The 288,358-nt window shown below is 38.7% G+C and overlaps 2 protein-coding genes and 1 pseudogene across 2 annotated transcripts; 2 read left to right on the forward strand and 1 right to left on the reverse strand.

The window, feature by feature from the left end:
* Window positions 1-23,986: 23,986 nt before the first annotated feature.
* plppr1 (phospholipid phosphatase related 1) lies at window positions 23,987-97,464 on the forward strand. The gene is given in 8 exon segments (XM_020931622.2): window positions 23,987-24,046; window positions 48,334-48,522; window positions 67,523-67,609; window positions 67,611-67,656; window positions 79,337-79,587; window positions 83,243-83,419; window positions 95,617-95,748; window positions 97,279-97,464. Coding segments are annotated over 8 exon segments (975 nt in total). The 3' UTR covers window positions 97,312-97,464.
* On the forward strand, window positions 89,941-90,058 carry LOC129409072 (5S ribosomal RNA; annotated as a pseudogene).
* Window positions 97,465-109,704: 12,240 nt separating the features above from the next.
* On the reverse strand, window positions 109,705-239,236 carry grin3a (glutamate receptor, ionotropic, N-methyl-D-aspartate 3A). Its single transcript, XM_020931610.2, has 10 exons — window positions 238,580-239,236; window positions 208,409-209,145; window positions 164,665-165,334; window positions 159,068-159,451; window positions 157,339-157,484; window positions 145,216-145,331; window positions 137,693-137,844; window positions 128,614-128,775; window positions 126,823-126,893; window positions 109,705-110,251 (listed from the first exon to the last, which is right to left on the reverse strand). Exons 1-10 carry the CDS (start codon window positions 239,234-239,236, stop codon window positions 109,705-109,707), a joined length of 3,642 nt encoding a protein of 1,213 aa, XP_020787269.2.
* Between the last annotated feature and the right edge of the window lie 49,122 nt (window positions 239,237-288,358).

The raw sequence follows: 288,358 nt of genomic DNA on the forward strand, positions 1-288,358 counted from the left end.
CGCCTCTGTGATTGGTTAAATCCAGCTGTCTCTCACTCAGAGTCTTATACGTAGAAGTATCCTGTAGGAGGAGAGGTTGCGAAAGGTGTATGTGTTTGAGTAGACATCTGAATTAAATAGAGAAATGTGAATCACAATATGATAAAATGACCAAAAAACAGATTTGATTTCATATCATGTAGCACCAATTGCGATAATTCAGAATTCCTTTACATATGGACCCAGACACGCTATGAATGAAGGAGGGATGCTGGCATGCTGGAAAGAGGAGAGAGGGAGATGAGGAAGAACATGTAGACTGCACAGAAAGGTCAGAGCACAACAGTGAGGGGACAAATGGCCTTCTGGCTGCTAACCTCTCCCACAAAATGCCACTCACACCGTTAAATTTGTTCAATTGGATAGTGTAGAAATGGTTTAGTAGTAACAGTAATAGTACTCTTGCTCCCTAAAAGTTTAGCGTACAGAGGAATGTTACTCAAAATGAACCATGGATCATATCCCTGAAAATATTTCGCTGATATCTGGTTACTTCTTCTTGCTCTGGCGGACTTCCAAGTTTTGAAGTTTTTTTAATATACAATTTGGCATCACTTTTTGCTACCTCTTCATGTTGCTATGAGTTGTTGTGCATCTAGGCTATACATAGATGCAATAGACTTATATAGACATCTGCAATTTATCATGGTTTTAACCCAGTGCATTTAATCTATGGTTGTGTCAATTCACTAGCATTTAAAAAAATATTTAATCCATCAACATTGGACCTTATGTCTTGATAATACTGTTAATTTGCACATGTCAAAATAACAGCTAAATGTGAATTATTATTTAAATCCTACATCTGCACTTTCTGGCAACTGAATTCTTTTACATGGAAATAGAAATTCAGTTAGTATAACTTATTACAAATTGCAACACATTAAAGCCACAGAATGTAATGTTTCAGCCAAGGCCCCATTCACACTCATACATATTTGAGTTGTTTTTGTTGCAGATGCAGTGTTCGTCCACTCTAATCAGATGGAAAACGGGTTCAGAGATGAAACGATCTGGTGCCTCCAGCTCCCACGAATTCATTTGAGTATGGATCTGATTTGGCACAGTGTGGACGCATGAGAACGCTGATACGCTTACATAGGTCTTTGCACGGCCAAAACGCTAAGAGGCTAGAATATATGTCCATTCATATATACGGTCTATGTGTATGACCTGCAGATGTATAATCTCTGAAAAGTTTAACACGAACCATCTCCAGCTAGATAGAAGCACAGAACAGACTCACCATTAGCAGAACACCCCTCTGTCAAAGAAAGAACACATATTCCACTGAGTTGTGTCCTTTAGTCTGACAGGAGCTGAACTGCATCAGCGCACAATAGTGAGCTGTTTTTTGAGCGCTTAGTTTATGAAAATTAGCCATGCGTTTTTAAGTTTTGTTTCTGTAAAAGTAAACAAATATGCTCAAAGCTCTGTGGATAGGGAAGGCTTGCAGACACAGAAATGACGTGTCTGGATGCAGATCTTTTCCAATACGGTGATACGGTGATTTGTTTCAGTGTAAACGTAGCCCAAAAAATAGACAAAATAAAAACTTTTTTTGGTTGTGTTTCTTACACGTATAAACGTATAACTTATAAAAACATTCATCCTTCCGACTGGGCTTGCATCTCCACAAACCTGACTCTTATTTGGCCTTGAGGAGGGCCTTCTCCATCCTATTTCCATGGAAATGTTGGTCCTTTAACTGTAATATTTCACAGTATGCCATAAAACACATCTACATACTGCCATTAATTTGTTTTGAGTAAGCCTTCAATCATTTTATATTTGACATATCCACATTCTACTGCTGCTGTTCTTGTGCTTTTCTGTTGCAGATTTTTCCATATAAAAATCACACTTACACTTATGGCTTTATTTGGCTTTTCTAGCAAACAGCCAACCTCGGAACAATCCAAGCACACACAATAGATTATAAAGGCCGTGACACATTTCTTATGTTTAGTACTACCCCCCCAGACCTTATATGTACTAGGGGGTCTGACCTTTCACCTCTAGTTTGATATTTATTGCCTGCCCCACTCCCCCCGCAGAGCTCCACCATTGATCTCAATAGCACGCACACATACCTACAGTTAGCCTGGCCTAGCCCTTCGCTCAGCCCCTTCACGGTTCACTGATGGCAGGTATTTGATTACTATGAGATGGGGCGGGGGGTGGCTCTATTAGTGCTGTGGGGGTTTCCTGATGGAGAGGTGGATATGTAACTGGGACGTCCCACGGGAGAGCGCTGGCCCGGGGCGAGGAGGGTGAGGAGGGCTGGGTCTCTGGAGAATGAGCTGAGCATGCTGATACATACAAGTGTTACGGCGACAGGGAGGCATAGAGTGAGCAGTGGGGGGAAAAGTATTGAGAATGAGATTTGTACTCAAATGTAGTAACATTATGTCAAAAATAATTGTACTCAAGTTGAAGTACAAAGTAGTGTTCAAAAAAGTAAGATTTGACATGTATTGTATGGGGGAAATTGCTCAAGAATATGATTGTCAAAAGTAGAAAATCTGATACTAATCTGGTACTAAGTAGGGATGTAACAATATCCAAATCTCTTGGAATGATATTAACACGATATGCATCTCATGGTACTATATTTATTGCAATATTCTGGAGAGGCTAATATAATTGTTAATAGAACACTTTTTTGCTTTTAAAATACCTTGACAAGATTTTAGTGTTAATTACTTCTGTCATAATCCCAAGAATTCAAGTAAAAAACATCATCTTTTCATGTTATCCGTACTGAAATTAATTATAGGGTATGTAATTTCCGATGTTCATAAACCTTTGCCACTATAAAACCATGCATTTAAGCAAAGGGACTTATAATAATATCATGGGCTGTCACAATATTTTCAGTATATTCAAATTACGAGACTTTTGATGATATGATATCACGATATTTCGGTTATTGTTACATCCCTAGCACTAATTCTAGTATCGGAACTAAATACTAAATATTTGAACAACTATCGATACTAAAAAAAAGTCACATTCACAGAGCCTTAGAATGATCTTGAACTATATCAGAATATCAGTGTAAGACCACATCGACTAGTATACGTTTTTAATTATCACTGGGGTCTATTAATTAGTATCGTATTCATAGGATAGACACCAAAAGTGAGAAGAAATTAAATCATATCTGAAGGTTTGAAAACTATTCCAAGTAAATTGTATCAAAATGTTACTCATGTACTTGAGTAAATATAACTGAGTACTCCTCACCTCTGATAGTGAGAGATAAAACTGCAGTACAGTGGTCCCTTCTTTATCACACTATATCATAGGTTACATTCTAAAAATGACCCGCAATAGGCAAAATCCGTGAAGTAGTTAGCTTAATTATTATATGTTTTAAGGTTGTAAAACCCCTCACCACACACTTTATACACCTTTCTCAGACAGGACAGTTACAACCCTTTTTGCATCCTTCTTAAAACTTATCACTACTGTCGTCCTTTTGTTATTTCCTCCTTGTTTATGTAACGAACCGAAGATTAATTTATTCTGTAATAGGAGCCCTACAGCCGTGTAACTTGTGCCTTCCTTCAGTATGTCCAGAAGTCCAACTTTTTGTGCGATGGTTAACATCTTCCTCTGTCTTTTAGGTGCGACCTCAGCTGCTTTTGTCAGTGCAGAACATTTCGTCGACATTGTGGCTTTTGTCGGGGAGAAAACTTGCAAACATACAGCACTTCAGAATCACACTGCTAGCAAACATTTATGTAAATCTGGCGAACTGAACGCATTCTGTACTGTACAGGAGACACGGCATGGAGGAGATTGACTGACAATGGTCTACAGTCCCTTAGCCAATCAGGACGCATGCAAAATTGCACTAAAAAAATCTGCAAAACTGTGAGACTGCGAAGGGTGAACCACGTTATAGTGAGGGATGACTGTACTGCCAGAAAATGTGTACAAATGTATGACTGTTGTGGTCATTTGAAGTATGTGTGATACATGAGTAGCTGTCTGAATATGATCCAAGCTTTTCATCCAGAACATGAACTCGCGTAATTACCATCCATGAAAGAACACTAATGACGAAATAGTCCCAATCACGTCCATGCAATCCAGCTGGCTTCATACTCTGAGTGTTTTTGATGCTACACTGTTGACTATAATATAATTGGAATAACCAAATTACATGGTTCTTAATTTAGAAATGCTGGAATTCTCTGGTTCCGTATTGCTAGTTTGCATACAGCACAGTGGGAGATTTGGCACGTTGAAGCTAGGGGCCGTGTAGGGGCCCTGTGTTTTGTGTGAGGGTTACAAGGGAGCTAGTCAGAAAGGGCCAATTGAGATTTTTTTCTATGAGCATATTGTTAGTAGCGCGATGAATATTCATAACTGACCTTTCTTTTCATTTGGGAAGGACTAAAACATCTTATTTCTTTAACCAGTAAGCTTGGTTGTTGGAGTTTGGGTTGCACTGGTCCACAGCACTGTGAGCACTGGTAAAGCAGTTTAAATCAGGCTAAAAACAATAGTTCATAACGCTAATCTTGAGGATTTTTGTAGCCCAGTTTGCCTCTTTACGAGTTCAGGGAGAGTCTTTGTCATTGCACTCCTCATGTCTGTGGATCAGTGCAATTGTGTTAAGATTATTTGTTAGGTCACAGCTTCAAAACTTCAAATTTTAAGGTTTTGAAATGTTGGATGTAGCTTGCAATCAACTTTACAACAGCCAATCAGAATAGTTGCTCTTTTCAAGGTGCCGTTGCCTAGTGATGGCTCAAAACTAAGGGACACCAACACACTTTATACTACTTTTTCATTTATCATCATCTCTCCATTTATTTATTCTCCTTACTAGATGTGTCACGATAATTACTATACTGACTTATCATTCAATATGTGATCACTGGAACAACATATTTTGGACCTCAATATTTATCTTGTGTATACATTTTTGTAAAAATGTGGTGACTTGGGGTATTTTTGTTGTAATGCAATAACATTTGATTTGTAAAGTATTGATTCAATCTGTTATTTATTTGTTGCAGCTCATGCCAGTATATTTAAAAATGGTTTACTGGTATTATCTTGCATTATTGTTATTGTACCAGCTGCGTAAAGTTGTAAATCTCTGTAGCATATATATATCGTGCGTCAGAATGTGTTATCGTAAGCTTGCATTGCAGAGATAATGTGCCACTCCTCTGGTCCTTTACAAGCAGGATTTCTCCCTTTTTTGCTAAATAAGAGGGCATGCAGAGAGCCATTTGAGGAAAAATGGCAAGAGTGTGGTGCCGCTGTGAGTGTAAGATCTACAATAATTGCAAATTGTTGTAATACCTGTGTTCTGCAGACTTTTTGTTACATCTTATAATCAGACCTCAGTCCAATGACTGCAGATCTCAATCTGCAGTCATTGGTTTTCATCTGTGGAGAGTGAGGTGGACTGAATGTGCCTCTTCCCTTAACCAAGAGATATAAAGGGTAGCTCTGAGGCGTGCAGATCGTGGCATTTGGACCATTGTTCTTTTCCCCCTCTTTCTGTCTGTGGTACCATGTCCTGTCCTCAATGGGGTGACTGCTGTTGAAGTAGGATTTATTGCTTGTGCTAATGTCTTCTGGGAGGCCAGCGGCACTTTGCCGTCTACTTCTCTCTCCTCAAGTGGAAGAATGGGACGCATTTGTCAGTCACAAAGTCCGATGAATGTTACTGGTATTGTAAGACTATTTGTAACCAAGTATAGACCTATTACACTGACTTAAAAGTCCTGGACCTGATTTTGAACCATGATTAAAGAACTTTATTAACTTTTCTGGTGAGGGATCATCTGTTTGTTCTAATTTAGGTAACATTTCTTTGCTTAGGGTGTTTCACAGTAGGGCATTAAACTTTCACTGATTCCACAGGTTATGTTACAGATCAGAACTGTGGTGAGAAGACCCCTCTCACAATATGAATGCATGTTTTGCTGGGTATTTTCAATCACTTAAACACCTGAAATGGAATAAGTCCAAGATACTAGATGTATTTAATGCCATACTGTGAATCATTTCGGGCAATGAGACAAGAATGTGTTGTACCCTTAAGTTTGAACTGTTGGCCCCCTTAGTCCCGAATCCAATGAATGAAATATGAATTATATGATTGGTGTTTTGAAAATATGTTAAATGTGAATATTGGGTATACTCTTTGGAGCTCAACAGTCCCACCCACTTCAAAGTTTGCTCTGGTTCCTGAAGTAAATTTTCCGTAAATTTTTCCCATAGCTGTAGTTTTTGGCTCTAAGAGCAAGATTCGTGGTTTATAGAGTATTAGAAACAGCTTTTAAATAACATTATAGGTTTTGTGGTCATTAGCTACCACATAGCTGATTAGCCCTGAGACAACTATTAATATTATAATTTTTTTTCAACATGCCTATGAAAAAGATGAATGTGAAATGTATTACCTGAGACCAGTGGGTGGGAGTGGGTGATCACTGGCTGGCTATGCACGTATACGGTTTCTAAGGCTTATCAGAATATATATTTTAATACAATAGTGCTCAAACAAGTTATTGAATAATGAGTACATTATGAGTTATAGTAAAAAAGTCTTTTGCGTGATGAAATATATAAAACTAAATTTCCATCTTAGAAAACTCATCACGCCATATGAACAACCCTCTTATTTTCCAGTCATAGACAAGCTGCTGGTTGTAATATAAAACTTTGTAGTAATTAGATCAGAAAATAGATCGAGGTGCAGATTTATGCAATGTAGGAAGAGGACTGATGTTTTTATTGGGGCCAAGACAGAGCTCTGACAGCACCGACTCTTTGATCTAAATATAGGTCTCAATTGGATCAACTGCATAAAAAAAAGAAAAAAAAAACATACCAACTTCCCACACTGAGGGACCACACATGCACTCATTACAAACCTCACTAACATGTTAAAATGCATCTTCCCTGCTTATTCATTTACATTCATACATATGCATTAGGCACCTGCAGCATTAGTGCTTGTTAGCTAATAGCATTTGTTGTGGTTGGGAGCAGTGATCATGACCCAAGGCGTGAATACTCAGCAGGACGCTAACTAATGCTTTTGATCTTGAATAAATAAAGATGGAACGTTTAATTTAGTGCAAATACAAGACTAGGGCATCAGAGTTAGTTTTCTTCGTATGCCACAGCCTCGAGCGTGTAGGCTTATGAACAGTCAATAGTCCCAGCAGATAAGCAAATGAAATCATTATAGCTGCACTGCTCTTAAATAGTGATCTCTCAACAGTAGGGATGGGACAAGATCTCATGCCACATCTCACGAGACAGAATTGCAGCAAGATTGTGCATGCAAGCTGAAAATGATCTCGTGACATTTTTTTTACCTCTGTTTGGATTGGATAAAAATTATGTATTGGTGAGTTACATTTTTTTGAGATGCAGTAGTCCCAGAAACCTTTGCTACAGTGACAACAGAGATATTAAATACAGTGAATCAAAAATTGCGATTCTAAAATTAGGAACTGGATTGCAATAATGTCAAAATCGCGTCTTGTCTCATTCTCATAGATCCAATCTTGTGCCTTGTCCCGTCTTACGGAAATTTCATCATGCGCCCCCCCCCCCCCGCTCAACGGTGCATTTTGATACTGAGTTAACTGAGGTGTGGTTAAAAATAACAATGGCATGTTGTCCTGCAGTTGTATGCTGGTACATCATAGTATAGATTTATTGATTAAGAATGCACCATTGGTTATTTTCGGTTGACCTTTCATGTCAAGATGGGGGTGCGGGATCTTATTTGATTATCCAACTGTTTAAGGTTTTATTAATGCGAATGAAATGATACGCAATTTATTGATATCGTTGGGCTTCACAATTTAGAAAAAAATAAAATAAAATACAAAATAAAAATAAATATATAAATAAATAAATACATGCAATAAAAAATAAGTGAATAAATAAATACATTAAAAAGAAGAAAAAAACAAAGTGATATATGATTTACACTGTTTAAATATGAACTTAAAGGCCCTATATATATTTTGAACTTTAAGCCATGTTATAATGTTGATACCTTCTCAAAATCATTCCTTTATTTCATCCACACATGTTTGAGTAACCTTTTATATTAGTCTGTCTACATCTCCAAAGCTCAAAATGCTCTATTCCATCTTGTGGTGTCATGAAACGGTAATTGTAATTTCAATTCAATTATGGTTAATCGTGTAGCCCTGGCACAGGGATCTCTGAACTTTTGTGTCCGGCGAGCTACCTTTACAAAATGAAAATGCCGGAGAGCTACTCATTTTAGCAACTGCAAAAAATGAATTCGATATAAGAGGGAAAGCCTTAGATGTACAGTTAGATGCCTATAAAACATTAAACCATTATCCATTTATTAGTTCACAAAGCTCAAAATAACACATTTGAGTTATTTAGTACAGTACCTTTGGTGAGCTCGTAAGGGGGTGGAGAGCTGCTGGTATTTCTTGAGCTATAGGTTGGAGACCCCTGCGTGATCTCAGATGTTTTCTTTTTGAAATAATTTGAGGAGCTGCAGCTTTAAGAATGACATAAGAAGTTATGTACTAGTCATTTTTACTTTTATGACTTAAATAGATACAATTATATAACAAAGACATTTATTCAGTCGAAAATAAAAACGCTAATTATATTTTGATGATTAAACGATTTGTTCAGTCCATAATTAATCCATTCATGGGACCCTTCTCAGATTTATCTTTTTTGACATAATAATTATACAAAACAGTCATTACCTTAAATGCTGCTACAGTGCTCAAGTAAATTGAACAAAAAGAAAGATATTTGCATGGACAAATGCTAGGCTATTTATTATGTAAACAAATCCAACATTAATTTCATGCTTAGTCCCCCAGCAAAAGTGAATGATGAAAAACTTTTGCATTGTGGCATACTGTAAAATTTATTCATTAAAGGACCCATATTATGCTATTTTCAGATCTGTGTTATAATGTTGTTTCCTCATCACAAATATACCTGGAGTTGTGTTTTGTTTCATTCACGCATGTTTAACACACAAACCTGCATATTTAGGCTGAGTTTTTCTCTCAAACAGAAAATCTGTTCTACCTTGTGATGTCATGTGGTAATACAGGAACACTAGAATTATCTGGATGATTTCAGCCCTGAAATTGCGTCTCTCTATCAAACAATAGGTAAAAGATGGAAATCAGCTGGAAAGTTCCCCTGCCTGGAAGGTCCCCAAGCTGGGAAGTCCTACCTGAATTGTGCCCTTTATGAAAGCTAGTTAATCTATATATATATATAAATAAGTAAATAATAATAATAAAATAGAAAATAAATTATGTGGTCTCAAACACACATAAATAGACTAAATACAGTGCCTCAAATTACTCCTGCGGAATAGTCCACCAGTGAGGCACACAGGCCTCAGAAACTAAATAAATCTAAATAAATGTGCCACAACTATGTCAGAAATTTATCTTACAGATTTCAATGAAAGACATAGTTAAGACATTGCTAAAAGTGATTCTGAATGACTTTAATTTTCTTGATTATATTGATATTACATACTGAAAAAAAGTGTGCCGCTTTGGTAAGTTTGGTAAAATTACATAAACAAGGCCCGATATTTGGTCTCACTACATTCTCATTTCATTTTATTATAATATAGAATGCTGATTTTCTACTGACTTTCAAGCCAGGGGGACGTTTGAGCCGGTATTCTAAAAGATAGCTGTTAACTTGAAAACTACCACTACATGACATCACAAGGTGGAACAGAGCATTTTGAGTTTTGGAGATGTAAACAGACTAATAATGCAGGATTATGCAACATCAAAACACAACTCCAGGTATGTTTTTGATGAGGTGGCAGCATTATAACATGGCTTAAAGCTCACAAGAATCAATTCTCATTCACATTTCAGTAACTTTTCATATTATGATGCATTTAAACACTCCCCAAATTCTGTATTTTTGAAACCTCACTAGCACTCGGAATATCTTCTGCCTTTTTACATGGCGCTCTCCTAATGATGCCCCCAATGTTATCCAAGACAGATATTCCACTTTCTTCAATAATTCAGCAGCGTAAAAGGACTTTAATAGCCCTTGTAAGTGGAAGTTTGAATATTTATACGATTGTGGCTTCATTAAAAAGGTTCTGTGAGGAAAAACTCTTAAAGTCGTGAGTAATTTGTGAAGGCGCTAGAACTTTGAAATTACTGGGGCATCTGGCTGACAAGATAACTTTGCTTAATCAGAGGAGTGAGGAGGTGAGAGCGAGTTCAAGCCCTGTGATGTGAAAGAGTTGAGACAAAGTGCATTCTGTGTCTTTTCTCAGGAGGAACTTAGTGTCACGAGTTCACAGCCCCTCACAAACTGCTCAAGATGATGAATGCATATTTATGTTGTGAAGTTCCCTCTGGAGACATGAATGTGGAACGTATTCTTAGAGGAGTTAAGTGATGGAACGTTTCGAGCTAGTGGTTAAAAGGGAGTAAAACGATTTGCAATTTGTAGTAATAATAATAATGCATTGGGTTTATATGGCGAAACACCCAGAGCGCTTTACAGTACGGCTGTGAATAGTAGAGATTAGAGATATAACGATATTCAAATCTCATGATACGATATTGTCAGGATATGTATCTCACAGTACAATATTTATTGCTTTATTTTGAAGAGGCTAATATAACTGTAGATGGGACTATTTTTTGCTTTTAAAATACCTTGACAAGATTTTGGTATGGATTTATCTCTGTCATAATCCCAAGAAGTCTAGTAAAAAATATATCATGTTGTATACACTGAAATGAATCATGGGATATGTAGTTCCCTATGTTTATAAGCCGTTGCTACTATAAAGCCATGCATTTAAGCAAAGGAACTTGTGATTCGATATATTGTGACAGCCCACGGTATTATTGTGAGACTTTTGAAGACACGATATCATGATATTTTGATTATTGTTACATTCCTAATAGAGATGCACCCATATATTGAAAATTCTGATAGATATTGGTTCCAAGATATCGGTTCAGTCAAGATCAATTCAGTTGATATCCCATTTTAATATATAAATTTGTGTAATAAGTTGATTTCCTGGCCAATGTTGACCCAAAACACCTTGTAATATTGAATTACAAAACATATCTGGATAATTGTTTACCATGCGTTGTGTTAAAAAATCAATATAGTCAGTCTGCCCTAGTATTAGTTAATATCGGGTATCAGCAGATACTGAAAGGGAGAGTCTGGAATTTTGGACATAGGACTTCATGTCCTTGTTAGCCAGAGTGTTGGACACGTGTGGAGACACTTTTTAAAATATTCCATTCAGTCCTTGTATTTGCAGAGGTCGCTGGTGCTAAGCTAGTGCATGTCAATGGCCATAGTTAGTCTGCCACTAAAAACAGTGTTACCCACTCCACAAAGCACCCGAAGCAAATCTGTTACTACGGTAGACTGGTGATCTAAATGTCTGTGTTGATAGAATAATGTTTGAAATAAAACTAACCTTGGTGATATCAGTTCTCCACTGCCAAGCTTTCTATCAGGAAGTACAACTCACTGCTGCTGCTCAGCCATAAATCCTTCAAATGCAAGGTTGGTTTTACTTCTAAAATTAATCTGTCGACACAGACATTCACATCGACAGTCTGGCATTAAAAGCGGGTGCACTGTGGGTAAGACTGTTTTTCTATGGCGTTGACGTGCACTAGCCTAGCCCCAGCGACCTCTGAAAATACAAGGACTGGATGGAATATTTTTTTAAAAAGTGTCTCCAGACGTCTCCAACACTCTGGCTAACTAGGAAATGAGGTCCTATGTCTAAAATTCTGGACTATCCCTTTAAAGCCATGGTATTGTTATCAGTATTGGAACACAAAAAGCTGGATTGAGTCAATAGTATAGAAAAATCTGATACTAATTTAAACCAAAACCAGTATAACTTAGAATAGAAAATCAATACTCAGTTTAACAAGTGTCAATACTGATAAAATCCCTTAAAGATAACACAATTTGGCCTTTTCCTTAGTATTTACAGCAAGTTAAAATTTTTTGTATCATGACCACACTAGTTTACGGTGCTTTAGTCCTTCACTCCACACTCGGTGGTGGTAAGCTACTACAGTGGGGCAGACTGACCGACGCAAGACTGTCAAGCTATGGCACTGGTCCCTCCAGCTACCACCAACACTCATACACACACCACATTCATACTGGGCAACGTGGGAAGTGTCTTGCCTTAGGACAGACCAACAGCATGTACTAGAGCCACTGTTGCCCCACTGTGACACCTGGTATTCCTAGTAGTCTCTGGTCTCCCATCCAAATGCTAACCAGACACAATCCTGTTTAGATCAGACAAGATTGAAATTGACCAGTGACATAATTTTTTCATTTTTTTCCCAAATATTAGTGGTGGATCAATCAAAAGACATGTAATTGTAATATTATATCTGATTTGGGTTGTGTAACTTATGATGTGCTAAATATACTTTCAGAGTTGCCTTGACAAAAAAATTTCTCTTGTGTGAAATCAATATCTCATTAGGTTTAGGATTCGGTAAGAAAGGCCTGAAGACAGATACAGACTGTGCTCTTCGGATGACAATTCAAAGCAACATTTAGAAGAACTTTTTAATATTTTATAGTTGAGTTGTTTTTTATAGATAAGAGAAATCACTGTGGGTTTCTTAATGACGATGCTAGAATTTAAAATACATGATAGAATGTGATAGAATGATTTATTTATAAAGAAAACATTTGCATAATTTCAGAATTTGTTTTCAATAATACTGTAGTGTGTGTGTTACTTTGGGAGTGAGTATGTCAATCTTCACAAATTCGCACAAATTGTTCCCACTTTTTCATTTGAGTTTGAATCCACCAATGGATTTGAGCCATTTTACCAATCACTGGGCAGCTTGAAGATTTGTGGAAGCCAAAACTAACCAAAACAAGCTTGGCGCTGGGGATCGAACATTGGCCGCTACTATATTTTAGCACAAATATGATGATTTTTTTTTGGATGTGTCTGTGAAAGGAAATCATGTCTAGTGTTTTCTCTCTATTTAGTAAAAGTTTGATCGATCAACTTGCTCCACTGTTTTGACAGTTCAACCAATTCAGCATGAAGTATTCCTCTATTTGAGTTGCTTTCAGCGAGAGTTATGGACAAGGCAAAATTTCATGCAACAAGATTTTACAAGATTAAAAAGCCACAAAATTTTGCACAGGTGTAGAATGACTTTGTGGAAGTTTTTTCCTGCAGTTTTACAGCTGGTACTGTATTTTTCACATGCACCAAATGCAAATACGTAATGAACAAGAAAAAACATATAAGTCGCACTGGATTATAAGCAGCACTTTTTGGAGGAAATGCATTTTTATAAAATCATAGAGTAGGTACCGACATTTTATCTTGAAAGGCAAGTTATAGTAATGACAATAGAATACACAACAACAGGCTGAATAGGCATCTGGCATGTTAACGTAATGTATGAACAGTTATTCAGATACTACTATAGGATAAGCAACATAACATAACAAGTTTACCAAACTCTTCATCTCACTCCAAATCACTAAATCCATTGAATTCTTCATCCTCTGTGTCATTTCTGAGCAACTTCACGACCTTCGGAGGTAAATGGAGCACCACTTCCTCGTCTGCGTAGCTGTCGTCAGACTCAGCATCAGTTCCAGTTGGAATTATTCGGGCCTTTCTGAATCGAGACAGGATGGTTTCGGTTGTCACTGAAGTCCACGCTTTGTCGATCCATTTCATTGACTTCCAGGAAAGTTACAAGGCGCACGCGCCCAGTTGCCATAAAGCTGTGTTTTCCATCGCTGCTTTCTGCCAGTCCCTCACAAGTTTCTCACTCACTCAAAACTTTCTTTCTGCTGCTCGATTACCGTTTTCGGATGCATATTTCACTACTTGCACCAGGACAGCGACTTTTTCTGCAGGAGACATGCACAGTAGAGGGCAAAGCCTAAAGTGCCTTCTCGTGGCTGTCAGTGTAAAAATTTTAATATATAAGTCACACCGGAGTATAAGTCTCAGGACCACCCAAACCATGAAAAAAAGTGTGACTTATAGTCCGAAAAAAAAGTATATCGACAAAAAAGGCTTACATATTGGTGAGCTACCCTTCTTGAAGCTGTAGTTACAAAAACCAAAACAAAACCCAAATACAAAAAACATTCCTACAGTAACAACCAAAATATTACTGAAAATTAACAGAAAAATGTATTTATTTATTATAAAGAATTTCTAAATCTCATCTTGCCTCATAAACCTATTCTCATCCCAACCTTGTGTGAGTGACCCCAGACTAATAATGCCATAAATTTTCCATTCTTGAAATTCAGTTCAGATTAACATTCAAACCAGTTTCATCCACCCATACCCACACTTGGCATTTAATAGCGACACCCGCCCTCCCCTCTATCTCCCCCTATCTTCCACACCCCAGCCAATAGACGACCAATCAGAGCCCATCTGCATAGTCATATTTCACAGTCATTCCGTGTTTGTTCAGAGCTGGAGGGAGCCCTGGTCTAGACAGAACCATCACGGAGCTGCCTGCCCGAGCGAAGAGGAGACACTGATGACTCCTGACAAGAGCTGTCGGCCGAACAATCTCGCCACCTCTCATCTCCATGCAATTAACAAGCTGCTGAAAATTGAAAATCACGATTACATCCCTATAGTTATTGCATCACCGTTTGAAAGTGCTGTGCCCCAGAGCAGGAAAAGAGGCAAAATTAAAACGGGAGTATGATGCACAATCAACTTTTTGGAGCTTTCTACTATGTTATAATGTTGTTCCCTCGTCATTTATATATCATCCATGCATGTTTCAGTAATTTAGAGATCTCTCCTGGGCCCTATTCGAACCCTCTTTACGGTTAGCTGTAAGATTCTGCCCATCATCTATGCTCTCACACAACAATTTTTCATAAATATACAAAAGCATGATGCAAAACTATACACAAAAACTTGACAAACCGGGGTGATGATATTGCTCTGAAGGGGGACTGACTTAGCACAGAGAGGAAAAGGGAGGGGAGACTCGGAGTGCCAAAAATGAACGTGAAGCTTGTTAATACTTTGTTTTTGGCAAATCTTGAATCTAGCATTTTCAAAACAATGAAAGGTAACATGATCTAAATATACATGTTACGTGTCATCAGTTACTACCCCATATAAATAATACTCCCTCTTTACGCCAGAATTTGAAAGTGCTTGGGTGTGATGGTTCGGAGATGCTGCCGTGGCTTCTGGGTAATAAATGAGCACGGCGATGAGAGTGACATGCTGGCGGACCTCTGGAAATGCTCTGATTTGAGTCATCTGTCACAGCCTGCAGTCAGATAGGCAGCCTCTCACTCCAGCTGACAGACGGCGTGTGCAATCAGAAGGAAAACACATTTGAATAAGTATTTCTGATGTGGTTAGGTGAAGGTTTCTCAAGTATAATTGTTATAATGACACGCGATTGTTTGCCTTCAAAGACCAATTCGATTTGCCTGCTTTCTTACAGAGGAGTTTAATTGACAGGTAGACTGGCAAACTAAACCGAACTGACCTTGAGGTGTGCGACATGCCAAAAAAGAATACCATGATTTACTTGAAGGCATATCAGGATTTTGACAATTCATGTAAACTAAACATCTTTATATTGCATAGAAGAGGTAACCAAAGTAAACTGCATCATACTTCACTGCATTTGGATAAAACCACCTGTCACTCATGGTGAGTTTTCTTCAAGAGGAAATTTGCCAGTCAAGATGTGATGATTTTTTACTAAAATTGCATATCATCAAAGGACTTAAATTATGATTAGATTTTTGTCACCATATTGAACTGAACAATAACTGAACCCCATTTGATAAAGATTAGAACGTAATTTGCAGTAGGCTGTATCCAATTTGGCATATATGTAAAGAAGTGTTCTCCATTTCATTGCTTTAACCATAAGAATATCAAAAATATATAAGAGTCCATTAAAATTTTGAAAAAAAGGTCTTCTAACTGTAGCATATTTAGTCTACTTATCATTGGCCAAAACAAATACAGATGGATCTACAGTCATGTGCAAAGACTAGCCAAAGAATATCTAACTTATCCAAAATGCAACCATCCATGGATATATCATTGCTTTGCCTGGAGTTGGGCTTTATCTTATCTATCTCCTGTCTTCATGGAGTTATGAGTTGGGTCTATGGAGAGAAAACTAAAAATAATAAAACGCAGTAATGAAGAAGTGGAGTTCTCCTATTCTGAGACGAGCTTTTGCAAGGTTAGGTTATATTTGGTGTCCATAAAATGCTGCATTCTATGTTCTGTGCGGTATGACAATAATGATATGCGGCTGCTGTAGATATTTTGCACAGCATTCTTTGTGCTGCTTGAACTAAGAGAGTGAGTCAGAGTGGCCTACGGACATAGCAGAGTTACAGCAACAATTAACATGGCCTTGTCCTTAGAAGCCAGTGGAAGCGTGTATGTCCAGCTGTAGAAAGCACACACAATGAACTCTTGAATCATATAGAGCTAAGCCATTTCTATATTAAAACTTTATCAATTAAAGAGGGTTGCAGCTAAAGCGAGGCAATACCGTAATGAAAATCAAATTGTGATCTTGTGATCTGGTTCATCAGCCGTTTTCACTTCGTGGAAACCGGCTGACTTTAGAATTCGTTTGCTCGACGGCAGGTACTTTTTTTTTTTCATTTAACCAATCGCTGCTATTTGATCATGATGTAATGTAATGGTATATTAAGCTTTTCCCATATCCTGCAGGAAGAAGGGCAATAACGTCTTTCCTCTTGATTAAATTCACCAAAACTTTCTCTTTGTTCCAGCTTTAAATCCTCGATTTCGGGAATCGTTGCCAACAGAGAATGTAGGGCTCTTCAATCAGAATCTATTTTAGTAAAATTGCCATATTGTGATTCTCAGATTTTCTGTTTATTGCAGCTCTGGTCAAAAACAGACTCCCTCTTCTTATTGGTCAGCCTCCATCGTGAAACCAGTCAGAGTTTCAGAAACAGCTATTTGTTTAAATAGACAGCAATTAAAAATGCATTTTAAACACTGACTGAAGGCTTTCACACAGAATGTTTAATAAGCATATTATTATTATTATTACAAAAATGACAAAATGGTAAATATTTTTTCGCCATTTTGTTTCAATTATTCTGCTGTTTTTGTTTTTAAAAAGTTTTTGTATTTGTTTTAAAGTGTTTAGACCAGATTATAACTCACAATGATCAAAATACACCGCAATTGTATTTAAATGAGATAAGGTGACAATAGTTTTGTAACATAAGCTTGTACCTAATACCAAAACACATATTTTGTCCACCTAAATTTTCATTCTACCCACTCCAGGCTTACAATGAACTTAATCCTTTTGCTCCTACCTAACATCAGAAGTGCTCACATGATATTAACCACTGTATTGTCACTGATACCTTTCCCCCATATGACACGCACACACACATTTGTTACTACTCATCAAACGGATTAAGTCTCGCCCTTCTCCAGAGGCACTGTGAGCTGTGCCTCTGCTCTGGCATCGATCTCCAGTAAGAGGGCGAGCACGACTTATTACATTCTCTACACAGGTAAATAAGATTACAAGTTAATTCTGCAGATCCAGGGCTTGTTAAATGTGATGCTAGTTTTCAGTGCCTGTCTGGGTGTTGTTTCACGCATACAGATTGACAGTGTATTGTTTCATAGTGAAGTTGCTCACGGTGCAGCCTGGTCGATAGAATGGACAGGTGCTTAAAGAGCGATTTCACTGCTGGACTCAGAGTCTGTGGTGTCTGATGGCCAACCGAGATCAATGTGTATGGACCCTGATGAAGATGAGGCTCATGTTACAGCAAAACTCTCTCAAAGTACAAGCATGTCTGAGATGCTGTTGACTATGATATGAGTGCATAACATAGTGAATCTGAATTGCTGGCTCAAAAGTTTTTGGTTGCATTACCTGATTTTCAAACTGTGATTAGTGATTAGTTTGAAATTAAATCTATCAAATTACTTCCTAGCTTACCAAATCATTTGGCACATCATTAATATTCAGATGCATGATTTTATTTTGTGTGTGTAAATCTATAAATAAGCTTTTTTCATACAGCTAAGTGAGACCTTCTGCCTCTGGGTTTGTGATAGAAAAAAATATGTTATTATTAGATGCAGACAGCACACAGCGGTCTCATTTTGTCAGATGTTTTATTTCAAGACCAAAGCAAACTGACAGTTCACCTTCAACAATGTGTTGTTTAAAGGGGCTGTACCCGATGTAAATATAAGTGAAATTGGTCTTGCCCAGTATGTAGTAGCCTATATTCTAAATTATTTTCTTTATGGTCAGAAATGTGACCAATGTGTGCTCATCTGCATCATCTTATAAATTGTCATCTGGGAAGTAAGGCTGATGCACTGTTGGCATGTTAGTTCTTTGTAGCAGCAGAAATGATGCTCTATCCTCTGAAATCTGATAGCACTTATAAACTCATCACAATGAATATTTAGGCTGGTAGGAATGTGTTAGGAAAGTAAAAAAAAAATCATTTTGGACTGTTTATGTTTTTAAGACCTGCGCTTTCGCCTTAAGTGTGTGCGATTGGTGGTGATTAGGAATCTTGGCTCAATTGGCTTTCACATGGGCTCGTCTGCTGAGCAGCTGGGGCTACAATTGTAACTTAATGCAAAAACAAAACAAAACAACAACAACAACAACTTAAAACAAAAACAGAAACAAAACAAAAAAATTACAACTGTATCCACTGAGGCCCATATATTGATTGATTTGTTCAATATATGTATTATAAACTTGTACCACATAGGACAGTGAATTGAATAATTAAAAATGTTACATTTGACATAGAGGATTGACTGAGCCACCATATCATTAATAAGGCCAGGAACATTTATATTGAATCTGTATTTATTTTTTAATTTAGCAGAAATAGGAAAATTGTAATTAGGGTAAATTCAGCACACAGCCTGAGGGCCAACAAAAATTGGTCAGAGGGCCACATTTAGCCCCCGGGCCAGAGTTTGGGCACCTCTACATTTTTATATTATATTTCTATAAGTAAATAACTTAAAGGGCCGTACCTGGAGTGCATATATAGGCTGAGTTTTTCCAAAACCCTGTGTTCCACCTTGTGATGTCATGTGGTAATACAGGAACTCCATACACCTTCACTAGAATAATTTGGATAATTTCAAACCTGGAATTGCTAATCTCTACTGAATTTAATGTAAAGTGTATGTAAATGTATGTAAATGTAAAGTAGTTGTTAACTTGAAAACTACAGCTGTATGACAACACAAGGTGGAACAGACATTTTAAGATTTGGAGATGTAGACAGACTAATAATACAGGATTATTCAAATGTGTGAATGAAACAAAACACAACTCCGGGGATATTTTTGATGAGCTAACAACATTATAACATGTCTTAAAGCTCATAAGAGTCAATTGTGCGTAATATAGCCTTTTTAAGAGCAAGTTCAATTGGATTTGTGACTACTGATTGAATCCCGGAAGATATTACCCCTTATTTCACCAGGATTTGGAAATGGATAGCCTATGCATGCACTGTTGCTAACAATGTGACACTTTTATAATTGGAGATTTCCTTCCTCTGCCCAGAATGAATTTATTACATTTGAAGTGGCACATTTCCAGAACCACCGCAACCACTGATTTGTGTGAAATTTGACTTCCACAGTTTAAATACCAATATTCTCCCAACGTGATTAGAAAAATATGCAGAGTCTTGTGATAGCTACACAATCATAATTATGCCATTTTTAATTAGAAGTTCACATTTGTTCTGTGCTTCTCCTCCTCCTCTCCTCACCATACGCCTTGGTTATCAGCTCTGCACAGTTAGCAAAAAGAAACACAAAAGTTGCACATAATGACGGTAAATCTATGACAATTATTTATAGTGCCTAACCTGATCAATCGCAATTATTCAACCATTTCTTTAGCACAAAGTAGAAATGCCTGACGTTGCTTTGTCACTCTCGGAATGAATCGATGTCTTTTAAACAAAACAAAGGAGTTATTTGTGTCTTGTCCAAAGTGAGACTGAAGTCAATTTAAAGTTGTTCACCAAGATGAGAAGTCATATTCAATCTCAAGTTTAAAGGTGCACTGTGTAACATTTCTATGGAGGGACTGCCGTCTGCTTCTCTCCATGGAGATGTTATTCTTTTGTCTGGAATGCCCCGGTATGGTATTAAACACATCCATCTTGCATTCAATAACATGGGTTTTATTGACCTAAAAACATGCATTCTTACTGTGAGTGGGCTCGCCTCTCCACAGATCAGACATATAACTGGGCTCTGAGGTGTCACCTGTTGTCTCCGTAGAAATAAATGATTGTAATGCCATATTGTGGACCATTCCAGGCAATATCTCCATGGAGAAAAGCAGGTGATGGACCCTCCGCCAGAAAAGTTACACAGTGTAGTTAAGCAAAATACTGATTTCTGTGGTTGTTGAGGTGATTGTAGTGCAGGAATTCCCCCCTAATCTTGCCTTAATCTCACCATGTATGAGATTAGTTTTATTAGTAAGGGCATCTGACTTAAAAAAAAGTGCAGGTGCCTCTGCCACTGACTGCGCTGTAACAATATGAAGTCAATTTTAGAACAGCTGGTTATGTTTGTTGTATCATTGTCACAAAACTACAATTTCAAACTTAATTTTGATACTAAGAGAAAGGTCTGTGATGCTGATTTTTATAGTAACAGCAGTTTTTGTAGACAATGGAATGCCATTTTCCACACAAAATAATAGTCCTTTCTTGAATATTACCATGTGGTCTTGTTGTTGTTACTAGTTCTGATATAGATCAAGAAATTGTGCTGTATGTCTCTACCTTCTCTCCCCTCATTTCCAACTTTAGCTGTACTGTTTAAATTGCAACAGAAAACTTCAGTTTTTGTTGTATTTATATATATTTTTTTGTTCAAATGAGTATGTAGTTTCAGTGGGAGTTTTAGTATGAATTATAATGTGGATATTGCATTTTTTCTTTGTTATCACAAACTGATGGTACTACATTTTCTTAATGTCCTTTTTACCTCCTTAAAAGAATAAGAAGGCCCCGTAGTTTTTGATTATATTGCTTTATAATGAGTCCTCCTTGGGATCTTTATGCTCCATTGGAAACTTAATTCACTAAAACATTGTAATTAAACATTAGCTATTGTCCATTACCTTGTTTGCAGTGATCCCTTGACACTGCTTTTACACTGGTTATTATAATGTTCCTCACATAACATAGTAATATCACAGAGTAAAACAGCCAGTCCCCTCACTCACTTTTGCCTGGATTGTGAAGTCAAATGATGGTAGAGGGATTTGAGTGTGTCCCTGATTGGTGGAGGGGATCCCAGATGCCTGAAGAGGGGTACAAGGGCGTTGGGGACAGTCTTTTATCTGCTGCCGCTGGGAGCTGGATTATTTTGGTTTATAAATGAAAGCAGAGGAGGGATTCTCGTGCTTTTGTTCAAGAGACGTTTTTATCCAGAGACGGTGACAGTCAAAAGAGACCAAGAAAGTCAAATGCTGTCAGAAAAAAGTACTGAAGAGTAGAGTTTGAGAAGGGGCGTCAAAAGTCGTCCGTTACCATGGAAATCCTTCATGATGTGGCAGTAGAGCAAATCTCGCATAGAGGTATTGCTGGGTTTCATATGGCAGCACAACATTCTATAGGCCAGTGTTATTTAAAGGTTCACTGTGTAATATGTCTGCTGGTCTCCATGGAGATGTCGGATGCCCTTTCTAATAAAACTAATCTCATGGATGGTGAGATTAAGGCGAGGTTGGGGGGTAAATTCCTGCATCACAATCACTTCAACCACAAAAGAAATCAGTATTTTGCTTAATGGTGCACTGTGTAACTTTTCCCTTTGGAGACAAACAGGTTGTGGACGCCCTTCTGAAAAGTTACACAGTGCACCTTTAATACACATGGATGGCAGCAGCTATTAATATTGAATAGATATAATTTTGCTGCGACAGTGTTTGCTCTTGGGTCTAGTCACTAAAAGAAATGATCAGGTACATCAATTTTGCGTTTACCTTGTGGGTATTTCAAGTCAAAGAACAATGTAATAGTAGAGAAAACTGGCTTTTGTTCCCCTTCTGGGAGTAAGACAAAATCACATTGTAGAATCTGAAAACCACCAGTATTAACGAAACAATGTTAAAAACGCTGCTAAAAACACTGCTAAAAAAGTGGAGGAGCAAATAGGGTGACCGGATTTTCAAAATAGAAAACTGTGACACCCCCAGTTTGTGGTGGTTGGTAATAATAATATTGTCAAACCAGTATGTAATTAAGGAAAATTGTTATGCACTCCATTCATGACTAACATATGAGTCAGTACAGTCACATTTTCTTGGTGCTTTGGTCATTTTAAGCAGCTTTTCTGTGTTTTGCCTTAACAAGTGACAATTTATGCCTCTCTTTACTGTTGACAGGTCAAATTGGTTAAAAATAGAGACACCTGGGACTTTTTTGGGACAAATCAATGGTTTTAGATAAATCTGCTGGGACGGGGACACAGGGCTCAAAACTGGGACTGTCCAGGGTAAACAGGGACATCTGGATCACTTTTGGTAAATACATCTATCACTCTAATGTCAGGAAACGTTTGAATGAATGCCAAGTTTGCTATTTAACATTAAAATCTCTACTTGTATTATGTTTTGTGATGTAACAATCCTGAGTTCTGTTCTTTATAAAAATCAGAAAGATTGAAAATATGATCCGTTGACATATTGAAATAGATACTGCATGTCAAACAAAAGGTGCGAAATATTGTAGCAGAAGGCAATTAAAAAGTATGTGTTATTTTCACAAAAGCAAATCACTATACCAACTTTCTTCTCTTATCATTATGTTTGTTGGCTTGTTTTACAGAAATAATGAGACCGACTGTGACAATGCATTATAGATGGGTTTCAGCTTCCTGTTCATTGGCAGCGTCTTGAGGACTTTTGGCCATTCAAAAGACAGAATAGTTTGTTTGAAATTGTTAATTGAGACAATGGTGCTATCTTTTCCTCACTCTGAAACTCATGGATATTTTTTTCTGTGGGATATTTGTTTAGTATCTTTACCTCTGCCCTGTCTGTAAATGCCTTGTCTGATAATTTCACTGATTGCATCCTGACTACAGCCTCAAATCTATAAGTACAACTGATCTGAAATGAGCAAGATCTAATTTCAATACATTACATAGCAGTAAAACAATAACACAAAATAGAAAATCAGATACTAATCGATACTAAAACTACTGAATACTGAAACTAGATACTCAGGTGTTGATACTAAAAAAGTCACATCCACAGGACAGAAATTAACCTTTTCTGAGTAGCTTTAGAATGATCTTGAGCTGTATCAGAACAAGTATAAGAGCACATAGACTAGTATATGCTCAAGGACCATTGGAACCTACCTGGACCACCTAAAAATTACATAGATATAAGGCCACATGGTAATACGTTCTACGATTTAATCTCGAAAAAAACATTCTATTGCTTTTTATTATCATTCTTGTATCAGAATTGGTATTGAGTATTGAGTCTATTTTTTGGTATCAAAATCGAGTTTGACAGTTAAGTTTCATGCCAAAACTAATACCTCTTCAAGTGAGTGTCTAGTTACTATCATTTCTGTAGCAATTATTATCGATTACCTACTCTACAGTTACATACAAGCTTATGAAAACCCTTCAATTCACTATTTCAAAAGTAGAAAACAAGCCAGCCAGCTGTGATGTTTGTGAAGAATTCTGCTTCTTTCTTTCCTTGAAGTTTCATTTCGACTTTCTATGTTTGTGTCCTTGCAGAGTGAGCGGCGGTGAATCAGGAGAGGTCTCCCCATCGGAGACAAGATGGCGTCCAACCACACCATTCGCAGCTATTCCATCATCCCATGTTTCATCTTTGTGGAGGTGAGGAGGTCGCTCGTTCATTATTCATGCTAAAACCTTGTGCATATATGTCCTACATGTCAAAGGAGAAGAAGAGGTTAGAGAGAGTCAAAGAGGATTTTTTTTTTCCAGGAATGACAATCTGAACAGAAATGAGAGTCCATGGTAGTGCTAAAATATTTGGGGAAAACATCTTAATTGTGATTTTTCTGACAAATTTTGCGATTGAGATTAGAAGATTAGAAGTTCATATTTTAAACTCGTCCAGAAGAACTATGACACTATGAGTATAACTGACAAACTAATACAAGAATCATTTCAGAACATGTTTGTACAGAGGGTTAGCCACCATTTTCTGATCTACTTTATAATGCTTTTTCATCAAAAACATACCTGGAGTTGTGTTTTGTTTCATTCACACCTTTAGCACACAAATCCTGCGCATTTACTCTTTGATTTTCCCTCAAACAGAACAACTTCAGGTATGTTTTTGATAAGGTAACAACATTCTAACATGACTAAAAGATCACAAGAGTCAATTTTGTGTATTTTAGGACCTTTAATCTTTCAGGCCCAGTCTAAGGTACAACTTGTTACCCATTTACAACTCCATCCTCAGACCCAAATCAAAACAAGAGCCTGAGCATGAAAAAAAAGCTGCAAATCACACATTAGTCGCTTGAAAGACCATGCTAAATGACTCAGGTGACAGTTCACACCTTAGGGTACTTCAATAGAATTACCTAATAAAAGATACTCATTACTATAAACAACTAGGGTGTGTTTCAGTGTAGTTAGCTCCTCATCTCAGGCAGATATAAAGCAGTGACATACCAGAACCCTGTCAGAACTGAAGAAGCTACTTGGGTGCCTCACAAGATTAACAGCACTCAAATCAAAATTGTATTTGAATGGGTAGTAGTAGTAAAGGCTGCAGTTTTTGAAGTACCATAATTTCCTCCTCAACAAAATATCCTGCATAATATTTGCATAAAAATGTTAACTTTAGATTTGTACAAACATGCTCTGAAATGTGATTCTTGGATAAGTTTGTCCATTCATATTTCAGTCTATTGTCAACTCTTCTTTGTTTAAAATGTGAACTTTTGTAACTTTCTGGTTGAGGTCCTACTTTTTTCTTTGGATATGTCATTGCTCTGGCTTGAATGTTCCACAGTATGACATTAAACACAGGGTAGCTGCAGGGTCTTAAAAGTCTTAAAAAGGTCTTAAATTTAATGTTCCTAAATTAAGGCCTTAAAAAATCATAAATTGTGTTGTCCAAGTCTTATTTTTTTCATTTGCCTATTTTCTTGTATCCTCAACCGGGCTGCAGAGCAATGTTAAATGGAGGGAGGAGAAAAAAAAACAACAATGTGAAATCACGTAATGTGGAATATGCACAAACAATACTTACTTTGTCTTGTTAGAATGTTATAAATGAATTTTTGGCCATTTTACAAGCAATGCATACCACTATAAATGAGTTCTGAATGAGATCTCATAATAAAAGTACTTTTTGTTATTTAAAGCAGTGAGTAATGGTCATTATTAGAATTGGATCTGGTGTTTTTCGTCTGCATAATGGGTGTGATGTTGGTCTTAATTTTCATTTAAGTGGTCTTAAAAAGGTCTTAAAAAGCCTTAAATTTGGAGTAGTCAAACCTGGGGATACCCTGTAAACAGCTTTCCCTTATACTGATTAAATTATAGGTGGTTTTATTGCTAAAAACTTACCTAGAAAAACAGGCATTCTGATGGTGAGAAGGGTCGCCTTTTTACAGATCTGACTTGTAACTTAATCTGGTTTGGTTTTTATGATGATTCATTCCAGACAAAGCAATAACATCCCCATGAAGAAAAGCATTTGACGCACACCTCCACCAGAGAAGTTACACAATGTACCTTTAAACATGAATTGCAAATCTAATCACAATCACAAAGCTTTTCAGAAAATTCACAATTAAACATTTTTCACAAATAGTTCAGCCCTAGTGGGAAGACATATTCACTACAAAACTTTCGTCCAGTTGACAGATTTACATTTTCTTTGGTGATACGTTCTCCATGCATCTCTGCTTTCTGAAAATGTACACAAAATGCTGTAACTTCGCCAAGCTCCTCTGGTAAATTATACAGCACAAACCGAAGCTCAGGATGTCGTAGAGAGGGAGGGCTGTGCAAAAGTCGTGTCTTCCATATTTAATTACCACGTCAGTTCAAAGTCCTTAATCAGAGCGATGTCTCCAGACGCATTGCATTACTCTCTCTCTCTCTGTTTCTTTTTCTCTATCTGTCTCTCGCCTCTCTCGCTCTCCCTCTCCTCTTCTTCATGCGCCACTGGTTTAAACTGCTCTACATTCTATCCAAGTTTTGTCTCACTCCGCTGGCCAACCCCTTCAAAACTTCAATCTAAAGTGTACGCCCTGGTTACAAAGGTCGAACTTGAAGAAGATTGAACATTAAGACACAAGGCACTGGGTTTGTCCAACTCAATTATAGTTCTAAAGATTTGCATCTAACTGTCATACAGTTATTGACAATATTATTCAAGTTGTGCATTTGGACATTAAAAGTTCACTTTGTAACTTTTCTGGTTGCTTGTTTTCATGGAAATGTTATTGCTTTGCCTGCAGTTTTCCAAGATATGACATTTAACTTAGACTACATTTACACTGAAACGAATCTGCGTATCACCGTATCACCTTATCGGAAATTATCTGCTTCCAGACACATCATTTCTGTGTCCACAAGCCTATCCACACAGCTTTGCGCATATTTGTTTACATTTTACAGAAACGAAACTTAAAACCGCATGGCTAATTTGCATAAATTGAGCGCTCAAAAAACAGCTGCTGTTGTGCACTGATGTAGTTCAGCTTCTGTCTGAGTAAAGGACACGACTCAGTGGAATATGAGTGTTCTTTCTGTGACAGAGGGATGTTCTGCTAATGGTGAGTCTGTTCTGTGCTTCTATCGCATTGGAGATGGTTCATGTTAAACTTTTCAGAGATTATACGTCTGCAGGTCATACACACAGACCGTATATATGAACGGACATATATTCTAACTTCTTAGCGTTTTGGCGGTGAATTAGGCATAGACCTACATCAACGTATCAGAGTTTTCAGGCGTCCACACAGTGCCGGATCAGATCCATACACTGATGAATTTGTGGGAGCTGGCGGCACCAGATCGTTCCGTCTCTGGAGCCGTTTTCTATTGGATTAATGTGGATGAACACTGCATCTGCAACGAAAACGACTCGAATGCGTACTAGTGTGGACGTGGCCTTAGAAAGAAGCAGGAGACACAACCAGGGTAATTTACAGGTGAGATCTGTGAGGAGGCGACCTCGCTCACAGTCAAAACATTTTTAAAGGTATTTTTGAGCAATAAAAACACCCACAATTGAATAAATGCGTCTTATAAATTTAATATCATATTGTGGAACATTACAAGCAAAGCAATGGCATCTCCATGGTGGCGGACCTCCAACCTGAAAAGTTACACAGTGCACCCTTAGAGAGGGGTTATTATGCTTGTTTAGGGTGTTATTTGCTATCACATATCATATATAGATCACCATGTTACCCTTTATTGTTTTGAAAATACTATATTAGTCAATAACAACACATTCAAATGGTTAATAAGTTTCTATTCCGTTTTTGATGTTCTGAGTTCCCTTTGCTCCTCACACTAAGTCACTCCCCCTTTAGAGTGTTTTCACCACACAATCAGCGAATATCCCACTAATGAAACTATTGTACATCACATCAGGTTTGTGAGGTTGAAGTGTATTGTTTTGAATCATGCATTTGTATATTTATGGAAAATTGGTGTGTGGGAGCTTGGGTGGTGTAGGTTTGTGGGTTGAGCCTTAGACAGGATTGCACAACTAACTCTAAAAAGGGTTCGAATAGGGCCCAGGAGAGATCCCAACATTACTTAAACATGCATGGATGACATATCAATCCTCTTCAGGCATACCATAATACTACAAATACTACTACTTTGAATCTACCTAGCAGGAGTCGTCCATGTACCAAAGTTTTTCTCCACACCATAAATTGAAAGTCATTCCCATCAAAAAGTGTTCTAGTTTCGTGATATGCTAAGTACTCGCCATAATAACCTTTTACACAAAGTTAATCAATTCTTGTCAAAAACGTTCCACTATTCCGTTAATAAGCATTATCTTGTCAGTAAGTTGATTTTTGCAAAGTGACATCTCATTAGTCACCGCTCCATCTTCAGCTGAAAGCCCTTCTGTTGAGCCGCCTGTTCGCCTGGTGGAGGGACTGGCTCATTTTCAGAGCTGAAACATTGATTATGATTCATTGTAGTTATTTTTTTGGCATGTAACCATGATAAGTACATTTACATTCATGGAAAGTTAGAATGCCTTTGCAACTCTATGTAGGCTGTGCTCTTACAGTTTAAAAAAGTACTACAATGACAACTGAACCTGGGTTGCCAGTGTCTTAACCTGTAGACAGAGGACACATAAACATTTTTCCTCATTCTCAGTATAGACAGGCCATGCCTCATGTGAAAGAAATGAAAAGGAGAAAAGAAATACCACAATTTTCTTGGGAGTTTCAATTTAATCACAATTTGTGTTTATATTTTCCTAATGCCTTTAAGCAGTAAATAAAGTAAGCTACTTATGAAAGTTCACACTTCAACATGATTTTCAATGCGGTTATTTCCAGCTGTCACTCCGAGCCTCACAGAGGGTAACCAATAGGAAAAGAGGGTGGAAAAAATGTTTGAGCATATAGCTGCATTAAATAGAGATCTTGATATGGAGATAGCACTAAAATTCAGATTGTCACAGGCATCAGATAACTAGTAGTGTGCAACAATATCAAAATATCGATATATCGTATCGTTTAATGTGATGATACAGTATCGATATCATGGGCTGCTGTGTCGAAATATCGGCAAGAGTTTTTTTTTTGTTATATTTGACAAAATTCTTTTCAGCGCTACAGTTTTGTTGCTTGTTTAGTGGAAGGAAACTCATTTATGCAACATATTTGATATATTCACTGTTTTGATGATTAAAATGAATGTGTTTTATATGAACTTTGCACAAGAAGTGGTTTAACAAAGACTTTTAGAATCACAGCCATGATTTAGCCATCATCTTTTATTGAACTGTATTGAATCAATTTGAAATATATCGTATCGAATCAAAAGCTCAATGTATCAAGATATGTATCGTATTGTGGCCTGTGTATCGAGGTATGTATCGTATCAGCAACTTCTTAATGATACCCAGCCCTACAGATAACAGTTCAATTTTTATCACCATATTGCCTACTCCAGAATTCACTCCCTGAGCTGCAGAGGCTGCACTGTTTCTTGACCGGCAGCAGGTGCTGGAGTTTTCAGATCAGAGAGACACATTTTAGATTTGAACCAACTGGATTTAGTTGTAGGACCTGGCAACCCAAATGAGTCATGACTCAGGTGAGGCTCATCCTGCTTTCTAATTGGACAAACGTCTAGAGAGCAAAACACAAAATGACAACTTTGCCATCATGTCAAATATTTTTGTAATAGAAAAAAGAATCAGCATTACAATCACTAAAAGCTACAGTGAATAAGAACATGTTTACCTCGTATCTGGGGACACAGACAGGTCAAAATCTAAATCTTATAGACTTACTACTTAAAGCTTTACACGACACTACATAATTACATTCTAAAATATTCCATATGCCCATAGGCTCTAATCCATAGGAACTGTAAGGCTGTTATATTTTTGGACCTTATTGGCAACTGCCCTATTTAGCAGATTATACAGCAGCTATATGTATATGTTATTGCCTGAGTGTTGCAGAAGTGGCAGTTTTAGCTGAAATAGCAATCCTACATGATGAAGTGTCACACAGCTATTAACTCATAGGACCATCTACTGCTGAAGAATATATAGGAATTTAAGATACAAATGTTAATAAATGGAACTAATAATGATTTAGTGCCTGTAAGAGCTGATTAAGAGCTGATATCAGGAGGTGAGAGAGAAAGGTTGGGACAGATGGGGTCAGCTAAGGTCCAGTAAAAATTTCACAGGAGGTTTTATAAAAGCAGCCATCGATCTCAAACACAGCCACTCTTGACTTGTGAAAATAATAGTTTCAATATTTTTCTCCAAAGATATTTTACATTTCTCTCGTGGTTACTGTACATGTAATCACTTCCATTTTGAATGCATTCCAGAAATCATTTAGATACAGGGAATTTGACATTTAATTGCTCATAAAAAGAAATAGCTTTAAATGCATTATTGACCTCTCATTCACTGATGTTGTTAGTGCTTTTAAATTGTATTTTGTATACCTCGAGTTGTGTTTTGTTTCATTGATATATGTTTAACACACACACCCTGCATGTTTAGACAGATTTCTTCTCTCAAACAGAAAAACTCTGTTCCATGCTGTGATGTCATGTGGTAATACAGTGTTTTTAGACTCCATACACCTCTGCTGAAACCATTTGGATAATTACAGCCCTGGAATTGCCAGTCTCTAAATTTTGTCAGTTATGTTCACCGAATGTAGGTTGCTGTGCGTAGCATAAACACTGGAGTTGCGGCCTCACCGTCCCACGTTTCAGCTCTAGCACACCTCTTTGGAGATCACTGTACCATTCAATGACTGTGTTTACATGCACATCAGTATCCTGGTTTCGTCATGGTGCATGTATACACAGTATCCTGGTTATTGCAACATAAAGAGCTGCGCTAAACCTGCACACGTATGATCTCTGAAAACAAAAGCCATCTCCAACGTGACACACACAGAACAGACACACCATCAGCATCATCAACACCCTCTGTCACAGAGAGAACACTCATATTCCACTGAGTCGTGTCCTTTAGTCCAACAGAAGCTGACGCATCAGAGCACAAGGAAAGCTGTTTTTTTCAGTAGTTTATGCAAATTAGCCATGCGATTTTAAGTTTCCTTTCTGTAAAATGCAAACAAATGAGTGCAAAGCTGCATTAAACACTTTATAGTCTTAAATGGACTGATGTGGCTCTATAGTGGTTATGGTTTATATGTTGTAATGTGGAGTTTATTTATGCAGAGTAATAGTAATAATAATGATGATACTTTTAATAAAAAAACATTCATGATTAATCGAAAAATTGATTGTTAACTCTCCTGACAATCGATTAAAAAAATTTAATCAAATGCCCATCTGTACTCTGAACTAAAGTATAACTGGTAACCGTTAACTACATGACATCACAAGATGGAATTGAGCATTTTGAGTTTGAACATGGTTAGTGCACTTCTTAGTGCACGTCTACAAACCTGAAAGTCAGAGGACAGATTCCAGCTTGGACCAAATTCTGTACTTAGGTTGGAGGAGCTGATGGCACGGGTTGGTAGCCTTGCTTCATCAGTCTACCCCAGGGCAGCTGTGGCTACAATACCACCACTGGGTATGGAGTGAATGAATAATGGATACAGTGAAGCAAGTTACAAATGAACAGAATCATTATTATTTTAAATAGGAACTCATCAAATTATTACGATAGCTGCAATTTCTGGAGTTCTGAGCAACGATTTTCACTTTTTTAACAATAAGAATAATAGAATAATTTGATCAGAAACAAGTTCAATTTGTATTAGTGACTCTAAATTGAGTAATCCCTTTAGCCTTCACGCTTTTTCAATTCACTAGTGCTTCAATCGACATTTTATACCAGATGCCCTACCCTTCTCATCCTGCACGACTATTTTAAATGTAGCTTTTCAAAGTGTTCCATTTCACATCCAACAAAACTTTGCCCTAAAAATCAGTTTGAGATTCCCAGCCCTCGACAGATTTCTGCAGATTAAAGCTCTGGCTTCAGTAGCTCGCTTTGCTCTGTATCAAAACGCACTCCGAAGATAAAAGATGAGTGAGATTCCACATATCTGCGTAGATTTTCATTGCCGTTGTTTTCATGTTCTCCCACCTCCTCTGTCTCGTCTGAAGCCAGCGGTTCTCCCTCTTGCTTTGATGTCTGCGTCAGCCCCATTTTTCACACGCCCCTCCCTCCTCCCATCACCCCTCTTTCCTCCTTCCGTCTTTCATAAAACTCGCGTTCCCATTCCTGCTTTCTTTTACACTCCTTTGCGTCATTCAGTCATTGTAATTAAGCCTGTCATGATAATAACTGTATTGACTTATTGTTCAAGACGTGATGAATGGAACTAGGGTGAGATTAAACAAATCATATTGAAATCACAATTAGAACGGATGCAATTAGAATATCGCAAAAGCTACAGTTTTCAAGTACCATCATTTCTTCCACAAACAACCAAATTATTTTTCTGATTCTCCATGAAAACTTCAAACCCTGTAGCTTAGACCTGTGATGAAAGGCGACGTGAATAAGTTCATATTTAATTTTTTTTGCTCATTTTCTGGGCATGTTTAAAATGTGAATTGTGAAATTGCAATTAGATATGCTCCCCAAATCTTTCCGCCCTATATAGAACAATACTAATGGAGGTCCAAATGAACATGGCTACTTTTGTACTTTGTTCTTGTGGGGGACATTTTGTTATTTTTGATACTAAAATATGATTTCAGTTGTAGTGGGTTGAATGAAAAAGTCATTGTAGATACAAACTAACAACTGTGTTTCAATCTACTATAATTTCAACTTGTGTTTTTACTGATATTGTCAATTTAGATTTTTAGATTTAGATTTTTTTTCTGGGGACCCATATTTTAAAACCCAAGTCAACAGACATTATTCGTAAATCACAAAATAAAGTTGGATTTGCCCATTTTTTAACATTAATGACAATATTTTATTGTTATTGAGTGATCGTGTCTCTGAACAATTAGTATTACTCAAGTTTTAAACAATGAAAAACATTAACGGTGCAATAAAAAGATCCATAAGTCATCTATTTGGACATTAAATGTAGCCCATTTCTTTTTATTTTCAACATTCAATGGAACCAGCAATATTGGAACAAAACAGTCAATAAAATAATTACAAACAGATTAGAAATGATACAAAACATGTCTTAACATTTCCACATTTCTAATGAGATAGGTGGACCTGTCTGTGTTTTTGTAGCTTGTTCCAGTCCGGGTGCAGGAGGAGAGCGCAGCAGCAGATCAGGCGCAGCATTCAGTCTGTTTCTGTGCTTTGTCTTCATTTTCGTGAGCACAGAAAATCCCAGTTCACACATTTATGTAGTAGTCAAAGGAATAAGCATAGAAACGCTGGCCCTACGGAGGACAGGATATTCACTCGCTCTCTCATGTGTCAGAACTGTACAAGCAGATCGTGACAAGGTGACCCCAAAAAAATCTCTTGCTTGTTTGGGGGGCAATCCTACGTAAGAGTTACTGTATATAAGTGACATGAATAGTTTTGATATTAGTCTTTATGGTCTATATTTTATTCAATATATCGTGTGTTAGTGACAGGCTTATTTGCAATCCACTCTTCTTTTCTTTTTGCATTCTTCTTCTGTCTTTCTTCCATGTCCATTGTGACTTGAGTGTGGTCACATGGAGCATCTGGGCTGAAGAGCAGAACCTGAGGGCAGCTTATTCATGCTGATTTGTTGATTTAGTCATATCAGAGCATCTCGCATCTCTTCTCTTGATCATTTGCAGATTGAGTTTGCTTGAGGGGCTGACTGCGAGATGCAAGATTGAATTTCAAATGTTTGCGATGATCAGATTTATTTTCAGCAGATAACAAAATCCAATATTTGTCTGATAAATGATATTTGTCTGAACCAGCATCAGTATTTTAAAATCTATAGTAAAGCTCTCAAGTTGAATCTTAAATGTGCCTTTCCCTTTAGTAATACTGTATTAATGTTGCAAATGTGCTCTCTTTAGGTTCATTGCTCCTCTTTTTCCATTAGAACGCAAAAAAAAAATATTGGCCCAGTGTATGAAACAGCCAAGTGAAATGAGGTCAAAAAACAAAGCTCTAATTCTGTTTTTATTGTTGGGGGCACCGGGTTATTTTGAGGGTTGTGGCCTAAAGGGTGAGAAAGTAAAAATAGAAAAACAGTCGGTTAACAGCATATCATTTAAATATATTTGCTACAGTTTGTATTATATAGAAACACATAACCTGAATAAAATTTGTTGAGTAAAGATTAATCAAATTTTTGTGTCTAATTTTCAAATGCTAAAATGAAGAAGTATGTCTAACTAGTTTCAAGCTCTCATTGTTAATATTCATATGCATTTTCGTGCAGCAAAAACAGCAAAGCGAAACTGCCAACGCTCAGTCAATCCTGCTCACTAAAATACGCTATTACCGTAAATTCCGGACTACAAGCTACAATTTTTTTTGTCACACTTTGAACCCTGCGGCTAATAAAATTATGCGGTTGATATATGGATGGATTATTTGTTTGGCACATTGTCCATTCATATATACGGTCTATGGTTTGGCAAAACAGTGGATGCCCACAGCATGAGTGCAGAAAGCGCCACTGTCTGTGCGGGTAACACATGGATCTAGGGTTCACATAAAGTTGCTACACTAGCTAGCGATATTGTCAGTGCACTCAAATAGTTTATCAGCATGTGATAAAATAAGTTATGATGCTAACTTAACATTAGTGAGGGGGATATGTCTTACCGAGAAGTAACGTCTCAAACTTCAAACTTCTCAACTTCACAGACAGGACAGAGGCTCTTGCAGGAGTCATGCGCTGTAGAGCCCGGGTAGAGACGGGGTGATGCACCGATGAAGATTCTAGTTTGATTGTGTTTTGAACAGTTATTTTGCTCTTCATACACACACAGTCCTCATGGAAAACACACGAAGAATTGCAGATGATGCATCTTTTAAGTTAAAGGCAATTGATGTGTCTGTGGAAGAAGGAAATAGAGCTGCTGCACGTGAGCTCAGCATCGATGAGTGAGTGATAGTGAGATTTTGGCGACAGCAGTGTCTCAAGACTCAATGCAAAAAGATGACAAAAGCTTTCAGAGGCAATAAAAGCAGATGGCCCGAATTTGCTAACATTCTTGAAGATGTGGACACCTGTGGCTTTTATTCAGGTGTGGCCTATATATGTACAATTTAAAAATTTTGTTCAGATTTAATTGATGTGGCTTATATTCAGGTAGCCAGGCTGGCGCCACCTAATGCCTCAACTCCCTCTTTCTCTCCAGGTACTAGGTCAGGAATTGGAATGCACTAGACGGTTTGCAAAAACCTCAGAAGTGCGAGTTCGGGCACCAGCCAATCAGCAAAAAGTCATACATTCTGTTTTGGCAATGGTTCCCGAGAACGAAGATTTAAAGCTGGAACAAAAAGAATGTTTGGTGAATTTTATCAAGTAGAAAGACGTTATTTCCCTTCTTCATATGTGATTTGGGAAAAGCTTAATATATCAGTTAGCCCTGTTAGCGGAGCATTACATACATCATGACCAAATAGCAGCGACTGGTTAAATGAAAAAAAGTACCCACCTACCATCGAGTGAACGAATTCTATTGCTGCGAGGTTACACGATTTCTACAAAGTGAAACTGGCTGATGAATCAGGCTAATATTCAGGTGCGCTCAATAGTCTGGAAAATACGGTATTAGATATAGACAGTGTGCAGTAGTGTTTTGGTCACAAAGTGCTGCTATTACAAAATTCTCTACCAGGAGAAAACATATTTACTCTTTTACAAGAATAAAGTGTGATCCAGACTAGACAGATAGATGGATACTTTTAGCTGCAATAACATTTACCCTGTGCTTCTCAGTGGCCTTTGTGTCTCAGTCAAAGGTCTCAGTGCAGTTTAACAGGAGGACTGGTCAGGTAGAGTCAGCAGATCCTGTATCAGGGCAGTTTGAGGAGAGGAAGAGCCAAAAGTGTCCCTCCTCTGTGCCCTGCAGCAGTACCAGTTGCACACAACAGGATAGGCTCTTCTTCTTCTTCAGCTCGCAGCTTTAACCTTCATACAGAGAGGCTTTAGATCTAACCATAATATATTTTTTAATCTTTTATCATTTGATGCAACTTCAGATTCATTAATACAGGTGTAAGTCTGCAATTTTTCATAAAACATAGCATTGGAGAAACCTTTAATAGCTGCACATTTTAAACTATGATTGCTTCAAGGTGCAGAAGCCAGATAACTTTTCTTTTTCGGGCAAAGTGTCCTACAAAAGATGCCAACTCATGAAACACGGATTTTGAAAGCGAATCATGAAAAACGTGTTTAAAATTAATGTTTGGGAGAAGAACAGAGAGTTATGACACTGGGGAATGAGGGAGGAAGTAGAAGATGAGTGGAATGGTGCTAAATCATAAAAAGAGGAAGAGAGGAGGATGCAGAAAAGATGAGAAATTAATTATGGACGAGCGGCGGAGGTGAGCGGTGAAGAATGGGGAGAATGAGGGTTTCCGCACAGTGTATCTCCTCCTCTGGGACCTTATGTAACACAGGGCTCCAGGCTACAATTAATATACAGTAACAAGGACTGTGCCAGCCTGCTAGAGTCAGATAAGATGGGGTTTTCAAGAGTAGTGTTTCAAAGATTATGGTCATTATAGTGAATAGTTGTCAAAAGCATTGAAGATACTCTGCTACTAAATCTAGTATCGAAACTAGATACTCATTTGAGCATGTGTATACTACAAAGGTCACATTCACAGGATGGAAATGAACCTGTCCTGAATAGCTTTAGAATGACCTGGAGCTGTATCAGAACATGTATAAGAGCACATAGACTAGTATATGCATGGACCTCTGTGGAGCCTACTTTGATGGTGGAGGGATTACACAGATATAAGACCACATGGGAAGATATACAGTTTTTTTAATCATCATCATCGTGGTATTGGAATCAGTATTGAGTCTACTGAAATTGATTTTGAAATGTTAGTGTTGTTACGCAATTTCAGAATATATATTCAATGCTTGTGGTAGATTCTCAGTTCATATGAAGATACTTTATTGTTCACAAAAGTAGGGCTGGCAAAAATATTATTAATTTTTAATTGGATCCTGGTTTATTATGCGTTTGTGCAGTTTGTGGTTCCAAGTGACTGTAGCACTTGGAAGATTTCATGTGTTTTTGAAAGTAGATTTTTCACAATGTTTTGGAGATGAAAAAATTTAACACTTTATTTTTAAAATCTGTAAAAAATAAGTCCAACAAGTGCAAATCAAATTCCATATGTGCATTTCAATCATTTTTTATTAATTATTGCATTTATAAAGCACCTTTCAAGACACCCAAAGCACTTTACAGTTCATTGTTCATTCACTCCACACTCAGTGGTGGCAAGTTACTATTGAAGCCACAGCTGCCCTGGGACAGACTGACTGGAGCGAGGCTGCCAGTATGCACCATCGGCCCCTCTGACCACCACCAACATTCACACACACTCCACTTTCTTACTTTTTATTTTATACTTCTCTACATCCAGATACATCCAGGAGTTGTGTTTTGTTTCATTTACACATGTTTAACTTCTGTATATTTAGGCTGAGTTCTTCTCTCAAACTCTGATAGATCTGATAGAAAGTGCTCCACTGTGTTTTTAAACTCCGTACACCTTCACTGCAATTATTTGGATAATTTCAGCTCTGGAACTGCCTATCTCTACTCAAAAAAATGTAAAAGGTAGCTGTTAACTTGAAAACTACTGACTGATGACATCACAAGGTGTGATTTTATTAGATTATAAGGAAAAGACTAATAATAGAGGATTATACTCAAACACGTGTGAAAGAAACAAAACAGAAGCAAAAGTTTTTGATGAGTTAAAAACATTCTAACATGGCTTAAAGCTCAGTGCTCAATTTTGTATAATATAGGACCTTTAATTATCTACAGTACATCAGGCTTGGTTTTATTTGTTGTAATTGTTGTAAGTCATTACATTTAATAGCGAGCATAAGTGTGATTGAGATTTCTACAAATAATCCCAAACTCAAAGACCCTCTCTAATCAAAGGTCTTAAAATGAAGCTACAAACCTACTTAACATGTATCAAGAAGATGCAGTTTCTTTGTGGATTGAACGAGGCCAACATATGTGTGTGGGAGACAGTGTAAAGTGAAAAGAAAACAAAATGGAGTGCGGATGAGGCGCTGAGCAGCAAATGAATTGTTTATAATGATGAAAGAGAATGCAAGAGATTATGAACAAAGACTGGCCTACATATAACAGCACATGTGAGTAGGAGAGACCAGAGAGACCGAGGAGTCTGTTTCTATACTGTGTGGCATGGTCCAGGTCAGAATGGCACAGTCTGCAGTGAGCAAGCGCCACATCTGCTATGTAAACATAAACAGTGTGATGCGTAACAAAACATAAACCGCCATCTTTGTTTTGCAGCATAAGATGTACTGTGCTGCCTCTTTAGGGTCTTTTAGAAATCAGTCCTCCCAAACCTTGAGACTGATTGCTCAAAATCAAATTGAATGTACAAAGAACAGCTAACTAACCTGAATACTGAACTAGTTTTTAATTTAATTTATTATTATTATTAGTTTTTTCCTTTTTTTATGTACATACAGTATTATAGCTGCTTTATATTTCCCACCAAGCTATTGGAAGAACATGTAAACACTGCCTATGAGGCTTTACATGTTCATCAATTATGTACCAAAATAAATTTTCTTTTCACACACCCCTCCTCCAGCTCTCCTGCAGGGACCCCATGTCCTTCTCAGGCCAGCCTAGAGACATATAGTCCCTCCAGTGTGTCCTGGATCTTCCCTGGGGCCTCCTCCCAATGGGACATGCCTGGAACACTTCCCAAGGGAGGCATCCAGGAAGCATCCGGAACAGATGCCCGAGCCACCTCAGCTTTCTCCTCTTTATGTGGAGGAGCAGTGGCTCTACTCCGAGCTCCTCCTGTGTAACTGAGCTCCCCAATCTATCTATAAGGGAGCACCAGCCACTCAGCGGAGGAAGCTCATCTTGACCACTTGTATCCATGATTTTGTTCATTCGGTCATTAGTCAAAGCTCATGACCATTGTGTTAATTTGTGAATTTACTATTGATTAAATTTGTGGCCCTTTTCCCATATAAATATTGGCACAAACTATCCATATCAGAGCCTCCCTACCAATAACTGTACTATAGCATTATTTTATACTATAAAAGAACATTATGTGTTTCACTTCTTGCAAGGCCACAGTGAAATATGGCAGTATGTTAAATCATAACCGTGGTGAATGGCTGGACTGAAATAGCTTGCTAAAGAGCTCAACTGCAGCCGCCAGTGGAGACAGATAAAGCCCGCTGCAGTGACTGTGTATGGGCCTTCCATGACAGGCGTGTTGTCAGACTGTCCTTCACACCACAGAGCTGCTCCAGGCACATTGGCCATAATGGAGCATTAACTTATGCCGTAGACAGAATGAGACACACTTGTCCAGCTGCACAAATGTGACAAGAACCCGCTCATATGAAAGTGACGGGAAAAGCCAGAGGATGGAGTTCTCAAAATATAATACAGGTGAAAAATGGCAACACGTACAAGAGTAACGTAGTGTGTTAGCGTAGGGGTTTAGTGAAGTGTCTTTGTAAAGACCACATAGGTTCTCACAGAGGCTACGTTCACTTAGCAGGAGTGAAACCTGTTGCCACTATTTTTGTGTAAGCATGCTCCTTGATATTATTGTACTGTTGTTTATGAACTTGTATAAACTATTGTTTGGGCTCCATGGGTATTTAAATGGAGACTGGACATGTGCCACAAAGCTAACATTGTGGATTACATCACTTTGGATTATATTGTGTTTTTCCACATTTGCTGAACCTCCATGGGAGCTGCCGGAATCTGGGACATGCTCTGCTTGCTTTGTAGTGTGTGTGACTTTATTAACTTCTGTGTAAAAGTTATTGGGGAATTGAGGTGCATATGGTGATTGGATCATTTAAGATAATTAGCTGTGATTATTTATGTAAACGGGGTGTGCTTGAGAAGGTGGTTGTGTTGTGTGTGTGGGGCTTTCATTGAGAAATACCTGAGGCCGTAAATAAAAAGCCGGTAATTGAGGCCAAAAGCATCTTCTGATATGAATAGATGCTCCCATGACCTAAAAGTAGTGTTGTAGCTCTTTCACTTTGGAAAAGACAAGTGAATCGTTTTGCCCAAGGACACATTGGCAGTACAGGCACTAGCTGAACTGCCAACTTAACCTATTAGAATGACGAATAGGTGGTAAGCTATTTCTATAGCCATAGCTGCCCTGGGATAGACTGACGGACTAGACGCACACACCACATTCATATAAGGCAAGGTGAGTGCAATTTCTTGCCTAAGGACACAATGGCAGAACTTGGTCCAAGAAGAATCAGCTCTAAACTCTGGGTTGGTTGATCATTAAGTCACTTGTCAATAGCACAAACTATTAATGGTTATACTTTTTAAGACCTTATCCTAGCAATGTTTTATTTTGAAGACAAAAAGTTAAAAAAAGTTTTCGACCATCCATAACAACAAAGCACACTTTTAGTACAAGAGTAATGGCCAACCCTAAACATTCTACAGTTTTTTCAACATTACACCTCACATTCATTTTCACAAACTGTTAATTTCAGGATCAAACTCCATAGACGTCTGCAATAGATTTAGGATTGTGTAGGAGAAGATGGGCGGTAGAATCAGCTGGGTGAGTTGAAATTGCCTCTCCGGTGTCCTAGTTTGGTCATTTGCGATGGCTTGATTGCTTGCCATTCGCCGCTTGTTTACGGTTTTCTGTGAGTAATGTCTTTGGACCGCGCTGGGCTGAGTGATAGAGAAAATAGTGCTCTGGCTTAATAGATATTTCCAATAAAAACAGGTTATAGCAGAGATGAAATGGCCCTGAACTTGCTCAAGGGCAGCCTGATTGATCCATCCCACTCCTATCATTTCAAGAGGGAGAAGTTAATGAAAAAGTGGCCACAGAAAACAGTGAGGGGGAGGATGGACAACCACGACCAAATGCACAATGGCAATAGCTGTGGAGGTTTAGTCCTAGTTTAGTGTAGCTGGAGTAATGTAGGGCAGAGGTTTATGGCACTGTGGGGACAAAATCTGTACACACATTCAAATCATGGGGACTTAACGTTCCTTATGAGGACAACAATCAAGCTCCTACAATGTAAATCAAAAATGTATTCGATGAACTGCGTGGTCTGAAATTACTTAATAAAAGAAACAAGTCAGCGTTAGAAAACTGCAGTGCCCAATGGGAGCTGACTTCTCTGTTAACGTCATCGCAGGAAGAGCTGTGTAGTCATGTTATCCAGTTTTTATTCAGACATTTTATTCAGTCCTACTCTTATCACCGATTAAGAACATAAAATGGTAGAACGAAGTAAGCACAGAGCAGTGGGAAAATTGGGCTGATCTGGAGCAATGACTTCTTGAATACAGGAGAATAAAGATTACTCAAACATGCATGACTCACACTAAATACAACTTCGAGACGTGAAATGTGAAGAGGAAAAAGTATAACATGATTTAAAGCTCTAAAAAGTTGATTTTGCATAATAGGCCCGCTTTAAGATATCCACATTCATGAACATTTGAGAGTGGGAGTTTGTGAGAAGACTTTTTATTTAGCATTTTCCTTTAAACATGACATTCAGTGATAGGGTGAGGATTACTCAGCGTTTCAAAAGCACAGGACTTAACATATTTTAAGACACGAGAATTCTGTTTTATCCAATTAGCCAGCAGGATATACAGCGGTTTTGGCAGCAAGATGGAAGGGAAAAGCAGCTCTTTCGTGTGCTCATGTGGAGAACTTGACTGATACATACACTGTGGGATTAGTGTTGACATGATTCTTACATTTTAAACTTGACTTACTAAGGTACTAAGGAAAAGGCTTGATACTGAGTTTGATACCACAATTGTATTTATCTTTAAGTTTTATTTAGACTGTAGAATTTTCATGACAAAACAACTGTAGTTTTTAAAAAATCTATACATTACCATGTGATTTTATTCAAGTTCTGAAATAAATCTATACTGTCTAAAACAGACCATTTCAAAATATCCAAATTATGTCTTTTCAGTATTAACATCATGGAACTAATGCCAATTTCTATTGAATGTCAGTAGTCAATAAAGCTGAGTCAGTTCTCCCGACATCACTGTAAATGCATTTCATTGCAACAGTTGGGAAAAAGATGGATGCCCAAGAAAGTTAAATGTAACGTCAAGTATCACTCGCTGTCGCTGACTCAATTATGGAAGTTTGACTATTACAAGTTCAGAAAAAAACTAATGTCTACTGTCAAATGACGTGAAAGAAAGTTTAAATGTCACTACAAAGTTTTTAGAAGACACTTTCTCTACACATATACAACTTAACTTATCAAAATACCGAAATCCCAGTTCTCTTCGTTTAATGTGTGTTGCAATTTTTGCTGTGACATAAATCCAACCATCCATTCGGTCTGCACTGAACTAGCCTGAGTTTAACCCCAATTTGATTGGCAGTTCCATTGCAGTTTCTCGAGGAGGAGGTCAGTTTTCCCAAGTCCTGGGCGTAATAGAATGCAGCATAAAGACCTAAACTTCACCCAAAAACGCATTTTAAAGAGAGCTGCTAAACTGGGCAGCACCTGGAGCACTAAAGAAGAGAGTAAGGAGGGGCGGGGTCTGGGTGTATAAGGAACAGTGTGATTGGTCTAACAGGCTGTCCACACTTTAAACTCCGCCCCTGGAGTCCTGTGTTTGTGATCAGAAAGACCTGGTCAGGGCAGTTCTGTGTGATGTCACCAAGTACTTGAAATTCCAGTGACCACTAGAGGCAGCAAACAGTTTACATCTGTTTTTCAACACAAAGCTGCATATCTACCTAGTATGGACTACAATTGCACAGAAGAACAGTATATAGTTTTTAGTTTTGATGTAGTTTCCATGGCAGTTAGTATCTGGGTATGCTTTGTTTTGTTGTGGGAACTTGTTTTGTTGTGGGAATGAATGGGTAAAGTACAATAGCGAAATTTCATATTGGGACAAATTGGGACCAACTGTGTTTACAAAATTAAGACCCTGTATTTCAGATTTAAGAAGTAAAGCAATATCCAACTTTTCTGAACTTTTATCAAACACTGGCTGGTTCCTTTATAAACTTTGTTCTGTCTGGTCTCCTCGCTGCAATGCTAAAAATACTCACCCCACCATGATACTGCAAAAATAGTTGGGAATTGTATAAAATATTAATCAGCTAAAGCAGTGTGTGTTATTCATTGAGTTGGCATGGGAACTATCATAACCTAGCACACATACACAGATGCACACACCTAGAGCCATCTGTGAGGTCTGGGCGTGCCAGCAGCCCTCCTTCTGCAACTCCAATACCTTCTCTCTCCATTAGTGCGTCAGCCATATTGTTCCTCCATGTTTTCTGCTATACAGGGTGGTGCTGAAAACTATTCTCAACAACTATGAGTGACAGGTTAGGCTGTTGGAGGCAGCGTATGCACTGCTGTGGACATTGAGAGTTGATATAATAGTATAGTATTGTGTTGGATTGCAAGTACAGTTATTGTGTGTGAACAGTGCATAGGTTCACAGTAAGTTTATCTGTACGTATAGATAGATTTTTTGTTTTGTTTTGCTGTGAAATCTTGTGTGACATTCCGTATATTGGAATCAGATACTAATCAATACTAAAACTAGTATTGATACATATAGTATAATAATATACAAGATACTTATTTGAGCAAGTATTGATTCTAAAAAAGACACATTCACAGGACAGAAATGAACCTGTACTGTATACTGTGAGCGGGGCTTGTATATCCACAAACCTGACTTTGGTCTTTAGGAGGTCCTCTTTCTTTTGATGGAAATGTTGTTCCTTTGGCTATACCATTTTCACAGTATCATCCAGGTCTCATTCATTAAACTTATCTGTATGGCAAACAGCCCAAAATATGGTTTTAACTTTCTATTTCCATGGAATCATGCAGTTGTCTTTTCACCATCAGAAAGTTGCATTCTGTCACTTTAATTAGTCTATAAAGAAGTATGGGACAGTTATTGTTACATTAAATTCTGCATCGTGAGGAATTGACAGTATGTAGAGATGGTTACTGCATTTTTCAGACTGTAAGTCACTCCGGAGTATAAGTCGCACTAGCCAAAAAATGCGTAATGAAGAAGAAAAAACAACAACAAACAAGTTGCACTGGACTGTAAGTCGCACTTTTTTTGGGAAATTTATTTTGAAAACTCAACCAGGAACTAACATTTTCCTCTTGAAAGGCTAGTTATAATAACAATAGAATTGAGAACAACAGGCTTTCAACATCACATATGAACAGTTCTTCAGATAAGTATAGCATAAACAACAGAAAAGAACAAGTTTACCAAACTCTCCATCTCACTCCAAATCACTAAATCCATTGAGTTCTTCATCCTCGGTGTCACTTCTATGCAACTCTGTGACCTCCGGAGGTAAACAGAGCACCACTTCCTCTTCTGCGTAGCTGTCGTCAGACTCAGCATCTTTCTGAATCCCAACAGGATGGTTTTGGTTGTCACTGAAGTCCAATCTTTGTCGATCCGTTCAATGACTTCCAGGAAAGTTACATGGCGCACCTGCCCGGTTGCCGTAAAGCTATGTTCTCCATCCCCGCTTTCTGCCAGTGCCTTACAAGTTTTTTGCTCACTCCCAACTTTCTTTCTGCTGCTCAATTACTGTTTTCAGCTGAATATTTCATTACTTGCAGGACAGCAGATTTTTCTGCAGAAAACATGCGCAGTAGTGTGCGAAGTGACAGTGGTACAGGAGTAATAGTAGTAACAGATACTGACACACAAGCCTAGAGCGCCCTCTCTTGGCTGTAAGTGTGAAAATTTTAATATATAAGTTGCACCAGAGTATAAGGTCTCAGGACCACACAAACCATGAAAAAAGTGTGACTTATAGTCCGAAAAATACAGTATGTGCTTTTCTGTTTAGATTAATTTATGGTATCTTAGTTGATTAAAAAAAAAAAAAAAAAGTTAAGTCTTACAGTTATTATTTATTGGGATTAAAAAATCTTCAGAAAGGAGAAGCCTTATGAATCTTAACTTTAATTTCCCTTTTGACATTTGCACTTTGTGTTGTAGTTTTTGATTAATGCCGTGCTACCCTCCCCTGTAGTAAATTAATGAATGTAAGTCGCTACAGCCCTACAGTCTACTTTAATTGCATTTTTTTGTAGAATGCGGAGTCATAATATCTTACCCATGACTGTGCTCTATTGTTAACACCTTACATTGTTGTGAAGCTTTATCAAACCATACCTGGAATTGCTTTTTACTTTGTTTTTATGTTGTTATTATGACTCCTTTGTGTTTTTAAAATTCATACATTCTCACCAGCATTGCTCAGATCTTGTCAATGTTCAAATCACCATTACATTTTGACTGTTTTGTTTTAGTTTCACACAAACCCTTTCACATTTCAGTTTCCCAGCAGATGCAGTACTTGCACCATCTGTTGGTGTGTTTTATACCAACTATCACCATTGTTATTTGGTACCTAGTTTGAATTATAAACCCGAGTACATGACCTGATTACAATGTAGATTTTAGGATTTACATTGTCTCTTTGTATCTAAAAATAGCTATTAGCAACTAGATCAACCACCGTGGAAAAATAATATTTAAGGGTTACTTTCTCATTATAATTTCGAGGCCTCGCTGAGTTGCTGGACCGTGTCCAGCTTCTTCATTGAGCTCAAAGTACAAGTCCCAATTAAAACTACAACCCAACTCATTTGTCCATTAGTTTATTATGTCTTAGATCATGTTAATTATTGGGACAAAGCGTGACAGTCATTTTAGCAGCCCTGCTTTTCACATGGCAGAACACACAAAGTTAATTAAAGCCAATAATTACATCACATTTTGTCTTTATTCAAGCTTCCTCAGAGCAGCTATGTGAGGCTCTCCAATGTAAGGCAGTGACACAGTGACATCTTGTGAATGAAAAAGGTACTGCTTGAGAGAGAGAGAGGGAGAGAAAGAGAGAGAGAGAGATAGAGAGACAGAGAGAAAATCATTGTAGTACAAACATAGGAACGAAACCGAGATAATTAGATGAATTTGAGGACCATCCTAATAAATCAGTTCTACATTCTACCTTAGAAAATACCACACATGAACCAACTAATTATTGAGGAAGGGCATCTGGCATAGATATGTTTCAAATTAAAGATAACCATTAACCATTATTTATCCCATGCAAAGTTCAAGAACAAGAGAATAAGAACATGCAATCAAAATCAGGATTAAGATAAATTATTCTATAAAGATTTAAAATAGACATGAAAAAAGTGTGTGTTGCAATAAAACAAATACGTAACCATGCTGCTTGAGGCTGTCCTGAATGTGTGTACACTTACAACAGATCTTTCATCAAAAACATAGTATTACACATTTCAGTTTTACACATTGTGAGTCATCTTCTCTCTGCACATGGCATGTTTTGGAATCTATGTGCAAAAATGATTTGATTGCCAAATTATTTCAGTTACCACTAAGTTGCTGTACAAGTATAAAATAGAACAAACACGACACAACTCATGCTATCTAATATGAGTTTTAGTGTGATATGTCCAGCAATATAATATTTGGGAGTTAGCTGTACCAAGATGATTCTCTACAACCAGTGTTTTTCAAAACTTCTAATAAACCTAATAAAAACACCAATAAAAACATTTTATATTATGTGATGGACAATGTCCATACTAATGTCTGGTTCTTTAAATTCACTTTATTTATTTATTTTTTTTTATGTTTATTTTTTGATGCACAAAATTGCTCAGGTAAATTGTTCCATTAAAAGCTTGTTTGAATCCATTAACTCACACCCGAGTAGTATCTAGTATTTAGTTAATTATATTGTTTATTCATTAGACCAGGGGTCATCAGCCTTTTTCCTCAGGTGAGCTACCTTTACAAAATGAAAATTCCAGAGAGCTACTAATTGTAGTGGTTGCAAGAAATAAAGTACACACAAGAGGCATGGTAAAACTTGATGGGGTACAGTTAGATAAAACATAAACATAAACCATTATTTATTTATGAGTGCACAAAGTCAGGCACCAAAATGATTTACAACAATAATAGGCATTTAATCCAAGTTGAGTTATTCACGACAATACGTGTAATTCAAAAATCCCTTGGCAAGCTACTTGGAAGGGGGTGGAGAGCTACAGGTTGGAGACCCCTGAATTAGACTGTAGCTCTCTACATGTGAGTTTATCAAAGTAAATTTGTCATTTTTTCAAGTTATTCCAGTTACAGTCAGCCACATATTTTATGACCTGTCCACAACATCACAGTATCTTAGCCTGAGTTTTAGCCAAACTTTATTGATTCACAAGGGAAATTATTTGGGCACAGTAGCTCACACATCACAATATAATACAACAAGAAAGAGCAACAATAGATATGGTCATACTAAATTCAAAATAAGTAGCAAAAATAGCAAGAGACTGGTGTCAAGTAAAGCATTATTATACAAATTTATATGTACAAGTACAAGTATGTACAAGTAGGGGAGGGAAGTCTGGGTCTCCCTGCTCAGACTGCTGCCTCCATGACCCAGCCCTGGATAAAGTGGAAGAAAATAGATGGATATGTACAAGTAAATATAAAATATAGTAATACAAAAAATATCTCTGCTGTATGCAAGAGGTGCGGAAGAAGAAACTGTGCAAAAATGAAATAGTGATTGACATGACATAGGATTATCTAGTTCTAGTACATTAGGGCGAGTTGTTGTATAGTTGTATGGAGTATGGTATGAATACAGTCCAATGGCAATACCTTTATCTTACAATACCTTATTTAACCTTCATTTCCTACACTCAGTAAACGCAGCACCTGCATAAAACACAATTTACTCTCCATTCAACAACCCACGTCATCAGCATCCTCTTATACTTAAGCAGACTCTCTTCTCAGCAGTCAGCCTGAGCCAGCAGCCCCACTGGCACGCGCTCTGCCGAATGACTCAAGGACTGCAAAATCACATTAACCAGGATGGCGTTGTGATGTTTAGTGTTCCCCATTCATTATCAGTGACTAAAATACCCATATACCATACAAAAGCAGCTTCACCGCCTGCAGCAAGCTCTGACGAGAAAGGAGGCCAGAGACAAAAGCTGTGCGCTAGGGAGGAGGGAGAGAGCGACAAATACAGAACCCATAGACAGATTTAAGATGCAGTTTTGCGCGTTAAGATAGAAGACTACGCTTGACTCAGGGTCTTATAGCATTAGAAGATACTAGTAGCGAACTGACTTGACTTTGTGTTTTGAATGATGTTTTTCTTTCAGCTGGTGATCATGTCCGGGACGGTTTTGCTGGCGTACTACTTGGAGTGCACGGACCTCTTCAGCGTACATGTTCAGGGCTTCTTTTGTAATGATGCAGAACTGATGAAGCCCTATCCAGGCAGAGAGGAGGCGAGCTTCATCCCTCCACTCATCCTCTACTGTGTGGTGGCAGCGGCGCCCACGGCAGTTGTGAGTACAAAATACTTCAAGTACTTTAACATTAGGGGTAGAATGTAACAAAGTAAAAGAAAGTAAAAATAGTGAAGTAGATTTGGATAGTTTTTTATAAGAGTATACTTTTTACTTTTACTTCCCTACATTTGAGAACAAGTATCTGTGCTTCCTGCTCCACTACATTTTTGAACAGGACTGAAAAGTATTTTTATTATAGTTTGAGACCTGCAGAAAAGGCGGAGGAGTTTATTTTTAACACATTTATAGTTTGAGTTGCAAAAATATACATAAAAGAACTGGTAGGAGGAAAAAACAAACAAACAAAAAAAAAAACAAAACACAATTGATTCATTTGTTTGTAAAATTGAAGTTTTATGTTATATTATTTTACCTAGGATCTACAGTTATAATATTAACTATAACTCAGCTATAACTAGTATAACTCAAACACAAGCATGCCACCAGATCAAGTTACGAGCCTACTTACAGAAAAATTGCCTGTTTCAAAATGTACTTCTTACTAATAATAAAAGGCAAGATGGCTATGTTTAATGCTATGCTGTGGAACATCACAGGCAAAGCAACAACCATGGACCAGAAAAGTTACATAGGACACCTTTAAATTGCTATTCATGTAAATCTTCCCAAGTCCCCAAGTCCTCAAAATAAATAAGGACTGAAGTAGATGAAAACTGAAGCTAAAAGTAAGCTCCGAACTACTTCTTGCTACCACTACTGCAGTTAAAGTAAGTGCACAGCCGAAGTATGTAAAAATGTGCTCATCCAACTACTGATCTATAAATAAAAGTGGGACATGAACAGATGAAGTATTCAAGCTATTAGGATATCAGGCTTTTAAATGGCTTGTAGGTAAACGGGGTAGCACACAAGGATGCCTAGAAAAGCTCTTTAAAACCACAGACATATGTCAGTGCATGTCAGTGCTCAAAGGTCCTATAATACACAAACTGGCTGATCTTTTAGGCACGCTAGAAAGTTTTTACCTCATCAAAACATACCCAGACTTGTGTTTTGTTTTGTTCACACATATTTGAGTAATCCTATCAGTCTGTTTACATCTGCAAAGCTCAAAATGCTCTGTTCCACTTTGTGATGTGTTTAAAAATCCCTCAGTCGTCCAGGTAGAATGCATGGCAAAAGGAGAAAATCTATTTGTCAATGGCACAAAAGTTTATTTGGTTGAATATGTTTCACAGCTTGGATGAGCTTGGATAAAGCCACCTTGTGATGTCATAAAGCGGTAGTTAACAATTAACAGATTGGCAGTTATTGGGCTTGAATTATCCAAATGATTCTACTGAAGGAGTATGGAGTATGGAATAAAAACACAACAGAGCACCTCTCAGCCTAAATATTTAGGATTTGTGTGTTAAACGTGTGTGAATGAAATAAAATACAACTCCAGGTATGCTCTGATGAAGAAACAATATTATGGCATAGATCAGAAAGTGTGTACTTCAGGCCCTTTAACTACAGCACCTGTCTGTGTATTCTTAACTAGTCAATGCACCAGTTTTAATAAAAAAAAAAAAAAAAGGTTTGATAGGATATAGTATTTATAGTGTTTCTACTTCTTAGTAAGTAAATTAGTGTTGTTGTTTTTTTTAAATAATACACTAAACACTGATTTAAAATAAGATTAGATTAAAAAAAAAAATAAATCCATTATATATTGTGTGTCAGTGAGTTTATATTGATTCATTTTGCACTATTAATGCTCCGTACTGTCCTAATGTAATATGAGTAATGCATAATATATGCTTCTGTCACAATGAACTATTAACAGTGTTCTCAAACAGAGTGCACTGAAAATCATTTGAATAAATTACTGATTTATTAATAGCATATGCTCTCCATATCAGTCAGAAGACACATTAATGTTCATACAGCTTATATTAAATTCATAGGAGGTGAAGAAATTACTTAATTACATGTTTTTTGTTTTACCTTTATACTCAAACAGCTACCAGATTTAAGCAGCATATTAATCCTGCATAAGAAAGATGTTAATAAGGTAATTCTAAGATTTCTAATTTGTTAGATTTGTCATCCCTTTATGAGACCCTTTACTTGCAGTTTCACTCACAGCCACCAGATGTCACTCTTGCTCCATGCGTTTACTCAGATACACCATGCACCATATGTTAGCGCACTCCTGGGTCAATTCATAATTAAAGCGTGTCAAATCGTATAGGCAGAATCTCCTGCAGCTTGTTTCCTGGCCTGTTTAATATGAGTTAATATTGACGCAGTTATGTGCATCTATCTTCTCCTGTAGCATACAGATGTGGTCGTATGTTGAAGGTGAAGCAGACTGTTGGCAGGCGCAGACAGGGCACACATGAGCTGCATGACGATGGCATGTCACTGGTTCAACACACATGAGGAATGCCTGAAGAGGTTTTACACACATGTGCCATAGAGCTCAGAACTTTAAGGAAGAGCTCAGTAATTCTCACCAAAGTAAAATTTTTGTCAAATCTGATAAGAAATATGCAGTAGGGTTTTTGTACATGATGATTTAATTAAACATGACTAAAATAGATACAGAAACAGTATTGTAAAATTGAAAATTACATTATTCTGTATGAAATTATAAATGCAATCTGTAGATGGTAAAGGTGCCCATAATGCATAGGACTAATACATCAGGTCACTTGCTCACCAAAATCTTATTATGATCTAGTTTCTGGACATTTAGCATTATTTAAATGACATGTAAACCACACAATCTAATGTGAGTAATCAGAGAGACAACCATAGAGATGTCAGATGTCATATTAATAATGTTATAACTCAAAAAATCAGATAATAATCAGATTTAGAGTGTGCATGCAGAGTCGGACCAGGAACAAAATTTGTCCCTAGCATTTTTCTTCTGGACCGGCCCACCATTCAGTCCCATAGCTCCATATTATGTACACTATGCACAGCACGTAGTGCACCGTCATGGGCTGGGTAGGGGCAAAGGCTTAGAATTGTGCATTCTAAGCTTTTCTTTACAAACAAACAAAAATCACATTAACTAATAAAAACACTAAGTTTTAATAAATTATATTGTTTACATACAAAACGGAAAAAAGAACAATATAAAAATGAAAGCAACATATCAAAGTCTTGAATCCGGATCACCCACATTGGAGACCAAAGGCTTAGCACAATGAGCTAAAGTTCCTCAGCTGCCACTTCTGACCGCGTGTCTTGTACCACATGCGGTGGCAAACACACCTTGTGAACAGAGTGTGTAGAAGCCGTGAGGGGCTCTCGAGGGGAGGGGTGTGTAAGATGCACCTTTGCAAATATTACTCCCAGTATATTTGCCAGTGGACCATAGACTCACAGTATAAAATAGACGGATTATTTGTCTGGCAACACATGTGCGCACCAACTGATGCAGGAAGAGCCGCGACTCATCTGCCATTGTCTGCTGAACATGCACAAACGTCCAATAACCAACTTTTTTATTAAAGAAAAAAATACATATTTTGACTGTTTTAGTTGAAATTGAAGACTGAGGATGGGCGACCGGCCCACACCGGCCCAAATGTGGACCGGCCCACTGGGCATTAGCCCGATTGTACAGATTGCCAGTCTGAGCCTGTGTACATGTAACCGCAGCCAATTGTTTCTGAAAACGGTTTTTTTAAATTAATGTCTACATCAAGTTTGAACTTTAAGTATTATGACAACAATTACATAATTCCACAGTGCGATTTACACATACCCCTTACTGTCATTACTGTCATTCATGTACTCATCAAGGTTAACTTAACTGAACCTTGGATGCCTTTTCAAAATGCATAGAAAGTAAGTTCTTTTTTTTTCTTTCTTTCTTTTCTTTTCTTTTTCTGCTTGTTACGTATCCTTCAACCATTGCCACAGAGTTGCAGAACAGAAATGCCACAGGGCAACAGTGTAGTGCTCAAGGACCCTTCTACACATTTTCATATCTGTTGTCTATATTAGCAAGTCTATTTAGCATATTTTAGGTTGTAGATGTTTATAGTACACACTAGACATTTTATCAAATATTTTAGATTCGTAATTAAGTTTTTACAATTTCAGTCAAACGAAAATCTTTGCGGTGTTAAGGATGTGTCCTGCAACATATCAACCCAGTAAGACCACTTGATTGCGTCAGTGAGCTCCTGCCTAATTAAGTTACCTTAGTTAGTTCATTTGCATTGCTTATTAAGATGTATGCTGACGTCTGGATTGAATTAACTTATCTATTGGCGTGCTGGTTGATCAACGAACCAGGAGCCGTGCTAAATTAAATCAGTGTATGTTATATGCATCACAGCTGAACCTCCTACGTCACATATGGACTGTCAAGGTTTGGACTTGTTTAAAGCAGACCTATTATAATTAGATTTTAACCATATTCCCCGATCATTAACTCTCATCAACTTTTGAGGGGTTCATTGCATTACCTTTCTTGCCTTGCATTTGAGGTGCCATTGCTCAAAAAACAAAAAAAACAAAAAAAAAATCCTCTCTTCACCTACCTACCCTACTGCAGTTTGAACCAGATCACTATTGTAACTTAAAATAAAAATTAACAAAGTGTTAAAAAACATTCTACATGTGTTATAGATTAGAAGTACGTACCAGAAAAAAAATACATCTCTTAAAGCTAACCTGTTAGGCAAAATGTACTTTTCAGAGCTCCAGTCATGTTATATTTGTTTCCCCTCACCATTTACTCACCTCTTGCTGAATTTTTAGTGATTCGTGGATGTTTGAACAATCTTTCATGCGTGTTTGTATATTTTCAAGATGCCATATTGCCAATCAAGTCTCATTTTCACCCCCAGCGGTACACGCCCACTGTTCTGTACTTACGTCATTCTCTAATTTTATTTCCTTAATCTGTGATACACGAAGGATCCAGCAGCGTTGTGTAGGCATTTTGGTACAAATGAAAAAAAAATCCACTGCTGCTGCTGACATCTGTTGTCAGGTCTTCTTTAAATGTGCATTTTGTAACTTTTCTGATGGGACTCGTGGGTTCATCAAATGCTTTTCTCCATGGAAATGTTATTACCTTGTTTAGAATCTGTCACAGTATGGTATTAAACCTTTCTGCCTTTATGGAGGCCAAAACAGATCTGTGGGGAGACGACTCCGCTCAGTCAATGCCTGTTTTTCTCTGTATTTTTGAGCTATTAAACCACCTGTAACTGAATAAATGTAATGTAGAGCTGTTTAATGCCATACTGTGGAACATTCCAGGCAGAGCAATGCCATATCCATAGAAACAAGCAGGTTAGAGGTCTGCGCGGGACAGAATTTTCAGTCCTGCTCCCGCCCGCACCCGCATTGTGCAGTCCCACTCCAGCCCATGCCAGCAAATAATTGTAATTTTTAGTCCATCTCCCGCGATATTTTGTCCCGCTCCCTCCCGCAAATCCCGCAGGATGGGGACGTTTGCTTTCTTAAGCTCTATCAAACACGGAGAAGCGGAAAGGAATTGTCTAAAATGTGCGCAAGATTAGACCACGCCCGCAAGTTTAGGCTGCTTAAAATGTTTTTATTAATGCCAAATAAAATATCTGGCACAAATGATGCATGATAAGTACACATTAACCATTTGTATATTTGACTTTACACTCATATTTAGTTTGCGGGACTGCGATTTATCATCTCGCCTGCTCCTGCAATGTCCAGTCCCTCTCCGCCCGCAGTGAGCTTTCAAAATGTGTCCTGCACCGCACTGTTTTGCATTGGGTCCCGCGGGTTGTGCAGGGCTCTAAAGCAGGTGATGGAGCCCCAACCAAAAACGTTACACAGGCCACCTCTGATAATAATGCATTTGATTTACAGAGTGCTTTTGGGGACTCTCAGACATAATCACTCCACACATGATGGTTGTAAGCTGTACTATGGCCACAGCTGCCCTGGGGTAGATCGATGAAAGCACGGCTGCCAATCTGCCCCATCCTCCCCTCCCACCAAGACCAGCACTCACATACATACCACATTCATACACAATCTCACCATAAGCATCATAAGCATTTTCTGTATACTTCATTTGAATATTTATGATCTTAGTCACACTTGCTTCATAGACCTATACCATAGAGCTCCATATTTATTACAAGGCTTATTCCATCTCCCGCTCTCCCAGCTTTCAATGGACATTCTTATTAGCACTTCAAGAGCTACTTCATCAAGACAGTGATTGCTAGAAGTGGCTGGCGGCTAGGCGGGGATCATCTATTTATTTGTAATGGGACACTTCTTCCTCATTGCTAGCCTGTACGCCTCCTCACTTGGGTTTTTATTGTCTTCGCTCTCCAAACATTCAGCATTGTAAAAGTAAAAGTTATTGGCCGTTTTATTGAGGGGATAAAACGCAGTGCAAGTTTGTGTTGTTTCCCGGGAGATAATTGTCAGACAGTTTGCACGAAGGACGCTAACAGCAAAACAATGTAGTTAATTAAAAAGTTGGTTGCGATGATTAAAGGAACTGTACTGACTGTGTAGCCTGCACTCTTTTTTTTTTTTTTTTTTTTAAAAGGTGCTACAATCACATTCACAACTGAACCTAGGGTGCCTTAATCTGCATATAACGGACACAACTTTGTCTTTCTCATTCATACAGTAGTTTAAGGCCTCATATGAACGTTCAGAACCTCCAGAATTCCCTCTGAATCATGATAGGCTAGAGGTGCTGGCGTTTAGGCAGTGACTATTCAGATCAGAGAAAATCCTGTTTTAACTAATAGGATTTCTCCATTGGAACTTTGCCTGACCAGCCAACCGACCTTCTACATTCTGTTGGAATTCAGACGGGACTGGAACTGGATCACAGAGTGTGAAAAAATTCCAAACGTCCAAACTTGAGACGACCCAACCACAGATGCTTATTTGTAGCACATACGGAAAACATCTCCACACCAAAATTCTCGTAACATTCAGAACAAACTATAAAACTTCTTTTGCTTGAGATATGTAATAGTTTGGAAGCCCTTTTCACTTTGTAGTAACCATCTGACCTTGCAGCGTTAGAATTTGTTCGCTCGACAGTAGGCAGGTACTTTTTTAAATTTAGCCAATCGCTGCTATTTGGGGTGTGACATATGTAATCTGGTATATTAAGCTTTTCCCAAGTCCCATAGGAAGAAGGGCAATAATGTCTTTCCCCTTGATAAAATTCACCGAACATTCTCTTTGTTCTGGCTTTAAATCCTTGATGTCAGGAATCGTTGCCAACACAGAATGTATGGCTCTTCGCTGCTTGGCTGGTGCCCGAACTTACACTTCCGGGGTTCTGGCGAACCGTCTAGTGTATTCCGATTCCTGACCTAGTTGCTGGAGAGAAATGAAACTGAGTGGCGCCAGCCTAATAGTTTGGTGCTTTGACTGTTGATTCTGAAAAAAAAATCCATGCTGTTTCTCCTTTATGTTGTTGGTTTCTCAGTTTTTATGTATAAGCAGCATGTGTGTCTCTGATTGGCTAATCCACCTGTCAGTCATGCCCTCTGAAATCAGGGAGACGGGATACAGCTCCAGATTTTCTTTATAAAATTTCTTCAAAGCATGTGGTTCTGGCCAGGTAAATTGGAACTGGCATCCCAAATGAGAAACTCGCGAGGCTCTTTCTGCTTTTTGATTGGATCATTGACCTAAACACCAAATTATAACATAAACAACTCGGCCATCATGTCCAGTGTTTTTTGCAATGAAGAATAAATCAGCGTTACAATTGTTATCAGTAAAAACTATATTTGATGTCAACCTGTCTACCTTGTATTGTCATCACAGTTAGGTCATGTTTATGGTATTTCAAATCAAAATCTTACGCACAGTTCCAGCTGATGCGGTGATGTTGAGTATATCTGATGTTTGGACACATTGCTCTGCACTTACAATTAAATATAAAATGGCAGAGTTGCTTGTGTAAACTCAAGTGCACTCATCAACATGTTTTGCCAGGTTGCACAGCTGCTTTAGATGTAAAATTTAGGTGAGCATCCAAGTGCCTGTTAATTCACTGGGTTAGGAGGGGTCTAGGCAAAGGTGTTCTGGTTTTCCAAATCCATTTACTATGTTGTTTGCCTGTTACATTTTTGATTCTATGGGAGCCCCAGATAATTTTCTCATTGCATTTGACACACCGTTCAGTAATGCTGGGGCAGTATCAGGGTCAGTGGGGGACAGGCCAATCATAACAAATTTTGAAGTACAATATATAGGCTCTAGTCACGCTTACGTCCCAAACCAGGAAGACGTTTGGAAACACGTGACGAAAACTTCCAGTGTAGCTACCGACACTGGGCTCGCTGACCGACTGTGATAAAACCCATTGCAGTAAATGTCATCAGCGGTAAAATGAAGGCTGCATACGTATGTGCTGTTTGGAATAATCTTGAATTTGGCGCCCTCATCTCTTCTAATTGCATGTACCCAATGTGAGTTATGTGTCAGTGGAAAATTGATGAAAACAGGTATGGTTGTAAATGTTGATTAGCTAAACATTAACGGAATGCGACAATGACATATGCATGACGAAAACTGAGACACTTTCTCTTTTTTCGTAGATTTTGTCAGACTTACTATCTCGAACAGAGCCTGCTGGAAGTTGTCATTGTGTGTTTCCAAACGTCTTCCTGGTTTGTGATTTAAGCATGAATAGAGCCTGTTGCTGAAGTAAATACACACAATAAATGATAATATTCAAACTAATTTATGCTACTGACACAATAACTAAGATTTAAACCCCCCAAAAAACTATTCTAAACGTACAATATTGTTTAAAAAAATAGCCTGCAACAAATGATGAAGCTATTCATTCGACCTTCTGTGGCTCAAATCTTATCACATAGCCAAGAAATAATCACAAATTTAGCAGAATTTAGCAAAGAAAATGTACACACAATAAATACTGACCTCAAAAATATATTGTTCCAACTTCATATATTGAAGTTGATATAGTAATTATTGTGACAGGCCAAGTGGGAGATCTCTGTATCTTGAGGTAGCTTCACTTCACGTCTGGAAATGACAAAATTGCAACACATTTGAAGTATTCATAGTTATAATTATAAGCACTCAGTCTGACATGTGCCTAGGCTTGGATCTAGTTTCATGTTCATATGGTAGCTAGCTTTGTTTTTTATCTAAACCACATGTTCAGGTAACTTTTTATGGGTGCAATTTTGAGTACTTTTCATCATTTAAAAGATAGAATATGTTATTTTGAGTTGTTAATTGATGTGGCAACGTTGTAAAATTTTTCATCAATCTGAAAGCAATAGATAATAGTAGTTTTATTAATAGTAGTTTTATTCTGAAATGACATCTATGATATACAACATAAGTTTAATTTCCTGATGTGTTCTTGCATTGGATCATATATGCATTTTGCTCATTCATCTATGCGTGCTCAAACATTATTTGTTCCCATGAAGGATGCTGCGTCATTTGATTAAATGTATACTCCATGTCCCTTCTGAACACAGAGCGTCACATCAGCCAATCAGGATTAAGTATGGCACGCCTGAGTGACGGCCAATTAGCATAGAGGCTGTAATTTACGGTCCACATGGTCAGAAAGGAAGGGCTAGACGGGACATATTTATATTCTACGGTCTATAGAGCTGCTCATCCATCAGGAATTCAGTTTAATGGGCACCATATAGACAGTGTGTCATCACCATTTCAAATAAAGATATTACAAACTGATAGTAGTTACCTTTTACGTTCATTTACGGTCCACATGGTCAGAAAGGAAGGGTTAGATGGAACATTTTTATATTCTGCGGCCTATACACCTTAGCCTGATTTATCAGCCGGTTTCACTTCATAGCATCAGGATTTACTTTTTAAAAATGTAACCAATCGCTGATATTTGATATGTAATGCTGGTTTGCCTGCTCAGCCTCACAGTTTACTAGGTGTAGTTTTGTGTATTTTACCATGTTCGTGTGTGTGTGTTTGGGTTGTTTGGTTGTGTGGCAGCAGGAGACTATGGACCAGTGGACTCACTTGGTCACTGCATCCAACAGATCAGTGTGTGGATGCAAAACAACTTTCTCCAGCTAAACTCTGACAAGACTGAAGTCATAGTGTTTGGTCCACAGAAACAAAGGGACAGTGTCAGCAGTCACCTCCAGTCTCTCTCTCTAAAACCTTCAAATCAGGCAAGAAATCTAGGGGTAATAATGGACTCAGACTTGAACTTTAACAGCCACATCAAGTCAATAACATCTGCAGCCTTTTACCATCTAAAAAACATAGCGAAAATCAAAGGTTTACTGTCTAAAGCAGACTTGGAGAAACTTATCCATGCGTTTGTCTCCAGTAGGTTAGACTACTGTAATGGTCTGCTCACTGGTCTCTCCAAAACGAGCTGTGAGACGCTGCAGAACATCCAGAAGAACGCTGCAGCTCGGGTCCTTACTCGAACTAGGAAGTACGAGCACATAAGTCCTGTGCTCAGGTCTCTGCACTGGCTTCCTGTGCCTCAGAGAATAGACTTTAAAGCAGCTCTACTTGTGTACAAGTCTCTCCATGGCCGATCACCAAAGTACATCTGTGACATGTTAGTGTCAAATGAACCATCTCGCACTCTGAGGACCTCAGGGACCGGCCTCCTGCTGGTGCCCAGAGTCAGGACTAAACAAGGGGAGTCAGCGTTTCAGGTTCATGCAGCTAAAACCTGGAACAGTCTTCCTGAACATGTGAGACAGACTCTTCTGTGACGCTGTTTAAATCCAGACTCAAAACATTTCTGTTTAACTGTGCATATAACTGAAAGGTTTTCACTCTTCTCTCCAATTTATGTCCCTCTTTTTTAATTTTAATCTTCATGATTATTTATGTTTTGATTTGTTTTTATTATGATTTTAATGTATTTCTTATTCTGTAAAGCACTTTGAATTACTTTGTGTACGAGTTGTGCTATACAAATAAACTTGCCTTGCCTTGTGTGGGATCGGGCATGTGTGGGAGTTGGGTAAGTGGGTGGGCGGAAAGAAATGTGGGATTGTTTTTAATCACTGTAAAGCACTTGGTGTTACATTCTGTATGAAAAGTGCTTTATAAATAAAGTTTTACTTGATCTGATAATGTGCCGCTAACAGGGCTAACCGGTATGTATATTTTTTCCCAAATCCCATAGGAAGAAGGGCAATAATGTCATTACTCTTGATAAAATTCACCAAACATTCTCTTTGTTCCGGCTTTAAATCCTTGATCTTGGGAATCGGTGCCAACACAAAATGTATGGCTTTGTCTATATCTATCTCATCGTCTAGCCTATTCCAATTCCTGACCTAGTCGCTGGAGAGAAATGAAATTGAGTGGAGGCACAAGGTGGCACCAGCCTGACTATATAGAGCTGCTCATCCATCAGGAATTCAGTGTAATGGGCAACATTAAACTGAATTCACATCACCATTTCAAATAAAGATATTAGAAACTGATAATAGTTACCTTTAAGGATCAATGATAACTTGAAACTTCATCAGAAACTTTTGTTAAATGGGCTAGTTCTTGCCAGATTAATTATAGCAGTGTTCAACAAAACAGGCAACAGGTTTAAAATTTAACAGCACATCTTCGTTTTGCAAAGGTTAATTTGTGTTTAGAACATGTAAAATCTTATAGGGCCACATTCATTCCTGTGCACTTCTAATGCAAAAAAGTGTATTGCTCAAACATACCTTGAAAATCATGCATGTCATAACGGCACTTGCCTCTTCACAGATCTGACCTGCTGCTGCTACTACTACTAATACTATGTTGGTGTTATCTGCTTGTCTCCACGGAGATTCATAAGTTTAATTTCAGGCTGTGCAACATTCCACTGAGACCAGACAAGCAGATGGCGAGCGCTCCACCAGAAAAGTTACATAATACTCCTTTATGACAAAAAGCAGTCTTGAAAGTCTTGTATATTTATTCGAAGTTTATTTAGACACGCTTAGCCCAGAATACAAGCAACACAAAACACAACAAACAGCTTACTCACTTGACTCTACTGTGACATTTAACGTTGACCTCCACACCTTTGTCTAACCCCATACTTCACCATACACCCCCTCCATGAACTGTATATTTTAATAGACCCAACCCCATTGCGAATCTCCAGTGTCACATTTCACCTGTTCTACGGCTATGGGGGTGTGCATAATGGAGTGACGAATAATCTGCCTGAATAATACGGGCAGTAATTTTGTCATTTTAATGTCCACTCTAATGCCACAGGTGAAATATGGGATGGCCTTTGAAGGGTAATGAGTTGTGCCAGTCTATAAACGGGTGGATCCAACAGACTGGCCATTGCACAGAGACCAGTGTGCTTGGGTCAGCTCACGTATTCCTCAACAGTGGTGGAATGTAACGAAGTAAAAGTAGTAAAGTACTGTATTTAAAGGGCCCATATTAAAGGTTGTATAGAGGATTTTCCAAGGAACGAGAAATCCAGCGACTGTTTGTCCTTTTTCAAATGTTGCGCATGCGTGAAACCACCCCCCCTCCCCTACAGTCCCTACGTAGAAACGCCTTCTCCCGCCTCCTCACTACGCCAGAAACAGGTTTGTTTACAGCCGGTGAGCTGCACATGACTTGTAAACAACTAACTACAGTGTTGGTTAGGCAAGGCGGAGAAGTGAGGAGCGGGGGAGCGGGTGTGCGGACATTTCGTTCGCGGACGAGAAGTGAGGAGCAGGGAGAAGAGCGGAGCAGGGAGAGAGGAGAGAGGAGAGAGGAGAGGGGAGCGGTGCGCGGAGATTCCGTGCCCGTAGAAGTGAGGAGCAGGGGGAAGAGCGGAACGGGCAGCGGGGACAGGAGTAGGAAAGGGGTGCAGAGAAGGTTGCGCGGAGATTCAGTGCGAATGAACTAGCTACAACACGCAGCAGCAAGCGGACTCTTTCTTTGCCTTGAAAATTACGTTTTCAGACATAGGATATCGCTTTCGTGTCCTGAAAAACGTTTGACTAGCTCTTGGAAATAAAGTACGTTTTCATAATAAGCAGAAGTTACCTGTCCAGGAGTAATTTGGCGACCAATGCGTCAGTCTTTAGACCCTGCGTCTGCTTCAGTCGCGCCATCGCTGGAATGAATCTACAAGAATCACCTTAGTTTGGCTTCGCTGCTTTTCCCCTTGTCTTCTTCTTTCAGCGACCTCAAAAACGGACTTTCTTTTGCGCTAACTGCTCCTGGATTCTTGTCTGCCATTGCAACAAACTTTGTGCTAACTGCGAGGAAGATATAGGTCAAAAAAAGCCGCTAAGAACTGTTGCGTTGGTGGAGTAAACAGCGTCTGTGCGTCTTGCGTCTGTGGACTGCGTGACAGGCGTACGTAAACCACGTACCGGCGGCGCGCAGGCAGGTCAGTTACGCTAGAAACGTAGGGAGTTTGATTGATAGCCTGTCAGCTAACAGATAACGAGGCAGTGTCGTTATCTATTGGCAAATGTTTAGCTGGCCCCACCACGTCCAGAGTTGATGAATTTTTATTCTCTTTTTTTTGGTCATCATAATTACAAGGCTACTGCACCTCTATAATGCTATCATTGACAACTTGAAACAAAAAAAAAAATCCTCCATACAACCTTAAACTATTTTCTGATCTACCGTATGTTATAGTGTTGTTTCCTCATCACAGACATACCTGGAGTTGTGTTTTGTTTCATTCACAGATGTTCAACACACAAATCCTGCAGGCTGAGTTCTTCTCCCAAACAGAAAACACTCTGTTCCACCTTGTGATGTCATGCGGTAATACAGCAAGTGATCCACTGTGCTTTTTAACTCCATACATCTTCACAGAAATCACTTGGGTAATTTCAGCCCTAGAGTTGTCAATCTCTACTGAACAAAAGGTAAAAGGTAGATTTTAACTTGAGAACTACCACTTCATGACATCACAAGGTCAAACAGAGCATTTTGAGCTTTGGAGATGTAGGCAGACTAATAATATAAAAGATTACTCAGATGTGTGAATGAAACCAAAGTCAACTCTGGGGATGTTTTTGATGAGGTAACAGCATTATAGCATTATAACGTGACTTAAAGCTCACAAGAGTCAATTTTGTGCAATATCTGTACATTACTTAAGTGCATTTTACAGTGATTACTTTTTACTTCACTACATTTGCGAGCAGGTGTCTGTACTACTACATTTTAACTGGACTGGGGAAAAAAAAATAAATAAAAAATAATTAAAGCCGCTCACAGCGATGATGGCTCTCGCCCCAGTGTGCAAGCCCCTCCCAAACAACCACCGGGCACTCATGACCGTTGCGACATGCCACCCTCACTTCCTGACAGCTGCCCAGGCTGACAGCTCATCCACCAGACAAATTACATAATGCACCTGTTTGCGAATGCAAATAATGCTAATGTTTTTTAGGAGTCATTGCGCCCCTGCTGGCCAACCATGAAAAATGCCCCATGTCCATAATATACTTTTTTGCATGTAATCATGCATAGAATGTAATTCCCGAATTTGGTACTGATCCGATAATGTTGATGTTTCTCCACTAACCACTCCTTTGAGGACAGTGAGGTACAGACCTTAGTCAGAAAAAAAATGGTTGGAGAGGAGAGTTAAAGAGGCTATTTTTGTTAGAAAAGATAATCCATATTTGAACAGAAATGGAAGGCTCAGACATAATCTCTCTCCTATTTACAGTTTCATGCTCAGACCTAAATAAAAACAAAGGAAACAATAGTGATAGCCTGTTTATGCTCAGAGGTGTGAAAGCACCCATCAGGGGCCTGAATGATTATGCTAATATGACTCAGGCACACTCCCCACTTAGTGCAGTTCAGTAAACTTCGATAACAAACAGAAACTGTAAACAAGTAGGTGTGTTAGTTTCAGAGTAGTTTCAGTGTAGTTAGCTCCTCTTTTCATGCAGATATAAGGCAGTGTCCATAGCAATCTGATCAGAACTGAAGAAGTGTGTAACACTCTTGTGATTATAAAACCTAATATTCAATGCTTTCATTTTTGTAGCCACATATTAGACACTCCATTTTAACTTTTTTAGCTGAGATGTCCTATGAAAGTATGGGAGCAATGGGGGGAGCACTGGTGTGAACGAAGGTGTGAATGAGGATTTTTGCAGTGGGCTGAGAGAGGGAGGGGCAGAGATGTTTTATGTATGTCCCAACCTTTTCTATCATATGTAGATGCAGATGTTTTCATTGGGGACCAGCTAAGCCAATGACGAGTGATGCATGAAAATGAATCATTGTTTTATGTTGACGCAGGGCTGTTTGGACTGGAATAGCAGTTTGATGAGAGCGAGGGTCGTGTCGTGATTCGAGGTCATTATTCATCAGTAGATAAATATTTGGGTTGTGATGTCATTGAACAAGGTTTAATTCTGGAGGTCAGTAGTGCAGTGTGGTGGTTTGCTTATTCGAAGACAAACAACTATTTGATTGGTCTATTTTGCATCAGCAGTGGCTGGGGTTACATGTGAAGAGTTCAATAGCAAAACCAGATATCTCAGTTTTAGCGATGCCAATAATCTATAGTAGATTTTATCAAGAAAGAATGGATTAATATTTTGGATATATTACTATTCTAAAAGTAAACTGCAAGCCTCAGAAGACTTTTTCAAATGGCACTTATTTGTTTTTGTTAAATAAACTCTTCACATGCTTTTAAAAAAATTCTATTAAAGTCTATTAAAATTGCATGTAAATATATATATAAAAAACATCTACTTTCTTTCTGGCCATAGTCCTTCTCATTACTCACCAGATTTTGCAGTTCGCGTCTCATTTAAATAATCTTAAAAATCCAAAAAACAGATTTTGGTGTGCATGTGAACAAAGCCATTGTAGCTTTCCTATGAGTAGCTACTATATTTTTACAAATGACCATGCAATTCTACTGAATCCTGTGCGTATAACTGATTAAAAAAATGAAAGTGGAGAATGAAGTAAGTAGAAAGCAGTGGGCGTATGCTGGTGGCGGGTCAAAATATGTGATTACAGATTACTCAAACATGCACAAATCACTCCAAATACAACTTCGGGTGACTAAATGGTGAGGGGAAACAACTATGTATGTTTAAAAGCTCTAAAAAGTCAATTTTGCAAAATAGATCTGTTTTAACCATGAAAGTTCTCTTGAATCTTACTAGTACTACTAATAATAATGGTGGTATTATGCTACAATTAATGCCACAGATGCCCTTAAAACAGGGTCTAAAACAGGGTCTAAAACAGGGTCTAAAACAGGACTAAAACAGGATTTAGCCAGGACTTAACCATGCTGCATGCCTACCAAAAAAGGTTGGGGACCACTGATTTACACCATTACCAATTTGCCCCTCCGATCACCAGCAATCACTCACTCATTGCATCCATACTAGGCAAGGCGGATGAAGGACACAACAACACTGCACTAGAGCCGCTGCCATCCCGCAATCACATCTGACTCTATTAAAGGTCCAATATTACACCAAACTGACTCTTGTGAGCTTTTAAGCCACGTTAGAATGTTGCTCCCTCATCAAAAAACCTGAAGTTGTGTTTTGTTTCATTCACACATTTGACTAATTATTATTATTAGTCTGTCTACATTTCTAAAGCTCAAAATGCTCTCTTCCAATTTGTGATGTCATATAATGTTAGTTTTCAAGTTAACAGCTACTTTTTACCTTTAGTTCAGTAGAGATTGATAAATCCAGAGCTGAAATTATCCAAAAGATTCTAGTGAAGGTTAAAAACACAGTGGAGCATTTCCTTCATTACTACGACATCCCAAAGTGGAAAAGAGTGTTTTGTGTTTAAGAGAAGAACTCAGCCTGCAGGATTTGTGTGTTGAACATCTGTGAATGAAACAAAACACAACTCCAGGTATGTTTGTGATGAGGAAACAACATTATAACATACTGTAGATCAGAAAATAGCCTTTAAATACAGTACTTTACTACTTTTACTTTCGTTACTTTTACTTAACCTAAATATGCAGGGCTTGCGTATTAAACATGTGTGAAACAAAACACAACTCCAGGTATGTTTGTGATTAAAAAACAACATTATAACTTAGATCAGAAGAGAAGAAGAGGAAGAAGAAGAGAAATGTGATTATTGTGCTGTTTTTTTTTCCCCATAGCTAGAATCAACACCAGAAACACAACTGCTGGATTAAGTCCAAATCTATAGCCTCTAAATATATTAACCATTAGCATTGATAAGCAATTCTTGACAGTCTCTAGCTGTCTCTAACTTTGAAACTGCCTCATCTTTGTTAACTTTTCCCCTTGTATTTGTGCTAGTATGGACCTCTTTAATCCTTCACATTTTAGCAGCAGCCCGCCTCACCCGGAGCGTTGGACAGAAGATTTCTTTTAGTGTCCAGCAGCATTTTTCCATTAGTCGTGATGTAATGGCAGAACAGAGCTTCGAGGAGAGAGATGCATTAAGACACTGGTTTTAAGTCAGGCGGAACAAGCTAAGACAAAAGGTTTCTCTGCTAAAATGGGACGACTACATTTTTGGGTCCCAACTTGTTTTTTCGTTGAGCTATTTTGAAATGTCAGTGTACTATGGATCTCAGAAAGAAATAATTTGGCTTTCAGGTACTTACAAATACAACCAAATTTACATCAGTCTACAATCTACAATCTCAACAATAGGACTTCTTTACTTACAGAAAGGAGTAGGATTGTGCAATGTTTTTCCCCACAAATGTCTATAAATGTTAGGCCTGGCCCTACAATAATGACAAATATTTCATAACTATTCTCGTAACTATTTATTTGTTGGGATGGGACAAGAGCTTGAGCCACAAAATTTCACAAGATTTAATTGTCCCAAGATTGTGCACATATGAGGAATGATCTGCTGATCTTATCCTTTTGGTCATTACCCAAAGCTCATGACCGTTGGCAGAGTCCAGCACCGGGTCGGGTACCCACGGGTACCCAGGATGGGTTTTAACATTTTGGAATTTTACGGGTGGGTATGTGGGCGCGTAGTGATTACACACAGGCGGGTCAGGACTGAATCAGGACTAAACCAGGACTACACTAGGACTAATCTTGGACTACACTAGGACTAATCTTGGACTTAAGAAGGAGGGAGAACCTGGTTTAGTCCTGGTTCAGTCCACGGTGTGTGCGGGGCAAAAGTCCTGCATCTCGATCAATGTTTCTTCTGCTCAGTAAATAATGCCTGTGAAGTGATGAAGGTCAAGTCACGTCTGTGAGTTTGTGTTTGTACTAAGTGAAAGCATAACTGTTTCATTTCATTTTGTAATTGTAATTCTTGAAGTCGTAACTTTTCAGTTAGTTTTCTGATGGATGCTTCAGTTAGAATGCTTTTATTTGTGTGTGATTTTTCACAGGCACGGACAGGTAACGGGTGGAATTTTAAAGGGTCCAGGTGGGTGCGGGTTTAACTTTGATAAAATCACGGGTTAAAGGGCTGGTTCGGTACTGTACTGCGCGGGTGTGGGCGGGCGTGCCTCCAAAAATGGACCTGTGCAGGACTTTGACCATTGGTGAGAGTAGAAATGTAGATGGAGTTTTAAATCAAGAACTTTGCCTTTCGACTCAGCTCCTACTTTTATCATAGTGTCCGATACAGTGATCAGAATCATAAATAATCTAAATCACAAATTGTGAAACAAACTCAGTGTTGGGAATTCTGTCTTATCCCATTCCTGTTTAAAAAAAAAAAAAGAAGAATGCGGATAGGATGAGCTAAACATTTGGGCCAGACTTTTACACAATACAATTTGAGCAATATTACTTAATTATTAAAAAATTTTACTAATTCACGTGTTACAAAAACAGTAATTGTCAGTGAAATACCCATCCAAATGAATGTATTTACACTTGCACACAAATCACATTAAAATATTGTCATAACTGGGACTAAACCTGAAACTAAATCTGGACCAGACCAGGACAATCCAGGACTAAAACCTGACCAAACCATCACTGGGATTAAACTATAAATGGACCCAAAATAAATACCAATTTTTCATTGCCATGTTTTATTTGTTTTGCAGATCTTTATCGGCGAGGTGGCCATGTTTGTGATGAAGTCCACCAGGGAGGCTCTTCTGGCCCAGGAGAAGACCATCGTGACTGGAGACTTGCTGTTACCTCAACCCCCTCATACGGCGCGTCATTCGCTTCATAGGTAAGAACCCAGACCAGGAAATGTTACCCCTAGCAACCATCATTCACCATAGGAAGATGAGCCGACCAATCAGGAGCAGGAACACGAGGAGCATGGTTCACAGCAGTTGTAGTTTGAAAAAGGATTGTTGGAATGAAAGTTATATGTAACGGTACACGGTAAAGCAAACAACAATTAACAGGTAGCTAAAAACAACAAAAACAGCATGCTAATTTACACTTCCTGCTTTTACAATATACTGTATCTGTACTGGGACAAGACACATTTTGCTCAATTACGCAGGAAAAAAAAATCAGGTACAGGTCCTTTAAATTAGTTTGTTGCATAGTCTAGTGAAGGTGAGTGGACTTTAAAAACACAGAGGAGACTTTCTGAATTACCTTTTGACATCACGCAGTGGGACTGGGTATTTTGATTACCTAAGGGAGACTGACAAAATTTGCAAGATTAATTCAAAATTTCTATGTTGAAGATTATACGGTTAGGAACTTGAAATATCTCTCATTTAGAAAAAAAACCTTTTGTTTTGTCAGAATAAGAATTTTCAATTTCTCAACGGAGGAGAGAGGGGAGGCCAATTTTCTGAGTTTGTAAACAAGAAAATTGGAAAATACATATTCATTCTTTCAGTTTTTGAAGATGGACCTATTGTAGCGTACACAAAATGTTTAATCTAGACGTAATAGTGTTTTTGCTCAAAGGAAAAATATGTTCAAAGTAATTATGAACAGATGTGGATTGAAGTGAAGTATGAGTGATGCACATTAAGAATATAAAATTTTACATGATTTACTTTGCTGTGGAAGTCAAACAGACACATTAAAATGTAGACAAATGATGATGAGAAAAACAGCTTTAATCAGCAAGAATCTCATTGTAACTCATTTGGTGAGGGTAATTTAGTTGAAACAGCAGCCTTACAATAATGCTTTATAGACTTTCAAACAACAGGAGGAGATTTTTAAAGAGTTTCGACTTTATCTTGAATTTTAGTCTATTTTGACTAGATCAGAAAAAACAAACAAACAATCATTTTTAATAAATAAAAGGAAAGTGTAAACCTATTTTTGATCATGTTTAAGTATATATTGTTTTATTTGGTTCAGGATCAATAAAGTATCTATCATATGACTTGTTCCCTGCAAATGTATTTTCTGACAAATCTAACATGTGCTGTATTTTTCAGCCCAAAGTCACTCCGGAGTATAAGTTGCACTTTTTGAGGGGGGATTTATTTTATAAAATCAGAGACCATGAACTGACATTTCATCTTGAAAGTTAAGTTATTGTAATAACAATAGAATAGAGAACAACAGGCTGTTAACGTCACATATGAACAATTATTCAGATAACTATAGCATAAACAACAGAACAGTTTACCAAACTCTCCATCTCACTCAAAATCCATTGAATTCTTCATCCTCGGTGTCACTTCTGAGCAACTCTGCGACCTCCTCTTCTGCGTAGCTGTCGTCAGACTCAGTATCAGTTCCAGTTAGAATTATTTTGGCCTTTCTGAATCCCGACAGGATGGTTTCAGTTGTCACTGAAGTCCAGGCTTTGTCGATCCATCCAGTGACTTCCAGGAAAGTTGCATGGCACACCCTCCCGGACTTAAGTAAACCAACTGGATTTCAGCATTGAACTCAAATGAGAGTCGTGTGAGGCTCATTCTTCTTTCTAATTGGATAATCGTCTTCAGAACCAAAACACCAAATAATTGAGATTTTATGTCTAAAGATTTGTAATTAAGAACATATCAACATTGAAATTGTTTTCACTAAAAGCTACATTTGATTTGACCATCTGTCTGGAGACACAGGTCATGTTTATCAAATACAAAATCTAAATCTCATATACAGTTCTTTCAATTATTATTAGCCTTACCCGGCATTATAAAAGTATCTTTCAAAGTGTTTATTCTGCCATATACACTGCCATATACAGTCTGACTCTGGGCATGGTCCAGTGGTCTTTCCTTGGACATACCTGATGTAGCAGTGCCCCTCCATCACTGACACAGGGCTGATGGATCCACTCATCTGTCATGTGAGCCCAGACTGGACCAGAGAGCAGCCAGCAGGATGTAGCCCTGTGTTTAGTATAGACTCCCTTCAAACAGTATGAAAAGTGTAGCATAACGGACTATATTTCTCCAAAACAGTGGATTTATACGACATGATGAAGATATGTGGCCTCTGTTGCTGATTTTTTGGCTCGCCTCAAGGCACAAGGCATAGCCAGCTTTGTCCTGAATTTAAGGCTGCAAATAGAAGGAAAAAAGAAAAGAAAAATCAAAATCATGTTCTGTTTCATATAACGGTATATATTTTAGGGATATTTTAATATATATTCTCACTTGGTAAGCTGAGTCAAATTACTAAACAAAATGACATAATGTACAATGTAAATAAATAAATATATCAGTATAACGAATATACAGTGTGCCCTCGTTAGTGCTTTCTCTCTAATGTCCCTGCCTTACAATTAAGTTGATGACTGAGCTCACATAAAGAAAACGTGACTTAGTACTGACTACTTACAGCTGGAAGTGCTACTGCTGAGAAGTGTGCCATGTCTAAATCAGGTGGAGTGGAGCAGACTGAGGGTGTAGTCGTTAAATGAAATAAACCATTCCACTGAAAAACATTACATGTAACATATAGCCTATACTCAAGGTATAAAAAAAATCTTTTATTCAGGAATACTGTAGTGCCAGATGTTTTGAGAGAGCACATGCACACACATGGATAACCTTAAATTGTCAGCTCATTCTACTTTTGATACATAGGCCTAATGTTTTGTATGACTGGTGTCTATGACTGGAGAAAATAAAGTGCAACACGTGTGGGTTTGTACATTTGTGCCTAAATAACAGTAGCCAGGCCAGCGCCACCTAGTGCCTCCGCTCAATTTCATTTCTCTCCAGCAACTAGGTCAGGAATCGGAATACACTAGACAGTTTGCAAGAACCCCGGAAGTTGTAGACCACGCAATGGCCAATCAGTGAAGAGCTGTGAAGCCATGACTGGGTCTCTTTTTGTGGTACAGCACAGCAGTAAATGGATGTAGATGAAGCCATACATTCTGTGTTGGCAACGATTCGTGAGATCGAGAATTTAAAGCCAGAACAAAGAGAATGTTTGGTAAATTTTATCAAGGGGAAAGACGTTATTGCCCTTCTTCCTATAGGATTTGGGAAAAGCTTAATATACCAGTTAGCCCCGTTAGTGGTGCATGACATACATCACAACCAAATAGCAGTGATTGGTTAAATTTTAAAAAAAGTATCCGCCTCCTGTCGAGTGAACAAATCCTAATGCTATGAAGTCAGATGGTTTCCACGTAGTGAAACCGACTGATGAATCAGATTAAATTAACAGTGGATTTGACAGAAATGATGAAAATATGACTAACTAACACTGTGGTCTTGCATCATTTGTTGTGATGAGGTTGACGGTGACATTTTGTGAAGAGGCAGGTGAAAATCTGCTCCCAGTGGGCTCTGCAATTTTTTAACCTGGAAATCAGCAGACTTGTTTCTTGTTGAGATCAATATGCCTCATTTTGGCCCAGTTCTCATAGATTATTAACTATATAGAAGACAAAAGCACAATGTCTTGCAAAATGTTACTTTTAAAAACATTTTATATTGACAATTTGACATCGACATTCAACATTTTTATATATGACACAGATTTTATGACTCATTGTGCAGCCCCTTCAAAAATAATTATAAACTATATACAAAAGGTCTATATAGCTTGGGTTTTCCTTGACTTTTTGTGCCTCCATTGACCCGTGCATTGGCCTGTCAGAGTTCAAGGCTGCACTGGTTCTGTGGAATAGACCAGGAGAGATTATCCATGCACATCGGGGCGCGTCCATCAGCCCTCTCTGTGACAGCTCCTGCTTATGCTGACAGTTGTCACCTGTGAGGCGAGCTCTAATGCAAATCGCCTCCTGTCTGTCACGGGCGATGAGTAAAAGCTTAGCCAATATTTATTCAACTTTTCTGGTTTCGCTTTTAGTTCATTTCAGCTTTTTTCATTGTTGGATTTCGGTGAGGGATTTCTGAATTATTGATCGATTTATTAACTAACTTTGTGCACATTTGGACGCATAAATTAAAGAATAAAGTGATGTTTTTGGTATGAAAATATCTTGGTGGACATGTAAGTGAAAGAAACTTATCCAGCAAAATATATTCACAGTTACATGAGACCCCCAATAAAACAGTGAATGCAACATTAATAACTGACAGGATGTGGAGATAGCCTCATGCAGAGAAAAGAGTGGATGAATCAGACCGGAGCATATGGCAATTACTGCATCATGACTGCTCCAGATGTCTGCATTGTGTTTTGTAGGCGTTAAATGTACTGTGATTCCCCAGTTGCATCTAAGCACTTCACATTATTATTGTTCTGGTGAGAGGCTAATTCTACATTTTAGTTGTGCAATTTGCTGATTGGTTAAACGAGAATATATTGTCCAGGATTTTTAGTCAGGCAATGTTCATTCACTTGAGACTACTTGTGTATGTGAGGCTCTGTAAGAAAAGGACAAAACCAGTCTATGGAAACTCTAGAAGGACATTTTAAAGACTCATGCTATTCTTGTGAGATATGATTATTTCTTGGGCACACAACAAATTCAGTAACTGTTGCTTAGATACAGAATTGAAAGGAGTGGTATAATAATACTTGTATTTAGTGACCCAGATAATTTATCCCCCAAAATAGGTCACATAGCAATTCGAAACTAAAGTGATTTGAGATATCTTAATTTTTAAATATTTACATAATTGTTAGTACTAGTGTTGTCATGATACTAAAATGCAACTTGATTTCAATACTAAATAATAGACTCAATACTCAAGACCGATTCTGAGACCTGAATGAGCATTTTAAAAGCAGTTTTTTGTCATTTTCAAAACAGAATAATAGTATTTGTTTATCATACCATGTCAGTATCAATACTCAGATGAGTATCTAGTTTCGATACTAGTTTTAGTAATAATCAGTATCTGATTTTCAATACTTTGGACAACCCTAAATAGTATTAAATTTCAAAGTAATACCTTCTAAACTGTGCTGTCCTGACCTAATATTTGAACTCAAATGCGCCTCAAGCCTCATAAACATTTCGTCTTTATTTTTTTCCTTATATCATTTAATGGTTTACGCTTGGGTGCCTCACATTCAGTCACTGACATTTAAGAAAATGTTAAGTGTTTTTTTTTTTTTTTTTCTTCTTCTTCTTCTTCTTTCTAAAATGTCAGTTTCTCTACATCCTACAACTACTACAAATTCTCATTTACACATTTACTACTATTGGAATGGTTGACAGGTATTCACTGGTCATGCCTGGTTTACTGGTTAGTCACAAAACCAGAGGTGAGTAGAAAAAAATAATACCCACGTAAGAGTACACATACTTGAAAATAATACTACTCAAGTAGAAATACAAAGTAGTGCTCCAAGTACTTAAGAAGATGCCTACTGAATTAATTGTAGGAGTAATGGTCTGGCCGTAACATCTGATTTATAATTTGAAGTAAAAGTGAAATTTAACATTAATTCCACTTTTCCCTGCTATGGTGTTTTAATTGCATCTACTGTTCCAAGTAATTTTTTTGGCAATTTTAGTGCAAGCTAGGTACATTTACAGCTTAAATTAAATAAATCAGCTGAAATTTTTTAAAAATTGAGCATGTAGTGCCTCCACTGCAACCATAGTTGGTGACATCACGCAGTACTGCCCTGATGATAGCTACAGTATGTGTTTCTGATTATAAACGCCAGCAGGGGCGGAGTTTGAAGTGTGGATGCCTGATCAATTACACTATTTATTTCTCCAGACTAGGGATGGGCATTCGATGAAATTTTCTTAATCGATCGTCGAGAGAATTAATGATCGATTATCGATTAATCATTAACGTTTTTATATTAAAATGATCATCATTATTATTACTAGCTGCACTCCTAATCAGCATAAATAAATTCAACTTTACGACAAATAAACTGTAACCACTCTAGAGCCACATCAGCCCGTTTATTATAATGTGTTTAATTCAGTTTTGCGCAACTCTCACAGAAACGAAACTTAAAACCGCATCGCTAATTTGCATAAACTCAGCGAAGATAAAAAAACTACAGCTCTTGTGCGTTGATGCGGTCAATTTCTGTCGGATTAAAAGACACGACTCAGTGGAATACAGGTTAGTGTGACCATATTTGCGTTTGTCAAAACCAGGACACCGTACGGGGGGGAGGTGGGGGACTCGTCATCGAGATTGCGCGACTCTCACCTGGTAAAGCTTTTTCCCACTGGACACCGAAAACATATGTGCTGCTTTGTACACTGTGCACATGGACTCACACTTGTCCCGACCGGAACGGAAAGTGTGGAATTTCTTGTACAAGTCCATCGTTTAAATACGCATATGCACTTCGGTACGTTGCAAAATGCATTTCAGTACGTTGCAGACTGACCGACTGTTTGTGTTTGCTCGCTCCTTCTGAGTGCAGAGAGCTACATGTACGGACCCCTGTTTGGTCACGCTACGCACAGCAACCTACACTCGGTTTGTCAATAAAAATATACGTAATCGATGAAATTCTTAATGATCAATTATCGATTAATCGACTAATCATGCCCATCCCTACTCCAGACCATGACCCTCCCACCTTTTCAGTCTTCTCTTCTTTAGTCCTCGAGGTACTGCCCTGTTCAGCAGCTTTATTTGAAATGTGATTGTGGGCTGAGTTTAGGTATTTAGTCCCACTTTAATGTAACTGTAATGGTAAAACATTCATGCACGCAAATTGGGTGTTTCATGCATTTTCAAAATAAAGCCCACAAAAAAAAAAAAAAAAAAAAAAGTAGATTGATGGAGAGAGAACTAAATCACACCTGAATGAGCAGTGCAAGAAACGCAAATGTTCAGTTCCTTTCATTTTGTCCACACAAAGCTTTTAGACTTGCTCACAGTGAGAGAAGTGACCAGAATGTTTAGTCAAGTAAAAGTACTGTAAATAGCTGTACAATTTGTCAAAAAAGTTAGTCTAGTAAATATACCCACCTCTGCACCTTAAACACTTATTCTACTTGTTGGAGACTTCTCTGTTTAAATACACCAAACTGTTCTGGCTGAGAGATTTCAGCCATTTGTCCGAGCACAGAGCCAAGTGGGAACAGGTCCAGCTCTGATGCATGCTCCATTGCAGCTCTTTACTAAAACTATTGGCGCACTGAGGGGAAATTCAATTTGATCTGTAAATAAACAATAGAAACAAGTTTACCTTTTGCTGAATGGGAGTTAAATTTAATGAAAGCTTTTTATAGGGCACATTTTGTTCAATTGTTGGAAGTTCGCAAGTAATGAAATTATTAGGTATGTTTTTGGTATTAAAAGTGAGTAATTTGGATAGTAGATGACACTACCCTAATAATAATAATAAGCACTCATGCTTCAGAGCAAGAAGATTCTGGGTTTGATTCCCAGTTCGCCTGGGCCTTTCGGTGTGGAGTTTGCACGTTCTCATACTGCTAACCATAAGGAGGGGTCAAATAGTGAGATCACTAAATTACTCACAAATGCATGGATGATACAATATGAAACCTCTTCAGGCATGTTTTTGATGAGGAAACATTATGACATAACATGATTGAAAGCTCCAAAAAGTAGATTTTGGATAATACCCTTTAATGGTGTGCTGTGGAACATCGTGTTATCCAATTCTAAACACAATAACTTTGAATGCAATATATTTTCGTGCCTTTTTAAATTTTGTTTGGTAAAATCAGAGTTACAAAGTCTTGATTTCCTTTTTAGAATTTTACAACCTGTTAAATTATCTGATATTCTGCTCTCTCCTAAGTGAACTCACCTGCCCAGATTTCCTAACACAATCACTACCACATTTTAACCGCTCATCTAAAATTCATGAGACGACAGTTCTTCATATAAATGACTATTCCATCAGGTTAGGGCACAATCTCTCAAATTTGTTGGATCATTGAAGTTTCTCTCTGTCTCTTTCTCTCTTGCTCCCCTCATTGCCCTTCACACAACCCCCTTCCTCCCCCAACCCATCGCTACCTCCTGCAGATGAGAATACAAAGCAGTGTAATTTCATGGCTAAGCAGTCCAGATAATCAGTAGCCATATTTCACAGTAGTGGGGACGCGGACAGTGGTTGGGGTTGGTGAGCCTCCCAAGTGTCAGCACAATCATTCATACTACTTTATTTTGTTTATCTGCTAGCCTCTACCTGTTGTCCAGGAACTGCTTAGTGCATTTAAAGGTCCTTTATTACGCAAAATTGACTCTTGTGAGCTTTTAGCCATGTTATAATTTTGTTTCCTCTGCAAAAAAAGATAGATACTGTACTTTGTTGATCCCAAAGGAAATTAAATGTTTTGGCAGAAACAACAATGAAACAAAGATAATAATACAAACCTTGCATTCGTCAGCTGTAGGGATGTGTTGTACGGACTTATGGCGTGTGGGACGAACAGCTTCCAGAGTCTGTCCATGGAGCAGAACAGGGACAAGAGGCTGTCCCCAAAGGTGCTCTCCTGTCCAGTGATAGTGCTGTACAGGAAAGGGGTGCTGGGAGTTATCCAGGATGGACAGGAGCTTGTTTAGGACTCTCTTCTCAGCTACAGATGTGAATGAGTCAGTCTCTGCACCCACTACAGATGACTTTCTGGTAGAACATCAGCAGGAGCTTCTGGCAGATGTTAAAGGACTTCAGCCTTCTGAGAAAGTACAACGTGCTCTGTCCCTTTCTGTAGAGCAAGTCTGTATAGGCCCAAGTACTCATAACTCTCTATAACCTCCACAGTGTCCCCGTAAATCAGGGGTCTCCAACCTTTTTCCTCTGGTGAGCTACCTTTACAAAACAACAATGCCAGAGAGCTACTCATTTATCGATCACAAGAAATTGAGTAAATATAAGAGCTACGGCCTTAGATATCTTTAAAACATAAACCATTATTAATTTATTAGGACACAAAGTCAGGCATCATAATTAGACATTTACAATGTTAATAGGCATTTAATGAGTTACATTTTAGTTATTCAGTGCAATACATATGATTCAGAAATCCCTTGGCGAGCTACTTGGAAGAAGGTCAAGAGCTACTGGTAGCTCCCGAGCTACAGTTTGGAGACCCATGCCCTAAATGGACACAGGTTGCAGGTTACTCCTCCTAAAGTCCACCACTATCTCCTTGGTCTTTGCAGTGTTTAGCTGCAGGTGGTTAGCCCTGCACCATACCACATGTTTGACAGGAGGAAACAACATAGATCAGAAAATAGTGCACCATGTGTCTTTTAATTTGAAGTGGAGAAGTGGAAGCAGTGCATTCCTCTCATTCTGGGATTTTGTTAACTTTGTGCGATGTGTAATCAATTCCTCGGGCTATAAAAGGGGAGTTTATCTCTTTGGGCGCTTGTTAAACTAATTCTTGGACAATTGGCTGCATCAAGCTAATTGGCACTCACTCACCGGCAAACGATAAGTCCAAGTTAGAAATGTTTCTGTGCACTCTGCTGCCCTTTTTATTCTGCAGCAGCTATGTTAGCAGTACTTTTGGTTGACATGCAAACAATTACAGAAATGCATCCTGGAAAGTCTCCTGCCAAGTATTGATTCTTACAAACGATTAGGTAAAGACAGGTTACCTTGCGCTGAAGCTGGGTTATAGATTCTGGCAGCGTGGCTAGTTTGCTGGCATGATTGGGTTAAGTTCAAAAGTTTGAGTTATGGTGGCTTCTTAAGTTAATATTTACAAAATGCACCAAAAGTATTTAACTATTTATTTATTTTTATTTGCTTGCTATAGATTTAATCAAATGCAAAATATATGTAAAAGTCAATAAAACAAGAATGACTTTTAAGCTTTATAACATCCCATTGTATAGGTGTCCAAATACTGAGCTGAATGTTGGTGGTTTCATTTCCGGTAACAGCAGTGCCAATTGTGGATGTGCCCTTGAGATAGACACTTCTCCCTCCATTACCAGTATGAGCGTGTTTGAACCACTACTATGTTACTAATAAAACAACTGAGACTCATAAAGACTTTTAAAATTGAGAGTTTTATTGCTGATCAGTGCAGAATTAGAACCAGTTTCTTGAGACACAAGCCTCTCAATAATCCATCTCCTCTGTCTCCCGGTGGTGGCGCTGTTGGACTAAAGTGCTTATGACTGCAGCTTTCTGCTAGAGAAAAGAAGTCCCAAATAACACATTTTTATTCCTGAACGGCCTATTGGATGACAGAGATCTTCCTGTTCTAGGTTGTCCTCGAAACCAAGCAATAGTTTTCCTCCTCCATGGACGTTACCACAGAATATGTTTTTTTCCTTCTGTTGGCCGCAGTACAGAGCCCATCTCCAGATTTTGAGCTATAGGTTTGTGTCCATTGTTCCCTCACATCAAATTTTTGCACATAAAATAAAATTTAACCTGAACCAGCCACCCATCGCAACCCAGTACTTTTGTGTACTACATTGTACACAAAAGTAAATAAAGCAAACTTGTTGAGCTATTGTACAAGTTGTCTCCTAAAAAAAATATCAAATTTCCAAGTGACCATTTGTTGCTATGGGATAGAACATGGCATGGTAAATAATGTACCTTGGTTGTCTTTATTGGACTTAACTTTATTGATCCAGGGAATATAAAGGGAACATATGTGGGCCGTAGTCACACTGTAAGAGATTTCCCAGTAAAGTAACTGTAATTTACTGGCATTTATAGCCAGTGATTTACTGTTACTTTTTCAGTACATTTCCTTAATGTACTGTTACTGGTTTCCGTCAAACAGTAAATTACTACTATTACCAGCAGCTTACTGCTACACTGTACAGTATATAGTGTAAATCAACAATACTGCTTTATTTTCCACATTATCTTGCTCTGTTTTCTTCTGGTTTGGTTCTGGATCAGTCCTGGTTTAGTCCAAGCAAATGACAGTTGAAAACGGCAGAGCTCTGCTGGTTCTTAGGGTTTATCTTTGTTGAAGTCCTTTTTGGGTATAAATCTAGACATCACAGAACATATTGCTTGAGATTAGGGCTTTTAAAATCACAATAATTCTTCCTAATACCTCCTAGTTTCCACAGATACAATAGGGCTCTTGCTTTCAGGCTCGGCCTCTAGTAATGTTATTAATTGACAATACTAATATGACAAAGACAATGAAATAAGCACACGGGCAGGTTTATACACTGAAGACAGGAAATAAGCATTCATCATGGATTCACCCCAGAGCTGCTGATAAACTTTCATTTTGTAACTATTCAAAATTCCCTAAAATGTAATTTAGACCCTTTTGAATCACTGACTTTACATTTTCTATTTCAGATTTGAATATTCCATTTCACCTTTTTCTCTAAATCTACAAAGCTTTTTAAATTCTATAAAAATTACCTTATGGACTCTGCTCAACCATATCAGACAGACAATCAGGTCTGTTGTCTTGTTAGCATAAGATATTCTGGCTTTCACTTTGTCTAATGACAGCAGGGAGATAAGGTGAGGCCAGTGGGAGATGGAAATGCACACACCAATTTAGCCCGGATTTGAGCTGTACTGGGGCATAAGCTGAATCGGAAGACAGTCACTTAAGAGGTCTCATAAAGTGCATCTCTGTCCCTTAGGTGTTTTCGCTTTTGGACTCTTTGCCACGGACATCTTTGTGAACGCTGGGCAGGTGGTGACTGGAGGGCTCTCTCCGTACTTCCTGTCTGTGTGTAAACCCAACTACACCGGAACCGAGTGCCGCTTTAACCACCAGTTCATCATCAACGGCAACATCTGCACTGGCAACCCGGTGGTGGTGGAGTACGCCCGCAGATCCTTCCCGTCCAAGGATGCTTCGCTCAGTGTGTACTCTGCAGTGTACCTCACGGTGAGTTATCGACAAAATCTGTCATGTTTTTTGTGATGTGTGGTCACAATACTTAAATTTTAGGGTTAGGGTTAGGCTACCAATTTTGACACCACAAATATAATAAATAGTATAATGCTATTTTCAACTGAAAATAAAAGTGCCGTCTTTAATATTAGCATGTATTTTTATAATTGTTCAACTATTCATAATCAAGGTCCAATTTTGACCTATTTATGTAATTTCTTTCAGTACTGATAATAGATCAAATGAGTATCTAGTTTCAATAGTAGTTTTAGCATTAATAATTTGGGTATCGATACTTCTGACCACTAGCCAGGCTTGCGCCACCTAGTGCCTCCGCTCAATTTCATTTCTCTCCAGAGACTAGGTCAGGAATTGGAATACACTAGGCGGTTTGCAAGAAACCTGGAAGTTGTAAACTGCACACCATTCATCAGTGAAGAGGTGTGGAGCCATGACTGGGTCCCTTTGTGTGGTACAGCACAACAGTAAACAGTAAACAAAACAGTCATGATGGATGTAGACGAAGCCATACATTCTGTGTTGGCAATAATTCCCAAGATCGAGGATTTAAAGCTGAAACATATGGAATGTTTGGTGAATTTTATCAAGGGGAAAAACGTTATTGCCCTTCTTCCTATGGGATTTGGGAAAAGCTTAATATACCAGTTAGCCCTGTTAGTGATGCATTACATGCGTCATGACCAAATAGCAGTGATTTGATTAAATGAAAAAGTGCCCCCCTACCGTCGAGTGAACGAATTTTAATGCTGCAAGGTCAGATGGTTTCCCCAAAGTGAAACTGGCTGATAAATCAAGCTATCTGACCACCCCAGTTGCAATTAATATTTCAGTAACCACTCTTTATGATTTTAAATTTGCAACCAATTTGTAAAAATAAAGACTAAGTCACACACATATACAGGATCTTAATGGAACTCTATGGAAGATTTTGTCTTTAAATATCATAAACTTGACCGGTAGACATGTTCAAACCAACTACAGCTTTTACTGATGACAATTGCGCAGATTCATTCTTTATTTTATTTTCAAAGCAATTATCCAGTTAATAAGCAGAATGAGCTTCATACAAGTCTCTCATTTGGGTTGCCAGTTTAAATGCTGAAATCCAGTTGGTTTATACCTTAAAGCACTCTATGATCTGCAGCTCAGTGAATCAATTCTGGAGGTTCTGTGCTTTCACACCAGGCATGGCCTTTCCGTGAACTGAGAAAAACTAGTATTTGTTCTCTATCACACTGGCACTGATAACCCGCAGGTTCAGTTCAGATTGTAGTACTTTTTTAAAACGGTTAGAGCGCAGGCTACATACTGCTCTTTTAATATCTCAATTGGTTTAATTTGGCTAATTTAAAAGTCTACCAACTTGATCTCTGTACATTTCAGAATATTCGAGTTTTATGTTGTGTTATAAAATATACCAGTTTGTCAAAATCAGAGGGTAGATTCCTTTGACAGTATTGGGAGTGGTGGCCATTTTAAAGTGATATTAGAGAGGAGAAATGTCAAAGCACTAAAGCTCTCCCTGGCCGTGAACACAGCGCACACACACGCTCTTTTTATGTCTTTGTGTCATAAATTCTGCCAATGTGTGAGGAGGTGATAACAGGCAGACATGTCCGACTCAACACTTCTACGGTTTAACTTTGCGGCTGACCCAAAAATGGTCTTTCATGATTTTTAAGATGTTCTGTAGTTGCTTTTGAAATTACTGATAGTTTTGTAAAGCTATGTTTGATATTTATGTATTAATGTAAATACACCATACATCTGTGGTCACAAATATGAACCATAGAGATTCTGGTCCCATACTGAAGAACTTGTGTTAGATTGGATTCCATGCCTGTTTGCTTTATCTGCTGTGTTTAATGGAAAACATAAATACATGGATACTTTGAAACTTCTTTTAGCACTGTAAAGCAGTTAAAGGATACTTAAAATTTGAAGAAAGTACTTTTTGAAGACTGCTGGAGTTAGCCTGATTCATCAGCCGGTTTCACTTCGTGAAACCTCACAGCGTTGGAATTCGTTCACGGGTACTTTTTGTCATTTAACCAATCGCTGCTATTTGGAAGTCATGTATGTAATGCGCCACTAATGGGGCTAACTGGTATATTAAGCTTTTCCCAAATTCCGTAGGAAGAAGGGCAATAACGTCTTTCCCCTTGATGAAATTCACCAAACATTCTATTTATTCTGGCTTTAAATCCTTGATCTCGGGAATCGTTGACAACACTCAATATAAGGCTCTTTGCCGACTGGCTGGTGCCCGAACTTGCACTTCCGGGGTTTTTGCGAACCGTCTAGTGTATTTTGATTCCTAGTTGACCTAGTTGCTGGAGGGAAATGATATTGAGCGGAGACACTAGATGGTGCCACCCTGGCTATGCTGCAGTATACTGACCATGAATTTGACAGAGTTGTCAAAAAGAAATCCCCAACATTCATTATCGATACCAAAACTAACAAGTGTCAATACTGAAACTTCAAGAGAACAAGATTGGCTCCTTTCGTGAATAGTGTGATGGCAATATTAATGTTTTTTCATCTGTTTACCATGTTATAACATAATAACCATGCATGTTTCAGTAATTTAGTAATCTCTCCCGGGCCATATTTGAACCCTCCTTACTGAAAGATTACGTGCAATGCTCAGCCCAAGCCTCTGAAGCACTCTGAAAGGGGAGTGACTTTGCACAGGGAGCACTGTTTTCTGCACTAGTTGTTAGAAGGTTCTGGGTTCGATCCCCAGGTCGCCTGGGCCTTTCTATGTGGAGTTTGCATGTTTCTCCCTGTGTCTGGATGGGTTTCCTCCGGGCACTCCGGTTTCCCCCATCAACCCAAAACATGTTACAGGTCTCCATAAACAGTTGATAGTCATGGTCAGTGAAATACAATCAATTCAGTCCTTAGGCAAGACACTTCAACCACATTGCCTAGTATGAAAGTGGTGTGTGTGTGTGTGTGTGTGATGGTGGTGGTCGGAGGGACCGATGGCGCCAAGTGGCATGGCAGCCGCGCCTCTGTCAGTGTGCCCCAGGGCAGCTGTGGCTACAATAGTAGCTTACCATCACCAGGGTATAGAGTGAATGAATAATGCTGTATGAATGAATAATGCTGTGTAAAGCGTCTTTGGGGACAGAAAATGTCTGTGAAAGCGCTATATAAATAAAGACTTACTTACACCATAGAAGTGTAATACCCCCTCTTTAAAGATACAAGTCTTATATGCAGTTTGTTTTGAAATTAACATTCTTTGCATTGTTTTGTCATTCAGTCATCATTACATTTTAATATTGTGACAAAACTACACTGAAGTATCAAAGCTAAAATGGGACTAACTCACATGATGACAGAACCAGAATAAGACCCAAGGATTCACCTGTAGTTTGCTGAAACTCAAAAAGATCAGACCTTGCCTCTACTCTATAATGTTTTATTCACAGTGAAAAATGCTTTATTTTGTGAGAATTCTTACTTGCCTGATGTAAGATTTAGACATCTTTTTGGTCAGCGCTCCCGTGAAATTGAAAAAAGAATTTGAAGGGATCTAAAAAAAAAAAAAAAAGAAACAGAAAAGAAAAATCATTCACAACTAGAGTTAAAATGATAAACCCATTTCTCTCTTCAGATGTACATCACGAGTACCATCAAAACCAAGTCAAGTCGTTTGGCCAAACCGGTGCTGTGCCTGGGGACCCTGTGCTCGGCCTTCCTCACCGGACTCAACCGTGTCTCCGAGTACCGCAATCACTGCTCTGACGTGGTGGCCGGCTTCATCCTGGGATCGGCTGTGGCTCTGTTTTTGGTAAGAAGAATTACAGGGTTTATTTGGGGAAAAATGAATAAATTTGAAACAGTAATAACAGCAAGAATGAGGGCAATATTTCTTCCATCACAAGAATAACGCATCAATTTGTTGAGCTGACAATATATTTAATGCAGTTCTAGCTCAAGTGGACAGCCAGCATTGTTTATACAAAAAATGAGAACACACACTAGAGCACACAGACAGGAGACACACACTCAGGTAGGGAGGGCAGCACACTAATGATCACTGGTTTGATGAGTTATTAGCCAATTCTTAAGATGTTTTTTGAATAGATTGTATTGAGTTGAGTTCCACTCCTGAGAATCTGTGATGAAAAGGCACTCTGAATGCACTTTTCCTCAAGGGAACAATGCAGTCTCCACGGGCTGCTCCCCGAGTGAGACGCTTTGTGGTGGTTCTGATCTTGATAAAGTGAGACAGCGGAGGAGATGATTGGCCTTGGATGATTTTGTAAATGAGACAAGAGGTTTGAATACTTGATGAGGTTTTCCCAGCTGAACAGATTGTGCTTTTGTAAAATATTGCAGTGGTGATATCTGATGGGCTTTTTGTCTAATATTTTTATTGTCTGTTTGCATAGTGATCAGTGTTGGGAGTAATGCTTTATAAAGTAACAGGTTCTCTCAGGGCTGGTCCTAGATTCCAAGTGATAGTTCAAGATTAGCCCTGGTTTAGTTTTGGTTTAGACCTGTTTAGACCTGTTTAGACCTGGTTTAGTCCTGGTTCAGTTCTGGTTTAGACCTGGTTTAGAACTGGTTTAGAACTGGTTTAGTCCTGGTTCAGTTCTGCTTAGTCCTGGTTTAGACGTGGTTTAGACCTGGTTTAGTCCTGGTTAAGTCCTGGTTCAGATCTGGTTTAGTCCCTGTTTAGACCTAGTTTAGTCTTGATTCAGTCCTGGTTCAGTCCTCCTGGTTCAGTTCTAGTTCAGTTCTGATTTAGTCCTGGTTTAGTCCTGGTTCTGTCCTTTTGGTTCAGTCCTCGGTTCAGTCCTGGTTTAGACCTGATTTAATCCCGGTTCAGTTCTAGTTCAGTTCTGGTTTAGTCCTGGTTTACTCCTAGTTTACTCCTAGTTTAGACCTGGTTCAGTCCTCGGTTCAGTCCTAGTTTAGTCCTGGTTCAGTCCATGTACGGCGCAGAATTTCGGCATCTTCGGTCACCGATTGTTATTTAACAATCAGCGACAGTTATTTTGGTGAAAGTAACTTAAAGTAATGCAATAGTCGTCTAACGTCTTACATTTTAAATGCAGTAATATTGTAACGTAATGAATTACTTTGAAATGACAATAACAAATAATACATTTTTTAATTGAATTTTGAAGTAACTTGCCCAACAGTGATAAAATAAAAATAAGGGCATGTATTAAAATAAGGTAAATAAAAACAGCCTTTGATATACAAATATAATTAATAGTCACAAATTCACTCACCTTCTCAGCAAAATGTACTGGATGTCCCAAAACCTTGTCCGCTTGCTCACCTTTGACCGATAATTCACTTAGTATATACTTCAACAGCTGTCCCTTTGAAGAGCGGGAGTACTTCACAGAAAGAGTTGGACTAGTTCCCAATCCCAACGGACTTTTAAGACCTCAGTATTGTGTGAATGAAGGTAAAGTTTCGGGGGGGCAGTGCCACCTGCATCCTTAAAGACCACATAAGTTTAGTTTAAGATCTTCCTTTGTCTGAGGACTTACCCGGACAATTCTATTTCTGCCCCGTTTTATCCTCAGAAAAGGGTTAAGGGCACTCTTGTTATGTGCCTTGTTAAAATAAATGTTTTAACAAAGAATAAATTGGGCCGACTAGACTGGTGCTCCCAAGCAAAGAGGAAAACTCCCTAAGCCTGCCAGCATTAATATAAATAAAGAACAAGATTTCGCGCTTTGAGCATAGAGTCTATTAGCAATGAACAAGCTATAAGTTGGAGCTTAAGAATGTTAGATGCTTCATTAACACACCATTACGTTGTATTAAAATGATTACTGAGCACTACGCACAGAGCAGCGGACCTCATTTCCTCCATTTTATTCTCTAAAACTGAGTGAGACAGCATGGAAACAATTTTTTCAGCTATTTAGAATGCAGGCAACATCATATTGGTGCCTGTTACAGAATTATAGTGTTTATCCTTGACATTTGATACAGTGTAATTGACATTTGGCTCTACTTTTGTCTGGGTAATAATATAGGACGTGTGAAGTGAAACGTGGTCTGTCAATGCAGTGATATTAGTTGTGAAGTGAATCTGAGTTTTGGCTCATAGATTGCATTAGAGTGGACAGTCAAGAGTCAGATCTGTGGAGAGGCAATCCCAGTATGAGCAATAAAAACACTAGTAATTGAATTAATACAAAATAGACAATTTTAATGCCATACTGTGGAACAATTCAGTCAAAGCAGTAACATCTCCATGGAGGCAGGCAGGTAGAGGACCCCCACCAGTTTTGGCCAGTAGGTTGTATTGGAGTGCACAGTGAGCAGTCTTCAATAAGGTGAAAAGTTGGTAGAAACATTCAGCAAGTTGCTAAAACCAGGAACTGATCTTATAATATTCCTTTGCCATAGCATTATTAAAAAATGTTTGTGTTCACTAAATATTTGACTATGATATTTGACTGATGTTTGAATTCTCTCTACCACCCTTAGAATTATAAAGTTCTATATGTAGAACTATCTATCTGTCATATCTGAGCTATGTTATAATGTTGTTTCCTCATCAAAAAGGCCAGGCCAAAGTTTTGTTTCATTCACACATGTTTAACTGGCAAATCCTACATATTTATAGCCAGATTCATCAGGTGGTTTCATTTCGTAGAAACCATCTGACCTTGCAGTGTTAGAATTCGTTTGCTCGACGGTAGGCGGATACTTTTTTTCATTTAACCAATCACTGCAATTTGGCCGTGACGTATGGAAGGCCCATCACCTTCTTTTTTCTATGGATATGTCATTGCTCTGCCTGGAATGTTCCACAGTGTGACATTAAACATATCTACCTTTTATTATCATTTATTAAATTGCATGTGATTTTGTTGCTCAAGAATATCTAGAAAAACAGGCATTCTGACCTGACCATTCAGATCTGACCTGTAACTTGGTCTGGTTTGGTCTCCATGAAGATGGAAAAGTTTAATGACCAGGCCAGAGTTTTGTTTCATTCACACATGTTTAACTGGCAAATCTTATTTGTATATTGATAGCCTGATTCATCAGACAGTTTCACTTCGTAGAAACTGTCTGGCTCCGCAGCATTAGAATTCGTTCACTCGACAGTAGGCAGGTACTTTTCTTCATTTAACCAATCGCTGCTATTTGGTCATGATATATGTAATGCGCTGCTAACGGGGCTAACTGGTATATTAAGCTTTTTCCAAATCCCATAGGAAAAGTCTTTCCCCTTGATAAAATTCACCAAACATTCTCTTTGTTCTGGCTTTAAATCCTTTATCAGGAATTGTTGCCAACACAGAATGTATGACTCTTCACTGATTGGCTCGTGCCCGAATTCACACTTCTGGGGTTTTTGCAAACCGTCTAGTGTATTCCGATTCCTGACCTAGATGCTGGAGAGAAATTAAATTGAGAGGAGGCACTAGGTGGCGCCAGCCTGGCTAGCATATTTGGCCTGAGAAAACACTCTATTCCACCTTGTGATATCATATGCTGCACTGTGTATTTAAACTTCATACACTTTCACTAGAATCATTTGGATCATTTCAGCCCTGGAATTGCTGCTCTCTACTGACCAAAAAGTAAAAGGTAGCTGTTAACTGTAAACAGACCAATAATAAAGGGTTACTCAAACATGTATGAATGAAACAAAACACAGCTTCAGGTATGTTTTTGAGGAAGTAACAACATTATAACATGGCTAAAAACTCATATAACGGTGAGTTATATGATCACAATGGAATCGGGTTGTAAGTTTTGCTCATATAAACTTGAAATGAATGAACTGACCACACCTAGCACTAGAGTAAATTAAAAATATGTCTTATTTCTTCCCACATCATTTCAAGCATCAATCTTTGTATGTATGAGTTAATCTTAGACTCACATAGTACAGATGGCATTAATCTCTGTACCACTTTCTGTTTGTTCTCCTGTGACATAGCTCAAAATAAAGATGAGATCAATCTAACAAAATATATATATAGATATTCAAGAGCTACAGTAGATGAATAACTAAATTTCACAAAAAAACGTCAATAGAACCTTCTAACTCTTGAGGGGACACGCTGTACTGCTGAGTTTTAGGCAAATCAATACTACCTTGTGTATTATTTTTAGTTTGAATGCTCCGTCCGCTGATCGACTGCACCATAAGTTCAGTCTGGCATCCATAAATCCCATTAAATACTTGTGGCATGCAGTGACGCTCCTTCCATCGCACCAATGCTTTCCAAGGACTCCCTAAGGTTAAAGTGATCTACCACCCGCACTCTTATTGCTTTGCTCACTGGCATGGAATTTGAACCTTGTCAATGAAATGCAGGGCAGTGATTAGTTGCTGCCGTGGGATTCTTGAAGGCAGTTTTAGTGGGTGGTTCAAATCTTCTGGGTTGGTCCATCAAGGTTACCATGGACGCAATGGACGAGATCTGTCAGGTTTAGCATACGATCCGAATTCGTACCTAAATCACCAACCAAGAGCCATATTTTCTTGTCTCGTGCAATGGACAAGTTGAGCAATCTTCCAGTAAATTTCGATTGGCAAGGAGAGCTTTGTCCTTGAGTTACGATGGGGGAATCCACCATGGTTCTTTAATGAAGGTTATAAGCTTCCACTGATTGCGCTGTAAAAATTGACAAGGGCTGAGTGAGTGATCTCCGGGGACAGACGGACATCCGAAAGTCAATCAACAGCTCAGCACTTTTGAACCTCCTCATCTTTAGCGTATTACCCACCAAACCGTGAAGCGAATCCAACTGCGTATAACTCACGGTATGACCTTATGTTGCCAATTGAGCTTATTAAAGACTTGTCATGGGAGGGCGGTGGACGAGTGATGGACTGCTATCGGGAGACGCGTTAATTGGTACAGAGAGATTTGAGATTAAAAATGGTGTGGATTCCTGTTCTAGTTGTCCAAGAATGGGAGAATAGGTGAGGTAAATTGCGAGGGATTTCCAGAAAAGATCTTATCCGGAGATAGAAGGATCATTGTCAGGAGATTTTAGAGATTTAGAATGATGTGATGGGTCTAATCTCGACATCCGAGCTGGAAGTGTAGCCAGGACGGAAGACAAAAGGAAAGCATGCTGAGTGGACTTTGGATGAACTCTCTAGGGAAGGAAAATCCAAATCCAGTTTATAAAGCACTATTACAAAAACAACAACATTGACCAAAGTGCTGTACAAAAAGATAAAGCTTACGGTGAAAATTGCATATTAAACTCAAAGAAAAAGTGATTTAAAGGTGCATTGTGTAACTTCTGGTGAAGGGTCCATCACCTGCTTGTTTCCATGGATATGGCATTGCTCTGCCTGGAATGTTCCACAGTATGAAATTAAACAGCTCTAGGTTAAATTGCATGTGATTTATTGCTCAAAAATACCTGGAAAAGCAGGCATTCCTGACTGTGAGCGGGATCGCCTCTACACAGATCTGACCTGTAACTTGGTCTGGTTTGGTTTCCATGAAGATAGAAAAGTTTAATGCCACACTGTGAAACATTCCAGACAAAGCATCAGAGAGGTTCCACATTGCACCTTTAAAAACAAGAAATGAATCATCTTGCTGAATGTGAAGGGGCAACTCCTTCCATAATCCAGGCCCAACATGACTGAGATCAGGACTCAGATACAAAATCTTTCCTTTATAACAGCAATGATTCATTTGTCACATTTAAAGTGTTGGTATTTTCACTCCCAGGTCTGAATTACTGGCAAGAATACAAGGTTAACTGAAACGTCATTGCCGGAACAGCTTGGTCCGACTAACTTCAGAAGCACGATGTATTGCTACAGTGATATACTGCAATAAACGATAATGCTGAACCTACTATATGTCACTGATACATTAACAGTAATGCAAAATAATCCCAGTAAACAATTTTTTAATAGACAGTCTCATTAAAAGGTCTGAGCTGCCACATATAATGTACTATTATTATCATGGGGCAACAGTAGTTCAGTTGGTAGAATGTTTGTCCACTGATCCGAAAGTTGGCAGTTTGAATTAACAACATTGGTTGGTCAAATCCACTGACCCACAGGTTGGCTAGTGTGATTCCAGCAAATGAATGCTGTCGTTCTGTGCTTGGGCAAAACACTTAACTCGCCTCACGTGAATGTGTGTGTAAATGGGTGAGTGATTCCTTGTTGTAAAGCACTTTGAGTGTCTTGAAGTTGGAAAAGTGCTATTTATTATTGGTCAATAATACCTCAAATCTCCCAACTTTTACAAAGAAAATGTACACACGACAAATATTGAGCTTCAAAATATATTGCTCTCATATAAAAAAAAAATCTATATAATATTTATTGTGTTATTTTGTGGCCATACCAGTTTGTCAAAGCCTGATCCCGTCAGATCTCAGAAGCTAAGCAAGGCCAAGCCTGGTTAGTACTTGGATGGGAGACCACTGGGAATTCCAGGTACCACAGGGTCACAGGGGGGCGCCAGTGGCAAAAACTGTTGTTGTGTCCTTAGGCAAGACACTTCACCCACATTGTATGAAAGTGTTGTGTGCGTGAGGGTTGGTGGTGGTCGGGGGAGCTAATGGCACAGATTGGCAGCCTCGCTTCTGTCAGTCTGCCCTAGGGCAGCTGTGGCTACAGTAGTAGCTTACCACCACTGAGTGTTGAGTGAATGAATAATGAACTGTAAAGCACTGTGGGTATCTTGAAAGGTGCTATGTAAATGCAATGATTAATTAATTAATTTATTTATTTATTGTGATAGGCCTAGTCAAGTTCTCTACTTTAAATGTGAACTCTGTAAGTGTTCTTGTGTAGGGTATATGTTAACTGCTCGTCTCTAATGCAATGTTATTAGTATGTCTGGAATGTTGCACTGTATGGCATTTAACCTAAATCTACTTCCATGGAGATAAGCTAAACTTTTCTTGCTTCTGGGTGAATATAAAAAACCCAATGCACTATGTTTATTAAAGCATATTGATTGGAATCCCTTTAGCTCTGGAATAAAACACTAAATTTAACTTTTAAATTATCCATAAGACAGCACCGTGAGTGATGGCTATATGTTTTGGCTTTAGGCAGGTGGCAACACAGCCTGAACTGAAACTGAAGCAAGTTTAAATCAATATAGTTTTCTGCTCATCATTGACTTTTTACTAAATAGCCACAGTAATTCTGTTGATGCAAAATACACAGTTAATATCAGTAGTACTACAGTATTATTTACAGTATTTAGTACTGAAATACTAAAGCTATTTCAACGAGTAAGAGTGTCTAATTTAGAAAACACAAAGGTGCATTGTCCAGTCATTTGTTCCCTAAAGGTTCATTCTGTAACTTTTCTTGTTAATGGTATGTTTCCATAGAGATGTTATTGCTTTTCTTAGAACCTTCCACAGTATCACCTTAAAGCTGTCGAGAGAGAGAGAGATACTTCATTGATTGAGGGAAATTCAAGTTTTGCTGCAGCCAAATTTACACTGCGCTTCTCAGTCACCTTCATGTCTCAGTCAAAGATCTCAGTGCAGTTTAACAGCAGGACTGGTGAGATCAGGGCAGTTTGAGGAGAGGAAGAGCCCTATGGACAAAAGTGTCTCTCCTCTGTGTCCTGCAGCATCATAACAGTCTCCAGGAGGAACCAGGTGAACGCAAGAGGAAAGCCTCACTCTTACTCCACTCTTAATCTAATGTTTATGTTGCATTTTTTGAAATCAGGTGTTTCTAATGTTCAAAAATACCTTGAAAAACATGTCTCATTATTATAACTGGGGAAATAATGTATTGTAGTGCAGCATACTCCATTTATTGTTTTGTTTTATCATTTTTAAACCAGATGCATATACACATGTTAAGAAGTAACTGAATACATGTACCAAGAATACATATTCAGAACACTTATTTTGAGTAACTGTATTCTAGTGCAGCTACTTTTTGATTTTGATGTTCAGAATACTATTTTTTTCAAATCAAAGGAATACATTGCAGTACTTTAGGGTTCAAACTGCATAGAATTTGTGAAATAAAAAAAAATAAAAAAACATTGCTTTTATCGTGATAGTAAATAACAATTGGTGAAACACTATAATATAACGCAAATCAATGTAAAAGTATTCTAAGTATTAAGAATTCAGTACTCTGATTGGACCATATATCAGAATACATTACAACATACATTTTAATGAAAGTATTCAGTATTCTATAAATAAATATAAATACATTTGCAAAGCATTCTTCCCATCACTGCATATTAGAGGTTTAATGATATCCATGTGTCACAATATGATATCGCCATGGTACGACCCTCTCGGTATGATATTTATTGTGGGAAAGCTCACGATATGGTGGGGAGACTCACGATAAGAAATGTAACAATATCCAAATCTCTCGGTATAATGCTTTAATGATATACATCTCAAGGTACGATATTTATTGTGATATTTTGTGGAGACAAACAAAACTGTTAATATGCTATTTTTTCCTCTTAAAATGTCTTGACAAGATTTAATCCAAAGAACTAAGACTTAAAAGCGTTTAGAACTGTTATTTCTTCTTGTAATCTACATTGAAATGGAGCAAAGGATCATGGTCTATGTTTTTTAGCTATTGCTGCACCATAACTCTTAATTTAAGCAAAGAGACTTGTAATTCGATATATTGTGATGGTCCATGATATTACTGTGAGAAATCTGACGATACGGTATCACAATATTTCAGTTCGTGTTACATCCCTACTGCATATGCATGAAACTATGATGGGAAAAAGTACTACCGAGACTACCACCAAAAGCAGAAATAATGCATTTTTTATTTCTACATTGGTCAACTAAGAACGCATTGGTACAAGAGACATACAGGTTTTTAGTTGTTTGTTTTTTGTGAAATCAAATTGCGCACTATGCCCTTGCCAGACAGAAAATAAAATATGCAACTGAGAAATTAAAACGAATTCGACAAATCTGTCCGTGAACATTTGGCATACCCTTGGAAATTTGAAAACATGTTTAACCAATGTGCTCTGTCACCAATAGTTGTTCAGATTCATTCGGACACCACTAACTTTGACAAAAAAAAAAAAAAATCTGAAAAATGCTTTTAAAAGATAGAGGAGGAGGTGGAATGGTTAGCTTTAGTCACAGGGTTAAGGCATTCTAGTGGACACTGAAAAATGCTACAGCTGAACAATTTAAAGTACTCTTTTAACAAATGTTGTTTTTTAAACCTAAAAACAAGCAGAATAAGTTTTGGAATGTGGAAAATCTCTGATGTGGCCATGCGGAAAATTTAAATTGCAGTGTGGAGGATTTAGTAAATCCACATGACATCAACTGATTTCAGAATTAAATTTTTATCACATTTGAATTTGTATGACTCAGTTTTCAAGGTATTTTTTTGTTTCAAGCTCAGTTACAATGATTTCATAGATTTTTTTTTTTTCTTTCTAGTCGTCTCCATGAATATAATATTGCTTTGCCTGGAATGTTCCAAAGCATAACATTAAACATATATCTACTTTGCATTTATACAATTTCAGATATTTTTATGGAACAAAAACCTTGCAAAATGACCTGTAACCTGCATCACCTGCTCGTCTCCATGGACATATACGTTTATAAGTTTAAGATAAGTTTAATGCCATACTGTGGAACTTTCTGGGCAACTCAATAACATTTACATGGCAAAAAAAAGCAAAAGCAAGGCGACAACCCGTATCAGATCGTGGTTTATTTTGTTTGTTTATTCATGGCTTAATTAATGTAGCCTATTTATTTTCTCAAAGTTAGACAGAAACTATTGAAACTGGACACAATCATTTCCAGAAATCCAGAGCAACAAATTGACCAAAATCCCCCAAATGAATTCAAATCAGTTTAATTGCGTGGATATCTTTTTCTCTGTGTAATTCGACCATTTCCGTTGGGTCTTGCAGCCTCTACAAGCACACAGACCTTGAGCCCACCACCCTCTCTCTCTGTCTCTCTGCTTCTCTCTCTGTCTTTTTCCGTGAGCTCCGCCTTAGGGTACGGCTGGCCAGGGGATAGGCGCTCCCTCCTGGCCTCCTGCTTTGATTATCCGATCTAAACCAGGCAGCCCGTGCGGGTGGTTTCTCTAATGTTAAACACATCACAGTGAATTTCTAACCCCGTCTGATTTACAACACGCTCTAATGAGGGAAACATATGTGGCCATCAGCAAGGCACACTGTCCAACCAACTAGTATGAATTCTATTACTGTTTGTTATTTATATATTATGTTATGTTATATTATATTATTTTAGTGTAGCAATCTGGTCATGAGAATATGACTAAAGTGTTTTCAAACTTGACTTGAATAGAATAATTTTGTCTTAGTTATGATAATGGTCAGTTGTGTTCATTAATTTATGTAGATCATTTGTTTGTAATTACATTAGTGCCAAACATAATAATCAAATCTGCAGTTGGACCAAAAAAACAAATCTAAATCTAAATGACCTACTTTCTAAAGTTGGCCCAATTAAATATGTTATGCTACCTTGTTCCACTTACATATGTTATGTTAAATGATCAAAAATCAAAAAAGCTAAGTTGATTTGGATAAAAATGTCTCTAGGGATGCACATAGTCTGTTTATATAAATAGATAACGCTAACCCGCTAGCCTCCGTGTTCTAAATAAGAAGTGCTCCAGGTTCAACTTAGCCAGGCTGGCGCCACCTAGTGCCTCCACTCAATTTCATTTCTCTCTGGCGACTAGGTCAGGAATCGGAATACACTAGACTGTTTGCAAGAACCCCGGAAGTTGTAGGCTGCGCACCGACCAATCAGCGAAGAGCTGAACCAACCGAAGTTGTGATAGCAGACTGCATACGCTGTCCTCCTTTGGACTTCCTTTGTTAAATACAAACTTCGCATTTTTTATTGCTCTTTTAATTCGCAAGTTCATTTTGCAGAAACGACAAGGATCAGTGACAGACATGTTCACTCTCGTTCACGCTTTGTTTGCTGTTGTGCTGGGAATTACTGGAACACCACTGAGAGTTCCGGCGCATTACATATGTCATGACCAAATAGCAGCGATTGGTTAAATAAAAAAGTACCCGCCTACTGTCAAGCGAACGAATCATAATGCTGCGAGGTCAGACGGCATCCACAAAGTGAAATTGGCTGATGAATCAGGCTAGGCTCAGTTGATTTTACATTGGAAAATTGTCTGCCCTTTCTCTGTAACTGCAGCAGTGAGCCTCGTCATTTTGGTCTTAAAATGTTCATATTAACCCGCTCTACATGATCCTGGTGGTCCACTCCATATTCATCATTGTAACTGTTAGCCTTGTGAGCTTAATTTGAATGGAGCCAGATGCTTTAAGAGACATCACACTCTCTTAGTCCACTTCTTTTTTTTAACCTTTTTTTTTTATAAAGGACATACAATGATCAACATTGAATAGTTACAATAATCAGCCTAAAACAAAAGACAAAAACAGTAAAGTCCACTTCTTTATACAGTCTGTGGGGATCTTAGTTGATATATTAATTGATGTAATAAGGTAATTTACTGGCCGTAGTTGACCTACAAATTCTCATAATATTTGATAATATTTTGTTTGTACAAAGTTGATCTGTAGATACTTAAGATAAATTGTAGCTACCTTCACATTGGATCAGTTTTGTCTTATTTTATTTTTATTTAAAGGAATTAAATGCTGTTTTAAGCCTCTACACTGGTACAGCTAGATATTGGGTTTTGGCAGATACTTAAAGCTTTAGTATCTAAATCGGTATGGGAACTGAAAAAGCTGGATCAGTGTGTCCATAGTAATATCTGTAGCTGACTGAATAGTGAGATTACTGTCTATTTTCAATTAAAATCTTCTTTCATTTTTTATGTATTGAAATGAATTAAGGCCTTGACAACTAAACATACATCACATTGACCAAAGCTATTTTAATTAAGTTATTTAATTAAGTATTTGGCGATTGTACAATGCCACCTCCCTCTCCTTGTTCTATACCACCGCACTGACCCTCGTGCATGTGTGTTCTCAGGGTGTGTGTGTGGTGAACAACTTCAAGGGTGTGCACGGAGCAGCAGGTAAACAGAAGCCAGAGGAGTACCGCGGTCTGCCCCTCATGACCTTCCCAAGAGTGGAGAGCCCACTGGAGACCCTCAGCGCACAGGTAGAATATGCATCTGACACCGACGACAAAATACTGTTTGTTATCTCCGGTATAAAAATATCTGTGCCCATTCACTTCTGCCGCTCTCTTGAGCAAAGCAAGAATGGAATGTGGTCCAAACACAGAGATATGGTACAAAAAGTAATTACAGACGATACAAAATACAGACTGAGATGAGGGTTAGGATAGATACAGATAAGAAATCAGAATGGATTTACACCGAAATGTCAGTTATTTAAAAAAAAAAAAAAAAAAAAGGACACCATACATGAAATGAATAGTTCAGATGAGGAGACAGTGCGGATTTACAGTTAAATGTCCATCTTTAAGAGCAAAGGAGCAGTACAGAGAAAAGGAGAAGGCGGATGAGGTCATACACTCGCTCAGGCTAACTGCAGACGTCGTTTTGCTTGACTTTATAATAATATAGGCTCCCCTCATCCAGCATCACTGCTGGTCCTGCTGGTCTGCTCCCTCCAATTTACTTGATACATGCAGGTGCATCTGCTGTGTGGGCCCTTTTATGAGACCCTTGGTCCAACTGTGGTTTGCCTTTGGGCAGACAGCGAGACACTATGGGCCTCAGAAGACCCTCAGTCTACTTTGACATGTTGCATGTCTGGCTGTGTTCCAGCTAAAACATAACATTATCTTAAAGCTCACAACAATCAGACTCTGTAAGGTTCAGTTTAACACCAGATACAGATACAAATAAAACAGTAGAATTAAAGGTGATAATAGTAAAATAAGGATATAAAAAATACAAACCAATTGTGAATTATAGAAACAAAACAGCAAAACAGGTTGTATGCTTATGGGAATTAGTTCGGACATTTGCATTTTTATGGCATAGTTCCTGCATTTAAAGCACTTTACACTCCACGTCCCATCTGTCTTGGGTCTTCTTGCACTAGTCTAATGAAGCGAATGGACTCACTAAGGCTGACTCTCAACATGTAACAAGCTAGAATTATATCTCAGATTATTAACAAACATCCAACTGCCATTTTAAATTACAGTCCTATTAATTGACCTTCTGTGCAACATATTGTAGATAAAAGAGAAACTGCTGTGTGCATGATGTGTATTTTTTACCTCCAAACTTCCAAACAACAGTACTAAATATAACTGTGTGTCTGTTTTTCTTTTTGTCTTCCTTTGTTCCATCCTTTCTTCCTACATTCATCCTTTCTTGCCCCTAACCTGCATGTTTTGTTTTTTTTTGCTTGTGGTATTGTTATCCTGTCCTTCACTTTTCCATTTTTTGTCCTTCCTTCCATCACCACCGCATTTGTATTTTTCCTTACCTTGTGCTTTTATGATTTAAATTTCTTTTGTATAATGTAATATGTTTTCGTTGCAGAGATGACACATGCTCTAAAACCAACACCTCTTTTCTAATATACCACTACGGTCTGCTAACACTGACTTTGATTTCACCCCGTTTTCCTTTATCCTCCATCTTTACCCCTTTGGCACTTTCCGTTCCGTCTCCCTCTCCACCCCTTTGGTCCGCTTGTGTCTCCGCAGAACCACTCGGCATCCATGACTGAGGTCACATGACTAAGGGGGCAGCACCGGGTCACGTTCGCGTCTCCACAGCACTTCCAGACCCAATGACACGAGAGAGACGCGGGGCTACGTGATTCCGATGGCTAATACACTCAAACACATCACCGCTAGCATACGTTCAACTTGCCCGGGGAACTACAAACATGGACGTCTTTTCGAATGGTTTCTCTTCACGCTATGTACAGCCACACAGCCAAGAAAACAACTCAAGATTTTGCGTTAACTTAAAAGCACAGGTGGTTAGTCCCGAAGGGTTAAACTATTTGAAACGGAGTCCATGTTGTGTTCCCTGTGTGGGTGTTGTGGTTAGAGGACATGTTTTGTACATTTTGTATGAGTAAGCGAGTGCTGCAGCTTGACTACGGGTTGCACACGATTGTACTGGCTGGAAGGACAGTCTGTAGTGTGAAAGCTTTATTATTGCAAAGTTTGTTTTAAAGAACACATATTATGCATTCTTGTGGCTTTAATTCATTAATTTAATTTTTAAACATGATCACTTCACATTTTCTGTCTTAAAATAATATCGGTTTTGGAAAATGTACTTTATAAACTTCACCTCTGTTTCCCATTAGGCATTTAGCTGGTGCTTCCTCTGCAGTGGGAAACTAAACAAATGTTCTTGATGTCAATGTTGTGCTTATAGAACCACGAGTTTGTTCTGAACACAATTTGACTGTAGAATGATGGTTTATGGCAGGGGTGGGCAAACTTTTTGACTCGTGGGCCACAAAGGGTTTTAAAATGTAACGGAAGAGCCGGACCAGGAGCAGATGGATGGAGTTTTTTGGTAATCCACCTCATAAGAGAAAAAAATAACATGGGATATGCAGAAAACAACCCCATATCCCATAATTGAAAATCATTACAAAGCAAACAAAATATCTGTCTTTCAAGTCCCACGGTATTTACTATTTATTGAAATGACTTTTAAAACTATGAAAATTATGATTATTATTCAAGTTCAGCGGACCAGATTAAAAAGATTAAAGGGTCGCATATGGCCCCTGGGCCGTAGTTTGCCCACACCTGGTTCATGGTCTTAAAAATAGCGTAGGAGAAGTTCAGAGTTTAATCTGTGGCACAACTGAGTTTTTGAGTGTTCAGAGAAGACGGCATTGGATTATGGGTTGATGAAACAAGTGTGAATCAATCAGAAATACAACTGCAGGCATGTCTTGATGTCTCAGATGAGGGGACAACAGTATAACATGGTTAAAAGTTCAAAAAAGTTTGCACAATATGTGTTGTTTAACATGAATGGGCAGTGGTGTGTTTACACTGGAGATTATTGGTTCATTTATTTTGTACATAGGACCAAAAAAATAAAAAATAAAAGCCTACGCATTGCACAGATTCCAGCCTTTTAAAATGGAGAATTGTGCAAGGAAGGGCATCTGGTGTACAATCCTGTGCTAAGTTAGTTATTTGACGGAGAAAGAAAACAAGTGCTCAAAAAGTTTTAATTCACATTTTGATTGACAGCAACAAGCAATCCATTTAGAAGTGAAGACCTTTGCCTGTCTCTCCTAGATGAGAAGTGCGTTTGAATTTAGCCGGCACCCACAGGCGTCAGCCATCTTCACACAGCACACTTCCTGTCAGCTGACTCACTTGGTTTGGACTCACTTCCTGTCAGGTGCTCACCACATTGTGTCTGAAGATGAGTAAATATATTGATGTTGTTGTTGTGTGATGTTTGTCATTTGTACAGAAAAAAGACCAGAATCCTTTTTATTATCTCCTCTGTATATTACATGACCATATACGGTCAGATTTTGTAAAGATTTTTGTTAATCTGTATGATGATGATGTATGATCCGTTTGGACCTGTCTGCCTGCTGTAAACTTGGATATGTTTTGGTATCAGTCTCAGTGTTTCTTCCCTTTGGAGGAAATGACATGAAAAAGTGAGACATCCTTGAAGATGGAGGCTGGGGTCTGGCGCGTGCAGTGCCACATGACCCCTGTGTACAGTAATACATTTAACTGTTAGTACTTTACTGTTCTGTCTGATACCTCTCTCTGTATGTTTACACTATTCCATTTCCCTGTCACTTTAAGTTAATATTGTATAATACTCACTTCATGAAATCTAAGCAGAGGTTTAGGGCACAGCTCATCTTTCCTGTTATTGTGATTTTGACAGTCTGATATGGTCCAGTGGGGCTAGCTAGCACCAAATGGTTGGAACTAATTCACAATTGATTTTATTATAATTCCTGTGGAAAAAATGTAAATGAAAATAAAACACTTCTGATGGGGCTAGCCTCATTACAGTCCAGCCATTGCTCCCCAGACCTCCCTCCTCACACCCCTTTGTCCCACTAGTGGATTGTGATGTTGTGACTCATTTGTTTTGGGAGCCACCCAGCATGACCAGAGCCACCATGTTTTATAGATAACATGATCATTGTGATTATAAATGTAATTTTATTTGACAACAAAACAAAGTGTTTCATTTGAAATGCTCCATATTTTTTCTCTGTTTGTCCACAAAATAAATAGTAGCAAAATGTGCAGTGTGTTTATTCTCATTATTTAAAATGAAAAATGCATTTTTGGATTGATCATTTTATTTGCAGCCATATCATGACAAGAGGAGTAGGGTGAACCAGCCAATTATCTTTGATTTTTATATTATACATGTAAAGTAACATAAGTGTCAATGTTATACTGCAGTTGTGTTTAATTAAAGTTGTTGAATAGTGGCAGCCTGCTCAGACTTTAGCTCAGAATCTCATTTACTGTAATGTAATAATAGTCTGACACTTTCCATACAACTGCAATGGGTGAACTCCTTATACAGAGACACTTCAAATTTTTATCCAACATAATTAGATGCTAAATTGGCACGCAGAAAATTTCAGGGACATCTACATTTGAATATGAACATCTAAATATGAATATGAACCAAGGCTCCATTCATTTAATCTACAACACATCCAAGCTGTTGATGTCCTTAGTCTTCAATGAAGACATTGTAAAATAGGTGAGTATATCTACTGACATTTTCAGATAATTTTATTTTACTGAAACACTGTCAGAAAGTTCCTTAATATGGGTAAACAACACAGCAACACACATTTATTTAGTCTAATAGGGAAACCCAGAGTCCACAATTCAACCTTGGCCTTTTCTGGTGGCATGATATCATGAAAGTGATCTGTGGCGCAATTATATGAATCAAGTGCTTATTATTAAAGGTGCACAGCGTAACATTTCTAGTGGAGGTTCTGCCATCTGATGTTTCCAAATGTTATTGCTTTGTCTAGAATAGATTAAACAGTATAGATTAACTCTATCACAAAGGAGACAAGCAGGTTACAGCACTACATTACATTATAATTCAGTGGAGTGTCACCTATTCAGTTTGCGCGGTGCACATTTAAGAGAGGTACACTTTATTGTCCCTGTTGGGAAATATGTTTTCTACACAGGACCTATTCTTCAAACTCAAGATTTGCCATATTTTAATTGTAAAACAAAATTATATGTTAAATGGTCACATTTTTATATAGCGCTTTTCCACCTTTAAGGCACTCAGATCACTTTATGTCAAGCAACTCTTCACCCATTCACACACCTGTCTATGCAGCGGCAAGTGTCTTGCCCAAGGACACAACAACCACATTCATCTGGAATGCTGGAAGACAGGGTTTGAACCACTGACGTTCAGATCATTGGACAAACGCTCTACCAACTGAGCTACTGCTGCTTTGTTATCCTCAAAACTGTACATGTTTACAGTTTTGCGCCCATAGTCTTCATCAGCTCCATCCTCAAACCAGTGCTTCACCCGTCTCTTTTCTTTATTTCTCTTTTCTTTCTTTTGCCTGTGCACACTGGCTCTGGTGAATGTGTCATGGCTAAACAAGTCCCCCCGAGCACAAAGCGCAGTGACAGCTCAGCCCTGCCTCCCAGGCCCTGCTGATAACACAGTCTTCTGCTCCGTCAGGTATTATTGCAGCGCTGTCACATCCAGATTCTCCTGCAGTAACTCAGGCTAAAGCGATAGACACATCCACATGCGTCTAAACCTGGGTACACTGACCACACCACTTGTATATATGAAATGTCATCCTAGTTTAAATTGTTGTCCGCTAGCAATAGCCAAGAAGGATAGTGCCGAAACCAAATGCCAACGCAATGCAGTGTTGTTTGTGTTTATGACCAAAAGGTGTTTTTGAACCATGATAGAGTATGTTTACATGAGAGGAAATGAGAAACTCAAACTTTTTTATGTGCAATTGTATGTGTGCAATTGATAGCAGAGGATGCTGCAAAGATTTTGGTGACCTACTTTTGCCTCTCCAGAAGATACAGTAGAATAGTTTTAGAACAGAATTTTCATTGAGCCTTATGATAAGCCAGTGGATATTTTCAGATGCTAAATACTAAACTCAAAAGTATTCTGACACTATAGAGTGATAGATGTAGTTACCAGTAGGGACCCCATCAGTTTATCAGGTTGTTCCGCCACACTTTTGTTTACTTTTTAACACTGTTTTGGCCAATATATCGCTGAGAGTTTTGCACTACTGGCACAAACATGGCGGATGGTAACAGCAGCTTTTAGGCATTCCTTCCTGAACTCGTGGATGAGTAAACATTTAAAGGTAGCCGGAATGTTCCTTAGTATGCCATTAAAACTTTCTATCTGGTAGATGCAATCAGGCCGAGTTCAAATTCAGGTCTGTGGAGAAGCGGCCTCGTTCACAGTGAGAATGCATATTATTCGAGAGTCAGTTTTAGCTATATTTTCAGCACCTGTAACTGAACAAATGCAAGATGCATTTCAAAATTTCAAATTCCAAACAATGCCTTGTGTTTTTTTTCCCCATTTGTACCAATGCTGCAAAATTCTTTGTGTTTCACTGGTTAAGAAAATAAAACTGGAGAAATAGGAACAGAGTAGTAGTCCTGTACCAGTGACAGTGAAAATGGGATTTGATGACATCTTAAATACGAGTTTAAGAGATTATTCAACCATGCATGAATCACACTAATTACATCTTCGAGAGGAAACTATAACATGGATAAAAGCTCTAAAAAGTTGATCTTGTATGATAGGCCCGCTTTAATCTCATAGTGTACCTTTAAATGTTGCTACTACGACTTGAGTTGTATCTGTGTTTGTTCATAGCCACTGTATTGTAGAAAAATAATTAAAGAGACAGAACAACATTGGCTTTGAAACTAAGCTTACAAAAGGGTGCAAGAAAAGAAGTAATTGTCCAAAATATCTTGTTATGGAGGTGGTGTGGGCGAATTCAGAAAGAGAACATGGGCAAACAAGAGAGGTAAATTTTAATAACATCCAAACAATTCAGGTGCAAGAACAGTGGCTTCACAAAAGGACTCCTCCAGTGCAATCGACTGTATGAACTCAGGTGTGGAAATACCATTCAATGCTTTGAGTAAACAGAGAAAAACAACACAAAAAAGAATTCTATTACATGAGCGGAAATACAGCTTGAAAAAAAAAAAAAAGAAAAAAAGAAAAAACATGTTCCAAGATCTGATTTTGTAACATAAGGTTAGTGGGCAATCTTCTTATTTGATGAAATACAGAGTGCACTTTGGTGTCATGTGGTGACAATATAAACGCAGGAGGAACAAACAGATTGCAAAGAAAATGGGGACAGATAAAACGTGTAACCTTTTTAGATAAACGGAAAATTGGAAATGAAAGAAAAAGCGAACATTTTTGTGCGATTGCTGTTTTACAGATTTGGACTCGCTATGTTCTTATGTGTGCTTAAAGGGCCCATATTACACCGTTTTCTGATCTATGTTACAATGTTGTGTCCTCAGCAAAAAAATATACTTGAGGTTTTGTTTTATTCACTGTTTAACACACAATCCCTGCATATTTGGGCTGATTTCTTGTCTTGGACTAGAAGCAGGTCCCAAAATGCAGGACTGCACTTCAGAGGTTTAATGTAACAAAACCAAAAGCCAGAAGAAACCAAGTCCAAAAATCCAAAAATAGAAACTATAACAGACATGATACTGACAAAGACAATGGACCAACAAAGGGCAGAGGAGGACACAAGGTATTAAGGTTTTGCGTCTATGTCACAAAACCACGTGACCTGGTGTTTATGCCGCCATATTGGAGGTCAAACTATCCGTCTGGACCAACGTGTAGTATTTGTGTGTGACAACGGTTCTGATCTGTTTTGCTACTGGATATTCTGTCATCCAATCAATCTGCTAAAGAAGGAAGCCAAAGTATCTTTCTATCAGATCCTGGCTGATAAAGATCCCAGACAGAAGTGGATAGCGGACATATAAAGAGGGATGGGAGCCCACTGAGTACAGTTGTCTATGCAGTCAACATTTCATTTCTGGTGAGGGACCGTCTCCAAACAAACAAAGAAGGGATTTACAGTAAATGAAAGGATAGATACCAACAGAATTTTTTCTGAAAGGTATGAAGAATGATCACCCACTTTCACCAGATTACGTACCATCATTATTCATGCTCACCCCATTGCCAGTGAAAGTCAAACTAAAACGTTCGCTTATTTCATATGAATGAAGGTCTAGCATGAAAAAACAGATACTGGAGGTTAGACACAGACCGAGTGTTGATTAAACTAAAAAAGCGGTCTGTCGGAATTAGATCGGGACCTATTCCACAACCCAGGACAACTTTAGCTTTATACCTTTCTAATGGCGGTTGATCTAACGAGCTGGCGATCAGTTTTATGTCGTTTGAGCTGTTTAAAGTAGCCATGATTATTAATTATAAACTGAATAACATCATCCGGCTCAACCCCAATCTTGACCTCCAGTATGGCCGCCAAAATATTAAATCACATGACTGCCACATCACACGCAAATCCTCAATATATGAACACGGATACAGGTGTAAGACATTAGAGTGGGGCAAAAAATCAACAGACAGGAAGCAAAACTCAGAACTAGAAGCTGACAGGACAAATGTCAAAATAAAACACCAAAGGCAAACTGCACGACAGGAAAAATATACACCAAAATAAGCCAAAACAACGATTACAAAACATGAACCATGACACACTCTGTTGTACCTTGTGATATCATTTGGTAATACAGGAAGCACTCCACTGTGTTTTTTTTTTTTTTTAACTCCATACACCTTCACTAGAATCATTTGGATAATTTCAGGCTTGCAATTGCCAAACTATGAACCTACAGCTCTTCACTTCACCAGAAGATGTTGTTGACTTTCTGTGACAATTTCTACTGAACAAAAGGTAAAACAAATAATTAAACAACAACTTAAGGCAAAAAAAACAAAAAACTGTTAACTTTAAAACTTCCACTTGATGACATCACAAGGTGGAAGAGAGCGTTTTGTAATCTGGAGATGCAGACAGACCAATAATGCACTGTTACTCAAACACGTGTGAATGAAGCAAAACACAAGTCCAGGTATGTTTTTGAGGAGATAATAGTGTTCTAACACAGCTAAAAGTTCACAAGAGTCAATTTCATATAATATAGAACAATCCCCTTAAAGGTGCACTATGTAACTTTTTTGGGTAGAGTGTGTTATTGCTTTACTTGAAACTTTCCACAGTACTCATCAGTCTCCATGTACACAAGAAGGTGACACCACAGGGCCAAGTTAGACCATGACCATTTACCAACAAGCAGGATATGCTCAGTTAACTTAATTCTGTATTCAAATAGCAAAACAAAACATGACTTTATTTATAAATGGCTCTCTTAAATTCATGTCTTGAATGTACTACAGTAGTGCTATCTAGTACTGCAATCTATTTCTGATTTATCCTGAAAAGTCAACTAAGACCAGCTGATCCTTGGAGCCATGTTCTTCTCAAAGGTTACAAATGACAATGCAGAACAAGCCTGGTGGAGAAGGGCCTCAAGGGTCGAATAAGATCATGGACCAAAACAGAGCCTGGAACGCTACAGCTGGGTCCCACCACGAGGACTGGCCTGAGGGAGGGGACTCGTGTGTGCACCCACTGGTCACGTACTTCCCCACTGGACATTGGAACATTAATAAACTGATAGAAATTGTGCAAGAAGTCGAGATGTAAGTTTCTTTTTTATGTTTGATGAAACTCAGAAGGTTGAGCTATTACACAAAATTGACTCTTGTGAGCTTGTTAGTGGATGAATGTTTATACCTCATCAACAACATACCTAAAGTGTTTTGTTTTATTCACACATGTTAGTCTGTCTAAATCTCCAAAGCTCAAAATGCTCTGTTCCACTTTGTGATGTCATGAAGCGGCAGTTTTCAAGTTAACAGCTACCTTTTACCTTTAATTCAGCAGAGATTGACAATTCCAGGGCTGAAATGATCAAAATGATTCTAGTGAAGAAATATGGAGTTTAAAAACACAGTGGAGCAATTCCTGTATTACCACTTGACATCACAAGTTGGAGCAGAGTGTTTTCCGTTTGAGAGAACAATTCAGCCTAAATATGCAGGATTTGTGAGTCAAACAAAACACAAATCCAATTATGATTTTGATGAGGAAACAATCTTCTAACATAGATCAGAAAACATTATTATATGGGTCCTTTAAAGGGGCTGTAGCTGATTTTCTTTTTCTAGTAGAATGACATGATTTCCCCCCATACAGTATATTGTAAAAGCAGCTCTAGAGTGACAGAATCAGGTTATTCTCTGCATCAAATTATAACACTATAGGCCTGCCATGATAACACACTTTGAATTGCAATATATGACTGAAGTCAATATAAACATAAAATGATCAATTTAAACCAAACCATAAACGAAAATTATTCACAAACATATTCTAAACCAGACATGTCAAACTCAGGCCTGCGGGACAAATTTGGCCTGCGATATAATTATATTTGGCCCGCGAGATCATATCAAATATGTATTAGAACTGGCCCGCTGGCTACAGCTATAGAGACATTATTTATTTAAAATTGTATTATTTTAAGTTAAGCTTATTCTGGATTCAATGTTTAAGCAAAACTAATTAAAGCAAAACTTATTAAACATTTATTTAATTAACAAAAAGTTTAACATTACATTTGTCGAAAGAAGAGAAACAGGCAGATGCTGTTGACATTTTTCAATGAATATTTAGTTTGGCCCACGACTTAGTCCCAGTTTTTAATTTTGGCCCTCTGTGAATTTGAGTTTGACACCCCTGTTCGAAATGTACAATTGTTGAGCTGTATAAAACACTTCAACATTTAAGTAAGAAGTTTGTATAATTTTAGTTTATAATTCAACCTTCTAGAGTTCAAATCTGATCATATTATAGAAAAAATAACCAAAACTTTGGTAAAATACTGACCCCCAAAATGATCTATATTCTATTTTTCAAATACTGAAAGATAAGTCCATATAGTAACTGATGGCAAACCCAGAAGTTGTACTGGTACACTCGCTGTGAGCTCTTAGCAGCTGTTAACATGCTACAAATTCCGTTTTGGGTGCTGAAAGTAAAAAAATAAAATTAAATAAATTCAAAAGAATAAAAAAAGATTTATACAGTTGGTCATTTGTCATATTTTTGGGCATGTTTTTTTTCTACTGGAAAAGCTTCACTTTCCCTCTTTTAAGACATTTCCTGGATTATGTGTATTTTAAGCACATCTGATTCAAGCTGAGTCAACAATGAGACTTAACAGCCATTGTTGACATAGCGTTAGCCCAGAAATGTACGTCATGGTCTGAGAAAAGTACCATTCAAGTACAACTATTTTAATGCAGATTTTACCCATATTTGGATTAGTGATGTGACTTTTATGGGTTCAGAATATTTTGGATCGTTCACTTTATTCAATTACTATGTATTTACCGTATTTTCCGGACTATTGGGCGCACCTGAATATAAAGCCGCATCAACAAAATTTTAACTAAATTTTAAAATTGTACATATATAGGCCACACCTGAATATAAGTCGCATGTGTCCACGTCTTCAAGAACTTTTTCAAGTTCAGGTCATCTGCTTTTATTGCCTCTGAAAGCTTTTGTCGTCTTTTGGTACTGAGTTAGTTCGTCACGCTGCCATCGCCAACGTCTCACCATTGACTCATTGATGCCGAGCTCACGTGCAGCAGCTCTATTTCCTTCTTCCACAGCCACATCAATTGTCGTTGACTTAAAAGCTGCATCATCTGCATTTCTTTGTGAATTTTCCATGAGGAGGGTAACTTTTCAAAACACAATCAAACTAGAATCTTCCTCGGCGCATCACCCCCGTCTCTCCCCGCGCTCTACTGCGTGTGTCTCCTGCAGAAAGAGCCTCTATTCTGTCTGTATCATGTCAGTGTTTTGTAGGATAGGATCAGCAGATTTCAGACTCTCTCGGGGCTAGTTGTGTAAATCGGGTATGAGTGGATGTCTGGCTACTGAAGTTTGAGTTGTTTCTTTTCGTCATTTATGTATATGGGTAAGACGTATCCCCCTCACTAATGTTTATTTAGCATCATATCTTATTTTATCACACAGCAATAATCTATTTGAGTGCGCTGACAATATCACTGGCTAGTGTGGCAACTTCATGTGAACCCTAGATCCATGTGTTAACCGAACACACAGCGACTCTTTCTGCACTCAGGCTGCAAGTATCCGCTGTGTTGCCAAACTATCGACCGTATATATGAATGGACAATGTACCAAACAAATACTCCATCCATATATTAGCCGCAGGGTTCAAAGTGTAAGAAAAAAGTAGCAGCTTATAGTCCAGAATTTATGACATAAGCCAGTGCGAGTACAACTTTTATCTACAAACTAATCAGAGAGAGAAATGATCAAGGCTAAGATTTATTTGAAGTGGTTCAAACCGAGAGTGCGAGAGTGTTTTCCCATTGAAATGCTTCATAATCTAAATAAAATGCTGCTCTTGTGTTGGTTCAGCATAAATCAATACAATAATACGTTTAAAAAAAAAGGTTTCTTTGATTTCTTTTAAAAAATGGGATCTGGTTCCAACAGTTCACATCAAGGAACTATAACCTGTTTCTATAACCTTATCATACTCAAAAGAAGAAAAAGATGTCTGTAAAGAATGAGATTGCCCACTAACCAAACATTACATTGCATCTTGGCAATTCAAACGTTTTCCGTACAATTTTATGACCGAAAATATAAATTAAATGAAATCATTGAACTCTTGAACTCAAAAGCCGTGATGAAAACTATATCTCATCCTCTGACACTTGAATAATTCTTTAGGACATCATTAGTGTTATCTGTGAAGTGCGGGACATTTAAACACAGTGACCCATAATGATGCAGAGTTTGCATCGTCAAGGAAACAAAAAACCCACTGTGTTACATAACTATGAGTACACACCTTAACATTTACCTCAGTAGCCCTCTAAACTGACCCCTGGATCGGACCAGAGTTTAAGAAATCGGTTATCAAAGGTTGGGGCATCAAAAGCCAAATTAAACTCTTTTTTTTTTTTCTTTCGCTGATAGAAGCCTGAAGCAAGACTCTGGGGACATAACCACATAGCTCGCTGGGTTCAACTTGGGGTCATTTACATTAGACGCAGGTGAATTAGCCCGTTAGACTTAAACCCCAGCCAGACCTCATATCTGTGGTTGCGCTTATCTTCATTGCAAGCAAATCTCCACCTTCAAGGGAGAGAATGGAAGATTGGATGGAGGAAAGGAAGAGGTGAAGAAAGAAGGTGGGGACGATTCTGAATGGGAAAACGAGTGAAAACAGCGGGGAGGGATTGCACAGCTATTCAGTGAAAGCATTAAGCTAGTGAGACATCGGAACGCATTTTGGTTAAAGTGGCTGTACCTGATTTTTATTTCCGTGTACTGTAGTTGAACAAAATCGCTCCTGTACAGATATATTGTAGAAGAAAATGAGACTGTTGCGTACCGTCTGCATTTGATTATAAAGTGTTTGAGAATCAGAAAGTGCGCTTTTAGCATGCTGGTTGTCGTCGCATTACCGCAAAACCCCCACGTTTGTCCTCTGAAAGCTGTGAAATGCGCTTGTAAACTTACTGAGGTGAATAATTTCGATGCTCAAAATGCATAAGGTAAGTGAGGAATAACTTTGGACCTCTGCAAAACATTTAAATTAAACTATCTTTCAAACTTTCACATGTTTAAGATGGTAAAAAAATAAAATAAAAAATCAGGTACAGCGTCTTTAAGATTTGCGTTTGTTGCCACCCATTCTGAACCGATCCGACCTCATTCCAGATTTTGGGAATTGTCTCTCTGAAATTTCGAGATCTCTTGACCCACCCTATGACCTCATTTCGAAGGAGGGTCCTGCCCCCTTTAGTACTTCCTGATCCAGACTTCAGCCATGGAACTTACAGGAAGGAGGTTTTTCCGAAAAGGGTTCGGAAAAAAAACAGAAATCCAACCAGGTTTCACCGGACAACGATATCCATCAAAACTCCGGTAGTGTGTTTGTGTGTTGATTAGTCTGCTGGTGCGACTGGGTGTACGAGGCAAACTGGTTGGCCTGGTGCACGGTAGGCTGATTGGAAGGAGTCTGGTGTTCAGCTTGGTACTGTTCTAACTCCCGTTTTCTTCTCATAGCGGACTGTAGCTGCTGTTTTATCATGTGAATTTGACTCTCCAGTTCCGAAAGCTCTTGAACCAGCGGATTCCGACCCACGCCCCCAAGTCCCTGCCCGCACTCCCCCATTCCCCTGCAGTGCGCCGGGGTTATGCCCGGACACGTGCCCCCCTGCCCGGCCACCAGGCGTCCCAGCAGGTCGGAGCGGCCGTTGGAGGTGGTGACGATGGGCAGGTGCTTTTCCAGCAAAGGGAGAGAGTGCGGGTGAGGGGAGGGGGGCAGGGGGGCGGATAGGTCCTGGGAAGATGGCCGTTCCAGGTCGTTCTGCACCTCTGGGAGGACCCTGCGCCGGTTGCAGTGGGAGGAGGAGTCTGTGGCGTTCCAGCATGCAGACTGGTTGTTTCCTTCGTTGCACCTGTGAAAAGATGGGAATGCAACAAGACAACAGGTTTAGTTTGAGAAAAATTAGGATTGCTTTCTAATCTCATTTCAAAATACACTGTTCAAAGTTGTACACTATGTGATCGTGTAACCCAAAACAAGTCAAATCAATAAAAAATTTTCTTTAGCTCCAATTAAAAGGTCAAATGCAGTCTTAACCGAGGGGGTCAGCAGTGCAGCATCCATCTTTCATTCTCCAGGTAAGAAAAAGGATCTTAGTCGATGATGCATAGCTGAAAGATGACGTGATAGTCCAAAACTACAAGTCCAAATTTATTTGTATAACACATTTAAGTATGTATGTATGTATTATTGTTGACCAAAAGTGTTGTTGACCAAAGTGTTTACCAAAGTGTTGTTGACTAAAGTGTTGAGCAAAGTGTTGTTGACCAAAGTGTTGTTGACTAAATTGTTGACCAAAGTGTTGTTGACTAAAGTGTTAACCAAAGTGATGACCACAGTGTTGACCAAAGTGTTGTTGACCAAAGTGTTGTTGACTAAATTGTTGACCAAAGTGTTGTTGACTAAAGTGTTGGCCAAAGAGTTGACCAAAGTGCTGCTGACCAAAGTGTTGTTGACTAAAGTGTTGACCAAAGTGTTATTGACTAAAGTGTTGACCAAAGTGCTGTTGATGAAAGTGTTGTCGACCAAAGTGTTGACCAAAGTGTGTTACATACAGTAGTAAACTGCAATACACATATATATATATATATATATATATATATATATATATATATATATATATATATATATATATATATATATATATATATATATATATATATATATATATAAAACACGATTACGATTAAACTTGCTCAGAGGAACCCCATCCCTACACAAAGATCATGCAGTTTCTATAAAGTTTGCCTGACAAGAATGACGCCTCTCTATATTTTTTATTCAGAGGGATGGCAATGTGGTTACCAATCCTTCCGTTGGGCCTCAAGGCTCCAAATACGAAGGTGCAATCAAATTTGTTTATTTCAGCGATACATCTAGCCATCATTTTAAAACAAATTTCTCTCCCCTCAGACAAACAGAGATGGTTTAGTGCTTTGCTCATTGATCCTGCAGAAATCCACAGTGTTTTTCAGTCCCCTGTGATATTTTTCCCCTTTTTTCATCCACCTGTCAATCATTCACTCCCATCTGAACTGGGAGATTCACCAGTGACCAGACTTACATTTTCATTAAGTATTGATCTGGATCAGGCAAAGAAAAAGAAAAAAAAGACAGATCCCATACAGTCTTCTTTGTGCTCTCAAGAGATTTTAAAGTCAGTTTGTAACATTTTCTAATTTTACAATCTATGTCCTATACCTAATGTCCTATGAAGAGCTGGTGTGGATTGTTTTAAAGCTCCAAGCAGCAGACACCAATTTCACAGACAGCAGACTCCTTACATCCAAGTTTAACAAGGTTTAACCAAGATTCAGCAATCAATAGGCTTGTTTAAAACCTTGTGTATAGGTGAAGGCCAGACTCTAAGGTCCAAGAAAATGTATCTGCTCATATTTTCCCTGTTATAAAGATCCTTGAGGACATACTAATGAGCCCGAGCAAAGGTAGGAGGTGTGTGGGTGGAAGCATTGGTGAAAACTTGCTGTCCAAAGATCATAATAATGTATGGAAGTATGTATGTATTATTTGTTCATAATGCTCCTATCTTTTGGGGAAGGCAATAACACCTCTGCAGAAATAAGCAGAAAAAAAAAGTTGCATAATACAGCTTTAAATTTATAAAGACCATTCCAGTCATACTCATTTAGAGAACTTTCTGCAGTAGCTAATCATGACACTGGTGGAAACAAGTTTTTTGAGTTTTGGAAATGTAGACAAACTAATACTGCAGAGTTACTCAAACATGTACAGATTTTGAGCAAGATTTTTCTTTTGAGGTTGAAATATGTCTACTTTGTGCTGCACGCATCTTATTATAAAGCGTTAATCAGGAAGTGTGTGTTAGCATGCTAGTTGTCATCAGCTTTAGCACTTTACTAAAGTGGCTGGCAAGTGCACAACACTTTTACATTTCACAACACACATTAACAAGTTTGAAAACAAAATTACATTTAGAATACACTTTTACATATTGAAAACAAAAAAAAACTAATTTGCAAATGAGTAAACAAATTTACAAAACACAAAACACTTGTACAAGCACCGAGATAAATTTACATGTGGCAAAAACACAAATACAAACCCCCAAAACACATTAACAAGAAATATAGCCATTTTTTGCAAAAGTTTAGTTTGTAGCCATAAGATTTGGATGAGAATTATTAGAATACCTTGGTTTCAAAGTCCGACAGTTTGATTACCCGTGCATAATTTTTGTTATTGAGCCCTGTGCATAATCTGCGTGTCTCGGTTACTGGGCGATGGACTCCGTGGACTACACCTGTCCTATTTTGCCATGGCCTTTGCAGTCCGTGGAGGTTACATCGAGGACTGCAGCCTCACAGCCGAAGAAGGACCTGGCCTTCAAAGACTGCAGCCCTTGAATTGGGACACAGCTATAGTCAGAGCCTTACTGTAGTCTAAACATATCTTTCTTATTTCTGTTGAATCGCTTTTCACTTCCTGCCACATCATTCGTCATTTCCGCTTTTTTGGACATTCCTTTTCCATCAAGAACTTTCTTGTTAATGTGTTTCGGGGGTTTGTATTTGTGTTTTTGCCACATATAAATTTGTCTCGGCACTTGTACAAGTGTTTCATAAATTTGTTTACTCATTTGCAAATGTGTTTTATGAAATGTAAATTTGTTTTGCACTTGCCGACCACCGTAGTCTAAATTGTGGAAAAAGAGTAAAAATCTAGTAGAGTGACTTTAAAACACATAAATACCTATAAATCATACAGAATTCCCCAAAGTACTGATAAACAATGGTGTAGATTCTATTTTATGCCGAAAAATACGTATTTGAAATGAACTGAATGCACACCTCACCCTCTTGGAGGCTTTTATCTTCCATTACCCGATCCTGGTCTTTGCTCTTCCGTACACTGCACTCTTATTGGTTTTATTTATGAGTGTATGATGCTTTCCACTCCAAAACACTTATCAGCTCTCTGGGTTTCCTGGAAAATACTACGCAAATTAAGTGAGCCTCAATTACTTAAGGTTGAATCACTTTATTGGTATTCATTCAAGTATTTCGTCTTCTTTTTGTGGGCTTTCCGCTATTAGTGTATGGTTCTTGGTTCGGTATTAGTGAAGTGGTGAATGTTTATGCTTGATAAGTTGTGTCGTTGATCAAATAATAATTCATTTTCAAAGCCGTACACAGTCATAGAAAAGAAGAAAATTAATAAATAAAAGAAGAAAAGATAAATAAAGATATAGGAACCCCAAATACCTTTTATTTTTACATTATTTATAAATGGCTCTTGACTTTCATTTATTGAATGCATTATTTGTATCGCTTGGTGTATGTCTGGTTTTCTTTCTTTCTTTTTTTATCAGTTTCCTTTTTTTTTCTTGTATGTTTTCTGTTTTTTTTATGCATTGTAATTTGTCTAACTCAAAAAAAAAAAAAAAATAGACACCACAGGGGGCTGAAAAACATTGCTGATTTTTATAGAATCATGAACGAAGCAGTAAACTGAATTGTGGTCAGGGAAGTTAGATTTTGTTTATAAATTATATGTGACCAATGAACTCTTTCATTTCAAAAGCATCACTGAAGAAAACAAATCTGAATCGGAATCTGTGTATCATTTGTTCATTTGTTTTTCAATATAAAACCAAAAATAAGAAAATGTCTCCAAAACCAAAATGAAAAAAAAAATGAATAACGATGATTTTTTTTTTCATTTTTCGATTTTTTTGTGTTTAAATCAATAATGGAAAAAGCAGGTAATGGCTGCTTCCTGTTTCCGTGACTTAAACTGCGATGCCGGACTTTTACGCGCAGTGGATCCACAATGTACAAGTGGACTCTGTTCCGCGGTAACAGAATCTCCGGGTACCTCCGTCGTGAATACTTTTTGCTATCTGGGCTAGACTGGGACTAGACCGGGACCAGATCAGGACCAGATCGGGACCAGACCGGGATCAGACCAGGACCAGACCGGGACCAGACCAGGACTGAGAGCGAGACCAAGATCAGGACTGAGACCGGGACTGAGACCGGGACTGAGACCAGGACTGAGACCAGTTTAGACCTGGTTTAGACCTGGTTTAGAGCTGGTTTAGACCTGTTTTAGTCCTGGTTCAGTCCGGCATTGCAATTTAAGTCACGGAAATGTGAAACGACCGTTATCCGTTTCTTCCATTATTCATTTCAACATCAACAGTAGTTTTTTCGTTTTCTTATTTTTGGTTTTATATTGAAAAACGAATGAACGAATGATACACAGATTGATCATGTTTGGTTCTGGCTTGAGACAACGGAGGGAGTGTGCATCAGACTGACTTGTGATGCACTGATCCAGCTTTTCCAGTTCCGATAATTCTGATACTACAGTTTTAAGTTTCTGCCGTTACCTGATAAGTTTCAACCGATACCAGTGCATCTTTCAAGTAACAGCAGAACAAGAATAAATACAACAATAAAAAAATCAAATATGAAACTTTCTGGTCAAACATCACTTAGTACATAGTAGGGATGTAACGATATCCAAATCTCACGGTACGATATTATCACGATATGCATCTCACAGTTTGATATTTATTGTGAGGCTAATATAATTGTAGGATGGGAAATTTTTTTGCTTTTAAAATATCTTGACAAGATTTTGATGTGAATTATTTCAGTCTTAATCCCAAGAATTTAAGTAAAAAACATATCTTCATGTTGTCTGCACTGAAATGAATCATGGGATATGTAGTTCCCTAATGTTTATAAGCTGTTACCACTATAAAACCATGCATTTAAGTAAAGGAACTTGTGATTCGATATATTGTGAGAGCCCACGATTATTATTTTAAGACTTTTGATGATACGATATCACAATATTTCGGTTATTGTTTCATCCCTAGAACACAGTCTTATTACAACTATTTACATGTCCACCCAGGATAATGACTGAACTGATATTTGGAAGCCAATATCCGATCGAGCAACATTTTCAGTATCAGTATCAGATCAGTGCATCTCTAAGACTGAATACAGAGCGATATCATTCTGGATTTGTAAGGTAAAGTCTCAGTACTCCTTTTGTCTTGAGAGTACAGTCTTGGTGTGCAGCAGACAGCTTAAATTTATCTGAAAATATGATCATAATGTTTTATTCATGTACAGCTGTAATATCTAACCACTTGATAATAGAAATAGGGTCATTAACTCCCTGTTTAAACTGCACAGCTTCACAGTGGCATTTCACTCTAGAGAGCCATACGTTTTCATTTATGACATTTATAACACTTTTTTTTTTCTCTCTCTCTTTTTGACGGTCTAATTGTTTTCACTTGCACGTACTGGGAAGTGGCATAGGAAGTAGATGAAAAGTTATTACCTGAGAGCTCAACCAAGATTATCAAAATACTAGTATATAACAATTAAAGTCATTTCTTTTCATACAGGGATCTGCTTCTTCTCCACACGTCACTGTCATTGATTAAGTCTGCATGTCACACACACAATCACCATTATCGGTATTGTACTTTTTTTCATGGTTTGTGTGGTCCTGCGACTTATACTCCGGTGCGACTTATATATATTAAAATTTTCACACGCAGCGGGAGAGCACTCTAGGCTTGTGCATCTGTATCTGCTACTCCTATTACTCCGCCACTGTCTTGCTGGAAGTAGTGAAATATTCAGCTGGAAACTGTAATCGAGCAGCAGAAAGAAAGTTTGGAGTGAGCAAGAAACTTGTGGGGGACAGGTGGAAAGCGGGGATGGAGAACACAGCTGGATCGACAAAGCCTGGACTTCAGTGACAACTGAAACCATCGGGATTCAGGAAGGCCGGAATTATTCTAACTGGAACTGATGCTGAGTCTGATGACAGCTACCTCCAGAGGTTGCACAGTTGCTCAGAAATGACACTGAGGATGAAGAATTCAATGGATTTAGTGATTTGAAGTGAGATGGAGAGTTTGATAAACTTGTTCTGTTGTTTATGCTATAGTTATCTGAAGAACTGTTCATGTGTGACATTAACATACCAGACGCCTGTTCAGCCAGTTGTTCTCTGATCTATTGTTATTACTATAACTTGCCTTTCAAGATGAAATGTTGGTTCCTGGTCTCTGATTTTATCAAATTCCCCCCCCAAAAGTGCTCCCACCTTGTTTGAGTATAGCCAAAGACAAGGCTGATGTGTGTAGCACTACTGAGTTCTATTTGACAATTAGAATCTGAAAAAGCAATTTTGTTACATCCAGTTGAGAGAAAAGCACACACATCTTCCCCGTTCATAAATTCACAAAGAGCTTATCTTCTGCTCATTTTTCACAAACAAACTAGTCCATATTGATGGTAAAATAGGCTAACGTACACCACAAGTCAAAAGTTTAGAGTCACCCTCTCACCAGTTTTTTTCTATATGTTTACTAAGTTCTACATTTGATATACATACTGAAGACATGGAATATATGAAACAAGATATATGGAATTTTCAACAAAGCAAAACGTGGATAATTTGAGGATTTGGTTATAATTGTTATATTGTGTAATGTTATTTAACTTTTTTTCCTTTGGTACTAGAGGTGGGACGACACAAAACAAGACATGTGCTACGGTCCACGAGATAAAGATGAGATGAGATTTTGATATGAATTATAATAAATTGTGGCGTTCAGTTCACAGTTTTGGCCTGTACGTTTTTATCTATAATTTAGTATTTTTTGCTGTAAATGTAAATGTAAATGTAGAAAGTAGTAAACATGTATCAGAGGGTGAGTCCTTTATCTTTGCCTTAAGCACAAACTTCAGTGCTGCTCTGTGATTGGTCCGCCCGCTGCTGGGTGAATTCTCAAGGTGGATTCTCGTGGGTTTGTGAACTTTGTGAGAATCCATCTTGCTGTTCAAGGTCAGGCAAAGACATGTCAAAGATGCTAATTAGAAATCTTTAGGTCTCCAAATGTGTATAAGTACACTCAATCACAATCACTGTACACCATCTCTCCATATCAGCAGGTCATCACAGCTTTTAAATTGCTGTATCACTCAGCCCTATCTAAAGTCCATACATTTTAATCTAAACCAAGCTAACAAGAACTCAGACACTGCCCAGAGCCTCTGACAGGGCCGTGCGTCTGAGATTCTCTGATTAAACATGAGTCAATTAGAGAGTGCATATGTAAACTCCTAAACTCTGTGATGGCCAATTAAGATGGACTGATGCAGTGTCCAGTGCAGTGCAGAGGTCAAGCAGGAGTCACTATAGGTCTTTCAGGAAGATCAATGAGGAGCTGTTAGTTTCCACCTTCCTTCTTTAAATAAATATCTTAATAAATGAAGAGAAGTGGAACCAGCTCGTTGCCTTATTTAAATAAAAACATAATGAAATGATTGTTTCTGTAAATGCATAAATTACTGATTAGTACATCAGGTGAATAAGTAAATGTATCACGTTTCTTATCATGTATTGTTTTAAAATTGTGTAATAATTATCAAAACTACACATTTGGGACATACAAAATAAATCTGAAAAAGTGAATAAAGTTCCAATCTTTAATTAGATGAATACATTTGTTCTAAATTAATATTATATTATTAGAATTTTGCCTCGTCTTTTGGAGTTAAAACATGAATACATTAGGCTTACAATTGTACACTTCACCAGTATTTTGGGGGTATTGTGTAAAGTCTATTTGTTGAGCTTTCTATCATGTTATTAGCCATGCTGGCGCCACCTAGTGCCTCCACTCAATTTCATTTCTCTCCAGCGACTTGGTCAGGAATCAGAAAACACTACCCGGTTTGCAAAAATCCCAGAAGTGCGAATTTGGGCACCAGCCAATCAGTGAAGAGCCATACATTCTGTGTTGTCAACAATTCCCTAGATCAAGGATTTAAAGCTGGAACAAAGAGAATGTTCAGTGAATTTCATCAAGGGGAAAGACGTTATTGCCCTTTTTCCTACAGGATTTGGGAAAAAGCTTAATACACCAGTTAGCTCCATTAGCGGTGCATTACATACATCACAACCAAATGTGGCTAAATGAAAAAAAGTATCCACCAACCATCGAGCGAACGAATTCTAACAATGTGAGGTCAGATGGTTTCCACAAAGTGAAACCGGCTGATGAATCAGGCTATCATGTTATAGCATTGTTTCCTCATCAAACACAGAATTAAAGAGGTTCTAGATGTTATCCATGCATGTTTGAGTAATTTAGCTATCTCTCTAAAGTTTTATCTTGCGTGTACTTGCTTTTTTGGTGGGATAATACCTGTGCCAAATATGTATCATTTTGTAGCAGTTTGTAAAGAAAATTTGGGGAAAAAAAAGCATTGTGTATCTTTTCTGGTGGAGAGTCCATAAAATTATTTTCTTAGTGGACATGTTGCTTTGTCTGGAAAGTTTCACAGTATTAAACCATCTTAATGGAGACTCAGGAGGGAGATTCAGAGCATCAAAATCAAAAGTGAAACTTATAAAACATGCATTATTTTTTCTCTTTTAACTGAAATAGCCCGACCTGGTTTAAATCTGACCAAATCAAAATTCAATCTTCTCTCAGGTGGTCCTTGGTGTGAAAAGTTTCTCCCATTATTCAATACAAGCAAAAGACTGAAAAATAAAGTAAGATAAATAACATTATAAGGAGTGGGTGCTAGAAATTAGAAGTTAGAAATATCTGATTTATGGATGCATATCTGGCAAACAGGCGATGTGTAAATAGGAGTAAGTGAATCAGCAAGTGCAAGAAAGCTGTTTGGATGTAATCAATCAAGGTTATTTCTGCGAGCTTTATAATAATTACCACATTATTTATAGAAGTGGTGCAGTGGAAACACCAACACTACAGGCATAATTAATCTATGGGAGTCACTGTTTATGATTAGTCATGAGCTCGGAACAGTCAGCTTTATTTACTCCACAATTCTGTCAGCTGCAACTCTGAGTGATTAGAATAGTTTAGTGTTGTTTATGAAATTAAATTAGCTGTGAAAAGGATGAAATGGACTTGTAAATCAGTATCCAGTATGGACAGAGGGAGGTGCTTAAGTATCCTACAGCCTAATTCAAGTTAACAGATGGATAAGGAGTTTGGTGGTAACTCGATAAACACACTGGCTGTAACTGTTTTACATTCATTTTTGCTATTCATAAATTTGGATGACATAGTGTGGTATTCAAATGAGTAGTAAGTGAGTTACTGATTCTAATTATAGCACAAATCTTTCTACAGATCATAGAGCACAGTGACGCCTTCATGGTAATCTAAATCTTTCTAAAGTTGGTCTGTGAAAGGAGTCTAAAAATATGTCAAATTTGCTGTGGAAATAATGTGATTATACAAATGCTGTAATTGATTATTTTGAAATTATAACATGACAGTTAGTATTAATTAGACACTAGGGAATCTTGATACCCCAAAGACGCGCTCTTAAGCCTCCGACCCATCAAAAAACGACCAGAGCGTCCTATACACGAATCCACTCGAGTGTCCCAGCACGACTTCAGCAAACTACAAAGCCGCACCACGCACGCAAACACGCACGGAGCAGACAGCGACCACGAGGCGAAAAACACACACAGACACACTCATCACTCCATGCGGACGAGTAATGGAACGGAGGAACGAACCGAAAAAGCGAGTGCAATGTGCCACTTCTAGACACAACTGAACAACTGAGTCACTGCGAAACACGCCGACAATCCAACGATCCCAGACAGCACCCTCCCTACACGCCACAATTTAACAAAGCAGAGAGTGTCCGTGAACGCGCCAAACAAAGTCCCACTGACCCATCTAACTGCTGTGTTTCGTTTAAAGACTGGTGCGCTTTATTTGTGAAAAAAGTTCGAAAATAGACCATTTAATGACAGTGCGCCCAACAACCTGGAAAATACGATAGTTTTTCTAGTCATTTCTGGGACTTGTGACTGGACTGATTTGGGTCATTTTTGTATATTTTTGTTTCCTTTTTGTAATAAGTTTTGTAATTAGCCTTTTTTTGCTTAACTCTTTTGTATGGTTAATTTTTGCGTGGCTGTGCGGAGTCTAGAAATATGACTGTCTGTCCATGCTGCGCTCTACTCTGCTCCTATGCTCTGTACACTCTGCTCCGCCCAGCACCACTCACCTTGTGCACTCCAGACTTGTGTGCCCTGACAGTGGCCTCGCTCCTGTCAACCAGGTGCAGGGTGGGCTGCTATGTAGCTTTTGTTAGCAGTTAGTCTTTTGTTTTGACCTAGTGGGACCGACTGTCCTCTTTTCACTTTTGTTTTGTTTTTGGTTTTTTTTGTCTTTAGTTACAGGTGCTGGCACCAGCTTCTACGACCTTGTATGGGATTGGCCCGGTGTCATACTTTATTGTTCTGTTTGGCCAGCTCATCAGGTTCAACTTTCTGTTTATTACTTTTCATTATTTTTTGGGCACGGCAGGGTTTTTAGAATTCCTTAAAATCACTAAAAAGGAAGAACCAACGAGAAAATAAGATTAAAAATACAATAAATTAAAAGCCAACTCTTGACTCCTGTGTCCTTTTAAATACGTTGCCCTTCAAGTCGTAACACATTTATATTACGCCACAAAACATACATAATATAAAAAAAAAATGCATAGGGATGTATAAAGGGGCACCAGCACGTAACAAATATAATGACTGGTGACTTGACTCGAGTCTTTTCAGAGAGCTGTGACTCGTGACTCAACGTGTGGTTCGAGCAAGAGGACTCGGACTTGAACTTCACAAGTCAAACCATGACAAGTCCTTACACTCCAAAGGGGTTGATTTTGATCTTCCAATATTATTTCCAAATAAAAGTTATTTTTATCAGACTTACATTTTGTTTACTTATACCTTGACTTGTTTGCCTTCTGCATCCTTCTTCAGAGGACTTGGGACTTGAATTTGGACTTTAAATTAGTTTTAGACAAGAATGACTTAACTTGGATTTAATTTTTATGACTCAAACTTGAACCCAGACTCAAATTTGAACTCTGGCTCTCACTGGGGCCCATGAACTTGACTTGGACTGATCTTGGACTTGAATCCTGCAGACTTGAACATGAAGCAGTTTGAATAATCCTCACTTAATTTTAACCCTGTATGCCTCCATGTGTAGTATAGCCCTATATCCAATTGCAAAAGAGACTGAATACAAGGGCATATTATAAAAAGCTTATATGTCCTCATTACCCAAGGCACTCCTCACACAGCAAATTATTCTATGTGTTTAATCCTTCGCCTTAGTACTTCACCTAAGTGTCCCTTCAATAGCACCGCAGCACTAACCAGCACTGAGAGAACGTTGATATGGAAAAGAGCCGTGAGCCGTTCTGTTCAAATGTTCAGGTGCCTCAGATCTCACCTCACTCTCAATGGTTTCAATAACAGCCGTGATTTAAGGACTTTGACTTTGCCGTGACGACCATTTCAGACAGATCAGATTGCAGAGCTCTCCCAAACCCACGCGACTGCACCACACTGACCAGATGGAGAGCCAGGATAACATGAGACATAAAATGGGCACCGTGTTCAGAGCTTTGTGAAGATGGCAGATACGTTACGATGAAACAACAACAATAAACAGTGAAATATGAGGCAAAGTATTTATTTGAAGATATTATTAGAGGACCTAAAGAGGGTGTATTTGATTAATGAAACTACTGTTTTGCATCTTGCTTGTGTGATGTAGGTTTGTGGGCTGAACGTTGGACAGAATCTTACAGTGAACTGTAAGGAGGATTTGAAGAGTGGCTGGGAGAGATTGCTAGATTACCGGATGACATAAAAAACCTCTTCAGGCATGTTCTGGATGAGGGGACATTATAACTTAAAAGTAAATTTTGCATAATACCCCCTATTTAAATACTAGGAGTTGACTTATATTAGACATTTGGTTATACTAGAACACATTATAAGATGGTTTTATAGTTATAGAATAAGTACACTAAGTACAGTAAGACAACTTTTCTTAAATGAGCTGCATTACTACATTTAATATCATATAGATTGCAAAGTCTCCAATCCCTCTCAATGAGGGTTAAGGCCTGTTCTGACCAGAGCATCAAGGTGTCCAGTTTATATGCAAAGTCTATGTGGACACGCATTTAGGGCGTCCTGCGTTTTTGTGGTGCATCGATGCTCTAGACCAAGGCGTCTAGAGCATCGACGCACGTCCAAGGCGTCAGCGTCAGAAGTTGAAAACACTGAACTTTTCACATCACACACAGCATGTCAACCAACTACACCAGGACTGGATCAGGACTAAACCAGAAAGAGAACATGACTAGACTAGGACCGGACTAAACCAGGATTAGATCAAAACCGAACCAGGAACTGGACCAGGACTACTGATTGCCTCCGCTGATGGTTTTATGTAGTAAAGTCTAGTCTGCCTGGTTTGCCATCGTTTCGGTAAAAGACAGGGACCAGGCACATGTTTCCAGGGCAATGGGTGCATGTCAACTATCCGTTTATACATGGTGTCCAAGTTGCGCATTGGGGGTGTCTAAACTCAAATGCAATGGTGTCCAAATAGAGATGTCTAGGGCGTTTTTTGACGCTCTGGTCTGAACGGACCTTTAGGGTTAGGGTTATGCCGGACATACACCGTGCAATATTTTCGATTGTTTCACTCCCACCCCAGCTCAAACTGTACAACCAAATCACAGGGTTTAAAAGTTCACAGCTCACTATTCATGTTCTCACACGATACGAACTGATACTTGGTGTGAAACCCTCATGAGAGGCGACTGGATGTCAAACAGGTTTGATATTCCTGTGACAAACGGGAGCTGGTCGTGAGGTATTAATCGGTTCTAGTTACCTCATGTTTACTACACGAAGCACGACACTCGATTAAACCAAAACTTGGCCCGATCCCAAAAACAGTGGCACAAGTAAAAAATCGTCTCAAAAAGGGCCAAAAGTCTCACAGTGTACGCCCGGCTTTAGTCAGCGGACATCCTCTTTTAAACCCCAAAACGTCTCTGTGTCTGCATGATTTTACATTTAGTTAAAATGTCTTACGCTAATCCAGACAAAGTAGGGTATATGTATCATACAATGGTGTATTGGACCTCAAATAAAAAGCTCTGACTGACTTTCCCTGAACCAAATAATGCACAGAGGAAGCCGGAAGAGATAAGCTCCTCCATTTGTTCCCACTGCTAATACTGTTCTCCACACTGACCGCTCTGTTCACTTTCTGATTAGCCACGATTGCCTTCATGACACTTGGAGTTAATTGGTGTCACTTCCTGTCAGATTTGTTATCAGGCTGCATGGACAAATATGACAACTTCACTTTTAAATGGTTTCCCAGGCTTGCTCCATGTAACTTGTTATGACGAAAATGCTGGATTTGTGTGAACTTCTGGAACAAATGTGCAGCAGATATTTTGATGGATTTCAAACTTCTGAATTTATTATTAAAGGGATGAGTCAATTATAGTCTATGGCAAATGTAGACAGTGAATTGTTTATCTGGCAACCCATGCCACGTGAAAATATGACAAATGTAATAAAAACTAGTAAACTTGTAAGTGTACTGATTCAGCTTGAAGTTCAGACAGCACACAAACATCCCTTCTTTTCAAGTGATCATTTGTCATGGCTCACCTCATGTCTCAGACTCCAAACTCAGAACCTTAAACTGTAATGTTCCAACATGATAGGTTTACAACTTAACAACAACCAATTAGAGCAGCCAGTCTGTGCCAAGCTCCATTATCTATAGTGACAGCTCATAAAGGTTCTGTATTACACAAAATTGCCACTTGTGAGCTTTTAGCCATGTTAAAATGTTGTTACCTCCTTAAAAACATACCTGGAGTTGTGTTTTGTTTCATTTTCAACACACAACTCATACATAACCCTTTATTATTAGTCTATTATTAGCTCAAAATACAGTGTTCCACCTTATGATGTCATGTAGTAGCAGTTTTCATCTTAACAGATACCTTTTACCTTTTTATTATGTTTTTATGTATCTTTCTATGTATTGGTTGTTGGGAATTGTACTATTTATACTATTTACATATTGTATTATATCTTATCTTAAATAGCTTGTAATTAAAATCTGTTTAGCCTACATGTCCCATCATGCACAAAGGGACTGTGAGCCAGCCCACTGTGAACATGTGACCAATTCAGATTACTTTAAATTTGCACTGTGATAGCCATCTCGAGTTTGCCCTGTTTTGTACTTTTTGAGTGACTGTATGACTTGTATTTGAGACTGATCCCTACACTGAAGACCACCAAAAGGACAATTCTGTACAATTTCTGCATATCCAAGTAGCACTCTTGCCCCCTGCCCTCTTTTTGCAAACTTTTACTTTTTGTTTGGCAATTCAGGGCCGAATTTATGAAGCACTTCCTGTATTACCATATGACATCACAAGGTGGAACGAGTGTTTTATGTTTAAAATCTCAGTCTAAATCTGCAGGGTTTGTGTGTTAATCATGTGCGAATGAAACAAAACACAACTCCAGGGAAGTTTTTGATGAGGAAACAACATTGTAACATAGATCAGAAGTTAGTGTAATACGGACCTTTTAAACTACCGAAATAGAGCGGAAGACACAAATGAAGTCTGTGCAAACTTTTTCTTTTATCATCATCATCTTTACTACAGAGACTGTTAAAGTACACACAGGCCCGGGGGCCACTTTGCCACGGCTCTCCAAAGTAAGGAAGTAACATTTATTTATAGAATGCCTTTCACAGCTCATAAGGTGCTTTGCAGATTAAAAATAGGCTATTCATTAATTAAAGATAGATAATATGCAGAAACATTATAAAGTATACAGTATACTAAAACAAATACAAATAAAACAAATAGTGATTAAAACAGGTCAGCAAAGGCACGTTTAAATGACTCACTACAAATGGGCTATTCTAAGATCACTGCTTTGTCTGAAGTTTTGTTACTCAAGTTAGACTTTAATCTGAGCTTTATTTTAACACAATCTAACCATAAACAACTGAGTTATTTGCCACAACAACTGAGCCACAGCAGGTGAGTTGATTTGTACTGTTAAACAAGTCTCATTCAAATGGCATTAGCCAACAGTTTTTTCAGTCTCTCTCACCTTTTTAGTTGAAAATCAAACTCCTAAACAGGACCATGAATGCTCGTATTGATCACAGGCTCCTGAAAATGTTTTGTTTAAATCTGTTTTAGATTTTTTTCTTGAGTTTGCAAGAAAACTTTATGATACATATTGGGGATGTAATGATATCCAAATCTCATGGTATGATATTTTCATGACATACATCTCACGGTTTGGTATTTATTGCGATATTTTGTGGAGGCTAACAAATTGTAAATATGCTACTTTTTCTCATAAAATGCCTTGATAAGACTTAATTCAAAGAACTAAGATTTAAAAGTGCATAGAATGGCTATTTCTTCATGTAGTTTGCACCAAAACGGAGCAAAGTTCCCTCTGTTTTTTTTTTTTTTTTTGCTACTGCTGCACCATAACAATGAATTTAAGAAACTTGTGATTCGATATATTGTGATGGCCCACAATTTTACTGAGAGACTTTTGACGATACGATATCATGCTATTCTGGTTATTGTTACACCCTAGTAGGTATTAGTAATGTGTGCATTGTACCACATGGTAACTGCTGAATATTCTACCATAGGCTTAAAAGCCGAACACCCCAGCAAGATGTCACTGCAAAGCATCAATAACAATAGCAATCAGCAGTTGAGATTTCTCACATTCTCAAGAAAAACAGTAGATCAGACTTAAAGGTAACCAGAATTTCAAAATTAAAAATTGGGACACTCTCATTTTGGAGTGGCTGGTAATAATAATGAACCAACAGCGTAATTAAGGAAAATTATTCACTAAGTATAGTCACATTTTCTTTGTGTTTTGGACAATTTATGCCTCTTTTTACTGTTGGCAGGGATCAACTTGATCAAAAATAGGGACACCTAGGACATGTCTTGTATAAAACTGGGAAATAATCGAAGGTTTTGTATAAATCTGCTGAGACAGGGGACACAGGGCTCAAAACTGGGACTGTCCTGGGTAAATAGGGACATCTGGTCACCGTAATCAGACTTGAATTTAAACTCAAAACCTTCTAATCTCTGTTATGGGACTCTCACTCTTAAATGCAGTGACCACAATTCACTCACTGACATTTGTGAGTGATTCAAACATATAGTACATACTTCTTGTTCTCATAAATACTAAAACATGCCCCAATGCCAACCAGTGTTTGGACAGCTGTTTCCTGATCATACATATTAATACAGTGAGAAAGTGTTGGGTAAGCATTCCATTATAGTACTTCTTAAAGGTTAATAAGGCTAAATCCCACATGGAACTGAATACTCTAATAGGGCATGAATAATTAAAAGTGAGTTCAAGCTGTACTGTGTATCGTTTCTCTCCCGTATGATTTTAGCTGATGTTGTCGTCTTAAGTAGGACGTACCTTTTCTCTGGTTTGGTAACAGTTGGTAGTTTGTCATCCGTGAAAACTGAGTTTAGGGCACGGTGTAGTCTCTGTAAAAGATGACAAAATGACTGTTAATGTACAATAAAACAAAAAGAGCTTGATTACACTTCTGCGTTGTGTAAATCACCAAAATATTTAGATCCACATGTTTTATTGTTTTGAAAATGTTATATTAGCAGAAAACGGCGTACTGACATGTTTTATAAGTGTCTGAAGGCTATATCAAGTAATAAAGCTTCTTGCGTGCACCACATGTGCATACCAAAACACTGAATTTATATATTTGTTTGAATATTGTTTAATGAAGTTACACATTGAGTTAAACACTGAAAATATGTGCTTAAAAGTAATACTGTGTGTCCTGAATAATGGGAAACAGATGTGTGCTTTTAGGGAAACTCCTTTGCAGAGATAAGACGATGTTGGAGATGTCTCGGGTTGTAAAAGCGGACCAGTGGGGGTGGTGAAGAGACCTTGAAGGAGGATCCAAGGCGTGAACCTGCTCAGCATATTATTTGCATATTCATACTGTCGCTTTATATCTCTGGGTTTAGGGATAGAGAGGCATTCAGATCACCTGATTGTAAGTCCTCTATATTTAAGCTGTTAGGGACATGATTTGACCCAGAGCTCTGTATTAGAATTGTATTGGAAAGGGAATAATTTTTTTTGTGATTTTAATCGATCGATTCTAGTTGTCATTTTTGATAGAACATGCCTAACGTGTCCCATTTGAGTCTCCCCCTATCTTTGCTGAATCTCCATGCTAAATCACTCCCCCTTCAGAGCGCTATCACCACACAATCAGCGCCCATCCCATTAATGAAACTACTGCACATCAGGTTTGTAAAGTTGTTGTGTAGTTGTGTAGTTTTCCATCATGCTGTTGTATATTTATGGGGAATTGACCGTGCACCCGCCAATCACCGAAGAGCTGTGAAGGCATGACGCCAAACTCAAGCGCCTCTCTGAGTCCATTTTGTGGTACGGCACAACAGTAAACAAAGCGGTCGAGATGGATGTAGACGAAGACATACATTCTGTGTTGGCAACGATTACCGAGATTGAGGATTTAAAACCGGAACAAAGAGAATGTTTGGTGAATTTTATCAAGTGGAAAGACGTTATTGCTTTTCTTCCTATGGGATTTGGCGCATTACGTACATCATGACCAAATAGCAGTGATTGGTTACATTTTTTAAAAGTACCTGCCCACCATTGCGCGAACGAATCCTAATGCTGCGAGGTCAAACGGTTTCCACGAAGTGAATCAGGCTAGGATGACATAGGCTTTAGACAGAATCTTACACCTAACTGCAAGGAGGGTTTGAGTAGGGCCTGGGAGAGATCAATAAATTACCCAAACATGTATGGATGACATCTAAAACATCTTCAGGCATGTTGATGAGGGAACAACATTATATCATTGTAGAAAGCTAAAAAAAAATCAATTTGGCCTAACACCCCTTCTTTAAGCTGTTTTCATTCTCTTCATACAATTCACTGCATACTACCCGTCTACACATGCACATGTCACATAAGCCACCCGTTAGTCGCCATGGAGATGTTATTCCACTGATCTATTCATCTCCATAGAGAAAGAAGTAATGCAACCAGGTCAAGTTACAGGTTAGATCAGAGTCCCTACAGCAAGAATGTTGTTTTTCAATGCATTTTTGAGCATTCACATATAAATAAATGCTACATATTGTTAAAACTGTCCCTCCAAGATACATAGTGTACATGAGTATGGTTTTAAGTACATGCCTGACTTGTATGCAGCCAGTACTTGAAGCGTGGCTCCTTGACCCGGGGTATGACCAGCTTGTAGACGATGTGCTCTGCAATGGTGGTGAGGAGAGATAAGGCCACGCCCACACACAGCATCACAAACAGGCCCGAGAAGTGCTTTATCCCCATCTGCAGCGTCTGTGGACACAAAAAACACAGCAAATATAACATAAAGCAACAATTTATCATAGAAACTTTCACCCACAAACACCTTAGGTCACAGTCAAAGGCGTTTAGTAAGAAATATTGTTAAAGAACACATTATGCACCGTTAGGATTGCCATAACATACTCTTCTGTACCACTATGTTGGAATTTCATGTTTTGGAAATATTGCATATGTATATTCTCAAGCAGTTGTGTTCCCTATTTAGATTTTGTGTTAGCAAGTCACCTACTGGTAGCAGTGGAACCATTAGTATATGAATTATATAAGCGTGCAATTACAATGAATGCAATTTGAATTTCAGAACGGACTCTGTTAATGATTTGAAGACAGATTTAAAACTGTGCAGTAGTTCTACTTGTAACACAACAATTTGGGGAAGATTTTAATAGTGTTTTATGAAGCAAAGAGTGGACACTATAAACAGGATTAATGAAATGGCCAAGAATAAGTCGATGGCCTCCTAGTCTAATTATGTAAATCATTTTTAGCCAAATTGAGTTTTATATTGTATAATTCTACTCTCCAGTGTCAGATTCTGGTGCATCTGTAGATACAATATCATTGGCTCTATCCCTGACCAATCAGAAAGATTTTTACTCCCAAAAACTTTTTTCTTTTTTTCCTTTTTTCCCTACACAAACCACCAAAGTCAAGAAGATGACTTCCTTGTTTGGTGTAAGTAATTTATATTTCAGAAATAATAAACATATATGTGGATACTTTTAAATTAAACTAAGATTAAAAAGTATATAGAAAAAAGATGGAAAATTTACAATCGAAAGGCCAAGATCTTATTAAAGATAGCAATAATACACATTTGGTCACCTATTGGATGATGCAAATAAAATATATTACTAGATTATAAATCAGTAACAGTAAACAAATAGTGACTGTCTCACTAAAATCTGACATGTGAACATGACTAGTTTGTGCACCCATTAGTTTAATATGGAGTAAACTTTGTTACAACAGTCCAACCACACTATCAATGCTATGTTTTTTTTCTATTTTCTTATAAAATACAGTACATTTACTTTTTATATTACTCTCACATTTCCTTGTTAAACTAGAAATGAGCAGTCTATTCATTGGCTTTCTATAGGCTGATATTCACTGGAGAAATTGGTCTCTTTCACATTTCTTCTTTTTATTCTGCCACAGTTTGGATACATTCATCTATTCAGTGGAGTCACAAATTATTTCTCTTACACTATTCACTGACCTCCTGGGAGTCATTGGCCGCTATTGTTTTGAAAATCCCATTTTAAAACAGCTTGCCTGGTCAAAACTCTGCACTGACAATATAATGCATCTCTATTACAGATCTACTTTGTAACACAAGACTATGTTTTTTTGGCTTATCCCATTCAGTGTGCAGCAAGTAAATACAACCATGTATGTATGTCTTTAAAGAGCCCATATTACACTGTTTTATGATCTATGTTATTATGTTGTTTACACATCCAAAACATACCTGGAGTTGTGTTTTGTTCCATTCACACATGATTAACACACAAACCTTGCATGTTTGGGCTGAGTTATTCTTTAACAGAAAACATTCTGATCCAATTTGTGATGTAATGTGGTAATATAGGAAGTGCTCCACTGTCTTTTTCTGCTCTGTATACCTCCTCTAGAATTTGGATAATTTCAGCCCTGGTACCAATTTCTACTGAACTAAAGGTAAAGGTAGCTGTAAATTTGAAAACTGTACTGCATGACATCACAAGGTGGAACAGAGCATTGTGACATTTGGAGATGTACTGTATATAGAGTAATAATTAAGGGGTTACTCAAACATGTGAATGAAACAAAACACAGCTCCAGGCATATTTTTGATGAGGTAAAAGTGCAATAACATGGCTTAATACCTTGAAATGCATACATTCCTTCTGAACTGGGGTGCCTCTCCGTAGATTTTAACTGTAACATGGCCTGGTAGCTTGTTTCCATGGCGATAGATTAATTTAATAGATCACACTGTGGAGCGTACCAAACAATATGGATCTACTGGTTCTCATGTGATTTTTGAGGTCAAGCGAGGCCAGACCTGGTTAGTACTTGGATGGGACACTGCTTGGAATACCAAGTGTCACAGTGGTACAGCAGTGGCTCTAGTAGAAAGCGTTGTTGTGTCCTTAGGCAAGACACTTCAGCCTCTATCAGAAAAATGACAAAAATACACCTTTAAAGTAAGTATGACTGTAACACTATATAGGAATACATTATCACAATGTAGTTGTTCTGAAATTACGCTCCTTAACTTATCCTCTCTGTGGAATGACTCCGGGCTCACTGATCTTGATATGGGATCATTTCTCATACCTTAATTTGCATGCATTCTATTCCAGTCTATTATGGCTTGCTACCAAGTGTTAGAAACGCACCATCAGGCCGAAACTAGTCTGCACCATTTAATACCTCTATCTGCGATCCATCTCTTGTATCTCTATCTGCTTTCATTATATTTTAGAATAGAATTTTGATTTATCTTCTGTTACATTCTTCAATTATCTGAATGTATCTGATGAGTTAACAATGAAAACCCCCAGTGTAAAATCCTCTCTTTAAGGAATTATAAGGCTGAATCATTCGTAATAAACTTTTTGTTCATTATGGATTAAGTCTTTCTTCGTGCTTCTTTTTCTCTCTTCTGTGTCATCCATTTTAGGGCTCAGTGCTGTTTCCTGTATTCTTCATAAACTACAGCCATGCTTCATAATTACACAGATATGATCCCACCTAGTGTGCGGTCGGCTCTTGTAAATGGTTCCTTAACGTTAATAATTTGAGCCAGATCTTACTTTTTAAAAGAGCCAAATCTTTCTCTTTCTGAGTAGCTATGGTGAATCAATACAAGAATCAGCATAGAAACCGCGCAAGTGAGAGTTTTGTCAAAAAAGTCTTTTCAATGGCTCTTTGAAGTGAAAGGATCCAAAAGATTCGGATCCCATAAAAGAGCTGAACGTCCCAAGACTAATCCCACCAATTTAACTGATAAAAAAAGAAACAAAAAGCTAACATATGCACATAAATTTGACTAAATAATTAGTGTGGGCATAAATTATTTTGAAATAATCTGGGAATTAGATTGGGATTTGCCTTTTGTTGGAGTGATCTATGTCATTCCTCATTTTTATAAGCCTGGTCTCTTGTAACTCTGTGTCAGCTCTGTTTAGAAATTAATTATATCCCCTCACCATCATCAGTTACAAGTTATCACATTTTTAATCCAAAATTATAACATTTAGTGGTTATTTGATTTTCTGCTTGAGCCATATGAAGAATACTCGGGTACAGCAGTTCACACTATTTCGAAAGTAAAATTTGTTTTCTCAAATTTATCTTTTACATCAGTGGAAGCAAGCCAGAGGACCTGGAGGAAATCCAATGTTATTCTGACCCAGAGAGGACATACAACCCCAGCCGCTGTGCCCCCAGTAAATCAGATCATTTAGTGTGATAATATTACTAAAACAGGTTTGAATAGATAGTCTAGACTCTATTATTCTATCTATTCAAACATGTTTTGGATTTTGCCTTGGCATGCATTCAGTATCAGAGGTGGACTAAAGTACTAGATTATTAACTGTCCTTTAAAACCATAATGCACAAAATTACTAGTTAAAAAAAATAAAAAATAAAAATTAAGGTGGCGATAGTTTGATGTCTGATTTATCCTTTAGTATTTATGTAAACAATATATTTTTAAAGGAACTACCTGTATCTCCAATTACTTGGCAAACAAGTTTAGCTTTTGTGTAACATTTTATGTTGGCAATTTATTTATGCTCTAACTAGTTGTTTTTGTTCTCAAGATGCTTATCCAATCAGAAATCAGAAATCAGAAATCACAGGGTCTTTCATTTGGGTTGCCAGTTTCAATGCTGAAATCTGTGCTAGTGGAGCCTCTGCAGCTCAGTGGCTGAATTCTGTAGGTTATGGCCTGTCCATATGTTAGAAAAATGTATATGTGTCTTTTATATCTGCAGCAATTAGCACAGACCTGGCAACCCAGGTTCAGCTGTGACTGTAATACCTTTATTTGAAATAGCAAGAGTGCAGGCAAAAACATTTCCTTTAACTATTTAAACCCAAAAAAGTAAACATACTGTATATTGTGCTCTGTTACTTCAAACATATTTTACTTAAGTAGACATAAAAAGTATGATGTGATTAAACTACTCTAAAACATAATGAAAACATTAAAACACAACAAAGCATCCATTGTTATTCATTGTCATTTTCAAATTCAATATTTCCCAATTTTCAAAAAATTTGATCACACTATGTATCTCATTTGCATAACTCACTGAAGCCAATGGAAGAGAAGCACTTCAAATTTGGAATCACAAATCCTTTGATCACAATTTATTTCTTGGTAATGTTTCACTTGGCCCTTTTAATGTTGGCTAATTGAATAATATCTCATTTATTGGTATTGATTTTTTATTGGATTGAGAATGTGGGGGGTGCTGTGGGGTTGAGCGGTTGCCAGGTTGGGTTTGGCTTCCTCACGCGGGCCAATCCATCAGCGTTTTCATCTTTCCACAGTCGCACGGCCCACTGCTGGTGCATTTATCTGAATACAAGATTAGTGAGTAAAATGCTGAGCAGGCGTGAGCAGCCAGCTCCTCACTAATTCATACTGTTGGAATCACATGAATTTTCCAGTGGATTCGGACTGTGCATTGTGGACCTGCCAGCACACGCTGCCCTTTGATAGACTATATAACAATGAAGCTAGCACTCACTTCTTTTAATAACATTTAATTAAACTATATAAAAGGTGGTAGGAAGACAGCAATATACAATGTAAAAAACTCTGATAGTTGATATTGCCAATGCAAACACTTAAAGAAGCATTGTGTAACTTTTTCACAACATTCTAGTCTCCATGGAGATGTTTCTGCTTTGCCTTGAATGACCCTTGGCATGAATCTTTTCCATCTCCATGGAGACAAGCAGCATGCCAAGTTACAGGTTCGATCTTGGTATTTTTGTTGCAATAATATTCCACGCAGCAAGCCAACCCTTCATCTATTTGGCTGGCCAGTCAAAACCACATGCTTTGACAAAACTTTACAAACACAAGTGGGTCTCGTGTACTGTCTTCTCAGTTTCTGATAGGCAGGAGAATTAACCAATCATCTCCTAGAGCTAATATTTACTTCTTTCTCATTCTGTAAAGCACTTTGAATTACTATGTGTATGAATTGTGCTATACAAATAAACTTGCCTTGCAGTTACTTTTGTCATGCTTTATGAATAGTGTGGATTATGTAGCTGTCCTTGGCTCAGCAGGGAACTAAGGATGGAAGTTAGCTTTGGCTACAATCCTGCAGTTTAAAAAAAAAAAAAAAAATGCATATAATATGTCCCTTTAATAAATACATACAAACTTTTTGAAGCGAATTAGTCTCAGTTATTCTATGCATCATGTATTGTCCTTTTAGCTTTAAGATCAACTGAATTCTCATGTATATTTATAGAAAGAGCATACATCTGCTATTCTACTTTCTATTTCACTATTTCCATTATTGAAGGGCCCATATTATGCTATTTTCTGATCTATGTTATATTCTTGTTTCCTCATCAAACATAGCTGGAGTTCTTCTCTCAAACGGAAAACAATCTGTTCCACCTTACGATGTCATGTGGCAGAGGTGGGACCAAGTCATTGTTTTGCAAGTCTCAAGTAAGTCTCAAGTCTTTGACCTCAAGTCCGAGTCAAGTCCCAAGTCAAACACAGGCAAGTCCAAGTCGAGTCTCGAGTCACTGGCCCATAAGTCCAAGTCAAGTCCAAGTCTTCTGCTTTGAGCTTCAAGTCATTTCAAGTCTTTAAACCAAAGTACCAAATATAAAGCTTAGATTTTTGGATTTTTTTTTTACTTTTAAACTAAATTGTACAAAAAAACAAAAAAACAAAAACATAGTATATTTATATATGAGTATTTATAGAGTATATAAGAGTTGGAGAAATGTAAATTTCTTCTCAAGTCACTGGCCTCAAGTCCAATCAAATCTCAAGTCATTCACCTTCAAGTCCAAGTTGAGCCCCGAGTCTTACTCCACTTTATCAAGTCATGTCTCAAGTCCTAAAAATAGTGACTCAAGTCTGACTCGAGTCCATGTCACAACTTGTAAGTCCCCACATCCGTCATGGTAATACAGAAAGTGCTCCACTATTTTTTATTTTTTTTAAACTCCATACACCTTCACAAGAATCATCTGGATAATGTCAGCCCTGGAATTACCAATGTACACAGAAAAAAAATGGTAAAAGGTAGCTGTTGCATTTTGAACTTTGGAGATGTAGACAGACAACAATAAAGGGTTACTCAAACATGTGAGAATAAAACAAAACAACTCCAGGTATTATATTATAACATGACTTAAAGCTCACAAGAGTCAATTTTGCCTAATATAGGATTTTAATCAGAACTCTGAAACTAACCCTTTAAGAAGAGACTGGAGACTGGCCTATCCAATTGTATGCATTTGTTTAATATTCCCTTTTTGTTGTTCTACACACCTAAATCCCAAAACTCTTGCACCTATTTTACATACACCTTTACATACAGAGAAGTGAGAAAATCATAAATAAGACTGTAGAACATGTTCAACTCTCAAATGCCTTTTTCCAATGTCAAAACTAAACTGTACAACTCTAGCTCAGCATCTCCACACAGACAATACAAGCTCCAGTTAATATTATGGAGATTTTAGTAATGACGCCGCCAAGACTCTTAAAAAGAACCCATAAACCTGATCGTAATAGCTTTCAAATGAAACAGCCCTGTGAGCCGCTTATGGCAGGCTGAAATGTCACTGGAAATAAATAGAAGGAGCCACTCAAGCAGAAGATGGTGTTCAGGCAAAGACAATGAGTGAATGTGATTTTCATTTGGGTTTGATAAAGGGCATTTGTGCACAGCTGCAAAACACTTCAGGGATGTCAGCAATAGAGTCGGACATCAAGACATGCAGAGGTACGAGAATGCGGTAAGGACTTGGATGCACCAGTGGGTTTTACATAGTTATGTTTGGTAAAATGCAGAAAGTAGTGAGAAGTTAAGCTAAGGTAAGATTTTCATGCTGATTTTCTTTTTTAACTGAAAAACACAGTTTCCATTAAAATTTCAATAGATGGATTTTGAAGTATATGTTTTCAATGTGCTTAAAAATTGTAAATAATTAAAAATGAAATAAAAATCACCTTTAAAATTTTCAGCACATATATTTTCAAGCTAATTTAAAACTCAAAATTCAGAGTGTAAAAGTAAAAAAATAAAGCTGCAAAGAGCCAAAATACCAAGGCATAAGCAATCAATCAAGTGTGTCTGAGGAGGATAGAGACAAGCTGTTTCCTTTTGGCCTTTCTTGTCTGTGGGTGAGGCTTACAGTTTAGGAATCAAAGAGATAAAATTTTGATGAGGCTAATTTTGACCAATCAGACTGGTTCCCCACAGCATTTCCTACATTTAGCTACATCGATTGCCTTGGTATCTTGTCTCTTTGCTGTGATTTTTTTCTCTGCAAATTTCGCACTCTGAATTTTGACTTTGACGTTACAACCCTCACCTATGGTCATGAGCTTTGGGTAATGACCAAAGATCGTGGATACAAGCGGTCAGAATGAGTTTCCACCACAGGGTGGCTGGGCGCTCCCTTAGAGATAGGGTGAGGAGCTCAGTTACATGGGAGAGCTGCTCCTCCACGTCAAGAGCAGCCAGCTGAGGCTCGGGCATCTGCTCTGGATGCCTCCAGGGCACCTTCCTCGGGAGGTGTTCCTGGCATGTCCTACTGGAAGGAGACCCCGGGGAAGATCCAGGACATGCTGGAGGGACTATGTCTCTCAGCTGCCTGGGACGCCTTGGGGTCCCCCGGGACCGGGAGGAGCTGGAGAAAGTGTCTGGGGTGGAGGAAGTCTGGGAGTCCCTGCTTGGACAACTGCCCCTGTGACCCAGCCCCAGATAAGCAGAAGAAAATTAATGGATGAATTCTGACTATTGAATTTGAGGACTTGAAAATATGTGGCTGCATTTTTTAATTTTTAATTTTTAAACACATTGAAAATATATACTTCAAAAACAGCAATAGAAATTCAGTGTAAATTTAAAGTTCAGACTTAAAAATTGAAATTCAAAGGCAATGAAAGTTCAAAATCTGATGAAGCAAATGATGTATATCTCTTAGTATTTTTCTTTGAGACCATTATAGTTTGGTCTCTGCAAGTGTCATTTAAAGGTGCACCGTGTAAAATTTCTAGTGCAGGGTCCTCTTACTTGTCTCCATGGAAATATGATTGCTTTGTCTGGAATGTTCCACAGTATAGATTAAACTTATCTATCACAAGGAAGACAAGCAGGTTACAGCACTACATTACAGTTCAGATCTGTGGAGAGCCGCATCTATTCACAGAAGGAATAATTGTATTTTTGGGTGATAGAAACACCTGTACTGAATAAATGCTAGCTGGATATGTTTAATGTCATATCAGGGAACATTCCAGGCAAAGTGATAACATCTCCAGATAAACAGGTGGTGGACACTACACCAGAAAAGTTGCGCAGTGCACCTTTAAATTCCCTGAATCTTAAACAATTCATAATCACTGAAAATATATAAGTTGAGCAAAAACTTCCAGCATGGAAACATTAAAAGTCCCCAAAGTTTATTTAGCAATTACCCCCTGTCACACTCACATAATCACTATTCCTAAAAGCCATATGTTCTTGTCAGCGTGCTCGTTTTAGCTTGACGGACACATTTGCCAAAAATGCTCTCACTTAGCTGGATTGACTGATGTGTATGGTGGTGGTAATACATATTTCACGGCGCACTAGCCCTTCCATCATGTTGCTTTTACATTAGCGGCTCTTACCTCAGTGACTGCAAAGCTCCGTTTTCCACAGGGCACCACCTTGTACCATTTGTCATGCAACATGTCCATGAAGCCGTCCGACTTGTACTGGCTCACCAGCTCCGAGATGTTGGAGGTGAGAGGAGAGTTCTGTGGCAGGCCGATGCCATAACCTGACACACACAAACAAATGATGGTAAACAAGAGCACATAAAGGTCCTATAGTACAAAACAGATGCTTGCGAGCTTTAAGTCATGTTGTAGTTGCATTACCTCCTCAGAAACATACCTGAAGTTGTGTTTTGTTTCATTCACACATGTCTGAGTAATGCCGCATTATTAGGGTGTCTAGTTAACAGTTGCTATTTACCTTTATTCCAGTAGAAACAGGTAATTCCAGGTCTGTAATCATGCAAATGATGAAGTAATTCAGTTGTATCAAATTTAAAAACACAGTACAGCACTTCCTGTATTACCACATGAACTAAAAAGGTGGAGTGTTTTCTGTTTGAGAGAAGAACTCAGGCTAAATATGGAGAGTTTAGGTGTTAAACATGTGTGGATGAAACAAAACACAACTCCAGGTCTGTTTGTGATGAGGAAATGGCATGATAACATAAATCAGAAAATAGTGTAACATGGACCCTTTAGACTGCATATGACAGGTGTTCATGAGTTTTGAATTACTACTTGATTTGTTTATTTAGTAGCTGTTGTCATAGTTTAGTACCTGTTATTAGGGATGTCGTGATAACCGCAAAAATGAATCACTGCGGTACTAAGAGGCCCACCGCGGTGCATGTTGGGCCACCGCGATCACCGCAGGTGACCTGACCCAGAGTCCTGCACGGGTCCATTTTTAGAGACCTGCAACCGCCTGGACTCATTAACATTCCACCCGTTACCGCCTGTGCCTGTGATAACCCAGGACTAACCCAGGACTAACCCAGGACTAACCCAGGACTAACTCAGGACTAACCCAGGACTAAGACTGTTGGGTGACAACAGGTGAAAGGACAGCCACAGCTCCGCGCTGCACGGAGGTAAGTGCAGCTGTCACCTGATCATGCTTTGCGGACACCTGCAAGCTCAGGGTTCTCTCTCTCTTAAGTCCGCGGGTACCCGACCTGGTCCACGAGTCTGACCCGAGCTGCCACAGTGAGAGCTGGAGAGAGCAGCGGCACTTGTTCCAAAGTCAAATGAATCTTCTCCCACGCTACACGCTATATCCACGTGACAACCAAGGTACATGTGCATCTGCACAACAGGTGCATCATCAGAGAGAGTTTTCAGAGCCGCTAGAAATATTGTAACTCCAGGGCATGTGGGGTGGGGGAGGGGGTGTGATATCATCGCATACCGTGGTGTTGAGCTGCTACACCGCACCACAGGAGAAATTCCCTAACCGCAACGGCCCTGTCTGTTATCATATTTTTCAGTTAACTGGCAGTTTCTGGGGGAAAAAAAATGTTGAGAAGAAAAGTACAAGAACACAGGAAGTAGCAGTTAGTTCTAAAGCAGAATACCTTTACCTCATCAAATAATACATTTTTGTTGTTTTGTTGCCCCTCAAGAATCCTGCTGAATTGGCCCAAATGATAATAGAGACTACTTTTTACTGCAAATTCAAGTATTTCTATCACTGCAATATGCAACATCTTTGCACTGAGTGTTCCAAGTGGTTCTGTTAAACTTACGAAAAATGAATCTATCTGAAAGTCACTATATATGCCACCAGTCTGTGGACCTCTGCTATGAATATGTTTCTATATGATGCCCTGTGTCAAAGTTTAGGCACCCTGTTCAATGTAAGACATATCTGCTGCTGTCCAGTCAGAAAGTAAAGTTACAAACTTATTTAAAATGGTCAAACTAGCGAAAACATTTATTATATATATTTTTATATATATCTTACATATAATCATGTTAATTACATTTTAGTGAAATTAGTAATCTAACCTGTCATATGCACTTTATGGAAAGCAAAGTGAATAACGCAGAAGTAGGTGCCATGGTACCAAGTTATTTCTTAATAACAATCTCTTCTAATGACCTGGCATACTGGAGTGGAGCCCACGGGCAAGACAGTTTATTCCCCTGACTATATGAATCTGGCATTATAACAAAGTGTTTGGGATGGGCAGAGAGACTAGAAGTGAAATGAAAATCACATCTCTGATAGTTAGTCCCAGGATTATTGTGCCTACAGAAATATCTCACGAATGAGTGTTAGTAAAGGATGGTACCTGATTTTTTGCAAAGTAAAATTTGTCTTGCTGCAATATAGAGATATTGTAAAAGCAGCTCTTAGAGTCCAAATGAGACCACTGTGTACTGTCTGAATCTAATTATAAAGCATTTGTGAATCCGGAAGTGCTGTTTGCATGCTGATTGTGGTTATCATCAATGGAGTGCTGGCTAATCGGGACAGTCAATACGTTTCCCATAGGTTACTTAGCATTTGGGATGGAAGTGACAATGACATGGACATCAGCAGCACTATGTGAAAGCTCAGATGATGAATTAAAATAACAATAATAAATGTAGTGAAAAAAGTGCAAAAGTTGGTGATTGGCAGTGCAGCAGTGGCTCAGAAGGTTTTATTCCTCCACAAGAGCTACAAGTAAACAGCTAAAGCTACTGGACAGGCAGGGAGCTTACGTAAGACATAAACCTGTAAAAGGTAAGACTGGCTTTTATGTAAGCTCTCAGTGAAAATGCAAGTGGATGGATCATGTGTTAAAACAGCAGGCCCAGCTGTGTGTTTTGAAGTCGAATATGCATTATTATGGGCTGATGCAATGACACACTGTTGTATTCACAGTCTTTAAAACAGACCAGGAGACAGCGACTAAATAACAGAAATCTATTTCAAAAGTCTGCTTGCTTTCAGGAGTCTGCTGAATTAACATTTGTTACACATGTCCTTGCTCACAAACATAACACTGGTCTTTTATGGCCTCTATTAAAATATATTAAATTATGCTTTTTTTTGGACAATTTACAATGCATTATTCATTCACTCCATATTCAGCGGTGATAAACTACTATTGCTTTTTTTTTTTCCATTTATTGACTTGCTTTGCACTTTACAAAATGATATGGTGTAAAACTGGTAGATTTACTGACAAAGGAATACACTAGTACATTTATGTACGAGCAAATAAAAAGGGTGGAGGAGTGTGTGCATTTTTTAGAGATCATTTGGTTACACACAGGTTGTCATTTGGGGTGTTTTCATCATTTGAGTATGTTTCCTTCAAAATGGAGCTAAAACAATCACCGTCCATACTCTACATCGTCATATACAAACCTCCTCAGCACTGTCAAAGTTTTATTGATGATTTTACTGAGATGCTTTCAGTTGTTTGCACAGACTTTGATGGTTTAGTCATTACAGGTGATTTTAATGTACATGTGGATAATGTGTGTGACAAAAAATGCCAAAGAGCTTAGTGTTGTCCTTGAAACTTTTGGTCTGACTCAGCATGTCAGTGAGCCCACTCACACAGAGGGCACACTCTGGACCTGCTCATTACAAAGGGTGTAAATATTTTCAAATGTCAATGTGGTTGATGTTGCTCTGTCTGATCATTTCTGTGTCTTCTTTGACCTGTCTGTTATTCCCAAACCACCGGCTGCTCCTACAGTTGTTCGAAGAAGACACATAAATGATAACACAGGTGCACTGTTCATGGAAATGATACATTTTGAAATTGCCTCATGTTCTAATGTTGATGCTGTGTTGAACTCTGTGACTTTGAGTGTTTTGAATGTTCTGGATGCCATCGCCCCGATAAAGGTTAAAATGGTTAAAGATAGGCAAAAAGCTCCGTGGAGGAATGATGACTCAGTCAGGGCACAGAAAAGGGAGTGCCGGAAGGCTGAGCGGAAATGGCGCAAGTCAAACCTCCAGGTTCATTATGAGATTTACAGAGGAACAATGCATATGTACAACTACACTTTGAGTAAAACAAGAGAGAAGTATTTTTCGGACATTATTGGTAATTGCAGTAACAACTCTCGTGTCCTGTTTGCAACAGTGAACAGATTAACAAACCCTCCAGCTCAACTGCCACTAGAACTAATTTCCACATCTAAATGTAATGAGTTTGCAGTTTTCTTTAATGACAAAGTTCAGGGCATCAAAAATGCCATCAATTCCACAACACAAATAACAAGCATGCAGCCACAGAGACACTTAGAGCTGAATCACTTTGCACCTGTAACTGACAAAACTGTTTTAGAGATCGTTACCAGTCTGAGTTCATCTACTTGCTGCCTGGACATGTTACCCACTAGATTTCTAAAGTCCGTCCTCAACAGTTTACTTTCACCACTCACTCACATAGTTAACATGTCACTTCAATCTGGAACATTCCCAAACGCGTTGAAAACTGCGGTCATTAAGCCTCTCCTAAAGAAGAGCAGTCTTGATGCCACAGTACTGAACAATTTCCGACCCATCTCAAATCTGCCGTTTTTTTGGCAAAGTCCTTGAAAAAGCTGTTTACCAACAGCTTACGAACTTTCTCCAAATGAACAACTCCTTTGATGTTTTCCAGTCAGGTTTTAGAGCCCACCACAGCACTGAGACTGCTCTTATCAAGGTGACAAATGACATCCGCCTGAACACTGATGCAGGCAAAGTCTCAGTCTTGATCCTGTTAGATCTGAGTGCTGCTTTTGACACTGTCGATCATGGGATCCTCTTACAGAGACTAGAGGACTGGGTGGGCATCTCTGGTACTGTACTAAACTGGTTCAAGTCCTATCTAGAAGACAGGAAGTATTTTGTTGAAATTGGAAACTGTGTCTCAGATCACATGGCCCTGACCTGTGAGGTGCCTCAGGGGTCAATCCTGGGCCCCCTGTTGTTCAATCTCTACATGCTGCCATTAGGCCAGTTAATAAGCAGCAATAATGTGTCCTACCACAATTATGCAGATGACACTCAGATCTACGTCTCTCTGGCAGCAGGAGACTATGGACCAGTGGACTCACTTGGTCATTGCATCCAACAGATCAGTGTGTGGATGCAAAACAACTTTCTCCAGCTAAACTCTGACAAGACTGAAGTCATAGTGTTTGGTCCACAGAAACAAAGGGACAGTGTCAGCAGTCACCTCCAGTCTCTCTCTCTAAAACCTTCAAATCAGGCAAGAAATCTAGGGGTAATAATGGACTCAGACTTGAACTTTAACAGCCACATCAAATCAATAACATCTGCAGCCTTTTACCATCTAAAAAACATAGCAAAAATCAAAGGTTTACTGTCTAAAGCAGACTTGAAGAAACTTATCCATGCGTTTGTCTCCAGTAGGTTATACTACTGTAATGGTCTGCTCACTGGTCTTTCAAAACGAGCTGTGAGACGCTGCAGAACATCCAGAACGCTGCAGCTCGGGTCCTTACTCGAACTAGGAAGTACGAGCACATAAGTCCTGTGCTCAGGTCTCTGCACTGGCTTCCTGTGGCTCAGAGAATAGACTTTAAAGCAGCTCTGCTTGTACAAGTCTCTCCATGGCCGAGCACCAAAGTACATCTGTGACATGTTAGTGTCATATGAACCATCTCGCACTCTGAGGACCTCAGGGACCGGCCTCCTGCTGGTGCCCAGAGTCAGGAACTAAACAAGGGGAGTCAGCGTTTCAGGTTCATGCAGCTAAAACCTGGAACAGTCTTCCTGAACATGTGAGACAGACTCTTCTGTGACGCTGTTTAAATCCAGACTCAAAACATTTCTGTTTAACTGTGCATATAACTGAAAGGTTTTCATTCCGCACTCTTCTCTCCAATTTATGTCTCTCTTTTTTAATTTTAATCTTCATGATTATTTATGTTTTGATTTGTTTTTATTATGATTTTAATGTATTTCTTATTCTGTAAAGCACTTTGAATTACTTTGTGTACGAATTGTGCTATACAAATAAACTTGCCTTGCCTTGCCTTTCCTTACAATGCAAATACATGAAACTGTCAGGGTGACGACATCTCTTAAATCTACACTGTAACAATTTGTAAAAGCAGACATGGTATTCATTACCAATTCCACTCACATCAGATCCTTAAAAGGGCCCATCTCATGCAAAATCAACTTTTCAGAGCTTCCTACCTTCTAAGAGTGATGTGTGAGCCTTGTATATGTAGCCAAAGTGGTTTTTTAGATTGATTCAGCATTTTTTAAACAAATTGCAGCATATTTCTGCCACCCTCCCACGTGACAACGAACTAAAACCTGCTACAACAATGACGCGAAAGCTACACCTATGACATGTTTGACATAGCAGAAGGCGCTTCGCACCTGCCCACTTCCCCGCTCCACCGCCTCTGCCCTGCCTCCACCCTGCATCGGCTGACAATTCCCACATGAACACCTAAACAAAAGCAACAGCATAAGCTAATTGTTCTACACTGCAGTGTTCACGATATAATAAGTTTATCTACTAGTGTGTATTAATACTTTAACAATCAGAAAAGTTCAGCTGATGCCGACGCGGTGCTTGTGCTTCGTGCACCTCCAAGTCCTCGTCCGATTCTGGGTCCAACACATGCGGCTGAACGCTCTATATCGCCATGATGAATAAAAGTTTATTCCTACCGCTGTCAGGGTGCACGTCTCTCTCCCCCTCCCTCCCTGAGATGGGCGGAGGAAGGGCGGCTCACTCAGAGCCTACGTCACGTTTGGAGGGCGGAGTCTGTGCTTTCTCAGGACAGGCAGGGGGATGAGCAATAGCCGGCGTTTCATAGTTCGTGGTCTGTGACTGCCTCCAAGAAATCAGTAAAATTTCATAACTATTTTGTAATGGATGTTCCAAAACCCAAATTGTGCTTGTTTATGTGCAAAAGATACAATGTGAAAAGAGTTATTTTGCATGAGATGGGCCCTTTAAGCTCCGTTCTATTCCAATGTAGCCAGAGCAGCTCTGAAGAGGACTGATCTGCACCATCGGCCTCTCCCACCACCACCGACACACACACACCACATTCATACTGTCTTGCCTAAGGAGACAACAGTTTTGCCAGTGGTACCCCCCTGTGGCATCTGGTATTCCCAGCGGCCACCCGTTCAAGAACTAACCAGGCCTGACTCTGCTTAGCTTCTGACTCTGAGATAATAAAAGTTGGTCCATTTAAAAGTAGCAGATAGTCAGGTAAAGATTTAGATTCTGCAGTAGCCAATTACAAAAGCACCTCCACTTTTCTGAATCACGCTCATTGATTTGCATTGTATCCAAAAGCTTAGGGGCGCATTAAGTAATTAACAGCAGCAGCGGTTGTGCACGGCTGTGGACTCCAGTAATGGAAGTGTCCGCTGGGGAAATCCTCTCTCACAGTGGGAGGAAGAAGTCTGCTAAATGGACCAAAGATTAGCGCTACGACTAACGCTAAATAATCTTTTGAAAGCCAGAAGATTAGGCATTGTTGCACTGCTGAGACACTGATAGTCTTAAATTTAGGAAGCCCGGGGATGCTAGGGGAGTTAGCCGTGATTAAAAATAAATGGTGCTTATGTGTAAAGTGCGCTAAGAACATGCCCTTACCTTCGATGGCAAATGGCTTTCCAACTGTTAGCGTTTTGCAGTCCGCGTCGATGGACACTTCGTAGTCTAAAAGGGCCTTGTCCATGATGAATGCGTCCAGCTTCTGCGGATCGGCCCTGAGAATGCACAGGGGACATGCAGAGTAAGTGGAAAAGGTGGTAGGCTAAAACACACACAACAAAGTACTGCATCAGGGCGCTAACAATGATCTATTATGCATAAGTCTAAATGGTGTTTCAGATGGCGATTGTTGTGTGAATAATGTGGATAATGTGAAACAAGAGGAATGTGGTGAATGGCAAATTGGAAAATCTTAAAGTTACAAAAGTTACAATCTGGGTATTTAAAAAAAATGTAGGTTCACAATTTTATTTTAAATTTACATTCAAAATAAAGTCACACAAAAGAGATAGCTTTCATATATTCGACTCATCTTGCTATACAATACTGGAAAAACAAAAATGCAGGAAATTTTTTCATCTACCTGTGTTTTTAAAACTGTTTATTCATGCATGATGGTCAAAAAAGTATTTTACACAGCTATGGCAGTTAATCTTGATTTTATATAGCCTTTATTTGACTTACTGTATTAATGAAACAAGTGCGAATGAAACAAAATACAAATGCAGGTATGTCTATGATGAGGAGACAACAATATAACATCTTTAAAAGCTCAAATAAGTCAATTTTGTATCAGGGGTGATGTAATCCAAGTGCCTCTTCACACAATTTTCCAGTCAGTCATTCAGACCATAACAGAGGCTGACTATTTGAAAGAGTGGGAGGAGGAAAGTATATGTGTACCATATTTTTCAGACTATAAGTCACACTTTTTTCATGGTTTGGGTGGTCCTACAACTTATACTCAAGTGCGACTTGCATAAAATAAAATGTTCGTTTCACACTGACAGCTGCGAGAGGGCGCTCTAGGCCTGTGTGCCAGTATTTGCTTCTCCTATTACTCCTGTACCACTGTCATTTTGCTCTACTGTGCATGTTGGCTGCAGAAAGAGCCACTGTCCTGTCTGCTATCATGTCAGTATCTTGTAGGATTTCAGCAGATTTCAGGCTCTCTCGGGGAGCGGGGCTCGGTGTATTGATCAGGTATGAGTGGATGTCCGGCTACTGAAGTTTGAGACATTTCTTCTTGTCATTTACGCACTCACCTGCATTTAACACATGCGGGTCATTAAGACATATCCCACTCACTAATGTTCATTTAGCATCATAACTTATTTTATCACACATCGATAAACTGTTAATCATATTCTGCAGATTACAAGATGAAAGTAGTGAAATATGTAGTAGAAAATGGTAATCCATCAGTAGAAAGAAAGTTTGGACTGAGTGAGAAACTTGAGAGGGACTGGCAAAAAGTTGAGGATACTCTAACTGCAATGAAGCAAACAAAAAAGGCTAATAGCGAGCTAAAAGTTAGATTTAGCTAGAGTTGGTGGAGTTGCACCAAGGATGAAGAATTCAGTGATTTGGAGAGAGAAGGAGAGTTTGGTAAACTTGTTCTGTTCTGTTGTTTATGCTATAATTATCTGAAGAACTGTGCATATGTTATGTTAACAGTCTGTTGTTCTCTATTCTACTGTTATTACTATAACGGCCTTTCAAGATGAAATGTTGGTTCTTGTTCCCTGATTTTATAAAATAAATTTCCCCCCAAAAATGTGACTTATAGTCCAGTGTAACTGATATGTTTTTTTCCTCTCATTATGCATTTTTAGGCTGGTGCAGTTTATAGTCCGGAGCAACTAATAGTCCAGAAAATACAGTACTTTGGGACATATAAATGGGGCAGAAAAGCATTTAAAAACAAAATAACAAAAAAATATGTAAATTACGGATCTACTGACCCTAGATTAAAGAGAAAATAAAATGGAATCATATTAAAGGTCCTATATTACACAACAGTGACTCTTGTGAGCTTTAAGTCATGTTATAATTTTGCTACTGCCTTAAAACATACCTGGAGTTGAGCTGTGTTTTGTTTCATTCACACGTTTGAGTAACACTTTATATCTTTCAATATCCCCAAACCTCAAATATGCTCTGTTCCACCTTGTGATGTCATGAAGCAGTAGTTTTCAAGCTAACAGCTACCTTTTACCTTTAGTTCAAAAGAGACTGGCAATTCTAGGGCTGAAATTATCTAAATAATTGTAGTGAAGGTGTATGGAGTTTAAAAACACAGTGGAGCACTTCCTGTATTACCGCATGGCATCATAAGGTGGAGCAAAGTGTTTTCCATTTGCGAGAAGAACTCATTTTAAATATGTAGGGATTGTGTGTTGAACATGTGTGAATAAAATAAAACACAACTCTAGGTTATAACATAGATAAGAAAATAGAGTAATATGGACTCTTTAAGGTGAGTGAGGAATAACCTTGGACCACTGCAAAGTGTTTAAAATGAACTTGTTCTGTTATTCAGGTTTTTAAGGTTTTCAATCAGACCTGGGCCTATAACACTGTGCTGATTGTGTGCTTGTCTGCTGAGGCGTATTATGCACCTCTCTTTCTGAGACTTCCATTCGAACATCCTTTTGCATAAAATAAACTGTGAGCTTTACTTTGGCTTCATCGAGAATCCAAATGAGGTGCATCCAAGCACTGAATCCACTGTGCAAAAACACTTCCAATCAAGAGGCAAGTGTGAGCTGGAGCTGTTTGTGGTCATTTATCAGAACAAACAGAAATGAAACGCTCGGAGAGATTTGAGTGTTACGATGTTTTGTTTTTACTCGCTTTGATAGAACTGTTAACTTTGCTGTTTTTTTCTTGAATATATGTGATGCAAATTATAGTCTATGATGTAAATACATGATGAGGCAAATAGCAGAATACAGTGATCAAAATGGGGTTTTCATGGTCAATAATTTTTTTAAAACCCATGCACTCTCCTTTAGGGCACACTGCTGTTGTGTTCTTGGGCAATACACTTCAGTCACCTTCTCTGTGTAGGAAAATGTTAGATGTTTAATGTATAAGGTATATGACTGTTATTAGTAAATGGTCCTGGACACATTTTTATATAGTGCTCATTCACACACATATTCATACAGCAGCATATGCAGACATTGTGGGAAGGTGTCTCGCTCAAGGACACAATCACAACATTCATCTGTGGGTGCTGGAATCGCCTACATATGGGTCAGCTCACAGCTTTGGTTCGACAGCTTTTTTATGTCGAACCACCAACCTTCAGATCAGTTAACAAACGCTTTACATACTTTTTCATCCAAAATTTGATATGCTTACTTTTAATACAGTGTGCTGTTTAACCTTAGAAAAGCAAATGTTTTTCCCTTCTTCATAAGATTTCACGCTAGCCTGATTCATCAGCTGGTTTCACTTTGTAGAAACTGTCTGACCTCACAGCATTAGAATTTGTTCGCTCAACGGTAGGCGGGTACTTTTTAAAATTTAACCAATTGCTGCTATTTGGTTGTGACATATGTAATGCGCCGCTAACAGGGCTAACTGGTATACTAAGCTTTTCCCAAATCCCATAGGAAGAAGGGCAATAACGTCTTGCCCCTTGATAAAATTCACTAAACATTCTCTTGGTTCCGGCTTTAAATCCTCGATCTTGGGAATCGTTGCCAACAGAGAATGTATGGCTTTTTGCTGATTGGCTGGTGCCGGGACTTGCACTTCCGGGGTTCTTGCAAACCGTCTAGTGCAGGGGTCAGCAACCCGCGGCTCCAGAGCCGCATGCGGCTCTTTAGCACTCCCCTAGTGGCTTCCTGGAGCTTTTTCAAAAATGAGTGAAAATGGAAAAAGAATGATTTTTTTGGTTGTTGTTTTAATATGGTTTCTTTAGGGGTAAAACTCTCGTTCATCTCTTGTCATAGATGCTTTGCACCACCTCGGAACCAGGTGCGGTCGAGCGTGGAGGACTGGACCTGTGATCCACAGCGCATTCTTGCTTTTCCCACACGGAACCAGCGCATAGATGACTGCACTGAAGCACTCGGACCCAGTCCTATGTGAGCTGGTCTTGCTCGTCCCCGTCTGGATCCAGGACATGGAGGACGAAGCCTCCGGACAAACAACACTGGACCCCCAGCCCCGTCTTGAGGGGCTGCGCGCTACAGTGACTGCTTCCATGTGGCGCTGCTGCCTGAGCTCAGAGCTTCCGGGCTGATGTGCGGTGAGTTGCGTACAAAGTTCTACATGCTGCTGTTTTCTGAGTGCTCCTATGCACGATCAGAAGAAATGTGACTGCTGCTCTGAATGCTTCCATCATCGTCGTCAAAGCAACGGGTAAATGTCCGTTTATCTCAGTTTACACGCAAACGTGAAACCGGAGTTTTCCAAAAGCTCCACTCTAGCCGGGGTTTTTAGAAAGATTCGTTTTCAGAGACAAATTCACCGTTTGCGTGTAAATGATGTGTACAAACGAAGGGAAATGTCTCAGTTTTTAAAAATACCTGTGTACGTGTAAACGGGGCCCAAATGACAAAGGAATAAACACTAACCACCTGATTTCAGTGGCTACAGACGGTGCACCAAGTATGAGAGGGTCATTTTAATAGTAGGCTTATATAGCTAATATACTGACAGCCTATGTTGCCTTCATATTAGGCTTATATAAGGCTTTAAATTTTTTGCAGCTCCAGGCAGGTATGTTTTTTGTTTTTATGGGCCAATATGGCTCTTTGAACATTTTGGGTTGCCGACCCCTGGTCTAGTGTATTAGAAATTGTTTGGAGGCACTAGGTGGCACCAGCCTGGCTAATTTCACACTACACAACATCAGGAATTGTTGTTGACAAAAGCAGCACACATGTATAATGCGATGGCTCCATGATAAGTAATATCTCCGATAATCAGGCTCGAAGCTCAGTGTGAAGAAGTCACAGAAGTTGTACTGGTTAGCTGAGGCTAGCACTACATGCCAGTTCTGTTTCCTCATTTGTAAAAGTTAGAAAATGGAAAGAGAAATGAGAAAATATGATCCCATTCACAGCAAATCTCATCTGCTGTTACTTTCGGCGGAGCATGGAAGTTTAATCTTTGTCCTTGTCTCATTGTGAAATCAAGATTTTTCCCACGATCACTAATCTTTCATCACAGACAGACAAAACTGCACAATGGACATCTGGTTTTATGGAAAATGAATTTACAGCAATGAATTTTAAGCAGAAAAATGTCCAATCAAGTTATAGGTGTCTGCTTTAGTTAGGCAACAGTTCTGAACCAAATATCGGCCTACAGAGCTTTTACACCGATGTCCAAATGTCTAAGAATCACAAATATCATCCTACCACCACAAACATATTGACCCACCTCTGCCTTTTTGCTTCACTCTTTCTGGTGTGAATCTCCCCTCTTCAGTCCCGCCTTGTCTGTGGTCTTAACGTGTACTTGGACAGGTCCGGTGCTATTAAAATGACTGTCAGCCACTTTCTGCCAATTTACTAGTCTTTCTCACTCCTGTCCACATTACAGAGGTGCGATATTAAGTCACAGCGCTGCAAGCAAGGTTTTCACAGATCTGCAGCTCCCGTAGTCTCACATAGTGCGTTTGGAGACACATGCTTTTTAAGTTCTTATCAAGGACAGTTTCAAACCTTCAGCTAATGCCTTATACCCAGAGGTAGATTCTTATTACCACTGATTTAAAGTACAGCGAGAATGTCCTTGGTCTGAAATGTGTGTTAAAATAACTACCTCAACAAGATTGAAAAACGGGCAATTTTCATCATTATAATCTGATTTCAATGCGGTAATTTAGTTTCGAAGTTTAAATGTACGCTATGTAACTTTTCTGGGCACATGTTTGTCACTTGCTTGTTTTTTTTGTCCCACAGTATGAGATTATACATACCTTTGTTGCATTTATTAATTTTTTTCTACAGAATGCATTCTAACTGTGCTCAGGTTGGAGATTTGTCTTGTGGCTTGACCTAGTGGTGCTAACTGCTTGTCTCCATAGCGATAAGCTTAATAGATAAGCTTAATGTCAAACTGTGAAACATTCCAAGCAAAGCAATAACATCTTCTCAGAGGTAGTACAGATATATTGTAAATGCAAATGTTTTAAGATCAAAAGGTCAAAGGAATTTTTTTGTCTGTGAACTAAAAAGCGAGGCTGTTGCGCTGTTAGCATGCTAGTTGTTAACATGCTCAAGACATGATCTGCTGAATTTAGAACTTGAATATGGAAGGACACAGGAGCTCATTCTTCAACAGCCTTCTACAACTCCTCTCAAGCAGTGAGAGATACAGGACTATATTCATACAACTCTTTACAACTGTACAACAGCTCACCCTTATGTAGCAGATAACCCTATGTCCTGTCAATCATTATTTCATCTTTGCACTGTTTCTCCATACCCACCTCTTGTATATAGTCCAGATATATTTTGTATTACTGTAGTTCTACATTTTATTTTGACTTGTACATGTATGATAATCAAACCTCGGAACCAGGAGGAGCAGGGTGGTTTTTGTCCCAGTGCTCTGGGAGTATGGGGTCTGGGGCCCTTTGCTAAGGGCTGTCCGGTCCCTGTACGACTAGAGCAGGAGCTGTGTTCATCAGGGGTCGGAGGGGGTCCAGTTTGGGGACCACAGGATCTCATCTCTGCTGTATGCAGATGATGCTGTCCTGATGGCTTCATCGAACTATAGGACCTACAACATGCACTGGGGCGGTCTGCAGCCGAGTGTGAAGCAGCTGGGATGAAGATCAGCTCTTCCAAGTCTGAGGCCATGGTTCTCGACCGGAAAAAGCGGGGTGGGTAGAGAGGTCCTGCCTCAAGTGGAGGAGTTCAAGTATCTCGGGGGTCTTGTTCACGAGTGAGGGGAGGACGGAGCGAAAGATTGACAGGTGGATCAGTGCAGCGTCAGCAGTGATGTGGTCACTGTATCGAACCACTGTGCTGAAAAGGAAGCTAAGCTGAAAGGCAAAGCTCTCGATTTACCACTCAGTCTACGTTCCTACTCTTACCTATGGTCATGAGCTCTGGGTAATGACCGAAAGGACGAGATCGCGGATACAAGTGTTCGAAATGATTTTCCTCCACAGGGTGGCTGGACGATCTCTTAGAGATAAGGTGAGGAGTTCAGTCACACGGGAGAAGCTCAGAGTAGAGCCGCTGCTCCTCCATGTCGTGAGGAGCAGCTAAGGTGGCTAAGGCATCTGTTTTGGATGCCTCCTGGATGTCTCCCTCGGGAGGTGTTCCCAGCATGTCCCACTGGAAGGAGGCCCCAGGGAGGACCTGCTGGACACACTGGAGGGACTATGTCTCTCAGCTGGCCTGGGAATGTCTCAGGGTTCCCCCGGAGGAGCTGGAGGAAGTGTCTGGGGTGAAGGAAGTCTGGGAGTCCCTGCTTAGACTGCTGCCCCTGCGACCTGCCCCCCAGATAAGCCGAAGAAAATGGACATATGCATTTATATAATTAAGCCTCATTTGACACCAGTCTGCTACTTATTTTAAATTATTACCATTTATTTTGTTGCTCTTTTTTATTAGAATACACTGTGATGTGTGAGCTATTGTGCCAAAATAATTCCCTTGTAGATCAATAAAGTTTGTCTACGTCTAAAATAAATAAACAAGGGTAGTTTAATTACTGTATTTTTAATGTTGCAAATGTGTTGACAAGCTCTCCTAAGTTGCAGTTTCTTCTTAAAAATTATATGGGTTTTGTCTCTGCTACTTTTCACTACAATCTGCACGTACTTCATTGATGGATACACTTTGTTACCAGAAAATAGTTTCTGGAGGTAGAGAATGAACACTATAATAAATCCCACAAAGAGCACAAAGATTGATGCCTGATAGCTGATAATATCTAGTCTAGCACTTCTTCTAACTGTAATTATTTACTCGTTCTGCAGTTAGCTTGTAATGTGATGCTATATTGTTCAAAATCATAGGGAACTTCTGTTATGGAGTTTGTGTTTTCTCGGAAGTGTCTAAAAAAGTCATGAGTGCATTTTTGAAAACCACCGATCAAAACAGTGTCAGACATTGTTTTGACTTTACAGCTCAGATTCCTACTTCTAGCTCCTATATTTGAGAGTTTGATAAAGTACGGTAGACAAAAAGTGTGTTTTTTGCATTTTGTGTAGTAGTTTCAGTTTTGATGTAACTAAAGCTGCACTCTGTGACATTGTTGTTTCTTTGCATGGAATGATCCACAGTAGGGCTTTAACTTTTCAAGATAAGCCAATTACGAGTCAGGTCTGTGGAAAGGTAAGCTGGTTTGCAGTACTTTACAATACTTTTCATATACCTTTATTTTTTCAAGGTATATGAAAAGTTACACAGTAGGTAAATAAGGTAGACTATGTAACTTGATGGGTGAACTTTTGCTTACTTGTCTCCATGGAGATGTCATTGCTGTGACTGAAATGTTCCATAGTATGACATTAAACTGATCTATTTTACACCTGCAAGTAAATAAAAACACCACTGATGAAGAAAACCTCATAATTTTATACTGGACAGGGTCACTCCACAGATCTAACCTGTAACTTGGTTTGGGGGCATCATCTGTTTGTCTTGAGTTTAAGTTTAATGGTTACACAATACACAAAATGATTTCTTGTGAGCTTTAAGCCATATTAGAATGTTGTTACATCCTCAAAAACATACCTGAAGTTGTGTTTTGTTTCATTCACACATGTTTGGATGACAATTTTTTTATTAGTCTAACTACAGCTCCAAAACTCAAAATGCTCTGCTCCATCTTGTGATGTCAAGAAGCGGTGGTTTTCAAGTTAACAGCTACCTTTTACCTTTAGGTGATTAGAGATAATATAGGCAATTCACAAAATAAAAAAATGCAGTGGAGCACTTCCTGTATTAACAAACAGTGTTTTTTTTTTGTTTTTCTTTCCTGTTTTAAATATTTACTTAAAAAAAAAATATATATATATATATTATATTTTAAATATGTCAATAAAACAAAAGGATTGTATGAAATAAATATGAATCATAGTCTGAAACAAGACTAAACCAGGGCTAAGCCAGGACTGAACCAGGACTAAAACAGGACTGAACCAGGTCTAAATTAGGTCTAAACCAGGACTAAACCAGGACTAATCTTGGACTTGAGAGACAGAGAAAGAGAGAACCCTGAGCCCGTGGAGCAAGGTGTCCGCAAAGCACGATCGGGTGGCTGAGCTTAGCTCCGTGAGGCGCGGAGCTCTGCGCCGGTCCTTTCTCCTGTGGTCACGCGATGGGCTACACGGGTGCAGCTCCAGGCCCGTCCCGACACTCAGTTCTGGTTCAGTCCTGGTTTAGTCCTGGTTTCATCCTGGTTCAGTCCTGGTTCAGTCCTGGTCCCTCATGTCTCAGGTCACTACAGGACAGTACTGCAGATATCATGAGCCTATGCAGCTTGTTTTCACAATTGCCAATAGCTCCGGTTTGACATTTATGTTGTAGCTATTTCATATTATTTTTTTATATCTCACGTTTCGAGAAGTGGGTGGACAGCATATCCCCGCATACAGCACTCACTACACCCCGATCATGTGTGATGCGCTGTGTAGTTGGCTTTATAGGAGGCTCATGAACAGTACTGTTGTATGCAGTATCGGTGTGAACAGCAATAATCTCACTGTACGGGGCAAGGCGTTTCCTTACTGTGCACATGGCTATACGCACTTTAAATCTTGAATCTATTACCCTGACGTTCAAATGTTTGCCCCCCCCAGCGCAAAAGTCAAACTCTGTCTATGCTAAATATGCAAGGCTTGTGTGTTTAACATAAAACTCCAGGCATGTTTTTGATGAGGGAACAACATTATAACATAGATCAGAAAATAACTTAAGATGGGCCCTTTAATGTCATTCTAAGCAACGCAATAATATCACCATGGAGACAAGCCAACATTCCTTTCTGATTTGTTCAAACTACTTTTAGAAACTAGCATTGAGTTTTCCATGACACCATTTAACACCAATCATACTTCCCTTCCTCTATCTCCTCTAGCTTTGTCCCCTCTGCACATCTTTGGCACCCTTGTACGCTGTCTTGTTCTTGCTTGTAATTTCCCACCACGCTACATTCTTTCCTTGAACTTTATAATCAGCATTTTAGCAGCTCAGTGTAAAGTCTGGTGTCATCCATTCTAAAACCGTGCCCCCTCTGCCTTGCCTTACAATATTGGGTTTATGCTCTACGGGGGTTGCCAGGGAACCGTCGTAGTAGGTTAGGATGGCTGGGTAAAGATGAGACAACCCCTGAATGCTAACAAGCGGTACATTGGCAAGAGGGGATTCGACGCCTGAACTCCGCATTATCCCACAGAGAGGAGTTGTTTTTTTAGTTGATGACGAGAAAAGATAGAATTGTTGAAACGATTTGAAAGAGATTGTATTGGTGCGGGGAAGACTATTTGCTGGTGTGTGGCACAAAGCTTTGTTTGGAACTGGGGAGCTTTTCTATCAAGATTTACTGATAGGACTCCATAGATGAATCTGTGGTCAAATGGAGAAGTATTGTGGATTGGGTGATCCGTTACTTTTTAAAGAAACTGTACTTTTGTAGCAGCGTACTTTTACTCCTACTTGAATGATATTTTTTATTCAATTAACAGTGCTCTTACTTGAGAAAAAAATTTGGGCACTCTTCCCACTCTAAGTCTACAAGTGATAAAAGCTTTACGCTGACAACATTAAATTATTTTTGTGTCTATCCTTAAAAAAAAAAAAAAAAAAAAAAAAACTGAAAAAATGCATTATTAAATATGTGCCCTTCAAATACATTCACTTCAAATTATAAGTCAGATGTTACACCCAGGCCATTACTGTGCCCTGTGGACAGTTACAGCCCACTGCAGATCCTTAGCTTTATTAGAAATATGATATTAATTTTGGTTGTTAAGGAATTCTCTTTGGTGTTAATGTTTGTACACATTAGCACAACTATATTTAGGGTGACAGTCGCTCAGGGGTTAGAGCGGTCAACTCAAAGATTAGGGGATTAGTTTCCATTTGGACCAAGTTCTTTTACTGTGTCCGTAGGCAAGACACAAATTATTATCTATTACTTGCTTCATAGCACTTCTGGTTAGATGCTAAACTGTATTTTGTTGCACTTTTGTACAAGTGTAACGACAATAAAGCTGAATCCGAAAGCATTCAAATTAGAACGTGCACTTTCACACTATGCCAATATGAGTATTTCCTGCTGACAAATCCAAATGCCCTTGTGTACTTACACAGCAGAGGGACACTGCAAGCTAGTGTTTTTTACTCTTATTTAAAATGCCCTTGTTTTGCTAATTCCCTTTCGTCTCTTTTGTCTGGCAGCACACCTTTCAACATCGCCTCGTTGCTTTAGTTCAAAACTCTGAATGTGAGCAAATCCACACATGTTCTTAACCGTACTTTCGGGTAAAAACATCAAAACAAGTAAGTCCCTGCTGTTCTAACAACCATAGACTCCATTAGGACATGGTGTAGACTCACATATGACACTAAAGTCACAGTATGTAACCTGCCATTCTCCATGGAAATGGTATTGATTTCCCTGGAAAGTATAGCATTAAATAAATCAGTTTCCAGGCAAGTAGATGACACCTCAGGTCAGATCTGTTTGACAAGCAATAAAAAAAAAAAAAAAAAAACTTGTAATAAAACTTGTATAAATGAATATACTGTAAATATGTTTAATGCTATAGAGTCATCAGGTGTGGTGGCACTTCTGGGTTCAAGGCGCATCAGTTAATTGAAAACAATGGACATGTTTACAATGTCCTTTTTTTTTTTTTTTTAGCACATCTCATGTTTGAAAGGGATTGCAGTTGGATAACAAGATAAATGTGAAGAAAAGTGTAGAAGTGAGGTAAAAGCTAAGCTAGTTTAAGAGGGCGTCAGTGGTGACAGGCAGACCGGCAGGCACATATGGATAATTTACATATTTAATATAGTTTGTGGTAAGCAATTGTCTCTTGTTTAATGAAAAACAAAGCTAGAAATCTGCTGTATTGCAGGATATCCCAGACAAAAAAAACATCTACATAGAGACAAGCATAAAAGTTATATAGTGCATGTTTAATTTACAGTTCAACAAATGCATAAAACTAAAGTGTACAAAAAGTATCAACGTGTCTCAGTTTGTATATAGCTAACGTTTTAGTCTTACTTGAGGTTGTGGATGCCGTCTGGAGTGGCTGGCACATTGTATCTCCTCATGTACTCGTGCATCTCGGGGAAGCTCTTTTTGACGTAGTCTTCAGCGCTGCTCTCTCTCACTGTGGCGAACCTGAAGCCCTGAGAGGGATGGTGCAACTGCCAGAAACAAAGAGGCACCTTCAGAAGTCTAAAGCAAAAACATTCACGTTCACTTTTCACCTGAGTACAGATGTTGTCACAACTTTATTCTTGCTAAGGAGTATTTAAACTTTTTCGATGTTAGTAGGCTTGAGAAAAAAAAAAAAAAAAAAAAAGCACATAGATTTGGAAATGTTTGTTCAGGCTTAAATAAAAAGCTTTTGAAAGAATTCATGTAATAGTGCCTTGAGGAAACATTCAGAAGACACCAATTTAAATCAGATACATTCAACTGCAGGTAAGATCTTTCACGCAGTGGGAAACTAAGACAATGGTAGTGGCTTAGGCTACGTTTATATGATGATGGTCTGAACAGAAGACACAAAAGTGGCGTCACGCATTTTTGGGAGGAAATCTGTGTGCATATGGTGACACAAAAGAGTGTGGAATTCGACTGGGTATGCCTGCCAGGCGACTAGGGGGTAATGTATGTGACGTAAATGTGTACACGATGTGAGCAGATCTGACCAGAGTTTTGTGTCTTGGGCAGTGTAGATAGAAACACTATGGTGGAGCTTATTCAACTTTTCCACTCTGGAGGTGGTTTCAGATTTAGGCGTTTTTAAGCCCCAATAACGTCATCACCGTCTAAACGAAAGGCACTTAAAGGGCACGATAAAATATTTTGTCGTTTTTACCTGCAAGTGTTCTTGTGTAAACAGGCCCTTAGCTTTTAGTGTCAGCAGCACAAAGGTTGGTGGTATTAATCCTGAGAAAACTGTTGTTGCGTCCTTGAACAAGACACTTTAAACACCTTGGTCCAGCATGAATTTGGTGTTTGAATGAGTGATTGGTATTTCACTCCATGGTTGTATGAGTAAAACAAAAAATATGTGAGGACTGTAAGCATTTTACTACAACTGTTATTACAGAATATGACTGAGAGTACTTTCTATGTGTGTTGAGTTCAATACTGTTTTTTTTTTTTTTTTTTTTTTTGTCAACCCTGTGCACCTGTGTGATTGGTCACATTTCACATTTCCACCAGTCAGCCCCAGGGAAAAAGTAGCACATTACCACAGTTGTTGTGAATGAATCATGTGGTGAGCAACCACCATGCAGTGCCCTTGGGACCCTCTCCAGATTTTTTCTAGGCACACGGTATGGAATACAAAGCTGGAGAATGACCCTAACGGGCTGTCCCTGATTTTTTATTTTCATGTAATAAAGTAAAACTGGTTTACGATATATTGTAAAAGCAGCTCTTATGGTCCAAATGAGATTCATGTGTCCTGTCTGCATCAAATTATGAAGTTCTTTTTCTTTTGTGCATGAGGCAATAACACTGTTATCATGCTAGTTGTTGTTAGCATTACCATGATGCTCTGCTCTGGCCTCTGAAGTAGTGACAAGCGATCAGAAACTTTTAATAATTAGCAATGTGAATAATTAATAAAGTGAATAATTAGCATGCTAGTCATGTGCTTACAGAGTGAGGAATCACTTTGGACCACTGCAAACCATGTCAAATGACCCAGTTCAGTTTTTCACATTAAAATCAGTCAAAGCACTTCTCTGTAGATGTACAAAACTGACAGTACCTTTGGGTCGTGTATCCCTGACAGCTGCTCGTAGGTCTTCTCTCCCACCATCACAGCGGCCAGGTTCGCTGTGTATGTGGACAGGCAGAACAGGCAGAAGATGGCCCATAGATTCATCAGCAGTCGACCAGTCCAGCACTTTGGGGTCTTGATGGCCACAGTGCGCCCAAACAATATGGCATAGCACACGTTGAGTGCGGAGGAGAAGGAGAAGACTTTGTCTCGGTTACGTCCTCGAGGCGTCATACCGAACGGACTGTGCCACTCATAGAGGGTGAGGAAGACTGCGGTGACATGCAGAGAGACGAAGATGCCCAACCACATGGACCAGTGCAGAGGCCACATGAAGGCGCCGATGGGGGCAGCTGTATCCCTCGTACGGACCTAGAGGAGGAGAAGGGGAGCTATGGATCAATAACAAATCCTTACAAAGGGTCTCTGTTATGCAAAATTGACTCTTGTGATCTTTAATCCATGTTATAAAAGCATGAAGTTGTGTCCTGTTTCATTCACATGTTTGAGTAACCCTTTATTATTAGTCTGTCCACATCTCCAAAGCTAAAAATGCTCTGTTCCACCTTGTGATGTCATGTAGTGGAAGTTTTCAAGTTAACAGCTACCCTTTCCTTTCAGTAGAGATTGGCACCTTTAGGACTGAAAGCATCCAAATGACTGTAGTGAAGGTGTATGGATTTTGAAAGCAACACCTGTATTGCCACATGACATCACAAGGTGGAACAGTGTTTTCCATTTGAGAGAAGAACTCAGCTTAACAAATGCAGTATTTCTGTATGTATATATGAATGGATGAAACAAAACACAACTCTGGGAATGTTTTTGATGAGGAAACATTATAACAGAGATCAGATACTTTACGCTGGAGGGTTGCAATCTGCTTTTATCCATTGTGATGTTTTTGCTTTCCCAAAAATGTCGTTGACTGCTTTCATGTTGGATTGTGTCATTTTCTATTCTTAGTTATCTGTGTATAGCATTTGTATAGATCTGACACCATTACGTGTTTGTATCTGCTGTCTCTCCTTGAAGTATGTGTGAGACCTGCACAAAAATGCGTCTTTGGTTGTGGCTCTTTGGAATAACAATGAAAATTTCAGTGTGAACAGCTGGTTGTAATTTTCAAAAAGATGGTGAAATATTGAATGGCAGACGGTGACACAATGTTCACCCACTAACTGGAGGCTTGGCCATTTAGATAAAATTGTTCAAGAAATAAGTCAAATGCTTTCTTATTGATGTGTGTAGGTTAATATATATAAACAATTTAAGGAACCCATATTTCATTATTTTCTGATCTATGTTCTCATCCCAAACATCTGGAGTTGTGTTTTGATTTTTTATGCTGAGTTCTTCTCTCAAACGGAAAAGACTCCAACTATCCATCTTGTGATGTCATGTTGTAATACATTAAGTGTTTTTGAACTCCATACACCTTCACTAGAATCATTTGGATGATTTCAGCCCTAGAATTTCCAATCTCTACTGACCTAAAAGCAAAAGGTCAGTTTGAAAACTACCTCTTCGTGACATCACAAGGTGGAACAGAGCATTTTGAGCTTTGGAGATATAGACCCTGTTTACACTGAAACAAATCCCTGTATCAACATATCACCATATCAGAAATGATCTGTGTCCAGACATGTCGTTTCTGTATCCGCAATCAAAGCCTTCCCTGTCCACACAGTAACACAAAACCACCTGAGATACTAGTCACGTGATAGGCTGGTGTCATGTTGTCACGACGTCCTGACGTCACATGAGCGGTAAAAACGAAGGAAGTCTGAAGTTGCAGCAGCTGCTTTTGAGCCGAGGGAGAAGTGTAAAAATTTTCTTTTTGTGGACCGATGACGAGGTTCAGTTGTTACTTACCTTAACACTGGATTTTAAAATGAGCATGGTGGCTCAGATTGTGGACTGACTCGTTTCTGTGTCCGCAAGCCTTCCCTTTCCACACAGTTTTGAGCATATTTGTTTATATTTTACAGAAACGAAACTTAAAACCTAATTTGCATAAACTGAGCACTCAAAAAACAGCTCGCTGTTGTGCGCTGATGTGGTTCAGCTTCTGTCGGACTAAAGGACACAACTCAGTGGAATATATGTGTTCTTTCTGTGACAGAGGGGTGTTCTGCTAATGGTAAGTCTGTTCTGTGCTTCTATAGTGTTGGAGATGGTTCATGTTAAACTTTTCAGAGATTATACTTCTGCAGGTCATACGCATAGACCGTATATATGAATGGACATATATTCCAACCTCTTGGCGTTTTGGTGGTGAATTAGCCTACTTCGCGGCGCATACATCTACATCAGTGTATCAGTGTTTTCAGGCATCCACATGGTGCCGGATCAGATCCGTACTCAGATGAATTCATGGGAGCTGGCAGCACCATCTCTGGAGTCGTTTCCAATCAGATTAGTGTGGATAAACACTGCATCCGCCACGAAAACGACTCGAATACGTACTAGTGTGGACGAGGCCATAGACAGACTAATAATAAAACGTTACTCAAACATGTGCGAATGAAACAAAACACAACTCTAGGTATGTTTTTGAGGAGATAACAACATGGCTTAAAACTCACAAGAGTCCAGTTTGTGTAATTTAAGACCTTTAAAGATGCATTAAAGGTGTGCATTACATTTTACAAGGGACAAAGTTATGCTGATTGATTGAATAAATAAACAAATAACGACAAATAAACAAACAAACCAGTGTGTGCAGCCAATCAGAATTCAAACAGCGCTAACATGGTTCAGTCCAATAACATTATTTTCTCTAATCACACGTGCTCAGGGCCTCGCAGCTGAAAATCTCACCTCTTTCCAAAGGTTAAACACACAAGGACAGATCTGTACCGCTCCCTCCTCTGCTCTGATGATGCATTTATGGACTCTGGGTATTTACCAGTCCCGAAGCATGGCTAATTTAACAGCCCTGCTCATTAATATATACAGTTACACCACATACACAATTACACTACACTACTGAATGCTTTTCTTGAGTTTAAACCTGTAGCCGCACAATCCAATCTTAATCAGGTTAGCGAAACATCGATCTACTTTCTCAATTTGTATGTAAACTAAAAAATCACTCTCTAGTTAATTTGCACACACACACATTTGTTTTGTTAGGGGAGATGAGAATGAACAGTCGCCGTAGTAGACTCTGGTCACCCTGAATAGGAGGTCTGGTTTGATTGGATGGGGGCCCTTGGGTGGCCCTGGGATGTGATGTGAATGTGCAATGGACCAAAGCTGGAAAACAAACAAAAAACTGTACAGGAAAAGGTGTATATAATGACAAACTAGGAGGGGCAAAAATAGGTCAGTGGTGAATATTGTGGAATAGAATATAGTGTACTATCTGCTGTAAACACTGTAAACATAATTTGAAGAGCTTCCACACAGTTTTTGAGATGCATGTTTGAGTAATCCCTTATTATAGTCTGTTCAAATCTCCAAAGATCAGAATGTTCTGTTACACTTTGTGACATCATGTAGAGGCAGTTTTCAAGTTGATATGTATTTATTGTAATATGTAATATGTATTTTTATATGTAGTATATAAAACAAAGACACCTGACATGGCAAATTATGTGACAACTTGTATTTTCAATTACTAACATATAGAATCGCCTTGTAAGGATTATCGAAGATAAATCTGGGCCTGAAACCGTCTGACCTTGCAGCATTAGGATTCGTTCGCTTGACAGTAGGCGGGTACTTTTGTTATTTAACCAATCGCTGCTATTTGGACGTGACATATGTAATGCGCCAAATCCCATAGGAAGAAGGGCAATAATGTCTTTCCCCTTGATAAAATTCACCAAACATTCTCTTTGTTCCGGCTTTAAATCCTTCGATCATCATGGAATCGTTGCCAACACAGAATGTATGGCTTCATCTACATCCATCTCGACCTCTTTGTTTACTGTAACTTGAGTTTGATGTTATGCCTTCACAGCTCTTCGCTGATTGGCCGGTGCGTGTTCTACAACTTCCAGGGTTCTTGCAAACCGTCTAGTGTATTCTGATTCCTGACCTTAAGCAGAGGTACTAGGTGGCGCCAGCCTGGCTAAGATAAATCACTGATCACGTTATAATAGTGTCTTAAGAACTAAAGAAAAATCTCAAATTAAAATTGTTTTTTGGATTCCAGATGTTTTATTATAACTTTGAAAGGAATACAAAAATAAAAATAAAAGTAAGTAAGATGTCCACAAAATGCCTTTTCTACTTTGGCTCAAATTCAATACAACATCATAAAGACTGATGCCCTGATCCTGACTGCCGTCGGTCAGTTAGGTCAGGTTCCATAATAATAATTGGTGTAATAGGGTCACTCCACACAGCTGTACACTCACCCCTCAGCCCATAAGAGGAATTGCATTACAATCCAATAAGCAAAGGCCGACAGTAATAAAACTCTGCTCTATTGATATAAGGCAGCAGCATACCAATGGGGCTGAGGTGAGGTGAGGTCAGTGGCTGTGAGAGGTGGAGGAGGGGCCAAGGTGGAACATTGACCAAAGAGGAACAGAGCAAAAATGTCAATATTGAATACATTTTAAATGTGTGGATTTATTTTGAGATGTCAAGGAATAATGGCCTCTTGCACTACTTGAAATAAGAGTAAATAAGTAATAAATAAGAAATAAGAGTAAAATAAATCTTTATAATCTTGTGTAACTGTTTTTCAAAAGCTCAAATTCACTTTACAGTTTGGTTTATTATTCAACCATTCCACATTAGGTGGTGGTAAGCTAGTACCACACCTGCCCTTTGGTAGACTAAAGGAAACAGAGCTGCTGATCTGCACCATGGCCCCTCAGATCACCAGCAACTCTCACACCACATTCATACGAAGCAAGGTGGGTCATGTGTCTTGCCTAAGGACACAACAATGGTTTGCACTGGAGCCATTCCACTACAGCACAGTGGTCTCCTATTTAAGTACCAGGCCTTAACCCAGCCTAGCCTTAGATCAGAGACCAGCCGAAACTAGGTATTGACAGGGTGATGTGGCCAATTTTTCACCTATTTGTATTTGAAACAGGAAAAGGTCCAGTAACAATCAAATCTATTCAGGTACTACTTCATTAAAGACATTAATATATTTAATTTCAGTCATTCTTTCTTATTAAAAAGTGTAACCTTTTTAGGAGGAGGGTATGCCAACTGCTTGTTTCCACAGAGATGTTGTTATTTAGTCAAAAATGTTCCACAGTTCCATGAAACCCTGCTCTGAATGTCATTATTGTGCTTAGGTTTACACCAGAGTTATTTATGTTGTTGTTGGATAGGGTATTGCTCCTTTTTTATTGTACTTTATATCAAACTTGTCATTGTTTGATGCTATGACAATGACAATAAAATCTTGAGACTTGAATCCCTGCTCAGTCAGAATGCATTTCATTTGGCAATAAAACATGTGCAATCGAATGAATGCAGTTAAATCTCATGCCATACTATTGGACTTCCCAGGGATAAAAGAATAACATCTCCATAGAGACAAGCAGGTGGCAGACTATCAGTATTAAAGTTACATAGTGTAGATATGATAATGAGGCAGTACTGACCAGAATTCCCAAACTGGTGGAGAAGAAGGGTGAGGTGAAGTCTATGACCTGGCTCCTGGCTGAATTAATGCTGAAGGAGGTCACAGCCAGGTGAGCAGCTCCACTCAGAAGATCCCCCACCAGCCCTGTCCAGCGGCCATTTTTGAATCCTCCATACTTCCCATCACCCACAATATAGAGGTCAAAGGTGAAGCCCATGTCTTCTGCCAGCTTCTCCAACAAATCAATACAATATCCATAGCAGCATTTTTTCAGCTCTGTCGGTACAGATCCGTTAGGTCCGGCCAGGTTTTGAAAAAGGCCTTCCAGAACTGAGGATTCATTGGTGAGTGGGTCAAGGCACAGCTGGCCCGCGGGACACTGGCCGTCCCCGTCCACCTCCCGGGTGAAGACAAACGGGTGTTCCACCAGAGTGACCACCCGCATGTGCAGCCGGGTGGACCTCCTCCAGTCCCCCCCTCCCCCTGAGCCGTGGTGTCCGGGCCATGCCCCTTGGTCCTTGAGGACTCGGCCCCTCCGCCAGCGCCCCAGTCGTGTCCACGTGGGCTGTCCCAGAGGGTCCAGCTGCAGAGACCAGATGTAGTGATGTGCCTCCGACTGGATGTTCTGTGTCCCGGGCTCTTTGGAGATAAGACCGCTCTGGCCTTCGAATGTGGTGTTGGAGATGAATCTGAGGAGAGACACAAAGGAATCAGGTTTTAAAAATAGGATCATTTTCAGGAACAAATCTTTCACTGGGGGTCAGAGTTACACAGTTACCGTGGTGACACAATACACAAATAAGGAAATATAGCCACATGATGTTTTAGGGGGTCTGAAAATGCATGAAAAATACACAAATTAAATGAAATTAAACTATGCATTTTCTTGGTCTTGAGTGTTCACTGTCCCATTTAAGTCTTTGTTTGTTAGTCTTCAATCTAGTATAGAACAGAATAATATAATATAGCACAGTATAGTATAGTATAGTATGATATGCTGAAGTAAAGTATAGTATAATAAAGTATAGCATTTAACTTCCATGGATAATTTAGACCAGGTGCAGAATTCAAATAAAGTTCAAGTGTGAGCTTAAGTCTACAAACAACTATAATCCATTGAGGGCTAAGAGCAATGCTACAGTACATTTCCAAGAAGGACAAATATCAAAATAGGAAAAGAGAAAATAGTGTTGTGCTGATACTTTGGCCAGGTCTGTCTTGAAAAACACCTCCTGGTTCAATAAAGGTGAAACATAATTTATAAACATGATTTTTGTCCCCAGGTACGAGGTAGACATAAATCATAAATTGTAATCTAATTGTAGCTTTAGCTAACAACAATTGTATTGCTGATTTATTGTAAAATACATGATGATTGTTATGATGGCCAAGTTGTTTATGTTATAATTTGGTGTTTTGTTCTCAAGATAATTATCCATTCAGAAATCAAAATGAACCCCACATGAGTCTCTTGTTTGGGTTGCCAGTTTCAATGCTGAAATCCAGATGGTGTAAACCCAAAATGCCACTCTCAGATCTGAATGGTCACTACCTAAACCCCCGCACCAGCGGCCTATCATTATCATTGCTAGTGCAGCTAGTGCAGGAGGCTCTGAGTTTTCACATGAGACTTGGCCTGTCCATATAGGAATGAGGAAAACATGTATGTGTCCTCTATATACATGGTAAGACTCTGGCACCACAGATTCAGACATGTCAGAACTAAACATGTTGTTCAAAAAACAAATTAATATCTCTCTCTATATATATTAAATATGATGGTTTTGGATTTGGTGTTGAATCTCCACAGTTATGTCTCTGTATAAAGAGACAAGCAGGACAAACAGATACATAGCCTGACACTGAGACACATGCGGTGCACACCTGTCTCCTCTCGCCCAACCTCCTCTAAACCGTACAAGGTCAGCATGAGCACAGCATGAGCTCAGCCTGCAGCAACGGGGACAGACGAGGACTAGTCTGGACATTCAACACCACGGACAGAGACACAGAGAGAGAGAGAGGGAGGTAGAGAGAAAGAGAGGGAGGGAGAAAGAGAGGAAGAGAGAGAAAGACAGAGAGAGAGAGAGAGAGAGAGAGAGAAGAGTATATTCAGCACCACAGACAGAAACAGAGAGTATGATTCAGCACTACGGATGGAAACGTAGAGAGGTAGAGAGTGGTAGAGAGAAAGAGAGAGAGAGAGAGAGAGAGAGAGAGAGAAACAGAGTATGTTCAGCACTACCGACGGAGACATAGACAGAGAGAGAGAGAGAGAGATTGAGATTGAGACTGAGTGAGAGAGAGAGAAAGAGCAGACAGACAGAAATAGTATGTTCAGCACCACAGACAGCGACATAAAAAGAGAGAGAAAGAGAAAGAAACAAAGAGAGAGAGAGAGTATGTTCAGCACTACAGATGATAACGCAGAGACATAGAGAAAGAGAGAGAGCAAGAGACACCGAGAGTCAGTGAGAGAGTATTTTCAGCACCATGGACAAGGGGAGAAGGAGACCATATTTTCAGCACCCTGGACAGAGACAGACAGCGATATAAAACGCAAATACACCTTGTTTGCACTAAAAATGCCTAAAGAATTAAGAACAGTCGACAATGATATTAAAAGAAAATTGTGTAATCTTTCTGGAGGAGGGTCCATCACCTGCTTGATTCTATGGATATACCATTGCTCCACAGTATGACATTAAACAGCACTACCTTACATTTATTCAATTGTAGATTGTTTTTATACCTAAAAAATACATATGAAAAACAGGCATTCTGAGCATTCTGTGAGCGAGGTTGCTTCTCCACAAATCTGATCTGTAACTTGGTCTGGTTTGGGCTCAGTGAAAATAGAACGGTTTAATGCCATACTGTGAAACATTCCAGACAAAGCAATAACACCTCAATGGAGAAAATTATTTGATGGGTCCTCCAATGCACTTTTATATTTTTTAGATTTCCACCACAAATACACCACACATTTTTACTACTTACAACATCAGATTTGTATTTTGGGCTGATTTAATGCTCCTGTCACCTGCCGTTTATTAGAACAGATCACCGTGTTTACATTGGACACAGTTTAGAGGGCTCCCTGCTTCAGTGCAAGGCTTTATTATGTGAGTGACCTCAGCAGCTGTCCAGAAAGCATCAGTGTGTGTGACAGGAGCAGACAGACCACGGGCCACTGATCGTAGCAGCCATCACACAGAGCCTCAGTGCTGCTATCTGAGCCCGGAAGATACCGCAGAGTACACAGAGACACATGCTAATACACAGTTCACAGACAAAATAACTGGGTGTAATGGACAGCAGAAATTACTCCTATAGGTGAACTTTGTAATCTAGTCATTCGTCACAATTCGACAGGTATTAACACTTTGCCTAGAATGTTACTGAGTATGGCGTTAAACTATAGACTGTATATTTACGTACATGGACATAGCTAACCCACTAGTCACCGTCCAGTTCCAAATTAGATGTGAACAAGACTCTGTTTCCAATTGACTTTGCATTAGAAAATTGTCTTTGCAATTTTGGTCGTAAAATGTTCCTATTAACCTACTCTACATGATCCTGGTATTTTTATTTTGTTATTTTCCCCATAAATACATTTCTATTTCTAATATGGACCTGGCTCCAATTTTGCTCCTATAAATGCCAGCCTCATGAGCTTCATTTGACTGGAGCCAAACACTAAAACTGACATCCCAGTCCTTTAGGTAGTTGTCTTGCTGAAATAGGTGGGGCATTTCTGTCCGTTTAAATGCGGTAGTGTGTGTGTTTCCATTGCAGTTTTCTTTTGGGAACTCTGTATATTATTAATACAAAAACATTTGCAGAGTCTAATCTCTGGGGCCAAGGCTGAAACACTGAAACAGTCCTGGTGTAATCACGGTTGTATCAATACTTATATTAACTTTAGGAACAACTTGGGGCTAAGGGAACAAACAATAGGATAATATTATAGGATTTAAAAAAGTGTCCTCTCCTTAGATAATTCATCTGCCTGAACTAATTTCCTGTTGTAGAAAAAATATTATATCTATCTTGATGATAATAAGCCATTAGTGAAGCCTTGGTGAGTTATGAAATGCAAAAGGGTTCTTTGTTACAACAGATAGGACAAGACAGGGCCTGGCCTGTCCTGGCTACCACCCAACAGCCTCTCTGAATCCCAAGTAAATCTCTCCCAGGCTCTCCCCAGAGCATCTGAACTCAGAGGATTTACAAAGCATAATTACAAAGTGACATATCAAAGCACAGTCAACTTTTACACTTGAAAACTTGACGGATGACAGTGTCTGTGTCTCTGACAAACACACAGAAAAAATGCATCTACACAAAGACATATAAAAATATTTTCTTCATAGTGCGAATACATATACATTTCTAGGGCTGGGTATCATTAAGAAGTCGCCGATACGATACATGCCTCGATACTTAGGCCACAATACGATACATACCTTGATAAAGTGAACTTTCAAATCGATTCAGTATAGTTCGATAAAAATAAAGGCTAAATCATGGCTGTGACACAAAAAGTCTTTGTTAAACCACTTCTTGTGCAAAGTTCACATGAAACACGTCCATTTTAGTCATCAAAACAGTGAAAATGTCAAATGTGTTGCATAAACAAGTTTTCTTCCACTAAACTAAGCAACAAAACTGTAGCTCTGTAACAAAATAATTGAGTAAAATATACCAAAAGATACTCTTGGCGATATATTGATACAGCAACCCACAATATCGATACTGTATCATCACATTAAGCAAAACGATATATTGAATATTTCAATATTTTTGCACATCCCTATACATTTCCATTCCCATTTTAGATTTTTTTCCATAAGTTGTATTTATAGTAGAATCTATAAAATCGCTTTTCTGAGCAAATGGTAAATGGCCACATTTGTCACAGCGCTTATTCACTCAAAACCCTTTACATCAAGGAACCACTCACCTGTTCACACACACATTCATACAACAGTGTATTAACACGAAATGCAAGGTGGGTTAAGTGTCTTGCTCAAGGACACAACGACAACATTCATCTGTGAGAACTGAAATCGCACCACCAACCTGAACTACCACTGAACTAAAAACCTGAATATAAGAAATGTACTTAAAACACAAAAGGTCAGTAGAGCAAAGCATGGGGCACAGTCTGATTCCCTCCAGAGCCTCTTTAAGAAGTTCAAAACTTTCTGACAGTTCAACCAGACTTTATGAAGGTTAACATCTTGTACATGGTAACCTTTAACCTACAACGCTGTCATCCTACTTACTGTACACAAAGCAACTCTGGTGACACACCGTTCTACATCGCCAGTGGAGCGCAGAGAACAATTTCATGTTAAAAAAAAAAAAAAAAAAAAAAAAGATTACACAAAATGTCAGATTCTTTCAAAAGGCCGTGTATATGCTAGGAGATAATTCGAGTTGTTGAAGCGAAACATCAATAACATTTTAGCGTATAGATGTAGAAGTACTTTGAGATCAGTAGAGCCTGGCAGCACTGCGGAGTTAGTATGAGAAGACAGCTTCCCCCGAGCTGGAAAATCTGATGCTTTACTTGCTCTTTCCATCCGCTGTTACTTTTACATCATTGCACAAAAAGTTGACAGAAGCCGCGAGGGGTAAAGCAGAGTTGTGTGATATATTGTAATCAAATCGAAGTTGCAGTTTGAATGGTTGCAATTATCAAATCACAAAGACTGTAAATATTTAAAAGGCCCATATTACGCTATTTTGTGATCTATATTATAATGCTGTTTCTTCATTAAAAACATACCCTGAGTTCTTCTCTCAAAAAACACTCTGTTCCACCTTGTGATGTCATGTGGTAATACAAGAAGTCAGAGGTGGGGACTCGAGTCAGATTTGAGTCACTATCTTTAGGACTTGAGACTTGACTTGATAAAATGGACTAAGACTCGGAACTCGGCTTGGACTTGAAGTTCAATGACCTTGGACTTGACTCAGACTTGAGGCCTATGACTTGAGAAGACTTGACGCTTCTCCTAAAAAAAAATATATGCTTTTAGAAAATACTTTTCTATCACAGTTGATACATGTGGTGCTTAATTTTACAGGAACAAACTGGAACATGCCCCTTCCACTTCTTTTTTTGTTTTGTTACTATGGCAACAGTAACTGAAGTACTGTGATGTAGAATCCTCAAATGTACTTCAGTAATATACAGTACAATACAGTAAAACAGAGGGAACTACATGACAAAATAGCTGCTATTTAGCACTCTTAAATCTGAATTCTTTCTGTTCTGACCTTAAGAATTCACACTCTTGTCAAGACATTTAAAAAGGAAAAATTAACATTTCTACAACTCATATACAAATACTCATATATAAATATACCATGAGTTTTTAAGTACAATTTAGTTTGAAATTCATATAAATGGCAAAAATCTAAGCTCTATTTGGTACTTTTTAGTTTAAAGACTTGAAATGACTTGAAGCTCAAAGCAGACGAATTGGACTTGACTTGGACTTATGGGCCAATGACTTGAGACTCGACTTGGACTTGCTCATCTTTGGCTTGGGACTTGACTCAGACTTGAGATCAAAGACTTGAGACTTACTTGAAAATAAAAAAAAAATGACTTGGTCCCACCTCTGCTGGAAGTGCTCCACTGTTTCTGGAATTGCCAATCTCTACTGAACTAAATGTAAAACGTAGCGAAGTTAACTTGAAAACTATCTCTTCATGACATCACAAGGTGGAATAAAACATTCTGAGCTTTCGAGGTGTAGACAGATTAATAATGCAGGATTACTCAAACGTGTGAATGAAACAAAACACAACTCCTCTTTTTGATGCAGTAACAACATTCCAACACAGCCTAAAGCTCACAAGAATCCATTTTGTGTAATAGGATGATTAAACAACACATATCATGCATCACTGCGGCTTTAACTACATTTTAAACATACTTTTGTCACCTTGGGATAAGTATTTCACATTTTCTAACTTCTGCTGTCGGCAACAGAAATGAACAATGGGAAAGTAAACAAATGTGAATGCTTTCTTAAGTCGTGCGTTTACTGTGAACAACTTTTGACTGTAGAATGAGTCTGGTGATGGTTTATGGGTTTAAAAACACAGAAGAAGTCAGGAGTTTTATTTATGATGCAACTAAATCAGCAAAATGTGAACTGGGCATCTTAGAGGGTTCAGAGAAGACAATTTTGGATTAATGAAACAAGCAAGAATGAAGGGAAAAGACAAAAATCAATGGTTTTGTTGAGTGGACAACAAATTATGCATTATGCAATTTAGACTACATTCTTTCATTTTTTATTCTGCAAAACATGCACCCTTACTCTGAGCGGGCTTGCATCTCCACAAACCTGACTTTTATTTGCCCTAGGGGAGGGCCTCTTTCTGCTTGTTTCCATGGAAATATTGTTCCTCGGCTTGAACGCTGTATCAAGTGGTGGTTTGAATATTGTTTAATTAAGTTATACACTGAGTTGAACATTGTTTAATGTTTAAAGGTAATGCTCTATGTGTCCTAAATAATGGGAAACAGGTGTATGCTTTTAGGGACATTCCTTTGCAGATAAGGCTTTGGAGATAACCCAGGCTGGAGTTATCTAAGAAGACTTGGTGTGATCTACAATGGTTTGGTGGGGGTTGTCACTTCCCCCAAAGAAGAAATGCTGACACTTCAAGGACGATTCAAGGCGTGAACCTGCTCAACATATTATATGCGTATTCATACTGTTGTGTTTTATAAACTGGGTTGAGGGACAGGCAGGGGGTCAGACTGACCTGTGTGTGAAGACCTGTGTAAGTGGAGGCCATCAGGGACAGCGATTTGACCCAGAGCTCTGTATTAGAATTGTATTGGCAGGGGAATACAGTTTTGTAATTTAAATTGATTGAGTCTAGTAATTTTTGATAGAACACGCCTAACAGGCTATAATCTATAATAAAATGTATGTATCTCCATAAAGAATGTTCCAAAGCATGTTTGAACTTTCTATCTGCATGGAATCATGCTGGTGCCATAAAACCTGCTAACCTTGTAGTATAGACTCCAAACTAAATTTTCTGAGATGCACGTGATTCGTATATTTCAGTCTTCTCTCAAAAGCTTTTGGGGGTGTTGAAAATGTCAACTTTGTGTGGACACTATTTCACAATTAAAACATAAATTGTAACACTTCAGAAAAATTGCAAGTAGATATTTAGCCAAAAGTGTGACATGCTGACACAAATTCTGAGTATGATTTACATGCTTGAAGAAATGTAGGCAGGTTTATGGCATTTATCTCACTGGAAAAGCAGTGAATTGGAGCTGAAGTGGAGTGATTTGGAACAACTTTTGAATGAAACTAAATGTGCAAAAGCAGATACTATCTCGGATACTTTTAAAACTGGTTTGAAGCTTGATTGCTAAGAGCCTCATTAAGAAATATTGATTCTTACTTTAGCAGGCCACTTTGCAGAGTTGAAGTGATAAACAGCTATTAAACATCCAATTATCATCTGTTAACTTCTTATATGCATTACTCAGGCATTTTGGGTGACTTTGGATGTACTGGTCTTGGTATTTTCTGTGGTATAACTCAAAATAATGCGTCTGTATATTAAAGTTCCTATCGTCGATAACATAAAAGCTTTTAGCCATTCTATAATGCTGTTACCTCCACAAAAACACAAACACATACCTGAATACACACAATTTGAGTAATTTTTTCTCTCTCTGTCCACATTGTCAAAGCTCAAAATGATTTGTTCCACCTTGTGATGTCATGTAGTGGTTAGAGGTGTAACAATAACAAAAAATATTGCTGAATGCTGTTGTTCTATTGAATGTTGTTGTTGATATTGTCAAAAGCCTCTCTATAATATCGTGGACATCACAATATATTGAATCACACATTTCTTTGTTTAAATTAATTGTTATGGTGCAGCAATAGCTAAAAAAAAAAACAAAAAAAAAACAGAGGGAACTACATTGACCATGATCCTTTGCTCCTTTTTGGTACAAACTACATGAAAAAACAGCAGTTCTAAGCATTGAATTAAGTCTTGTCAAAGTGTTTTAAGAGGAAAAAGTAGCATATTCATTCATCAATTTTGTTAGTGTTGACAAAATATCGCATTAAATACCGAACCGTTAGATGTATATTGTGAAAATATTGTTCCGTTACATCCCTAGTAGTGGTAGTTTTCAAGCTAACATCTACCTTTTACTTTTGTTCAGTGGAGATTGGCAATTCCAGGGTTTGAAATCATCTAAATGATTCTAGTGAAGGTGTATGGAGTTTAAAAACACAGTGGAGCATTTCGTTTATTACCACATGACTTTACAAAGTGGAAGAGAGTGTTTTCAGATAGAGAAAAGAACTCTAAATATGGAGGATGTGTGTGTTAACCATGTGAATGAAACAAAGCACAACTCCAGGTATATTTTTGATGAAGAAACATTATAACATAGACCGGAAAACAGTGTGATATTTGCCCTTTAAATGACCTGCCAGCTAGGGCTGCATCTGCTAACACACTGAAAAGCAAAGTTGTTTGTATGAGACTAAAACAACAGTAGCTCTCATCAAACATGTTTAACTGTAACTGTGCATTGGAAGCAATTTTAAGGTGTACTGTGAATTAATGGAGATTTTATTTGTCTGGAATGTTGCAAGGTACAACAAACTATAATATATTAAACATATCTAAACTGCACTTTCTCAGTTGCAGGTGTTTTAGGGCTGAAAAACACACATTTGTTATTATTAGTGGTCATCTCTCCATAGATTTGACCTGTAACTTTGGTGCCTGTCTACTCAAAGATAGATTAATTAATGCTATACTGTGAAACATTCAAGACAATAAACCAGGAAGCAGACCCTTCATGAGAAAAGTTACATAGTGTAGCTTTAAATGTTGACATGATCTTAACAAGTCTAGTGAAGGTTTAGATCAGGGGTGTCAAACTCAAATTCACAGAGGGCCAAAATTAAAAACTGGGACTAAGTTGTGGGCCAAACTAAATATTTACTGAACAATTTCATCAACATCTGCATGTTTTCTCTTCTTTCAAGATATGTAAAGTAAAACCTTTTCTCTTTAAAATAAATGTTTAATAATAGTTAGGCAGGTTTATGTTATGTTTAATAGTTATGCAGATTTGCAACAGCCAAATGCCAGTTACCTACTTACTCCACATCCATATTTTATGAGCCTTTTTTACTCAGGAGCCTTTTTTCCCATCCATGCTGATAAACATGGACGATGCAGACTGTGCAAGAATGTTTAGATGCAAACGGCCTTCCAGAAGTGCAAAGTACTTTTGTGCTTTACAAAGGATAAAAATTGTTTCTTGGAGTATCACCCGAAAAAATGATCTATACCAAGTTGCTTTGCTTTTTGTTTTTATCGTTAGTGGTATACATATAAAGTTAGTGTTCATATAATTTTCAGCCTTCAGTGTTAATTTACCACACTGGGCCAATGTTGCAAATCTGCAACATCCCAAAACGCATTGCATGTGAAGGTCTCTCTCAAAAAAAAAGTCAGGATTGTATATTACTACCCCATATGATAATTTTCCCCAAATATCAGATTTTTCCTGTTACTAAAAATTAATTTGAGCCTGAGAGGGTTAAACATTGACTTCAGAACAAGCATAATATAAAATAATAACAAAATTTGAAATACATAATGTCTCTATAGTCTATCTGTAGCCGGGGGCCATCTCTAATACACATTTGCTATGATCTCGATGGCCAAATATAATTATATCACGGGCTAAATTTGGCCCCCGGGCCTGAGTTTGACATGTCTGGTTTAGAGTATGAACTTTAAAAACACAAAGTTTCATGGATTACAATGTGTCTTACTGAAAAAACAAACATGCAGGATTACTGACACGTGAATGAAACAAAACAATTCCAAATAGACTTTTGATGATGTAACTATAACAGAAAATTTAAAAGTCTGCTCATTGCAAAAGAGGTTTTCTGTCACCAAGGAGAATCTTTACAACGCAAAACCTCTCTCACAGACCTTTAATCATTATATAATCATCATTTTGAGATTGTAGACTACCTTGCTATTGAAAAGTAAGTATAGAGAGCTGACTGACCAAGCTGTTTTATATGCAGGTTCATCATGTCCAAAGTGTGACACAGCTCTCAGTCTAAATAAACCGCTGACACTGTAACGCTAATATAATGTGACAGTATTTTAAGTGATGTCTCTGTGAATCAGCCCCATTCAAACACACCTGAGTCAGTCCAAGTTTCTGCTGCTCTAGTTTGAAAAGTACACGTAGATTAAAGAACGCAAGACCATCAAAACAAGAAGTCAGTCTCAACTACTTTGTACAACTCATTTTCCACTTGAGACTTTTGCCACTCCAAGGCTAAACCCATTCACAATATTAGTTGGTACAAAAACACAATTTCAAGGAGGGACAGTTCTACAGTTGTTAGTTGAACTGGAATTTGTAAAGTCATAAAAAACCCTAACAGAAAAATCATAAAATAGTACACATTTTATTAGGTAAGAATGTTTCAGTAATCTAGCGATCGCTACCAGGCCCTTTTCTAACCCTCCTTATGGTTCGCTGTAAGATTCTCAGCCCACGAGCCTACGTCACCTGTGCTCCCACATGACAATATACAAAATGCGTGACACAAAACTACACAGAAAACTGAAATACACACTGATTATGTAGTTGTAGTGCTTTGAAGGGGGAGTGATTTAGTATGAACATCAAAGGGAGGGGAGGCAAGTTTATTTGTATAGCACAATTCGTACACAAAGTAAAGTGCTTTACAGAATAAGAAATGCATTAAAATCACAATCCAAACAAATCAAAACATAAATAATCATTCTAAACTTAAAAAGAGAAATGACATTAAATGAGAGAGAAGAGTGCGGAATGAAAAATGAAAACATTTCAGTCATATGCACAGCTAAACAAAACTGTTTTGAGCCTGGATTTAAACAGAGTCAAAGCAGAGTCTGTCTCACATGTTCAGGAAGGCAGTCCCAGGTTTTAGCTGCATGAATCTGAAACAGTGACTCCTCATGTTTAGTCCTGACTCTGGGCACCAGTAGGAGGCCGGTCCCTGAGGTCCTCAGAGTGTGAGATGGTTCATATGGCACTAACATGTCACAGATGTACTTTGGTGCTCTGCCGTGGAGAGACTTGTACACAAGCAGAGCTGCTTTAAAGTCTATTCTCTGAGCCACAGGAGCCAGAGCAGAGACCTGAGTGCAGGACTTATAAGCTTGTACTTCCTGGTTCGAGTTAGAACCTGAGCTGCACAGTTCTGGATGTACTGCAGCATCTCACAGCTCGTTTGAAGAGGCCAGTGATCAGGCCATTGCAGTAATCTAACCTATTTAAGACAAATGCATGGATAAGTCTCTCCAAGTCTGCTTTAGACAGTAAACCTTTCATTTTGCTATGTTTTTAGATGATAAAAGGCTGCAGATGTTATTGATTTGATGTGGCTGTTAAAGTTCAAGTCTGAGTCCATTATTACCCCTAGATTTCTAGCCTGATCTGAAGGTTTTGGAGAGAGAGACTGGAGGTGACTACTGATAGGGAGACTCCAACAAAAATAGCATTATCAAAACAATAAAAGGTATCATGTTGATCTAGATGTTAATTGCCCAAAGAAGTTAAAATTTAAAGTTCAATTTTAAGTAATAAGTGTCTGGACTCATTAAGCAACATGTGTACAGTCTGGGCAATTAGTACAACATATAATATTGAACTAATTGCTCTAGTGGGCGGTCCTCCACATATTGTCAAGAAGTTCTTATTTCTTGCATTTATTGAACCACATGTGTTTTGATTAATAAAAATACTTTGAAAAACATGCATCTTTACAACTGACCTTTTTACAGATCAAACCTCTAACTTGCCTGTGAGGAGAGCCATACTTTTGATGCTATACTGTGGAACATTGCAGGCTGACCAGTGGCATCTCCATGGCAACAAGCAGGCAGCAGTCACTCCACCAGAAAAGTTATAAATCATTTTCTATCCGTGGGTTTAATCTTTTTGTTATATAGTGCTATTTTGAAGACAGTAGACCATTTAAAAGACATAATATTTTTATTTTCAGTTGTTGATTTCTATGACAACTGTCCAAACTTTTCATCATTCTGAAACCTGTGGCTATTGTGTTACGTCAGTGTAATCACCTAGTTTGGATTATGCTTATTTGAAATCGAGACATTCCTGCTAATGGATAAAGGTATTGAATTTAAACTGTCTACCTTGGAAAACTTTTCTACTATATTCCATTAGATTATGAAGCAAAAGAAAGTATTTTTTATTATTATGAATCAATCAAGCTTTATTTCAGACTCCAGTGGGTCCATATAGAGGTGGGTTTTATGATTGGGTTTAGATGTCACAAGATTACAGGTCCTATTCTTGGAGCCAGTGGTGAATTATCTTAAAACGATCTATAAATGCTGTTACTTACCCTTTACTCCGAAGCTTATTGACCCAAAATTCTCCAAATCTCATATTTTGGACATAGCTGGTGTTCAGAGACTTGGCCTTCAGTTTGCCCTCGGATTCTAAGTCCTAAAAATACCCCCATGACCGAATGCTCTCCTCCTCGCCAACTAAAACTGGTCAGATTAGAAGCATCAGACCACAATTTTATAATAAGACGAGTTTTTAGGGCACATATTACACTATTTTCTGATCTATTCTTCTTCAAAAATATACCTGGAGTTGTGTTTTGTTTCATTCACACTCAAAAAATATTTTTTCTTTGCAAACACCAGCTGAACAGATACAAAGTGTGCAAAAAAATATACATTGAGGTGACTGTACGTTGTGCAAACAAAGGAATGGATGAGGTGAGTGGGAAGTATTGTGTGTGTGTGTGTATGTATGTGTATGTGTGCTTGTTTAAGAAAGAAAGAGTGTGTATGTGTGTAGGTGTATGTATAGGTAACAGAGGAAGAGAGAGAGGATAAGAAAGGTGATTTATTTATATTTTCCACACGTTTAACACACACACCAAGCGTATTTAGTTCTTCTTCAGCTCTTCTCTCTTCACACAGTTTCACCTTGTGATGTCATAAGGTATTACAAGTGCTCCACCATGTTTTTAAACTCCATACACCTTCATTAGAATCATTTGGATACTTTCAGGCCTGGAATTGCCAATCTCTACTAAACTAAAGGTAAAGGTAGCTGTTAACTGAACTGAAAACTATCACTAGATGACATCACAAGGTGGAACAGAGCATTTTGAGCTGTAGAGATGTACACAGACCAATAATATTACTCAAACATGTATGAATGAAACAGAACACAACTGTGGGTAGGCAGAGGCAGTGCAACCATTAGGCAAACGTAGGCGGCTGTCTCGGGCCCCCTAACCTGGAGGGGCCCCCCCATCAATTGCCCTCAGTGCCACTGATGGCCGAGGTCTCAGAGCAATTCGATTTTCTCTTAATATAATGTTAAGGTCCCATCCACACTAGTATGTATTCAAGTTGTTTTCGTTGCAGATGCAGTGTTCGTCCACACTAATCCCGTGGAAAACGGCTCCAGAGACGGAAAGATCTGGTGCCTCCAGCTTCCACAAATTCATCTGAGTACGGATCTGATCCAGCACTGTGTGGATATGGACGTATAATCTCTGCAAAATTTAACATGAACCATCTCTAACGCAATAGAAGCACAGAACAGACTCTCCATCAGCAGAACACCCTTCTTTAACTTCTAGGTTCTTTTTAAAGACAATGCAGTAAAGTGTATTTACCTTGTTGACATGTTTCGGCTGCTAGCTGCAAGCCATCTTCAGAACTGTCACCGGTGTTGGTGGTGACGTGTCATATATCAGCTGTTGTTACTTCCTGTAGGCGTGGTCAGCCTGATGGACCTGGCAGGTCGCTCAGACTGACCACGCCTCCCGTCGCCCGGTGTTCTCTGGAGGAGGGTGTCCCAGGTGTGTGAAAGGAGGAACGCTCCGTCATCACGGTTAATGCTGTCCATGCCTCGCTTTCTGATTTCAATGGCCTCCTTGATCCAGTTCTGAAGATGGCTTGCAGCTAGCAGCCGAAACATGTCAACAAGGTAAATACACTTTACTGCATTGTCTTTAAAAAGAACCTAAGAAGTTAAAGTATATAAGAAGACATAATGAACATCATTGGCTTAATAAGAAGAAGATTTGGACAAAAAGGTGTCAAAGCACTTCGCCATTTGGAGAGGCTGGAAAAGGCGCGCGCCCGCTACAACAACCACCTACGCTTCAATCTCCGATGCAGAGACGAGAACATCACGCCAGCTAGTATTAACATCAAGACCCCGATCCCAACCCATAATGCAAAACAAATAGTTAATAAGGCCAAAAAAGCGCTATTAAATGAAAGGATTCGCACCACTATCAATAAACAGAAAAACATTGAACGAGAACTAATGGACGAAAGCGAGAAATACGGACGGCTTTTCCCCATGGAAGAAGAGGCACAACGACAGGTTAGCAAACATTTAGAAAATACATACGAATTAGAATTTAAAACTACTAAGGAACGCCATGTTAGGAAGTTAAAATTACTAATAGAGAAAAAACACAGCAAAATCGAAACCTCCCTAACAAAAAATAAAGATAAATGGGTATGCAATTTAACTCAGCGAAAAATCACAGAAACAGAAACAAATGTACTTACACGAGGACTTAATTTTGCCACCACCCCATACAAAATACCCATAGAAGAATACATATTAGCCACAGAACTAGCATGCCAAAAAATACCAAATCAGGGACAAAAAGCAGATTTACGCAACACAGTGACAGGGATTCTAAAAACAGCCAAATTACCGAAAAGCAATATAACCAAGAAGGAAAGGAAAGCCATTAATCACATGAAAAAAGACAACACAATCATTATTTTACCCGCAGATAAAGGCAGGACAACAGTCATATTGGACAAGAAAACATACGAACATAAAATGGAAGCATTACTCGCAGACACCGACACCTACGAAATCATTAAAAAGAATCCGACAGAAGAAAAGAAACGAACCCTCAAAACATTACTCAAACCCCTATTAGAACAGAAAAAAATCACCCGTGAAGCATACAACGATTTAATCCCTACAGCCAGCATCACCCCGCGCATTTACGGTACCCCAAAAATTCACAAAACAGACACGCCGCTCCGCCCGATAGTCGATAGCATAGGTTCGGTAACATACAATTTATCCAAAGCCCTGGTCGAAATAATAAAACCACTCATCGGTCAAACAAAATTCAACTGCAAGAATGCAAAACAATTGGCACAGGAACTAAAAAACATTACAATAGCACCGGATGAAATACTCATATCACACGACGTCATATCACTCTTCACAAAAACACCCGTGGATGTCACACTACGCATAGTACAAGAAAAACTTAAAAAGGACAGAACACTCAAAAAACGCACAAATCTAACAGTTGATGACATTACACAATTATTACGTTTCGTGGCCAAATCTACATATTTTCAGTACAACAACATAATTTACAGACAGAAAGAGGGGTTCGCAATGGGAGATCCACTATCAGCAATAATGAGCAGTTTTTTCATGGAGGACCTGGAACAAAAAGCTTTCAACACGCACACCACCACAATGCCGTTTAACCTTTTGGAAACGCTACGTAGATGACATCCTGGAGAAAATACAACAAGGACACACACAAGAACTCACGGACCATCTCAACACACAAGACCACACAGGTAATATTCAATTCACACACGAGGAGGAGAAAGATGGAGCCATATCTTTTCTGGACATTAAAATCCACCACATTGCAGACGGCAGCATCAAAATTACTGTATACCGGAAACCTACACACACTGACCAATATCTGCTCTGGACATCCGAACACCCCACTGCACACAAACTTTCAGTAGTAAGAACACTATTCGAACGGGCCACACTCATCACAGACCACACCGACAGGGAGGAAGAGGAGAGACACATCATACAAGCACTCAAACAATGTCAGTACCCCAGCTGGGCCATAAACAAAGGCAGACAACAAGTTATCAATAAAACCAACAAACCCCGGAAAAAAACACAACAATGCAACACAGGGCAGCAGGACCACAAGAACATAGTCACACTACCATACATCAGAGGAATAACCGAACCCATCCAGAGAGCCATGAAAAAACACAACATAAGCACTGTAGTAAAACCATACACAAAACTCCGCCAACTACTCGTACATCCCAAGGACAAAATCCCACAAGAACAAAAATGCAATGCCATCTACGAAATCCAATGCAAATCATGCAATAAATCATACATAGGGGAAACAGGCCGGGCATTCCACATCCGAAAAAAGGAACACCAAAAGGAATGCGAAAAGGAAACGTCAGGGAGACTCACCAGAAACAAAAAGATAAAGCAGAACAGGAAAACCTAAAATCCGCCATATCAGACACTGTAAAAGGAACAACCACATTATGGATTGGGACGGGGCTCGGATCATTGGATCGGAAAACAACAAGTTCAAACGCTGGATCAAGGAGGCCAGTGAAATCAGAAAGCGAGGCATGGACAGCATTAACCGTGATGACGGAGCGTTCCTCCTTTCACACACCTGGGACACCCTCCTCCAGAGAACACCGGGCGACGGAGGCGTGGTCAGTCTGAGCGACCTGCCAGGTCCATCAGGCTGACCACGCCTACAGGAAGTAACAACAGCTGATATATGACACGTCACCACCAACACCGGTGACAGTTCTGAAGATGGCTTGCAGCTAGCAGCCGAAACATGTCAACAAGGTAAATACACTTTACTGCATTGTCTTTAAAAAGAACCTAAGAAGTTAAAGTATATAAGAAGACATAATGAACATCATTGGCAGAACACCCTTCTGTCACAGAAAGAACACATATAATCCACTCGAGTCGTGTCCTTTAGAATGACAGAAGCTGAACCACATTAGAGCACAAGAGTGAACTGTTTTTTTTGAGTTTATGCAGATTAGCCACGTGGTTTTAAGTTTTGTTTCTGTAAAATGTAAACAAATATGCTCAAAGCTGCGTGGATAGAGAAGACTTATGGACACAGAAATGACGTGTCTGGGTGCAAATTGTTTCCGATACGGTGATTCGTTTCAGTGTAAACATAGCCTAAGTGAGAGTAGTTCACTTTTAAACAATAATCATAAGAAACAAAAACAATTTAAATAATAATAATAATCATCATATGTAATGGATGTAAACAAAAATATAATTGTATGAGCAAAAAAAATAAAACTACTTTCAGTTCTGGTTATCTAGAAGGCGACCAAACTAATAAGACATGTTTCCAATCCACCATAATTCAGATAAATAGAGAAGTGCATGTCTCAAGAACAATGGGCAAAAACAGACAATAAATATAATTTAAAAAAAACAAAACGATGCACTATAGTGAGGGCCCCAAACTCAAGTTCACCTAGAGCCCCCAAATTGCTAACTCCGACACTGCAGGTATATTTTTGAGAAGAACATTCTAACCTGGCTTAAAGCTCACAAGAGTCGTTTCGTTTTCACAATATACACTTTGCCCTTTACATAACTCTATACAACTGTTGTTACAAAGCGATTGAAAAGCCCAGGCAGCTCTCATCCTTCCTCCCTCAAGCTAACAGTGCATTTGACTTTCCCCGGTTCACAGGATACAACCCACAGCGGGGGCATTTCGCACGGAGAAGTCATATCTCTGCGCTCAGCTGCCCGGGATATTCACTGTTATAGAGACAGCTGAATTTTTACAATGATTTTTATAATAGCCGTTCTGTAAATGAAACTCGATCAGATAAGATTTAAAAGTGTGTATTTCTTGGGTAAGTCGAGTCAAAGTTAGGATTTGATATCTTTAATCTCTTTCTCAGTAAGATTTCTCGCAAATGTCATGCTTTTATATGTGTGTGTTGGTCTATTTCTCATTGGCAGTCTAATTTTAGAGTACAGTAGTGGTTCTAAAATGTGGAAGGCGTAGTTTTATATCTGATCAATGTGCATTCTTTTGATAAAATGTAACAAAGTAAATGTAGTAAAGTATTGTAGTCAAGTAAAAAATTATAGTTATTTGTACTATATTTAATCGAATATCTTTTAATTTTACAGTACTTCACTACATTTGAGAGCATGTATCTGTAATTTCTATTCCACTACATTTTTTTTTCAAGACTGCAAATTAAAAGTATTTTTCTTTATCGTGTCAGACCTGCTGAAAACCCTGCATAGTTTATTATTATTATTTCTTTTTTATCAAGGTCAAAGTCTGAGCAAGTAAAAATACACCAATAAAATAAGAATAATAATAATAATTCAATTGTTTCTGCTGAACAAAAGCACAAATCTATGGCAAAATCACGATATCCGAAGCTTTAATAGAACTCAAACTGTGAAAAAATAATTTTACTTTTTACTCTTTAAGTTTAAGTTTAAGTAGATTTTTTCATGTGATACTTTTAACTTTACTTGAGTATGTTTTTATTTGGTATCTGTACTTTTTGGACACTTCTTCCACTACTGTTTTTATGTCACTTTTCCATCACCTAGAGATGTTCTATAGTATTAATGAGGGATGCAACGATCCAGCATTTTCAGTTTCGATACCAGTACCGATACTATGGCTTTACATAAGCCGATTGATTAGATTGTTATTGATAACTCACTGATTGTTATTTGACAATCAGTGTGCAAAGATGCTGAACTTTTGCGTCGAATATGGACTGACCCAGGACTAAATTAGGACTGAACCGAGGACTGTACCAGGACTAAACCAGGACTAAACCAGAACTGAACCAGGACTAAATCAGGACTAAACCAAAAGTGAACCAGGACTAAACCAGGACTAAACTAGAACTGAACCAGGACTAAATCAGGACTAAACCAGAACTGAACCAGGACTATATCAGGACTAAACCAGAACTGAACCAGGACTAAACCAGAACAGAACCAGAACTGAAACAGTACTAAGACAGGTCTAAATCAGGACTGAACCGAGAACGGAACCAGGAGGACTGAACCAGGACTAAACCAGAACTGAACCAGGACTAAATCAGGACTAAACCAGAACTGAACCAGGAGTAAACCAGGATTAAACAAGAACTGAACCAGGACTAAATCAGGACTATATCAGGACTAAACCAGAACTGAACCAGGACTAAACCAGAACAGAACCAGAACTGAAACAGGACTAAGACAGGTCTAAATCAGGACTGAACTGAGAAGGGAACCAGGAGGACTGAACCAGGATTAACCAGATCTGAACCAGAACTAAACCAGGACTAAATCAGTACTAAACCAGAACTGAGCCAGGACCAAACCAGAACTAATCTTTGACTAAGACTTGGAATCTAGGACCGCCCCTGAGAGAACCCCAAGCCCGCGGAGCAAGGTGCCCGCAAAGCGCAAACGGGTGTCAGCTGCGATTAACCCTGTGGAGCACGGAGCTCTACACCGTCCCTTTCACCCGCGGTTACATGACAGTCTATGTGGGTGCACCAATCAACGCAGATATTTAATACCTGTATCAGATCGGTACATCCCTAGTATTAACCTAATCTCTCTTGCATTTATTCAATTACAAATGCCTTGTTAAATACTCGTACAATAAGCAAGGTCGTCTCAGAGACTACCTTTTCTGGTGGTTGCATTTTTAGTACTATTGTTTTCCATTCCTGCCATACACTAACCCCAGTACCCATCTTTTCCATCACTGCTGTTCTGTACATATGAGCTTGCACTTTTCCCAAGACCATGACTAAAGGTATGCCTGGAATACCTTATGTAACATGTGAATAATACATCAACCATGCATCCAAATAGACATCAATATTTAAGCATCATGTAATAAATAATTAGGTCCATATGCAGAATTTGGACGCTCCTACAAGGCTTTGCACTCGGATGGGAGATTTATATGGAAGAAACCTTTGCTTTTTCCTTTCAGCGCAGTGTTAAGTGATGTGCAGGGGATAATATGAACCATAGAAAAAGGCTAAAGGGTGACAAAAAGGTCTGGCTTTGTCAATGTGAGCCAAATGGACACCAGAATAAAAGAGGAGAGAGCAGACTCGACTTTGTACAAGATTCTAACCATAGTAAGCAACTTGTGTGGAAGAAATACCCAGTGTACATGATGGTGGAATGTAAGATGGAGTAAATACTTATGGGCACTTTTGAGATATTTTTCTTGAAGAGGCCTATTATGTAAAATTGACTTTTTGGAGCTTTCTGCCATGTTTCTGCCAACGCTGTTCTCTCATCAAAAACAGGCAAGAAGAGGTTTTATACGTCATCCATGTATGTTTCAGTAATTTAGCGATCTCTCCCTCCATATGATTCTATCCAGTGCTCAGTCCATAAGACCGCATTGTCCACCATATAACTATAGGCCTTTTTGAGTCTTTCTCTATTGTGATAAAAATCTATGTGAAATACTTTTAATATGGGTTGGTATACTTTTACTTAAAGGGGCATTATGTAACTTTTCTGGTGCATGATCTTATGCCTCCATGGAGATATTACTGGTTTATTGGTATGTGTGTAAAATCCCTCAGTCATCCAGGTAGAATCCATGGCAAAAGAAGAAATTCAATTTGTCAACTGGACAAAAGTTTATTTTGGTCGAATACATTTCACAGCTCATCCAAGCTGCTTCTTCAGTTCTGGTCAGAATGCTGGTGGACTCTGCCTTATATCTGCCTGTAGGGAGGAGCTACCTACACTGAAACTACTCTGAAACTAACACACCTACTTGTTTACAGTTTCATATTAACATAACCATTCAGGGCTATGATGGGTGCTTTAACACCTCTGTGCCTGTCCTGACTAACCCTATTGTTCTCTTGATCAGTTTTGATTTAGGTTTGAGGTAGAGCCCTGTGGGAGACCCACAGGACCCAACGCAAAACAATGTGGCGCAGGACATATTGTGAAAGCACATTGAGGGCAGGAGTGGGACTGCACAATGCAGGAGCAGGATGATAAACCGCAGTCCCGCATACTAAATATGAGTGTAAAGTAAAATATACAAATGATTCATGTTTGCCTATCATACATTATTTGTGCTGGATATTTTATTTGGCATTAATAAAAACATTTTAAGCAGCCTAAACTTGCAGATGTGGTCTAATCTTGCACACATTTTAAACAATTCCTTTCTGCTTCTCCGTGTTTGATAGAGCTTAAGAAAGTGAACGTCCCCATCTTGCAGGATTTGCGGGCGGGAACGGGACAAAATATCGCAGATGTGGGCAGGAGCAGGACTGAAAATTACAATTCTTTGTGGGTGCGGGCAGGAGCGGGACTGAAAATTCTGTCCCGTGCAGACCTCTAGTCTGAGGATAGGATTATAAATGAGAGAAAGATGGTGTCTGAGGTTTCCATTTCCGTTTGAGGAAGGATTCTCTTTTTGAGGACAGTGAGGTACAGAGCTTTGCCAGAGAGAAGAATTGGTCTGAGAGGGGAGTTAAAGAGGCTATTTGTTGTTAAAACTGAATCCTTACCTCCATTTATAACTCTATCCTCAGGCATAAATGAAAACTGACCAAGAGAACAAAGGGTTAGTCAGGACAGACACAGAGGTGTGAAAACACCTTATGCTAATATGAAAACAAGTAGGTGTGTTAGTTTCAGAGTAGTTTTAGTGTAGTTAGCTACTCCCTGCAGACACATATAAGGCAGTGTCCACCAGAATTCTGACCAGAACTGAAGAAGCAGCTTGAATGAGTTGTGAAATATATTCAACCAAACTAAGCTTTTGTCCAGTTGACAAACTGAATTTCTCCTTTTGCCATGGTTCCTTGGTACTTCACACAATATGGTATTAAACCTATCCTGCTTATCTCCATGGAGACATAAGTGATACAAGTTAAGTTTCAGGCAAAGCATTGATGAACCTTATATTTTCATCTAAAAACAACTTAATAAGAAAAACTAATCTGCTGACTTCCATGTTTGTAAACTGTGGTGCCCAATGGGAGGAAGTCTTGTGCTCGCACCAACACACAGGAGGAATTATATGCTGATTCATCTGGATTCTACTTTGCTTTAATTAAATACATTCCTCCTGTCTAGGTAGTGCAGATCAAGTAAAGACATTTGGTAATTCCACCACAGAAATTTACAAGAATAATTTCAACTTTGTAGACTAGGAAAATTAAAACTCATTATTGCAGTTTAAATTTTTGGCTTGTTTGTTTGAAAATGTGTTGAATTGATTCGTAAACCCAGAAACCCAAGAAAACATTTTGTTTGCAGATATCACAAAATTAAACGCCACTTGAAACCAAATTGGACAATGTAGTTATGCTAATTACAAGCTTATATTTGTTTGTATTTGTGCCAAAGCAATATTACTGCTAAATGAGTTTCTCTCTGGTAATAGAAAATTAGAAAGTGTGCCAGGGAAGCTGACAAGGTGCAAAGAAAAGTGTGGAAGAGGATGAAATCTTAATGTCATTTAAATCTCCTGTTTAGGAGATTAGCTTTAGCCATATATAATGTTGTTTCCAGATGAAAAAAAAAAAAAAAAAAAAGGTCACACTTTAACTACACCTTACTTTACACCTTAAAAAGCAAGAAGAAAGACCATGATGAACAAATAATTTATTAAAGAACTCATAATGCAAAGTGTAACTCTTTTATAATATTGTTCCGTCATTAAAAACAGACCTAGAGTTGTATTTTGCTTCATTCATGTTAATGTCAGAAATCCTCTGTAAAAAGTTCTTTATTTCTGAGCCTCACCAAACACTCACTATGACATTTCCCAGGATTGTGAAGTCACAGATAAAGACTGCACAGTTTTAAGTCCATGTTTTTAAGGTTTTAAGTCCATGAATAATTCAGGATTAGTGAATATTAAGCAGTAAGGTTCAGATTTAGGGTGACTTGAACAGCTCTTCGGTATGTGCCTAATTTACGGTTCATTTTATCCACTTTTTGTTCCCCTTTGTATCATTCCTTGTTAAAAACTACACTGGAAATGATGTAGCCCACTTTTAGACCTAAAAAAAAACAAACAAAAACAAACAACAACAAAAAAAACCAAAACAAAACAGTGAATTGTTCATATCTTGATCAAATGATAAGGAAATGGAATGTGGATTGTGAATGCTCATTATTGGTCAGTTTTTCTTCTGCTTTTTGTTATGTCTTTATATTGTTTATATTATTTCTATGCATGTTCGAAATAAACAACAAAATAATAACACCTGGTTTAGCCCTAGAATAGTCCTGTTATAAACCGGGTTTAGCGCCACCTAGTGCCTCCAGTCAGTTTAATTTCTCTCCAGCAACTAAATCAGGAATCAGAATACACTAGACGGTTCACAAAACCCCGGAAATGCGAGTCTGGGCATCCAGCCAATCAGTGAAGAGCCATACATTCTGTGTTGGCAACGATTCCCGAGATCGAGGATTTCAAGTCGGAACAAAGAGAATGTTTGGTGAATTTTATCAAGGGGAAAGACGGTATCACCCTTCTTCCTACGTGATTTGGGAAAAGTTTAATATACCAGTTTGCCCTGTTAGCGGCGCATTACATACGTCATGACCAAATAGCAGCGATTGGTTAAATAAAAAAAGTATCCGCCTACCGTTGAGCGAACGAATCCTAATGCAGACAGTTTCCACGAAGTGAAACTGAATCGGGCTACTCCTTTTTAAACATGTATATAATTCCTTGTATATAAGGATTGCGAATGCTCATTATTGTTGTTCTTTCTTAAGCTTTTTGTTATGTCTTTATATTGTTATTTCTATGCATGTTTGAAATAAATAACAAAGTAATAAGACCTGGTTTAGCCCTAGATTAGACCTCGAACAGTCCTATTATAGACCAAGTTTAGACCTGGTTCTACTCGGAAAGTGAAATTTTTCTTGGTGGCACTTGCTGTGAAAAGTTTGAGAGTCGCTGGGTTAGAGTCTTGAATAGTTTACACCAAAAGTGCACCAAAGTGAAGAGGAAAGGTACACATTATTTCAGTTATTTCACACATTAATTTTCAGTCTCTCTTTTTTAAATAAATAATGGAAATGAAAGAAAGAAAATAAGAATACAGCACGAGTGTTTGTGAAGAGTGCTTGCTGTGAGCCTGTTGAGTCCAGTGTCAGCGGCAGCGGCAGCAGAGGCCTTCTTCTCTCCTGATAAAAGCCTGTGTAGAGGCCATGCATTATTCTGCTGGGAGTGTGGTGACTCCGCACTGACACTGAACGCACCATCAATACATTCTCATCATACTACACAACTCCCACAGGATTATGGACCAGACTGGAGAGAGGGATGCAACAGAGAGAGGGACGGGGGGCAGAGAAAGGAGAGAGAGATGGGGGCGTGGGCAGAGAAAGAAGAGAGAGAGAGAATGAAGAAGGTTGGAAGAGAGAAGAAAGTAAAAGAGAGAAAGGGAAGGCAGAGAAAGAAGAGAGAAGGGGGGGGGGGGCAGAGAAAGACGCGAGAGAGAAAGAGCGAGGGGGGAGAGAGAAGGAGGAAAAAGAGAGAGGATAGAAGAGGGAGAGAGAGAAGGAAGAGAAAGAGCAAGAGGGAGGAGAAGATAGAGAAAGAAGAGAGAGGGAGAGAAGATAGAGAAAGAAGAGAGAGGGAGGGAAGATAGAGAAAGAAGAGAAAAGAGAGAGGAGATAGAGAAGAAGAGAGAGGAGATAGAGAAAGATAGAGAAAGAAGAGAGAGGGAGAGAAGATAGAGAAAGAAGAGAGAGGGAGAGAAGAGAGAAAGAAGAGAGAGGGAGAGAAGATAGAGAAAGAAGAGAGAGAGGAGGAAGATAGAGAAAGAAGAGAGAGGGAGAGAAGATTAGAGAAAGAAGAGAGGGAAGAAAAATAAAGAAGAGAGTGGGAGTGAAGATAGAGAAAGAAGAGAGAGGGAGAGAAGACAGAGAAAGAAGAAAGAGGGAGGGAAGATAGAGAAAGAAGAGAGAGGGAAAGAAGATAGAGAAAGAAGAGAGAGGGAGAGAAGATAGAGAAAGAAGAGAGAGGGAGAGAAGATAGAGAAAGAAGAGAGAGGGAAGGAAGAGAAGAGAGAAGAGAGAGAGGGAGAGAAGTTAGAGAAAGAAGAGAGAGAGAAGCTAGATAAAGAAGAGAGAGGGGTGAAGATAGAGAAAGAAGAGAGAGTGAGGGAAGACAATGGATAACAATGGAGAAAGAGAAAAAGAAAGAGGAAGAGAGCAGAAAGTAAAAGAGAGAGGGAAGGCAGACAAAGAAAAAAAGAGAAAGACAGGGACAGAAGAGCAAGAGAAAGGAGGAAGAGAAAGAAAGAGGGTCTGAACGGCACAGTTCCGTTTTTTTTCAAATGCAACCCAGGCCACTTGGATATGTGCTCCTAAAACCGATACATATCCGATCTTTTGACATGTGACTTCAGTCGTTACTACCACTGCCCCAAAAACGCCATGCCCAAAAACCTCATCCTTCTCCTTCTCAATCTCTTCCTTCAAACAAATAAACTGCACATGTTCTGGCTCCGGTACAACAGACAACAACTTTAAAATCTCCGGGTGCTCAATGCTCGCCTCCATGTTTGGACAACTTCCATAAACACTGAGCACACTCGCTGCGTTTAACGTCGTTGTGTCCTCCAACGCACATGCGGGACACTTTTGGGGCGTTTAAAGTTCACACTGGAGATCACATACAAGTAACATTTAACAACCTTGAACAACCTTGAAAAAAAATTGGATTTCACAGAAAAAATCCAAACTGAGCATTAAGCCCTGCAGTCTGAACATAGCCTAAAAGTCAAAGTCAATGTTCAGTCTATAGTCATTAGAAGAACTCTTACTTCAAACAGTTAAAGCCCTGCTGCGGAACATTTCACCTACACAGGACTGAAATACAAGCATTTATTTAACTTACCGTATTTTCCACAACATATGTCGCGCTCTTAAGGCTCCAACCCCATCAAAAAACGAATGTGTGCCCCACAATCCAGAGCACCCTATACACGAATCCATTCAGGTGTCCCAGCACAATTTCAGTAAACTACAAAGCTGCACCACCTGCACGCAAACACACACAGAGCAGACAGCGACCATGCGGCGAAAAAACACCCACAGACACACTCATCACTCCACGCAGACGAGGAACGAACCAAAAAAGCGAGTGCAATGTGCCACTTCTAGCCACAACTGAACAACTGAGTGACTGCAAACACAGCAACAATCCAGCGGTCCCAGACAGCACCGTCCCTACACGCCAAAACTGAACAAAGCCCAGAGTCACCGTAGACGCGTCGAACAAAGTTCAACTGACCCATCGAACTATTGTGTTTCGTTTAAAGTCCGGTGCAGTTTATCTGTGAAAAAAGTTAGAAAATAGACCATTCTATGACAGTGCGCCTTATAATCCAGAGCGTCTAATAGTGCGGAAAATACAGTACAGGTTTTCATTACTCAAGGATACATTGAAAACCATGTGTCTAGACTGTGAGCAGACTTGCCTCTCCACAAACCTGACTACTTGCTTTGATTTTCTCTGACTGCTTCTTACTTTTGTTTAACTATCCACCGCAAAAAATAAACAAACTGAAATATTGTTGAGTATTACAAGTATTACAAGCAACGGTATCATTGTTTGTTTTGCGACAATTGCAGACCCCAGACCACGATGTGATTTTAAGAACCACAGACGTCTCTCCAGAGCTTTTTCATGCAGCCATCATTTGGAAACAGCGCAGAAAACAAAAGGACGGCATTGTTTTCACACATACTCTTCCCCCTGAAGCCACAAAACTTTATACAAACTTGGAGTGGGCATTCACAGTGGCTAATGATCCATCCTTGTGCATAGCAGTGCAGTAATGATCTGTGTGGAAATACAACCAAACATACAATATTTTTTTTCAATAAACAAACCCTAAACTGAAAGATGCACGATGCAACGGTTTGGTTGGGGCTCCGTCACCTGCTTGTTTCTATGGATATGTCATTGTTCTGCTTGGAATGTTCCACAGTATGACATTAAACAGCTCTACCTAACATTTATTCAATTACAGGTGGTTTTATAGCTCAAAATTGTAACTTTGGTTGGCTCTCCACAGATCTGACCTGTAATTACCTCCGCCAAGGAGGTTATGTTTTTGCTGGCGTTTGTCTGTTTGTTTGTTTGTTTGTCTGTTAGCAACATAACTCAAAAAGTTATGGACCAATTTTGATGAAATTTTCAGGATTTGTTGGAAATGTGAAAAGGAAGAACTGATTTCATTTTGGGGGTGATCCGGAAGAAATCCTGGATTCTGGATCACTTTGAAATTTTAGTTAACATTGTGGTAAAAGGGGCCAAAAATTTTGTTTCTCAATATCTCGATTAATTATTGACCAAACCCCATGAAATTTGACTCAGGGGTGGACAATCGGATCCTCTTTCATATTCCAAATTGAAAGATATGAGACAAATATTTATGGAAAACACAATTAATATGAGGGGGACTGTAGTCCTTGGCGGAGGTCTGCGCTCTCTGAGTGCTTTTCTAGTTTAGTCTGGTTTGGTCTCCATGATGACAGAAAGGTTTAATGTCATACTGTGAAACATCCCTGACAAAGCAAAATGAAAAGTTGCACAATGTACCTTTACGATATTATTAACTTTCATCAACTGAAGGCCGGAACAAATAATAAAGTGTCGTGAGTATACCACATGCATATATTAAATACTGAAATCATATATTTGTTTAAATGTTGTTAATGAAGTCACACGATTAATGTTTAACCATTGAAATCTATCTATCTATCTATATATATGTTTAAAGATACTGCTGTGTAGGTTGTGTCTTTTTAAGGAAATTCTTTACAGAGCAGCTGATGTGGGGTCATCCTGGCTGGCACCAAACCTAAATAGATCCGGTCATTCCCATAAAAACGGAGAGGCTTCAGGGAGGAGCCAAGGCGTGAACTTGATCAACATATCATTTGCATATTTCTGTGACTGTATATATACTGGGTTAAGGGACAGATGCAGGTGTTCAGACTACCTGAAATAAGTCCTGTGTAGAATAGGCAATCAGGGACAGTGGTTTGACCCAGAGCTCTGTATTAGAATTGTATTGAATAGGGAATAAATTTTTGTGATTTCAGTCGATCGATTCCAGTCATTATTTTCTACAATTGGAACACGCCAACACAACCAAGAGGAAGAGGTCAACCTGATTTTTGTATTTGAGCAAAACACTAGTATGTCTTGCCCCAGTCCAGATATATTGCATAAGCAGCTCAGTCAACAAGTCAACTGTGTACTGCCTGCAATAAATTATAAAGTGTTTTATTGTCTGATAATCAAGAAGTGCTCTGTTAGCATGCTAGTTGTTGTTACCTTTACGGCAGTGCTTCTCAGTTATTTTCTGTCACTCACCCTCTTGGAAGAAGAAAACATTTCACGCCCCCTTCATTTCACGGAACCACTACCAAACATGGACAAATCGCACCCTCGCCTTCAGTCACCTACATACGACAGCAAACATTTTATTCGCGTCTCCAAAGCGACAAAGGACACACGCAGCATGTCCGTCTGTATTCCGCACTGTGCTCGCCTGCGTCATGAGGTGGTCCGCTCCTGTGTCCTCCTCGTCTTTAAAGATGATGTCCATTGCAGGCAGTATCAGCTCCTCTGCTATTTGGTACTCCACCTTCTATGATGCTAAAAGTGCTCGCTGGTTTAGTGAAGTAGCATTCACAAAGCAGAATGATTGTTGGCAATATTCTGCACGTTTTCACTGAAAAAACTCAAGCGGCTTATCACCGTGATTGGGGTGTAATATATTTAAGCACCGCCGTAATTTATTTGGTTTCATGCTGTCCGCTGCCAACATTTTTAGACACAGTAAACACAGTGGCCTTTCTCCGTTTCCCACCATATTCACAGTGAAGCTGAGCGCTACACATGCTTTGCAGACAGTTTGTTCTTTGCACTTCTTATCTCCTGCTCTGTGCTGCGTGCGCGTTTGCTCGGTGCAAAAAAACAACAACTCTATAGCTCTAAGATTCTCTGTGTACACGTTGGCAATGAGAGCGTCGCTGCCAACTACTGTAGTGGATGTGAAATTACACTTTATTCCAGTACGGCAAAAAAGCAAGCATGTTCCCCGAGGTCACATGCAGCCCCCTTGGCATCGCCCCACTATTTGAGAAGGACTGTTTTATGGTGATGGCAAAACTCTTGCAGTGAATAATTAAGATGCTCAGGATGTATAAAATAAGTGATGAATAACTTTAGACTTTAACCTTTTTCATCTTTTGAATATAGTAAAAATCAGCCGCAGAGCCTCCAAAGCCATATTTATTGAAAATAATATAAGTGCTTTGTGTTGCATTTTTGTATGAAAAGAACTCTATAAATAAAGTTTGATTAGATTTTTTGATTTTATTAGAATATTTGAAGTCAAAGTATGGACTGATCTTTCATCACGGAGAGGCGGCCCCACTTAGAGCAAGAATGCATCAAGGTTTTCTGAGCAATACAAATATATAATTGAAGTAACGAAAGATAGACGTTTAATGCCATACTCTGGAACAATAATCCTGTTAAAGCAACATCCAACATCTCCATGGAGACAAGCACGTTGCCAACAACATGCCACAAAAATAGCATAATGTACCTTTAAATCAGCTGGAACTAACCTACAATAACAATTGAAAAAGCTACTACTACTACTACTACTACAACAACTACTACTACTACTACTCCTACTACTGCTGCTGCTGCTGCTACTACTACTACAACTACAACTACAACAACTATTACTACTACTGCTACTACTACTACTACTATTGCTACTACTACTACTGCTGCTACTACTACTACTACTACTACTACTACTGCTACTGCTACTACTACTACTACTACTACTACCACTACTACCTCCACTACTACTACTGCCACTACCACTACTACTACTACTATTACCACTACCACTACTGTTACCGCTACTACTACCACTACTACTACTACTACTACTACTACTACCACTACTACTACGACCACCACTACTACCACTACTACCACTACTACTACTGCTACTACTACTACTACTATTACTACCACTGCTACTACTACTACTACTACTGCTACTGCTACTACTACTACTACTACTACTACTACTACTACTACTACTACTACTACTACTACTACCACTACTACCTCCACTACTACTACTGCCACTACCACTACTACTACTACTATTACCACTACCACTACTGTTACCGCTACTACTACCACTACTACTACTACTACTACTACTACTACTATTACTACCACTGCTACTACTACTACCACCACCACCACCACTACTACTACTAACTACTACTACTACTACTAATAACAATAATAAGAATAAGAATAAATTAAAATATACCACCATATATAAATTAAAATTAAAATTAAAATTAAAATTAAAATTAAAATTAAAATTAAAATTAAAATTAAAATTAAAATTAAAATTTTAGGGCATTCTTTGTGAGGATTTCGCCTGGAGGGTGATCACATTTTCTTAGCAGCTGACTATTTGAAGTTTACTCTGGATGAGTGCTGGGTGACCTGTAGCTAGCACCTGTTAGCTTTTCCTGCTGCTACTGTGCGGAGGAGGATGAGAGCTGGCCAACACGAATCCACTATCAAACACTCTATTCATCTTTGCACTTGACGAGATTAAAATTACACGATCTATTCATTCACCTCTGCTGTAACTTCCTCAAAGAAAAGGGTTTTATCAAAAAGTAATCACGGACTTCAATATGTCTGAGGTGCAAGAGTTCAGTCCGCCTAAAGCAAGAGGAGTACGAACGTGTTTAAAAATAAATGATTTGCAGAACTTTGTACTTGTGCCTGGCCACTCCAATCACGGTTTCATATCTGTCTCTACCTGAGGCTGTTTACCACTGCTCTGTCTGTCAGTCTGTGAGGATGATGTAGAATGAAGGACATGGGGGGAATGCAAAAGTTAGAAACAAAATGCAAAAACTCCACACCACCTACTGTAAAAATAAACTATGCATGAAAGCACAGTTTGGGATTCTTATAGTTCTGTAGAATATTCGGGAAACTTGATTTAAAAAAAAAAAAAAAGGAAGAAGCTCTCATCAGATCTCAGAAGTTAAGAAAAGTTAGGTGGTACTTGGATGGGCATACCAGGTACCACAGTGGGGTGGTAGTGGTTGTGTCCTTTAAGCAAGGCACTAGCTCTAAATGGGTACTAACTAGCCCAACACCTCAGCCTGCACCCTCAGGCACCTAGGTCAGGGCCCAAAAGCCCGCTTTAAAACATGGCTATTTTTATTTATTTATTATATTCCTATATTTACAGGTACATGGATATAATTATGTCTTATTGACACCAGTCTCTTGCTATTTTTGCTTGTAGTTATTGTATTTATTTTAATGTCTAGGCTACTGTGTCCAAAAATTTCCCTTGTGGATCAATAAAGTTTGTCTAAGTCTAATCAATCAATCAATCAATCAAATGGATTTGGTTCACTCTTTTAAAAAGCAGCTCAAGACACTGTTATTTAGGCCCCATCCACAATAGTGTAGATTCGAGTCGTTTTCATTTAGGAGGTCGTGTTCGTCCACACTAATCCAATGGAAAACGGCTCCAGATCTGATGTGGCTCTGTGTGGATGCCTGAAAACATTGATACACTGATGTAGGAGCTCTAGTTGGTGTCCTTATAGGACCACATCACTTTGATTTGTGCCTTCCTGATTCGCAGGGTTCGTGACATCAGTCATGTGATGGTGTTGCGGAAAACAGTTTAAACAAACCATAGACAAACGGGAAACAGTGTAGCTAGAACTGCTTATTACTTTCATGCTTTCCATCTTCCTTGACTCGAAATCGGCTGCTGAAACTTCAGACATTGTGCTCCACTTCTTTGTTTTTGCCACCCACATGACGTCATGATGTTGTGACGACATGACACCAGCCTAGTCATGTGACTAGCGTTTCAGGCGGTTTCACGTTACTGTGTGGATAGGGAACAGACACAGAAACGACATGTCTGAATGCAAATCATTTCTGATACAGTGAGATGGTGATACGGTGATTCGTTTCAGTGTAAATGTAACCTTAGTGAAGCATTTGTTTGAATGCTTTTTATCTCTGTGTTTATGTCTTGTCCATGTTGTATTTTACTTTCAATTTGTAATTTTTATTACAAGCTTTGAAGATTTAAATAAAGTCTTCTTACTTCCCCCATATTGCGTAGAATGAATGTGAGTGGATAAGCATTGATGGTGGTCGGAGAGGCTGATAGCGCAGATTGGCAGTCTTGCTTCCGTCCGTCTGTACCAGGGCAGCTGTGACTTCAATATTAGCTTACCGCCAGTGAGTGTGGAGTGAATGAATAATGCTCTGTAAAGTGGCTTGAGTGTCTTGAAAAGCGCTGATATGATATATGAATTATTACTGTCATAATCCCAAGAATTCAAGTAAAAAATATAACATCATATTGTTTGCTCTGAAATGAATCATGGGATGTGTAGTTCCCTATGTTTATTAGCTATTGCTACTATAAAAACGCATTTAAGCAAAGGAACTTGTAATTCGATATATTGTGATGCCACACGGTATTATTATGAGACTTCTGATGATACGATATCACGATATTTCAGTTATTGTTACATCCCTGTTGTAGAGTGTTTAGTTTCAATAGTTTTCGAATGGATTGACAAACCAACAACGCAAAATAAACCTTTAACTTGTGAAGACCTCCGTTGTGCCCTTACTCGATGCTTAAGCTATTATACTGCAATTAACCCCCTGTAAAAGCACAATTTTCTTTTCACAAACCTGTAAGCCACATCACATTGGCTGACATTAACGGATGTGTTTTCCACGTCTAATAAAATCCACCAAATTTGCAAATCACTGCATTTATATTTATGTATTCACACTTAACTCAGTGTCCCAGCCTGGGATAAGATCCGTATTGGAGATATTATGAGGCTCCTGGCAAATGCAGTCCCTTCCTCTGGCCAAAAAAACAGTCATTTGAGTTGACATATGGTAATGCAATACAAGCATCATCATCATTTTGCATTCATCCAACAGCTAACTGAGTCCTTGTGTACCAGGTCATGGCAATGCAGAAATGCCAATTGGCTCAAACTTTTCATTTTCCCATTTCCCACATAATAGAAAACACAAGCCACAGTAAAGCCGTGCCCCCCTCTCCTCTAACCTTAGTTTAAAAAGAGATAAAACAAGTCTAGAGGTTAATTTACTGGAGCAGACTACAAGGGAATGGCACCAGGGAAATGTCAGCTACAATTAAATCCCAGAGTTGAAACCACAGCAGACAGGCCGAATGTAGTTCAAATAAACGGGAATCACTTTATTCACCTTTTATTAACCTTTCACCGGTTCAAGCTCAGGTCTGATTGGATGATTCTCTTTCGGGAAACTCACATGTCCCGAGACAAGTGTTTGAAACAGGACTTATGCACTCTGAAAGCACCAACCGATTCATATGGTGGCTCTAATGTTAACTTTAGTCTCCAAACATAGCGAATTATGAAAAATTAGGGCAGTTACTGATCGTCTGATATATAATTTTTATGGTTAATGCTGATATCAATTGTTTTAAGGTCCTATATTACACAAAACTGACTTGTGAGCTTTAACTCTTACATAGCTGAAGTTGTGTTTTGTTTCATTCACACATGTTTCAGAAATCCTTTATATTAGTCGGTCTACATCTCCAAAGCTCAGAATGCTTTGCTCCACTTGGTAATGTCATGTAGTTGTAGTTTTAAAGTTAACAGCTACCTTTTGCCTTTTGTTTGGTACAGATTTGCTATTCCAGAGTTGAAATTACCCAAATGATTCAAGTGAAGGTGTATGCAGTTTGACCATCAGCAAAGGCTTTTTCTGAAAAAGAAGATGGATGACTGCAGTGATACTAAAATATATCAGGAATACTCACAAGTATAGATGACAGGCCTACACAAAAGTGTCCTGGTCTGTATAGGCCTGTCACAACACATTTTGAAGTAAGACATATTGTTAACGATAAATGGAGTAACCTTAAACAGGTAAAGTATGAGAGGAAATAATGGGATAGATTTATATTAATATAGTAGTATCTTATGGAGGAGATTTGGTAGACACCCATTTGATTATTATTTGATTGACAGGGCAGTAGTGTTATTGGCGGAACGGGGCACCTTGCCAATATAATGGTAGGGGAAACACTAAACCCTACTACAATACAATGTCACAATCTGAAAACAGTACATATCACTAGTCCTAAATCTGACTAAACTCCTCATAACCTCTCTCCTGCACACATGTTGTGTTGTGCCCTCCCTGAACTGAACAGGGGGCCAGTGTCTGTCCTTTAAAATCCAAAACAACCTTTGGCTGATAAACTCTGATAGTTTTGGGCCAATATGCAAGAACAATTTGGATTATTTTCCTCAAATTACAGAATATGAAATGACTACAAACCTTTTACTAAAAGGTGATATGAGAGCTACTGCACGTAGTAGAAAGCTATAGTAGTGCTATGCATATTCTTTAGTCAGTTGGTTAAACAAACAAAACATCGGCCTAATATATATCAGTCTATCTCTAGTTATAGCTACCGATAATCCCTTGACCACACATGAGGAAGGGGTTGCATTAATGGCAGAGTCTTATTAGAACAGCAGAGTGGAACAGTGTTTTGTGGCGTTTATTGATGTAGTGATTTTGCCACCACAGAGCAGTGCCCTTGAGTTAGGCTTGGTTAGGTCTACCTTGTCTGGAGGGTATTACCTATTGTGCATGTTTTTGGGTTGATGGGTGAGAGTCCAGAGGAAAGCACAGAACGACGGGATCCAGCCTGGGGACTGAACCTGTGACCTTCTTGCTGTGAAATGTGAGTCCTTGTTGCAATGACAAAAATGAAATAAAATATGGTACAGACTGAAAAAGTTAAGTACGATTCATTGTTTTTTGTCAAAATGAGGGTATTAAAATCAAAAAGTGTTTTGATGAGAGTATAAAGAAAGTATAAAGAATCAAATACTGGGGTTGGCAACCTTAAATACTCAAAGAGCCATTTGGAGCATCTCCCACAGAAAAGAAAACACCCGGAGCCACAAAATCCTTTTGACATCTAAAATGGGGATAACACCGCATACCATTTTTACCTGTATGGTCTGTATAAAAGACTATATTGTGTTGCATTTATGAAATCAATGAAATGCTACAGAGAATACATAATAATAACATAATGTCCACTCATATGGTCTATGCGTATGTCCTGCAGACGTATAATTTCTGAAAAGTTTAACATGAACCATCTCCAAAGCGATAGAAGCACAGAACAGACTCACCATCAGCAACACATCCTATTTTTCAGTGCTTATAGTTTATGCAAATTAGCCATGTGGTTTTAAGTTTTGTTTCCGAAAATGTAAACAAATGTGCACAAAGCTGCATTAAACACATTATTATTCAATGTATATTTGAGTCCTCCTTGTAGGAAATAAAAATCCAAACTTAAATTATCCCCCCACAGCAAACCAAAAATGTACAAATATTAAAAACATTTTATTTGAATGTTACAAGATTACCATTATCTTCAACTTTAGACTTACATTTAAACACGAACAAACTAAAATAAAAATATATTGTAATTCAATACTCACTTTAGCCGCTTTAGAATGATCTTAAACTGTATCAGAACAAGTATGAGACCACATAGATTACTATACACCCATGGACCACTATGGAACCTACCTGGACAACCAAGGGATTATTATACAACATATAACACCACATGGTAATACAAAAGAAAGTATGATTTAATGCTGAGTACACTGATGACGAAACAACATTCTAACAGATCAAAAAATAGCATAGTATGGGCCCTGTAAACCTTTGGACCTCGTAAAATCCTATGAATACACACCAGCTTCATCTATAGAACCACCATGAAGCAATTTCCTTCCGGTCTCTTGCTTCATCGCCTGTACATTCTGCTTCCCCTCACACACTGTATCTGGCCATACCAAATCCTCAAACACACACAGCAGAGATTAAGTCTTATATCCGATCAGCCAACACAGCTCCTCTCAGGTAAATCCACCGCACCGCTGGGTCAAACTCGGGGCACTCCCAAATTCAGCCAAAAGCGGTCTGAGTCGTGAGTCCATCATTTCACTTCCCATTATTGACCTGGGGAATGGTAAACAGGAGCTGGCCGCCCCTCCCCCCTCTGTTTAAATCAGAGTGTTTCGCGGGCCTGTCTGCTGACTCAGGGGTTCAGGGAGATTCTCAGTGGAAAAGGTCAAAGTCTAATTGTAATGCGGTGATGTGCCATTGCTCTCTCATCAGTCATAATGGGGTACGTGAGATGGGCCAGCTGCGTATTACAGAGATGATATGAATACTGCATCGTGAGTCGTGTTTGATGGTTGTGTGAATAGAACACTGATGTATTTTTATCACGAAACCCTTGGTGCAAATAACTACCTCTGATGACATGCGCTAGACAAAAGTTTGGACACATCTTCTTTGTAGGTTTACTACTTTCTACATTTTAGATTTGAGAAGACAGCAAATATATGATGCAAGATATGTGGAGTTATGTAGTTAAAATGTTACAAGTTTTTTAATTGTTTAGTTTCAAATCCTTAAAGTAGGCACCCTTTGCTTTATCGACAGCACTGCAAAAGGGTCAACAAATGCCGTGATCAAAGCAAAGAGCGGTTATTTTTTACAATATACAATCTAAAACAAATTTTGAGTTAAATTTTTGTTTACTGCGTTCCACGTGTGTTCATATATAGTTTTGATGCTTTCCTTGTGAATATCTATAATGCAAATAGACAAAAACAAGTGAAAAAGTGTGCCCAAAACTTTGAGCAGAAGAGTGGTACATATTATTAGACCTGGATCAGACTATTGGATGAAATTATAAATCAGTTTCTTAGTATCTCAAAAACATGATCTGTTTTTCCTTAGTGGGGTCATTTCCACACATAACCTGACTTCACTAACAATAAAAAGAAACTAAAAAAGGTATGGCTTGGAGTAAAAAATCATGACCTCATACTTTTGATGACATTACATTTTGTAGATATCTTTAGTGATTCTGTAATTCTCTTTAATGCAACTCTAAGCTAGCCTGATTCATCAGCCGGTTTCACTTCGTTAAAACCGTCTGACCTCGCAGCATTAGGATTCGTTCGCTCGACGGTAGGCGGGTACTTTTTTATTTAACCAGTCACCGCTTTGGTCGTGACACATGCAATGCACCAAATCCCGCAGGAAGAAGCGCAATAACGTCTTTCCCGTTGATAAAATTCACCAAACATTCTCTTTGTTCCGGCTTTAAATTTTCGATCTCAGGAATCGTTGCCAACACAGAATGAATGGCTTCGTCTGCATCCATCTCGACTGCTTTGCTTACTGTTGTGCTGTACCAAAAAGGGACCCAGTCATGGCTTCACAGCTCTTCGCTGATAGGCTGGTGTATGGTCTACAACTTCCGGGGTTCCTACAAACTAGTGTATTACAATTCCTGACCTAGTCACTGGAGAGAAATGAAACTGAGTGGAGCCACTAGGTGGCGCCAGCTTGGCTAGCTCTAAGTTTAAAAACAGACCAATTTTTCCTCACCCAGCCTCTAAATGAGTGACATGTAGAATTAACCAATCATAGTGTAGAGTGAAATCTCAAGAAAAGGCTTTAAGGAAATCTGGATGTTTTTTTGTTTTGTTTAGTTTTTTGCCATATCACCCACTCCTCCTCCTCAGAAAGGTCACAACTTATTTTGACCTTTTCTTTTACAGTACATGTTACAATGCAGCTCACATAGGAACATGTTTAGTCACTACTGTGTTTCTGCCCAAAGCCATGCCACCCCTTTGTCCTCTACCTTTACCACAAAAGGTCACATTTCAGGTAGTACACGTCAACACTGCTCCTATTCTCTGGGGGCTTAACAACGGCTCTGTAGTCTATATCGAACTCATTTGGTTCAAGTATGGGTACAATTAATGGCATTTATCATTCAATTAATCAATTAATGAATCAATATAATTTGTGTCTGATGGACCCCCAACTGAAAAGTTACACAGTACACCTTAAAGTTCATAGCCAGGATCTTTTTGACAGCATCACATTTTCAAGTCAATGATTTTTTTCAGCTATGACCAAACTGTGTTCTGGTTGAAATTAAATCAATAGGGGCAGTAGTGTTGTCACGACACATAATTTTCAATTTTCGATACAAAGGAACAAACCTGATACCAATGGCAATAAAAAAGACTGTTTTTAGACATTAGAATGTGATTTTCAACACTCAATCAATACTCTCAAATGTGGCCTTATACCTGTGTAATCCTTCAGTCAGGAAATTAAAGCACATTGAGTGGTAAAATACAAAAATAACAGAAACCTCATACAAAAGTCTCTGTGGAGCTCAATAGGTACAGTCATCAGATCCAGGGTCAGACCAATTAACAGCTCTCAGGACAAAAGGAAAAAATTCTTCTAAGCCTCTTACTCCACTCTGGTGATGAGATGGGACATTGTCTTGAAGTTTCTAAAGTTCTCGGATATTGAAACATGTTGATTTGGTAACCAACGTCATCCAGGTAGTTTCCATACTGATCCATGGGTGTATAAGAGTCTATGTGCTCTTGTACTTGTTCTGATACAGCTTACAATGATACAAAAGCCATTCAAGAAAGGTTCATTTATGTCCTGCTAATGTGACCTTTTCCTTATGGACACTTGCTCAAATGAGTATCTAGATTCAATACTACAGCAGTTTTAGTGTCAATTAGTATCTTTTTTTTTTTTACACTATATTTACATGTATACTATTGACAACCATAGTATCTACTAGTATCAAATATACTGTAAACATGTTGATATTATTTTCATCTAAAGGTGAGCCCTACACTGAAATAGTCCATGCAGTTATGATTCATTTTTAAAGAAGCCAGCATGTGCTATTGTTACTCTCTCCTTGTTCCTTCCAAGATCCATACTTCTCCAAACCATGAACAGTGCTTTTGTGTAACCACCCACAGAAGATACTGGAAAGACCCAGCAAGGCCAAAATCTACTGTGGGCTACATTCTCTACAACAGGCAAAACGAGCAAGTGGAGCTTTTTCCTCTGGTTGTATGAGCTCAGAATACATAGCAGAAAGAATGGTGAAAGTCTGTCGAAATGTTTTACCTAACCCACAGAATTGCAACACCCAGAAAACGTTTAGTCTGAAAATGTCTAGTGTGTTCTTTACTTGTAAGGTAACAAAGAAAACCATGCTGTGCTCAAATGATGGTGTAAATAGAAAATGAATGCAAGCTGACTCATTTTGAACACAGAAAACTCAAACAAGTTTCAAATTCTAGACTGTAGAAATGCATTATCTTGTACTTGTGACATCTGGATCATACATTTTAATATTTCCAAATGGCCATTGCAAGCAGATTTAAAGGTGCACTGTGCAACTGTTACGGAGAAGTGTCGGACACCTTGCCTGGAACGTTCCACAATTAACAAAAGTTAAACTTCTTTATGTCCAAGGATGAGCAGGTGACATCAGCAGTGCAAAGTACGGGTCAGATCTGTGAAGAGCTGACAGTAAGAATGCATGTTTTTCGGTATCGCTTTTTTTCCCTTTCCCTTTCTTTTAAGCAATAAACTGATCTGTAATCAAATAAGTGAAAGATAAGTTTAAACCTGCCAAAGGACTGATGATGGAAGTTAGTTGCATTAGCTATAAACTTAATTTATATCTAAAAATATAAATTAATGTATTGTCCCTGTTACAAATACAAAAATATTATCATGCTGTGGAATATCAGAGTCACACCAATAACATCTCCATGGAGACAAGCAGGTGGAGGAACCTTCATCAGAAAAGTTATAGTGCACCTATAAATAAACTAGTGATTGAAGCTTCGAGCAAATTGTTAACAGAAAGGTTTGTAAAATTACACAAAACCATTTTCTAGGCCATTGAAAAGAGCTCCTTTAAAACAGTGGATTCTGAGATCTACAATTAAAAACAAAATGTTCCAGAAAAATAAGGCAGTGATTTCAGATGAAAAAAAAAGTCAATTTCAGTGTTGCACAGCCCACTGTTCTCTTGAGCCTTGAGCCACTCTTTGTACTGAATATGTCTAAAGCACACAGTGTATTCAGAGGTCCAGTTCAACCAAGGCAAAGCATCAATGACAACATTATGCGTATGCGTATTTATATAGTGTGAGCGGAATACAAAATTACACAGCATATGGCCGCAGGATATGAATAATATTGCTAGTATATAGAATTTTTTTTTTTATAATTCACACTATATAGGTCAAAAGATAAGCTAAAACTCCACTATGACAAAGCTTCAAAGAAGAAATGTTCTTTTTAGAAATTATATTATCACTAATATTATAGTTAGAACATGTGAACCATTTTCCAGGGTGGACGGCATTGGGTTTAAAAGGTGAGTGGCTGAACTGGAGCCGAAATATAAAATGCCATTGCATTTAAGTTTGTAATAATTTGTTTAATGCAGCTTTGCGCAGCTTTGTTCACATTTTACAGACACGGAACTTAAAGCCACATGACTCATTTGCATAAGCGCTGAATAAAAACAGTTCACTCCTTGCGCGCTGACGAGGTCAGCTTCTCTTGGACTTACTCCGCGAGGCTTCTGACTACAGTTTTATTAGTTTAGTTGTTACTTGAATTTTGCACTTCAACTTCAAAGGCTTTTCAAACTGTTCAAAATGTCATTGATATGAATATGGCAATAAATGTACCAAATGACTGCTCAAAGCATTTTATAATGTCTGTCTTGTTATTATGTATAATATCGTAAAATATCGTGAGCCTCCCCACCATATCATGAGCTTTCCCATGATATCACAATAAATGTTGTACTGTGAGGTTAATACTGTGACGATATCATATTGTGAGACTTGGATATTGTTACACCCCTAGTAGACAGATGTGCGAATGAAGTAAAACACAACTCCAGATTTGTTTTTGAGGAGGCAACAACATTCTAACAAGGTATAAATCTCACAAGAGTCAATTCTGCATGATAAAGGACCTTCAATAAAATTAAAGGGTCATTCTGTATTTGTGGAGTACATGTTACTATCAACTTCACACATCTGTCACTACTGTGTTTCTGCCCAAAGCCATACCACTCCTGTGTCCTCTACCTTTAAAATAAAAGGTCAGATTTTAGGTGATGGACGTCAACACTGCTCCCGTTCTCTGGGTGACTTGAAAACGTATGTGCTTTAGATCTGGAGTCATTTTGTCGATTAATCGGCCAGTGGTGTCTTGTTTAGATATCAGATAACTAGATTAATTAGAACCAGTGATCTGATTATTGGTGTGCGTTTGCATGCACAAAAGAATTCTGAAATACCTCAAATCCAGGCCTTTATCAGTAGTGTAGAATTTAAAAGATTAGGTTAAAATATGGCTTTCAGTCTTCTCCATTTTGTCTTAAATCTTTCTTTTGCTAGATTTGTGATTTTTTTCCTGTTTTGTTCCTCATCATCACAATCCAGAAGATATCACATTAGATTTTGCTGTTGAAATCCCTTTTCAAACTCCTGTAACCATCTGAAAAGTGTGTACTGTCAATAACACTTTCCATCACTGTATTGTCTGATATTTCTTGGTCTCAGAGCGAGCCTTCCTCTCACTGCGTCTACAATTTCTCTCAAACATGTGACAAACAGTAAACTCAAGCTCTCCTTCACAGCAACAGTAAAAGAACTCAGCCATGAACTGGGACCTGATTTCCACTTGTCACTTTCATTTACCAACTTTGACAATTGCAAAGACACTGCAAGCATGTAGTGCTAGTTTCAACTAAATCCGTAAAACTACAATTACTTTACCGGCACATGAAGCCTAGAGTCTGATAGCAGAAATTACCTGGAAAGTCCTACTGGCTAGAAGGTCCCCAAGATGGAGAATCCCCCAGGCTGGAAAGTCCCCTGAATTGAACCCTTTATAAATTAGTTAATCTATATGCATATTTAAAAAAAAAAACACATGCAAGTTACAATATATCTCAACAAATTTGTTCTTGTTGGGTATAAGCAAGTATTCTGATTTGGGAAGGATGAGCACCCTGCTTTTATCCCCTGTTGCATGACATGACACCTGACATGAGTTGATTATGTTCATCGCAGCAGGTAAAGGAATAATTAATATTTCTTCACAAATCAACAGTTACATTTGCTATAGAACATGGGGAACATGATTATATTGATACTACATACTGAAAAAAATGTATGCTGCTTTGGGAAAATCTGTAAAATGACATAAACCAAGCCCGACATTTCGTCTCGCTACATTCATATTTCATTTTATCATGATATAGAATTCTGACTTTCTAACTCAATACATCACAGTTCGTGACGCGACCTACTAAAGGCTGGCAACAATGTCCCCCCTCTCCTGGACACAGCAGTTACCCGTGTGCCACCCAAGAGAAGGGCGCACCTGTCAAGAGAATAGGTTACTCTTGCTGGGACTTTCAAGACAGGAGCAACTTTAGCAAACTTGGTCTTAGGTTGCCACAGCTGATCATATGTATCCCACCGTGTGAATGATCTTAAATTCCAATGGAGTCCAAACCTTTCTCACTGCTTAAGTTAATATGGGCCAATTCACCTGGAAGACGCATTTGGCCCTCTACCCAACTAGCTCGAAACAAAAGAGCAATACAACACCAATAACACACATTAAAGAAAACCACCTTACCTTGACAAGTACTCCCCCGAACTCCCATTGCTCGCTTGCCGTACATCCATACAGTTCGTAGTTCCAGGTATAAGCGCCAAGGCGGGATTTTGCATGGCTGCGCTTCCAACCGCCCTCGCTACCACCTCCAGCGAATCCTGTACGTAATGATCCAAAGTGGGTGACCCCATGACCCCGTGAGCTAATAATCCCAATGGCAACCCCTCCGTCCTTAGCTCCGCCACATTCTGACTGTCCCCCAGCACCCAGTGGTAGTCTGGGAGCATCATCTTCGTCGCGATCGTCCAAATTCTCCGTACTTCCCTGATATCGCAACCGAAAGTTACCACTGCCATTGTGGTCGACGTCTCTCTCAGCGCATCCAGTAGTTTCATGACGACTTGCTGCGGGTCTGACTTAAGAGGTGAAGCAGTGGAAGTGGTAGCAGAAGAAGCAGCAGCAGCAGCAGCAGCAGCAGACGAAACAAAATATGGCACAGACGATAGAGACGATGGCTGCTCTGCTCCACCAGATGGCGATAGTGAGGACAAGCCCAAAGTGGTGGTGGTGAGGTTGACCAACGTGCCCAGATGGAATCGCGTGTTGTTCTTGATGAGGAGGAGGAAGTCGCGGATGTTCCAGTCCTGGCAGAGAAGCACGCTGATGTCCCACCAGCCGTTCATCATGAGCAGGGAGTAGAGCAGGCGCGAGGGGGGGGCCTCGAATGTACGCATGGCCACTTGGAAATGGAGAGGGTTCTGTAAGAGAGAAGGAAATTGGAAAAAGAATGATAAGCAAGGATATACAGTATCAGGAAATAAATAGAAATTCAGATACTGCAATATTAAAGCTGGGGTGACTGACTTTTTAAACAGTGAAACAAGGAACAAGATATGTAAAAGATGAAATTTTTCTGGTGGGTCTGATATTTCTTGTCTCCATGTAGACATTTGTTTGCTTGCAATGTTCCATAATATGGCATTAAACTGTCTTCATAGAGGTAAGCAGGTGATACCACCAGGCCAAGTAACAGATAAGATCTGTGGAGAAACAGCTCTGCTTACAATAAAAAATGTTGACTACTTTCTACAATGTAGATACAAAATAAATAAATATCTGAAGTAAAAAAAAAAAAAAATAATAAAAAAAATAGATTCAGGTTCCACAAAGTAGTCACCCTCTGCTTTGTCAACAGCATTGCAAATCCTTATTGGCCTTCTCACAGTGAGATTCATAAAGACGTCCCTGAAATGGTTTTCACTGTACCTTGTCAGGGTTCATTAGCCTGATTCATAAGCCAGTTTCATTTGAATTTGTTCGCTCGACGGTAGGCGGGTAATAAATAAAAATTTTACCAATCGTTGCTATTTGGTCATTAGGTATGTAATGTGCCGCTAACAGGGCTAACTGGTGTATTATGCTTTTCTCAAATCCTGTAGGAAGAAGAGCAATAACATCTTTCCCACTGATAAAATTCTCCAAAACATTGTCTTTGTTCCGGCTTTAAATCTTCGATCTCGGGAATCGTTGCCAACACAGAATGTCTGGCTCTTCGCTGATTGGCTGGTGCCCGGACTCACATTTCCGGAGTTCTTGCAAACCATCTAGTGTATTCTCATTCCTGACCAAGTCGCGAGAGAAATGAAATTGAGTGGAGACCCAAGGTGGTGCCAGCTTGGCTAAGGGTTCATTGCTGGAATGCCAAGAGTTTGCAAAGCACTGATCAGATTGTAAGAACCTATAATTTCATAGTGATATGGTTTGAGTATTTCACATATTTTTGTTCACAGCATTAATACATTCAGTCATTTACAAGAAAGTACAGATGCATTGTTCTTACTCTGAAAGTCTATCAATGAATAGCTTATATTCTACTCATTACATCATTAGTGGCCATACCAGCTAGTCAAAGCCTGAGCCTGTCAGATCTCAGAAGCTAAGCAGGCTGGGCCTGGTTAGTACTTGGATGGGAGGCCACCAGCAAAAAAACTGTCATTGTGTCCTTAGGCAAGGCACTTTGCCTAGTATGAAAGTGATGTGTGCGTGAGTGATGGTGGTAGTCGGACTGGCTGATGGCGCAGATTGGCTGCCTCGCTTCAGTCAGTCTGCCCCAGGGCAGCTGTGATACAATAGTAGCTTTCCACCACTGAGTGTGGAGTGGCTGAATAATGAACTTTAAATCGCTTTGGGTATCTTGAAAGGCACTATGTAAATGCAATCAATCAATCAGTCAATCATTATAGAGATTTTGAGTCAGCTAGCCCAGCTCATAGGGACAGAAACACTCATTTGCCATAGTACAACCCAAATGAAACTTGAGCCAAAACTTAAGTATGATTGTCTTTTGTAAGAATTCCTCAGCACATTGCTTGATTCTACGGCTAAAATGTTCTGGAAAACTTTATGAAAAAGTTTGAGACAATAAAGGTGACAGTTGAAAATCAAACCAGTGACCATCATTCATTTTTCATACAGTTCAGTGACACAGACGCTTATTGGAAATCCAGAGCCTAGAAGCATGACACTGCTGAAGAACTCGGCAATAACAGTCCAAATGGTGACAATGGGGATGGGGGAAGTGGAGTGTAATGTTTGTGCCTTAAGTTTGAAAGAAAATTGAAATTGAGAGATTCCCCTGAGAAGAGGCATGGACGGCATAATGGCTTTGAATCCAGGAGGCTTTCTGCTTTTGAATTCAATTTGTTCCTGAAGAGCAGATAACCTGTATCTATGAATCTTATTTCAGCTGTAATAAAGTGTACCGCTGCTAATATGTAATTGTTTTCTCTTTTTTTTTTAATGATACAGTAAACAGGTCCTATTGCAGCTGTTCTATTCTGGTTAGAAAATGTTCTGACTAATTTGCATTTAAATGTGTCTTAAAGGTCCTATATTACCCAAAGCTGACTCTTGTGAGCTTTAAACCACTTTATAATGTTGTTACCTCCTCAAAAACACCTGGATTACCTGGAGCTGTGTTTTGTTTCATTCTTCCAAAATGATCCCACTCAGCCAAAATATGCAAGGTTTCTCTTAAAATGTGTGAATGAAACAAAACACAACTCCAGGGATGTTTGTGATGAGGAAACAGGATAACTGAGATCAGAGAATAGTGTAAAATGGACCCTTTACAATTCTGTTCTTTCATGTGGCCAAAAGTCCTTTTCAGTGCCTGATGTTGACTAATCTTTACATCTAAAAAAGGCCAGATGTGGTTACTTGAGTGGGAAACTGCAGGGAACAACAGGTGCAATACTCTAATGAAAACAGCTGTTGTGTCCTTAGGCAATGCACTACTCTTACCCTGCTTATATAAATGTGATGTAAGTGTTGGTGGTTCGAGGAGCCGATTGGCAGCCTCCCTTCCGTCAGTCAACCCCAGGGCAGCTGTGACTACAAAAATATAGCTACTACCACGACTGTGTACTCCTACAAATTACAAAGCTAGTGTTAAAAAATATATATATAAAAAAATAAAATAAATAAATTCTAAGTCTAAGTCTGTGTCTCAGTATGAATTATTGCATATTTTTATAAGACACAACAAAAAATATCTACAAAAGTTAAATTTGATCATTTTAAAAGTGTAAATGTGCATTATTACTGAGGATGCACCAATCCAGCTTTTTCAGTTCCAATACTGATTCCGATACGAGAGCTTTACATAAGTGTATGCCAAAATATTATATTAACAGATACCAGTTTAGCAACTAAAAACGTATTCATGTTCTCAAAACAATTAAGACAAAACTGATCCAAATGTGTTATGCAGTGGTTATTTATATTTATTTATCCCTCAAGTAACTACAGAACAGCTTGTATAGAAAAATTCTATGAGACATTTTTTTATGAGACATTCTGGGCTAAGGCTGTGCAAGTAATTGAATTTTGATCCTGATTTCGATTTGTGTCTCAAATGGTTTTCAAATTCATATAATCAAAGGATTTAGGGTGCACTTATATTAGGACTTAAGAACCGTGCTCATGCACGGATAGCCCTTAAAGTGCAGTACGTTTGTCCAGTGTGAGCGCAATCGAACCTTGCACGGCAGGGACTTTGGCCCGGTTAGAGGAGGTGGGCCAAAGCATGGCTTCACGCACAACTTCACTATATGGTCCCTGTCAGATGTGCTGATGTTACTTATATATGGAAAACAGTGAATAAAGTCTGCTCTACAACATACAGTGAATCCCTACTGACCTTTAATAAGGACTTTGACAGAGACAAAAGTTTTGCAACCGTCATCTCCAGCTGTCCACAATCGTCCTCCTGTCCTCATCTCCAGCTGTTCTCACCCCTCCTCCTGTCCTTGTCTCCTCCTGTCCTCACTGCTCATCCTGTCCTTGTCTCTGGCTGTTCTCACTCCTCCCTCCTCCTGTCCTGGTCTCTGGCTGTCCTCACTCCTCTGACCTGTTTTTATATCCATAAACTCACGGAGGAGCGGGTATAAGAGCAAGACTCATATCTGCCTCCCTATTTAATAGTTATTCTACCCCTGGACTTATTTTCTCAGCTAAAAGCATTAGCTCTGCTGCGCTACATGTAAACAAACAGCGCAGAGTGATGATGTCATCAGCCGTGGCCCGGTTTGGTTGTGCATGTGTGAGTGCGAGATACATATTTGTCATTTGTCAGTTTATATGTCCAGCCGGGATATTCCCTGAACTGGAATATCTGGAATCCAATATCTGATCCAGCATTTTTTTCAGTATTGCTGCAGATATCCTGATACCAGTATCAGATCAGTGCATCCTTACTTATTACATTAGATTTTCACAAACATAAATTAGGCCTGTTAAATATTGTGCAATAAATTGTTGTGGATTTCTTCTTGAGCGAAACACAATTAACACAAGGCTGCCAACAGGGACAACAGGGTCATAAAGCTTGAAATATCTTTTGAAAAGTCATAGCCCCAACAATAAAAAAGCCAATCTGCAAATGCTAAATGACAACTAAACTGTAATTACCATAAAGACAGCTGCACTCGTCTTATCCACAACAGTTCCTTTATACTCCTGGTAGGAGGTTTTGAACAAAGTGAAAAAAGGGGAAAATCAACACCAAACTCAGCAGGAAGACAAAGTTTGCACAGAAAAATGAAATAATGATTGTGAATGCTTTAGAAGTGAAGACAGTGTACCCGTGAGTGATGGATTTCCAATAGTGTGGATCTCGACAAGTCTCAAATGATGTCACTTATTGTGTGTCTTTTGGAGATTTCGGCACACTAGCCCCTGTACTACTGTGGTCTGAGATAAGATTGCAACCTCATTAAAAACATGCTTGCAGTTGATTTTGCTTCATATCAGTAATACTTTAACATGGTAAAAGGCACACAAAAAATAAAAATTGCATAAAATATGTTCTTTAAGTTGCATTGCGTAATTTTTCGAATAGAGGGTCCGCTGCCTGCTTGCCTCCAAGGAGATGGTATTACTTCAGCTGAAATATTTCACAGTTTGGTATTAAATGTATCCATCTTCCATTCATTCAATTATTGGTGTTTTTATTGCTCAATCAACAAGCATGTCTACAGTCAGCGGGCCATCCTTTACACAGATCTGACCTGTATCTTGGTCTGGTGGCATCTCCTGCTTATTTCCACGGAGATAGTTAGGCTTAATACAAACTGTGAAACACTCCAAGCAAAGTAATTACATCATTACGGAGACAAAAATGTAGACGGACCCATCCACCAGAAAAGTTAGATAAAATACACAACAGACTGCAATCACTTCTGACATTAATTTGCCCTGCATCTGAATTTTGGTTATTTGGTTCTCTGGCTTATAGTTCAAGAAAAAAACAAACAAAACAAGGGACCAACATTTGATGAAACAACAGCATGTGATCAACCCAGAGAGTTCAGCATCAGAGAGAGAAGAGGTTACTAAGGTTATGTTTACACTGAAACATATCACCGCATCACCGCATCACCGCATCACCGCATCATCGCATCATCGCATCACTGTATCACTGTATCACCGTACCACCGTATTGGAAATGATTTGTGTCCAAACATGTCATTTCTGTGTCCACAATCAAAGCCTTCCCGATTCACACAGTAACACAAAACTGCCTGAAACGCTAGTCACATGACCAGGCTGGCATCATATCATCATAATGTCACGACGTCATGTGGGCAGTAAAAACAAGGGAGTGGCGCACCGTGTTTGCAGCAAGTTGCAGCAGCCGATTTTGAGCCGAGGAAGATGACAAGCGTGAAAGTAGTAAGTAGTTCTAGCTACACTGCTTCCCATTTGTCTATGGTTTGTTTTCTGTAATAGCGTCACATGACGTCACAATGTCACGATGTCATAAACCCAGCAAATCAGGAAGGTGCAAATCACAGTTACGTGGTCCAGTAAGATCCAGTAAGAATCAGATCTGTACTCAGATGAATTCATGGGAGCTGATGGCACCAAATCATTCCATCTCCTCTGGAGCCATTTTCCATTAGATTAGTGTGGATGAACACTGCATTCGCAACAAAGATGACTTGAATATATACTAGTGTGGATGGTGCCTGAGTGGGAGGAGCCAACAGGTGCATTTGACCTCTTAAAACCACCATCTGTACGTTTATTTGATTATTTTTCAACAGGTGATGGCAAATATGAGACCTCCCCTACCACACATGGCCTTTGCTCGGACTCACCAGTAATTTCTGATCTTCTTCTGTCAGGCCAAACTATCACACAGCAAAGAGGATCTAGTTTTGATTTGTGACAATACAGTAATACAATAGCGTCAGATTAGCCAGTCTAATTAGTCTTAAAACATAATTATCATAATAAAAAAGATCATAATTTTAAAAGATAGAAATTGTTTTGATGGGGATTTAAAAGACCATAAAACAAACCAACAAATCAAGAGTATATTTTTCCTTTATAATCCTCATAAAAATGCACCCAGCATCTCAGTTAGTTCAACAGGAATTTCCCCACTCCCGATCAAACCGACAGCTAATACATCCACTTTATAAGTTTTCCAGTTTCTGCAAGGTTGCCCGTGTAATTAAGTGTGAGGAGCGGTTGAGAGAGCTGTTCAGCGAGCTTTATCAAAACATCTCCAGTCTCCCCCTCACAGTCTACTAAAGGCACAGTATTACAGTGAGCCCTAATCACATAATGTATATACAGCTCTCCTGTACCTTGTCAGATGAAATTAGCAGCACTTTGTCTCGACTTCCTGATCCTTCTCCAGATAACTTGGCACAGTCAGCTGAGCACACAACTGACCCCGCAGCCATCGCTCATGCCTCGCTCACACACGCAGGGGAAGGGCCCATGGGTGATTGTGTGTAATTGATTCCACAACTTTTACACCAGCTCTGCACTAAAAACACCATTACGGGCCTATATTGGTGAAATTAATTTGTTTCATTAATCGACTTAGCTAATAGGCACAGGAATGGGGTGATAATTGCTCTTCAGCCTATTAGAAGGGTCACAGGAATCACAATACAATATTGATATATCATACAATACAATGTTCCCAATGCAGATATGGAAATTCCATGAGAACTAAAGATGTTTTCTTTGTCCAGGTAAGAGGAAAACAGTAGTGCTGCCAAAATTTTGTTAAATAAATCTGTTCTCAAAATTTTATAGCATACCAATATTTGGTTGGTTAGTTCGTTAGTTTGCTTGATCTGAAATGGCGAAGAGTGACAAAGGTGCAAAAACATAAAAGTAAGGTTACGTTTACATTGAAACAAATCACTGTATCACCATATCACCATATCACCGTATCGGAAACGATTTGTATCCAGACACGTCATTTCTGTGTCCAAAATCAAAGCCTTCCCTACCCACATAGTAATGCAAAACCACCTGCTCACATGAGTATGATAGCGTCACGATGTCAGCGTGTCACGTGGGCGGTAAAAACAAGGGAGTGGAGCACCGTGTCTGAAGTTGGAGCAGCTGATTTCGAGTCGAGGAAGATGGCAAGAGTGAAAACAGACTTCTAGCTCTAGCTACACTGTTTCACATTTGTCTATGGTTTGTTTAAACAGTTTTCCACAATAGCATCACATGACCGATATCACGAACCCAGCAAATCAGGAAGGCGCAAGTCACAGTGACAACTAGAGCCGCAACTAGAGCTCCTATGTCAGTATATAAAGCCTTTTTCCTTCGGATTAGTGTTAACAAACACTGCATTCATAACGAGTGTGGATGGGGCCTGAGAAATTGGTAAGGGGGTAAATAATTTTTTTCACAGCACTGTATAGAAAATTCTGACAAAGCTGAGCACCAAATCTGAAGATGGGTTCCTGGCCTCTGTACAGTGGTGCCAACTGTCCCTACCCTGACAGAATGCTCCAGTGGCATCGAAAGATGGGTCAAATGCAGAGACATTATCTTTTTTGGTACAAGAAAGTACACCTTAACTACTGCATTTTCTTTCTTGAGGCAGAATTTATAATCACAATCATTTGAGCTTTTTCCTCATGTAGGGTGTAGGATGTGTCTCGTGTAGGGTGTGTCTGTCTTAAAATAGTTGGGACAGAAGACAATAGATTATAATGACACCATACACAGTACAGAATTCTGATGATAACAGGAAACCACAAGTTGGAATCAAGAGCTTTGAGCTTTCGGAAGGGAGGACTGAAAATACTGAATATGTGGTATATTGCTCAAATCTGTGAATAAAACAATTCCAGGACAACAGCAGATATATTTTTCATGAAGAAACAACATTATAACATTGAGCTAAAATATCAGCAAGCAGTCAGTTTCAATGCTGTAATAAAGTTTCATAAAGTGACTGCTGTCTCGTCTCATCTGTGCAAAACTAAACTAGGGTAAAGCATTTCTCTAGTTACCATCACTGTGTATTCTGCAAGTCGCAATCAAATACTCTTAAGTCCACACTTCACTTACTTTTTTATCATTTATTTCTGACACATTCATTGCAACACTACTCTACACCAAGTAAAAGCCCTGCCTATAAACTATTCTATTCATCGTCCACCATGCAACCCCCGCTTTCTCAATCTCTTAAGTAAATATATATTCTCAGTGCAAGGCTGCCATCTCCCTTATACACATTCATCTAAAGCTTTTGAATGTGGAAATCCCCTCTCTGACATCAACCATCTTTCATCACTCCTGTTATATCATCCACCAAAATCACACGTTTAGCTCAGGATTTCAAACCCAAAAATTGCAACTTTGATCAAAACTGCATCAGATCACAACATCTTAAGTAGTTTAAATTGTATTCATTCACAATGTTTAGTAACACTGCATTATTATTCTGTTTACATCTCCAAAGCTCAAAACGCTCTGTTCCACCTTGTGATGTCATGAAGCAGTAGTTTTCAAGTTAACGGCTACCTTTTAACCTTCCAGGGCTGAAATTATCTAAATGATTGTAGTGAAGGTGTATGGAGTTTAAAAACACAGTGAAGCACTTCCTGTATTATCACATGACATCATAAGGTGGATCAGAATGTTTTCCATTTGAGACAGGAACTCAGCCTAAATATGCAAGGGTTTGTGTGTTAGTTGTGTTTTGTTTCATGCACATGCCTGTTTTTCCCTCATCACAAATGGAAAAAAGATTATAACAGATGAGAAAATGACGGACCCTTTAAAAAGAATAGCTAATAGGGGTGTAACTATATCCAAGTCTCTCTGATATGATATCGTCACGGTATAAACCTCATGGTATGATATTTATTGCCATGTCATGGGAAAACTCACGATATGGCGGGGAGGCTCACGATTTTACGATATTATACATAATAACAAGACTGACATTATAAAATGCTTTGACCAGTCATTTGGTACAACATTTACTGTCATATTCATATCAGTTACATTTTGAACAGCTAGAAAAGCCTTGGAAGTTGAAGTGCAAAATTCAAGTAACAACTAAACAATTGTAATAAAACTCTGGGTCACTCTTGAAGTGCACTCATGCTCTCACTGCATAAGGCTCTGCAGTACATCAGTCTTTGTCTGGCTGTAGACAGCAGGGAACACTGTTTGACTACCGTATTTTTCGGACCATAAGGGGCACTTTAAATCCTTTAATTTTCAAAAAAATGTACAGTGTGCCTTATAATCCGGTGCACCTTATGTATTAATTGTGGTTGTACTTACTGACCTTGAACCAAAATGTTTTAGTACAACTTTGGTTAACTATGAAGCTGCACTGTTTGATGGATTACAGTAGCATTATGGCTACTGTAGTCAGGAGCCGCAGAGTAAATCTGACAGAAGCTGCACAAAGTTTCAATTTCTGTAAAATGTAAACAAATGTGCACAAATTTGTATTAAACATATAATTACTCAATGTATATTTGAATCCTTCTTGTAGAAAAAAAACTTAAATGAGATGGCATTTTATATTTCGGCTCCGGTTTAGCCACTAACGTTTTAAACCCAACGCCCAACGCCGTCCACCGTGGAAAATGGAAGCAAATCACTCGCTTTATATTCTGCGAAGTATTTTGTTATTTCTTGAGCGCTGTTGTGAGGCAGCGCTGTTGTAAATGCTTCAAATACTGTTTTTTGTCCCGACTTGATTTTCTGAACACAAAATTTTTGGCGTGTCGGCTTATCAAGTGACTTGTCATGTTGTTAGTATTTCCCGAGGTGAGCCGCATGATGCATTGGCAGTGTCTGCATACTGTCTGTTGTTTGTCCCTCACCTTTTCTCCTTTTTCATTTCATGTCACGACAAACCCAAAATGCTTCTAGACCTCAGATTTAAAAGCAGCTGGTGCATCTACAAAGCACTGGCCGATGACACAGCCGCAAAGGATTATGGTCCATGTAGTTAACTGTGCTATGTGCAACAGGAGCGGACTGAAAATTCTTAGTGCAGTGCCTAAAGACACACAGTTTAATAATGTGACGAGACCACAAAGATATGGCAATTTTACTATGTGATACCGTTGTAGTAAAATTGTTGTGTAATTATCGTTAAACCCCTAATAGCTAATAACAAAATATTGATTCTCCTTGATTTGGATAAAGGTATGATTAAATGGTTTTGTATTTAGCTAATATTTGAAAAAAACGCTTGGTTCTTTCAAAGGCATGCCCGTATAATCAGTTGCACAGGATTGCTGAGCTGGCGGGGTGGGCTATATATTGCAAATAAGGCACATTTCAAATCCCATAGGAACTCTATAAGGCCCTGACCCTTCAATTTATATAGATCTCTCATTTGAAAGCAGAAAGAGTGGAACAATTATTTATTCAGCATGTATTATGCATTCAATGAGCGATTCTACTTCAAACAATTTGCTTAAACATGCTAATTAGATTAAAGGGTTTTTTTTTTTTTTTTTTTTTTTTTTTTTTGTATGTATGTGAGCAAAATTTGACTTGTTCCTGTACAGATATATTGTATAAGCAGTTCTTGACATCAAAATAAATCCTCTGTGTACTGTCTTCGTCTGTTTACAAAGCATTAGGGATGTCACAATAGTCAAAATATCGTGATATCATATCATCAAAAGTCTCACAATAAAACAAAAATCTAAATCCTTTGCTTAAATGCATTTTTTATAGTAGCATTAGCTAATAAACATTGAGAACAACATAAAAAAAATATGTTTTTTACTTGAATACTTGGGATTATGATGGTAATAATTCACATCGAAATCTTGTCAGGGTATTTTTAAAAGCAAAAAAGCATCTACAATTATATCAGCCTCTCCAAAATATCACAATAAATATCATACCATGTGAGATACATATCGTGATAATATCATACCGAGAGATTTGGATATTTTTACATCCCTACAAAGCATTGATTGCCAAGAAGTGCACAGTTAACATGTGAAGAAAAAACTCTGCTCTAGTGTCTGAAAGTTCTGAAAAATGCTTATAAACTCATGCCAGTGAATAATTAGAATGTCCGGACTACATATGATAAGTGAATAACCGTTCCGAAATGCACTAGATGTGTTTTTTAAGACAGTAAAAAATGTGGTTCAGCGCCTTTAATCTACAAATGACTTTATGGTAATTGAATGTAGATAGCCTCAGCAAGTTCCTCTGATTCCAACATAAATCAATAAAAGATTAATCACTTAGGAACGTACACAAAGAGCCTGCAGTAAGGGGATATGTAAAGTGGGAGCGCTGAGGGCCTGTCAGACGATATGAAATGTCTGATACAAGTTACATCACTGCACTTCAGAGCCGTGTGAAGAACTAATATTATGTTGACACTGTAATATTGACACTGTAGAGAGACAGCACAGACTAATGTTTGTATATATGACTGTACAATATTTACACTAGACTTAAGCCTCATTTTATTTTCTCATTATTACAGACAGGCCAGTATTGCATTTGTATGATGTCAATATCAATAGTGGCACAATCAGGACCCCAGAGAGATGCCACAGTCAGACTCCTCCTCCCATTGTCCAGGGGTTTGGTAAATGGTCAAATGATTAATGGTCACATATCGCACATACAGCACTTTTCCACCATTTCCACCTTTTCAACCTCCAAGGCACTCAAAGTACTCACCCATTCACACATGGGTTAAGTGTCTTACCCAATCTGTCATCTGTGGGAGCTGGAATTGCACTGCCAACATCTGGGCCAGTGGATGTGACCGCTCAACCAATGATGTTTATGTCAAGAGTGGGATTCGAACCGATCAGTGGACAAATCCTCTTACCAAATGAGCAACTGTTGCTTGAGGTTGAGGGCCATGGAAAGTCCACCACCTCTCAACAGAACTGCTAAGTGCTCCTAATGGGTAATGACTCGAAGCCTTTCTTGTTTGTATTTAAAGGAAGTCATGTGACCAATATGGGGTAAACTAGTCTGATTTATCAGCCGGTTTCCCTTCGTAGAAACCATCTGACCTCGCAGCATTAGAATTATTTTGCTCGATGGTAAGCGGGTACTTTTTTTTTTATTTAACCAATCGCTGCTATTTGGTCATGACGTATGTAAAGCTGGTATATTAAGCTTTTCCCAAATCCCGTAGGAAGAAGGGCAATAACATCTTTTCCCTTAATAAAAATCACCAAACATTCTCTTTGTTCCGACTTTAAATCCTCGATCTTGGGAATCGTTGCCAACACAGAATGTATGGCTCTTCGCTGATTGGCTGGTGCCCGAACTCACACTTCTGGGGTTTTTGCGAACCGTCTAGTGTATTCTGATTCCTGACCTAGTCGCTGGAGAGAAATACAATTGAGTGGAGGCACTAGGTGGTGCCAGCCTGGCTAGGGGTAAACACACAACTCTATACAAAACCATACAACATGAGCTGCAGTATAACGATAAAGCAATCTACCATCTACTACAGTAAATATGGTCTACAGTCTTCCAGTGTGTTCAGACTGGGGCCAGGGTCGTCAAGTTTGCATGTAAAGTCCAGAGTTCAACATTTCCTTGGCGTATTTCAAATTCTTGTTCTGCTGTGTCTTGACCGTTGTTGCAGACGACTGAGCATGAACACCACAGGGGTCAAGCTCCTGAGGTGAAGAATCTGAACTTTTAGAGAAATTCACTGCATGTCAGTGTGTTTAAAGAACGTGCCCTCATGTAAAAGCATCCAACTGGAGGCGTTTGGAGTGAATTCGCTGCTGTCGTCTGTACATGAATGTGCATTTGACATCACCTTATAATGTCCATGTCACTTCTTCTTTGCTCTCTTATTGACATTGTTAAATGAAGCACATTTCAAGTTTAGTTTAAAGTTTTGACTCATTGACTTTCTCTGAGAGGACAGGAGGGTGGTCCAACGAGTTTTCCTTTGGTCTTGGTCCCATTCCGTTAATGTCGCTGGATTAAGGAGGCAATTAAAATCCAGCTGACCGGACACGTCACAGCAACATCACGTGACCACTCTGAGGAGGACCACTAGTGAGCAATCGAAACTGTCAGGTATGAAACAAACTCTTGGTCTGAAAAAAGAATCTAACAACATCGGACATAGGGTAAATGGAGGGTGAAAAATGGGGTGGACTTAGCAAATCACTTTAGCAAATCTGGTTAAATCACTTCTGGGTCGCACATTAAATTTAATACATGTACATAAATTCAATCTGCTGCAAGATTCTTTTTTATTTTGCAGCTTGCCAGTGAGTAATATCTTTTAAAACAGCATACTAAGAAAATTCCCCTGGTGCCTGATTCCCATGGTGTTTCTGATGTGTAAATGGTTCCTTGTTTACTCCTTGGACACTTACACACCCCACAGCAGGCAGAATGGGGAGAGCTTTCGTAATGTGTTTGTGTGTGTTTGTTTTAGAGAGGGCTGCAGTCAAACAAGGTCAATATATCGAATCAACTTTTCTCAGGAGGCATTCAAAGTATTCACAGTTCAAAACCTCAGTTCAAAATGTTTTACTTTCACAAACCTCCTGGGGATTCTAGTCAGACGGATTGAGTTATATGGAAAGTTGATCCAGTTCCATACAAATCACATCTTACTTACTTATTTATGAATTACTGTCACTTTTGGGAGATATAAATAGTTAAAATGGGTCTCTAAATGTTTTTGTTTATTATAATCATTATTAACTGACTTATTCCACAAAAGCAACCAGAGAAGGTGCACCTACTTCTCCTACTGGTCCAACCTCTGTTATGCTCTGAGTGAGTGACAAGTGCATTTATTTATTTGATTATTATTTATTTGAGATTAGACTGTCCGACCTGACCCTGTTATAATTCTCACATACCACCACTAGATGCTATCTACATTGCAGCAGCAGAGTCCGGCACGGGTCCATTTTTGGAGACTTGCACCTGCCCACACCCACGCAGTACAGCACTGCACCCGCCTGTTAACCTGTGATTTTATCAAAGTTAAACCCGCACCCGCCCAGACCTATTAACATTCCACCTGTTACCCACCTGTGCCTGTGATAAATGACAACACAGATTAAACGCATTCTAACTAAAGCATCTATCAGAATATGAATTGAAAAGTTACGACTTCAAGAATTACAATCACGAAATGAAATGAAACGGTTACGCTTTCTTCATTACAAATACGAATTCATAGATGCAACTTTACTGTCAAAAATACGTCATCACTTCACAGGCATTATTGTCCGAGCAGAAGAAACATTGATTGAGATGCCGAACTACTGTGGTGCTCATGCTACGGAGCGAACCAGGACTGAACCAGGACTAACCTAGGACTAATTCCAGGACTGAACTAGGACTAAAACAGGACTAAAGCAGGACTAAACCAGAACTGAACCAGGACTCACTGTCAGGACGGGTTTGGACGGGCCTGTGTAGACCATTGGGTGACCGCAGGTGAAAGGACGAGTGCAGAACTCCACGCCCCACAAGGTAAGCACAGCCGTTGCCCGATAGCGCTTTCCGGATGCCCTGCTCTATGGGCTCGGCGTTCTCTGTCTCTTAAGTCCAAGATTAGTCCTGGTTTAGACCTGGTTTAGACTTGGTTTAGTCCTGGTGTAGTCCTGGTTTAGTCTTGACCTGCCCGTGTGTAATTACTTCTCACCCGCATACCCACCAGTAAAATTCCATAACGTTAAAACCTGCCCGTTTCAGCAACTATTTACCCGTACCCCTCAGGCCTGGTGCAGGACTCTGTGCTGCAGTCTGACAGAGTTCCAGCTTTGGCCTGACAGAAGAAGACCAGAGAGCACAGGTGAGTCTGAAAAAAGGTTTCCTGCCATCTACTGGTTAAAAAAATCAAATAAACTTACAGATGGTAACTTTATTGAGGATGAAACGATCTGGATCAGTTATGTTAAAATTGTCATTTCAGATCTAAAAAAAAAAAAATCTTGATTTGAAGGACTGACTGACTGCAAATCTCTCACCCCTAGGCCTGAATCATTGCACGTGTGACCTTCGACAATATTCCACGATAAAAAAGCAATGCAGCATACACCCCAGTATTTCAGTATAAAAAATACATAGAAATGAAGCACTGTCCTCTGTCCTATTAGAAAAAGGTTTAAATATTGTACGTCAAAATCAGTGCATTTCTTAAGATGACCTCCACGCAACTCCGTTTTCTAAAGCACAGCTGATACCCAAAGCTGGAGAAGCACGTGTGAGAAGCCATGTCTCTTACATGTCCAATCCAAACGTGAACAGACACAAAAACCAAAAATACAAAGGGAAATAATAAAATGAACTTTGGCAGTCTACAATAAATTCCACCAGCTCATCCCCCTTTAGCCCATTTACAAAACCTGTCTTTCATTGGTGGGTGGCATTAAATTCAACCCACGACTCAAACACAAACTAAAATCAATGCTCCCAAAACATTTTTTTCCCTCCAAAAATATAGAAAACAAGAATCCAGTAATAGCAAAATATTTCCTGGTGGTTAAACAAAAAAAATCTTATCTAAAACCACCCCTACACATTTAGCTGGGAACAATGCTGCGCTGTCTGCCCTCTCGAACAATGCTTGCGGAGGAAATGTGGCTGGTCGTTAGCGCTCATTGAAATGCTGTTACCGGCCTGTTAGTGCCACCTAATTAAAGAGCTCCACTGTGCTACACTAATAACTCTGTGTGGGTGGCTGCTCTTTAACACCAAACACGTGCAAGCAAACCTCTCCATCCGCAGCAGGTGAGCACCGCTAATGTCAAGTATGGATGATTCAAAGTCGTGAATGAACTGCCATACTCACAAGGCGGGGTGTCGAAACCGAGATAAAGAGAGATTATTGAAGATTATCGAGGACTGTTAAAGTCTGCTGCCTTAGTTTAAAGGAACTATATAGCGTGCATGTACTGTTTTAAAAAAAGTAGTACAATCGCAACTGAACCTGTACTGCCAGTGACCTAAACCTGTATATAAAGCAGTGTTTCCCAAACTTTTGTTCTGGGGATCCATATTTTAAAAGTCACAAACCATCACGAACCAACTCAATAGACATTATTCATAAATCACAAAATAAATTAGTGACCATTATTGAACATTAATGAGGATATTTTATTGTTGACTGAGTGATCATGTCTCTCTAAACAATTCGTATTACTGTATTTTTCGGATTATAAGGTGCAATATCAATAAAGCTGAATTCTCTTGTCTATTTTCATACATAAAGTGCACCGGATTATAACGTGCATTAAGCTAAACAAACGACGACACTTGAGACTTTTTTATTTCCTACGAGGAGGACTCAAATATAGATTGAGTAATAATGTGTTTAATGCAGCTTTGTGCACACGTGTTTACGTTTTACAGCAATGAAACTTAAAACCACGTGGCTAATTTGCATAAACTATAAGCAATTAAAAAAAAAAAATAAATCAGCTTGCTCCTTGTGCTCTGATGTGGTCAGCTTCTGTCAGACTACAGGACATGACTCAGTGGATTATGTGTGAAAATTGGTTTGAGGTCTGTAAGCACAACCAGAATTAATACATAAGGCATAGATTGAATGGATTATAAAGTGCACTGTCAATTTTTCTGAAAATTATTATTAAATTTTAAGTGCACCTTATAGTCCAAAAAATACATACCCAAATTGTAAAACAAGGAAAAACAGTAATCGGTGTAATCAGAGGAGAAGAAGTGAGGGGCGATTGTGCGCGGAGGAAAAGGTGAGGAGTGCATGGAGATTTGGGGTGTGCAAAAATATCAGAATATCGATATATCGTATCATTTAATGTGATAATACTGTATCGATATATCACCAAGAGTATTTTTAGGTGTGTTTTACTAAATAATTTTGTTACAGTGCTACAGTTTTGTTGCTTGTGGAGTGAAAGGAAGCTCATTTACGCAACACATTTGACATTTTTACTGTTTTGATGATTAAAATGTTTGTGTTTAATATGAACTTTGCACAAGACGTGATTTAACAAAGCCTTTTAGTATCACAGCCATGATTTAGTGTTTATCTTTTATTGAACAGTATCGAATCGATTTGAAATATATCATATCGAATCGAAAGTGCACTGTATCGAGATATGTATCGTATCGTGGCCTGTGTATCGAGGTATGTATCGTATCGGCAACTTCTTAATGATTCCCAGCCCTAATGGAGATGTATGTATATGTATATGTATATGTATATGTATAGGTATATTGCAGACCTACATGTAGATCATGACAAGGCGACCCCAAAAAAATCTCTCGCGACACATCTGAGGGTTGCGACTCGATTCGTTTTTTTCTCAGTATATGGACAAGCATTTTGGGACTCACAACCTCCAGAATTCACTCACTGAGCTTCAGAGGCTGCACTAGTACTGATTAGGTAGTGACCATTCAGATCACAGAGAGGTATTTTAGATCTAACCCCGCTGGATTTCAACATTGAAACTGGCAACCCAGATGAAACATTCATGTGAGGCTCATTCTGCAAAACACCAAAATATAAAATAAATGGGACATCATGTTTTTGTAATGATGAATAAATCAGCATTAGAATTGTTATCAGTAAAAGCTTCTTGATTTGCACATATCACAAAATCTAAAACTTACATACAGTTCCTTTAATAGATTATATACTGAAAATGAAGATAATTTTCTCAGAGTTGGATAATGGTAACTTTGATAGTATCATGAATGTTGTTTTGATGATTGCAAACATTGTACACTTCAAAATAATAAAGGCGTCAAGTTATTTTTCTATGATTTTTAGGTGATTTGATACGTTAAGGTCTTAAAATTTGTCTTGCCCAAGTACAGATATATTGTATAAGCAGCTCTTGATGTCAAAATATGTCTGTTGCGTACTGTCTGCGTCCAATTAACATTTAATTGTCCAGTATTCAGCAAGTGTTTGTTAGCATGCTAGTTGTTATTAGCTTTAGGTAAATTGTGGTGAATAATTACAATGCTCAGAATGCATAATGAAAGTGAAGAATAACTTTGGACCACTGCAAACCATTTAAAATGAACTAATTCTGTTTTTCATTTTTTTCATTTTTAAGACATGTTTTAACCCATTTCTGTTTGATTAACATCGCTATCGGGATACTCCAGAGATAATGAGATATGAATTTATGGCAAAACTGTCCACCCATAGAGATAAAGTGATGATCGCTGTCCATGGTCCTGAACTCCAACCGCGCTGTAAAAGCTACGGATCCCTGAAGGTTAGCTGTAACTGTTGACTCTGAAGTTTGAAAAAGAAGACAGAAGTAAAGCCCAAGTGTTACGGCGCTCGGCCTGGTCCTGCCTCATCCTGCGCTCCCCCTGGTGTCCTCTCATTTTGTCCCTTCCATTCCACGCATACAAATCTGCGAGCGGAGTTCTCGCCTTGCTTGGTTTGGCTCCAGTACCCCATCTGGTGATTGGCGTACTGGACTCCCACGCCATTCCGCCCGCCGATGCCGCCCTGCATAGAAGTGCAGAGTACGTGCCAGGCCGGGCTGCTGCATCACTGCAAACAGCACGCCTTCAGGATTGGGTCTCCTTCGACTTATTGTGTTGTAACCGGGACACTAGAGGTCGCTAGCCGCCTTCATTTGTTGTAATTTGTTGGAGTTTGATTTAGCCTACTTTTGAGTTTCTTGTATACTTTACTTTTTGCCTGTTAATTAAAAGGGCCACTTATTATTTACTTACTTATTTTAAAACCAGGGGGGACAGGGCCTTCTCTGTGGTCGGCCCTAAGCTCTGGAACGCTCTGCCCCTCCATGTCCGAACAGCCCCCACAGTGGAGTGTTTTAAGTCTCGTCTTAAGACCCGCTTTTATTCTCTGGCTTTTCACACCGCGTGAGTTGTGTGTTCCTCTGTGTTTTTTATTTATTTTTATGTGTTTTTATTGGTTTTATTGATTTAATTTATTTATTGATTTATTTATTTCTATTCTATGATTTTGTTCTTTTTTATTTTACTGGTTTTATTATTTTAAGACTAGTATTATTTTAGTAGTTTATTTTATCATTTTATTGTCGTTGTTATTATTATGTATTTGTGCAGCACTTTGGAAACAGTTTGTTTGTGAAATGTGGTATAGAAATAAAGTGGTTTGGATTGGATTACTATTTATTGTGAATGTTACTTCCTTTCACCCCTAGAAATGGGTTGTAACAGCAAGTCCAAAACATAAGAAAATATAAAACTAAATAGTTTTATTTATTTACGTGTGGGACCAATAGTATTAAGCAGGCACAGTAATGAATGAATTAGAAAGCATCACCCACCTCATTTTATTTTTTATTATTTTATATCAGATTTGTATAAAGGACATTTTATTTTCTTTATTTTAATATTTCATGTGCACAAGAAACAGATACGACTGTAGACAGGAGATATGCTGGGGATGGACGCAGGCAGGAGAAGGCAACTAATTGTAAAGTGTGCCTGGACATGAATAGCGTGGTCATGAATGTATCTCTTGTGTTTCAGGTGAGAAATGACAATTTAAGTGAACATTTCTTTTGATAAACATAAGTTTGTAAGTTAGATGCGTCCTATGTGGTGTGACCTAATTGTAAAGTGTGTCTGGACATGAATAGTGTGATCATAAATGTGTCTCTTGTGTTTCAGTGCATACGGCATTAAATGGAAGTAAATAAACACTCTCTGAAGCCTCTTTCATAACACTTTATAATAACTACACCTTATTTAGCCTTAAAAAGCATGAATAAAGACTTAATTAATAATGAACAAAGACTTAATTAACAATGATTCACGCTTAGTAAATGCTTAATAAAGCATAATTCGTCTTCACTTTAGAAAAGCTCTCAAAAAGACAGATAACAGCTGCCTGAATTATCATTGCATTGCATTATTAGTAAATCATTCTCTCATAGCTTACTAATGATTAATAAATGCTCAAATGGTTAGTCCATGAGTAATTAAGTATAAAATAATTATGAGTAACTATTTACAGCACAGGCAAATTAAGTGCAAGTGCTAATTAAGGTAGTAATAAAGTAGTTACTGAGTGTGAATCATTATAAATTAAGTCTTTGTTCATTATTAATTAAGCCTTTGTTCATGCTTTTTTAAGGCTAAATAAGGTGTAGTTATTATAAAATGTTACCGCCTCCTTTATCTGACCACAAGTGCTACATATGTATTTATTGTGTATTTGAATAGGGACAGAAACATAAATTAACAGTTAAGAAATCTGTAGCAGGTATAAAATGTTTATAGCTTGGGCCAATTTGCAACACCACTCATTTAAAGGGCTTTTAAACTGCTAAGATTTCACCAAAAAGTAGTGGGATCATTTGTAGAAAAAGCAATAAACGTGGCGACTTTATCAAGAGAATCGCAGAGTTCAAAGGATATCACACTCACACTTCCCTCTATCTCAGCCCTCTCCTCCCTGCCCTCCCATACTCGCTCTCTTCTGCACACACAGTTTATATATGTCTGTTTTTCTGTTTGTCTGTTCTCGCCAGTTTGCCCAAGAAAGGAGTACACACATTTGTAAACAAAGGTCTACAGTCTTCAGGTGACAGGTAAAGAGCTCCAAAGTTTAGCTCCTTTCACTGAAGAAGACAATCTGAGCAAGTGGACAATGTTCTGAAAGCACTAAAAATCCAGCATAAGTTATCTCCATGTAATTACTGTGACATAACTGCTTTAGGTCAAAGAGTTTTTTTTCATCAATCACTTACAAATTCTGAAACTTCTGAAAGGTGTTTGTGTTGAATTACAAAACTAATTAGCAGACTGTGGCATCAAAATGAGAAAATATCAGGGGCAGCTAATTATAAATCTCTTTAGTCACTCAAACTTGCATAAAAATAAAAAAATGTGCAAATCACTGTTAAAAAGTTTGTGAATTGATTTACAGTTTAAAGATGCATTATGTAATTTTTCTTGTGAAGGCGTCTGCTTGTCTCCATGGAGATGATATTGCGTTGTCTTGTCATGTTTGTTCCACAGTAAGGTAGAAAAATTCAACAGTCTCTTGCATTTGTTTAATTTCTGGTGTTATTATGTGTGTCTTCCAATGAACAGGGTCATCTCTCACTAGATCTGACTTGTAACTTGGCCTGGTGGAGACAAAGTAATAGCATCTTCATGAAAACAAGTACTGGAAGCCACCACCGCAAAGGTTACATAGTGCAACTTTAATCTTGAGATGCTGGTTCTGGTTAATCGGCAAAGTCCAAATAGATGTTACACTGGGGTTAAGAATGTGAAGTTAGATCTATTTATGAAAAAAAGACAATGCTAAGTTGGTTAAAGGTTTCGTTTGTAATTTTGGATGTAGGGCCTCATTTCCTAGTGAGCCAGAGTGTTGGAGACGTGTGTAGACACTTTTTAAAATATTCCATCCAGTCCTTGTATTTGCAGAGGTCGCTGGTGCCTGCCACTAAAAACAGTCTTACCCACTCCACAAAGCACCCAAAGCAAAACTATTATTATGCCAGGCTGTTGATGTAAATGTCTGTGTTGATAAAATAATGTTTGAAATAAAACTAACCTTGCGTCACATGAATCGTGCATGTTGAGGGACTATTTTCTTATATATCAGTCTGCTGCTGCCAAGCTTTCTATCAGCAAGTACAACTCGCTGCAGCTGCTCAGACATAAATCCTTCAAATGCAAGGTTGGTTTTACTTTTAAAATTATTCTGTTGACACAGGCATTCACATCAACAGTCTGGCGTTATAATTGTTTTGGTTCGGGTGTTTTGTGGAGTGGGTAAGACTGTTTTTAGTGGCAGGCTAACTATGGCCATTGACATGCACTAGCCTAGCCCCAGCGACCTCTGCAAATACAAGGACTGGATGGAATATTTCAAAAAGTACCTCCACACATCTCCAACTTACTAGGAAATGAGGTCCTATGTCCAAAATTCCGAACTGTCTCTTTAATGGGCCCATATTATGCAATTTTCTGTTGTGTTTTGTTTCAATCACACACAGAAACTCTACAAATTTAGGTATTCTTCTGTCAAACGTAAAAGCTCGTGATTCACCATCCGCCATCTACCATCCCTCAACTGTGTCTTTAAACTCCATACACCTTCGCTAGAATCCTTTGGATGATTTCACCCCTGGAAGGCCCAAACTACTGAACAAAAGCTAAAAGTTCACCCCTAACTTGAAAATGGCCACTTCATGACATCACAAGGTGGGACAGAGCATTTTGAACTTTGGAGATATAATAAAGCTTTACTCAAACATGTGTGAATGAAGCAAAACACAACTCCAGGTATGTTTTTGAGGAGGTAACAACATTCTAACATGGCTAAAAGCTCACAGGAGTCAATTTATAGCATAATATACTAGTAGGGTCTTTAAATGTCAGGTGAAAATTCAACTGACTAAACTACTACTGCTCAAATCTACCAATGCATACAAACCTTCATTGCAGATCTTGACTTCTGACCTGTCTTTTCCACTTTATTTTCAGCAGGTAGCCTTTTCCCAACCATTCAAGCTCACTGCCACGCTGCCCTGTAATTCTGAACTGGCCTTTTTGATAGAAGAGTGCGTTTTTGGCTAGATAGATTTTACTTATATCCTGCCCCAAAGCAGCAGTCACGGCAGATTCGTAATAAATAGTGTGTTGGCCATTCCCAAACCTCAACCTAAAGCTTTTAAACTTGTCTTAGCCTATGGGAGACAAAGACTGAAGAGTAAGTGAGAGCTTTAAGGTGAGTTGTGCTGTCTTAGAAATGTGAAAAACAAAACTGAATTGGAAATCATGGTTATGTTATTGAGATGTTTGAGGTATAAAACTTCTAACAGAATACATGTAAGGTAGAGGTATTTAATGCCATACTGTGGAACATTCCAGGCAGAGCAATGACATATCCACAGAAGCAAGCAGTTGATAGATCCACAACCAAAAAGTTATATAGTGCACCTTTACTTCGAAGCAAAATATTCCCTTTTGATTCCCATGAAACAGAAAACAAATAACCATAAAGTAGTTTTCAATAGTGCTGGTTAGCGTTTGATTTTTTTCGATACCAGTGCTTTAACGATACCTGCTTTTCGATACCGGTTCCTGAGCAGTTCTTTTTTCGGTACCTGTATTTTTTTAAATGTAAATTAATAGTTATGGAATGAGAGTTCATTTTATACATCTCTGAATTACCCTACCGGTCTGTATGTTACTGATGCAAATACAAAACAAAATGTGTATTGCACCATGTATTGATTTTTATTTGGAGATAGGGGTTATAAAAATACCCCCAAAACTGCATTTTGCATTTTTTACTGCATATTTTTCAAGTTAAAAATACTTTGGTAGATACACTTGAGTAAAGATATACAAATAATAAACAAACAAATACAGTTATATACATTTTGGTGGAAAATGTACTAAAATCCAACTGTCAGTGTGTTTTGTCAAAATGTCGTGGAGACCAACAAGAAAATTCATGGAAATTCCAAGTTAATAGTTGTTCCATAGATGTCCCATTATAAAAATCTCTGAATGGCAGTAAAAAAGGTAAAGTAGGTGGGATCATGAAAAGAGTTTTTGGTTAGATGCCATACAAAAATGTGAAAAACAGAATCAAACCATACTCCACACAATGTTAACGCATTTTAAGCATCTTAAACGTTCACCAGTTTATAAGCACTTTTCAGAACTTTCTTTATAATTAGATGTAGCCAGGGCTTACTCAGTTACATCAACAAAAAACTGACCCCCGCCCCCAAAGATTTAAATGCTTCTTGCAAAACTGAGTATGTCCTGGCCCCAGTGGTTACTGCAATTTCAAGTACTTGGTCACATCACACAAAGCTGCCCTAACACCTGGCTGCAAGGGCGGAGTTTGAAATGTGGATACCTGTTTGACGAGTTTTGTTCCTCATACCTTCAGACTTCACCCTTCCTCTCTGTTCTCTTCTCTCTTACATCTTTACTCCTCTAGTTACTGCCCAGTTTCGCAACTTTATTTACAAAGTGGTTGTGTATAGAGTTTGGGTGTTTAGTTTCACTTTAAAGGTCCTATTTTATGGATGGACTCTGGTGAGCTTTAAATCATGTTAGAAAGTAGTCAAACACCTCCTCAAAAACAGACCTGGAGATGTGTTTTGTTTCATTCCCACATGTTTGAGCAACTCTTTATTATTAATTTATCTACTTCTCCAAAGCTCAGAATGCTCTGTTCCACCTTGTGATGTCATGAAGCAATAATTTAAAGGTTAACAGTTCCTTTTACCTTTAGTTCATTGAATATTGGAAATTCCAGGGATGAAATGATCCTAATGATTCTACTGAAGGTGTATGGAGCTGGAAGTGGAACAGAGTGGTTTCAGTTTGAGAGAAAAACTCAAATAAAGCAGGGTTTCTGTGTTAAACATGTTTGTGGAGAGGAAACAACTTCATAACATAGATCAGAAAATATTGCGATATGGACCCTTTAAAAGTCAACTTTTCTGCAGTTGTTTTTCCACTCCACACAAATATTGGTTTCAGCTTATGGAGCTTTCACGCCTTGATGTCTCTCTTCTAATGTCAACAAAGCCTAAACAACCAGCTCTCAGCTCCTGTTCCATCAGAGGGGAGCGCAGCATGAGGCGTCGCAGTTCACCGATCGGTCACTGGAGTCATTATTAACAAGGGTTTTCTCAAAACTTCCCCTGAAGAAACCTTTCAAAGATTGTCGGAGCGTGAGCAGATGACATTTAGAGGGTATTTCAACATAGCCAACAGTTGACTTAAAGGTGCATTGTGTAACTTTTCTGGTGGAGGGTTCATCAGATGCTTTTTTTCCATGGAGATGTTGTTGCTTTGTCTGGAATGTTCACAGTATAGGATTAAACCTTTTGATCTATTGCTCTTTTTCTCGAGCTATAATACCATCTGTGATTGTACAGTGGTCCCTCGTTTTTCGCAGGAGTTACGTCCTAAAAATAACCCGCAATAGGTGAAATCCGCAAAGTAGGCAACTTTATATTTTACAATGATTATATCTGTCTTAAGTCTGTAAAACCCCTCACCACATACTTTATACACTTTTCTCTGACAGGATAGTTAACCTTTCTTGCATCCTTCTTAAGACTTAGTGCTGCTGTCGTTCTCATTCTTTTGTTATTTTCCTCCTTCTTTATGTGACGAACCGAAGATTAATTTATTCTGTAATGGAGCCCTACAGCGCAGAGTACTGCACAGGTCCATTTATGGAGACCCCCAGTACAGCACTGCACTCACACAGTACAACACCTCACGCGCCAGTTAACCCGAGATAAAATTTTTGTACTGCCTACACTATGGACTGAACCAAGACTAAACCAGGACTAACGCAAGACTAACCTAGGACTGATTCCAGGACTGAAGAGGAGGACTAAACCAGGACTGAACTACGACTAAACCAGGAGTAAACCAGGACTAAACCACTGAAACAGGACTCACTGTCGGGACGGGCTCGAAGGTGACCGCAGGAGAAAGGACCGACAAAGGTAAGTGCGGCAATTGCCCGATCAAGCTTTGCGGACACTCTGTTCGGGGTTCTCTCTCTTTAGTCCAAGATTAGTCCTGGTTTAGACCTGGATTAGTCCTGACCCACCCGTGTGTAATTACTACTCGCTCATAATACGCAATATGCATTCATACACTGTAAAAAAAAAACAAAAAACATGCAAAATTGCTGAAAATCAGCAAAACAAACCACAAAAGGTGAACCACGATATAGTGAGGGACAACTGTATACATGTAAGGTAGAGCTGTTTAATGTCATACTGTGGGACATTCTAAAGCAATGACATATCCATAGAAATGACGGTGATGGGCCCCCAGCCAAAAAGTTAGACAGTACACCTTTAACTTCGAAGAAAAAATATTCTCTTGAGATTTCGACGGTACAGAACATAAATAACCCTAAGGTGCTTTTCAAGATACTGTTGATAGGTCTATGTATTATTATGCAATTCTATAACTTCCACCTACAGCTTCCATAAATATAGATTGGGCTATGCAGTTGTGAACTTGAGGGAAACTTTTAGAATACAGCCCTGAGCAGTGTTCAGTTTGAAAGCATCACTAGCTCAGGCCAAAAGCCAAAGTTTCTATCAGCCAGTGCTTTGTTTAGAGCACTTTGCATAAATAAACTCTTCTCTGTTAAGCTCAGGCCAGAATCCGAGTCTGCCAATGAACTTTGCACTGCAGGCTTTGTAAATGATGCCACGTGACCACAGATTTGAACGAAGAGGAAGTGGAATGTTCACTGCATGGAAAATACCGGTGAAGATTATTTCAAATTTTTGATTTAAATGGGTCATATTTCGCTATTTTCTGATCTCTGTTATAATGTGGTTTCTTGGAGTTGTGTTTTGTTTCATTCACACATGTTTAAAACACAAATCTTACATATTTCTGCAGAAAAAAACACTCTGATCCACCTTGTAATGACATACAGGAAGGGCTCCACTGTGTTTTTAAACTCTATAAACCTTCACTAGAATCATTTGGACAATTTGAGCTCTGGAATTGCCAATCTCCACTGAACTAAAGGTAAAAGGTTCACTTGAAAACTACTGCTTCATAACATCACAAGGTGTCACAGACTTTTTTTTTTTTATTTTTTTTTTTAGCTTTTCAGATGTAGACAAACTAATGCTAAAGGATTACTCATGTGTGAATGAAACAAAACACAACTCCAGGTATGTTTTTGAGGAGGAATCAAGATTATAACATGGCTTAAAGCTCACAAGAGTCAACTGAGATGTTTTGCTTTCCTTAAAATGTTCCACATGTTACTGAGCATCTCCATCTTGCATTTGTTCAATTACATGTGCTTTTATTACTAATGAAATACAATGAAAAACTCTTATCTTTATGGTCAAACTGTGGAATATTTCAGGCAAATCCATGACATCTTTGTAGAGAAAATGGTGTAATGTGGAGTTATTCTCCACCAGAAAAAAAAAAACAAAAACATAGTGCATCTTCCAACGTTTTCTTACTGAGAAAAACAACAAGCAAAAAACTATCAAAGAATAACAAGCAACAACTTGTAGAGGACAGCACTGTGGGAGTTTCACTGTAAAGCAGAATCTTACACCATGACGTCTACTGCTCCCACTCTACTGTTATGACAACATCTCCCACTATACGAAATATTAAGATGTATGAAACATGGTCCATGAGATTGTTATGGAGCAAGAAAGCTTTCAGAAATATTTGTGAGCACAGGATAGAGAGATCTGTGCATATTTGGGAAACCTGTGCATATTTGTCTGTTTGTGCATAAAATAAATATTCATAAACTGTCGAATGAGTCCATATGTACATAAAATGTTGTGTGTAATTTATCCATCAGAATATGAAATGAAAAGTTACAACATCAAGAATTACAATCACGAAATGAAAATTTACGATTACGCTTTCTTCAGTACGAATACGAATTTACAGGCAGAACTTCTGAACAACAATGCAGTGCAAAAGTCCCGCATCTCGACTGATGTTTCGTCTGCTCAGTAAATAATGCCTGTGAAGTGATGACGTGATGTATCTGTGAATTCGTATTCGTACTGGAGTAAGCGTCGTAAATTTTCATTTCGTGATTGTAATTCTTGATGTTGCAACTTTTCAATTCATATTCTGATACACACAATATATTTTATGTTTGACTGGACTCATTCAAGAGTTTATGAATATTTATTTTATGCAGAACTACAGCCAAATATACACAGGTTTCCCAAATATGCATGGATTTCTATCCTATTCACACAAATATTTCTGAAAGCTTTCTTACTCCATAACAAGCTCAGTGATTATGTTTCATACATCTTAATATTTCGTATAGTGGGAGATGTTATCATAACAGTAGAGTGGGAGCAGTAGACGTCATGGTGTGACATTCTACTTTACAGCCAAAATCCCACAGTACTAAATAGTAAATATACACAGATTTCCCAAATATGCACAGATTTTTATTCTATGCACACAAATATTTCTGAAAACCTTCTTACTCCATAGATTGTTAGTATGAATTGTCTATAAGTATCAAGTGTCTAACAAGTACAGCTAAGTGGCAAAACACAGATGTCGCTGTCCATGGTGCTGAAACATCCACCAGTCCAAATCCAAAGGGTTTTGAATAGATTTGATGAATTTAAGTTTAAAATCTTAAAAAAAATAAATAAATAAATTAAAAAAATGGAGATGTAGAGGACAATATGAACTATCAATGAAAACAGTTGCCAATAAAAAATAAAATAAGATAATAATAATAATAAAATAAATTAAAAAATCTATAAAAAATAAATAAATACATAAAATTAAATTAAATAAACCAAAATAAATTATAATAAAATAAATAGATAAATAAATCATTGTGCATGTTCGTAAAGCTCTTCTTTCACACCAGTTACAACTTTTTAATGCAGTGTTTGATTTTGAGCTTGACATGGCAATGGACATGACCATTTTCATTTGTTTCTTTTTTTTTAACACTATGAAGAATGCTTTTAGATCAGACTACATAAGTACAGTAAAACTGTATTATGTATAATGTCTTCAGAATAATATCTCAGAAAGTATTGGAGTGTCTGTAATCACAAAATTGTATTGATGCATTTCAATGACATCATAAAACCTCCTTCTAACTGGACTGTATAATGGAAAACTCCACTGCTCGATACAAATACAAATTCAAAGCTTCTTCTATGCGGTCTACACACAAAATATTGATCTCAGTCTATTAGAAAGACATTGGACCTTATAGCTCCAAATCAACACAAACTGGCTTGATCCAGCTCAACACCATCCTTATGATTAAATATATTCTAAACACCAGTGACGAGAATACAATGAATTCACTAAATGGAAGGATCGATAGGTTGACCAAGGGGCTGAACTCATTTCTTTATCTCATCTGTCCACCATAGCAAGATCTTGTCCACTCTTATTGGCTTGTTAAAGTAATTGACTCACCACTTAGACCCGATTGAGAACATTTAAAACCAAGATGAAAAAATCAATAATGGTGAAAAAGAGAAGACAGCTAGACGAATGATTAAAATGACTCTTAGTAGACCTTTCATCAATACGGCTCTATCTGAATGTATGTAATTAGACAGAAGACAGGTAGAACGCGATGGTTCAAACGGCAGGGGACAGGCTGCGTCGGGGTGGGCTCCTTAACGCGGGTTACTAATGACATTTGTATGATTTCACATCGATCGGATCTGCTACAAGGCTTGTGTCACCGCGAGCCAATCCGTGCGCGCTTTGGTTGCTGTGGTCCTGCCGCTGACAATAACGTGCTGTCACCTGCGCGCTCACGTTCACGTCACTGCAGCTGTTTGTGTGCGTGCGTGCAACAGTTCTCAACACGTTCAACTCAACAGGAAGTTTTACCTGACTGAAGCGCGTGAACTCCCGCTGCACCACGCTGACCACGGGCACCTGCAGCGCGCTCGACACGAACTCCAACTTTACAAACTCGTCCCTGTTGCGCGGGAAAGCGATCATGGCCAAGACCCCCTGAACCACCACAGTGTGACAGACACTTTCCACGAAGGACAGCGGGTCCTCCTCCGTGTCTGGGGTGGCAGATGAATCCGAGGAGGCGAAGGAAAAGGCGGGCAGTTCTCCGAGTCCAGAGCCCACTGCCAGAACCATCTCCATGGTCAGGTTATAGGGCAAAACCCCGGCCCGGTTCACAGCCTCCACCGCGAGCAGAACCGAGTCCCTTGGTGAGAACACGCGGTTCTCCCTCGGGCTGTTGTCCTCCCGTTGGCGCGCTTGGTTCTTGTTCCTGTTGGTGCCTCTAGTCCTGAGATTGGCAGAGCCAGGCGCACTGGCACTAGTCCTGACCTGCCTGTCGTCCCACTGCTCGGACGCGGCAGAGGGGGCGAAGAGCCGCGGTTGCACGTGCAGAGCCCCGAGTCGGACCGTGTGGCCGATCCTCTTGAGCACCTGGCACGGCTGCGGGTGCGAGTGTGCGCGTGGAGGCAGATAGGTGAGAGCGCACAGCAGCAGACACGCACCGTTCATCCTTGTCGTCAGCCCCATCGTCCCGCCTGGCGCTCCGCAGCTGCAGCCGGTCCGCGGACACAAACAACAGGCTGCCGAAGCGCGAGACCCGGCACCAGCAGATCTCCAAAAGTGGCCCTTTTCATCTCAAAGCATCACTCAAGCCTCGGGTTACAAAACAAGAGGCAGAAAAGAGACAAGGCATATTCCTTTTGCGTGAGGGAAAACACAAAGCTCCAAATTGTTGCTCTATTGCGCATCACGCACATTCCCAAACACTCCAATCCAGTGGAAACACCTCAACGTTATCCCCAAATCAGTATCCAGAGCGCACGAGCCCAGAGGCGAAAACGGTGAAAGCAAAAGCAATGACAGCATGAAAAACATACAACACATGAACGTTGTCCTTAGCGCGCGTGATGCCTGGCTCGAGACAACCTCCACACTGACACTTGTACCGGCGAGACCTCCGGCACGAGAGCGCGGACTTGTGCGCACGTTCCTCAACAGTCCTTAGTCCACCCACTACCCCACCCTCTCCCAAAGTGTGACAGGGAACAAGTTGCATAAGGGATATATGATCAAAGACATGCGGCAGAGAGAGAAGGTCTACTGTAAAGACTCTCTCAAAAACCCAGCATTTAAAATATTTCATTCATCCATTTCTGCTGTCATATCTGTCCTCTAAAGACATGAGTGCAAAATGAAAATGAAATACAAATAATAAAAAAACATAATTTCTTTAGCCACTTCTTCTGGTTTCATATGAGGGCATGTCTGATTAAAAAATTGAAATATATATTATGTGGTTATTTATTATTATTATTATTATTATTTTTTTTCATATTCACCGCTGTTAACCTAAATCCATAAATTACTTGAACACATGACCAAAAAATTAAATTAAATCTATAATAGGCCTACACAGTCACAAAATACAAAAGTAAAGTGATTGTAAATTTACCTTAAAGCCCCACTTTTTTGCGGAAAAATAGCTCGTTTGGATGTTTTTACTGCACATAAAAATTCAGAAAAAAAAAAAAAAAACATCCTTTATGAAAACTTGGCGTCATTAATTCTTATTTCAATAATATCCCACACTATGTCATACAATTTACTTGAGAGTATTCATAATTATAGTTCTGACTTTCTGTTTATTCTATTTATTCCATTCTGTTTCTACATTCAGTTCAGTTTCCATCTCCACAAAGTTCCGTGGTGTTGCTTTAATATTTTTCTTTTTGCATAAATATTCATTGACTGAAATCTGGCCGTGAGTGGTCTCTTTGTGAACTTTCTACACTGTCTGTTTTTATGACCTTAGCCTTACAATTAGAACAGATGTTGTTAGGATAAGCTTTATTAGCTCAATAACTCAAGATTTATTGTTGTATTTAATGGAAGAGTCAAATAGTTCTGAGGCATCCTTTAAAGGTCTTATATTACACAAAATGGACTCTTGTGAGCTTTTAGAATCCGTGTGTCATTCGTTCGTTTGTTTTTCAAAATAAAACTGAAAATAAGAAAATGAAAAAAAAAAAACAACTATTTTCTTTATTATTTGTCTCCAAACCAAAATGAAAAAATGGATAATGATTTTTTTTTTTTTTTTTTTTTTTTTTTTTTCCGATTTTGTGTGTAAATGAATAATGGAAAAAAAAAAACAGATAGCGGATGTTTCTCGTTTCCATGACTTAAACTGCGATGCCGAACTGAACCAGGACTGAACCAGGACTGAACCAGGACTGAACCAGGACTAAACCAGGAATAAAACAGGACTACACCAGGACTGAACCAGGACTAAACCAGGACTAAACCAGGACTAAACCAGGAATAAAAAGACCTACACCAGGACTAAAACAGGACTAAAAGGACTGAACCAGGACTGAGTGCTGGCACAGGCCCAGAGGTGCGCCTGCGTAGACTGCTGGGTGATCAGAACTGAGACCGGGACCAGACCAGGACCAGACCAGGACCAGACTAGGACTGAGACTGGGATCAGACCAGGACCAGGACCAGGACCAGAACTGAGACCGGGACTAGACCAGGACTGAGACCAGGACTGAGACCGATTTAGTCCTGGTTCAGTCCTGGTTCAGTCTGTATATGGCGCAAGTCTGGCATCACAGTTTAAGTCACAGAAACAGGAAATGGCCATTATCGTTTTTTTTCCCCATTATTTAAAACTCAAGAAACAAATCATTATCTGTTTTTTTTTTTTTTTTTTCAGACAAACAATGAAAAAAATTTTGTTTTTTCATCTTCTTATTCTTGGTTTTATTTTTGGGGAAAAAAAAAAAAAAAAAGAAAAATTGAACGAATGATACACTGATTTTTTAGCAATGTTAGAATGTTGTTAACTCCTCAAAAACATTTCGGAGGCGCCTAACACATGGCCCAGGGAACCCCAGTTTGAGAATGGTGGAGTCAGATGAGTTACTGTAGCCCTTGCTCTGGATGAAATACTTGAATGCCTCAGTCAGTTTGACCATCTGCAGAAGAAATAAAAACATATGATCATAATTAAACTCCTTTTTCTTTTTTTAATTTAACAAATTACTTTGTACATTACTTTGTAATGTCACGAAGTCAAAGTTTTCAAGTTAACAGCTAACATTTACCTTTAGTCCAGTAGAGATTGGAAATTTTAGGGCTGAAATTAACCAAATGATTCTAGTGAAGGTATATGGAGTTTAAAAACACAATTGAGCATGTCCTGTATCACCTCAAGACATCACAAGGTGGAGTGTTTTCTGTTTGAGAGAAGAGCTCAACCTAAATACGCAGCAGTTTTGTGTCAAACATGTGTGAATGAAACAAAACCCAACTCCAGGTATGTTCGTGGTGAGGAAACTCTACTGTCATAACCACACAAAAAACTCTTGACTGCAAATTTGACAGTGAAGGTGTAGTTTAAAATGATGGGGAAAACCTTTGTCAATCCATTATGTTTGTACAGGTATCGACGTTCTCCCTTGGGTCAAATGCAGAGGACAATTTCTCTATACAGGGAATAAAATTAAATAAATACAGGTTGGTGATTATAGACAACAACTCTAAACACTGCAGGAGGCAAAAATGAAGCTGTTCAGGTGATTTCTGAGAGTGGAGACAATGGGCAGGGTCGGGGGTTTTAGATGGATAGCTCAAGTTGAAAATTTTGGAACGCGTTGGAGCAGAAAAGAATAGTAAATATATTGACTAAGGATAGCTGCTGGCAGGAAGTGTAACAAATGAGCGAAATGGAGATTTATGGATGTGCTGGAAATGGACATCAACCGTGGTGTAAGGTGGAGCCAGAAAAAAAACAAAAGTTAAAATTTAAGACAAGCTTTTATATTGATTGTCTTTTTAAGTATGTGTTTGTTAATATATTTGCAAAAAAGGTGTCCTATGTAACTTTTCTGGTGGGTTCACTACCTGATTGTCTCCATGGGGATGTAGAAAGCAAGATGTCTGACCAGCCAGTCGCTTTCCATTCTGTTCAAATCCCAGGAGAGACTGGAGCTGGACAACAGAGCGTGAAAATCTTCCTTCCAAACTTGAGACGGTCCAACCACAGCCACTAATTTGTATCTCAAAGGGAATCAGATGGAAAGTCTCCAAGCTAGAAGGTCCCCCTGAATTGTACCCTTTATGAAAGTTCGTTAATCTATATACATGTAAATAAAAAAATTTAAAAAACTGCATACTGCCTCAGAAACTCCTGTGTTCTCAGTAAATGTGCCACTATTTCAGGATTTTATATTACATATTCCAATGAAAGACATAGTTAAGACCTTCCTAAAAGTGAATGATTTTTGAACAAATTCTGTAGCTTTTTAAGTTTCTTGTGTTACAAATTATGTGCATGGCAGCAGGTAAGAAAATAATTAATGTTTCTTCCCAAATCAACAGTTACAGATGCTCTAGGACATGGGGAATAAGAAAAAAAATTATAAATACGAGACAAATAAGGTCCCGCCATTTGGTCTCGTTACATACACATTTAATTTTATTATGATATAGAATACTGATTGTCTAACTCAATACATCACAGTGCGGGACGCGGCCGGCTAAAGGCCAGCGAGCATGTCCCCCCCTCTCCAAGGCACAGCAGTTACCTGAGTGCCGCCAAAGAAAAGTGGGCGCCCGGAGGGTGGCATTCTCACCGAGAGACACGGGACACTCTCTAAAATGTTTGTAACATTTACATGTTACAACATACACATCAACATGTATACCTACTTAAAGCTCAGATACATAATTTGGCACTTCAATTGTTTCTGTAAATTTTGTAAAAATCTGCTCAATAATCATTTCTCACTCCTTTATGTAGTTTTTACTTATTTTTTACATTGTTTTTGATGCAAATTGATCACAGGTCTTTTTGATTGGTTAATCCACCTGTCAATCAAATCATGAGACAGGATACAGCTCCAAATCCACTAGTATCTATAAAGTTTTATCAACATTCACAGTCACAGCACAGTCCTACTTACTGACGTTGCATTTATTCAATTACAGATGTTTTTACTGTTCCAAAATACCTATTTGTACGTAGGCAGTGTTGCCTCTCCACAGATCTGACCTGTAACTTGGTCTGGCATGATTTGTGTAGGAGTCCATGTCTGATTTAACAGCAAAACCAATCTATGGGTACTGTTAAAGTAAATTTAAATCTTACATACTGTGGAAAATTCCAAGCAAACTTAAAACATCTCCAAGGAAACAATCAGTCAGCATACTCTGCACCAGAAAAGTTACATGGTGCACCTTTAATCCCTTCTGCAGCATCCTTATAAGTCTTAGAAGTAAATAGCAATAAGAAATTGGATAAAGTGCAAAGAGAAATTGTAAAAAAAAAATAAAAATAAAAAAAAACACTAAAACTCATAAAAAATAAAACATAGAAATTACTTTCTCACACTAATTTAAGCATTTATTTAATTTCATTTGCAAGTCTAGAGGTGACAACCCCATCTGAAATCATTAAAAATCCAAAGTCAAAGCAAAAACATCTCCATGGACACAAGCAGACGGCATACCCTTGACTGGAAAAGTTACATAATGAACCTTTAATACTATCTGTGGCATCCCCAGGAGGAAATGTCTTCTTAGTATAATGTAACTGGAGATGAAAAGAAGACAGGATATTGGGAAAAGCTGAATGAGAAAAATAAAAAATAAAACATTTCCAAAACACACAAAAGTATTTATTTTTTGTCACATTAATTTAAGAATTAATTTGATTTCATTTGCAAGTCTCCAGTCAAAATCATTTAAATGCTTAACTTGTCATCATTTCATTCCAGGCAGAGCAAAAACATCTCCACGGAAACAAGACGTCGGCATGCCCTCCACCAGAAAAGTTACATGGTGCAGCTTTAATCACGTCTGCAGTATCCTCAAGAGGTAAGAGTCTGAAGTCTTCCCGTATGACTTTAGATGACTTTTGCTGTACGTGTTAAGAAGACAAGATACTGGGGAAAGTGAATAAATAAATAAACAAAAAATTGGCAGCACGAAAACAAACTTACTTTCTCACACTAATTTAAGCATTTATTTCATTTCACTTGCAAGTCTACAGGTGACAAAATCCAGTCTGAAATAATTTTAAATGATTTCATTGTAAGTTCATTCACCTGCTGTAGAAGACAAGATATTGGGGAAAGTGTAATGAGGAAAAAGAAAACAAAACAAACTTAAAAACAATGCAGAATCACAAAAAAACTAATTATTTTCTCATACTGATTTCTATTTAATTTTATTTGCAAGTCTCCCGTTGACAAAATCCCATTTGAAATCATAAAAAAGCTATTAACAAAATACAGACAGACAGACAAAAAAAAAACAAAAACTTTCTTACATTAATTTAAGCATTTATTTTATTTCATTTGCAAGTCTGCAGTCGATAAAATCCCATCGGAAATAATTTAAAACTCTGTCAAGTTGTCGTCATTTCATTTCATTCCAAGCAAAGCAAAAAACATCTCTATGGAACCAAGCAGCCGGCCTCCACCAGAAAAGTTTCATGATGCACCTTTAATACAATCTTAAGCACCCTCAAGAAGTAATGTGATGAAAATGCAATAAGGAAATAAATAAATAAATCAATACAGAAGAACACCCAAAAAATAATTTAAGCACTGAGTGTGTTTACATGCACATCAGTTTCCCGGTTATGATCGGGTTTTTTGAGTATCCTGGTTTCATCATGGTGCACATATCCCGAGTATCGCGGTTTCAATATCCCGAATAAGGCAGTGTCCCGGTTATGAGAAAGTGGGATATTGTAGCTGGTATATTCCGATAGTAACTGGGATACTGTGGCATGTATACGCAGTATCCCGAATACTGCAAGATAAAGTTGAGTATGAAGGTGTCACTTTTAAGTCTTTTCACCACAACAGTAGCGACATAAATAAAGTGACCAACGAAATAAAGTGACCAACATAAATAAAGTAACCAACATAAATAAAGTGACCAACATAAATAAAGTGACCAACATAAATAAAGTGACCAACATAAATAAAATAAATAAAGTGACCAACATAAATAAAGTGACCAACATAAATAAAGTGAACCAACATAAAGTAAATAAAGTGACCAACATAAATAAAGTGACCAGCATAAATAAAGTGACCAACATAAATAAAGTGACCAACATAAATAAAGTGACCAACATAAATAAAGTGACCAACATAAATAAAGTGACCAACATAAATAAAGTGACCAACATAAATAAAGTGACCAACATAAATAAAGTGACCAACAAAAATAAAGTGACCAAGTAAATAAAGTGACCAACAAAAATAAAGTGACCAACATAAAAAAGTAAAGTGACCAACATAAATAAAGTGACCAACATAAATAAAGTGACCAACATAAATAAAGTGACCAACATAAATAAGTGACCAGTGACCAACATAAATAAATGTGACCAACATAAATAAAGTAAAGTGACCAACAAAAAATAAAGTGACCAACATAAATAAAGTGACCAACATAAATAAAGTGACTAAATAAAGCATAAATAAAGTGACCAACATAAATAAAGTGACCAACATAAATAAAGTGACCAACATAAATAAAGTGACCAACATAAATAAAGTGACCAACAAAAATAAAGTGACTAACATAAATAAAGTGACCAACATAAATAAAGTAACCAACATAAATAAAACTAAAGTGACCAACATAAATAAAGTGACCAACATAAATAAAGTGACCAACATAAATAACATAAATAAAGTGACTAACATAAATAAAGTGACCAACAAAAAAAGTAAATGTGACCAAGTGACCAACATAAATAAAGTGACCAACCAACATAAATAAAGTGACCAACATAAAGTGACCAACATAAACCAACATAAATAAAGTGACTGTACATGAGTGAAATGACTGTAAAATAAAGAGCTGCGCTAAACCTGCACATGTACAATCTGCGCTCGTATGACCTGCACACGTATGATCTCTGAAAAGCTAAAACATGAACCATCTCCTATACAATATACCACAGAACAGACTCACCATCATCAGCACAACCTCTGTCACAGAAAGAACACACATAATCCACTGAGTCCTGTCCTTTAGTCCGACGAAGCTGAACTGCATTAGTGTACAAGGAGTGAGCTGTTTTTATCAGCAGTTTATGCAAATTATTTAAGTTTCGTTTCTCTAAAACATAAACAAATATGCTCAAAATGTAATTATATTACAGTATTTTCCATGGCTATTAGGAGCGCTCTTAAGCCTCCAACCCCATCAAAAAACGACTGTGCGCCCCGCAATCCAGAGTGCCCTATACAAGAATCCACTCCGGTGTCTCAGTATGACTTCAGTAAACTACAAAGCCGCACTACCCGCAGCGCACGCAAACACGCACGGAGCAGACAGCGAACGCACAGCGAAAAACACCCACAGACACACTCATCACTCCACGCCGACGAGGAACGGAACGGAGGAACAAACCAAAAACGCGAGTCCAATGTGCCACTTCCAGACACAACCGAACAACTGAGTCACTGCGAACACGCCAACAATCCAGCGGTCCCAGACAGCACCCTCCCTACACGCCACAACTGAACAAAGCCCAGAGTCACCGTGAACGCACCAAACAAAGTCCGACTGAGCCATTGAACTGTTGTGTTTCATTTAAAGGCCGGTGTGGTTTATTTGTGAAAAAAGCTTGAAAATAGACCATTTAATGACAATGCGCCTTATAATCCAGAGTGCCTAATAGTGCAGAAAATATTGTATCAAACAAGCTCTAAAGTGGTTATGATTTATGTGTTGTAAAGCTGGGTTTATTTATGCCGAAGATATTAATTAAGAATCTGTTGTTTGGAAACGTTCAGTTTGATCTGCACAGTGGATCATAGCTCCTTACCGCTAGTTAGGAACCTCCTGAGCTTCTTCTGGTAAAGGTGCACATGGTTGTTTTTATTTTTCCTGGTTTATTAAATTAAGTTAATATTTGAGCTTGTGTATTTGTAAGATTATGTCAAGAAACCGGGATAATACATTTGATCATGTATACATGGATATACTGCCATAACCAGGATATGGATAATAACCGGGATACTGATGTGCATGTATACACACTCATTGATTTAATGTCACAAGTCTCCAGTCAACAAAATCCAATCTGAAATCCTTTAAAATGCTCTAGTTGCTGTCATTTCATCCCAGGCCAAGCAAAATTTTGACCCTTACCCAGAAAAGTTTCTTGGTGAATCTTTAATATCAGGTAATGTCTTCAGAATAGAGATAAGAGAAAAAAAAAGAAAGACAAATGGCTTATTATTCTTTAGTTGTCGCCCTTGTTTCATTCCATTCCTCGTCATGCTTTTTTAATCAACACACTGAGGGTGATTGAGCGCTGTCACACTTTATTTTTCGCTATGGCAACCTAGAGGTCACAGACCAATCAGAGGCCTCCGTTTGAAATAGTGACCCAAATTAATGATTGGTTAATGGGCAGATGTAGATTAATGATTGGCTAAGAGTCGAGTTCTAAATGAGAAGCACGAGCGCAGACGGACTGAGAGATCAATGAGAGCGATCAATGCAGCAACATGACCTCCCTCTGAGGAAGAGGAGCGCGCGACTCTGCGATGAAGAGCACTGGAGGAGAGGAAGAGGAGAGGGGGACTCTGCGATGAAAAGCACTGGACGAGAGGAAGAGGAGAGGAAGAGGAGATCAGGACTCTGCGATGAAGAGTGCAGGAGGAGAGGGAGAAGAGAGGAGAGGAAGAGGAGAGGGGGACTCTGTGATGAAGAGCACTGGAGGAGAGGGAGAGGAGAGAAGAAGAAGAGGAGAGCGGGACTCTGCGATGAAGAGCACAGGAGAAGAGGAAGAGGAGAGGAAGAAGAGAGGGGGACTCTGTAAGGAAGAGCACAGGAGGAGAGGAAGAGGAGAGGGGGATGAACAGTGTGGGAGGAGAGGGAGATTCTGTGATGAAGAGTATAGGAGGAGAGGAAGAGGAAAGGAAGAGGAGAGGATGACTGTGATGAAGAGCACAGGAGGAGAGAAGGGGGATAAATAGTACAGGAGGAGAGGAAGAGGAGAGGCGGATTCTGCAATGAAGAGTACAGGAGGAGAGGAAGACTCTGTGATGAAGAGTACAGGAGGAGAGGAAGACTCTGTGATGAAGAGTACAGAGGAGAGGAGACTCTGTGATGAGAGTACAGGAGGAGAGGAAGACTATGAAGAGTACAGGAGGAGAGGAAGACTCTGTGATGAAGAGTACAGGAGGAGAGGAAGACTCTGTGATGAAGAGTACAGGAGGAGAGGAAGACTCTGTGATGAAGAGTACAGGAGGAGAGGAAGACTCTGTGATGAAGAGTACAGGAGGAGAGGAAGACTCTGTGATGAAGAGTACAGGAGGAGAGGATGACGAGCAGTGTGTTTGTTACATTACAATATTAATGTACTGTATTTAAAATGTAAAGCAAATCTTGGAGCCAAAATCGGGGAAATTCCTTTAATAATACATTTGACGTGATTCACAATCTGTTCTGCTCTAATCAGACGTTTCACTGCTGCTGGTCTTGTGGTGATTTCAGAGGATTTGTAAGAAAAAAAAAAAAAACACTACTTCATCCACATTTAAAATGAATTGTAACGACCAAGTACAATATTACAATTTTTTTCCTCTAATGCCTTACATTTTTGTGTTACAGTAAAAAGCATTACAGTAATTTGTTACTTTTCTAACACGTTACTCCCAACACTGAAGACAAGAGGAAGCGGAGAGAGGGAGATTCTGTGATGAAGAGGAAGAGGGCTGGACAGAGAGGACAGTGTACGGATGGTAAAATACAGAAGATAACATTACCGAGTAGAAGAAGAGACAGGGTAAGATGGAAACAGTAAAGAGCACATAAAACGGTCCATTGGCTTCTATCTGGTGTTTTTACTGAAGTTTTGACATATTCCTGTCCTGTAATACATTCTGTGCACTTGATTCGGTGCATTTTTATTTCTGTATGAGTGAAAAACTAGTTCTTGATTTCAGTTGTGCTCTGTGACTTTTCTATTAATGACCCAGAGCAAAGATAGAACCCTGTCATTTTAAAGGGACTAAACAAAGGTATTGAAATAAACTCTAATGTAACAGGTCTCCAGGGAGATAGTTTAGCTATGTCTGGAATGTTCCACAGTAATAAATATATCTATCTCCACAGAAACAAGCAGGAGACACCACCAGGCCGAGTCACAGGTCAGATCTATGGAGAGGAGACCCCACTCATAGTAAGAACGCATTTTATCGTGCTTGTGTCTGCTCTGTAGTAATAACCTATGACACCTGTGGATTAGTATGTTAGAATTTGCACCTTTTAAATCGTAAACGTCGCCATGAACACAGACATCGCTGTGAATGTCATCACAACAAAGAGGTGTGCTGCTGTTGGCACCTCTGATGGAGAGCTTGTAGATTTTTTCATTCCTCCCAAAATGAATGCGCGTATCACTGAAAATAAAATCGAACAATGACGTATGTAGAGAGCAGAGGACGTATGCTGATGGTGGTGAAAATGAAAAGAAGCTCCAAACCCCAGATAAAAACTCAGAAAAGTCAGTTTACAATGGGTCTGCTTTAAATACATTTTTAATACCATGATGTGGAACAAACCTCTATAGAAACAAGTAGGTGACGGACCTCCACACAGCAAATTATATGAAGATAATGTGGTCCAATGAGGTTAATTTGGTCTTCCGATAATTTGTTATTAGGTTCTTTTTTCAGACCAAGAGCCAAGGCCAAAACCTGTATAAATCAGCTGACAGGACACGTCACAGCAACATCATGTGACCACTCTGAGGAAGAGCGCTAGTGAGCAGTCGAAACTGTCAGGTATAAAAACAAACTCTTGGTCTGAAAAAAGAACCTAATAACATGAAGCTAATGTGGATTTACCAGATTTACCAGATTCAGAACATAACCGGCAAAACTGATACATGTTTGACTCACTCTATTGGACATTCATGTTTTTTTTTTAATACATATTTCCCATTGAGAACAACAATAAAACTGAAGCATGACTGTTTCATATTTGACGTATTGTATTGAAATCTGTGGAAGTGCTTGTAAAACTCATGTTAATCCAGTTTTCCTTTTACAGAAAAGAACTGTAAAAATCATCAGAGGAAGTGGATACAGAGACTCAACAAACCCAATATTTATACAGTTAAAGATACTGAAGTTCAGTGAATTGTTAGAAATTCATATTTTAAAGATTATGTATAAAGCAGCAGATCTTGCCCACCAACCTTCAAAGATAAATTTAAATTGAAATGAACTGAAATCTTTAAAAAACCCAGGTTCAGAACAGCAACAAAGGGAAAATGTGTTTCAATCAAAGGTGTGAGCTTATGGAACAGTCTAAATGAAAAAAAAAAAGAAAATTAAAACTTCAAGATCTATTCAATAGTGGTGTAACGATATCCAAGTCTCACAATACGATATCGTCACGATATGAACCTCACGGTACGATATTTATTGCAATATCGTGGGGAAGCTCACAATATGGTGGGGAGGCTCACGATGTAACAATATCCAAATCTCTTGGTACGATATTTTCATGATATATATCTCACAGTACGACATTTATTGTGATATTTTGTGGAGGCAAACAAAACTGTGAATATGCTTCTTTTTCCTCTTAAAATGCCTTGACAAGACTTAATCCATAGAACTAAGACTTAAAAGTGTTTAGAACTGTTATTTCTATTATCTGTTATAGTCTACACTGAAATGGAGCAAAGGATCATGGTCTATGTAGTTCCCTCTGTCTTTTTTTTTAGCTATTGCTGCACCATAACTTTTAATTTAAGCAAAGAGACTTGTAATTCCGTATATTGTGATGGTCCACGATATTATTGTGAGAACTTTGATGATACGATATCACGATATTTTGGTTATTGTTCATCCCTACTATTCAGGAGTTTAAAAATAATGACAAACATGATATGCTAAAAAAATATGAAGTATGAACTGTCCTTTTGTGTTAATTAACAAGTATTTAATATTGTGTATGTCACGTAAATAAATTGCTTGTAAATGTAGTTGGAACTGTCGAAGTGTTAGAAATGTCTTCTTCTTCTTCTACTTCTTTCTGCTCCTTTTCTTTCACATTGATGTATGAACATAATTATTTTGTATTCATCTTTCCTGAATCAAACACGTAAAAAGAGAAATGAAAAAAAAGCATGTCGAGAAAAATACGTGAAAAATGAACATCCATTGTATTTAAAAATACCACGGCGTGATTCACACCTACGATCGAGAATAAGATGGAGCTCTGAACAAAACGTATTGAGTTTGATTTGTACTGGAGACTGGGCTCTGTTTGAACGTTGAAGAGGAGCACAGTTTCAGTCTGACATTTGGGTCTGAGCTGAAATGAGATTGAGACTTGCATTCTCTCTCGTGGGCTCTAACGGACATTGTCATTCCAGCTCCTCATGAAAATTTTAATTACACAAACTTGGAAGCGTAATTGCGTGTCTGTATGGTTCCCGGAAACCATTCCCCAAATGTTACTCCATCATGTCCAGAAGCATTGTTGAGTGGAGGACACACACAGACAGTCAGAATAGATGACCATTTTCTGAATTCTCACTTTTATCTCGTCCAAGGTTACCACTGCCAATTTTCAGTTTCTGACTTTGTTATTTTAATATTGGCTCAACGTGAATGCTCATTATTTGGATTCAAGATTTGTAATGAAAATATATTTGCACAATGTACGAGATATGTAACGATATGCAAATCTCTCGGTACGATATTATCACGATATTCATCTCACGGTATGATATTTATTGCGATATTTTGGAGAGGCTAATTTAAAAAGTAAAACATATTTCTTCATGTTTGCACTGAAATGAATCATGGGGTATGTAGTTCCTTCATTTAAGCAAAGGAACTCGTAATTCGATATATTGTGACAGTTAGACTTTTGATGAGATGATACCACAATATTTCGGTTATTGTTACATCCCAACAATGCGCCATTAAAGGAACACTATGTAACTTTCCTAGTGCTTATTTTGTGCTTGAATGGTTCATAATATTAAAGGGCCAGTCCGGAATTTTGGACATGGGACCTAATTTCCTAGTTAGCCAGAGAATTAGAGATGTGTGGTGACACTTTAAAAAAAATATTCCATCCAATCCTTGTATTTGCAGAGGTCGCTGGTGCTAGGCTAGTGCATGTCAATGGTCATAAATAACAGTCTTACCCACTCCACAAAACACCCAAAGCAAATCTATTATTACACCAGACTGTCGATGTGAGTGTCTGTGTTGATAGAATAATTTTAGAAGTAAAACAAACCTTGCATTTGAAGGATTTATATCTGAGCAGCAACAGTGAGTTGTACTTCCTGATAGAAAGCTTGGCAGTGGCGAAATGATATCACCTAGTACCTATCTTACCAGCAAAGTAAAAAACCACTGTTGCTGAGAAAATGCAATGATTCATGCAATGTAAGGTTAGTTTTATTTCAAACATTATTCTATCGACATAGACATTTACATCGACAGTGGCGTAATAATAGATTTGCTTTGGGTGTTTGGTGGAGTGGGTAAGACTTTTTTTAGTGGCAGGCTAACTATGGAACTATGGCCATTGACACGCACTAGCCTAGCAACAGTGACCTCTGCAAATACAAGGACTGGATGGAATATTTTTTTAAAAAGTGTCTCCACACGTCTCCAACACTCTGGCTCACTAGGAAATGAGGTCAAAAATTTCGGACGTCCCTTTAAATGGTAAATGGGCACATTTTTATATCGCTCAAAGCGCTTAACAACAACCAAGTGAAGGAAGTGTCTGGGGTGAATGAAGTCTGGGAGTCCCTGCTCAGACAACGGCCCCCGTGACCCGGCCCTGGATAAGCGGAAGAAAATGGATGGCTGGGCTTTACAACAAGGAACCACTCACCCATTCACAAACACATTCATACACCGGTGTACGCAGACACTGGGGACGAGGTGGGTTAAGTGTCTTGCCCAAGGACACAACAGCAGCATTCATCTGTGGGAGTTAGAATTGCACCGCCAACCTGTGGGTCACTAGATTTGACTGTTCAAACAATGATGTGTTTTTTTTCCTCTGTAAAAAAAACAAACTACTAACTGAGCTACTGCCACCCTTTAAAGGTCCTATAGTCTGTAAAATTGACTCTTGTGAGCTAAAAGTCATGTTATAATGTTGTTACCTCATCAAAAACATACCTGGAGTTGGGTTTTGCTTCATTCACATTTTTTTATTTTTTTTATTTGAGAAAATCTTTATTATTAGTCTGTGTACATCTCCAAAGCTCAAAATGCTCTGTTCCACCTTGTGATGTCATGTAGTGGTATTTTTGAGTTATCAGCCACATGTTTGCCTTTAGTTCAGTAGAAATTGGCAAATCCAATGCTGAAATGATCCAAATGATTCTCGTGAAGTTGGGGTTTAAAAATACAGTGGAGCACTTCCTGTATTACGACATGACATCCCAAGCTAAAAGTGTTTTCAGAAGAGAAGAACTCAGGGTTTGCAGGGTTTAAACATGTGTGAATGAGGAAACAACATTATAACATAGATCAGAAAATATTGTACTATGGACCCATGTCTAACTTGCATTTATTTGATTACAAAAACATATTTAGCAAGTATCATCATCTACTTGTCACCATGGAGATGTTTTATGCCATATCGGGGAACATTTCAGGCACTGCAATCTGTATGGAGACAAGGAGGTAGCAGACCCTCTAAAAAATCATATAATACACACTTTAAAAGCTTAGTCTGAAGGTAGTAGTCATAAAAAAATCTAAATAAAGTAGAAGTTTTAATGGATTCTTTAGCTTTGAGGCTTCAGTGATTTTAATACAGAAGTCACTGCATGGTTTAATGCTCTGGTGGAGGCCTGCACTTTACAAATGCTTTCAGTTTGTCCAATTTCTTTGTAATTGGATTTAAAGGAACTGTATATAAGATTTCATAAACTTGACTTATCTGTGTTCCCAGATCCAGAGAAGTCAAAATTTAGTTTTAACTGTAAAAAAAAAAAAAAAAAAAAAAAAAAAAGAGAGAGGAAAAAAACAAAAAACACCACAATGGTTAAAACCTAAAATGTCTCTGTCTGATCTGAATGGTCACTACCTACACCCAGCACCAGTGGCCAATCATGATTCAGTGCTAGTGCAGCCTCTGCAGCTAAGGGAAGGAATTCTGGAGGTTCTGAGCTTTGGCATGAAGAATGGCCTGTCTATATAGCCTGGCTGGTGCCACCTAGTGCCTCTGCTCAATTTAATTTCTATCCAGCAAATCAGAATATGCTAGACGGTTTGCAAGAACCCCAGAAGTTGAAGACCATGCACTGGCCAATCAGCAAAGAGCTGAACCAACCCGAGCTGCGATAGCAGACTGCCTACACTCTCCTCCTTTGGACTTCCTTTGTCAAATACAAACTTCGCATTTTTTATTGCACCTTTAATTTGCAAGTTCATTTAGCAGAAAAGCCAGTGATTGTTGACAGACATGTTCACTCTCTGCTTTGTTTGCTGTTGTGCCGGCAATTACTTTGACACCACTGAGTGTTCTGGCGCATTACATATGTCGAGACCAAATAGCAGCGATTAATAAAAAAATAAAAATAAAAAAGTAACCGCCTACTGTCGAGCGAACTAATCCTAATTTTGCGAGGTCAGTTTTTTTTTTTTTTTTTTAAGCATAATTCATACACAATGTGATTCAATACAAATAATATATACAACATTATAAATATAACATTAAAAGAGAGGAGTGCAGAATAAAAGCCTTTCAGTCATGTGCACAGCTAAGCAGAATTGTTTCAAGCCTGCTTTTAAACATTGTCAAAAGTAGAAGCCTGTCTCACATGTTTAGGAACTGAAACGCTGACCCCAGGTTTAGTCCTGACTCTGGTTCATATGATACTAAAATGTCAGAGATGAACTTTGGTGCTAGGCCACGGAGAGCCACTTTAAAGTCTATTCTCTGAGCCACAGGAGCCAGTGCACGGACATGAACACAGGACTTACTGTATGTGCTCGTACTTCCTGGTATGTGTCCTCTATACACAAAAGAAAACACTGACAACTCAGGTTCAGCTGTGATCATAGCAGACCTTTAAAATCTGTAAGCAGCCTACACACAGTCCCTTTAACATCTGTATGTACCTCCCCTCCCCTCCCGCCTCATGCTTGTATGTACTCGTACTTCCCATTCCCCACGCGTGTCCGGCTGCCTTTGTCCCTTCTGAATAGCCGTCTGACCTCTTCATGTCTGATTGCATATTCACCGCGCTCCCCCCTGCAGCAAGCTTTTGACTCCTGTCCCCCATCTCACTGCTGCGACTGCACCTGTCTACCTCTGCACACCACACCTGCCTAACTCTGCTCATTGCACCCGTCTAACTCTACACACCGCACCTGTCTCTCCGTCGCTCCTCATCTTCCTCTCCTTTCAGCGCGGCGTTGCATAACTGTCTTCTTCTCCGCCCTCCAGTCTGTCCGCGTCTCTCCATTTTGGTGGCGGAGATTTGCTGACCCTTGCACCTGCCATCCAGATTCCTCCATGCTCCAGTGGCCTCCTCTGGTGACAGGGGCTTATGGACAGACCCAAAAGCCCTCACACAGGAAATTCAAGGTTACAACACTTATTAGCCACACACCTGCTTCTGTTGGGCTTGGAGTGATATGCCATAAAAGTGACTTCAACTAAATGAGTGCTTATGCTATATGCAGTTTTCAGAAGTAACTACATGTACCGAAAATATATATTCCGAATACTAATTTTGAGTTTCCTTTGATGAAACTCAGAATACAGTCACTACTAAAATCAAATAAATACATCACAGTACTTCAACATACAATTAAAAAATTCACAAATGCATACTGGCAGGTAAGGGTCCTCCGAAAAAGTGAGCATCAAACCTCCATGTTTGATTTTCCAGTGGGATGTTTCTATTGTCAAAGCCGATCTTTTCAAGTCTTTTGAACCATATCACTTTTGTTTCTGGTTCTGATATTGTCATATTTTAGTTATGGGATTCCGACATTGTAATTTTGTGGTTGTTGGATGTCCTAACAGCGGAAAACAGGCTTCGGAAGCCTGCAAACTCCATAACTGCAAAAGGCAATTAGATCTGTGTGACTGCAAAAGTCCATTCAAACTGTTTAGCATCCCAGTGGAATTGAAAAATAGTGAAAGGCGAATGGGATGGGCAGTATTGATCCACGGGAAGGACAAAAAAGGTATCCTTTGGCTTAGAAAACATCCCAAGTTTGCAGTGAGCCAACAAAGCAAAATCCCATTTGTTAAGCGAGAGGTACAGAAGACAAGCAGCTCGCACTTTCTTGTTCGCTTGACCTTACAGCAACATCACGTCTTGGTCGCTTTGCAGTGGAAGGTGTTTTTTGACGAACAGCTGGTGCTTTTCACTTTGGCGTTGACTTTTTAAAGTTGTAACCAAGGTTGAGTGAGGGATTGGAATTTTGCTTTGATGGCCGCTCAAATTGTGCTTTCTTTCTTTTTTTTCTCCTCCCCCTCTCCTCATGTTATGCTGCATAGTTTTTCTTCCTCTTCTGACATGTTTTCCGGTCTGGCCCATATCTACCACCCACTGCGCTCCCCATGTCATATTGTATTGTGTGTTTGTGTATTGTACGGGTGGGTTGATAGATCCCATTTCGATTCCTTTGCATGTCTCGTACATGTGAAGAAACAGACAAATAAAAGGTATTCTGATTAATGGCTATGCTTTTTTGTTAAAAGTGAAAAAATGCATAGCACATTCAGATGGCCGATGTCCAAAAGCTTTTTGTGTGCTGTGGTCCAAAGCAAGAAAACATTGAATGAAGGCTTTTTTTGCCGAAACATTATTTTGAAAATAAAAAAGCTTTTGGACATCGGCCATCTGAGTGTGCTATACATTTTTTCACTTTTGTCTGGCTGCTCCTTGCATTTGCACCTCTACGAGAATTTTGGTGTGGGTTTTCTGTTTCTTTTGATACGCTTTTTTGTTACCATATTTTACAAATATTGTCAATGACAATATTCTCCAGTGGATTTTACTAAGGAGGTGAATTAATATTTTCATTGCTGTTAAATTAAATTTGGCTTTTGAAAAACATTACACAAGGAGTAAGCAGCAAGCATCAAATTACTTTTTTAAATAGCATTTTTCTGTTTTTGCAAATAAATTCTTCAAAATTTAATTTCTCTGACTTTTCACGACTGCACAGGTTTTGATAAGGAAAATTATGCAAAAAGTCAAATTAATGTGGCAAAAATGAAATAGAACACGTTAATGAAATACAACAGTTGTTCTAAAAATTCACAAATTTACTAGTGTTTTGATGATTAGATCTTTATATATATTTTTTTTTAGATGAACATTTTAAGGTGATTTCAAAGAAGACATTGTGTTTGCTATATAGTTGACACCCATGGATCACTGTTATAATTTGCACATTTTAAATTGCAATATTCATCCAAAATGACTAAATAAAAGTAAACAATTCTGCTGACTTCTGTGTAAGAAACATAGGCCGTATAAAGAAATGGACGAGCGCATTGTTTTTCATTTGTTGTAAAATGACCATGCGAATCCTGAAACTCGAATCCTGTGTGCATCACTGATTAAGAAAATAAAACTAGAGACCGAAGTAAAAAGAGAAGTGGGCATATACCGGGGACGGTGAAGATGGGAGTTGATTGGCAGTATAGACAGATTATTTGTTTATCAACACCTGAGAACAGAAAGTGCCGCTACTATGAAGCTGCAGCTCTAGCTAATGTTGTCATGTTATTAGCGCACTAAAACAGATTATCAACGTGTGGGAAAGTACATCTTAATAACCCATATACGTTAAATGCAGATGAGTGGGTAAATGACGAGTTTGACGACCCAAACTTCAGTGACCGGACATCCATTCATACCTGATGGACACATATAACCCTGCCCCCCGCAAGACCCTGAAATCCTACAGGGGAAGTTAGCTGGAAAGTCCCTATGGCTGGAACGTCCCCAATGTCCCGCTGAATTGTACCCTTTATGAAACTAAGTTAGTTCAATCTGTATAAATAATAATAATAAAAAATATTTCAGGATTTTATCTTACATATTTCAATGAAGTAAGTTAAGACCTTCCAAAAAGTGATTCTGAATGATTTTCATGGCAAGCCAAAATTATTAATATTTCTTCCCAAATCAACAGTTATAGATGATATAGTACATGGGAACAAGAAAAATGTATTTAAAATATGATTTCATAGTAAACTTCTGCGAGCAAATGAGGATTATATTGATATTACATACTGAAAAATGTGTGCCACTTCAGTAAGATCAGTAAAATGACATAAACCAGGCCAGACATTTTGTCTCACTACATTCACATTTAATTTTATGATGATATAGAATGCTGATTTTCTAACTCAATACGTCACCGTGCATGATTTGGCCGAATAAAAGCCGACGAGAACATCCATATTCTCCCGGGCACAGCAGTTATCTGTGTGCCACCCAAGAGAAAGGGGCACCTGGAGGGAGGAGGGGGATGTTCCCACCGAGAGAATGGGACATGCGCACTGGGCCTTTCAAGCCAAAAGACGCTCAAGCCGGTATTCCCCACAGGACATGACAGCAGCTCTTTCTGCAGGCCACATGCACAGTAAAGCGGGGAGTAACGTACTCTAATAATCTCTATAAAATAAGCGAGTAAAGATTTCTCAAGTATGTACAAATCCCTCCAAATACAACTTTGAGAGTGTAAATGTTAAGGGGAAAAGCTAGAACATAATCAAAGCTCTGAAAAGTCGATTTTGCATAATACTGTAGATCTGCTTTTTCCCTGGCCATGTCAATGTACCCAATTAGTATCTGCAAACAAATACCTTCTGCAGTTTTGTCTATAGGAAAGATAGATTTCATAAGCATGGACACATACTGTAGTGCAGACTGTATTTCACTGCAGGGATTCACTAAAAATGTTTTGTTTTGGCCTGACTGTTGAATATTATAGCAGAGGTCTGGGTAGCACTGGTAAAACGTGAAGGTGGAACGTGGTTTTCTCTGCAGTCCTACATCTTTAAAAAGCACAGAGCAGTCTTCTGGTGGCTGGTACTGGAGCGAGAAATTTTAAACTAAACTAAAAAAATAAAAATCCTCTATGGAAATGTATCTCCATCTCCAAAATCTCCATAGAGACAAACAGCAACCTGCCAGATCAGGTCTCTGGTGAGGCAAGACCACTCACAGGAAGATATGTTTTAGTTCAATTAAAACACCCATAATAAAATCAATGTTTTTAATATTTTTCATGTTTTTTAAATTTTTTTTTGGCCGAAGTATTATGTAGTGGACATTTAATACAGAGAAAAGTGTATTAATTTCTTGTTCTGTAAGTAGTTTCTGAACTATTTTTGTTACCCTAAAGTCCTTTAAGACCTGGTTCAGAAATGTTTTGAATTGGGTGGTACATAAAGCAGCTGCACCCATGTTTCTCCATCTAGTACAGATATATCGTATAACTTGTATAACTGGTTTGCATTTAGTCTTGTTAGCATAAGTTAGTTGCTGTTAACATTACCGTGACAACAAAACTCCAAACTGGCCTCTGAAAGTTGTGAAATTTGTTACATAAAATAAAAAATCTTGCAACAATTCTGTTCAAAATACTTCCATTTGGTTCTGACCAGTTATATTAGGTCCAACCAAGCACAATATACCAAAGAAAATTCTTGAAAGTAAATGCCAACAACATCATTTTGACATAACAGAAGTTCAGTGATGTTACCATTTCCAGAGCTGAAAGTTGAAAAGTGCTGTGTGAGCCGGAGCGTGGAGGTCCAGACAGTTGGGATCACTTGGATCTGTGTAAGCTTTGATGCAGTCAGGGCAATCACAGACACCTAAACTTGAATTATTTACGCTAGCAAACAGATGGCCGACCCGGTACAAAGTCAAGCTGTTCTTGTTTACGCATGCTATACAAGAAAGCAACCGTGGTTTTACTATGGGGAGTTATGTAATGAGTTTGACATCATAGTTCATCAAGTTTAAAATTGGGCTGGAAGACAGGTCAGAATGATAGGGTGGAATTTGCTGTCAGATTGGACATATGTTGACCTGGTTTAAATGGTATATTAAGGAAAAGTGACTATCATAAACTTAGAGCAATGTTAGAATGCTGTTAGGTCATCAAAAACATATCTGGAGTTGTATTTGTGTGCAATATCATCCAGCAGTGGACACAAATGGGCGTTCCTGTGTAGATGTATATATGTCTATGATTGAACCGAGTAATAAAAGCAGGAACTTCAAGTTTAAACGCTAAATGTAGTAAAATGTTGGGTTGTGCAGTGCATTGTTTTACTTCTCAAAATAGCTTATGTCCCTTTCGGAAAAAAAAAAAATAAAAAATAACTAAACAAACAAAATAACTATATTGTACTGCCTACTTCCTTCAGTATTTTCAAGACAGTAGTAGGTCTACCGCTGTAAGTGCAATCATTTGGATACGAAAAATTGCATTCATGACAAATACTAGTGTTAAAGCTATACTTGAGTTATGTCCGTAAGTATTATTTATTTGTACACTTTGAGCAATTCCAGCGTCATGTTAAATGTACATAAACAGAACATAAACAGAATGATGTTAGAATGTGTGTGAATGTTAGAATGTGAGTTTTACATGCCTGCTGTAGCAGATATAGTAACAAAAATGTATTGGAGCTGGCCTGCCGGCTAAAAACATAATTTATTTAAAATGTTGCTATTATTTTACCATTTTACCATTATTTCACCAAACATTCTCTTTGTTCTGGCTTTAAATCTTGGATCTCGGGAATCGTTGACAACACAGAATGTATGGCTCTTCGCTGATTGGCTGGTGCCCAAAGTTGCACTTCAGGGGTTCTTGCAAACAATCTAGTGTATTCCGATTCCTAACCTAGTCGCTGGAGAGAAATGAAATTGAGCGGAGGCACAAGTTGGCACCAGCTTGGCTACTCAGAAAGTGCCATTATTCAAGAATCAGTTCATGTTTAGACTAAGTGTTAGAAGGCAAAAGTACAATGAATTTTAAAATAACTCTTTTTCTCTTTTTAATTTTTGTCACATGTGTTTTTTCCTTGTTAAAACCTGAATATTTATGAACAATCAGACAGATATTTTATTACACTACAAGATGTGACTGTTGACATGACTTTGTTGGGTTGTTTCTGGAGTCACTCAGACTCTTCGTTTGCTTTATGTTCAACTACACTGAAATCACTTCAGTTCTAATTGCAGAAAGCCTAATAAACTAAGAAGACAAATCAAGCTGCACAAAGACCAGACACAGACCCCACAGAAGCCCTCCCAAAAACCCTTGGCTAGATTTCCTGACCGTATACTGGGCAGGTGTGGGGGATTTTTCTCTCGTAGCCATCTGTAACTGTATCCATTGATCTTCTTGGGCACAACTGGTTGGCAGAAAGCCCGGTGTTTGTGTAATGCCTGCACCCTTGGGACACTATGCAGGTGTTAAACTCTGACCCTGTCCTAATAAATCTGCTATGCCCTATAACTTCCACTTCACTAATGTAATATGTTAAACAATTAAAGAAGCACTGCATGACTTTTCTGGTAGAGGATCTGTTAAATTCTTGTTTCTGTGCATACGTCATTACTGTGCCTGGAATGTTCCACAGTATGACATTAAGTGCTACCTTACATTTATTCAATTACAGGTGGTTTTATAACTCAAAAATACACAGAAAAACAGGTATTCTGGTCTTAGTCTGGCTTGGTCTCCACAAAAGAAAGGTTTAATCCCACACTGTGAAACATTCCAGAAAAAGCAATAACATCTCCATGGAGAGAAGCAGATGATGACTCCTGCACCAGAAAAGTTACTTAGTCACTTAGTAGCAATAGTAAGTAGTTAGTTAGTTAGTATAATGAGTCCTGGATATGATAATTATTCAACCTCCTACTGCTCAAATGTTATTGCATCACATATTAGACAATGTGACCTATTTTTGTTTCTCATCTCTCTCAGTGACGGGAATCTGTTCCTCTGTAATAACTAGGGCTGGGGTCGACTAAAGAAATTCTTGGTCGACTAAAAACATGTCCTGCAAATCCATTAATCCAGTGTTTCCCTCCTTTTCTGGGGACCCATATATTAAAAGTCACAAACCTTCGCAACCCAAGTCAATAGACATTATTCGTAAATCATAAAATAAAGGTGGATTTGACCATTAATGAACATAATATATTTATTTTGAGTGATCACGTCTCTCTGAACAAATAGTATTACTTAAATTTTAAACATTGAAAAACAGTAATTGAACCAGCAATAAAAGGCAATCATAAGTCACCTATTTGGACATTAAATGTAGCCCATTTATTTTTCTTTTTAACATTCAATTGAACCAGCAATATTGGAACAAAACAGTCAATAAAATAATTACAAAAAGATTAGAAATTTTACAAAACACATCTTAACATTTCCACATTTCTAATGAGAAAAGTGGGTCTGTCTGCGTTTTTTGCAGCGAGTTCCAGTCCGGGGTACAAGAGGAGAGCGCAACGTGCATATCAGTGTCTTAACTGTATATTGCAGACCTACATGCAGATCATGACAATTAGGGGTGTAACGATAGCCAAGTCTCATGATACGATATCGTCACGGTATGAACCTCACGGTACAATATTTATTGCGATATCGTGGGAAAACTCACGATATGAAGGGGAGGCTCATGATTAGGGATGTAGCAATATCCAAATCTCTCTGTACGATATTTTCACGATATACATCTCATGGTATGATTGCGATATTGCGATATTTTGTGGAGGCTAAACAGCTAAAACTGTGAATATGATACTTTTTCCTCTTAAAATGCCTTGACAAGACTTAATCCAAAAAACTAAGTCTTAAAAGTGCTTAGAACTGTTATTTCTTCTTGTAGTCTACACTGAAATGGAGCAAACGTATGAAGTATCTATGTAGTTCCCTCTGTTTTTTTTTTTTTTTTAGCTATTGCTGCACCATAATTCTTAATTTAAGCAAAGAGACTTCTAATTCGATAACATCCCTAATGTCAAGGCGGCCCCCAAAAAGTCTCATGATCCACTATTTGGGAAACAATGCATTAATCGAATAAAACGGGGATGTGGCAAAAGCTACAAACCACAGTACTATAATAAAAGTAAATATTTATAAAGCAAAGTACTGCCTGTTTTTCTATGCATTGTTGAGCTATAAAACCACCTGTAATTGAATAAATGTAAGGTAGAGATATTTGTCATACTGTGGAACATTCCAGGCAGAACAATGACATATCCAAAGAATCAAGAAGGTAACATACTCCCAACCAAAAAGTTACATAGCACACCTTTAAGTTCTGTTTACAATATAATTAATTGGGAGAAGGGTTTACTGGTATTGCTCTGCAGCATTATCTGTATTGAAGTTTTGGAGGAGTCATTTTTTAAAATACCCCTGTAATAATATAACTATTGAAATACACATACAGCCAACTCCACCAGAGCAGTGAAGTGAAGTTGTAGAACTGAAGTCAAAATTCCCTACAGTAAAGAGTGAGTGAGTTTTATCTGTGAGCCACTGGACCTAGGCCTGATTACAGAAAACAGATTGGATCCAGCAGAACAATACTGCTGTTTTTTTTTTTTTCTTATAGAGGAGACCCACAGGATGCACTGGTGTCAAGACACACCCAAGAATACAGAGGATGAAATGCTTTGTATCTGAAGAGACTAGTGTTAAGAGACGATACTCAATACCGATTCTGATACACACTTCATTTAGAATAAGAGCTATCACACTATCAACTTATAATGAATCAACCAATGCATTATTTATAAATCTTCAAACTCTGAAATTTTACGATTTAATTGACCTTTACACTTTGAAAATCTCAAAATGCTCAAAGTAAACAACAATGTCTTGTCAAAATCATTACAGAATATGTTCAAAATCCGAAATAGCCAATATGAGCTCAGAGGTACGGCCATGTTCATCAAAAAGAAAATCAGAACAAACATTACAAAATTTGGCTTATCTGTTAAAGGGGTGGAGCTCGGGAACAATTGTATAGAAAACCTAAAATTATGCACCAGTCCCTTCCATTTTCTAAAGAAGTTTAAATGTTTAACTCTGGACAGAGACATGAATTATGAAACTTGGTTTGTGCTTTAGTACTCTGTTGTACTGTTACTGATTTGTTTGTTTCCTCTTGCTTTATTTATGAAGATGAACTGATGTCAAGATGACGTTTTGGCAAAGGAATTAAGGATAGGCATAATAAGCTCCAGCTTCAGCCTTCAACTTTTCAGTCTGTGTATGATAAATATGACTCTCTGTGAAATAATATCATAATATACCTGTGACCGAATTCAAATCAATCAATCAGACAGAATGCGATTTTCAACATTAAATTGTACTTTCTTTTATATTACCATGTGGTCTTATATCTGTGTAATTCCTCAGTGGTCCAGGTAGGTTCCATACTGGTTCATATTCTATGTCTGTATTCTAGTCTATGTGCTCTTATACTTCAGCTACTACAGCTCAAGATCATTCTAAAGGTATTCAGGAAAGGCTGATTTCTGTCCTGTGAACGTGACCTGTCCTGTAAATTTGTTTGTATTGATACTTGCTCAAATAAGTATCTAGTTTTGATACTTGTATTAGAATCAACTAGTATCTGGTTTTGAATATTTGGCGAGCCGAGGAGACTCTTTGTGGGTTTCCTTATGAAAAATGGACCTGGAGTTGTTTTATTTCATTCACACATGTTTAACACGAACCCTGCATATTTAGGCCAAGTTTTTTTCTCAAACAGAAAACACGCTGTTTCACCTTGTGATGTCATGTGGTAATACAGGAAGTGCTCCACTCTCTTTAAACTTCATATACTTTCTCTAGAATCATTTGTATGATTACCGACCTGGAATTGCCGACTACTGAACTAAAGGTAAAAGCAGTTACCTTAAAAACTACCACTACATGACATCACAAGGTGGAACAGACCATTCTGAGCTTTGGAGATGTAGACAGACTAATAATAAAGGGTTACGTGTGAATGAAACACAAGTCTAAGTAGATTTTTGACGAGGTAACAATATTATAACACAGCTTAAGATCACAAATTTTATATAGGACCTTCAAGTGCTTAGAGAAAAAAATAAAATAAAATCTGTTTTCACCTACCCCCTATACCTACCACAATATTTATAATGAAAAAATGTAAAACCATTGCCTACACAATTGTAATAGTTTAATAAATATGTGTTATGTGAAATATATTAGGCGAAATGGAAGAAGTGGTTGTGTAGTTTAGGGCAGTATGATTTGATGGTAATAGTGTGCAGTTCATGTCTCACAGACTGGTGCAGGAGGAACAGACTCAGGCAAAAGAGAAATGAGAGCGATGATTCATTTCCACACTCTTAAAACCAGTGAGGAGCTTTGGATAGGAGGAGAACAAGGGGCTGTTTGTGAGCAGGAAGTGGAACAGAACCTGTCTACTGAAACCTGTTCTTCTCTACTATTATGTGATTTCGAGACTGTGAAAAAAAAAAAAAAAATCATGCTTTTATAATGAACAGTTAAATAAATAAATAAATAAAAAAGTTAAATTCAAGGACTCATTTGTTGAAGTATTTGCCAAGTACACCAACAAAGCAGAAAAAATTAGTTAAAGAAGCCGCAAAAGCTTGGACAAATTGGTGAAATTTCTTTTTTGAAAATAAAAGGCTTCAAATTAATTTATTACACCTCATATTTTCATTCACACAAAATGTAAACCACGAGTGCAGGTAAAAGGAAGATATTAAGTTTGCCTGATGTGTTATTTGAAGTGTTGCAATGGACATTTTTACCTTTTCACTTTGCCTCAATGCCGCATCTTACACTGTCCCAAAGCAGTAGCCCGAACTGGAAAAAAATATATAAATAAATACAATAAATAATAATAATAATAATAAATATAGCCGCAAGCGGCGATGATCGGCCCTCGCGCGCTCACGCCGCGCCCGCCAACGCCGCAAACGCCCGCGCCCGCAAAACGCTACGCCCTGCAAACGCCAAGCCTCACACTGACCCTAATAATCCTAAACTTAAACCTTACCCTAATCATAATCCTAACCATAGCCCCAACCCTAAACCTAAAAATCTTAAATTTAATTTTCTGCAATTTTCAAAATTTGGCAAAAAAAAAAAATCCAAGATGGCGGACTTCCGGTTTGTAAAGGGGCGTGGTCACAATATACATTTTTTTTCTTATTGCCATGATGCATGTGGATACCAAATTTGGTTTGGCTACGCCAACGTTTGTGTAAGGACGTCCCATTGGCAAGGATATAATTTTGGCTTGTTGCCATGGCAACACAATGTAAATGGGATGTGAGCATCATTGAGTTTTTTAATCGAGACCATGTCGCAAATGTGGATACCAAATTTTGTATATCTGTGACAAATAAAACCTTATTTTTACATACAAATTTTCCAGGGGGCGCTATTGCACCCATTTTTGTATTTTCTTACATCAATCTGTTCAGGGTTGAGGTGTGAACTCATGATTAAAATTTGAGTGAAATCGGCCAAAGTTTGTGCAAATTATCAGTCGTTGAAGTTTGATGGTGAGCCCCAAAAACAAACCTGAAATTTGCACCGTTGCCACAGCAACACCGTGTGACCTTTTAAAAAGCTTTTAACAACTTTTAATGTCCCACTTGTCTAGATGATACAGAATGATTCTGTCTGGGTCAAACGCCCAAGGACGAGTTCGTTCAAGTACGAGGACAGGTCGCACGATCAATCCAATATGGCCGACTTCCTGTTGGTTGCCTAGCAACCGCGTAATATACTTTTTTGTTCCTATTCCCATGATGCATCTGTGTACCAAATTTGGTTTGGCTACGCCAAAGTTTTTGTCGGGCCTATTGGCAAGGGCAGATGTTTGGCCTGTCGCCATGGCAACACGATGGGAAATGGCATGGGGTCGTCATTGACTTTTTTGATCAAGACCATGTCATGAATCTGTGTACCAAATTTTATATGTCTACAACAAAGTAAATGTTTGCACTACCATGCAATTTCCCTAGGGGGCGCTATAGCGCCCATCTGAGATTTTCTTATATAAATGTGTTCAGGGTCGGAGTGTCAATCAACGATTCAAATTTGAGTGAAATCGGCCATAGTTTTGTGCCAGAATTTGTAGATTTTACCAATGGAGAGTTTATGCCATCGCTATGGCAACGCCATAAAAAATATGACATGGGTGTCATTGACTTTTGGATCAGGATGCCAAAATGGGAATTTTGTGCAAAATTTCAGAAATTTTTGAGCAACTATTTGGGAGCAAATGAATTTTTTCCATATTAAATTTTGTTTCAATCTATAGGGGGCGCTAATGCACCAAATTCATAATTTTCACATGAAGTAGCTTCAGGGCAGAGAGTTTAACAAATGTTTCAAATTTCATTGAAATCGGAGTTCGTTTGAGCAAATGGGAGCAATTTGTAAATGTCCAAAATTGTGTGCATTTTTTGTTGCTTCACTGCTCAGAGATCGTAAGACGTGTGTGAACAATTTGGATAACTTTTATTGTTCTACGTCTTGAGATGATGTGGACCAAATTTGAGCTCGTTCGGGTGAACGCCCTCGGAGGAGTTCGTAACAGCTTAGCAAATTTTAAGCCAATATTGCTGCCCCCTAGTGGAGCACACGGTGTTGGCGTAATAATATTTTTTCCTTGTCTTGACATGATCGACTTCTGTGTCAAATTTCATGATTGTACGTGCAAGTTTTTTTTTGTGTCATTCGTATTCCCTAATGCATTTTTGAGTCGTTTGGTGGCGCTGACGAGCCATTTTATTTATTTTTGGAAAATGGAAATAGCCAAAACGTAGGGAAGCGCGAGTTTTACCAGATGGCAAAATTTCAGGACTTTTCGTCATTGTTTAGTGGGTGAAAAAGAATAATATTCCGGTACGAGAACAATGTTCCGCTTTTTTTTGGCCGACAAACTATACGTTTTCGGAAACCTCAGGCGCATTGCTACGTGATGGCGAGGGTCCCTGGTCACTACGGGCGAGTCACGTCGCGCCATTCCATTTTTCGGCCACTTGGAGTTTCGCTGTGCGAAACTAATAGGCCCTTCGCCGGCCTTCGGCGCTCGGGCCTAAATAGTTTTTTTTAAAAAGCAATATTACTTATATAATATATGATGTTTATAAATGTTTTTACATACACACAGATTTCCAAACAAATGTAGATGATCATAATCTGACCTAACCCTAACACATATACTGCATTTTTTGTTAAATCAATAATAGTATTGTTTTATTAATAATTAATAAAAGTTAATTTCTAAGAGTGGTTAGAAATGAACTTGGCGTTGCTAAGGTGAAGCTCAAGGTTCCGTCATCACCATGGAGATAATCAAATGATTTCAGAACCATGGAATCCCAGAACTGGTGTCAGCCAATCAGCTAACAGCATGGAGGTTATGTAACATTGTCACATGTCACATCGTGTGACTTGAGCCCTATAAGGGTTGGCACAGCCAACACTTTTGGTTCACAACTTACAACTCGTGAAGACGCATACAAAACATGGACAGCTCGAACACTTTCTTGTCAAAGCCCTGGCACCTCTACACATTAGAGGATGACGCCCTCCTCTACGACGAGGACTTCGACCTGGAGGCTCTGCTCTGCCCCACACCATCAGGCGGCGTTCAGAAGCCAGCGGAGACCCAGGTGTCTCCCAACATCCAGGACTCCTCAAACCCTGAGGACAGAAGTCCGGTCCAGGAACTTCCACCCCTGGACAACGCTCTGGTCAGAGAGCTGCGCCTAGAGTTGGAGCGGACAAGGGCCCAGCTTGCAGATGAGATCCAAAAAGAACATTGTTTTGAACTGCAAGCTTAAGACGGAGGAGAAGATGGCCAAAGAACAGGCCTTGGAGTTTTCTAATGTTCTTCAGAAGAAGGACAATGAATTCCAAGAGCTAGTTACTGCACATAAGGACATCCAGTGCCTGTATAATTCTAAAGTACAGGAACTTGTGCAAACTAAGGAAAATGACAAACGAAAAAGACTTGGAGTTACAAAAACTTACCACTACTCTCCAGCAGAAGGAAAAGCAACAACAAGACCTGGAGGACACACATAAGAAGATCCGTGTCCTGTATAATAATAAAGTACAGGAACATGTCCAATTAAGGCAAGAGTTTGCCAACTTCAAAAAAAGTCAGGGAAAAAACTAACGAAAAAGACTCGGAGTTAAAAGAGCTCAAAAGCAAACCTGCTGAAAAAAGAGAAAGAGCTAGAAAATCAAGATAGTGTGTACAAAGAAATACGATTTCTGTACAACAAGTCAGCGGCAGAGAAAGTAGAGCTCAGACAAGAGCTGGCCAACACCAGAAAAGTCAACGAGAAGCTGAAAGAAAAACTTAAAGAACTTACATTAGAGGCCCAAAACACTTGTTATGATGTTGGCGGAGACCAAATCAAAAAGGAAAATGAAAAAACTGTCCAGGAGGGTGCAGGAGCTGACGTCTGAACTCTACTCAACACAAGAAAGGCTGCGTCTCCTGAAAGCTTCGTGGTGATCATGAAAGATCCAGTCGTCCAAAAGGAGCAGCTGTAGTGGAGCAGCAGTGGAGGGGGCTCAGGCGTCAACGGTGCTAAAGCACCTCCAAACATGACCCTTTACATGCAACAATAAAAATAATGACTAAAAATATTTTAAATGTGTGCTTTGGCCTTTAGTTAGTACTTATTCATGTTTTATTGTTTTTTTCACATTGTTTAATTCACATCCCAGCCACATGGCATACTGCGGTGGCTTGTTTTTTATGCAGAAATGGGTAACGTGAATGTACAAAAAATAATATAATACATGATCAAAGAAATCAAAAGAGTAAAATGGCAATGTGAATGTTCACTTTTCCCCTCTAAACTATGATTTATTGTCTGCTGAGAGAAAGATACAGCTGAACAATATATCTTACATACTAATGTTGCAAATAATCAATAATGACAAAAATAAAAATACAATACAAAGTTTCTCCATATGAAAAGAAATGAGTTTTTTGAGTAGTAGTAGTAGTAGAAAGAAAATGATAGACAAGCAGGTTAAAGATAAAGGCCATAAGATCGTCTCCAGGAAGCTTGATGTTCCTGTGATTACAGTTACACATGTTCTTCAGAAGTTTAAGATCCACAGGACTGTAGCCAACCTCCCTGGACGTGGCCCCAAAGGGACAATTTATGACAAATTCAAGAGATGGGTTCATACGAATGGTAACCAAAGAGCCAGAACAACCTCCAAAGAAATGAAAATGTGAACTTTAAGGGCAAGGTACACTGTGTAACTTGTCCGCTGAAGGGTCCGTCACTTGCTTGTCTCATGTCCATGGAGACTTACAAGTCAAATTACAGGTTAGATTTGTGGAGAGTGAAGCCACTAACAGCAACAATGTACAGTGGGGCAAAAAAGCATTTAGTCAGCCACCAATTGTGCAAGTTCTCCCACTTAAAAAGATGAGAGGCCTGCCATTTTCATCGCAGGTACACTTCAGCTATGAGACTTGACATCTTCCTCGGCTCGAAATCGGCTGCTGCAACTTCAGAAGTGGTTAGCAGAACACCCCACTGTCACAGAAAGAACAAATATATTCCACTGGGTCGTGTCCTTTAGTCCGACAGAAGCTGAACCGCATCAGTGCACAAGGAGCAAACTGTTTTTTTTTGAGCACTTAGTTTATGCAAATTAGCCAAGTGGTTTTAAGTTTCATTTCTGTAAAACGTAAACAAAATATGCTCAAAGCTGTGTGGATAGGGAAGGCTTGCGGACACAGAAACGACGTGTCTGGACACAAATCGTTGCCGATATGGTGTTACGGTGATTTGTTTCAGTGTAAACGTAACCTTAAAGAAACAAAATCTAATGTAGCTTTGAAATAAGAAAAACACACTAATTCCACTGGTAGATCATTTTACTTGNCGAGTTTTACCAGATGGCAAAATTTCAGGACTTTTCGTCATTGTTTAGTGGGTGAAAATGGGTGAGTTTTACCAGATGGCAAAATTTCAGGACTTTTTCGTCATTGTTTAGTGGGTGAAAAAGAATAATATTCCGGTACCGAGAACAATGTTCCACTTTTTTTTGGGCCGACAAACTATACGTTTTCGGAAACCTCAGGCGCATTGCTACGTGTATGGGAGGGTCCCTGGTCACTACGGGCGAGTCACGTCGCGCCATTCCATTTTTCGGCCACTTGGAGTTTCGCTGTGCGAAACTAATAGGCCCTTCGCCGGCCTTCGGCGCTCGGGCCTAAATAGATTTTTTTTTAAAAGTGCAATATATACTTATATAATATATATGATGTATTATGTAATATGTATTTTACATACAACACACAGATTTCCAACACAAGAATGTAGATGATCATAGATGCTGACCTAACCCTAACACATGGATAGTGCTGCATTTTTTGTGTTAAATCAATAATAGTATTGTTTTATTAATAATTAATAAAAGTTAATTTCTAAGAGTGGTTAGAAATGAACTTGGCGTTGCTAAGGTGAAGCTCAAGGTTCCGTCATCACCATGGAGATAATCAAATGATTTCAGAACCATGGAATCCCAGAACTGGTGTCAGCCAATCAGCTAACAGCATGGAGGTTATGTAACATTGTCACATGTCACATCGTGTGACTTGAGCCCTATAAGGGTTGGCACAGCCAACACTTTTGGTTCACAACTTACAACTCGTGAAGACGCATACAAACATGGACAGCTCGAACACTTTCTTGTCAAAGCCCTGGCACCTCTACACATTAGAGGATGACGCCCTCCTCTACGACGAGGACTTCGACCTGGAGGCTCTGCTCTGCCCCACACCATCAGGCGGCGTTCAGAAGCCAGCGGAGACCCAGGTGTCTCCCAACATCCAGGACTCCTCAAACCCTGAGGACAGAAGTCCGGTCCAGGAACTTCCACCCCTGGACAACGCTCTGGTCAGAGAGCTGCGCCTAGAGTTGGAGCGGACAAGGGCCCAGCTTGCAGATGAGATCCAAAAGAACATTGTTTTGAACTGCAAGCTTAAGACGGAGGAGAAGATGGCCAAAGAACAGGCCTTGGAGTTTTCTAATGTTCTTCAGAAGAAGGACAATGAATTCCAAGAGCTAGTTACTGCACATAAGGACATCCAGTGCCTGTATAATTCTAAAGTACAGGAACTTGTGCAACTAAGGAAAATGACAAACGAAAAAGACTTGGAGTTACAAAAAACTTACCACTACTCTCCAGCAGAAGGAAAAGCAACAACAAGACCTGGAGGACACACATAAGAAGATCCGTGTCCTGTATAATAATAAAGTACAGGAACATGTCCAATTAAGGCAAGAGTTTGCCAACTTCAAAAAAAGTCAGGGAAAAAACTAACGAAAAAGACTCGGAGTTAAAAGAGCTCAAAGCAAACCTGCTGAAAAAAGAGAAAGAGCTAGAAAATCAAGATAGTGTGTACAAAGAAATACGATTTCTGTACAACAAGTCAGCGGCAGAGAGAAAGTAGAGCTCAGACAAGAGCTGGCCAACACCAGAAAAGTCAACGAGAAGCTGAAAGAAAAACTTAAAGAACTTACATTAGAGGCCCAAAACACTTGTTATGATGTTGGCGGAGACCAAATCAAAAAGGAAAATGAAAAACTGTCCAGGAGGGTGCAGGAGCTGACGTCTGAACTCTACTCAACACAAGAGGAGCTGCGTCTCCTGAAGCTTCGTGGTGATCATGAAAGATCCAGTCGTCCAAAAGGAGCAGCTGTAGTGGAGCAGCAGTGGAGGGGGCTCAGGCGTCAACGGTGCTAAAGCACCTCCAAACATGACCCTTTACATGCAACCAATAAAAATAATGACTAAAAATATTTTAAATGTGTGCTTTGGCCTTTAGTTAGTACTTATTCATGTTTTATTGTTTTTTTCACATTGTTTAATTCACATCCCAGCCACATGGCATACTGCGGTGGCTTTGTTTTTTATGCAGAAATGGGTAACGTGAATGTACAAAAAATTATATAATACATGATCAAAGAAATCAAAAAGAGTAAAATGGCAATGTGAATGTTCACTTTTCCCCCTCTAAACTATGATTTATTGTCTGCTGAGAGAAAGATACAGCTGAACAATATATCTTACATACTAATGTTGCAAATAATCAATAATGACAAAAATAAAAATACAATACAAAGTTCTCCATATGAAAAGAAATGAGTTTTTTGAGTAGTAGTAGTAGTAGAAAGAAAATGATAGACAAGCAGGTTAAAGATAAAGGCCATAAGATCGTCTCCAGGAAGCTTGATGTTCCTGTGATTACAGTTACACATGTTCTTCAGAAGTTTAAGATCCACAGGACTGTAGCCAACCTCCCTGGACGTGGCCCCAAAAGGGACAATTTATGACAAATTCAAGAGATGGGTCATACGAATGGTAACCAAAAGAGCCCAGAACAACCTCCAAAAGAAATGAAATGTGAACTTTAAGGGCAAGGTACACTGTGTAACTTGTCCGCTGAAGGGTCCGTCACTTGCTTGTCTCATGTCCATGGAGACTTACAAGTCAAATTACAGGTTAGATTTGTGGAGAGTGAAGCCACTAACAGCAACAATGTACAGTGGGGCAAAAAAGCATTTAGTCAGCCACCAATTGTGCAAGTTCTCCCACTTAAAAAGATGAGAGGCCTGCCATTTTTCATCACAGGTACACTTCAGCTATGAGACTTGACATCTTCCTCGGCTCGAAATCGGCTGCTGCAACTTCAGAAGTGGTTAGCAGAACACCCCACTGTCACAGAAAGAACAAATATATTCCACTGGGTCGTGTCCTTTAGTCCGACAGAAGCTGAACCGCATCAGTGCACAAGGAGCAAACTGTTTTTTTTTTGAGCACTTAGTTTATGCAAATTAGCCAAGTGGTTTTAAGTTTCATTTCTGTAAAACGTAAACAAATATGCTCAAAGCTGTGTGGATAGGGAAGGCTTGCGGACACAGAAACGACGTGTCTGGACACAAATCGTTGCCGATATGGTGTTACGGTGATTTGTTTCAGTGTAAACGTAACCTTAAAGAAACAAAATCTAATGTAGCTTGAAATAAGAAAAACACACTAATTCCACTGGTAGATCATTTTACTTGTCAAGTTGAAACTACTCAAATAAAGTGAAATGTTCTTAATTTAAGTCTTTTTACTTTGATAGTGCTTTTTGCAGTGTAACAACCTGCAGTAATATTTAACCCAAACGTAACCTGTAATAACATCTCATCTAAATGTTGTGTTGTTCGGTGTAACAATGTATAAGAACATGACGAGCTGCACATAATGCTGCGCTGTTTAACAACCTATAATAAAAATATGTCATCCAAAAACAATGCTGTAAAACAACTCAAGATATGCTGTAAATCTGTTTTTAATTTTCACCCCTTTGGTGCTTGAAATCCCTTCCTAAAGCACAGACGTACATAAAAAAAACGAGTACATTGCGTTCTTCTAATATTGTCTTTCAAAAACAACATCCTTACGACAAAATATGTTTTATTCATGTGTCCTTTCAGTTTGATGTAGTTGGTCAGATCCAAGCCTTTATTTCCAATTTCCTCACGTGAGATTTGGCCTCTGATAGTGATCCAACATTTGTGAGTCAATGAAAGCAGAAGATACTGCTCTGTATGGGACCTACACTGTACATACAAGTCAGTAAGAAGGTTATAAATATGACTATAAGATCTTTATCAAATCAGAATTCCAGTATGGATACTTTTATATTACGTCAACAAGACCGTTTGGGGTTTTTAAGGGACTGTCCCTGTTTCTCAGTACATTTTGTCTTGCCAGTTGAGGGGGCTCGGGCATCTGTTCCGGATGCCTCCTGGACGCCTCCCTCGGGAGGTGTTCCGGGCATGTCCCACCGGGAGGAGGTCCCAGGGAAGACCCAGGACACAGTGGAGGGACTATGTCTCTCGGCTGACCTGGGAACGCCTTGGGATTCCCCCAGAGGAGCTGGAGGACGTGTCTGGGGTGAAGGAAGTCTGGGAGTCCCTGCTTAGGTCCCGGATAAGCGGACGAAAATGGATGGATGGATGGACCCTGATCACTTATTTTAAAACATCTGACCCTGCTCCAATTGATTTTAAGACCCCCGGACTAGAGGGTTAAATATTATTATGTGCATGTGGAATTATGTCTGTAAATACTAAACACACTCAACCCTTTAGCGTTCATCACCAGTGACGTCAAAATGAAGTAGCATCAGTCACCAAAATGTAATTATTTTAAAACCAATGATAGGACGAGCAACTGACAAATCACTAATAGAATAAGAATAGATAAATAGATTTAAAAAAAATTGTGCAAAATTTCAGAAATTTTTTGAGCAACTATTTGGGAGCAAATGAATTTTTTCCATATTAAATTTTGTTTCAATCTATAGGGGGCGCTAATGCACCAAATTCATAATTTTCACATGAAGTAGCTTCAGGGCAGAGAGTTTAACAACTGTTTCACATTTCATTGAAATCGGAGTTCGTTTGAGCAAATGGGAGCAATTTGTAAATGGCCAAAATTGTGAGCATTTTTTGTTGCTTCACTGCTCAGTGATCGTAAGACGTGTGTGAACAATTTGGAGAACTTTTATTGTTCTACGTCTTGAGATGATGTGGACCAAATTTGAGCTCGTTCGGGTGAACGCCCTCGGAGGAGTTTGTAAAAGCTTAGCAAACTTTAAGCCAATATTGCTGCCCCCTAGTGGAGCACACGGTGTTGGCGTAATAATATTTTTTCCTTGTCTTGACATGATCGACTTCTGTGTCAAATTTCATGATTGTACGTGCAAGTTTTTTTTTTGTGTCATTCGTATTCCCTAATGCATTTTTGAGTCGTTTGGTGGCGCTGACGAGCCATTTTATTTATTTTTGGAAAATAGAAATAGCCAAAACGTAGGGAAGCGCGAGTTTTACCAGATGGCAAAATTTCAGGACTTTTCGTCATTGTTTAGTGGGTGAAAAATGGGTGAGTTGGTTAGGAGAAAAAATAATAAGAAAGAAAGAAAGAATAATATTCCGGTACGAGAACAATGTTCCGCTTTTTTTTGGCCGACAAACTATACGTTTTCGGAAACTTCAGGCGCATTGCTACGTGATGGCGAGGGTCCCTGGTCACTACGGGCGAGTCACGTCGCGCCATTCCATTTTTCGGCCACTTGGAGTTTCGCTGTGCGAAACTAATAGGCCCTTCGCCGACCTTCGGCCCTCGGGCCTAATAATACATATTTATTTATATAGCTTGCAGAAGGCAGACAAAAACAGACAATGATGCAAACAATAAATTATAATAAATAAAAAGAAATAGAATCAAAATAAATAAAGGAATAAAATCAAGCTAAAACCAGTTAAAGGAAGACCAACAGATAAAAAATGAGTTTTAAGAAGTGACTTAAAAGATGATACTGATGGTGTGAGCCTTATTTCCTCAGGCAGGTCAGTCCAGAGCCTGGACTTTGGCTGTTCCAAAGGGAGGGAGGGCTGAAATGAGGTTAAAAGAAACTGAACACATAACAAGCTTTATCCCTAAAGCGGACCTATTATGCCAAATCGACTATTCAGAGCTTTTAATCATGTTATCGTTGTTTCTCCTCACTATTGACTCACCCAAAGTTATATTTGTTTGAGGAATCACTAATAGCTTAATAGCTTCAAGACACAATTTTGCTGATCAATCTCCATTTTCACCGCCACCGGCATACGCCTACTGCTCTGTACTTACTTCATTTTCCAATTTTATTTGCTTAATCGGTAACAGGCGTGGGATTAGTCAGCGTCGTGTAGTCCAAATTACAGCAAAATGATCCTTGGGTGTCATAGATTATAGTTATACAGCAAACACAAGTGCAATAGGTCTTTTATCATTGACTCTCATAGTAAACATATTCTATTCAGCTCAGCTGCATTCTTTCAGTGGTGGACCTAGGTGACCTTGAGTTTGGGGCGCTCATTGTAATGCACTTTTTAAAAAATATATATTTGCTGTCTCTTTTTCCCCAGTGTTCATCTCTATTTGAATTAGGGTGGATTGGCAACTTGTCTTATTAGCTAGGCAGCCTACTAGATAACCAGAACTGAAAGTAGTTATTTATTTTTTGCTAGTACAATTATATTTTTGTTTAGATCCATTATATATGATTATGATATATGATTATGATTATGCTATGATTATTTTCAAATTAGGACCAAGATGACTAGTCCATTCTAATGTGAAAGGGGGGATGCTTTGACGGTAAAAATAGATTTGACAATCAGATTCTATTTTGATGGTGATTTTTCTTTCTTTCTTTTTTTTTTTTTTTTTTAAGTAAACTACTCTCATTAATGTCATACTGAGAGAAAATCATATAGCTCTGAGCTGTCGGCCATTAATGGTAAAGGAAAGGGCAATTGTTTGGGGGCCCTTCCAGGTTCATGATTGTTCGTGATTAGCAATTCCAGGTCTGAAATAATCCAAATGATTCTAGTGAAGGTGTATGGAGTTTAAAAACACAGTGGAGCCCTTCCTCTATTATCACATCACAAGCTGAAACAGAATGATTTCTGTTTGAGAGAAGAGGTCAACCCAAGTATGCAAAGTTTGTATGTTACAGGGGCAGTTAGGAATTTTGGACATTGGGCCCCTTTCCTAGTGAGCCAGAGTATTGGAGACAGTCTTACCCACTCCATAAACCACCCAAGGCAAAACAATTATAACACCAGACTATCGATGTGAATGTTTGTGTCGATGGAATAAGTAAAACCAACCTTGCATTTGAAGTATTTATGTCTGAGCAGAAGCAGCAGCGAGTTGTAATTGCTGATAGAAAGCTTGGTAGTGGCGGACTGATATATGAGAAAATAGTCCCTCAACATGCGATGATTCATGCGATGCAAGGTTAGTTTTATTTCAAACATTATTCTATCAACACAGACATTTACATCGATATTCTGGTATAATAATAAATTAGCTTTGGGTGTTTTGTGGAGTTTGTAAGACTGTTTTTAGTGGCAGGCTACCTACGGTCATTGCCATGCACTAGCCTAGCACCAGTGACCTCTGCAAATACAAGGACTGGATGGAATATTTAGAAAAGTGTCTCCACAAATTTCCAACACTCTGGTTCCACTAAGAAATAAGGCCCTATGTCCAAAATTCTGAACTGTCCCTTTAAACATGTGTGAATGAAACAAAACACAACTCCATGTATGTTTTTGATGAGGAAACATTATAACATAGATCAGAAAATAGCATAATATGAGCTCTTTAATATGTCTATACCTACTCGTTAGCCAACAGTATGCGATCCCTAACCTAAAGTATTACCTTCAGTTTTAAACCCTGCACACAGACTTTTGCAGTGTTTGCCAAAGCTACATCTATTTTCTCCACTGAGGTGCACATGATTGTAATCTCATAGTCCCCGGTGTGATCCATACTGTTTTAATTACATCTGCAAAGCTCACTACTAGTCAATCAATACCCCTCAGTCAACTCCGTGGGACGATTACTACAGCAGCCCTTATTTTGCTAAACCACCACACCACGGACAGGCGCGCTAATACTAGTATTTGCACACATCAGAAGCCATCATACCTGACACTAATCTCCATATATTCATGCTAATCGCTTACGTGTCAGTAGCTGTTATCCAGAAGGCATGCTAATGGTGAGTTTGAAACATGCACCAAACAGGGCTGGTGGTGAATGTAAAATGTGACACTTGAAATGCACGAGTTACAGATGGACAGATAGTTTTGCCTGCAGTGTTGAGGTCAGAAAAATGATGGATAGCAACGGTGAAGAGGTGTCAAAAAATACCAAATGCAGGGGTTGATGGGTAGGGAGACATCGTGCCCAGAAGGTGCAGACATTGGCATCGGGCTGGATTCTTTCCTTAAGTTGCTATAGTTTTGTCCTGGTTCATTTTGAAAAAAGTAGATGCATGTTAGGTTTTTAAAATGTGAACTGATGCTACTTTCTTGTCAAATTTTAGAACGAATCAATCACAGCTGTGTGTCTCTCAAAAAGTAAAACATCTCTTCATAGTGTAGTGATTCGCTTGTTGATTCATGATCGATACGCGTTGACCACCACGTTTGTTTTGACATAAACTGACCGTGTTCTTCTCTCTGATTATTCAATCTGCCACGCAATCATGGCCATTAGAAAACTACAAAGTGCGACTTCTTCTACTACTATGTGTACGACTACTAGTGTGTGCTACTGTTTGTACTACTACTACTACTTCTACTACTACTACTTGTAGGGGCCAAAATGCACCTCTGACCACTGTGTGGCGCTGTGTCTTTTGTGTTTTTTGTGGGTTGCTACCTATTTAAGACCTCTAATTAGGAAATACAGGTGTTGCAAATTGATGAGGAACAGTCTTTTGACTGTGTTCACAGCTCACACGCGTCAGAAATACCTACCAGTAGGAATCCTACCAGTAGGATTCATTCGCTCAACGGTAGTTGGGTACTTTTAAAAAATTTTACCAATCATTGCTATTTGGTCGTGAAGTATGCAATGCGCTGCTAACAGGGCTAACTAGTATATTAACCTTTTTACACATCTCGTAGGAAGAAGGGCAATAACATCTTTCCCCTTGATAAAATTCACCAAACATTCTCTTTGTTCCAGGTTTAAATCCTCGATCTCAGGAACCATTGCAAACACAGTATGGCTCTATTGCTCTTTGCTGATTGGCTGGTGCCCAGACTCACACTTCGGGATTTGCGAACCGATTCCTGACCTATTCGCTAGAGAGAAATGAAACTGAGCAGAGGCACTAGGTGGCACCAGCCTGGCTAATTTTCTCCGACTGTCACAATGTAACGCATTTACAACGGATGTCGGGAGAAATGACTCAGATTTATCAACAACCAATGTTCAAGAATGTGGCATTAGTGTACTACTACTATTACTTGTACATGTACTACTACTATGTGTAGAACTACTACTACTAAGTGTTCTACAACTACACAGCTGTCTTGTGGCCGACTGCGTCAAAAACCTCTCTGACCACCACAAATGACTCATGCACAAACCACATTTACACACGAGGTATGTAGTGTTTTGCCGAAGGACACAACAATATACTGTTTGAACCTCCAACCTGCATCATTCAAATTCAAGTCACCATCTTATTGAACCAGTGGCAGTACATTTTCATCAGTGGATTCCATTTTCGGTAATAGAGTTAGCGAAGCCATATAAAGTAGATAGATGAGGACGGGCCAGGTTCCCAGACATTTGTTGAATTTGACCTGTGCTTCGGGAGATCATAGTTGGACAGATGTTACGACATGTGCATAAAGCTGTGTGTTAATGACATTTACTAGCCTTCAGAGAGCACTAGACCTGGGCTCGGAGAGAGGAGGTCTGCTACCAGATCTGCGCTTTGTGTGGATAATGAGAGATTGTTTATCCAGACAGATTGTCATTGACTATAAGCGCTCCCCCATCAGCTAAAACAACACAGCTGTGTCTTTGTGGACACGTAGCAGAAATGTTTAATTGGTGAGGGAGGCCGCTGTGAACAAGAAGAGAAGTTTGAGATGAGCATATTTTATTCAGTTGTTTTTTTTTTATTATTAGTACTATATAAAATGGGGTATTGCCTGAGGAAAAATGCTAACACCTACTGTACACTGGCACTGTAGATTTACTGGTATGTGAAAATGAAAAGTTTGAAAAGTCTTCTTCTCTATGTTGTTTTTCTTGTTTAATGTTTAATACTTTCTACATTTTAGATATACTGTACATTCGGAAGTCACCTGAAATGGTTTTCACTTCACAGCTGTGCCATGTCAGGGTGAAGGAATGCCAAGCTTTTCAATTAGAGTGATCAAAGGACAGGGTGGCTGTTTTTAAATTTATAAAATCAGGTAGTTTTTTCTGAAATGGAAATACTTTTAGTTTTTTGTTTACTTCAGTTCATATGTGCTCATTCATAGTTTTGATGCCTTCAGTAAGAATACCTTTGCCTGGGATGCAGAATCCAGACATCTTCAATACATTGAATGTGAGTCTGGTCACTGGTGAATCTCCCCAGTTTCAGATGGGTGTGATTGGCAGGCAGATTATTCAGTGGGAGACATGCGTGGTCTGTCCATATTGTAAAAACAATCTGCACAAACACAGGTCAGAGGGTGTGGTGACCAGAGTGATATCAGTATATATGAAAATACTGAGAGAGATCATTCTGGAATCACCAGGCAAAGATCACCTCGTAAATAGTCATGGAAATAAAGAAGAAACATAAATGAATGAAAAAGTGTGCCCAAATGTTTGACTAGTAGTGTATCTTGGTTTGACTCGTAGGGAGCCCATCTGATGATGTGCATGAAAAAAGATACTAAATCGTGGCCTCAAATTACTACTTCATTCCTACAGTATGTACTTCATTCCCATGCTTTAGCTAATTTGCTCCCACGTTTTAGCTGACTCATTCCCATGTTTTAGCCAGTTTGTACACATCACTACGGGGTCAGCCCATTGGTCCAAAAGCCCAACAGTGTGAGCTAAAAATGGCACAATCCATACTTAGCACACACTGTCAACCTGTTTGTAAGAGATGCTCTGAAAGTGATGAAGCCTACTATGGACAAACTGAAGGCGATAGTGGAATTCTTCCACCAGTGTACAACAGCCACAGAGAAGTTCAAGTCTCCTCAACAGACCAAGGCTTTAGTCTACCCATGTCTTACACATGTGATGGCACGGAGACTGTGTATAGTAGCAACATCTGTCCCATCAGAGAGAATCTTCTCCAAAAAAGGGCAGATAATAACAAAAGAAGAAACAGGATCAACCACTCAAAGCTGAGGCACTTGGTTTTTCTCAATGCCAATCTTCATTAAAGATTTAGTTGTCATTCTTTGAGTTTGTGCAGGTTGTTTTAATGTAAATAATTATAGTTAAGTTTATTGTTAAGTTTGTCTAATTGAGAGGGTTTGTTTTAAACGTTTTTATATTTTATAATTTATTTTGCAACATTCTGTTCAAGGTTGAGTGTGTTCAGAATATAAAGCCATATAAAGGATTCACATTTTGATATCATGTATGTAATATATTAAACTTTAAAACTCATAATTATGACTTTAAAACTCATAATTGTGACTTTAAATCTCATAATTATGACTTTCTGTGAGGCTTTTATTTTTTATTTACAGGCAGAAATGGGCTTCCATACATAAGCCCTATTTGCACGGGATTGGTTTTACTCCAAGGTCCCCTGGTAAACTGCAATAATTATAGACGTCATCTGTGTTTCTAGTTCCATGCGAATTGTCCATATGACTGCTTACCTTATGTCCATCATGTGCATTTTCATTTTAGCTGTAAGTGACATTTCATTCCTAACCGTGACACCTCTCATATTGAGCCATAAAGTCCCTTTGAATCACAGTCTTGAGTCAATTTCGTATCCCAATCTCCCACCATAGCATAAAGTCATTCCCACCAAAATATAATTAGACTGGCTGTGAACAACTCCAAACAAACAAGTCACGCTGGCAGCATTTTTAAACACCTCATCAATGGTCTTGACTGATTCCACCATTTTCCTCCCTGTAATAGTGTTTTTACTTCCCCATTCCAGCCATTTGTGAAAAATATTTTAAGCCCAACTCAGGTTTAACAGAAAGTAAATAGATTTTCTTTATCAATTTGGATGGCGTGGTAGAATCCAAACCACAAGGTAAACAAGTGAAAACTGGCTTCTGGGTGATAAGGCTCGCGTAAGATGAAGCTGTGTAGAGGCCAGCCAAATGACTTTTTTTTAAATGAGTAAAATGTGACGGTAGCGTGCGATGTCAATATGGTGTAAAAAAGTTGCAACAAGTGAAACCTGCCTCCGAGCTGTTTAGATTGGAGTTCTTCTGCTACAAATTTGGCAAAACACAATCTAAATTCAAAATGGAGAGGATGAAAGTGAGCTGTGATTTGACGACGCAGATAATAGAAGGACCTCGGGCAAAACAGGAAGTACAAATTGTTTTCTTATCTGTGACATGAGCACCAGTAAAAAGCAGGGGTTGCCTTGAAAGTTTAAAGAGTCTATATTACGCTATTTTCTGATCTATGTTATAATGTGTCCTCATCAGAAACATACCTGGAGTTTTGTTTTGTTTAATTCACACATTTAACACACAGATCCTGCATATTTAGCCTTAGTTATTCTCTTAAATGAAAAACAAAACAAAACAACTACTGTTCTTAATCAACAATGTGGAAGTGTTAGTGCAAACAAGGAAAAGTTGCAGCTTTCTGGTCAAAAACAACTAAATCTAAGCGTGTGCTGCCTTCAGTGGCCTCTGCAATTTGAAGTAGTTATTGACATCACACAGGAGTGCCCTTATTACAGCCAGGTGTTTCTGAAACCCCGCCCCTGCAGGTGTTCGAAATGTTAGACCCTTTAGACCTATCACACTGTTCCTTATATCTGTAAACCCCCTACTGTCCCCTAACACTCTCCTTTAGTCCTCCAGGCACTGTCCACTTTAGGAGCTCTATTTGAAATGTGGTTGTGGGTGGAGTTTAGGTGTTTAGTTTTAACTTTTAATGGTTACCAATTATGTCTTGATCATTTAAATAAGGTTATGTTTACACTGAAACTAATCACCGCATAGGAAACGATTTGCATCCAGTCATGCTATTTCTGTGTCCTATCCACATAAATGGTCACATTTTTCTATAGTGCTTTTCCACCTTCAAGGCACTTTACAACAAGGAACCACTCACCCATTCACACACCAGTGTACGCAGACACTGTGGGCAAGGTGGGTTAAGTGTCTTGCCCAAGGACACAATGACAGCATTCATCTGTGGGAGCTGGAATCACATCAGCCAACCTGTGGGTCAGTGGATCTGACTGCGCAACCTGTGATGTTTATGTCGAGAACTGGATTCGAACCACCAACCTTCAGATCAGTGGGCGAATGCTCTACCAACTGAGCTACTGCCGCACATAGTAACGAGAAACCACCTGAAATGCTAGTCACATGACTAGGCTGGCATCACGTCATCACAACGTCATGTGGGCAGTAAAAACAAGGAAGTCGAGCACCATGTGTGAAGTTGCAGCAGCCAATTTCGAGCTGAGGAAGATGGCAAGCGTGAATACAGGCTTTTCGTGGACAAACGACAAGGTTCCTGCTGTAATCCAGTGTTACTGTACATAACACTGGATTTTAAGATGAGTATGGTGGCTCAGAGTGAGCAAGTCACAGTGACATGGTCCAATACGGATGCCAACTAGAGCTCCTATGTCAGCGCATCAATGCTTTCAGGCGTCCACACAGTACTGGATCAGATGTGTACTCAGATGAATTTGTGGGAGCTGACAGATTCGTTTCATCTCTGGAGCAGTTTTCCATCAGATTAGAGTGGACGAACACTGCATCCGCAAGGAAAATGACTCGAATACATACTAGTGTGGATGGGGCCTAAGTAAATGCATAAAGGCACTGTGTAACTTTTCTGTTGGAGGGTCTGCCGCCAATCTGTCTCCATGAAGATGTTATTGTTTTATCTGGTATGTCCCGGTATGGCATTAAACATATCCATCTTGCATTTACTCAGTAAGATGGAGTATTGTTTTTATTGACCTAAAAACATGCATTCTTCTATTAAAGCGCTTGACTCTCCACAGATCTGAGATGTATGTGTATTGTCTCCATAGAAATAAATAAGTATAATGCCATACTGTAGGGCAATATCTGCGTGGACAGACGCAGATGATGAACTGTCCACCAGAAAAGTTACACAGTGTACCTTTAAAGAATGCAGGAGAATGCAGTGAACATCACTGTGCATACTGATTATTTTAAATTATTTGACTAAAACAATGCAGGTTAAAACTTACGCATGACTTCCCAGCCTCTCTGACTTTGCTGGAATGACTTCTGTTTGCAGTTTCACACAAACCTTTCATTACCGCCGTCTGACACTTTTGCAGCGCTTGTGTGAAGGAGTAATCAGAGGAAACAATTGGTCCAATGTCACCTCTGCCATTTTGTAGCCTGGAAATAGATTTTAGAACACCCCAAATTCCACATAGCTACGGTGTTTACAGAACGAAGTGGCTGAATGCACAGAATAGTGATTGAGTGCCTTCTACACCACTGTTCCCTCAAGAGCACACGACAGCTGCTTACCTCATACAAAACAATTCCACCATATTGTTTTGACAAGGTCCCTGTGCGCGGCGTGTTATTTGATTTTCTGATAGTTCTGCCGAGCACCTGCAGGATTTTTGTCATGTGACTCAAATCTGTAAGAGTGGAGGATTACAGAGGATTAAAGGACACCTTGCAAAGTCAAAACTGATCCCCGATCCGCAAATAGAAAATGTTCATTTGTAGCTTGTCTAATGGGGATTTTGTGATTGTATTTGTCAGCGTGAAAGTAAAACAGGCTGTATCGCACTTAAAGGCCCCATATTACACTTTTTCTGATCTATGTTGTAATCTTGATTCCTCATCACAACCATAACTTTCATTGTGCTTTGTTTCATTCACACATTTACAATACAGGAAGAGCTCCACTGTGTTTTTAAACTCCATACACGTTCAGTGGATAATTTCAGCCTTAGAAAAGCCAATATCTACTGAATTAAATGTAAAAGGTAGCTGTTAAATTGAAAACCACCACTGCATGAAATCACGAGGTGGAACAGAGTTTTTGGAGGTTGGGAGATGTAGAAAGATTAAGAATAAAGGGTGAAACAAACATGTGTGAATGAATCAAAACACAACTTCAGGTATATTTTTGAGGCATTATAACATGGCTTAAAGCTTACAAGAGTCAGTTTTATGCAATATAATACAGAGCCCGCCTGATGAAGTGCTCAAATAAAGATACTAAATCATGGCCTCAAATTACTATTTCGTACTCACAATATGTAATTTGTTCCCACGTTGTAGCTAATTCGTTCCCATGTTTTAGCCAATTCATACATGGATGCATGGATGAGTCGTAACGTGCTGAGGATAGTTAGTAAATTCGGAGTGTGGTCGGAAGCCACAAACACCAGAACAAGAAAAAAAGACACACTGGGGTGATGTATTTTGACTACATCAGGTGGCTTCCAGCCACTCCGAATTTAGGAATGGTTTATCCTCAGCACGTTACAAGTCATGCATCTCTACTGTATATGGGAACTAGATAGTAATTTGAGACCACGATTTAGTATATTTTTTCATGCATGTCATCACGCAGGCTTCCTCATAAAGGACCTTTAAGAAATCTAAACAGCTGAAAAGCATGTCAGAGCTAAAGTTTTCATGAATTTGTGCAATTAGTTTAAATGTCAGTCAGAAGCCCTAAAATAAGCAAATGCATGAAATGGGTTTTCTGTGTTTTTTGACTTGAAAACTGACACATTTTTAGAGGAGTAGCAGTTGACTCAGTGTGCAATGGTACTAGTAGTAGAGGGACAGTCTGTGTGACTATTTGTACTGTAATTCCTATACGTTTTGGCAGAGTCGTGCTAAAATCAATAAATCCTGACAGATCAGTGGGTGGACAGGGAGCGGTGTGTGGATGTCACTGTCACCATGTTAAACACAAACAAAATGAGGAGAGAACTTCTCTGGAGGACACATCTGCGTTTAGAAAGGTAAGTTTTTGTGTCTCAGTACTAATGTTAACTATTTATTAAAACATTAATTCTGACATAAGGAACATTCCTCAAAGCAGTGTCCTCTGCTGACGTTTTCTCCACATTCGTAAAGTGTTTGCAGTGAAATCCACCCACATGTCCCTGTCCAGTACACGATCTGTCAGGATTTATTGATTTTAACATGACTCTGCTAAAACACCAGATTACATTCGAGCAGAAATGGTGACGCTGACTGTCCCTCTGACCAGGACTAGCCTAACACCATTGTGCACAGAGCTTATTAGTCTTAAGCAAACATCAGTATTAAAGTGCTGTCATTTGTTCACACATCATACATTTCCATTGGGGCAGACTGTCAGGAGCAGTAACTAGGCCACTGGGACTAGTGCAAAACGGTTTTTAATCATGCTTCTGATCTTTATTATAATTCCTTGGCTTTATATAACACACACGTACCCTATTCAAAGCATTCAGTCCTTGGTGGTGGTAAACTGATCTGCTAGCCATATTGAAGTTGCCCTGGGATAGAATGACCATTAGGGTTGCCAACTCCCTGAAAAATAAATAAGGGACACCTCATTGGCAGGGCCGGTGTCCTGTCGATTTGAGTTACCAAGCGCTGTTACGGTTTAAATGCCATCGATTTGAGCTCCCGAGGCAGAAGTGGAGTAACAAGTCACATTTTAAAAGTGTATCCGTTTTATTGTATGTTTTGACCAGTTAAGTAAGCATGGACATGTACGTGTGTGTGATTTGTGGCAGAGCACCTATGTTAAGCTGCAGGTAGCTCATTTTCGACACAGCACAAGCAACGTTGATGAATACGATCATGAGCGGGATGTGAGTGTGCGGTCAGCTCACTGGTCACAGAGCAGGAGAGGCTGACACTAATACATTTACTGTAAATTTTCTTATAAAATTCCATATATTCAT

Source organism: Boleophthalmus pectinirostris, unplaced genomic scaffold, assembly GCF_026225935.1.
Source record: "Boleophthalmus pectinirostris isolate CB_2022bp ecotype Guang Dong unplaced genomic scaffold, ASM2622593v1 HiC_scaffold_18, whole genome shotgun sequence".
Lineage (NCBI taxonomy): Eukaryota > Metazoa > Chordata > Actinopteri > Gobiiformes > Gobiidae > Boleophthalmus > Boleophthalmus pectinirostris.

Bases quoted from the DNA above. Each gene is read 5' to 3' on its own strand.
- grin3a (XM_020931610.2), bottom strand. From the start codon at position 239,236: ATGGGGCTGACGACAAGGATGAACGGTGCGTGTCTGCTGCTGTGCGCT. The intron at 209,146-238,579 runs GTAAAACTTCCT...TCTCTCTTACAG, and splicing joins AGTTCACGCGCTTCAGTCAG to AACCCTCTCCATTTCCAAGT. The intron at 137,845-145,215 runs GTAAGGGCATGT...TGTGTGTGTCAG, and splicing joins AAAGCCATTTGCCATCGAAG to GTTATGGCATCGGCCTGCCA.